Genomic DNA, 279,566 nt, shown 5'->3' on the forward strand with positions numbered 1-279,566 from the left:
ATGGAAGGCCTTCCATGCCCTGTTAGGAGCTGGGGCTCCATGATGAAGACTTTGTGGGAGTTTAGGGGGCTGAGGACAGGACTGATTTTTGCAAGTTAAGAATTCACACAATGGCCCTGCATGGTGGCTCATGCCTGTAATCCTTGTACTTTGGGAGGCTGAGGCAGGAGGATTCGTTGAGCCCAGGAGTTCGAGACCAGCCTGGGCAACAGAGGGAGACCCTGTCTCTTAAAAAAACAAAAAATACACACATTGACTCAACAAATCTTTGCTGAACACTTTATTATGCTCTAGTTGCCATGGGGACAATGTATGGACCTTGCAGTCTAGTGGGGGAGACAGTACACAGGCCGAGCTGCAGTGTGCTGTGGGGCAGACAGGAGGAGTCCCTAATGGGGACACCACTAAGGGGTGTGACTCACAGTCAGGGAGGGCTTCCCAAAGGCGCCTGACAGCAGGAGGAGTGCAGGCCGCCATCAGGAGAGCCAGAGCCAAGCTTCCTTGGGGGAAATGGAATAAGTGCGGGTAGGCAGGGCCCCAGTGTGTGGGGGCAGGTATGGGGCCTGGAGGACTAGCAAGAGAGGAGGGTTTGGACTCGCACCAGAGTGGTGGAATGGGATGATGGATTCATTTAATAAATACTAAACGTTAGTATTTGGTAGACAAGAAGAGAATTTAGGAACTGAGGCCAGGCACGGTGGCTCATTCCTGTAATCCCAGCACTTTGGGAGGTGGTGGCAGAGGCGGAGGCCGGAGTTGGAGACCAGCCTGGGCAACATAGCAAGACCCCCATCTGCACAAAAAGAAAAGAAAAAAAGAGAATGTAGGAATTGATGAATATCGAGGTTAATGGAGAGCAAGGGGTCTATGGATTCTGGTAAAGAGGGGAGGGGTTAGGGAGTACATGAATTAGAAGAGATGTTGGTAACTTGTTCAGTTTGAGGTATTAGTGGGTACTAGGAGGCCTAGGGCAGGAGCTACAATGTAAAGGCCCAGAATCCTAGCCTCCTGGGGGGCTGAGAACCCCCTTCCTGGGTTGCAAGCCCTCTTACCCCAGTTCGTGAGACCCTCCAACAAGTGCCATGTCTGAGTCCCCGTCTCCGTCGCTGGGTGTTGGCAGCCCCCTCGTCCCCAATGCCCTCCTCCACTTGGCTTCCCGGGTGTTCGGAGCCTCCTCCCTCCCACAATCCGCGGACGTTCGGAACCCCTCCCCCACTGCCGGCGCTCGGAGCCCGTCCCCGTCCCTACACAGTCCTCGGTCCCTGGTTCCCGCTAGGGATGGCGGCGCGGACTCCGGCGGGTGCCTTCGTCCTGGCGCTCTGGGTTTGGGCGCGGGCTCCGGCAGGGGCGGTGGACGCTATGGGCCCTCACGCGGCCGTCCGTCTGGCCGAGCTGCTGACCCCGGAGGAGTGCGGCCATTTCCGGTCGCTCCTGGAGGCGCCCGAGCCCGACGTGGAGGCCGAGTTGTCCCGGCTTTCTGAGGACCGGCTGGCGTGGCCCGAGCAGCTCAACATCACGTCGGGGTCTCCGAGCCGGCGGCGGCGGCGGCGGCGGCGGCGAGAGGCGGCCGAGGACCCGGCAGGCGGGGCAGCCAGGCCCGGAGAGGTGTCCGACGGCTGCCGGGAGGCGCTGGCGGCCTGGCTGGCACCCCAGGCCGCGTCCCTGTCCTGGGACCGCCTGTCCCGGGCCCTGCGGCGCAGCGGCCGCCCCGACGTCGCCAGGGAGCTGGGCAAGAACCTCCACCAGCAGGCGATGCTGCAGCTGCGCAAGTTCGGGCAGCGCTTCCTGCAGCGGCCCAGCGGCGCCGCCCGCGAGCCCCTTGCCCCGGCCCGGCGCCCCCGGCGTGCCGCGGTTCCAGCGCCGGACTGGGACGCCCTAGAGCTGATCGTGGAGCGCCTGCCGCAGCCCCTGTATGAGCGGAGCCCCATGGGTTGGGCGGGGCCGCTGGCGCTCGGCCTCCTCACCGGTTTCGTGGGGGCGCTGGGCACCGGGGCGCTGCTCGTCCTGCTCACGCTGTGGATCACCGGCGGCGACGGCGACCAGGCGTGGCCCGACAGCCCCAGCCCGCTCGTCACGGTGCAGGGCTGTTGGGAAACAAAGCCGCTCCTTCCTAAGGAGCGGCGCGCACCCCCGGGAGCCTGGGCTGCAAATGGGCCAGATTCTCCCTCACCTCACAGTGCCCCTGCCCTCAGCTGTAAAATGGGAGCCCAGTCTTGGGGGAGTGGTGCTTTGGACGGTTTATAAACGTTATGAAATACCGAAAGGGCAGAGTTTGTTAATTCGATGGAAAGGAGCAGCAAAACTCGTGGGACTGCCGGTGGAAGAGGGGCTCAGGTACCAGGCCCCAGGGTGGCAGGTGCACCGCCCAATTCTTGTCAGCTTAGTTTTTTTTTTTTTTTTTTAAGATGGAGCCTCGCTCTGTCGCCCAGGCTGGAGGGCAGTGGTGTGATCTCTGCTCACTGCAACCTCCGCCTCCCGGGTTCAAGGATTCAAGCGAGTCTCCTGCCTCAGCCTCCTGAGTAGCTGGGAATACAGGCGTGCGCAACCACGCCCCACTAATTTTTGTGTTTTTAGTAGAGACGGGGTTTCGCCTTGTTGGCCAAGCTGGTCTCCAACTGTTGGGCTCAAGTGATCCATCTGCCTGGGCCTCCCAGAGTGCTGGGATTACAGGAGTGAGCCACCGCGCCAGGCAGATTCCGTCTTATCTTGCAATTATTCTTCCACGAAGAGTTACCACTTACTGAGCACTGTGTGCCAAGGCCTCATGCTAACCAGTTACATACATTATTTGATGTACTTTTCAAAACCCAAGGGAGAAGGTATTGTCTCCATCACACATGCGGAAACTCTGCCACAGCTAGTTCGTGGCATAGTCATGTTCTCGAACCTACGGCCGTCTGACCTGAAAGTTTGAGCTCCAGAATGAAAGGTGTGTGCGCAATAAGGGGCTTGAAAAACATGATGGGGACCAGAACAAGATGTGCAGTTCCCCCTCGGGGCTGCTCTGCTGGAGTGTGCAGAGGCAGCACCACTACAAAGGGGTGTGCCCACGTGCAGGGCGCCGCCTCCAAAGTGCTGCCCACCTCAGGCAAGGCCTCCTGACATGCTGAGTGAAATCCCAAACCTTTCCCACACACCTGGGACTGGCTCGGGCACTGCCTCCCCAGCCAAGGGGCTGAGCCAGGGTGAGCCCTCACGCAGACTCTGTCCCTGCCACAGGGATCCTGCGAGGTGGTGGCGCCTGTCCACCTTGGGCTTCAGTGTGAGGGCAAGGACAGAATGACAGGCCAGTCCAAGAGGAGAGTTGAAAACAAGATTGACGTAACCCTTTATTGCAAATTCTAAAGTAAAAAGATGTACAGTACAAAGTAAAATTGAAATTTCATACTATAAACTTCCAATCCACTTACACATTCTCATTTCTCAAGCATTTCTGCCATTTCCGCATAAACAGAACAGGGAACAAGTCGAGGAGGTGAGGGAAGGAGATACAGCAAGGGGAAAAATTGTCTTGAATAATCACAAACCCCAGAAGCAAGTGAAAGGAAAGTCATTTTCTCGACCTGCTGTCCTGGTGATGAGAAGCGGGGGTGGTTGGAGCAGTGCAGTTTAAAATGGCTCTCAGAATAGCAGCATTTATGGTACCATTTCAGCTTCCTTAAGTCCAATAATACTTTGCCCTTCCCTAGCGCCTTTGCCTCTGTATCTCAAAACGCTTTACAAAACATTGAGTTAAAGCCTCACAACACCCCTGTGAGGTAGGTCAGTATTATTATCCCCATTTTACAGATGGGGAAACTGAGGCACAGAGAGGTTAAGTGACTTGCCCAAGGCCACACAGCGAGCCAGCGGTCAAGCTAGGGATAGAACACAGGAGTTCTGTCCCTTTTCTGGAACCACTGGACCACACTCCCCTTTACCTATATACATTCTTCACACACACACACACCACATGTGCACACCCACCCACCCCACCCCACTTAGCCTCTATGTACAGCAAACAGCAGTGGGGGGCAGGGGCAGGGGGTGCCTCAGGAGTTTTAATGGAGGAAATCTTGGTAATCTTGGAAAGGAAATCCAAGAAAGCACAGAGCTGAACAATGGAAACTCTGTTGCAAAACTTGGGCCCCTCCCAACCCAGACTTCCTCTTCTCTCCTGATGTCCCCCTGGCTGGCAAGTAGCAGCCAATTCTTTAGGGGGTGGGGGGTACCTGAAAATGAACAAAGCTTTTTGCTAAACTGTGGGCAACATCTGAGAAAAGAAAGAGGCATCATTACAGAGGATGCCCAGGTCTCAAGTCAGAAAGTCATGACCCATGGCGATCTCACCTCCACAGCAGGCCTGGAGGCTGGGGGCCGAGGGGAGGAGGATGGGGACTGACCTACCAGCCATCTCGCTCCAGAGTGCAGCTACTGGAGCGGACTAGAGTGGGCACTTCGAGATCCTCCTGAGAGAGTGTTCCTGAACCAGGAGACATGGCCTAGGCCTAGAGAGGGATGTCCCCAGAGGAGGACAGGGAGAGAAGGAAGGGGAAGGGTGCCCCCACCCCCACAGAAATGTGAAGGAGACCAGCCCTCGTCTGTGGGCCTGTCTGGGGTGATGGAGGGCAGGGCCCAGTATGAGCTTGCAGAGTGGAGGCTGCTGGGCATCGCGCATGCCCTAGCTTTGGGGCATGGGGGTAGGTTTTTTTTGTTTTTTTGTTTTTTTTTTAAATATACAGGTGAAAAAGGCAGAAGTAAGGCCAGTCCAGCTGGGTTGGCTGACGTCATCTCTGAGGGCTCTGCCAGGTGGATTAGGTGAGGAGGGGTTTTATGGGCCTCTAAGCACCGGCCAGTAGTGGGAAATGCCACATGCAATGGGTGAGTGGGGATCTGGGGGGTCAGGACCTTGCTTTTCTTCCAATCTCTCCTTCTCAGCCAGAACTTTGCAAGAGTCCCTTTGATTTCTCTTCCCTCCATGCCCCTCTTTTCCCCAAATGTGCTAAGGTCCCAATTCCCAGACCCCTCCCAGGACTCAAGAATTGGGATAGTCAAGCAACAAACACACCAAGACAGGCTTCCCTTGTACAGTAAAAAGGGTCATTTTTATTTTGTTTCCTTTTGGCTTAGAGGAGTGATGGACTTTTTATCACGTCTCATTAGGGCAGCATTGGCCTCCATGCATTCACTAATACACTAATCTTCACTGTTGGTCTTTTACAGGTTTACGTTGGTTGCAGCAAAAATAAAAGAACTCTGGGCACTGTCGCTTTAGGAGCTTTGACTGGGAGTTTTTTTTTTTCTCTCTCTCCAGTCAACTTCTGATGCCAAAAGTGGCTCATTTAGAAAGGAGTGAGAGTAGGCCATGTTAACATGGAAGTTTCTTCCTCCTCCCATCCTCTGCTTTAAATTACAGAGTCTCCTCATCCTAAGCAACAAGGAGGTTAAGGAAAGAAGAGGGGAAAAATGTTTTTCACACACAAACCAGCAACCATGTCAGCTGCTGCTCAGTGGCTTTGGCTCTGCGTTTTAAATTAACAGCATCACACATCTTTTTGCTTTTTGTCCTTTTTTTAAAAGGTGGATTGTGGAGTATAAATACTGCACCAAGGACCTGGCTACAAAAAATAAATATTTATATTATATTTATATATATATCTATATATATGTGCAGTGATACTGTGGCTGCTGCTGCTTTTTGATTGGCTTCGTTAATATTTGGCAAAGCGTTGCCACTTACCCACTCAGCGAAGATGCACACAAACGTCACCAATGATTCTTTCAGTTCAATGCCTGTTAACTGCGGGTGTAAACTGCTGGTGATGGTGTCATTTACTACCAAAGAAGTGTGGAGCAGGATGGGTGAAAGAGTGAGTGAGCAGGTGGAAGGACAGTGGGTGAAGGATAAAAAGGGTTTTTTTTTTTTTTAAGTGAAACTTCAAATACAGCGGAGGTGGCTTCTTTCCTATGAGGCTGGCTGATGGGTGCCAGATACCAAGGCCCATGTGTTACTGAGGAGACAGCCTATTGGGCTGCGGTCAGGAGCTAGCAGAGGGAAACGGTTACATCTCAGAGAAATCTCATCACTATGCTCTAGTAGCTTAATGACATCACTAGCATGAGCACATGGTGTACTTAGCGGGATCTTACAGCTCTGTCGCCCATCTCAAGACCTAAGAACAATTATTAAGTTTAGCCAAATCTTGCATAGACGTGGTTAGAATTTATTGCACATTGGAACAAAAATATATATTTTTTGTTGTTTTGGAAAAGACCATTAGCAATAAAAAATTTTTTGTCTGTCTGTCTGGTTTGGGGATGTACATTGGCTGACAGCATCTAAGTTCTAAGAAGAAAGAAAAGTATAAAAAATAAAAATAAACATGACAATGGCATAAGCCAGAAGCCATTTCCTATTTAATAAGTTAATAATTTATATTTACAAAAAGGCATGCCAATAAAATAAAATTATATTACAGTATTTATAATTCTCTTAAAAAGAATAACCACACATGTCAGCTTCTGTTTTGTGCTGTTTACAATGTAGCCTGTACATGTTACTATACATTCATCCTAGCAGTTAGCAGGGTCACTGAAAGATACGCCTTCCCAGTCTGGTATTGGGTGTAGTACAAAAATTCTACGGATGCTGCTGCAGAAGCACGCTTGAGAGAGCTGGACAGAGTTTCTAGTGGTCCAACAAGATAGAAAGCTCTGCTTACCGACTTACTGTGGTTTGTTCTATGCAAAACTAGTCAGGTGGACTGTGAAATTACCTTCAAAGTGCTTCTACTGCAAGGCAGATCGGTGTGTCTGATTATGGGTTGGTGCTTCTTCCCCCTCTAGTGTATGGTTCAGGAAGAAGTTATTTTGATTTGGTTCACATGCTAAAGTCTCTTTTCACTCTTTGTATAGACTTACTGACACATTCAACTGCAGCATCTTGGCTTTGAAATCCAGTCATTAGGTGAGAAACCCCTGGACTAAAAACTGTCTTTCCTAAAGCAGGAGATGGAATGGAAGAAATGATGCTCCCCCAGAAGCCACACTTCAATGACAATGGGCAGGTCGCTAAGCAGATTGCAAAACTGGCTGCAAGGGAATGCGCTGGGGGAAGCTGGAACATCCTAAAGAATTAATATTAAATTGCTTTCTCATGAAAACAAGTGCAGTAAAGAAACCAAGTGAGCTTGGTTCAGAGGCGGCTCCATCGCTACCTCAGGTCCCACCAGTGACTATTATTCTAATAATAAATGAAGGAAATCACAGCCGTAACCCCAGTGCTGCTATCCTCACCCACCTCTGTGGGCAAGGGAAGCCCTGCTCAGTGGAGAAATGTGATGGAGGCAGGGGGAGCCATGCAGTGTGTGAGTACGCGACGACCCCTCTGCAGAAGAGAGAGGCCAGTTCAGAATATCTGAACCCCTCGCGGTATCGACCCATGCCTGGAGAAAGCCACAATGCAGAGGACATGATACGAAATGAAATGAGGACCCCATAACTCCCAATGAAAGGTCGTTTTAAGTTCCCCAAATTACCTCTAGAGATAACTGGTGCTACTTTGAATAGCACTTTTATCTCTACCCCAAATAAGTGTCAATTCTCCAGTAAGAAGGCTAAACGATCATCATAAATACTGCAAGATACAAATGAATTTTTTAGCCCTAGGATTTGGTTTTACAGTGACATAAATAGTACAAGCCATTTGGGATCAAAATCTCCCCCATGTACTGGACACAGAGCAGCATTAAATAGTTCATCTTGCAAAATGTGCAACAATGGCTGTATGTTAGAGATGTCTGTTAAACATATACACGCAACGGATCCATCTGCTTGTTGGATTGGGTTTGTTTTTTGTTGGTGGTGGTGTTAGTCAATTAGTTGGTTGTTTCCCTACCCAGAAGGTGTATGAAGGACTTTTAAGAACTCATAATAAAGAATTATAGCCGGTATGGAACTCTTACCATTTTCTCCAAATACAGTGAACGGTGCAGGGCTGGGTCCTGTCCAAAGGCTGACCCAATGCAAGGGACTAGATTAGTAGTGTCCTGTGGTGTATGGATCTCATGCATGACTTCTGATCACGGCATGCCATCATGCAAATCATTTCTACGCATTGAACGAGCACAATGTTTGGAATCGGCCTGAGCAAGTCCTCCTCAGCCTGAAGAAACCTGATTGTTTTCCCCCACCCATCTCCAAACCACGTGAAGCCCATGTGGAGAAGATGCGCTTTATGTCAAAGAAACTGACAATTAAATGACATGGGCTAAATGTGAGTGTGTGTGTGTTTTCTTTTTGCTGCTTAGCTTAACTAATGTAAGAATGCAAATATAGTTTGCATGAACAAACGAACTTTTAAAGTGATGCCTTCTGCTTCTGAGAATCAATAAAATGAAAAAATAAAATCCATTTGGCTGCAACGGAAATATGCTGGTCCCGGCAGCCTCTCTTCTGTTTCTGTATCTGGTTAGTTTTGTCCTAAGTTGCATTGACTGATGTGGAACATGCAGTAACCACCTGCCCAAGCATTAGAAAATCTGTGAGTCTAGGGAGCGGGGTCCTTTGCCCTTGGCAGGTCACTGCTCAAGATGCAGCTGTGTTACGTGGTAAGCGGACGACGTTTGGTATAGATCTTCAGGTTAGAGTCTCCACAGCTGTTCTGCATTGATAATATTTTCAGGAAGTTTGTAAACAATCTTTCACTTGCGAGTTTTAGATCTGTATAATACTGAATTTTTGTTCTCCTCTAACACTTGGATTCTCTGACCTCTTTTTGTCTTTTGGTTCTTTCCCTTCTTCCTTCCTCTGCCCGCTGCTGTTTCTCCTTTTCAGGTTTAGTTACACTGTCATAGGACGGGAGGGAGGCTGTAGATGGGGTGCTCTCTTTTTTCTCCCGGTGTGTGCCTCCATTCTCCAGCTTATTAGAAGTTGTCTTTTTGCAGATGAAGCCCCGCCTTGCCAAATGTCCCCGGTAGGCACGCTGCAGGACCACCGCAGATACCTCCTCCTGCTTGCGACGCAGCGTGGTTGTGATTGGCTCGTAAGACACTTTGGAAGGATTGGATGCCACGAACCGCTCTTCCATCTGCTGCCGCAGGATGTCCAACTCCCCGCTATCTCCCAGGACCCGCTTGGTGAAGGCAAAAAGGATGTCCAAGCAGTGGATGCGATCCCCGCTCACCATTGGCAGATCCATAGCGATGAGCTCAATGGTATTGGGCTTGGGCACTCGGAGAGGATGCTCCAAGGCATCTGCAAAGTCTGCCAGCTTACAGTACTCAATGAACTGGGTAGCATCGGGGTCGAACTTCTCCCAGATCTCATAGAAGGTCTCAAAGTCATCCTCACTCAGAGGGTCTGCACTTTCCTCTGTGGCTACACTGAAGTTCTCCAGGATGATGGCAATGTACATGTTCACGACAATTAGGAAGGAGATGATGATGTAGCTTACAAAGAAGAAGATGCCCACTGAGGGGTTCCCACAATCTCCCTTAAAGCCACTCCCTGGGTGTTCCTTATCTAGGCTGCAGTCAGGGGGGCGGTTTAGGATGGGCAGCAGCAGGCCATCCCAACCAGCTGAGGTTGTGATTTGAAACAGGCAGATCATGCTGTTGCCAAATGTCTCAAAGTTGAACATGTCATCAATACCAGCCTCGTGCTTCACATATGCAAAATTGGACATCCCAAAAATGGAGAAGATGAACATGACCAGGAAGAGCAGAAGGCCGATGTTGAACAGGGCAGGCAAAGACATCATTAAGGCAAAGAGCAGGGTACGAATCCCTTTGGCGCCTTTGATCAGACGCAAGATGCGCCCAATACGGGCCAATCGGATAACTCGGAATAGGGTTGGGGAAACAAAGTATTTCTCAATTATATCTGCCAGGAACATTCCTAAGAAGAGGAATAGAAGATGTTATGTTATTGAGATTGGAGACACCCTTTCTCTTCACTTTTTTTACCTGGCACTGTGGAACCCTTAGGTTCAAAGGGCTTTGCAGACTAAGTGCCTTACTATTCAGTCTGAACTCTCAAAAAGTGACATTTTGGCTGGGCATGGTGGCTCACGCCTGTAATCCCAGCACTTTGGGAGGCCAAGGCAGGTGGATTACTTGAGGCCAGGAGTTGGAGACCAGCCTGGCCAACATGGTGAAACCCTGTTTCTACTGAAAATAAAAAATTAGCTGGGCATGGTGGTGCACATCTGTAATTCCAGCTACTTGGGAGGCAGAGGCACAAGGATCACTTGAACCCGGTAGGTGGAGGTTGCAGTAAGCCCAGATCACGCCACTGCACTCCAGCCTTGGTGACAGACCTAGACTCCTGTCTCCAAAAAAAAAAAAAAAAAAAGGTGACGTTTTGAACATACAGAAAAGTAGACAATAAAATAGATACCTATGTGCCAAACACTGCATAACTAACACACAAATTTGTTTTTTGATGCTGTTTTTTGTTTTGAGATGGGGTCTTGCTATGTTGCCCAGGCTGGTCTCAAACTTCTTGGCTCAAGTGATCCTCCTACCTCAGACCTCCTGAGTAACTGGGATGGAGCACAGATTTAATACAGGCTAGCATTTTACCAATTTTTCTTCCTCTTTCATCATTCCCAGATGAAGCATCCACAATCCTGAAGATGGTATGTATCATTCTAGTGTGTGTGTTTATAGATTTACTATGTAAGAATCCTACATATATATAATTTCCTACTATGGTTAGGAAATTATACTATATCTGTCTTATTTATTTAGTTTAAACATGTTGTAGAGATAAGGGTCTTGCTATGTTGCCCAGGCTGTTCTTGAATGCCTGGGTTCAAGCAATCCGATCCTCCCTCCTCAACCTCCCAAAGTGCTGGGATTACAGTGTGAAATGCCACATCCAGGCTGCATCCGTCTTCTGAGGTCCATCTATTTAGGTCTCTACCTTGTTTTTGAGATTTAACATTACAATTGTGAGATTGATCCCTCATGTTGAAATAATTTTAGATTATTCATTCTAACAATTGAGTGGTATTCCCTTTTATGAATAGATCCTCATTTGCTTGTTTTTCTACTCAAGAATGATTAGGTTTTTTTTCCCCCAGATTTGTGCACATATGATTTTCTAAGATGTTACTGATACTCTCCACAATGGAATCAAATTTCCATATCCACAAACAATAAATGAGAGGTCCTGGCTCCACCTCATGACCTCATTATCCTTTAACTTTGATGTCTTAGTTATTCTGCTAGTGCTAGCAATTTTCAAAGTATCTTCTTCTTTGCTCTGAAAGAACATCGTTGGTTTCGCATAGCCCTACCTCCCTAGTCTACCAAACTAGCCTAGAAAACTAAAGGGACTCTCAGGAGTGACTTTCAACTCTGAGCAGATAGATTTTGTGCTGCAAGTCGTGAATCAGAAACCAGTATCAGGCTGGGTGCAGTGGCTGATGCCTGTAATCCAGCACTTCGGGGAGCTGAGGTGGGCAGATCACTTGAGGCTAGGAGTTCAAGACCAGCCTGCCCAACATGGCAAAATCCAGTCTCTACTAAAAATTCAAAAAAATTAGCTAAGTGTGGTGGCACATGCCTGTAATTCCAGCTATTTGGCAGGCTGAGGCACGAGAATCGCTTGAACCCGGGAGGCAGAGGTTGCAGTGAGCCGAGATCACGCCACTGCACTCCAGCCTGGGCGACAGAGTGAGACTCCGTCTCAAAAAGAAAAAAGGTACAAAAGTTAGCTGGGTGCGGTGGCGCATGCCTGTAACCCCAGCTACTCAGGAGGCTGAGGCAGGAGAATTGCGTGAGCCTGGGAGGCAGAGGTTGCAGTGAGCCGAGATCACACTCCAGCCTGGGTGACAGGCAGAGACTCTGTCTTTAAAAAAAAAAAAAAAAAAAAGGAGAAAAAGAAAAGAAACCAGTATCAGCAGGTAAAGATGCCAAGGCATTAGGATATAAAGGCAAAAGGTGAAAGTGTGCAAATCAGAGAGCCTTTTTCTAGTTATATTCATCCTGGGATTCGCCTCAGCCAGGCCACTTGTTCTTTAAAGCTACAGAGCAATGAGGGAACCCAAATGAGGGGCCACGGAAGGAAGGAAGGAAGGAAGGAAGGAAGGAAGGAAGGAAGGAAGGAAGGAAGGAAGGAGGGAAGGAGGGAGGGAGGGAGGGAGGGAGGGAGGGAGGGTAGGAAGGAAGGAAGGAAGGAAGGAAGGAAGGAAGGAAGGAAGGAAGGAAGGAAGGAAGGAAGGAAGGAAGGAAGGAAGGAAGCGAGGAAGGGAAAGGAAGGGAGTCGAAACGTCTGGGAAATGACAACCGAAGGGAAGGCACTGACATGTTCTCCTTGTTCAGTACCTTCTCTTGCTGTCCAGGCACTAACAAGACAATGGGAGCTTCAGCTGACATGAGGGATTTAATTTAAGGAAACATTTCTCAATCATAAGAATGCATAAATACTGGGGCAGTTAACTGCACAAGGCTATAGAATCCCCTTTGAAGAATCTTAGCTTTTCAGGAAAAGACAAGATGCAGTAAGTTCATAGAGTGGGTCAGGTAACCTCTTGGAGCCTCTTGGGTCAAGTAACCTCCATGGGGTATTTGAGCCTTCAAGAAAATCTCTACCTTAGCCAGGACCCACCCATGATGATTTCTCAGCTCTCTCAATTAAATCATAACCTGACCAAATAATTCAGGTTATGTAACATATATTCAAGTATATGTGATACTTGCAGCCCATATATGGTGGGCAAGTAGGGCTTCAGAGAGAATATGATGCCTGAGGTAGGTTTTGAAAGATGAATGTGTTTGTCCCCATAGAAAAAGGGAGAGAAATGGGGCAGACAGTGATGTAGGCAGTAGAAACACCATTTAAGGGGTACTGCAGGTGGTTTCAGAGCTAGTTTTACCCCAATTCCTTGTGATAGTTAATATTGTCAACCTGATTGGAATGAAGGATGCAAAGTATTGTTTCTGGGTGTTGCCAGAGGAGATTAACATTTGAGTCAGTGGACTGGCAGAGGAAGATCCACCCTCAGTGTGGCTGGGCACCATCTAATTGGCTGCCAGCTTGGCTAGAAAAAGCAAGCAGAAGGGCTGGGTGCGGTGGCTCAAGCCTGTAATCCCAGCACTTTGGGAGGCCGAGATGGGTGGATCACGAGGTCAGGAGATCGAGACCATCCTGGCTAACACAGTGAAACCCCGTCTCTACTAAAAAAATACAAAAAATTAGCCGGGCGATGTGGCGGGCACCTGTAGTCCCAGCTACTCGGGAGGCTGAGGCGAGAGAATGGCGTAAACCCGGGAGGCGGAGCTTGCAGTGAGCTGAGATCCGGCCACTGCACTCCAGCCTGGGCGACAGAGCGAGACCCCGTCTCAAAAAAAAAAAAAAAAAAAAAAAAAAAAAAAAAAAAAAAAAGAGCAAGCAGAAGAAGGTGGAAGCAGCTGACTTGCTGAGTCTTCTAGCCTTCATCTCCTCCTGCGCTGGATGCTACCTGCCCTCGAACATCAGACTCCAAGTTCTTTGGCTTTTGAATCTTGGACTTACACCAAGTGGTTTTACAGGGGCTCTCAGGCCTTTGGCCACAGACCAAAGGCTGCACCGTCAGCTTCCCTACTTTTGAGGATTTGGGACTCGGACTGAGCCACTACTGGTTTCCTTGCTCCTCAGCTTGCAGATGGCCTATTGTGGGACTTCACCTTGTGATCATGTGAGACCACATCTATCCTATTAGTTCTGTCCCTCTAGAAAACCCTGACGGATTTTGTTACCAGGAGTGGTTCTAGAGGAACAGAATTTTAAGGATAGATTTCTTTAGTTCCTTTGGGGTTTCTGGAGTTGGCTGCTTAATCTGATTAGACCCAAAAATGCGAAGGATTCTACTTCTGATAGTATGGAGAACACTAATAGTCCCTGGTATGAACTGTTTAGGGAGTTTTGCAAAATAGATGGTATTTGATATTCCTGATTCATTGCTCTTGAAAGGCAAAGAGTTTAGTGACTATGTGGAGAACCAAGGAATATAACGAAGTTGGTTGGTTGCTCCTAAGTTTGCTAGAGAAAGTGATGAAAGAAAAGGATGAGCTCAGGGATGCTAACTCCCAGCTCCAGAAGCACATACTGAGCCTCAAGTCTTCTAAGATTGCCCTGAGTCTTATCTCCTCTAGACAAAGGGCTGAAATGGCAGAAAATCAGACACAAGCTCTTATCATGCAAGTGGCTGAAAATACAGAAAATCAGATACAAGCTCTTATCATGCAAGTGGCTGGCCTGCAAGGAAAGGTGCATGCACAGCCTCACTAGGTATCTATTTTTTTTTTTTTTTTTTTTTTTTTTGAGATAGAGTCTCGCTCTGTCCCCAGGCTGGATTGCAGTGGCACGATCTTGGCTCACTGCAAGCTCCGCCTCCCGGGTTCACACCATTCACCTGCCTCAGCCTCCCAAGTAGCTGGGACTACGGGCGCCCGCCACCAGGCCTGGCTAATCTTTTTGTATTTTTTAGTGGAGATGGGGTTTCACCGTGTTAGCCAGGATAGTCTCGATCTCCTGACCTCATGATCCGCCCGCCTTGGCCTCCCAAAGTGCTGGGATTACAGGCGTGCACCACCAGCCCCTGCCGGTATCTATTGTTAAAGTGAGGGCATTGATTGGAAAAGAACAGGATTCTGCAACTTGGAATAGGGATGTGTGGGAGGACCCTGATGAAGCTGGGGACACTGAGCTTGTAAACTCTGACAGCCTTTTTGTGCCAGAGGAAACAGCCTCCCCATCCCCAGTGGTGGCAATATCCCTTCCCTCACCCAGGCTGCCACCAGCCTTTCCACATTTGTCTGAGATTAACCCTGCAATGCTTGAGGCAACAGTGGTCTCCCCGGAGGCAGCTGCCAGGCAAGACAATGCTGATTCTCCTCTGAATCCACCCCCAACACCCCTGTTTGTTTCTAGACCTATAACTAGACTCAAGTCATGGCAGGTCCCTAGAGGTGAGGTTCAGAGTGTGACCCACGAGATGAGCTACACTCCAAAAGAACTGCTTGATTTTTTTTTTCTCTTTTTTTTTGAGATGGAGTCTTGCTCTGTTGCCCAGGCTGGAGTGCAGTGATGCAGTCTCCACTCACTGCAACCTCCACCTCCCGGGTTCACGTGATTCTCGTGCCTCAGCCTCCCGAGTAGCTGGGATTACAGGTGCATGCCACCATGCCCGGCTAATTTTTGTATTTTCAGTAGAGATGGGGTTTCACCATATTGGCCAGGCTGGTCTTGAACTCCTGACCTCAAGTGATCTGCCCCCCTCAGCCTCCCAAAATGCTCGGATTACAAGCATGAGCCACGGTGCCTGGCCTGCTAGAGTTTTCTAATTTGTATAAGCAGAAATCTGGAGAACAGGTATGGGAATGGATGTTAAGGTTGTAGGACAATGGTGGAAGGAACATAAAGTTGGATCAGGTTGAATTTATTGATATGGGCCCACTAAGCAGGGATTCTGTATTTAATATTGCAGCTTGGGGAGTTAAAAACGGTTCTAATAGTTTATCTGCTTGGTTAGCTGAAACACGGATCGAAAGATGGCCCACTGTGAGTGAGCTGGATATGCCTGATCTCCCTTGGTTTAATGTAGAGGAAGGGATCCAAAGGCTTAGGGAGATTGGAATGCTAGAGTGGATTAGTCACCTTAAACCTACTCATCCCAACTGGTAGGGTCCAGAAGACATACCCTTCACTAATACCTTGCAAAATAGATTTGTGAGGGGAGCACCTGCATCCTTGAAGAGCTCTGTGATTGCTCTTCCCTGTACGCCAGATCTTACAGTGGGAACTGCAGTCACTCAACTGGATAATTTAAATGCAAAAGGAATAATTGGATCCCGAGGTGGCAGGGGCCAAGTGGGGGCACTTAACTGTCAAAGGCAAGGTGGGTGTAGCTACCCTAATGGGTAGCAGACGCAAAGCAGCAATCAGAATAGTCTGACTAGTGTAGAGCTCTGACATTGGCTAATTAATCATGGTGTTCCTAGAAGTGAAATTGATAGGAAGCCTACTACATTCTTTCTTAATTTGTATAAGCAGAAAACTTCCAGGTCAAGTGGACAAAGGACTAATTTGAATTATAAAAATAGAGAATCATGCCCCCTCAATCCATTTCCAGACTTGAAGCAGTGTACAGACTCACAATAATATTCCCCTTGAATAAAGGGGAGGTCAGGTCCCTTTGAGGAAGGACCCCACTACACTACTGATAATTTATACTGTTAATCTTTCCCCCAATTTTCCCCAAGGAGACCTCCAGCCTTTTACCAGAGTAACTCGTCCTTTTTTGGGGACTACTGGACACTGGACACTGGCTCTGAGCTGACATTGATTCCAGGGGACCCAAAACATGATTGTGGTCCTCCAGTTAGAGTAAGGGCTTATGGAGGTCAGGTAATTAATGAAGTTTTAGCTCAAGTCTGACTTACAGTGGGTCCCAGATTCATCCTGTGGTCATTTTCTCATGCCAGAATGTGTAATTGGCACAGACATACTTAGCAGCCGGCAGAATCCCCACATTGGCTCCCTGACTGGTAGTGTGAGGCCTATTATGGTGGGAAAGGCCAAATGGAAGCCATTAGAGCTGCTTCTACCTAGAAAAACAGTAAATCAAAAACAATACTGCATCCCTGGAGGGACTGCAGAGATAAGTGCACCATCAAGGACTTGAAAGATGCAGGAGTGGTGATTCCCACTACATCCCCGTTCAACTTTCCTATTTGGCCTGTGCAGATGTCAGATCTTGGAGAATTACAGTGGATTATCATAAGTGAACCAAGTGGTGACTCCAATTGCAGTTGCTATACCAGATGTGGTTTCATTGCTTGAGCAAATTAACACATCTCCTGGTACCTGGTATGCAGCTACTGATTTGGCAAATGCCTTTTTATCCATTCCTGTGCATAAGGTCCACCAGAAGCAATTTGCCTTCAGCTGGCAAGGCCAGCAATATATCTTTACTGTCCTACCTCAGGGGTATATAAACTCCCTGGCTTTGTGTCATAATCTTGCTCGCAGAGATCTTGATCACTTTTCCCTTCCACAAGATATCACAATGGTCCATTACATTGATGACATTATGCTGAATGGCTCTGGTGAGCGAGAAGTAGCAAACACACTAGACTTATTGGTGAGACATTTGCGTGCCAGGAATGGGAAATAAATCAGACTAAAATTCAGGGACCTTCTACCTCAGTGAAATTTCTAGGGGTCCAGTGGTGAGGGGCCTGCCAAGATATACCATCTAAGGTGAAGGATAAGTTGCTACGTTTGGCCCCTCCTACAACCAAGAAAGAGTCACAATGCCTAGTGGGCCTATTTGGATTTTGGAGGCAACACATTCCTCATTTGGGTGTGTTACTCCAGCCCATTTATTGAGTGACCTGAAAGGCTGCCAGTTTTGAGTGGGGTTCAGAACAGAAGAAGGCTCTGCAATAGGTCCAGGCTGCCGTGCAAGCTGCTCTGCCACTTGGACCATATGACCCAGCAGATCCAATGGTGCTTGAGGTGTCTGTGGCAGATAGGGATGCTGTTTAGAGCCTTTGGTAGGCCCCCATGGATGAATCACAGAGGAGGTCTTTAGGATTTTGGAGCAAGGCCCTGCCATCTTCTGCAGATAACTACTCTCCTTTAGAGGGACGGCTCTTGGCCTGTTTCTGGGCTTTGGTGGAAACTGAACGTTTGACCATGGGTCACCCAGTTACCATGCGACCTGAACCGCCTCTCATGAACTGGGTGCTCTCTGACCCATCTAGCCATAAAGTTGGGTGTGCACAGCAGCATTCCATCATCAAATGGAAATGGTATGCACCTGATGGGGCTCAAGCAGGTCCTAAAGGCACAAGTAGGTTACATGAGGAAGTAGCTCAAATGCCCATGGTCCCCACTGCTGCCACCCTGCCTTCTCTCCTGGAGCCTGCACTGATGGGGAAGTTCCCTATGATCAACTGACAGAAGACGAGAAGACTAGGGCCTAGTTTACAGATGGTTCTGCATGAAATGCAGGCACCACCCGAAAGTGGACAGCTGCAGCACTATGGCCCCTTTCTAGGACATCCCTGAAGGATGTGGTGAAGGGAAATCTTCCCAGCAGGCAGAACTTCAAGCAGTGCACCTGCTTGTGCACTTTGCTTGGAAGGAGAAATGGCCAGATTTGCAATTATATACTGATTCATGGGCTGTAGCAAATTGTTTGGCTGGATGGTCGGGGACTTCAAAGAAGCATGATTGGTGACAAATTTGGGGAAGAGGTATGTGGATGGACCTCTCTGAGTGGTCAAAAACTGTGAAGATATTTGTGTCCCACATGAATGCTTACCAAAGGGTGACCTCAGCAGAGGAGGCTTTTAATAATCAGGTGGATATGATGATTCATTCTGTGGACACCACTCAGCCTCTTTCCCCAGCCACCCCGTCATTGCCCAATGGGCCCATGAACAAAGTGGCCATAGTGGCAGGGCTGGAGGTTACGCATGGGCTTACCAACATGGACTCCCACTCATCAAGGCTGACCTGGTTATGGCCACTGCTGAGTGTCCAGTTTGCCAGTAGCAGAGGCCAACACTGAGCCCTCAATATGGCACCATTCCTCGGGGTGATCAGCCAGCTACTTGGTGGCAGGCTGATTATATCGGACTTCTTCCTTCATGGACAGGGCAGCGGTTTGTCCTCACCAGAACAGACACTTACTCTGGATATGGGTTTGCCTATCCTGCAAGCAATGCTTCTAAGACTACCATCTGTGGACTCACGGAATGCATTACCCACCGTCATGGTATTCCACACACACTGCTTCTGACCAAGGCACTCACTTTACAGCTAAGGAAGTGTGGCAGTGGGCTCCTGCTCATGGAATTCACTGGTTTTACCATGTTCCCCATCATCCTGAAGCAGCTGGATTGATAGAATGGTGGAATGGCCTTTTGAAGTCATGATTACAATGCCAACTAGGTAACAATACTTTGCAGGGCTGGGGCAAAGTTCTCCAGAAGGCTGTGTATGCTCTGAATCAGTGTCCAATAGATGGTACTATTTCTCCCATAGCCAGGATTCATGGGTCCAGGAATCAAGGGGTGGAAATGGAAGTGGAACCACTCCCCATCACCACTAGTGACCGGCTAGCAAAATTTTTGCTTCCTGTTCCTGCAACATTATGTTCTGCTGGCCTAGAGGTCTTAGTTCCAGAGGGAGGAATGCTGCCACTAGGAAACACAACAATGATTCCATGAAACTTGAAGTTAAGATTGCCACCTAGCCACTTTGGGTTACCTCTAAGTCAACAGTCTAAGAAGGGAGTTACAGTGTTGGCTGGGGTGACTGACCCAGATGATCAAGATGAAATCAGTCTACTGCTCCAAAATGGAGGTATGGACGAGTATGCATGGAATACAGGAGATCCTTTAGGGTGTCTCTTAGTATTAGCATGCCCTGTGATTAAGGTCAATGGGAAACTACAACAGCCCAATCCAGGCAGGACTACAAATGCCCCAGACCCTTTAGGAATGAAGATTTGGGTCACTCCACCAGGTTAAAAACCACAACCAGCCCTGGGCTTGCTGAAGGCAAAGTGAATATAGAATGAGTAGTAGAAGGTAGTCATCAATGCCAGCTACGACCACGTGACCAGATGCAGAAATGAGGACTGTTGTCATAAGTATTTCCTCTTTATTTTGTTAAGAACATGTTTGTGCATGTATATACTTGTACTAGGAAAACATCTTCATTTTAGTTTTCTTTTTCCTTTATCATGTGACATAAGATTTGTTGACTTCATATCAGCATTTAAGTGTTGTTAACTTTATGTAATAGCATTCAGGTTAAGGATTAGTGTGCTTCTTGTTGTATGAAGGACAGCTGTATTATGTTAGGCGTAATTATGACCTTATTACTGTATTTATTTGGATATTAAGTATGATTTCAGGAGATGTGTACAGGTTCAAGTTGGCACGGGGTGGACTTATAATGGTTAATATTAAGTGTGAACCTGATTGGACTGAAGGATGCAAAATAATGTTTCTGGGTGTTGCCAGAGATTAGGCTGGTGCAAAAGCAACTGCACTTTTTGCCATTACTTTTAATTTGAGTCAGTGGACTGCGAGAGGAAGACCCACCCTCATTGTGGGTGGGCACCATGTAATCGGCTGCCAGCTCGGCTAGAAAAAGCAGGCAGAAGAAGATGGAAGAAGCTGACTTGCTGAGTCTTCCGGCCTTCATCTCCTCCCGCGCTGGATGCTTCCTGCCCTCGAACATGAGACTCAGTTCTTCAGCTTTTGGACTATTGGACTTTCACCAAGAGTGAAAGCCTTTGGCCAGACCAAAGGCTGCACTGTCAGTTTCTCTACTTTTGAGGATTTGGGACTCAGACTGAGCCACTACTGGCTCCCTTCAGCTTGCAGATGGCCTATCATGGGACTTTACCTTGTGATCGTGTGAGTCAGTTCTCACTAAACTCCCTTTCATATATACATCTATCCTATTAGTTCTGTTCCTCTAGAAAACTCTGATACATTTCTTACTTTAAAAAGTTGATTTTGGCCGGGCGCGGTGGCTCAAGCCTGTAATCCCAGCACTTTGGGAGGCCAAGACGGGCGGATCACGAGGTCAGGAGATCGAGACCATCCTGGCTAACACACGGTGAAACCCCGTCTCTACTAAAAAATACAAAAAACTAGCTGGGCGAGGTGGCGGGCGCCTGTAGTCCCAGCTACTCGGGAGGCTGAGGCAGGAGAATGGCATGAACCCGGGAGGTGGAGCTTGTAGTGAGCTGAGATCCGGCCACTGCACTCCAGCCTGGGCGACAGAGCGAGACTCCGTCTCAAAAATAAAAAAATAAAAAAAATAAATAAAATAAAAATAAAAAGTTGATTTCTATACTTTTGTTTCTGAACAAATTAACGATTAATAAAAATCCTCATCATCAAAAACATCTTCCTCTTTTTAGAGTATGATTTGAAAATAGGGTGTATGATTTGGTCTGTGGATTTTCTGCGTCACTCAATAAGTGGCCAGGAAAGTTTCAAGAGCAGTGGACAAGGGTAGCATTGTCCAAAGTGTGTTTTGTGAGAAATCAGGAGAATCGACTTGAGGCCAGCAGGCTGGGCTTGAACTCTCACTTGCTCACTTACCAGCCACATGTCTTGGGAACCTCTCTGTGCCTCAGTTCCTCAGGATTCTTAGAGGTTTGTTGAGAGGATTATATGAATTAACATATTTAAAGCACTTATAATGGTACCTGGCACATAATGTGTTCCATTAAAATGTGAGCTATCATTATTATTACTGAAAAAAAGGAAACTGTGGTCTAATAAAGGTGGGATGCTATGTTACATTTAAACAGAATTATTTCTTTGAGACTAGGTCTCTCTTTGTCATCTAGGAAGTGCAATGGCGTGATCTCGGCTCACTGCAGCTTTCACCTCCCGAGCTTAAACAATCCTCCCACCTCAGCCTCCCAAGTAACTGGGACTATAGGTACATATCACCATGCCTGGCTCATTTTTGTTTTTTGTTTTTTTTCAGAGATGGGGTTTTATCATGTTGCCCAGGCTGGTCTTGAACTCCTGGGCTCAAGCTATCTGCCCGCCTTGGCCTCCCAAAGTGCTGGGATTATACGAATGCGCCACTGCACCCGGCCCAGAATTCTTTACTGTAGGACTTCCAAGAGAATTCAGTAATGTGCACTGTGAACCTCCAAAGGAAAATTAAAGGCAGTGTTACCTAAAGTAATTTCCTCACGAGATTGTTTTCTTGGGAAGAAATGTATAGGGTTAGTGTTCCACACATCAACACACTTTTGGACATGCTGCTCTGAAGGACAGAACTAGAGGGTGGCACGGGCCAAGAAGAGACCCCTGCCTTCTGTTACCTTACTCACCACTGCACTAGGCCCAGCATGGCCACTGGAGCTCTGGGGCTGGCCCCATGGGTCTTGAGCACTCTCTCTAGTGTAAATGAGTCAAACTTACCTGGAACCAAGGCTGAGTTTTATCACACAAGATGCCTTTCAGGAAGGCAAGGAAACATTTTGGGAGGGCAATCAACAGGGTGGGATTTCCTTCTGCCTGCCTGCCAGGACATCATGTCCCCCACACTTTTAGGTTGAAGCAAAATGCACATGGTCACTATTAAAAAACATGGACTTTGGGATCAACTTGAGTTATGCCTCTACCACCTCTTAGCAAGTGGTTGTGGACATTTATACAGTCAGGATAATAAAGAAGCTTGCTTCCTGGGATGTAATAAGAATCAAATGAGATAACACAGGTGAAGAAACTCTCAAACTGTAGTTGGCCCATAGAAAAATCTCAGTAAACAAGCCCTGCCAGTAACAGCAGCACTACCATGGCCATCACCACCAGAACTTACCTAGACTATATCATTAACAGCCAAGTTAACAATCATTCCTTTTTTCATTTTATACTTCTATTGTGCTACATTTTTTAATGACAACTTTCTTTTACCTTCCCTGTTAGACTTTAAACTCCTTAAAAGCAAGAACCAATCTTTTTTTTTTCCTTTTTTCCCTCAGCCACAGAATTTATAATCCAAGACTACTAAGAACACTCAGTAGAAACTCACTGACCATGGAACCTGCTAGGCAGGCCCCCAAGATGACTCAGGGGCACACATGGGTTTAAGCTATGAGGGTATCTTGCCTGCACTTCAGACCTGTGTCACTCATTCCTCTCCTGGAATATCTCATCCTCACAATCAGTTAGGTCCCCTTTCCCCTCGCCTACTTCCCCAACCCCACTCACCCACAATGGAGAGGATGACTACCACAAAGTCGAAGATGTTCCAGCCAATGGTGAAGTAGTAGTGCCTCAACGCAAACATTTTGAGCACACACTCACAGGTGAAGAAGATAACGAACACCAGGTTAATCCAGTAGAGGATGTTCTCCATCTGCTTGCTTTGAGTGTCTGTCTCCACCATCATTGTCACCATGTTAAGGCAGATGAGCATCATGATAACAATGTCAAAGGCTTGCTGAGTGACAAAATCAAAGACGATTCCTTGGATTTTGTTCTGGGGAGGAAGGGAAGGAAAAGATAAAAGATTCATGAAAACCTTTCCAAGCCAACCTATGGAAGCTGTCACCCTGCTAATCGAGGTGCCCTCTCCCTTCTTTTCTGTAATACTGGTCAGCTCTGCTACTCTATCAGGAGCATGGATGGAGACCAACATCAATATTACCTCACCAAGAGCTTTCCAAAGAAAGCTTCTCTTTCTGTTTTTTGTTTGTTTTTTTGAGACAGAGTCTCATTCTGTTGCCCAGGCTGGAGTGCAGTGGTGCAATCTTGACTCACTGCAGCCTCTGCCTCCTGGGTTCAAGCAATTCTCATGCCTCAGTCTCCCGAATAGCTGGGATTACAGGCACAGCACCACGCTTGGCTAATTTTTTGTATTTTTAGTATAGACGGGGTTTTGCTATATTGGCCAGACTGGTCTCGAACTCCTGGCCTCAAGTGATCTGTCTGCCTCGGCCTCCCAAAATGCTGGGATTAGCACCACGCTTGGCTAATTTTTTGTATTTTTAGTATAGACGGGGTTTTGCTATATTGGCCAGACTGGTCTCGAACTCCTGGCCTCAAGTGATCTGTCTGCCTCGGCCTCCCAAAATGCTGGGATTATAGGTGTGAGCCATGCCCAGCCTTTCTCTCTGTTTTTAGAGACGGGTCTTACTGTGTTGCCCAGGCTGGAGTGCAGTGGCTATGCATAGGTGCAATCATAGCACACAGCAATTCAAACTAGCCTTAGGTGATACTCCTACCTGAGCCTCCCAATAAACTGGGCCTACAGGTGTGCACCACTATACCCAGCTGACCACTTCTCTTTTGTGTCTGTGACATCACACACTCTGGATGGCTTCCTACTTACCCAGCTGCTCCTTTTTTGGTCTCATGTGCAAGCAATTTCTTCTCTTAATCCCTTCTTTCTCTAAATTTTTGCCCTACGAGAGTTCATGTATTCCTGCTGCTTACGTGGTATCTATGTACTTATGCTTCTCAAGCTTTTCTTCTCCAGCCCACACCTTTCCTCTGAACCTGAGCTGCTTACTTGCCACTTCTTGATGACTCATAAGCATCTCAAACTTATCATGTCCAAGCTTCTCACACTTAAGTCCAAAGCAGAGTCAAGTCTGTTCCCTGCCCCTCACCCAGCTTGTTCCTCTCATCTCAATTATTCATCCAGGCTCTCAAGCCAGAAATCTAAGGATCATCTTTGTCTCTTTCTTCTCCCTCATCTGATCCACTGAAGGGCCTATTGATTCTTCCTCCAAAAATAGAACTTGGGCTCATCCACTTCATTCCATCTTTATTGGCTCTACTCTAACCTGAGCCACCATCATCTCTCATCTGGACTTGTCTGGCCACTTAACTGGTCTCCTACTTCTTCTCTTGCCATCATCCAATGCAGTCCTCATACAATGGCAAGTGTAATGATTTAAAACAAATGGATCATGGCCAGGTGTGGTGGTTCATGCCTGTAATCTCAGCACTTTGGGAGGCCGAGGCAGAGGGATCACTTGAGGTCAGGAGTTCAAGACCAGCCTGGTCAACATGATGAAACCCTGTTTCTACTAAAAATACAAAATTAGCTGGGCGTGGTGGCAGACACCTGTGATCCCAGCTACTCGGGAGGCTGAGGCACAAGAATTGCTTGAACCACCAGGAGGCAGAGGTTGCAGTGGGCCGAGATCACGCCACTGCACTCCAGCCCGGTTGACAGAGAGAGACTCTGTCTCAAAACATAAAACAAAAAACAAATGGATCACATCATTCCCCTACTTAAAACCTTTCAAGAGCTTCCCACTGGGCTTGCAACACAATCCCTATTGTTAACCTGGCTTACAGGGAGACACCTGGCACAGTCTGACTCTGCTCATGTCCCTCCTCTGGCTCACCACCCGCTGGCCACACTGTTTTCTGCTTCTGGGGTCATGTGTATTCTGCCAGGAATCTCTTCCCCCAGCTCTTTGGTTCCATCTCTCTTTTTTTTTTTTGAGATAGGGTCTTGCTCTCTTCCCTAGACTGGAGTGCTCAAGCAATCCGCCTGCCTCTAGCTCCCAAGTTGGGATTACAGTATGAGCTACCATGCCCAGCCGGTTCCTTCTCACCCACTCAAGTAGACCCTCCTTAGTGAGGCTTTCTCTGACTACTATATTAAAGTAGATCCACCACTTATAGCCCTCCAGTTAATTTTTTCCCCACAATCTTCCACATTTTATTGTAGCTGTTTGCTTATTTATTATCTATCTCCCCAACTATTATAAGCTCCATGACAGCAGTGTCTACCTTTTGTTCATCACATAATGCTTAGTGCCTGGTACGTAGTGGAGACTGATAAATATTTGCTAAATGAATATTAATCACTCTTTCTTAATGTTTCCTACATTTAAAAAAATATTTTATTCTATTTTGTATTTTTTGAGACAGGGTCTCTCCCTATTGCCCAAGCTGGAGTACAGTGGCACAGTCATGGCTCACTGCAGTCCTGGCCTCCAAGTTCAAGCAATTCTCTTACCTCAGCCTCCTATGTAGTGAGGACAACAGGTACCCATAACCATGCCCAGCTACTTTTTACAAAAATTTTTTTTGTAGAGATGGGGTCTCATTATGTTGCCTAGGCTGGAAGTTATTATATTTTAATGTGGAAGTAAATACACTCAGGTTCCCATATGTAAAGTACTAAACAGAACTTTAGAAATGTTAACCCTTTTCTATTCCCTTTAGTCCCATTTCTATCACAAAATGAAGTCTCAACATCAAGGAAATAAAAAACCCCAACTGTTCTCTTTCTTAAGATTCCTTGCTTTTTTGTTTGTTTTAAGTACCTAGGTACTTGGGCTGGTGCTTATTTTCAGGATTACTTTAACTTGGTGGGTTTTAATCTGCTCTGCAAAGCCCTAGAATTTCTTTTCCTTCAAAGGTTGATGCCGTAGATTTGCCAATGTGCAGTGTGTGTGGGGATGAGGGGAGAAAACGCTCTGGAACTATAACTCTTGATTCAAACATAGTCACTCTACTTTTATTTCTACAAATTAGATTGCCAGGGAAGCTTTTGTATTAAAGGTTCTGCTGAGTGTTTTTTGGTGGTGTTGTGTCTGTTTTTTAAAGTTGCTAAATGGAAGTTACAGAAGAAGGAACTTTGGGCCTGGCTTTTGGGGGTGATGTCCCCCGCAACCGGATATATGGAATCAGAAGCAGGGCATCTCCTTCTCCTTCTCTGAAACAAGACAACCACCACCAATGGAACAATGGAGCAGAATCTCAGCTTCCTCATCTGTTTTATAAAAGGCTCAGCTCAAGAGAGGGAATCAGGGCACCAGACTCACATAGTTTTACCCTCTTCTGCTCCCACAAATAGCCAGAAGCATGACTTTAGCTTCTAGACACATCCTGCAAAGACATACCTAATGAGCAGAGAGAAGCTGAAAAAATTATGACCAAATCCTATCTTGTACTGGTAGGAAAGACAGCAATTTTATTTCATCTTCTCTTGTTAATTTTTGGTTGTCTCTAAAAACATCTCTCTACAGGGGCCAAAGCCAATGTGGTTCACATGCTGATTCTTGGCGGTTGCCCAAGGAAGGTTCAGAGAATAGGTTGAGAATTGATGTAAAAGCCCCCATGCTTAATCCCTGTTCTGCTCTCCTATTCAGATTTTTTGGATGGGTGGTGAGGAGAGGATTAGGCACAAAGCAGCCTAATCACTTACCTTTTTCCTTCCTTTGCAGTAACCCTAGCAGTACTTTTCCTATATGGGTTGTCACTAAGTCCTCAGCCTGCACAATGCACTTACCAAGGGGCGGGGAATAGGTTTCTGTGGCTTCTTTGAGCCCAGCTTTTTCATGGCATTGTAGTACTTCTTCTGTTCTTCGGTCATGAAGATGTCCTGACCTCCGAAGTAAAGGAAGGAAGAAGAAAACAGACAATTACAACTGGCTCTCAACATGCTATGGGTTTGGACCTAAGGATCAACACTGAGAACTGAGGGGAGACCTATCCCTTTCCTTTGTAGCTAATAGCTGTCCCAGAGTGGAATAGACCTGGGATAATCATTCAGCTCTAAAGAGATACCTGCCCTTGTTTTAGCTCAGGATTTCTAAGGTCTTCCAGTCACGAGGTAGAAAGGAAATGGACTATCCAATTATAGACCCTCATGAAAGGGTAAACTTGAGAGCAGTGACTTTGAAGGCAGTTATATCTCACAGTCTCATTTTCTGGGGGCCAATTTTCCTGATACATTCTAGACAAAACATTTTAGAATAAAAAGATCTTCATGTCCTGGCTGATACCCAATTTATTTTAGATGATACCCCAAATTTGGAAATTCTGGTGCAAGAAAGCAATTTGGAGGGTGTCTTGGAATATGCTGGGATAGACTTGACTTACAAAATGAGTCACAAGAGCAATTTTTTCAAGTTGCTTTGTGAAACTTGTTAACCATCTAGAACAGGTAAGGAAGTGAACTTTCCAAGGGTGGTCTCTCAAATCCCAATTTCCTTGTGCTCAGAGATTGACTAGATAATCACAAGTCTAGAGAGTTTCTACTTGCGATAGCTATTCATCTGTTTCTTTCCTTTTCATCTCTGTTGCTAGACTGCACTCTCTGACCTACCTGCTTCTGGTGGGAGACCAAGACCAGTAATAGGCCTCAAGAATAAAAGACTGCTAGTATGTGTGGTAAACTACGTGCTGCAAAATCCAGCCCTGAACAGAAAGAGTGTGTTGGGGCTAATGTATGGGGGCCAGGGTCACAGTGAGCTGACAATATAGATTTTAGAGAAAGAAAGAGGGACATTTTCTTTCTAGAGATAGGGACAAAGATGTCTCTTATCTGGGCTGACTTCCAACCACTGGCAATGAGGGGAGGAGACCTATCTTTTTCTTTTGTTGATTGAAGTTATCAATGATGACACCAATGAACAGGTTCAGGGTGAAGAAGGAGCCGAAGATGATGAAGATGACAAAGTAGATGTACATGTAGATATTGTCCTCATACTTAGGCTGCTCATCAGGCTGTCAAAGGACAGGATAAAAGGAAGAGAATCAGCTCCTAGTTTGCAGTTGGACATGCCAAGACCATCAGTCATAACTGTGACCATTTGAGCTGCTGAACATCCTGGGATGGGAGAGCCCTAGATTCTTTCTGCCTGCCTCCTTCTCTATACTGGCATGTCCTGCCTTGAGAGGGCACTAGTCCTCCTCCCACTCATGTGGAGAACATGCAAATCATGAAGCCACAGGGAGGGAGGGCTGTCTGCTAGGAGCCATACTTTTGCTATGAAGCAGGATTGAAGCATAGACAGCTTCACTGGGGCCAAGTAAAAATTAAGTCTAATCATCAGGGGCCAATGTAAGAGAGTGATTACAGTAAGTTACTGAGACAAGGAAAATGATCTATAATCAATAAAGCAAGCAATAAATGTTCCAAAGAGAAACGTCAACTCCTCCATTCCTCCATCCCTTCCTCTTTCTTGGTGGGATCGGTATACCATGCTGCTTGCTTTCCACCCATCTGAGAAGGTGGTATTTTTGCCATGTACATCCTTACCTTCCGGGAATCTACAGCTGCATACATGATGTCCATCCAGCCTTTGAAGGTTGCCTGGCAAACAGAGTCAGTCATTAGACAGTGCCTATTAAGGGATGGGAGTCTAGGCAGGGGTCCCAAAGGCCAGGCTTAGGTTCAGTGAGAACACAGAACAGGGGTTTGGGTGCAGCCTCCCTTGGACACAGAATTTTCTGTTTGTTACTACAGGTCCCAGGAGGGCTTTGTTCCTGAAAATAACAATAAAGTGTGGCAAATAAACATGTTGAAAATGGTAGTGGGATTAAGGCTTTACAAAAGGACTCAAAAACATGGGCCTGAGAAGCCTGCCTAAAGTTAGGGAAAACTTTTATGAGTGAACGGCAGGAATCTACTGAAAATGCTTGGAACTTAGCACTCCACTCCATTGAGGAATCATTTTTTTGCAAAAAAAAAAAAAAAAAAAAAAAAAAAAAAGGTGTTAAGCAACAGGGGTTGGAAAAACCCATAGTTGCATTTAAAAGAAAAACAAGATCAGACTTACCCTTTACTGATATACACATGTATAGCCTATGTAGTGGCAATATCAGCTTTATCCTTGACAGTCCCTTCCCAATTCTACTCCTTCAGTCTACTGTATCTAGACTGATACTGGAAATATGGATAATCCGTGTACTATTCTCCATGTTTTACGTACTCAACCAGATTCTAAGGTTTTTTCAGGGCACAGGAAGGTCTTTATTCATCTGAGGGCCCTAGTATCGTACTGTCACGCACAGCATCTTGCATATGGCAGGGACTCTGTGACTACCATGTTTGACTGGCTTGTTGATGTGCACTGGTTTTCTGGAGATGTTCCAATTCAGATTCAATTTGTGGGTCCAATTTTTTGAACTGGGATACAACAGCAAAAAAGCTTTGGGGTAGGAAAAACTATAGTTCATTCCATGAACTTTGCCTTCTACTATGAGTTGACAGTGTTTACTATATGTTAGGTTAGGTTGAGAGCTTAATCTGTGTTATTGCAGTTAGTCTCCCAAGAACTGTATGATATAGGCACGGCAATATAGTAACAAAAATACTTAATAGCAATTTTCATTAATTAAGCATGGTTATATGCTGGGCATCGTGCTAAGAAATTTTTAAAAATCACAAACCCTCTTAACAACCATGCCAGATTTCATTATCTATATTTAATAGATGAAGACACAGAGAGTCAGAGAGGTTGAATAATTTGTCCAAAGTTACATATCCAATAAGTATCAGAGTATGGTTCAAATCAGTATCAGTCTAATTTCAAAGCCTACAAGCTTTCACTGCATTATGTTGTCTTGTCACACATTCCGAAACACTGGTGAGAGAGGAAGTGAAAACTAAGCACGAAAGGATGAAATTAGGCAAAAGAGAATTATCTAGATAGCTAAATCCTTCCTTACTGTGATACATTAATCTGATACCCTTCTCTGGGGTGGAGCTGAGGTGAGTGTGGCACCAAAGCACTGCCATGGTTTTTTCCTAAGTTAACTGGAGTGTAGTGAGTATGTATATTATTTTGCTCCATCACAACTGCCATTACTTTTTTGTCTATGCGCTTATCTTCTTGATTTTTTTTGCCCGTCTCTTTAACTACACTCTGACCAGGAAGGGAAGATGATCTCTCTGCCACTTTATTACATTGCAGGAATCTTTATTTGTTGCTGGGACAGCGCTGCTCCTGAGCACAATGAGAGATTTCCTTTAAGCGAGATCTTGTAGAAGTCAGAGAATACTCAGGAAAGGTGTCTCTCTGAAACTGGTTTGGGGAACAACACTGTTCTCTTGGACTTATTGAGAATAATCGTGATTCTAGAAGCAGGGTTGAGAAGAAGCCAAATGGGATTTGTGCTAGCTGCCTGAATTTCACAGAACTGAAAACAAAAAACATTACTTACTACTTGAAGAAGGGCCAGGTATCCTGCCCCAACATTGTCAAAGTTGATCTTCACGTTCTTCCATCTGATCTCTGTATTGTTCCCCTCCATGAGCTTTTCACATTCAGTTTTATTGTTGACATCTTCAATTTCAAATCGGATTTCAGAAGTCTCATTAAAGCAGTAGTGGTACTTTCCCGCAAACAGGTTAACTCCCATGATGCTGAAAATCAGCCAGAAGATGAGACACACCAGCAGCACATTCATGATGGAGGGGATGGCGCCCACCAAGGCATTCACCACCACCTGCATTGGAAGGGGAGGTTGCTGAGTGTTGGGTGGAAATGGGAGCAAGCACATTTTTTGATTTCCAGGAGGGGAATGACATTGTGTGGCTTGTTCTGTATGGAAACATTACATTTCCTTTGGAATTAGAGTAACTGGACAGACTGACAAGTAGAACCAAAAATTTCTAAGTCTAGGCCTATATTGAAGGAATTTTAAAAAGTTACATCTTTATTTTGACTAACACAAATTCCCCAGGCAAGTTGACCTACGTCTTCTTTCCTATGCATCAGCCTGGGACTGAAAAATTATTTCTTAGTCCAGTCTCCCTCTTCCTCAATTCATAAAACATGCCCAGTGGGAAAATATGAGTAACTTTCAGCTTGCTAGTTGCCTTTCAACAGACATTCCCCCTCTGAAAAACAAGGTATAATTGTTCAGAATCACAGAGAATTACCCGTTGTGGTTAATAGAGAGCCAGTTAACAGTACATAATGTCTCTTTTATGACTATGCAAGGCCAGTTATTTTATTTCAGGCAATAGCTGAGCATGCATATTTTGCAGGCTCAAGAAAAAAAAAAGCTATATTCCCTCTACCAAACAGTATAAAATAAAATCTGAACAGATGTGCTTTCACTCAAGGTTCATTATACTTCTCCAGCTTTTTTACTCTGACTTTGTAGGCTTTTAAATCAGAGTCGCTCCCTGCTTGGCTAATGCTGTCGTCTCTCTGCTCATTCCAGGGCTTGACTCCATTCATCACAATGTATTAGAAATAGGGATGACTTAAGGTTTTTAAGAGAGTTTTGGGTTAGATCATCACTGCTCTGGAAACTGAAAAATTGGCATATTGTTAAAAGTCACTGACTACAATAAGCTCAGGAATTTAAAAAAAGCAAAGGAAAAAACCCCTTAGGAATCAAAGTTTCTGGGTTGTTTTCAACTTTGATTTTGCTTTACAGTGTCAGTCAGAGCAGCATACAGTTTAGGGTTTAGGTTTTCCTTATCTTCTGGTTTTGCCTTAGATACTCATTGTATTGTCACTCATCAGGACATGTGGCTGATCAGAGCTACCTGTTCTATCTTGTGTAAAAAATGCAATGATATTCTTCTGCTAAGGAGTCACTCTTCTTTTTAGATTAAAATATTCATTTTGTGTTTCTCCAATTCATATATTGAGGCCTTTAGACTGAGAGGCAGTTATTTCTTAATTCTTAGACCAAGAAATCTCTTCTAGATCTGACAGTTCTGTCATTAGTATAAAGTGTTTATTACTTTGTTAATTGTTTATTACTTTGAGCAAGGAAAGCCAGGATATCTGAAATCTGGAAAATCTTCGATTTTTTTTTGGAGAATGATATTCATATTGATTTATATTCCCAAATTTGTCATGTACTCAGATTTGAATTTACCTCCTCATTCTACAGTTGCTCACCCTTTGGCGGGAGCACCAAAAAGCAATGAAATGTGCAAAAGAACAGGCAAAAGGAGGATGATCCACAAATGGAAAAATAATTTCTCAAACAATAAGGGAGTAGATTATGTAAAGATTCAAAAGCTCCAGTCTATGTGACAGCATTTCGCAGCAGACCTTAGGTGGGTGACCTTCTGTTAGACCATTACAAATGTGGCATAGGAAGTAGGTCCCAAAGATTTGAAACCAAGGCATGTTGCTTTTTAATCTCAATTCAGAACCTACTTTCTCCAGGAACTCTTCTGACTATGCAGAGAATGATCTTAAGCTTCTACTCAAACCCAGTCTAACCTGTCCTACATACTATGGGTTACAGTTAAATATGGGTTAATATTTACCACAGGGAAGAAAAATTAATGAAGTGATCTCTTAGAACTTTTATTCTCATAAAGTATATACAAAATTTTATATATTGATCCATTTGATCAAGTGAATCAATATACAAAAATATTCACTGAGCCTTATTCTCTGATATGATATAAAATCCTATAAAATCCAAAGTTTTATAATATGCAAATGTATTTTAATCATAACCAGAGAAAAACTTTTTACCTTAGTATTATGAATAAAACAGAAAACAGAGTTGATTAATTTTAAATTTTTATTTATTTACTTTTTTTGAGAAAGGGTCTCACTCTGTTGACCAGGCTGGAGTGCAGTGATGCGATCTCGGCTCACTGCAACCTCCCCTTCCTGGGTTCAAGCGATTCTCCTGCCTCAGCCTCCCGAGTAACTGGGACTACAGATGTGTGCTACCGCACCCAGCCAATTTTTGTATTTTTAGTAGAGACGGAGTTCTGCCATGTTGGCCAGGTTGGTCTCGAACTCCTGACCTCAAAGTGATCTGCCCAGCTTGGTCTCCAAAAGTTCTGGGATTACAGGCATGAAGACACCATGCCCAGCCCAGAGTTGATTAAATGTACTAATAATTCTTCCTTGCTTTGAACATTAGCTGATAAGCTGCAATATGTTAAGAAGAAACTATTTAACTGTGCTCCGTATGTAATGATCATTGTGCTGTTATTCTCAGCAACCACTGGGCAAGAGATCATATTTCTTATTTTGAAGTCTCACACTAAATATATATTATAAATGACAATTCAAATTTCCACTGATAGTCACTTAATGAATTTGATCTTCTCTTCTCTACACAAACTCTCTAGTTATTCTACATTGCCTTTAATTATCATGAAATCTATTATTGTTAAGAACTAGACATGGAAATATCACTCAAAGCTAGGTTTTAGTAATCCATAAAAAGTTACTTTTATCAATGGAAATTTATACTTGGCAATTGATACAAATCCCATTTAATTGATGAGAAAATTCCAATGGATATTAATTCTTACAGTATTTTTGTCTTCTCTATAATGTCTTGGACATTATTGTTGCTCATTAAATACTATAAATCAGCTAGCTTTTAATATCTGGCAGAGGGAACATGGCTTTAATGGACAACTATGTACTGACAATCAACAAAAATGCATGCATGTTTCATGGCACTAATATTATATACCCTCAAAAATTTAACAGCACAGCGAAATCTTTAAATGAAGATTACTATGGAGGAGAGAAAAGCAAAGAACTACATTAAGCATTCCTTTGCCTATAGCACAAGTGCTTCAGTTTTCCTGGTCTTTGGTTTGAGGAAGGAGAGGAGACTGAAGTCAGTGTCCCAGGACAGGCTTGGGTCATATGCTCCCTTCTCAAGTGAAGCTCTGAGTCTGTAATTGGAGCAGCACAGTGACAGTTGAGCCCATCTGCATGGATGGTGTTCAGTTTATGAAGATTTCTTATTTAAAATTTTCTAAACGTAATCTCTCAAGTGTTGGCATATAGAAGAACCAAAACCAAAGAATAAAAAAAAATGCCCCATAGAAAAATGACATTTAAATAAAACATGTGTACCTAATTCTGTTTATTACTGGGGGACTTACTATAAGCTTAGCCAGATCCAATCTTTTCTTCTTGCAGTTACTCTTCCACAGAAGAGCTAGGAAACCTGCAGGGCAGGAATGGATCCCTGATCCCTTTTCACCTGCCCAACCAGCCATGGTCAATACCGTCTGTTAGTTGGCTGGAGTCAACCAAATGAGGTGGCGCTCTTATTCCAAAGCTTCCCTCAATGCACATTTATTGTTTTAAATTCCAGCTTTGGGTTCAAACTTATTCTCGCCCATTATCTTACCGAAAAAAATCTTGATGTAGATGCTTTTCAAATGAAACATCCTAATGCTTTTCAAATAAAACTATCTACTGTTCTGATTATTCATTTGGGACTTCCGGGCTCCTAAACTACTTTCAAGTTGACAAATAAAAGTTTTTAGAGGACTGGAAACTGAGGGTCCAGAAAAGGTAGAGAAAGAAGGGGCAGCTAAAGGGAAGAGGTGTGGCTCCCAAAATGGCTCCTGCATCCAGGTTATTCAAGTAACTGCCTCATGAGCAAACTGGCCTCAGCGGCCATGGGGGCTGCTTCTGTCTGCCTGGACAGGACTGACAGTAATGAGCATCTAGATGGAAAGAGTTAGTAACAAGCATCAGATGGGTCAGATGGGCATTTCTTTTGGTGGGGGGATGGGGGATTTCTTCAGGTATCAACAATCTCTTTTTGGGAGATCAGGGATTACTGTGGGGGTGCGGAGGAGCTTAGGTGCAATGCTGCAAGGGAGATCAGGGATTACTGTGGGGGTGCGGAGGAGCTCAGGTGCAATGCTGCAAGTACTGCCTTCAGTGGACTTCTTTTGGTTGCATCTTGTCCTCAGTTTTTCAGTCACCAAAGTGGATTATCAACTTTATAAAAAAAACCAGTATGGTTTATTAAAACATTTAACTAGCTCCCTCTGGAAAAGGTGCAAAGGGGGAGGGAGCAGAGAAGAGCGTTTTAACCACATGTTCAATCCCACCGTGGCTGTCTAAACCACTGAATCTTGTGTAATAAACTCTCTTCCTAAATTTAGCCTAAGCATAGCAATGACCTTACTGCACACATGCTAAAACCTCTCTTATCTGTGGGACAAAGTCTTAAAATCCCAAGTTTTAAAAAAAATTAAAATAAATTTACACTACTGTGGAACTGCCCTTCCTGCAGATGGTTTCAGGACAGTTGCAGAAAGCTTACATTTAGTAAACCAAACTGTGACTGTGCTACAGAAGAAACATGAATTTGTTACAAAAAGCATTTGTCTGGATAAATTAACATAATAAAATTCCCAAGTCCCAATTAAGTTTTCATCTTCCTATATAACTGTGGGTGGCTTCATGGAATAACAGCCAGGGGTCACAGATGAGGAATGAATGAAGCAGCACTGTCCTGGTATCTAGTTTTTCCAATTGGTCTTGCTTCATGTAGACTATTGTAACAGTTTAATTTTTATTCCTACATTTTGATGTTTGCACATTTAAAAATATATCCTCTGGTTTGCTCTCCTGCATGTATTCAACATCTGAATTGAAGCGAGTTTTCTTGGTCTCGTTAAGTATAACAGACCTCTCTCTGATCACCACAGGACAACTATTACCACCAAAGCCAGTTGCCCCTTTGATTTTAAGAAATTGACTTTTTAGTGTGAGTGTGTGTGCGCACATGCACGTGCACGCATGCACACGCACAACTATTTAAACCAAGAGACAAGAAAATGGCACCAAGAAGGTACCCTGTTTCTAAGTCAGCAGGGTGACAACACCTTGTATTGTTTTGGGTGGAGTATCACCAAAGCAGTAATAGGAGGTATCAAGAAATTTCAGGGGAACTAGCTGATATTCAATCATCTAGCATCATACCTGGTTGTCGTTTTGACAGTGTTAGGGGACCATACAGCATGGGCAGAGGGGTTGGGGGTGAGGAAAAAAGCTTTGCTATCAGACAGAGGCTGCCAGTCCATATGGGACTGGGCTGAGAACAACAAGGTGCAATAAGAGGAATCCGAATAGAAAGAAAAGCATTTCTTCTCCCAGGGCCATGCCAAATTCTGCTCCATTCCCAATTCCGGGCCTGCCATCATGTCTTCAAGCCCATTCTCAGCTGCTTTCTCAGTGACCTCAAGGCCACAGTCCCCACCTGGCTGATGCCCCTACACAGCACTCTCCCTGCCTGAAGCCTGTGCTTTTCAGTGGGTCTGTGGGTTACAATTCCCCTTCTTTGCACCTGGTGATTCTCCCTATTAAATCAACAGCCCAGAAAGCCGCCCCGAGTGCTACAGGTAAGCCAGGCCAAATGAGAATAGCCAATGTTAACATGTTCTGCGATGGCATGTTGTTGGGGGTGGGGCCAATATTAATGTGATGAGGCAGCTTAACGCAATTCCCCTTTGCACGGGGCAGGTGTGGGGGAGAGTGGAGGATCAAATCAGCAGCTGCATCACAGAATTCGTGTCTGAATGATCTTTCCACCATGTGATCAGTTCTAGCATGCTTAAACAGTTTCCATTGGCATGCAGAAGGATCAGCTGCTCTTAGTATCTTACCCTCATCCCTTCAAATCGTGATAAGGCTCTTAAGGGTCTCAAAGCTCTTAGGGTCCTAAGGGACTTTATGGCACCTAGTTCCGAGTAGCCCAGGGCATTAGCTATAAGGCTGACTAAAGAGACCTACACAGAAACAGAAGAGAAAAACAAAAACAAAAAAGGTAACAAAAAAATAAACAAATAAAAGAAAAAAAAAAAAAAAGAAAAGAAAAGAAAACAGAGGTTCCAGAGTGTTAGAATAAAGCCCCTAGCACTGAAGACACAGATTGGGCCCCCCAGGTAGAGGAAGTGGGTAACACCAGCTGCCTATTTCAACTTGACTCAAACGACCTGGAAGGAAAGGTGGTTGAGAGGCAGAAGAAAAAACAAGAGGGAAGAGAAAATTGAGAAGGCGGTAGAACATACACACAATTTGGAAAAGGGGAGAGGCTGACGGGAGAGGGAGAGAGTGAGGAAGTTCCACTGGAAGGAGAGGAGCCTGAACAGACAAGAGCCTTACCCTCGCCCTTTACAGTCTCTGCAGGTCCCAGAAGTCCCCATTAAATTAAGCCAGACAAATTTAATGGTACCTATGGAAAAGAATACAGATAAATACACATACTCCACACAAGCTGCCCCCTCCTCAGCTCATTCACCATTGGCTTTCCAACAGGGACAAGCTCTCTTACTCCTGGTTGACAAAAAACCATTTGTTTGAGAATCTTATGCATCACGACATTAACAACAATGAAAACGTTCAATAAGTACCATGGCTGACTTTGCAGTTCCCAAGAAGAATTGTGCTCCATGAGAACTCACTTAAGTGAGTTGTATCTCTACCTTTTAAACATATCCTTCTATCTCTCACTTTTAACTATGATAATCCTTTTGACTTTTAACTGTAACCAGTACCCCTCCACGGCCACAAGAACTTGGGTGAGTCTGGACAAATGAACCCATACTTTTCCTTATAATTCTCATTCTTTCCTTCCAGAACAGTCCAAAATGAATTATCCTCAGGTCTGTCATTTCCATGTCAATCTTTTATAACTCTTATCATTAGAATAACAGCTGGAAGAATTCTTGGAAAAAAAAATTAATTTGATAGATGAGGAAACTGATACCCATACACAAGAATTTGCCCAGGGTTACACTGGCAGTTCTGGAACCAAGATTAAAGACCTCCACTGCCTGACTCCCAGGCCAACGCTTTTTCTTCCACAGACAGGTCACGTCCCCAGTGGGCAGGTTACATGACAACATTCCAACAGGCCTATCTGGACAATCCAGACTTGAATATGTTGCCGTACCAGGGGGAAGAAGCCTGCAGACCTCCAGGCCTACACATGTGGTCAAACACTTTCCTGCTCTGCCAGGGGCAAACTTACCTTATTCTACCAGAGCTCTCAGAGCAGTTACCACGATGCTTCCTCAACACCATGCTAACTACATTTATGCCTGCCTGGGCCTGAGCTGAGAGTTACAGAATTCTTCAGGGGAGAACAGATCTAAAAATACCTTTAGTTAGTCAAACTCCAGAATGTTTGGGTTCTGGGTTTCTACTTTTTTTTTTTTTTGAGACAAAGTCTCACTCTGTCGTCCAGGCTGGAGTACAAAGGCGCAATCTTGGCTCACTGCAACCTTCACTTCCTGGGTTCAAGCAATTCTCCCTGCCTCAGCCTCCTGGGTGAGTAGCTAGGATTACACGCATGTGTCACCATGCCCGGCTAATTTTGTATTTTTAGTAGAGACGGGGTTTCACTATGTTGGCCAGGCTGGTCTCAAACTCCTGACCTCAGGTGATTTGCCTGCCTTGGCCTCTCAAAGTGCTGGGATTACAGGCTTAAGCCACCATGCTTGGCTGGGTTCTGGGTTTCTTACAACACAAATTCTAGGATAGGTTAAGATATTTCCATCAACAGCTCTTAAATTCTTCCTACTGGGAAGTGGTGGTTGCACATCAGCTTAGCTTACTTAAATTGATGATACTTTAAAGAAAATTTAGAGAGAAAAAAAGAAACAATCTACAATTGCTGCTTTTTATCTTTATTCTAGGGCTTTAATTATTTGATCCTGTGTCTGTGAATTGCACACACATAATTTTTTAAAAAATGAAAAACATGAAGACATGTATAATTAAGCAGCATGACTGGCAGGGGATAGAAGTGGAAGGTGAATGACCTAGCAAGGGTCAGGATGAGCACGTTTAAAGGTTTCCATTTAAAACAGGTATGGCCGGGTGTTTGGCGGAGGTGGGTGGATCACGTGAGATCAGAAGTTCGAGACTAGCCTGGCCAACATGGTGAAACCTGGTCTCTGCTAAAAATATAAGAAGAAATTAGCTGGACGTGGTGGTGCATGCCTATAATCCCAGCTGCTTGGGAGGCTGAGGCAGGAGAATTGCTTGAACCCGGGAGGCAGAGGTTGCAGTGAGCGGAGATGGTGGTGCCATTGCACCCCAACCTGGGCGACAAGTGAGAAACTCCATCTCAATAAATAAATAATAAAATAAAAAGGGGTATGAACCTTATCTATGCATGTGCTCATAATCCACCAGTGTAGGTATCTTCTCTGAAGCCCTAGGCAGTGTCCAAAGCAAATCTGGAAGTAAATGTTGCCCTATTAGGCTACCCTAATTTTCTTGGAAAGGCAGATGGTCCAGAGTTCAATGTCTGCCTAAACTATGGGCCACAAAAGCCCTATCTAGAACACAGTAGCACCAACCAATCCCCTTCTCTCTATTCATCCATCGTTATCAATAAGAATTTATACGGAGGTGTATACTTCCCTATTATTACCAAGTACAGCCAACTCTTAAATCCAAAAGAATTGAAAGTTGCCAGATTCTTCATGGGGCCTTAACAGGTATACCTGAAGGGAAGCTATTCTTTCTCAACCAAGTACCTGGGCTCAACAGTCCCCTGGGTCAGCTTCATCTTACGAAACTGTCAGGTAAAGATTGCAAGAAACTAAGCTTTGAGTGGCTCTAGGCACCATATAAGGTAAGAAGATCCCAACTCTTCAGGGTGGGTGACTTATCTGCTAACAAATAGGCCCACAGTGTGGAGAATAAAGGAGGAGGTCTAAAGGCCAATTCAGTGGCTGGCTCTAAACGTTGCTGAGAGATAAGCTGTTACTCAGCTGATTAATTTGGCTCAGGACAGGATCAATAAGGGTCTTATCTGGGTTATTCTTTAGCAGTTGAGGGCTCTCTTATAATCCTTTGAGTCTCTGTTAAGCCCTTCCTGGAGATAATCCTAACATTGCTTAAAGTATTCTTTAAGGAAAGAATCAAACATAAAAAACAAACAAACAAACAAAGGAATTGAGGAGACATCAAATTCAGGGCATGAAGCTGGGCGCCATGGCATGTGTCTGCAGTCCTACCTACTCAGGAGGCTGAGGTGGGAAGGCTGCTTGAGCCCAGGACTTTGAGGCTGCAGTGAGCCATGACTCTGCCACTGTACTCCAGCCTGGGCAGCAGGGTGAGACCTACCTAAAAACATTAAAAAATAAAAAATAAATTTAGTGCATCTATGGTTGCAGACTGGAAAAAAAAGGGGGAAAGACATTAGGTGACTTTTCCAAAATGATGTAAATATTTTCAAATGGAGAATGTTTTCAGCAGTCTGAATTCAGGATAAGGCAAGTGGTCTCCGCAAGTCCCCACCTCCGGAACTGACAGGCTTGCTGATCTCCATATACAGTGGGATAAATGTCCTGGGGAAAAGATGCCAAAATTCTTTTACAGGACACAATCTCTAATGCAGCCAAGGAGCTGAGCAAAACAGAATGTTTTCTTTGTTTGAGAACTTGTATGGCTTATAAATAAAAGGAATTAACCTTGGAAGTCATCTGGATAATCCCATGACTCTGAAAAGTACTTAACAGCTTTAAGGGGCAACAAGGAAGAACAAAAATCAATTAGGGAAACAAATGCAATGAGTAACAGACTCAGACATCAAGTCACCAGTGGATGGTGCTAAGTTAGGACCTAACCTGCTGAATGTTCTAAAATGCCAAAGAAACCAGACACTTTACTCAAATGGACACCAAAAAGTCCAGCAGTTCCAGCTGTTCAGGTGACAGGCCAAGACTAATTGCCCATCCACAACTCAAAAGTGGCAGCAACTGAAGCCACTGTGATGGCCTGGGAATGTCCCCCCACCAAGCACAAGCCTGGAATCAGGCCATAGTTGCTGTGGAAGCTAGTGTAAGCTCCCCAGGGGCTGGGAACATGCTTGCAACAGGGATAACCTCTGCTTCTCCTTATTGCTTCTGGAGCAATTCTACACAGATAATGGCATTCGACTATATTATTTACTAATAACTGGCACAGAGGTCTTCACAGGAGCCAGTTGGGTACCACAGTAATGTAATGATCAAGCAACCCCCAAAAGCTAGAGGGCTTATGAATTAGTGTCAGTTGACTGCATGCCTGTCCTATGCTCTTTACCCCCTTCCACCTCATATAAAAAGTCATAAAAATGTTTGTGAAATAAATGCTGGCTGGGCACAGTGGCTCATGTCTGTAAACCCAACACTTTGGGAGGCCAAGGAGTTTGAGACCAGCCTGGGCAACATGGTGAAACTCCATCTCTACCCAAGACACAAAAATTAGCCAGGCATGGTGGTGTGTGCCTGTAGCCCCAGCTACTTGGGAGGCTGAGGTGCGAGGATTGTGTGAGCCCAGGAGGCAGAGGCTGCAGTGAGCAGAGATGGTGCCACTGCATTCGAGGCTGGTGACAGAGTAAGACCTCATCTCAAAAAATAAATGCTAATGTGTAGGACTGTTAGTGCTTTAGCAGCTTATTTGTTTAGCAGGGGCATGTGGGATACCCGATCAATATCCTCAAATTCTGGGTAGCTCACCCTAGGGAAAAGAGGAAGAATATGTTCTGGTGAGGGTGGATCATGGTGAGGAAGCTCTGTTTCAAATCACAGCCTCCCCAGGCAGCTGGGAGTACTAGTTTGAGTTCAGGTGTCCCACCTGACGCTAGGTAGTCCTGAGGAGCTATTGTGAAATGAAGACTCTACGGCACTTCCTCCTTCTCTAGAAAGAGAACTGGCCCAGTCTCACTTTGGCTCTGTGGGTCTTATCTCAAGCCCATTCTTTAAGTCTTAGAGCTCCAGCTTTCTGTCTGTGGGAGGTACAGGTCCTTCCACCACAGGATGGTATCAACAGTTGCTGGAGGGAGTGCTAACATCTCTCGCTGCGAGGGTCTCACACTGGTACCCTCTAGGGTTGGGCTCCTCACCTCATTCAGGCATTTCCCAAAGGCTGGCTTTTTGAAATGGGGATGCAACTGAGGGCACAGTGACAGTTCTGGGAAGGGGGTCATCAACCATGGAAACTGCAGACAATGTATTGGAAAAGAAATGCATTTATAGAGCAGAAATCATTACTGGCTCAGTGCTGGGTGCCCGCCATCGGAGAGATTTCTATGCTGCTCTATCCTGGATCTCAGAGGTACTCTACAGGTAGTTCACCATGCAGCCAATGAAACCTGCATTCTACATGACCAGTCTAGCCTCCACAATTCCACTTTCTTGGCACTTAACAGCCCTCAGAGGGGAGTAAATTTTCCACAGGCCCTGGTCTTACAAATCTCATTCATCCTTTCTTTAAAATGCTGATTTGGTGGAAAGAAAGAAGCTTTAGTTATTATACAGAATAAGAGAACAGTCATCATCCTTAGTAAAGCCGACAAGGGACAAGTGATGGTGGGATGAGAAAGAGTTAGAGAGGGTGTCGCTTCCAGCCTGGAAAAAACACAGGAGGTCATGGCCAGCAAACCTCGGAGATGGTCTTGGAACCTGGAGGAAAAAAGGATTTCTCAAGTTTCATGATCACTGTAGAATGGCAATGTGTGGGAAGAAGGGGGGACTTTATTTCAGTGTGAACTCCCCTCACCTAATAAACTGACTTGTTTGGATGAGTCTGGTATCAAGACTTGAGTTGGATGGACGTGTTCATGGGAATGGTCAGCAGGAGAGACCACAGAGATCCCACTACCACCTTTGTCCCAGCAGCCCCCATCTCATTCTCTCACCCCTTCTCCCAGCCACAAAAAGAGGACATCCTGTTGGCCTGGGGCAAGAACTTCCTGTCCCCAGCCTAATAACAAGGGCCTTTGAGATCTGTGATTCCACTTCTCACTCCTAATCTCTGAATCTAAGTTAAGCCAAACCCACCAGACTAAAGAGTTGGTTGGTTAGTCCCCCTGGAGCAAATGCAGGGACTTCAGAGTGCCCCTTCCTAAAACGAAGATCTGAGTGCAAGGGAACTTTACCCACACCTACATCTACATCTTGACCTATAACCTGGGCCCAGGGCAGGTACTGCCATTAGAAAAAGAAAGACCTCTCTCTGTTTCTGTGTTCCTGCTGAAAGGGGTGGGAAACAGAAAGCAAGACACCTACAGCCACGATGAGGAAGTCCAGCCAACACCAGGCATTGGTGAAGAACTTGACGAAGCCATAGGCTGTCCACTTGAGCAACATCTCCAGGATGAAGATATAGGTGAAGACTTTGTCAGCGTATTCCAGGATGGTGCGGATGGTCTTTCTCTGCTCAATGTAGATGTCCTCGAAGGCCTAAAAGAGAGGCAGCAGCTGCCTATGATAGTGCCTAAAGGCAAGCAGGCCACAGGGAGCACTGCTGTCCTCAGGGAGCCCTCCCACATGGGCTGGCCTATCATCAGCTCCCTGTCTCCTTAGCTTTACTCCCCACTACACAGGCTTTTTATTTTTTAACAGTTTTATTGAGATATAATCCATACATCATAAAATTCAGCCATTTAAAATGGCTTTTAGTATATTCAGGGTTGTGCATCTATCACCACAATCAATTTTAGAACATGTTCATTACCTCTAAAAGAATCCCCATACCCTTTAGCAATCACCCCCTAAACCCCCAACCCCCTAGCCCTAGGCAACGACTCATCTACTTTCTCTCTCTAGATTTTCCTTCTTATGGCTGAGTAATAGTCCAATATATGGATATACCACATTCTGTTTATCCTTCATCAGTTGATGGGCGTGTGTGTTGTTTCTATTGTGAACAATGCTGCTGTGAACATCTGTGTATAGGTTTTTATGTAGACATGTTTTCATTCTCTAGGGCATATGCTCAGGAATGGAATTGCTGAGTCATATGGTAACTGTTTAATTTTTTGAGGAACTGCCAAACTGTTTTCCAAAGTGGTTGCATCATTTCACATCTCACATACCAGAAGCATATGAGCGTTTCAATTTCTCCCCATCCTCACCAACAGTATACATAAAAGACATGATAAAATCTTTCCTCCTTTTAGTCCCTTGACACCACAGTATGGGTGGAGGGTCATATGGGTGGGAGACACTCAGGTGAAGAAAATCTTAGCACTACTTTATTTGGCATTCATGAGTGGGATAATCCCTTATATGGTGGTGTGAATGTTCCCATCTGCAGAGTGGTGGATTACACAGGTGAGGTGCCAAGAGGAGGGAATTCCTAAAGCATGGGAAAACCTGTGGAAGTGGGGAGGAAGTCCTCTGTGATACAATGGGAGGTGCCTGCTCTGAACAGCTCCAGAAGGAAGAACAGAATTGAGTTGTATGCAGCCTCACCTTCCAAACTGGAGGCACATGGACATCAGGAGCTCCACTTTCATCAACGGGCAGTGGGACAGGGGTTATGGGTTCCACAGTCCTACTCAAGGTCTTGGTGCAAATAAATCCCCTTTGCTCAATCAAAAAGGCAACAGCTTCCATGTCAGGTTTCCCCTTAACCCCATCTGTTAGGAATCCCTTCTATAATCCAAGGTATGTGAGATGCCCAAGACAGATCTCATGTCACTGAGGGCCCTAATCCCCACCCTCTTTAGTCCCATCATAACCACGTTCTAGTTTCTTCTTGGACATTTTAGCAGTGGCTTCACTTTGTTATTCTTAAATATCATGCCTACTATTACACAGGATCTGTACGTACTGAACCAAATATCCTTTGCCTAATCATTACGACAAATAAAAACTGTCAAAGGTGAGCAGTAAAGAACATTCAAAACCTTTGGTTCACTACTGTTTTATTCTTTTTTGTAGAGATGGGGAAGAGAAGAACCAAATGATGGGTCATACTGTTTAGATTTTTATTTACTAGACTTGAAGAATAACAATACTAACAATAAAAAAACACCTTTCTCCAATCACTCGGCTTAGTCTGATCCTCTCTTTTCTCAAGGGCAGAGACTATGCTGTCATCTTGGGTGCCTCTGCGGCACCTCAGGAAGTGTTGTGTGAATGCTCGTTGATGCAACAAATGGCCCAGGCACAGGCGGGGCGGTCTGGCTCCCCTTCAGTCAGATCAGTGGCTACCAAGCCATCTTTTTTGCCTCCTATTTTAATCCTGACACCTTCCTGTGTAAACCTTCCCCTCGCTTCCCATGATCCTTTTCATGAAAGCTGTCTTCTTCACCTTGGGCTTGTCTTTAATACACACTGCTGCCTCTCTCAGCTTTTATTCTCCTGCCTCACAAGTCAGTGAAACTTCCCAAGTCACTGTCAAAATCTTTAACACTGAATTTGGGGATTCTCCCTTGTTATGTTGTTGTTGTTTTTTTTTTTTTTTTTTGCTTCCAGATTAAGCTTTGATTCCACACCTACATGAATGTGCCCATCTTCTTTAAATATACTTCAACATTATGCATTCTTCACCTTTACCTTAAGGAATGGAAAGTGTATACTGTCTCTAGTCCCTGCTGTCCTCAAGACTATTCAACCAGCAAGCAACTCCCTCACACCACACCCTGTCCAGGTGTCCTCAGTTATAACCCAGCTAAAAATAAAAGTAAATGCCAAGATAATTAGTCTCAGCAGTGGAGGAGCCTGTGTGTTCAGGGCCTTGTATGTTTCACTGATTAATAAGCACTTAGGACAATGTGAATATAAATAACCTTTGTACCAGAGATCTGACTCTAAACATTTGCTAATGTCACGGGTTCTCTATATCCAGTAGGCTGTGAAGGGACAGTGAGTGGAGGAATACCACCTCCCTCCCATCCTGGGTAACTGAAAAGCAAAGAACAAGAGATTTGGGGTATTAGGTAAGACAGGGAAGTTCATTTTAGGGGCTGCTAAGGATGGGGTAAACCAGGCAGTGGGGACACATGAGAGGGATAGTGCTAAGTCTACAGAGGATCAGGACATGAACAGGTGTGGATTCTAATCCCACAGGCTCAAAGTAGCAGCCCAAAGCACCTTAACAGATCATTATTCTTGGGACCACAGCCAATCTGTTTTCAGAGCCACTGGGCTCGGGCCTCAGCCTTTTCCCACTGGCTTCTCTACACCCTTCCCCAGCCAATCCCTCCTCACACTCTCCCCTGGACCTCACCAGGGCACCACTGCTCAGCAGAATCATGAAGATGATGAAGGTCTCAAACCAGTTGTGCTCCACGATGAGGAAGCAGGTTTTCCGCAGGATCCACCAAGACTTGCCTAGCCCTTCCTCAATGTTGACCTGGCAGCACTTGAACCGCTGGACACAACCTGGCACCAGCGGGAGAGGCAGGTCAGACCGTGGAAACGTGCCCCGCCCAGACCTGCCCTCTCCTCCATCTCCCAGGCCCTGCCAGGTGCTGCCCCACCACACAGCCAGGAGGACAGTGGCTGAATCAGAATGCCTGATTCAGAAATGGAGAGGGTGGCAGGGCTGAGGCTATGCTGCAAAGGCTAACGGGGCAAGGCCCTCTGGAGTCAAGAAGATGTCCTACAAAGAAGCAGTGAGAGGGAGGAGAAAAGGGTAGTCAGGAGGCAGGCACAGCCATGATAGAACAGGTTGTACGAAAGGAAGTTTTTGGGCTGATGCCAAGAGAAAATGGACAATGAAAAGTGTGAGAACAGAAACTTGTTACATACTTGTCAGATACAAATAGGGGAAATAATCTAAGTTTCCTTCAAAATGGTGGGGTGGGGAGCAAAGTTCTTGAAGACAGCCACTGAGCTGCCCCTCGCCCACCACTAGCCCTGGCAGAGCTGTGTCTGTGAGCAACACGAGTGTCCCAAGCCCATCCCCTCCTCGCCCCCTTTCACCTTCTGTGAAGCAGGCGTCTGGATCCAAGTATTCCTCAGGCTGTTCCACAGGGACCTCTTCTACTTCTGGTTTGATATCAATGGTGCTTCCTTCAGAGGAGCTGGTGTCATCTAGTTTCTAGACATGCAAGGAAAAGGGACATCAGACAGCTCTGCGGCAACATGCCCACTCCACACTGAGAACTCTGCCTCTGGGGGGATGAGGCGCCAGTTCTGACTCTTCTCTAGAATTCTTACTACAACTCGCGATAAGCAAACCATATCCACGGGCCCTCAAAACTTCTTTCCAGATGGGATATAACATCAAAACCTACTCACGGAAGACAATGACCCACCCAAAGCTAAATGCGGCTATAGGTTGGTTTCAGGGCTATAACTAAGATGAATGGCAGGGAAGTACTCAAGGGCTCATTCCAGCCTCTGACCCGGATGATCCAGAAGTGACAGAGGTGGGTCCAGGATCATCTTAGGATTCCACTTCATCTAGGAAAGGCCTAGAATGATACTGGGAGGGTGGAATTAGTTCTCCACGTAAGTTGGTTATTCCAGAATCTCTCTACCAAGCCCATAGCTGAAACAATCCCCAAGGCTGACAGCACCCTGTTTGTTCTCACACAGGATCAAAGCTGTTTCTAGGCTGGGATCTTACATCTTTGCTGCCTTCAGGATCCGACTCGCTGCTAACATCCTCTGTGTTGAGGTTCTCAAAGTCAGACTCCCCCACAGCAATGGGTACCCGCACAGTCAAGTTGGGGTTGTTGATGAAGGACATATGGTCTTCATCAATGATGTACTTCTCCACGCTGCTGCCAATGCCGCTGGTTGTGCCATTGCCATTCTTCTGGAAGTCGCCATTCCGGTGGATGTCTGCACCGGTGTGATTGGCGATGCAGTTGGCCTTCTTTTCATACAACTCATCCAGAGGCTTCACCTCATCGGCCTCACGCTGCTTAAAGTGGGCCTGCATGAAGGCATGCACCTTTAGTTTGGTCCAGGCCACACCCTTCTTGATACGGATCACTGAGATCTGGAGGTTGTTCATTTCCCCATCATCATCTGTGGCAGCCAGGTTGTCTGCACTGAAGGAGCTCAGGAGCAAGGCCAGAAACAGGTTCAGCACCTATGCCAGTAGCATTGGAAAAAAAGAACAAATGTAGAAAAGTTATCCACCGAACTCAGGGTTGCAAACTGGAAGCCAACGGACTTCACGTGACAGACTCAAAGAGGCTCTGTTGTGTTGTGTTTGGCCCACATAGTATTTTAAATGCTCATGTTACCGGGTGGGAATGTGTTTGGTTTTGGTTGTAATACAAGGAGTTTAGCACCTCTTTTCTTGGGTCTTTTATAGTTTTACATACATATATATGTACCCCAAAATATATTACTTCTCTTATAATTAGAAAAAACGAAGGCTGTATCCATTTTGGAAGGAAATTTCCCCAAAATAAAAAGGTGAATATACATTATTAGGGAGGGTCGCAAAGTGCGTAGATGCCACGTATTCATGAGCAGAGTTCTTAGAGGACCCACGTCAGAAAAAAAAATTAGGCTTGAAGTGCCATCCACAACAAAATCAAGAAGGTAGGACTGAAATACACTTCATGTCATTGTATTTTAAGAACAAATTTTGTTTTCCTAACATTTACAAAAATAAAATCGCTTTAGCAAGACAGTGATGGTGACTTTTATGTTCTTCTGCATAACCAAAGGTCAAACCATCAGATACAAGCTTTATTTATTTTTGTTTTCATCTCCTATTTTACTACATTGAACATTAAGATTAATTAATTTATTTTTATTAAGACTTACTTTTTAGGAGTGGGAGAGGTGCTCACTTCTTGATTTATACTTGGTCCTTACTTTGTCATACTTGGGAAGAAGAGTAAGGCATACATTTTAGGAGGAGATAACAGTCATGTGCAGAGTGGGAGGGTGGAAACAATAAATGAACTATAAGTATTCGGATTATCTGCACCATTTGTAGAGTTAAAAAGGAATATGGTTGGTAAAATGGGGGTGAGTTGGAGGGGCCTTTGAAGGCCAGGCTGAGGGATCTGAGTTTTATTTAATTAGATCCACTACTGGTTCTTGAGTAAAGGAGTCACAGATGATGACAGAGATTTGAAAAAGTCATTCAGACTAACTACATACAGAGGGGAAGGGCAGAAGTTAGGAGGCTGTTACATGCATGAATTGATAAGGGTCTGGATCAGGCTACAGAAATCCCAAATCTTAGCATGCATTAGAATCTCAGGGAGTGAGGGGTGTGGATGTTTGTTAAAAATATTTCCTTAGCCTACTCTCTAAAGAGATTTGGATTCAGTAGATTTGGTGTAGAGGCTGGAACTTGGCCTTTTTTTGTGAGTGAAACTTGTGTAATTATGATGCAGGGGGTCTTGAGACCACACTTTTATAAAGTACTGAATGAATTATAGAAATGCAAAGGAAGGGGCAGATCTTAGATACTATGAAGAAAGATATCCACAAAAATACTATGAAGAAAGATGCATTTAAGACACATAAGATATTTGCTGGGAATGGAGAGAAAAGAGACAGAAAATACTCCAACGTTATAGGTTCCTAGAAACTAGATAGGCAGAGGGACTACTTAGCAAAGGGGAACCTGAAAAGTGTCATCAGGGGGTAGTGGTAACAGCTGATTTTTGTCAAGTGCTCAGGTATCTGGAGACAGCCATGGGGGGATGTCTTTGAGACAACTAAGAACAGGAGAATGAAGAAAGGGTGACAAAGTCAGGGCTTGGAAATGTTGATCATGCCACATACCAGGAAGCCATTGTTATAGTCACTGAAGTAGTGAGAAGACTAGAGGGATTACGACTGAGGGAAAGGTGGCTGGGAACGGAGAACAGGAGGAATTAAACATTACAGTAGCTATTTTTTTGCAAGTCAAATGGAAGAACAGAATAGCTGTAGCTGGTTCGGAGGCTGGTGAGTAGGAGTCTTTTACTGTTATGCTTCTCTATGGCAGAAAAAGGAAGAGAACTAATGTGGATGAGCTTGCAAGGGACACATAAGCTTGTCTTCTTCCAGTCCTCTTTTTTTTTTTTTTTTTTTTTTGTATTTTTAGTAGAGACGGGGTTTCACCATGTTAGCCAGGATGGTCTCGATCTCCTGACCTCGTGATCCGCCCGTCTTGGCCTCCCAAAGTGCTGGGATTACAGGCTTGAGCCACCGCGCTTCCAGTCCTCTTTGCCCTACACTTGCAGGTGGGATTGGGGCCCTGATCTGTAAGATAGTTCTTTCTCAAACTTTAGTGTACATATAAGTCACATAAGGATCTTGTTAAAAATGCAGATTCTGATTCAGTAGTTCTGATTTGGGGCCTAGAATTCTGCATTTCTAACACACTCTTAAGTGATCTTGTTGCTTCTAGTCCCCAGATCACACTTTAAGAAACAAGGTGTTAAGATCTGTTGGTGACTCGGCCGGGCGCGGTGGCTCAAGCCTGTAATCCCAGCACTTTGGGAGGCCGAGACGGGCGGATCACGAGGTCAGGAGATCGAGACCATCCTGGCTAACACGGTGAAACCCCGTCTCTACTAAAAAATACAAAAAAATTAGCCGGGCGAGGTGGCGGGCGCCTGTAGTCCCAGCTACTCGGGAGGCTGAGGCAGGAGAATGGCGTGAACCCGGGAGGCGGAGCTTGCAGTGAGCTGAGATCCGGCCACAACACTCCCGCCTGGGCGGCAGAGCGAGACTCCGTCTCAAAAAAAAAAAAAAAAAGATCTGTTGGTGACTCTTCTAAAGACAGAGGTAGAAGAGAGCAGGTGGACAAATCAAAGTAAAGCAATAAAGTGATTTGTCATTTATATAAATTAAACTCTAAGACAGTTTAGAGCAGTGGCTCTCAATGGAGGGCAATTTTGCCCCCCAGGGACATCTGGCAATGTCTGGAGACATTTTTGGTTGTCACAGCTCTGAGGATGCTACTGGCATCTAGTGGGTAGATGCCAGGAGGGATGCTACTAAATCCTACAATGCACAGGACAGTCCACAACAAAGAATCATCCAGCCCAAGATGTCAATAGCGCCAAAGATGAGAAATTGTGGTTAAGAAACAAGAAGGCTTCTGTAGGTGAAAGGGCACAGACTTTGAAGTCTAGGTTCAAATACAAGCCCTATATTTATTTGGGAAAGTCACTTAATTTTGCTGAGTTTGCTTTCCTAACTCTATGAAAAGGGTTGACAAGTTGTGGGTGGGGGTCATGACTAAGTAGGCACTCTGTAAGTATCTGTCTCCTCTCCTTCATTGGTACCTTAGGGTTTCTGGGCCAAGAAAGAATAAAAATCAACAAACATGACAGGTAGTAGGAGGACTAAGCAGTAGAAGGACTTGGGCTTCTGGGCCAAGGGTAGAATATTCAAGGTGTAGAACAAAAATATCTACAAATTAGTACTAACCACCAAGTTGCCAATCACCATGACCATCATAAAGACAATGAGGCACATGGCCTGGCCTGCCACTTCCATGCAGTCCCACATGGTCTCAATCCACTCCCCGCACAACACTCGAAAGACAATGAGGAAGGAATGGAAAAAGTCATGCATGTGCCAGCGAGGGAGTTCACAGTCCTGGTTGATCTTGCAGACACACTCTTTGTAGCTTTTTCCAAAGAGCTGCATCCCCACCACGGCAAAGATGAAGACAATAATGGCCAGCACCAGTGTCAGGTTGCCCAGGGCGCCCACTGAATTTCCAATAATCTTGATTAGCATGTTCAGGGTGGGCCAGGATTTGGCCAATTTGAAGACTCGGAGCTAAGGAAAAAAAAAACCCAAACAAAAAAATAAATGATACTCAATCAATTTTCTTACCACATGGCTAAAATAAAAACATAAAATTAGTAAGATCAGATTAAATATATTGAGCACCCTTGGAAAATTCCCAGGACTTTCTAACAGTGTCTCAGACTAAATGGGGAGAAACTGAGACATAAATAAGGGAAAACTGATTAATTTCAGAGTAGTTGAAAAATTTGTCACTAGAAACCAGGAATACTGCCTTATTCCTTTACTTTAGATCTGAGTCAATCTGCTTTTTGAAAACCCACACATGAACATATCCCTTTCCTACTGATTTTCCCTTCACTTCTCACAGGACAAGTGAAAGAAAATGTGATTTGTAGGAAACCAAAAGACTAGTATGGACAGACAGTTAAAAAAAGTCTGTCTCCTTAAAAAAGCAAACATTAAAAAATTCTAAGTATCTATTTTCTTGCCAATAAATAATCAATGGCTGATTTAAAAAAAACCATTGTGATATGCTTGGAATAACTTGGAGGAAAAGCACAACTCTCAAACGGGCAGTTCCACAAACATCAGTCATCTTATGAAAAGAGCCTATACTGGCCGGGTGCAGTGGCTCATGCCTGTAATCCTAGCATTTGGGAGGCCAAGGTAGGTGGATCACTTGAGGCCAGGAGTTCGAGACCAGCCTGGCCAACATGGTGAAATGCCGTCTCTAATCAAAAATACAAAAATAGCCAGGTGTGGTGGTGCAGGCCTGTAATCCCAGCTACTCGGGAGGCTGAGGCATGAGAATCGCTTGAACCTGGGAGGTGGAGGTGAGGCGAGATCATGCCACTGCACTTCAACCTGGGCAGCAGAATGAGACTATGTCTAAAAAAAAAAAAAGAAAGAAAAGAGCCTATACTGTTATTCAAAGGACAGAAATTTTAGTACCTGTCAATCATGAAATATCTATATTCTGTAATAAATAATTACAAGATCTTGGCTAACAGCCTGTTAATTATTTTTTATTCATTTTTGAGACAGAGTCTCACTCTGTCGCCCAGGCTGGTGTGCAGTAGCGTGATCTCGGCTCACTACAACCTCCGCTTCCTGGGTTCAAGTGATTCTCCTGCCTCAGCCTCCCAAGTAGCTGGGATTACAGGCATGCACCACCACGCCTGGCTAATTTTTGTATTTTTAGTAGAGATGGGGTTTTACCATGTTGGCCAGGTTGGTCTCAAACTCCTGACCCCAAGTGATGCACCCGCCTTGGCCTCCTAAAGTGCTGGGATTACAGGTGTGAGCCACTGCACCTGGCCCAGCCTGAGAATTATAATGCATAAAGGCTATGGCAGTGTGGCCAATAAAATTATAATTATGAGATCATCATTAGATGTCATAAACTAACAAATAACTAACATAGAATGTAATAGGAATTTTGGTAGAAGGCAACAGCACAATTTAACCTTTTTTTTTTTAATTGAAAAGTTGTCTTATCAGAGAGTTCAAGATTTACCAGGTGTTACCCCACATGCATACATCTGGGCCACTCATATTGTTTTCACCGAGTGGCTTTTAATTTAAGAATGTAAGTTCTAAGGCTACTCTCAATCCTTTCTTTTGTCACCTAGATAATAACTATTCTCAAAAAAGTCCACTGTGGACTGGATCCTAAACAAAGAGGAGTAAACAGAGGTTTCAGAAATTTGGCAGTTATTTGTGACTCAGACTGAGCGAAATCTCTGTTTTACAAATAGTTTCACTTTTTCCAATTCTCTTAGAACTGCTGAATATCTCAGTGAAGAAACCTTAAATATTCTCAGTTGCAAGTGCTTATTTTCCCAATAGGGAGTGAAAAACCCAAGCCAATTTGAATGCCAGGGAAGCAGCAGTGGCCTCTGTCTGAGTGGGATGCCCCCATGGTAACTCAGTTTCTTAGAGGAGTTAATCAGGATATCACTTACGCTTATGTTTATGGGCAGCTGTTTTGAAGACACTATTAACTATTCTTTCAGAGTCATTGTAGTAACTTAAACACTAACTTCTTCAAATACATGAATACAAACTCCTTTTTAGCAATGATAGGGAAAATAAAGCCAATGTTCAACAACTAATTTCAATATAATACAGATGTTCCTTGACTTATGATGGGGTTATGTCCCAATAAACCCATTGTAAGTTGAAACTGCTGTAAGTAAAAAATGCATTTAATATACGTAACCTACTGAACATCACATCTTAGCCTAGTCTGCCTTAAACATGTTCTGAACACTTACATTAGCCTACAGTTGGCCAAAATCATCTAACACAAAGCCCATTTTATAATAAATCATAGAATATCTCACGTCATTTATTGAATACTATACTGAAAGTGAAAAACAGGATGGTTGTATTGGTACTCAAAGTATGGTTTCTCATAGAACGTGTATTGCTTTTTTGCAGAATATAAAGCTGAAAAATTTTAAGTTAAGCCATCATAAGTTGGGGACCATCTGTATTAAAAAACATTATTTTATTATCATTTTTTGGAAGGGCCACCATGATAGAAGAAATGAAGAAAGTCATCTTTGAACAAGGAGAAATTCTTGCCATTTCAAGGAGATGTTCAGATTAAAAAAATAGATTCACTAGCAAACCCAAATTAGACCTCACATTGGGCCTTGGGAGAGTTCATTTTCATCTAGTGTCTTGGGTCTTATTTTTCACTTATTATCTTAGACATCTCTTAGATTAAGCAGCATTTTCTAAATAAAGAGCTTCTTAAAATTGATTTCTGGGGCCGGGCACGGTGGCTCAAGCCTGTAATCCCAGCAACTTGGGAGGCCGAGACGGGCGGATCACGAGGTCAGGAGATCGAGACCATCCTGGCTAACACGGTGAAACCTCGTCTCTACTAAAAATACAAAAACTAGCCGGGCGAGGTGGTGGGCACCTGTAGTCCCAGCTACTCGGGAGGCTGAGGCAGGAGAATGGCGTAAATCCGGGAGGCGGAGCTTGCAGTGAGCTGAGATCCGGCCACTGCACTCCAGCCAGGGCGACAGAGCGAGACTCCGCCTCGAAAAAAAAAAAAAAAAAAATTGATTTCTGTTTGCTTCTTGATTTTTAACAACTAACTTCTATATCAGGTATTTTAGGAAAGTTTTCAGTATTTGAGTAGCTAAGCCAAATAACTGGAACTGGGAGTAAAATACAGCCAATATATTTTTTTAAATCATCAAATTAATTTATGCAGAACTCTTTCTGGTGGCTGCAAGATAGGAAATGTTAAAAGAAATTGGAGAAATATGGAATACCAATCGGAAAGATCGCAGCACTGAAAGCCCCTCCACGTCTGCTAGACTCAGTTCCATTAAACTGAGGGAGACAATAAATCCGTCAAAAATGTTCCAACCTTCTTGGAAATAATAGTAGGGATCCATGGCTATGAGCTTTAGAAACATTTCCGCTGTGAAAATTCCAGTGAAAACCTAAATGGGGGATGCAGGGGGTAAGAAAAAGAAACAGTAGAAAGAGAATGACTTTATCATTATTTTTAAATACAACATGTCCAAGAAACTCAAGAGTTAACCTTAAATTCTGCATCTGAAGATATCAATACCTGGATGTCTCATGAGCACCCCACCTGATGCAGGAAAATCTTATTTTCCTCTTGAATGAAGTCCCCAGCCCCAAAGTTCCCATCTTTATTGCCAGAACCACTCAATTTACTGTTGAAGAGTGCAGTTGAGAAAATATGCTAAGCAATGGCAATACTACACAAGGCGACTCCTTTCAAAGGGTTAGCAGTCATTTGAATGTATATAATACTTGTGGTGTTTGCTTAAAAAAATCACTTCTGTTATAATTAGATTAGAAAACTAAAGTATTAATGCTAATTTGACATTATATGTCTTACCAAATCTAGACATTTGCTGCAAGGTGTAAAAGCAGACAACATTGCTAAAATGTGCAAAATACAGGAAATAATATCTATAATCTCACCACCTTGCATATAACTATCATTTTTATGTATTCTCTTTCTGTTTTTTTTTTTTTTTTCAAATACACATGGATTTTGACAGAGTTGGAAAATCATAGAATACATAATATCTTGGGTCTGAGTTTTCACTGATCATAAGTCTATCCATGTTGCTACACAGTTCTCCCAACTCTCACTCTTATTGCCTGTACAAAGTTCTACTGGTGGCTGGGCACAATGGCTCACTCCTGTATAATCCCAAAATTTCTGGTGGTCGAGGCAGGCAGGTAGCGTGAGTCCAGGAATTTGAGACCAGCCTGGGCAATATGGTGAAAACCCGTCTCTACAAAAGATACAAAAATTAGTCGGGTGTGGTGGTGTGCGCCTGTGGTACCAGGGACTCAGGAGGCTGAGGTGAGAGAATCACTTGAGCTTGGGAGGCAGAGGTTGCAGTGAGCCAGCCTGGAGTGCAGTGGATCGTGCCACCACACTCCAGCCCAGGTGACAGAACAAGCCCTATCAAATAAATAAATAATAAATCAATAAATAATGAATAAAATTCGATTGGGTAAATACATCCTCAAAGAATGTTCCTATTGTTGGAGACTTTGGTGGTTCCTTTTGATTTTTTTCAATATGATAATCAATGATATAATAAATGTTTTAGATTGTAGCTTATTGTGTGCAAAAATGACATCTTCCCTACGTTACCTGTCTCCCATTTTTCTGCTGACAGAGTGCCTGCACTTTCTGATGCCTTCTGTATCCTGCAGGCGTCAGGAGGTGATATGCAGGATGAAAGTCAAATCCCATGAATGCCAGTTTTGACAAAACCAATACCTTCATTCTAGGCTAACCATATAACATCAGACTCTTACTGAATATTATGTTTTTAGAGGAGAGGACTTATTTTTATAAGAGATTTAAAACTGTCATAATATATTAGTACTTGTAACTACTTGTTTACCAAGTTTCCATATGAAACAGTTTAAGGAAAACTGAAGATATAGTCCGAGGACAAAATTAAAAATAGTAAAAAATACTTAGATTATAGATGCTGTTTGGAAATATACTGAATTAATGAACAGAAATAAAAAAACAGAATGATGACTGAAATACATCAAAATGGATAAGTAGACTATAGGTTTTTGGTATTCATATGCTTTTCTGTAGTTCCTCATGTTTCTAAATTGAAGATGCAATAGTCTCAAATTGAAAAAAAAATTCCACAAAGAGATCCAGTTAAGTAAAATCAAAGTTCATAGTACAAGTTAAGCATCTATAGATGGAACACCCCTCTGAGTGAGTTCAGGGAAAGCAGAGACAGCTCATCAAATCCTGACATACATTTCACCCTTTGTGTAAACCCATTGGAGGTTTCTCCAAGTAGAAATGCTAGCCTGCCTAACACACACTAAGTAGAGACTTGATTTGTTATCCCACTGGTTCCTGGTAAACACACAGGAAGTACTCATGAACAAGCACTGGCTGATTGACCATGGGATATCTATACTGTGGGAACTCTGGTTCCTAAGGGAAATCAACAATGAAACAGTCATGTGGTGTTGCCTATCACCAGGATGAATGGCCCCAGGCATCAGGAATTGTCTGTGACAGAGGTCAGTCACCATGTTGCTTCAACACATGGTGTGTTCCCATCAGTTGGGTGTGTGTCAAAATACATCTGTAACTATTAGCTGTGTGAAGGAATTGCTTTTTTAAAAACTGAGAAGAGTAGATTTAAGGTTATCCTATGATGCTCATTTGCACTGTGATATGCTTCTCAAAGAGGAGAAAGGGAAGAATTACATGCAGTGTATCAGTAATTATATATAAGTGTCTTCTATGGTTTGAATGTGTCGCCCAAAGTTCATTTATTAAAACTTAATCCCCAATGCAACAGTGTTGTTCTCCTGAATGTCATCAAATATTCACTTTAGAATTTATGTTCCTATGCAGCAGTTCTCAAAGGGTAGTTGAGGATCCTTAGAGTCCCTAAGACCCTCTCAGGAGGCACATGGTCCTCTCTTTTCCAACTTCAGAAGTAACCCCCATCTGTGGTTTTGCTTTCTGCAGCTGCAGTTACCTCCCATCAACGACAGTCCAAAAATATTAAATAAAAAATTCTAGAAAAACAATTCATAAATTTTAAATTGCATGCTGTTCTGCGTAGCATGATGAACTCTTGAGCTAGCCTGCTCTATCCCTCCCAGGATGTGAATTATCCCTTTGTCCAGTGTATCCATGCTGTATAAACTAGTTGCCCTTTAGCCACTTAGCAGCCATCTTGGTTATCAGATTCACAAAATACAGTATGGTCATGCATTGCTTAATGACAGGGACATGTTCTGAGAAATGTGTTGCTGGCAATTTAGTCATTGTGTGAACGTTACAGAATGTACTTACACAAACCTAGATCTTATATATATATTTTCATTTATATATGTATACTTTTAATATGGAAAACCAAATGTCCCAGCACCTTTACTTAACATCAATCATTTCCCCTACTTGACCTGCAAGGCCAATATCAAATGGCATATAACAAGTTTTTATATATGTTCCATTATAATCTTATGGTATCACTGTCAGACATGCAGTCTGTCATTGACCAAAATGTTATGTGGTACGTGGCTATATATATACACACATATATATATACACACACACACATATATACACACACATACATATACATACATACGTACATATATGTGTATGTGTGTGTGTGTGTATGGCTTGGTACTATCTGAGGTTTTAGGCATTCACTGGGAGCCTTGGAATGTAACCCCCTTGGATAAGAGAGGACTACTGTACTTATCTGTGTGAGGCTAGCTTTTCTTCCTATACTTTAGCTAAAATAACATATCACAACAGACTGAATGTAGAAGTAGAAAAAGAGAATCTAACTATCTTCTATTAAACCAGACATGAGGCTGGGCACAGTGGCTCACGCCTATAATCCCAGCACTTTGGAATGGCCAGGTGGGTGGATCACTTGAGGTCAGGAGTTCGAGACCAGCCTGGCCAACATGGTGAAACTCCTTCTACTAAAAACACAAAAATTAGCCAGGCATGGTGGCGGGCAACTATAATCCCAGCTATTCGGGAGGCTGAGGCAGAAGAATCGCTTGAACCCGGGAGGCGGAGGTTGCAGTGAGCCGAGATTGTGCCACTGCACTCCAGCCTGGGCGACAGAGTGAGACTCTGCCTCAAAAAACAAACAAACAAACAAACAAAACAGACATGAAAGAGATTTACAAAATGTCGAACGATGCCATTCTTCCAGTTTTTCTTAGAAAATATAGTTTCCCTCCACCAATATGTTATTTATGTTCATGTGTAATGGGTGTATTATTGTGATATTTATTTATTAATATATTTATTTATTTTACATATGGGGTCTTGCTATGCTATCCAGGATAGTCTTGAATTCTTGAGCTCAAGTGATCCTCCCATCTCAGCATCCTGAGTAGCTGGGATTACAGAGATGAGCTGCATGTCTGGTTAATTTTTTTATTTTTGTAGAGATGGGGTCTCACTATGTCGCCCAGGCTAGAGAGCAATGGCTATTCATAGCTATGTTCCTGGAGGACTTCGGCATCAAATTCCTGGCCTCAAGCTATGCTCCTGCCTCAGCCTCCCAAGTAGCTGGGACTTACCTAGCTATATTATTGTAATTCTTTAACTACAAAATGAATGTTTAGAAATGTTCTCAGTTTTAATTTCAAATATGATAAATATCAATAGACACAGCACTTTTATTTAGGAGTATAAAGGAGTCCTGATCTCCTCAGAATATTCTATAAAACAATGGTTCTCTATTCTCTACAAAATACTCTGAATTCACAGTCATCGTATCTTTCTAGTTTGGGTTTTGTTGTGTTTTGTTTTTTGAGATAGAGTCTTGCTCTGTTGCCCAGACTGGAGTGTAGTGACATGATCACAGCTTACTGCAGCTTTGAAATTCTAGGCTTGGCCGGGTGTGGTGGCTCACGCCTGTAATCCCAGCACTTTGGGAGGCCGAGGTGGGCAGATCACGAGGTCAGGAGATTGAGACCATCCTGGCTAACACGGTGAAACCCCGTCTCTACTAAAAATACAAAAAAATTAGCTGCGCGTGGTGGCGGGCGCCTGTAGTCCCAGCTACTCGGGAGGCTGAGGCAGGAGAATGGCGTGAACCCGGGAGGCAGAGCTTGCAGTGAGCTGAGATCATGCCACTGCACTCCAGCCTGGGTGACAGAGCGAGACTCTGTCGCAAAAAAAAAAAAAAAAAAAAAAGAAAAGAAAAGAAAAGAAATTCTAGGCTCAAGTAATCCTCTCGCCTTGGCCTCCCAAAGAGCTGGGATGACAGGCATGAGCCATGCCTAGTCTAGTTTGGACAAGTCTGTGGTCATAGGCCTGATAACTTGTAAAGCCAGGTCACCAAGTAAAGCCTGTATAGGGGTATAAGATTGGGGTATATTTCACTTGGGGGTCACTGTGGGGTTTGGGAAGGGTCTGGGGAGAAGTCACACACCTCCTTCAGCCCTAATTGCATATGCAGATAAAATTTAGGCTTATTTGAAAGTGACAAGCCTCTGGCATGCTCCTCTCTTTATGCTCGGAAAAGCGCTTGTCAGCTCCTGTTCTGTAGTAGATCTTTGCCCAAAGTTAGTCAAATTCAATTTGATTAAAAGTTCTATGTGTACTGCAATGGAGACATGAAAAAAAAATGTGACCATGAAAAATAATGGTTCCTTAGGAACTCAGTCACCAGAATGTAAGTAACTCATCCTGGTTTGCCACTTTTCACACTGAAAATCCTGCATCCTGCATCTCCAGTTAGGGTAATCAACTCGTACCTGTAGACAAGGACTGTCCAGTTTTAAAACTGCAAGGGCTTCCTCAGGCCTCTGCAAATTAAGGTGGTTGGCTACCCAACCAGGAGGGGACAGAACAATAACTAAAAATCATATGATAAGTATTCAAAAAGAAGTATCCATATGGGGCTATAGAAGCACAGATGAAAGAAAAATTAAAATCTGAAAAGAATTCCTTTTAGCTGAAAATCTAGGTAACCTATAATTAAGAAATGATAACATTCATTTATGTTTGGTGAAGGAGGAAAATAACTTTTGCTTTTTTTCTTTTGCTTAGAATCTGAGAACTTAAACTTACATGTTAGATTAAGCCCTAGCTCTTCTTTCCATCCCCCTCCCTCTGAACCACTCAGTCCTGAAGGCTGTAGGTGGGCATGCAGGTGGAGGGAGGCTGACGCCTAGTGCTGGAGCCCCAGGAAGCCCCACGGCCCAGCAAAGAGAGTCAGACATGGAGGGGAGCGAGGAGGTCCATGCAGGGGAGCAGCCTGGCATGGACTGTCAGAGCCTGTGGGCCAAGGAGAGGCATCCACTTTGGGCGACAGTCCAGGATGGGCAGCTGGAAGTGGTATGAGGAGTGGCTACCCCACATAGGTGTTGAGGCCCAAGTGGGACGGGGGACGTCCACACTTGAGGGGGAGGGGGACTTGGCAGAGAGAGTCAGAGCTTAACCAAGGTAAAGACAGCATCTCCAGGACAAGATCCCGGAGTGGGCTGAGGAGGGACTCCCCGCAGGGGAAGACTCACAGGGGGTGCCAGAGCCAGGTGAACGGAGGAGGGACTCATGTAGGGGAAGGCGTGATGTAGGGTGTCAGATCCTGAGTGGGGTAAGGCAAGTGTCTAAACAGGGAGGTGGACAGTGAGGGTGTGGAGCTCATCAGGGTGAGGAGGGTGTTGCCTAGTTTGGGATAAAGCCACTGAACCAGGTGAGAACTTCCAAGAGTGTTCACCTAGACAGGTGGCAGCCTGAGTAGGGTGAGGAGGGGTGGCCTGGTGAGGGGTGTTAAAGTCTGAGCAGGATAAACAGAGCTTCTATCTCAGGGGAAAGCCTGGTGTGGGGTGAGAAGGATGTCCATGCAGGCGAAGGCCTACTGTGAGGCAACAGGGGCCGAGCAGGGTGGGGCAAACCATGTGTGAGTTGGACTGGTGTGGGTTCCAAGCTGAGAAGCATGAGGAGGTGTCCACATGGAGGACACGGCTCGGTGCTGAAGGGGTGGGGGGTACCTACAGTCTCTACAGGGTGAGGAGGGTACCCATGCTGTAAGAGGTAACAGTGGCTTTTTGATCAAATAAGTACACCAAAGATAGTGGCAATGAGATTTCTTATTGTTGGAGGAGTTACAAATACAGAAAAGGAGAAAACTACAAGGAATCTTGCAGTGCTGGATTAGAATTGGCAGTGACAGGATCAACTCATGGTTTTCGATATCCACGGCCAGCTCAATGTAAACAGCTCGCCCTGTCCTAAGAGGGCGTGCATGCTGCTCCCATAGCAATATGCATATCTAGATCTCAGATCGTTACCTCTTCCTTATTTTTTTTTTTTTCTGTTTTGTTTTAGAGATGGGGTCTCACCGTGTTACTAAGGCTGGTCTCAAACTTTAAGCAATCCTCCTGCCTCAGCTGATACTCAGCCTAGATCTCTACTTCTAAATGCCATTTTTTCACTAAAAGACTCAGGGCTTCTTGAGAAATGGCTGATTCCAGCCCTGGGGCAGGAAAAACACAAAAGTATCCTGGAATACCTTGTGGTACCAGAAAGCCAGGAAGTGATGAAGACATGTCAAAGGGATCAGAAGCCAGCTTGAAGGGACTCCCACTGGCCACATCAGAGTAAGTCTAAACATCAAATGGATTATAACTCAGATAAAAGAGAAAACCATTAATCCGTACTGATATAAATAAAGGAAGAAATCAAAATCTGAATGAACAGGAAATTTAAATCACTTCAAACGATCTTCCTCACAAATACCTATTAAGTATACAGTAAGTCCTCACTTAATGTCCTCAATAGGTTCTTGAAAACAGCAACTTTAAGCCACATGATGTGCTACATGCCACAGGAACTTAACTCTTGTTTATATCAGCTGACCTATGGTAAAACTGGTTTTGTTATACAGTATATCATTTAGCTTGAAGTCACAGTTTCCAAGAATCTAGAACCTATAGAGGATGTTAAGTGGGGACTTACTGTAAATGGAAAAAGCGTAACTTTACAGATGAAAAGCCTGGCAGACACCTCCTTAATCAAGTGATTAAATGAACACCACCAGTAGTGGGACAAATGGAAGCTGTGTGCCAACTGGTAGATACAATGTGAAGAAGATAGCCTCACTTATCTGATACTCCAACCAAAATGCAGAACCTGCATCTAATCATAAGGAAGCATCGACAAGCCCACATTGAGGGAATTCTACATAACAAATGGCCTGTAGTCTTCAAAATGTCAAGACATGAAAGTCAAGGAAAGACTGAGGAACTCCTCCAGGCTGAAGAAAATTAGAGAGATAAGATAGCTACATGTAATGGGGTAATCCTAAAACTGCATCCTTTTGTTATAGAGGATGCCACTGGGATCACTGGCAAAACTTGAATAGGGCCTGAGAATTAGATGGTTGTAATGTATCAGTGTTAATTTCCTGGTTTTGACAATTATACTATGGTTATGTAGGAGAATGTACTTGTGTATAAAAAAACATACTGTAAGTATTTGGGGGTGACAAGGCTTTCATTGTAAAAAAAAAGTTTTTTGTACTGTACTTGAAATTTCCCTGTAAGATTCAGAATGTTTAAAAAGTCACCTGATAAACTTACTATATTCAGTTAGTTGCAAAAAAGGCAGGAAAAGAATCATTACATTTATCTACTATATAACACGAAGGCTGTATAAGTCACACAGCTTCCCTGGGCTTCAATTTCCTCTATAAAACATGCAGATTGGATTGAATTATCTCTAAGGTTCTTCCTATTACTATTTTCTCTTTTGGGGAGGGTAGAAGAGGCAGGGATCTTCAATTTGCAGAAGACTGTTCTCATCTTTCTTTAAAAACATCTTACTGTACGTCTACAGACAAAGACAACTTAACTCACAATCAGGGCTATAGGAAAAGCCTCACATTCCAACCCAACCACAGGACAAGGTCAAACTTCATTTCACAAGTCAGTCTCATTTTTTTTCCCATCCTCTTATTCTCAGATTCAGTCAAAGGCTCTACCTAAATCTCCAAATCTCTGAAAATCCTCCTATTGAATTATACTAACACAGTTCCTAAGATTTATAAGTTCCTAAGATTTATAAGGTACTTTTAGCTATCCCAAAGACTTCTGTATAGGTTCTCATTTTATCTTCCCAACCAACGATAGCATGGTATTATCCTAACTTTACAGATGCGCAACATTTCTGGACAGAAATCAATGACTTATTTAAGGTTATACAATATCTAACAGGAACCAAAATCCAAATCTTCTGATTTCTAATTCTGTATTCTTTCTGCCAATCTCAGCCCTCCTGTTGATTGGCAGCAAAGTATATCTTTGAGTTTCTGGTATTGTCCAGAAAACACTCATGAGGTCCAGCATGTACACAACTTCCTTATTTGGCATCTCCATTCAGTGAATAGATACTTAACATGTCCAAAACAGAACTCTTGATTTTACACGTCAAGCCAGTTCCTTTGCAGTCATTCCACTTTTCCCTCAGTTACTCAACCCCCACATCTAGGCACCATTCTTGGTTTCTTTCCTTTTACCCTCACATCTAGTACAAAGTATGCTAGACCATATACTACCCTCCCTCCCCTCTGCTAATTAATTGTACATTTACTTGCCGTTTGAAAACTCTTGCCACCCAAGAGCTTTCTTATTTTAGAACTTGGTTCTGGGCCGGGCGCGGTGGCTCAAGCCTGTAATCCCAGCACTTTGGGAGGCCGAGACGGGCGGATCACGAGGTCAGGAGATCGAGACCATCCTGGCTAACATGGTGAAACCCCGTCTCTACTAAAAAAATACAAAAATCTAGCCGGGCGAGGTGGTGGGCGCCTGTAGTCCCAGCTACTCGGGAGGCTGAGGCAGGAGAATGGCGTAAACCCGGGAGGCGGAGCTTGCAGTGAGCTGAGATCCGGCCACTGCACTCCAGCCCGGGCGACAGAGCGAGACTCCGTCTCAAAAAAAAAAAAAAAAAAAAAAAAAAGAACTTGGTTCTGGGTGGCTTGTCTCATGGAGTTCCTGAATGTTAGCTGTCGACCTTCTCTTATTTCCTCTTTCTTTACTGATGGTTCTGAGCAAAGTCTTCTGAATACTTACAATTCTAATTTAGGGGTCATCCTAAATCTCTAAATTTTCATGAAAGGAAAAATAACATTATTTGCTAGCCTGGTCTGACTGGAGTTCTAGTGGGGGTAGGTAAAAAAGCCTCTCAAAATCCCTTGAAAATCAAAGACTGGTTCTGTAAAAAGCAAGGAAAAGTAAAGATTTTGAGAAAAACAAAGCTCTACAGGGAAAACAGAACCACCAACACCAAACAATAAAAATTATCAAGACATATTTCTCATTATTTAACTCTTGGCTACTAAAATAAAGCTTATATCTGTATGATACTGTTGACAGGCTGAAAAGTCTGCTTGATGGCCAAGGTACTATGTTAGCCAGTCACAGCATGTGCCCACCAACAGGCACCTTTCAGAGCCAGTCAGTAGACTTCTTGGACAGTCTGTGGGAGTGTCCCATTTCAAGACTACAGGCATTCCACTGGACTGCACACAAGGGTTTACATCATAGCAGAGAGGCTGGAGCATGTCACCAACCACAGACATGGAGACTGGAAAGACCACAGAATCATCTTGGATGTATACCAGGGAACACAATGGGCTACAAAGGATCTCTTTGCCATATGTTTTCAGAATAAGAAATGAAAATGATATTGTAGTGCTCTAATAGTACAGTAATAGGACTTAAGGTCAAAAGTGTATGGTGTGCGTGTGCGTGTGTGTGTGTGAGAGAGGGAGACAGAGACAGCACGCACAAGAAAAACTGGGCAGAAATCATGCTCAAATTATTAATAAATGGTAACAGCCAGATTTGGACATGCCTGTGGTTAACGCCTAAGGAATTAGGGGGCCCAGGTGACCTAGGGGATTCTGTCTCACTACTTCTTGACTGTCTATCAAAATTCAATTAACTCCTGATTTTTGTAGTAAAGAAAACACGTAATTCTCAAATCACAACTACTTGATTTCAGAATATACACTTTGTAATATATTTTTTTAAAAAGACATACTTATCTTTATAGAATAAATTAAATACATAATTTAAGCTAATATTAAAATAAATTTGGCAAAGATCAACTAATGGCAGAAACTGGATAATGGGCTAGAAGTTGGATTGGAGGGGGAAACCATCCTTGAGTGAAAACTTTCCCATAAATAGTCCCCATTTACATAATGCCTGACAGAGCAGGCAAATCCAGTTATATGTAGTGTACTACAACAGTTCCCCTATTTTGTGGTAGTTGGTACTTAAGGTGAAAGGGGAACTGATTTGCTGGAGCAATGCAGGAATCAGTGTGAGAAAGAGAATGAGGAAAAAATCCAGAAGTACTTGGCTCAGGCTGCTGAAACCAACCCACTAGACCAGGCCCATTCTGTCACCAACATTGGTTTTCTGCCAATAGCTCCTAAATGACGTCTTCAAAGTTCTGCAGAAAGAGGAAAGGGATCACAACAGTGAGCAGAAAAGCAGCTAGTGTCCCGGCATATGTGGCAGCATTTGTCTTCCAATTAACTATTACTTTCTCTTCAAAGAAACTCCAGCTTTCAGTACCAGAAAAAGAAGTCCTATAGGCAAAACACATTCCAATCCTAGTATCAGGAGACAGTGTTCCATCTTACCAGATTTCCTACAGCCAAGACATGTTCAAATTGTGGCGTCATAGGATGGTGCTCCATTGCCATAAACAGTGTATTCAGGACGATGCAGATGGTGATGGCTAAATCCACAAAAGGGTCCATAACTATCAAGTTCACAATCTCTTTCAGTTTTATCCAGTAGGGGTGGCACTCCCAGATCAGGAAAGTGTTGGCAAATTTATACCAGCATGGCGGGCACTTTCTCTGAGACTCTTCCAGTTCTACAGTAAGTAAGAACAAAGATGGCCCCTCAATCACAGCGAGAAAACCAGGGGGACACACTAGTCACTCTCAGCCATTATCACTGTTATTAATATGGAATGAAGGTGGTCTGAGTGCTGACATTCCTAAGGATTTTCCTTCTCTCTAAGGTAGAGAGGAGGCATGATCCATACAAGTCACCTCTCTGTTAATAAAGATCTAGTTATAAATGAAACTCAACCCATCAGTCATGGGAGTAGAGCACAGAGGTCAAGAGCTTGGCCTCTCAGATCTGACTCCCTGGCCTCAACTGGCTTGAATGCTTACAAGTTGTGTGATACCAGGCAAGGTGACTGAATTCTCTGCTCAGCTGCCTCAGCTGTAAAACAAGGCATCTACTTTACAGGTTACAGGAGTGAATGAGTCCTGTAACCTCATTTTTATGTGAGTTTGACTAAAGATTAAATGAGATGCTAGTGTAAAGCAGTCACCACAGTATCTGGCACAGGGGAAGTCCTCAATAAATGGTAGGTATTCTATTATACACTATATTATTCAATTATTGTCAGAGAAGCCGTCAAAAGTATGAACTCAAGCCAGACATATTTGAGCTCAAATACTAGCTCAGACACTTACTAACTGTGGGACCTTGAACAAGTTACTTTGATTTGCTGTGAGAATTAAAGAGCTAAAATATATGCAAAGTGCCCCAGAATACCCTGGCAGATAGAAAGTGCCATGAAAATGTTTGCTATTATTATTATCTTCATCAGCAGAACCAGCATCAGCAACCAAGCCACCATGTAAAACACATCTGCTATGTTCTCAAAGAAGTACAAGTTACTGTCTCCACCCTCAACAAGTTTACAGCTCATAGTCGAGTTAGAAATACAAGTCACGTTCCTCTCCCCTTTTCACCCTTCCTTCCTCGTTCTGTCTCCTCCTGTCTCCTTTCTTGCCCCTTTGCCCTTTCCTGCTCTCATCCTTTGCTTTTCTCTTTCTACAGCTTCTTCCTCCTTCTCTCCCTGGGTCCTCATCTTTTTTCCTTTTTCTTTCTCTCCTTTGTCTTTATCTTCTCTGTCTCTTTTAGAAACCGAACGTGTTATTTTCAAACAAGATCTCACATGATCCCCAATACATAAAATAAACCAGGAATTGCCTTAGATGAAGCAGGAGCCCACTCAGATAGACTTCTTCCTCTCCTGAGGCACTCCCCTAGAATCCCAGGACTCTGATACACACAGAATGAAAAATCACTGGACTAGATGATCTCAAAGGTCATTTCCAAAGCAAAGATTCAAAAGAATTATCAGATATCAAAGACAGACACTCACCTGGCAGTTACAACAATCTAGGTATGAAGCCCTACATAACAAAGCTCTCCTCAAATTAAGCATGAAATACAACTGTCAGGATTACAAAATTCCAAGGACCCTGAGCTAAAAGGATGCTTTTTAAGAGGTGAACTTTGAAAACCTGTCAGAATGTGAGGTATTGATTCTACAGGGTTGGCTGTAACAGCTACTCTCTCCCTGCCCAATTCTGCTGACACTACCAAATCATTTAAGAAAAAAAAAATCCCTAACATTTCACCAAAACCAAGATGGCTGCCTTAAATTAGCCTACGTTCCCTTTTCCAACCAGCTGGATGGCGATGCTTTATTTTAGACAAGGTGGTTTTGGCTGAGTTTCTGATTGGCTCCCTGGTTGCTAAGAAAATGGTTGCCTTGGTTTTTCAGATTTAAGGACCCCTGTAAGCGCCATGTGGGAGGCTGCGTGGGAAAGGAAGTCTGTGAGGAAAATCTGCTGCGGCTTCTTCCTCAGAGAACTCCCTCCCTTCCTAAGGTAAATATAGTTTTCTCCCCCCAAAAAGAAAATGACAAGGTTCTCTTATTTCCATAAATTCTTACAGTACATATTTGGAAATTTAGTTCCGTTCCCTTTTTTATCTCCTCCCTTCTCCAAATGACTGCTGCTCATTGGCACGTGGAGGTTGAAGCTGCGACTGTTCACATTTATGACAGTTGACACAATTGTAATGTTTTAAAATGAACTAGGTCTTGAGTCTTGCCACACAGAAAAAGGGGTTTTCCTGCCCTACAGGGCACCAAGAAAATTCCTCGAGGGATACCAGACATCTCTTAGCCACATTCGCTGAGAAGGGAAGATCCTCAGGATAATCTTTCACTCCGACAAAAAGTAAGACAATGTGGAACTTCAGGAGCTAGAAAAGATCATTTGGGGAATAAGAAGGCTTATCAAGTGACTTATGACTTTGCAAACTGTTACGGGTTCCACATGCCTGGAATGGCCCAGTATTTGGCTTGGGGGAATGGGTTAACATTTAGGGGTGAGATGTCCAAATGTCTGTGGGGTTTCTCTTACTTTGCTTGTGGACATTTTCAGTGAGGTTACTCTAGGTCTCAACCTCAGGGGTACTGGGAATTGTTTTCAGAGAGGACCTCACAATTTCACCAAGATAATGGCTTTGGTAGACCATGAGGTTTCTGAAGGCAGGAGCTTCTTTCAACTCAATTCAACAACTTTTAAGCAACTGCAATGTGCTAGGCACCGAGGATACACTGATGAAGAGCTCCCACCCTCGCTAAGGTTACTGCCACACAGGAAAGGCTGATATCAGCCAAGTAACTACCCTGACATTTGATGCTTGTCAGGTGAATAAAGGAATACACAAATAGTGGCAGAAACAGCTATGGCCAGTTACCTCTAGGGGAGTTTTTGGAATTGTTTTACCTGAGAATCAATAATGTCAAGTACTGCCTTGATATTGCAAATCAATGTTAAGTACATCACTACTTCTTTCTTACTTCACCACGATCTCCCCTTCTCCCACAGCTTTACTGCTTTGAAGAGTGAGACTACACTACTCTACCTACACCCCACGCCCAGTCCTCTGAAATATCCCCAAAGCTTATAGCTCTGCTAGTGGTGAACTCTACTAAATGTACTGGATCCTGGTAAGCATGTTTGCAATAGGATGGGGTGGGGCAGAACAGGCAGGGTTTTCTAATTATTGACAGGATTCTGGAATTCTCCACTGTGGTTTCTAAACTATTAGGTAAGTCATAGCCTGACTCTTGGGTTTTAAATAATAATTATTTAATCCTTGGATTAAAATAATATCAAAGTTTCCTAACTGAAAGTCTGAGAGCAAGAACTACAATTTGTTCAATGCTGGCTTTTAATGCTGTAGCAAGCATTAAATACAGAGGGACCAATGGTTAAACAGGCATGGATGCTTCATTCCCTTTTACGTTATTCTGGTCAGCCATTCATTGCTCTTTGCTTACAGCAGTTCTGTCCCATCAGCTTCAGCAAAAGGGTCAAATACAAGGGGAGAGGATAGGAGGAATGCCTGAGCAAGAAATGGCAGGACAGGTACAACTATGTGAACATCAGGGCTTAGGAAAGAGAACAAAGAACTGGAATAACATCTTCCTACTCAGGAACACAGCTACATCTGTCTCTGTCTCCTGAGCTACCCTTACATCTTTTTTTTTTTTTAATGTGTGTGATGGTGGGTAGAGGGTGAAGAATAAGCACAGCAGGACAGAAAGAGAAAGAACAGGGAGAAGAAGGAGAAAAGAGAATTTTAAAATCCCCGTATGGTTTGTATCAAACCCAATAAAGGGATGAAAGCTCTAAGGCCTCTGAAAGGAGCCCTGCAGCACCAGCACTCCTACCATTCTAAGCACAGCCAACGTCTGCTTGACAAATGTTGTTTGAGCATCTCCTTTTGCTGGGACCTGGGCTAAGCCACTGCAGTAATAAATAAATAAATAACAGTTGCATTGTATTGATAGTTCTGCTGTTCTGATGTCTCTGCCAATAATAAAATGTACCTGTTGGAGGCTGTTAGTTTTTCTCAGCTGCCACAGATACCCAGAGAAATCCTGTCTTGGTCTCTATGTGAATAATAAAATTAGCCAAAGTTCTTAGGCTAGGATTTCTTAGCTTGGAATTCTTAGAACCTGTAGTTATTTGCCCACAATCTTAAAGTATAAGCTAGAAAGCTTGAAGATGTTCTATCAGACAATAACCTTGATGGTAATCAAAGAAAACAGGAATAAATAGAGGTTGTTAAGACAGCTGAAAGCAGTTAATTCATTTTTTTTACTTGATATATTCTCAAGGTCAGTCTAGTTATAGTCTCATTCTTTGCACATATGTGGGGAAGTAAGCAACCTTAGAGAATTCTTTTCTAGGGACTCTTCCTCCACTGCAAATCCCTCCCCAACACACGATACACACACACACATATACATACACACAGAGTAGAAGTGGCACTGGGTTTAAACGACTGAAAAACACTTGTCTCAAGGATACCAGGACCATTTTGAGTTTTCCTGTCTCAGGGACTTTGGTTATTCTGGGCATCTGCATTCTGAAGAACAGCAATTTGAGGCCTCAAGAATAGTTTAGATCTACCATGAGACAACTCAGCTAAATCAATATAAATCCAATGAAGAAGACAGGTGCAGAATCCATCAGAATCTTGGGAGAGGAAATCTGTCACTGAATTTACCTCTAATGAAAGCATGCAGATCCTGGACTACAGACCACAACTGGAGAGGAGCTGATTCTTGCTAGGGGGACTGTGGCCTAATGGAAAATCTTCAGGTATTCCTCAGCACACCAGGTTGTGTCATAGAGAACCCACCTAATACAGAGAACTCAGGCACTGACAGCAACATTACTGCAGACGTGCTATGATTCAACAGTGGTTGCTCTTTCCCTGTGGCATGGAGCACTCAAAGAAAGAAGGGTTTCAACTTACCTAGTCACACATCAAATTTATTTATGGATATGTGGGGGTGTTTGAAGAGAGACAGAACTAGGTGCAATCAAAACGCACATTACATTCTTCCTTAAGGGAAAACCAAAAGGGCTGTAAGTAGTTAAAAAGGAAAAAAGGAAGGTATGTTTAGGAGTAGAGGCCATGAGGGAAATTCTATCATTTTATATCTTTGCAGTTCTTCAATCTACATTCCTTTATGCCTTAAGGCACCCCACTGGCTCCTCATGATGACAATGACAGGGGTCTTGAGTTCCTCTAGGTCACTCATGCAGCTCCTTTCATATCTCTTACCTACCTGTGTACAATGCTGGCAGCGTATCTGAAGCCCATATATTTGATTCGCTGCATGTAAATTTAGGAAGAGAATTCGTGATTCTAGTTTCTATATAGGAATAGGCTCCATTCCTAAAGCTCAGAGACAGTCTGCAAAACTCAGACCAAGGGACAGGGATTATATTTACCATGCACATTACATATTTATATCTTAGCAGGTTGGACTGACATCATAGGGCACATACCTTCTACTAGTGTATTTGTAACAACACTCATTATACTGTTGATTCTGTCCTTCCGCCCATAGGAGGCTAATTGGTCCATGGAAACTAAGAGAGATCCAGGGCCTTTCTTCTTAATTTCCACCTCAGTTGTAGCCTGCAAAAAGAAAAAAAAAAAAAAAAGCAAATAGAGTGAGTTAAGTCTATAACAGTAAATCTGGGCCTTACTTGATAGACAGTCCAGTGTGTGATCTTCATTACAGTCTTTAACTTTGATCCTGCAGTCCTATTCACTTCAAGAAATAGAATGAAATGAACTGGCCATGGTTCATCCTTATTTCTGTGGATGATAAGACCAAGTCATTTAAGTCTGTGTGAATCTACAATGACCCCAAGAATCTGGCTGGGACCCAAACATCTCAGCTGGTTCATTTCAAGCATACAGTAGAAAGACCAGATCCTCCTGGGGTACTGCCATCAGAAGTAGACCCTGAGTTTTCTGGTCCTAATCTCAAATCCACAATATTTGGCTAGAATTGGTCCACATGATAAAGTCAGTCAAATTTACTTCTATTTGAAATCTCATTAAGGTCAAGTCCCTGATCACACTGAGTATTATAGATGCTGTTTCCTCCTTGAGTAGGAGCACCATTATTCTAATAAACTGCCTCTTCCAAATACCAAATCTGGGCCTAACTGAACATTAGCAAGTTGAAGATTTGCTCCGGATCTCCTACAAGCCATTGTAAGAAAGTACAGAAAGGTTTTGCTATCTTAATTAAATATATTGTATCCCATGTTTATCTTGTCCTTTCACAGTTTTATGAGCTATGTTCAAATTCCCAATAAAAAATGGCAGAAAATATAATCAGATTGTTATAAAAAATATTATTACATGCTCCACCCTGGGCAATAACTGGTATGGTAGATTACATCAAAGGGTTTCTTAATGTCCCTGACTTATGTTCTTGTGACTATTCCACATCAGTTCAGGCTTAATGGGGTGGCTTAAGACCTAGCTCTTTAGTAACCATGTTGTTCACAGTACCATACCACCATGTAGACTTGGCTCTTCCTTCTGAGATGGTGAAGGTAAGAGGACAGAGACAATCACCAGCTCTCAGAGGACAGGGGAGATTGTACGAGACTGGAGAAGCACATGTCTGGTCAATAAGAGAATGATCCTAGTTGTTTTAAAAAGAAAATAATTACCTCTGGAGAGCTACATCAAAAAGCCTATCTGTTCTAAACATCTTCAGATTTTAAGGACTGAACAGAAGAAAGTTCCTGGCAGATTATGATTTATCTTATTAAAGTGTTTCATTAGCCTGCAGTCCCAGCTACTCAGGTGGTGGAGGCAGCAGGATTACATGAGCCCAGGAGTTACAGACCATCCTGGGCAACACAGAGAGACCTCATCTTTAAAAAAAAAAAAAAAAAAAAAGCGTGTTTCATGAGACCACTTCACTGATTCAGATTTGGATCAGTGATCTCGGGGTCTTGTTTGTTTTGTTTGTTTGGCAAAGCCACAGAAGAAGTGCAAGAAAAAAAAAAACCGATTTCCCTGGGAATTCCTTGCTGCATTACTATACTAACATTTGTGTATGTAAGAATGACTTGTGGTGGTTGCCACAGGAAGAGGCTTCCTGCCTATGGAAAAAGGAGGGAAGAGCAGGAAGGACTTTGTAATGTGGTTTGAGTGCCAGCATAGCTGCAGAACAGAACATCAGGCAAATCTCTAAGGTTTTTTGTTTTTGTTTTTTGAGAGAGTCTGCTATGTCACTTAGGCTGGAGTGCAGTGGCATGATCTTGGCTTACCGCACCTGTCTCTGACGTTCAAGCAATTCTCCCACCTCAGCCTCCTGAATAGCTGGGATTACAGGCATACACAAGCACACCTGGCTAATTTTTGTATTTTTTAGTAAAGACAGGGTTTTGCCATGTTGTCCAGGCTGGTCTGCAACTACTGGCCTCAAGTGATCCTCCCACCTCAGCCTTCCAAAGTGCTGGGATTATAGACGTGAGCCACCACGCCCAGCTAAAATTTAATTTTATTTAAACAAATACTTATTGTGTGCTAAGTGGTGTGGATACAGTGGTGAACAAGACATACAACATGGTCCCTGTCCTCTTGACGGGTTTAGCCATGTTGGCCAGGCTGGTATCAAACTCCTGGCTTCAGGTGATACACCCACGTTGGCTTCTCAAAGTGCTAAGAAATCTCTAAGGCTTTTAGCTCCAATCTCTGGCTTCCAGACAACATGTCTGGACCCACCTGGGACCTGGGGGAACTTGCTGCCCTGAAGGAGAGGACACAAATCTGGCTGGCTTCACCACCTGCTGACTGTAGAGCCCTAGGGCCTTGAGTGAACATAGGTGGCAGCCATGTAGTGGTTACAGCAGGCCTTGGGCAAGACCTTGTGCTGTGCTGGCAGCAGTCCCAGTAGTAATGGCCAGAGGAGTGCTTACATCAACACACTCCAGTTCAAGGTGGCTCAGCACTGAGAAAGAGACTTCATTTCTTTGGGAGAAAGTAAGGGAAAAGAACAAATCTTTGCCTCGTAATCCAGAGAATTCTTCCAGATCTTTATTATCCCAGACCACCAAGGTGGCACTTCTATTAATCCGCAAAAAACACAGCATTATTGGACTTGGGGCTCAAATTCCTTCGAATACCTACCTGGAAAGCCTTCTTAAGAAGGACATGCACAAGTAAGCCCAGATTGCGAAGACTATAATAAATACCTAGCTTGTCAATGCCCAAACACCAACAAACATCTACAAGCATCAAGATCATACAGGAAAACATGGCCTCACCAAAAGAACTAAATAAGGTACCAGAGACCAATCCTGGAGAAACAGAGATATGTGATCTCTCAGACAGGGAATTCAAAAGAGCTATGTTGAGGAAACTCAAGGAAATTCAAGATAACACAGAGAAGGAATTCAGCATTCTATCAGATAAATTTAACAAAGAGACTGAGATAATTAAAAACAAGCAGAAACTCTACAGTTGGAAAATGCAACTGAATATTAAATAATGCATCAGAGTCTCTTAATAACAGAATTGATCAGACAGAAGAAAGAACTAATGAGCTTGAAGACAGGCTATTTGAAAATACTCAGAGGAGACAAAAGAAAAAAAAAAAAGAATGAAGCACACCTGCAAGATCTAGCAAATAGCCTCAAAGGGAAAAATCTAAGAGTTACTGGTCTTAAAGAGGATGTAGAGAAAGAGATAAGGATAGAAAGTTTATTCAAAGGAATAATAACAGAAAACTTGCCAAATCTAGAGAAAGATATAAACATTCAAGTACAGGAAGATTACAGAACACTAAGCAGATTTAACCAAAAGAAGACTACCTCAAGGCATCTAATAACAAAATTCCCAAAGGTCAAGGATAAAGAAAGGATCCTAAAAGCAGCAAGAGAAAAGAAAAGAAAAAAAAAAAAACATACAATGGAGCTCCAATAAATATAGCAGCAGGCCTTTCAGTGAAAACCTTACAGGCTAGGAGAAAGTGGTAATGATGTATTTAAAGTGCTGAGGGAAAGAAACCTTTACCCTAGAACACTATATCCGGTAAAAATATCCTTCAAGCGTGAAGGAGAAATAAAGACCTTCCCAGACAAACAAAAGCCGAGAGATTTCATCAACACCAGACCTGTCCTACAGGAACTACTAAAAGGAGTTCTTCCACCTGAAAGAAGAGAGGATATTAATGGCAAGAAGAAATCATCTGAAGATACAAAACTCACTGGTAATAGTAGGCATACAGAAAAACACAGAATATTGTAGAACTATAATTATGGCATGTAAACTCCCAATTACACTGTTATGATAAGTCAATATAAATAATAACTACAGCAACTTTTAAAGACAGACAGTACAATAAGGCATAAAGAGAAACAACAAAAAGTTAAAAAGCAGAGGGATAAAGTTAAAGTGTACAGTTTTTATTAGTTTTCTTTTTGCATGTTTGTTTATGCAATCAGTGTTAAGTTGTCATCAGTTTAAAACAATGGGTTATGCCAGGCGCAGTGGCTCACGCCTGTAATCCCAGCACTCTGGGAGGCCGAGGTGGGCAGAGCACCTGAGGTCAGAAGTTCGAGACCAGTCTGACCAACATGGAGAAAGCCCATCTCTACTAAAAATACAAAATTAGACAGGCATGGTGGCACATGCCTGTAATCCCAGCTACTTGGGAGGGGCTGAGGCAGGAGAATCACTTAGGAAGCAGAGGTTGCAGTAAGCCAAGATCACACCATTGCACTCCAGCCCGGGCAACAAGAATGAAACTCCGTCTCAAAAAATAAATAAAATAAAATAAAATAATGGGTTATAAGACATTAATAATATTTGCAAGCCTCATGGTAGCCTCAAATTGAAAAACACACAACGGATACACAAAAAATAAAAAGCAAGAAATTAAGTCATACCACCAGAGAAAATAACCTTCACTAAAGGGAAGACAAGGAAGGAAGGGAAGAAGTAAAAGAAGACCACAAAACAACCAGAAAACAAACGACAAAATGGCAGGAGTAAGTCCCAACTTTTCAATAATAACATTGAATGTAAATAAACTAAACTCTCCAATAAAAAGATACAGAGTGGCTAAATGCATGGAAAAAAGACCCAATGATCTGTTGCCTACAAGAAACACACTTCACCTATAAAGATACACAGACTGAGAATAAACGGATGGAAAAAGATATTCTGTGTCAATGGAAACCAAAAAAGAGCAGAAGTAGTGGCTATACTTACATTAGAAAAAATAGATTTTAAGACAAAAATAATAAGAAGAGTCAGAGACCGCTATTACATAATGATAAAGGGGTCAGTCTAGCAAAAGGATATAATGATTATAAATATACATGCACCCAACACTGGAACACCCAAATATGTAAAGCAAATATTATTATAGCTAAAGAAACAGACCTCAGGCTAGGCACAATAGCTCATGCTAGAATCCCAGCACTTTGGGAGGCCCAGGTGGGTGGGTTTCTGGAGCCCAGAAGTTTGAGACCAGCCTGGGAAACATGGCAAAACCCTGTCTCTACAAAAAAATACAAATATTAGCCAGGCATGGTGGTGTATGCCTGTAGTCCCAGCTAATCAGAGGGCTGAGGCAGGAGGATCACTTGAACCTGTAAAGTCGAGGCTGCAGTGGGCTGAGATCACACCACTGCACTCCAGCCTGGATAACAGAGCAAGACCTTGTCTCAAAGAGAGAGAGACCTCAATACAATAACAGCTGGAGACTTCAACATCCCACTTTCAGCACTGGACAGATCTCCCAGACAGAAACTCAACCAAGAAACACCGGGCTTAACCTATACTAAGGATGACCAAATAGAACAAATAGACCTAATAGATATTTACAGAACATTTCATCCAAAGGCTACAGAATACACCTTATTTCCCTTATCACATGGATTATTCTCAAGGATAGGCCATATGTTAGGTCACAAATAAGTCTTAAAATACTCAAAAAATTTGAAATATCAAGCATTTTTGACCACAATGTCAAACATCTTTGAATAAAACTAGAAAGCAACAAGAGGAATTTTGGAAATGATACAAACACATTGAGATTCAATATGCTCCTGAATGACCAGTGGGAAAAAGTCAATGAAGAACTTAAGAAGGAAACTGAAAAGTTTCTTGAAACAAACAGCAGAAACACAACATAACAAAACCTATGGGATACAGCACAAGCACTACTAAGAGGGAAGTTTAAAGCTATCAGTACCTACAACAAAAAAGAAGAACTTCAAATTAATAACCTAATGGTGCATCTTGACTAGAAAAGGGCAAACAAAACCCCAAATTAGTAGAAGAAATAATAAAGATCAGAGCAGAAATAAATGAATGTGAAATGAAGAAAACACAAAAGATCAATGAAACAAGAGGTTGTCTATCTTTTGGAAAGATAAACAAAACTGACAAACATTTAGCCAGACTAATGAAGAAAAAAAGGGAGAAGACCAAAATAAATAAAATCAGAAATGAAAAAGGAAACATTACAACTGATACCACAGAAATTCAAAGTAGCATTAGTGGTTACTATGAGCAACTACATGCCAATAAATTGGAAAATCTAGAGAAAGTGAATAAATTCCTAGACACATTCAACCTACCAAAACTGAACCATGAAGAAATCCAAAACCTGAACAGACCAATAACAAGTAACAAGATTGAAGCTGTAATAAAAAGCCACTTAGTAAAGAAAAACTCAGGACTTGATGGCTTCACTGCTGAGTTCTAACCAACATTTAAAGAAGAACTAATGCCAATCCTATTTAAAATATTCTGAAAAATAAAAGAGGAGAGAAACTTCCAAACTCATTCTACGAGGCCAGTATTACTCTGATACTAAAACCAGACATAGAAATATCAAAAAAAAGAAAACAGGCTAACATCTCTGATGAATATTGATGCAAAAATATATTTCCCCAAAAAACCAACAAAATACTAGCAAACCAAGCTCAACACATTAAAAAGATCATTCATCATTACCAACTGGGATTTATCTCTGGGATGCACGAATGGTTCAACATATGCAAATCAATCAGTGTGATACATCATATCAACAGAATAAAGAACAAAAACCATACGATTATTTCCATTGACATTGAAAAAGCATTTTATAAAATTCAACATCCTTCGTGGTTAAAAACCCTCAAAAAACTAGGTATGGAAGGAACATACCTCAACATAACAAAAGCCATATGTGACAGACCCTCAGCTAATATACTGAATGGGGAAAAACTGAAAGTCTTTCCTCTAAGATCTGAAACACAACAAGAATGCTCACTTTCACCACTATTACTCAACATAGTACTGGAAGTCCTACTTAGAGCAATTGGACAAGAAAAAGAAATAAAGGGCATCCAAATTAGAAAGGAAGAAGTCAAATTATCCTTGTTTACAGGTGATATGATTTCATACTTAGAAAAATTCAAAGACTCCAACAGAAAACTCTTAGAACTGATAAATTCAGTAAAGTTGCAGGACATAAAATCAACATAAAAAAACCAGTAGCATTTCTATATGCCAAAGGTGATCAATCTGAAAAAGAAATAAAAAAAGTAATCCCATTTATAAGAGCCACAAATAAAATTAAATACCTAGGAATTAACAAAAGAAATAAAACATCTCTACAATGAAAACTATAAAACACTGATGAAAGAAATTGAAGAGGACGCAAAAAACTGGAAAGATATTCCATGTTCATGGATTGTTCAATATTGTTAAACTGTCCATATTAGTCAAAGCAATCTACAGATTCAGTGTAATCCCTATTAAAATACCAATGGTGTTCTTCACAGAAACAGAAAAAACAATCCTAAAATTTATATAAAATCACAAAAGACCCAGAACAGCCAAAGCAATCCTAAGCAACAAGAACAAAACTGGAGGAATGACATTATTTGATTTTAAATTATACAATGGAGCTATAGCAACCAAAACAGCATGGTACTGGCATAAAACAGACACACAGACCAATGGAACAGAATAGAGAACCCAGAAACAAACCCACACACCTACAGTGAACTCGTTGTCAACAAAAGTGCCAAGAATAAACACTGGGGAAAAGACAGTCTCATCAATAAATGGTTTTGGGAAAACTCGATATCCATATGCAGAAGAATGAAACTAGTCCCCTTTCGCCATGTACAAAAGTCAAATCAAAATGAATTAAAGATGTAAGTCTAAGACCTCAAAAACTACTATAAGAAAACATTGAGGAAACTCTCCAGGAGTGGAGAGTTTGGTCTGGGTAAAAATTTCTTGAGTAATACCCCACAAGCACAGCCAACCAAAGCAAAAATGGACAGATGGGATCACATCAAGTTAAAAAGCTTCTGCACAGCAAGGAAACAATCAACAAAGTGAGCAGACAACCCAAAAAATAGGAGAAAATATCTGAAAACCATCCATCTGACAAGAGGTTAGTGACCAGAATACATAAGGAGCTCAAAGAACTCTATAGGAAAACTCTATAGGAAAAAACAGAATAATCCAATTTAAAAACTGGCAAAATATTTGAATAGACATTTCTCCAAAGAAGACATACAAATGGCAAACAAGTATATGAAAAGGTGTCTAACATCTTGATCATCAGAGAAATGCAAATCAAAACTACAATGAGAGATAATCTCACGCCAGTTAAAATGGCTTTTATCCAAAAGATAGGCAATAATAAATGCTGGAGAGGATGTGGAGAAAAGGGAATCCTTGTACACTGTTGGTGGGAAAGTAAATTAGTACAACCACTATGGAGAACAGTTTGGAAGTTCCTCAAAAAACTAAAAAGAGAGCTACCTTAGGATCTGGAATCCCACTACTGGGTATATACCCAAAAGAAAAGAAATCAGTATATCCGGTCAGGAGCGGTGGCTCATGCCTGTAATCCCAGCTACTTGGGAGGCTAAGGCAGGAGAATTGCTTGAACATAGGACCCAGGAGGTGAAGGTTACAGTGCAGTGAGCTGAGATTGTGCCATTGCACTCCAGCCTGGGCGACAGAGTGAGACTGTCTCAAAAAAAAAAAAAAAAAGAAGAAGAAGAAGAAGAAGAAGAAGAAGAAAAAGGAAAAAAAGAAATCAGTATATCAAAGAGATATTTGCACTATCTGCATTCCCAAGTTTGTTGCAGCACTGTTCACAACAGCCAAGATTTGGAAGTAACCTAAGTGTCCATCAACAGATGAATGGAGAAAGAAAATGTGGTACTTACACACCACAGAGTACTATTCAGACATGAAAAAAGACTGAGATCCTGTCATTTACAACAACATGGATAGAACTGAAAGTCATTATATTAAGCAAAATAAGCCAGGCACAGAAAGACAAATATCACATGTTCTCACTTATCTGTGGGATCTAAAAATCAATGCAATTGAACTCCTGGGGATAGAAAGTAGAAGGATGGTTACCAAAGCCTGGGAAGGGTAGTGGGGCAGGGTAGTGGGGAGGTGGAGGTAGTTTATGGGTTCAAAAAAATAATAATTAGAAAGAAAGAATAAGACCTACTACTTGATAGTACAACAGGGTGACTATAGTGAAAATAATTTAATTCTACTTTTGAAAATAACTAAAAGAATATAACTGGATTGTCTGTAATACAAAGAATACTTGAGGGGATGGATACCCCATTTTTCATAATGTGATCATTAAGCATTGCATGCCTGTATCAAAGTATCTCACGTACCTCATAAATATATATACCTACTATGTACCCACAAAACTTAAAAATTAAATAAAATTTTATAAGGACATGCAAAGGTTCTAGAATAGGAAAATAATCTCTTGAGATGCTACATAATAATCTTAAAAATATTATTTTTTGTTCTTAGGGCTAATACTACCTCATTTCAAGAATTAAAGTTACAATACTCAAGACAAATGTATATTGGCATAAGCATAGACAAACAGATCAAGGGAACAGAACAGAGTCCAGAAATAGACCCACACATATACATCAATTGATTTTTGTCCAAGGTGCCAAGTCACTTCAACAGAGAAAGGAAAGTCTCTTGAACAAATGGTGCTAACAGACTGGATATCTATACAGGTTGACTTCTATCTCATTTCACACACAAAAATTAATTTGAGATAAATTGGAGACCTAAAAGTAAAACTCAGAACCATAAAACTTACAGAAGTAAAATATCTTCATGTTCTTGGGGGTAGGCATCCTTGAACAGGATGCAAAAAGCCGTATCATAAAAGAAAAAATTGATATACTGAACTTCATTAACATTAAACATTTTTATATCTGACTTGTATTTGGAACACAAAAAACTAACAAATCAATAATAAAAAGTCAAAAAAAATATTATCTGTATTGTGGAAATAAAGATCAACCAAATGAGAAAAGCAAAGGCTATTTATTTAGACCTTGCTACACCAAGTAAGTCAGCCACCATAACTGCCATTTGTGTTTTGGCAGAAACTCAAAGGCAGACAGAGGAGTGGCAAAGATTTATAGGTGAGAAAAGGGAAGGCTTCAAATGTGGCTTGATTGGAGGTTGTTGGCATGAGGAAGCTGGAGGCAACGTAATAAAAAGTGGGACATCTCATATGAGGGTTGGTGGGTGTATGTTTGGCTCTCTCTGGTTGAACCTAAGTTGAAAATGGGAACAAAAAGTAAGGAAAGCTGTCAGTTATTAAGTCCTGGCCATTTGGGAACTTTTTTTTTTTTTATTTGGGAAACAGGATCTTCCTCTGTTGCCCAGGCTGGAGTACAGTGATGTGATCACTGCTCACGGCAGCCTTGACCTCCCAGGCTCAAGTGATCCTCCCATCTTAGCCTCCCAAGTAGCTGGGACTACAGGTATGTGTCACCACACCCAGCTAATTTCTTAATTTTTTTGTAGAGATGAGGTCTCACTATGTTGCCCAGGCTAGTCTCAAACTCCTGAGTTCAAGCAATTTTCCTGCCTCAGCCTCCCAAAGTGTTGGGATTACAGCTATGGGCCACCATGCCTAGCTCCCATTAGGGGACTATTGCTACAGAAATTATTATTTAGCTTCCTGGATTGTCATCAGAGAGAGCAACCTGGCTTCCTGCAAGTTTGACTTACAACAGGCTGGCTTCTTGGACTGTTTATTGTAGATAAGGGGATTGGTTTCTTGGGCAGGTCATAGGTCAACGTTCTATTTTTATATATGTCTAGTCATTGTCCATTTGTAGATGTCTCATAGTATTCATCAAAATAGGCTGATTGATGGAGAGAGAGGGGGCAACACATATTCGCCAGTGTTAACTAACATGACACAAACTAAAATTGTCTATGAAGGACATCACTAAAAGTGCTAAGAGGGGGCTAAGATGGTGTCCAGAGAATAACATATTTGTACTACCAGGAAAATCTAATCTGTTAAAGTTAGGGTACACCAAGAGGGGTGGGCAGGCCTTCTTCCCTAAGTAAGGTTTTGAAAGCTGGGATTGAAAGGCTAGGTTCTTGGCTATTCTTTCTCTCTCTCTTTTTTTTTTTTTTTTTTTTTGAGACAGAGTCTCGCCCTGTCACCCAGACTGGAGTACAGTGGCGCGATCTTCGCTCACTGTAACCTCCGCCTCCTAGGTTCAAGTGATTCTCCTGCCTCAGCCTCTCAAATAGCTGAGATTACAGGGACCTGCCACCATGCCTGGTTAATTTTTGTATTTTAGTAGAGACAGGGTTTCACCAGGTTGGTCAGGTTGGTCTCAAACTCCTGACTTGAAACGATCCACCCCCCTCGGCCTCCCAAAGTGCTGGGATTAATAGGCATGAGCTACTGTTTCTTATGTTAAATCACAGACAACTGAAGGGAAGAAAATCTGGAGGAGCCTCTCTCCCAGGTAAAGCAGCTTCACTGTCAGCTTCTCATAGTCAGCTTCCACCTAGAATTCTGCTTGGGCTTCTGTGAGATGTACCTTCGTTACAGGCTCAGTTGCTCAATTCTCATCACCTGGCAGTGGGAAGAGGGCTTCTTCCTTCAACTATGTTGAGATCCAAAGGCCACAGGAAAGATCACACACCCTTTCCCTCTCCTTCTCTATCTCTTCAGTGCTTTTCGTTTTTGTTTTTGTACATGGAGGTGTATTTTTTTTTGTTTTATGTTGTGTTTGTTTTATGTTATGTTGGTGACTGGGGAGGAGAATTAACATTTTAAAGTTAGGAGCCTTGTTGTTGTTGTTTTTTTTTAATTCAACCTGTAAGAAGCCTTGGAGGAAAACCCTCAGTAACTGAGGAAGCAACTGAGAACCTTAAGTAAGTTCTTTGAAAGTTAAACCCAGTACAAGTTTGTTCCATTTATCTTAACCCAAATGCTGTTTATTTGGGCATTTATCCACTGACTTCCAACCTCCTAAATTACAGCAATCCTTCTCAAAGAAATATCCTACAACAGCTGTAGATGGCAGATTCTGCCCACATTTCTGAAGAACTGCCCAAGGAAGCTTGACTTCTTATTGATTCTAAATTGTTTTTGTATTTTTAGTAGAGATGGGGTTTCACCCATGTTGGCCAGGCTTGTCTCGAATTCCTGGCCTCAAGCAATCTACCCGCTTTGACCTCCCAAGGTGCTGGGATTACCGGCGTGAGCCACCACGCCCAACCCAGAATTTTTATTTAGGACAAATTAAATAATGCATGTAAGAGTAATTTGTAGCTTATAAAAAGCTATACAAATGTAAGGGGGAGAGTATTTTTGCTTTATTTTCTTCAATTTTTGATACAGTCTCACTCTGTCACTCAGGCTGAAGTGTAGCGATCATAGCTCATTGTAACCTCAAACTCTTGGGCTAGTGTGATCCTCCTGCTTCAGCATCCCAAGTAGCTGGGACTGTAGGCACATGCCACCATGCCTGGACAATGTTTTTTATTTTTATTTTTTGTACAAACAGGGTCTCACTGTGTTGCCAAGCTTGTCTCCAACTCCTGGTTTCAAGCGATCCTCTTAGCCTCCCAAAGCGCTGGGATTACAGGTGTGAGCCACTGTGCCTAGCTGTATTTTGCTTTTAAATAAAAGGGAAGGGTGAGACTAGACAATCCCAAACACATACAAATTGCCTTTTGATATTTTATCTATACATTCAATAATTACCCTAAAATGCTTAAAAATAGATAATTCTGAAAAACTTTATCCATGACTGTCCAGTTTTCCTCCATACATGCATCATGCTAATTAAAGGATTGGCTATCTTCATGCTGTGTTAGAAGAAACTGAAGTGTTAAGAACGAAATAGACTAACATGCTATCTCAAGGAGCTTATACCAGCTGAAGAGGGACTGAGGAAAGTTAGAAATTAGAGGTATGAAGGATTAGGATCACTGAGGTTATAAGAATTTAAAAATAAAAAAAGGTATAAACAGCTTAGAATTTAAAGAAATGTTAGGAGATAGCTCTTCCCAAAGAGGGGCACCATTATCCAAACCTCTAGATAACTGATTTTGTGAAGCTATTATATGCAACTCCTCCAGAGCCTGACATTCGATTACATTTAAAATTCATCTTTTGCTTCCCTTTTCCTTCCTCCCCCATATACAATGTGTTCTTGCCCCAACCTCCCACTTTTTCCTTCTTTATTTCAATTTCAATCCCTTTTAAAAGTCCGGGTCCAGTTTCCTATTGGCCTCTTTAACCTCTCCTTTGCCTGGCTCTGCTGGTACACACCTCCCACCCTGACATCACATGAGCATTCCTCTTTAGAAAAAGCACATCTCATTCTTGCAGAAGAGACTTAGAACATTATTCAAAACTCAATTACTTTTTTGAAGTTTAAAGGATAAGATCTCTAAATTCCAAGCTGTTTCTCTAGGAGGGTAGAAGACGTGGGGGAAGAGAAGCAATGGTAGTTCCAAACCGGCTCAGACTTGGTCATTGGTGGTGGCTCGATGGCATTCTCATTCCATCCGGGCAGGCTCCGGGGCCAGAGGCATTCAGTCAAAGCAGGTGGGCGGAGGGAAACATAGGCACACAGACTTGCAAAGATAAAGATGGACAGAAAGAAAACGGTAAAATAAAGGAAGGAGTTGATAGGAGAAAAGGAATGTCAAACAAGGAGGGAAGATGGGGAAAATAGAGCAAAGAATAAAGGAAAGGAGAAGATAGGGCGAGTAATACGGGGAGGGAGGACTGAAGAGAGAAATAGAAGTAGACCAGGAAGAACACAGAAATGGCTGTGGTCTTAACAGGAGTGGGGTCCAGACAGACCAAGTGGGATGGGCAGAGCAGGGAAAGAGGAGGGGAAAGGGCTGGGGAGACTGCCATGCCTAGCCTCGATCTATTTTTGTTCTTCCTTACACTGTCATCGGTAGCTGCCTTATCAATTTTCACCTCTGGCAGGAGACGCCCGCCGATGTGGGAGCCAGGGCCGCCGATGAGAGACACCACGCCGTTGCAGTCCACCGTGCTGTTGCGTTTCACGCTGCGCCGCAGGCTGGGGAAGATGCGTGAGGAGCGGCTGCCCTGGCTGTAGCCGCTGTAGCCGCTGTAGCTGCTCCGGCGCTCGCGGGCCCGGATAGGGATGAAGAGGGAGTCCCGGCGGCCCTCGCTCTCCTCCACTGTGCTGTGCTCGTCATCCGCGAACTCATTCTCGGAGCCCGGGTCTCGGAACCGCCCAGGTCCCCTGAAACTGAAGATGCTGCTCTTGCTGTTGTGGCGAGAGAGGAAGGGCGAGCCTGGGATGCTGAGCAGTGACTGCAGGCGCAGAAAGGGAAAGAGAGAGGGAGGGGGAAATGAGACGGGAGTGGACCTTTATACCCAGCAAAGTGGTTAGGTTCCCAGCCGGCCCCACCCTCGCAGTCCTGTGATCAGAACACAAGTGTGTCCAGAAAGCAGTTGTGCATGTTGACTGCTACAGTTCATCACCCATTGTTACTTACCTGTGCTTGACCAGTTACGGATGCAAAACGTTTACCCACTGTTCTTGCACGCCTCCCTAAGACGCTTTTATCTCATGTTAGACGCAACTTATCCAGGGAGAAGCACATGGCTGTTTATTTCTTTTTACCATGGGCTCAGAGGAGGTGTCTTTAACTTAAGTTAGTCTATGCCACACTGGGCAAAAAGACGGAATTTATTATTTTATATATATAACAATAAATAAATATTATATATATATATATATTTAGCTGGAGTTTTGCTCTTGTGACCCAGGCCAGAGTGCAATGGCGCTATCTTGGCTCACTGCAACCTCCAACTCCCGGGTTCAAGTGATTCTCCTGCCTCAGCCTCCCGAGTAGCTGGGATTACAGACGTCCACCACCACGCCCCAGCTAATTTCTGTATTTTTAGTACAAACAGGGTTTTGCCATGTTGGCCAGGCTGGTCTCGAACTCCTGACCTCAGGTGATCCACCCGCCTCGGCCTCCCAAAGTGCTGGGATTACAGGCATGAACCACCGCTCCCGGCCAAAAAGACATAATATAAAATGTGCTTGTATCATTTGCCATTCTCTCCAAGTACATGTCTTGGTCAAATAGTACTACAAGAGTGGTCTTCAAGCCTTTTAGTTCAGTTGAAAATTATGTATGCCCCCTCCCACTGCATTTTATTTATCTATTTATTTATTTTTCCTTTTCTTTTTTAGTTTTTAAGTTAAAATATTTTTTATTTTATTTTATTACTTTTAATATTTATATACTTATTATTTATTATTATTAAACTATTTTATTATTATACTTTAAGTTCTAGGGTACATGTGTACAATGTGCAGGTTTGTTACACATGTATACATGTGCCATGGTGCTGCACCCACTAACTCGTCATTTACATTAGGTATTTCTCCTAATGCTATCCCTCCCCCTGTCCCCAACACACCTCAGGCCCCGGTGTGTGCTGTTCCCCACCCTATGTCCAAGTGTTCTCATTGTTCAGTTCCCACCTATGAGTGAGAACATGCAGTGTTTGGTTTTCTGTCCTTGTGTTAGTTTTCTCAGAATGATGGTTTCCAGCTTCATCCATATCCCTACAAAGGACATTAACTCATCCTTTTTTATGGTTGCATAGTATTCTATCCACCGCATTTTAAACATATTTTTTCATCAAAAGTTTACATAGTTGTAAACTATATAATTCTCAAACAGCTCTAAGTTATATAATGTCCAGCACTGACATTTTTAAATAAAACTCTTATTTACCATAAAGTTTATGGTAAATAAATTTATTTAAAGAATTCTTTAGCACAAATTTTTTCTTATTTATTCTTCTCCTTCAATTTCATACTTCCTTTCCATATTCCCTAGGGAATTTTATTCAAATGTACACTTTCATGTTTTAATGTATTTTACTGCTCACCCTTGAATTTACTTCTCTATGTTGCCCAGGCCAATCTCGAACTCCTGGGTTCAAGTGATCCTCTTGCCTTGGCCTCCCAAAGTGCTGGGATTACAGGAGTGAGGCACCATGCCCAGCCTGTTAATACTTTTGATGTTAACACTGGAAGGGCCATGAGGCTCCTGTTTTAACATTTCTGCCTTTATCTTTTTGTTGGCTACAATTCCAACAAATTATACAAAAAATTATAAATAAACTGTACTTAATATTTAAAAATTTTCTATGACCATGAGTCTTTAAGACATTTAAAAGATTCTCCTGGATTGAGTTTTTATTAATATTCTTATGAATACAGCTGATCAAGCTATACAAATATATTACGTATTTTATAGGTAATAGGCTTAAGAAAGAAAATTGTATTAAAATGCATTTCTTAATAAGATGGATGAGATTTTCTTTTCAACTGGTGTTTAAATATTTGTTGGTAGTATTACTTATTATTAGAATGAGACATGGCTCAACATCAATCCTCCCCACCTTTCTAATTAATCGATTTTATGTGCTAAAACCTTATTCACATAAATATTATCTTGGAATGGAAAAACTTTGTTATAGTAATGTCACTCAATTCTTTGGACTCCTTCCAAGTTATATACCAAAAGTATATAGCAAACTGTCAGCAAAATTTATTGTAATAATCTATCGGCTGGCAATTAAGTCTTTTTTCAATTTTACTGAAAGCAAAGAACTGAAAACTCAATTTGCCAAAAGATTTGTTACCTATACATTCCCTTTCTTGATTTCTGAGGACATCAAAAAAGCTTTATTATTTACTAATAATTGTGTGGGTTATTCTCATATGAGTTACTCTTGTATTTAAAAGAAGCTCGTTTAACCCAACAGATGGTTGAAATAATCAAAATATTATTAATGTCTTTCCATCACTGCCAACATTTGTTTTTTAATATGATTTTATCTTATCACATGATTTAAATATATTTTTATCAAAATCTACCTTAAAGTCACAGATTTAGCTCATTTCTGAGAATGTTCAACCACATGATCTAATAAGCAGTCAGTCCTCAATGTCAAAGCAACTGGCTAAATTGCTTTAGATTTATTTTCATTTGAAAAAGTATGATCCCATTTTTCACTATTAATAAATGTATTAGTATGTATTGCAAGGGCAACAATCTCCTGAAATTAAAACATCTCAACATCCCCAGTAATAATTCTGTTTCACTCTTAACAGAAATACGTAAAATAGATAAATTCAGAAAAACCTTACAATAGATTTAAGGTTCCTGGACTAAAGAAAACTTTGTAGACATTAATATTTTCAATTGTCCTTCTGTTTGGCATTCCAAAGATTTACATACCTTAGGGCAATGCACCACATAAGATTTGGGATGATAGAGGTATGCCTTACTTTTGTAAAGTGGGAGGGAGAAGGGTATGAAGAGGGAAAAGGGAAAGGCAGATGGTGTGATTTTGGACCACAGGACTGATCTGAGGCACAGGTATATATAAATTAAAGATTTAGAAATTGGGTTCCTTAAAACTGTGCTAGGCAAGTCTTCAGGTGCCCCAAGGGCATGCAACCCCAATTTGAGGAACACTGTTTTGAGAGAAACAAACTTGACAAATGATTGCCCTTAGACAATCTTCCTTATTTATTTATTTATTTATTTTTAAACAGAGTCTCACTCTTTCACTCAGGTTGGAGTGCAGCAGTACGATCTTGGCTCACTGCAACCTCCACCCCCGTGGGCTCAAGCAATTCTCCTCCTCAGCCTCCTGAGAAGCTGGGATTACAGGCACCCACCAACATGCCCAGCTAATTTTTGTATTTTTAGTAGAGACAGGGTTTCACCATGTTGGCCAGGCTGGTCTCTAACACCTGACCTCAGGTGATCCACCCGCCTTGGCCTCCCAAAGTGCTGGGGTTACAGGCGTGAGCCACTGCGCCTGACCATAATCTTTAATTATAAGAGATTTTTGTCTTAGAGGTTAGGACTTAACCCTCTTATAAAATGATTGGGCTGTTAAGGTTCTTTGTGGGCTGAGACTATGACAATGTAGTGCATATATTACGGGTGCTAAAGAAACCTTTCTTGATATTTCTTTTTTTCTTCTTTGGAGACAGGGTCTCACTCTTTCCCCAGGCTGGAATACAGTGGTATGATCATAGCTCACTGCATACTCCTGCCTCAGCCTTCCAAGTAGCTAGGACTACAGGCATGTGCCACCATGCCTGGCTAATTAAAAAAAAAATTTTTTTTTAATAGAGATGGGGTCTCTATGTTGTCCAGACTGATCTTGAACTCCTGGGTTCAAGTGATCCTCCTGCCTTGGCCTCCTAAAGTGCTGGGATTACAGGAGTGAGGCACCGTGCCCAGCCTGTTAATACTTTTGATGCTAACACTGGAAGGGCCTTGGGGCTCCTCTTTAACATTTCTGCCCTTATCTTTTTGTTGGCTACAATTCCATTTCTGGTTCTATACTTCAGTTCCTGTCTCTTCCTGTAATGTACAAAGCCCCTGTCCCCAGATTGGTGTATTTTCTTTGGATAATTCTAGTTGCATACTCCATTCTCTCACCTGTGTCTTTCACTTGTTATGTAGGCTTTTCCTGCTTTGGCTTTAAGCAACCCATGAACTTCTAAGGCAATAAATGAATTTGATCACTGGGGACCATATCAAGAAAAGCACTAATCGTAGACAATTTTATATAAATGTCATTGTTAGATACACACCATATGCTATATATAGGTCTCTAGAAAACAGGATTATCCTGACTTATTTTGTTTTTCTGCCTCATCCTTGTACCAGAGAGGAGGAGCTACATTGGTTAGATTCCAGAATGTTGACTGAGCCTCATTTATGAGTAGATGTTGTCACCGTGTGTTAAAAGGACACATACACTGTGTGGTAAAGGAGCACATAACAGAGGAAGCCCTTGCCTGTTCTTCTTCCATGTTGCTGGATTGGTAAGCTTACTATTCTTCTTACAGATATGTTTGGGCACCCCCACTGAATCACTGATTCATTCCCCTGAACCAGCTCTACTCGGTGTGATTCACAGGCAGCTAGTACATGACTTGTTATTGGTCTGCAATGAGACAAGTAAGGAAACTGAGAGGGGCATTTAGAAACTTTTATGACAATCAGACATAGTCATAACATCTAAGAATGTGATGATTTTTCTAGAAATTGATTGTTATTATATTTTACAATAGTATCAGTTCATGAAGAATTGGGAAAAACAGAAATGAGTCCTGTGGTAAAGCTTGAGAAACACTGCTCTAAACAATGTGGCTGGCCAGAAGATGGTGTCTTAAAATGTACTTGGGATTTCGTTTTAATCAGATCACAGTAAGGTGACAGACACAGAGGCAACTGCCTTTGAAAGAAGAGTTCATTACTTCGGTTCCCAAGAGGAGTGGGCTTGCCATGCCATGGAGGGCCATATGGGGAAATATAAGTGTTGGTCAGGAGGCAGAAGGAGTGAGGGGGGAAGTTTAGCCTGAGCCTATGGTTTCCCAAGGAAGGAAGCAATGAGGCAGGATAGGTAAGTCTGAGCAAATTTAGGATTGGGGAGTTTGAATAATTTTGGAAGTCTCTGGCCTACAGACGTGGTAACTACTTGTCTGGTATCTGGCTCTGGGGTGATTTAGGGCAGGGAAATATTGGCTTAGTGAGTGAGTTAGATAAAGGAGGTAGTTGGGAATGTGGGCTTTGGACTGGTTGACCTGCATATGAAAAACATGTTTGAAGGCAAGCGTAACACAGAACACTGAGGTTCAGGGTACAAGCCCAGGTGTTAATAACCTGTTAATACCTCTCTTGAGGGCATCACTGGGGAGAAATATGGCCGGGACAACCAGGACTCAGGTACTCATGGCCCTTTTGCTAAACGCCACTATCACCTTTAACACTATCACACCATCCTAAAAATGGCATTCAAGACCCTCCCAGCTTTGATGCTAATCTACTTATTCTACTTTATTTTTCACTGTTTTCTCATACACCTTACCATGCAGCCACCCCGCCGCAGGTCTTTATTTCCTCTGCTTCCAGTGCACACTCCATTTTCAGCTTGGGAAATCCTCTCAGTTCTCCATGATCCAGTCCTTCTGCTTCTTCCTCTACTAACTTCCTTAATCTTTTCATAGCACCAAACCCCCTTTCAGAATATTTATGCTCTACTTTATTTTTTATTTTTTTCTTCAAGACAGGGTCTCACTCTGTTGCTTGGGCTGGAGTGCAATAGTGCAATCACTCACTGCAGCCTCATACTCCTGGGCTCAAGTGATCATCTCACCTCAGCCTCCCAAGCAGCTGGAACCATAGCTATGTGCCACACCATGTGGTATGTGCCACACTACGCCTGGCTAATTTTTATAGTTTTTGTAGATACGGGGTTTCGCCACGTTGCCCAGGCTGGTCTCAAATTCCTGGGCTAAAGCAGTCCTCCTGCCTTGGCCTCCCAAAGTGCTGAGATTATAGGCGTGAGCCACTGTACCTAGCCTACGCTCTACTTTTTACAACAGTTCTTCATACACATGTTTTATCTCTCATTTTTAACCAACTACAAACTCCTTAAGGGCACATTGACTGATTCATCCTTATATCTCCTAGAGTGCTTTGTACATAGTAACTACAATGTTTAACTTAATTAACATGCATTTAGATTAGGTACTGCAGCTTAGCCACCCATTTTAGGGTTGTTCCACACCTGCACTGGGTCACTGCTTCAATTCTCACAGCAAGCTAAACTACACTGAATTCGTAACTCTGCCTTAGGTCAATGCTGGGTGCTGATACTATCTGGTACATTAGGTCTTCACATTAGGAAAGAGGTTTTGTGTATTTTACAATAAAATTTAACTATATATATATATTTTAGACAGAGACTCGCTCTGTCACCCAGGCTGCAGTGCAGTGGTGCAATCTTGGCTCGCTGAAACCTCTGCCTCCCAGGTTCAAGCCTCCCAGGTTCTCATGCCTCAGCCGCAAGTGATCTGGCCTCAAGTGATCTGCCCACCTCAGCCTCCCAAAGTGCCAGGATCACAGGTGTGAGCCACTGTGCCTGGCCAAAATTTAATTTTATTTAACCAAATACCTATTATGGGCTAAGTGTTGTGGATACAGTGGTGAACAAGATATACGACATGGTCCCTGCCCTCTTGAAACTTGGAGGCCAGGAAGAAATATAATATACTACATGAGATCTAATACATCAGACTATTCTTTTTTTTTTTTTTTTTTGAGACGGAGTCTCGCTCTGTCGCCCAGGCTGGAGTGCAGTGGCTGGATCTCAGCTCACTGCAAGCTCCGCCTCCCGGGTTCACGCCATTCTCCTGTCTCAGCCTCCCGAGTAGCTGGGACTACAGGCGCCCGCCACGTCGCCCGGCTAGTTTTTTGTATTTTTTAGTAGAGACGGGGTTTCACCGTATTAGCCAGGATGGTCTCGATCTCCTGACCTCGTGATCCGCCCGTCTCGGCCTCCCAAAGTGCTGGGATTACAGGCTTGAGCCACCGCGCCCGGCCAGACTATTCTTAACCTTGATGATAGTGATAAGATTGATAAGACAGTGATGAGGGTCATGACCAATTCGGTGAACCTATGAACACTTAAAAATCAGGATCCTAAGATCCATAATACAAAGAAAAACTGTTCTATTATTTTCTAATTCCTTGTTTCAGTCTTTGCAAAAGAGTAGTTCTGCAATGAACAAATGTGAAAGGGGTAAAGGTGACTTGCCCCATTTCTCCTTGTACCCAGGATCCAATCCTGATTTAGGGCATTCCCTAAGGAGCTACATCCTGAGGGCTGAAACCCCAACCCCTCCCCAGTCTCAATTTTCCCAGACTAGAGGTTTTCAGTGATGACTCAGGATCCATGGCTCTATTAAATCCTGGGATCCTGTGTAGTTTATGAGATGAGTAGGCCTTACTTCCTCTTTTCAAAATCTTCCTGTCAACCAACCAGGAGCTTTTAGTCCTCTTCAGGCAGTCACAGTTAAACTATAAATTCCAACTTAGGTTTAGATGTTTGCTTGGGAGAATGGCTCTGGGATGTTCTGGATTTGAGGGTGTAACTTTTGCATTCCACAGAAAAATTCTCTCTAGGGATCATAGGGGATACATGTAAATTGTCTGTCAAGATGAGGCTTACAATGACTGAGATGTCTAGAATGTGATGAAGGAGTGATTTTACATATTCTATTTCTATGCCATATTTCACTTTTCCTTTCTAATATAACAGTGGTTCTTAAAGTGTGGTCTGGAGACCCCTAGAGGTCCCTGAGACCTTTTAAGGAAGGCTCAAGAGGTCAAAATTCTTTCCTAATAATACTGAGATGATATGTGCTTTTATCACTCATCTTCTCATAAGCACACAGTGACACTGGGAGCCTGACAGCTTCATAATATTTAAATCGTTTTCTGATGAGATTGGTGGTAATAATAAACACAGTTTTAAAATCTCATGTGTATTTGGAAGACTTGCATAAACTCAGGAAATGAAAATTTCTCAAATGATCAATGCATGATGCTAGAAATCATTCATGGGTTAAAGATCTATGACACAAAATGGAGCAAGGGATTTTTACTATAACAGAGTACAAAGTTACTGATACAGTTTCCATGTCACAACTAACTGTTTAAAAAATTGTCACTGTTAAGTTTTGGAACAGCATCAAGGAGGACCATTCACAATTATCTGAAAAGGTTATTAAAATATTCCTCCCTTTTCCAACTATATATCTGTATGAAACTTGATTTTCTTCAAATACTTTAACCAAAGAAAATCATATTGCAACAAACTAAATGCATGTATAAGCCAGTATGATATTTCAACTGTTTTCTATTATACTACAGATTAAAGAGATTTGCAGAAATGTAATACAAAAAAAAACAAGAATCTTTTTTTTGTTTCGGAAAACAGTTCCTTTTTCTTAAAAATATATAATTTGTGTTAATCATGTAATGGGTTTATCATTACTATATTTTAAAAATTAGTAAATAAATATTTTTTAATTTTCTTAACTATAATTTCTAATATGAGAAATTAAAAGCACATTTTAAAAAGGTTTTTAGGTACATATGTACCTAAAATTTTTAAGAAGATAAAGGGGTCCTAAGACCAGAAAGTTTGAAAACTGCTGCAATAGAGCAATTAAAATACTTCGAAAAAATAGGCTCAACTTAATACTTATAAACTGCCCTGAGCCTTAAAAATACAGAGAAATAGGTAGGAGATGGGGGAGCAGGAGATGTCTCAAGAAGAACTCAGGCTCAAAATGGAGGTAAAACCGCCGCCTGGTCGCCCCCAGCCCGACTCCGGCCATCGCCGTCGCCGCCGGTGGGAAGAGGGCCATGATCCAAAGGAACCAGAGCAGTTGAGAGAACTGTTTATTGGTGGTCTGAACTTTGAAACTACAGATGATAGTTTAAGAGAACATTTTGAGAAACGGGGCATACTTACAGATTGTGTGGTAATGAGAGACCCCCAAACAAAACGTTCCAGGGGCTTTGGTTTTGTGATTTATTCTTGCGTTGAAGAGGTGAATGCAGCAATGTGTGCTTGACCACACAAGGTTGATGGGCATATAGTGGAACCAAAGAGAGCTGTTTCTAGAGAGGATTCTTTTTTTTTTTAAAATATATTTTATTTTATTTTTTATTATACTTTAAGTTCTACGGTACATGTGCACAATGTGCAGGTTTGTTACATATGTACACATGTGCCATGTTAGTGTGCTGCACCCATTAACTCATCATTTACATTAGGTATATCTCCTAATGCTATCCCTCCCCACTCTCCCGACCCCACAGTAGGCCCCGGTGTGTGATGTTCCCCACCCTGTGTCCGAGTGTTCTCATTGTTCACTTTCCACCTATGAGTGAGAACATGCGGTGTTTGGTTTTTTGTCCTTGTGACAGTTTGCTGAGAATGATGGTTTCCAGCTTCATCCATGTCCCAAAAAAGGACATGAACTCATCCTTTTTTATGGCTGCATAGTATTCCATGGTGTATATGTACCACATTTTCTTAATCCAGTCTATCACTGATGGACATCTGGGTTGGTTCCGAGTCTTTGCTATTGTGAATAGTGCCGCAATAAACATACGTGTGCATGTGTCTTTATAGCAGCGTGATTTATAATTCTTTAGGTATAGACCCAGTAATGGGATGGCTGGGTCAAATTTCTAGTTCTAGATCCTTGAGGAATCGCCACACTGTCTTCCACAACAGTTGAACTAGTTTACAGTCCCACCAACAGTGTAAAAGTGTTCCTATTTCTAAAGAGGATTATTTAAAGTCTGATGCCCATCTAACAGTGAAGAAAATTTTTGTTGGTGGTATTACAGAAGATACAGAAGAATATAATTTGAGAGACTACTTTGAAAAGTATGGCAAGACTGAAACCACAGAAATTATGGAAGACAGGCAGAGTGGAAAAAAGAGAGGATTTGCTTTTGTAATTTTTGATGATCACGATACAGTTGATAAAATTGTTGTTCAGAAATACCACACTATTAATGGGCATAATTGTGAAGTGAAAAAGGTCCTTTCTAAACAAGAGATGCAGTCTGCTGGATCACAGAGAGGTCGTGGAGGTGGATCTGGCAATTTTAAGGGTCACGGAGTAAACTTTGGAGGTGGTGGAGGTAATTTTGGCCTTGGTGGAAACTCTGGTGGAAGAGGAGGCTATGGTGGTGGAGGTGGTGGCAGCAGAGGTAGTTATGGACGAGGTGATGGTGGATATAATGGATTTGGAAGTGACAGTGGCAACTATGGAGATGGTCCTGGTTATAGTAGTAGAGGGGGCTATGGTGGTGGTGGACCAGGATATGAAAACCAAGGTGGTGAATATGGTAGTGGTGGTGGAGGATATGATGGTTACAATGAAGGAGGAAATTTTGGCAGTCATAACTATGGTGGTGGTGGGAACTATAATGATTTTGGAAATTGTAGTAGACAACAGCAATCAAATTATGGACCCATGAAAGGGGGAAGTTTTGGTGGAAGAAGCTCGGGCAGTCCCTGTGGTGGTGGTTATGGATCTGTTGGTGGAAGGGGTGGATATGGTAGCAGAAGGTTCTAAAAACAGCAGCAAAGGGCTACAGTTCTTAGCAGGAGAGACAGTGAGGAGTTGTCAGGAAAGCCGCAGGTTACTTTGAGACAGTCGTCCCAAATGCATTAGAGGAACTGTAAAAATCTGCCACAGAAGGAAGGATGATCCATAGTCAGAAAAGTTACTGCAGCTTAAACAGGAAACCCTTCTTGTTCAGGACTGTCATAGCCACAGTTTGCACAAAGTGCAGCTATTGATTAATGCCATGTAGTGTCAATTAGAGGTACATTCCTGAGGTCTTTTATCTGTTGTAGCTTTGCCTTTTTCTTTTTCTTTTCATTACATCAGGTATATTGCCCTGTAAATTGTGGTAGTGGTACCAGGAATAAAAAAATAAGGAATTCTTAACTTTTCAATATTGTGTAGTTCAGTTTTTTTACATTTTAGTACAGAAACTTAAACAAAATGCAGTTTTGAAGGTGTTTCCTTGTGAGTTAACAAGTAAAGATCATTGTTAATTACGATTTTGTATGAATTTTGCTAAAGTTAACTGTAAAGAAACACCTGCTGACTTGCAGTTTAAGGGGAATCTTATTCGTCCAATTTCCAAACCGTGATATGAATGGGCCCTGACGTGGAGAGAATAAATAATTTGTGTGTTTGCAATGTGTGTTTTAGATAAATAGGATTGAGTATTTAAATTAGCATTTGTGAATTTAATAGCATTATGATTACCTTCAAATGAAAAGAATCTCAAAATTTCAAAAAAAAAAAAAAAGAAGAAGAAGAACTCAGAAGCTATGGAAATAAAAGAAACTGACACATAACTGAACTATGTTGTGAGAAAACTGAAGCCACACTCCCTATTAAGCTAACAGAAGAAATGATCATGCACGTGTGTAGGAGTAAAGAAGGGGTGGTTAGGAGCACAGGCGCTGGAGTTGGATGAACCTGGGTTCAAATCTTGGCTTGAACACTTACTAGTTATATAACCTTCTATAACTAGTTATAGTTATAAGTTAATCTTTCTAGGCCTCGATTTCTTCAGTCACTCTTCCAGAGAAACTTCAGGAAAGTCCTGAGACAAAGAATACTACTATCCCTTGGAGCATCTAAGCTAGTCTTGGCAGTCAGCCTTGGCCTCTAGGAATTTACTATTTTTTTGAATGGAGAAATTAGACTAAGTGAATATTTTCATGCAAAGCAGGATTATCTCAAAAGCCTGGTTTTATTTTTTGCTGTAAGGAGCAATCAGTGCACCTTTGTACTAAAGCCTATAGAATAATCAGAGACCATTCAATAGGAAAGTGTTAACAGCACTAAGGTATTCATAGCTCAGTGAGTCTCTCAAGACAAGGGTAAAATGACAACAAAGCTACTACCATACTTTCCCCAAAAGAGGCTGAACTAGAAGAAAGGAGAGGTGAAGGTGAGACAGAGATGGCTTCAGGCTATAAAGAAGTCTCAGAAAGGGTTAAATCAAATTTCTGAAAGTCTTGCATTCATTTGTCTAACAATATCTAGCCATGTGCTAAGAAGCAGACCTTGACTTTAACACTTTATTTTAAAGAGAGAAGAGGATATGAACATAAATAAATATGTACACAGAGTATATGCAGAGTACTGTCTATATGTAGAGTAAAAAGCAACAAATAAAGAGGTATATATAAAACATAACAGAAAGATAAAATGAAGATTTCCAACTAGAAAACAGGAGAGTCAGGAAAGGTTTCTTGAAAGGAAGATATCAAGAATAACTATGATGTGGAAATTCAAAGACAGAAAAATAAGGCATTTAATTTTGATTGTTTTGTTTGTTTTTGTTTTTCTGGAGACAGGGTCTTGTTCTGTTGCCCAAGCTGGAGTGTAGTGGTAAGATCACAGTTCACTGCAGCTTCAACCTCCTGTGCTCAAGCGATCTTCCCGCCTCAGACTCCTGAGTAGCTGGGGCTATAGGCATGTGCCACTATGCCCGGCCAATATTTTAATTTTTGGTAGAGACAGGGGTCTCTCTATGTTGCCCAGGGTGGTCTTGAACTCTTGGTCTCAAATGATTTTTTCACCTTGGCCTCCCAAAGTGCTGGGATTACAGGTGTGAGCCACTGTGCTGGCCAACAGGACATTTTAGAGAGGGTGTTTCTTGAGCAAACCACAGAGGGTAGAAAACAAACATCATATATGAGAAATATCTAGTAGCTCATTCTGGTTTAGGTATAGGGTGCTTGATAGGGCACAGAGACTGGAGAATGAACACATAGGTTGTGTCCGTACTAAGGGGATGGGGAAATGCTATGAATTCCAGGCTAAGGAGTTGGGACTTAATTAGTAAATAGAATGAATCTAATTAGGGGAATTCCCTCTCCCATTCTTCTTAAAAACTATTCTAAACTGTCAGTATTTTCTTTACACCTCCAAACACAACCTCTCATTCTCTTCAATAAGATGTTTAATTCCCTACATTATCAAAAAACTAATTCATTTTTTGCAGAGACAGAGGTCTCACTATGTTGCCCAGGCTGGTCCCAAACTCCTCGATTTTTAATTCCCGACATTATCGAAAAACTAAACTGTCAGGGGTTATCTTCCTCAACTTCCTACTCCTCTTCTACAAATTTACCCACCTCATCTTTCCCTGTTTTCTTAAGGTTTCAAGGAATCAGGGTCCCTTTTCTGTTAAAAACCACATCTATTTCGGTATCTTCCAAGATTGTGCTCTACTTCTATCTATTCTGTTTCATTTTCTAACGCATCTCCCTCTTCTGTTTTTCTTTCTTCCACAGATTATAAACATGCTTATTTCCACCCACACTCTTTAAAGAAGCTGGGATGAGAAGTCTATACTCATTGTCTCCACTCCCCACTTAACATGGCATCCTTCCTTAATCTGGACTAAAACATGTCTTTAAAGTCCTCAATGACTTTATATTGCCAAATCCAATGCACACTTTCAGTTCTGACCTCACTAAGCATCTCTGTTAAATTTCAATCCATTGATCACTGCCCTGCCTTCTCCAACATCGCTACTGTCCTGACTTCACTGAACTCTTGGCCTTCTCAGCTCCTCCAACACTGTTTATCTGTTTTCTTTCCTGAATTCCATCTCCTATGCTGGTGAACAGCAATGGTCATGTCTTTGGCTCACTGTTCTTCCAACTGACACATTCTCTTTGAGTAATCTCCGCAAGTCTCACAGTTTCAATCACCACCTCTCAGCTCAGGACCTCTTGCCTGAGCTATCACTTGCCTATCCTTGTCTAAAAAAATCTCTACTTGGTTATCCAACAAATAATTCAAACTTTGGATGTCTAAACTGGAATATGCTTCCCTTCTAAACCTAGATCGTCCTTTTTTCCTTATTGCTCCCTCACCAACACACACATACACTACCTAATTCCTGTCTATCCTTTAAGCTTCAGTTCAGAAATTTACCTTTCCCAGAAACTCTTTACTGAATCTCCATGTTGGGATAGATCTGTGCTTTTCTAACACCCCCAGCATATCTCAATTATGGCATAATACATGCTACTACATAATTTTTTAGTGTATTTGGCTGTCTCACTGTACTGTAAGCTCTGTAGGGTAGAGATGATGTTTTAATCACCTTTTAAGCCCTAGGACCTAGCACAATCCTTGATATGTAGTAGGTACTCCATAAATGCCTACTACATGAATGATGAGAAGTGCACTTTAGGACGTGATCTGTTGACAGTGTATAAAATACAAAGGAGAAGGAGAAAGACTAGAGAAAACAAAACTGCAGTGGACAAACGCAGTAGAACAAAATAATGCAATCGTAAAGCCAAAACTAAGATAAGGCTAAGGAATGGAAAGAAAGGGATGGACATGAGGGATTTTGCTCATCCCCTGAAATGAGTAAGACTGGCAAAAGACTGAACTGGAAAGTGAGAGATGCAAGTGGGAAAACGAATCATCTCTGGGAAAAAAGACACTGGATATATTGCCATAAACAGTAACTATAATCTATTCTATACCTATCAACTTTCCAGCATTTCTTTAAAATGGGAAATTAAATGGCCTAAGAATTGGATTTTGGTAGTGTTCTCTGAAATCCAAAAATACCTATCTATGTGATAACATCTATAGTAATAGAATGCTCAACAATTACCCTAAGTCTTCTCTTCTCTTTTTTGCTTAATTTCCTTATTTATCAAAGTTGGGAAAAACTGGAGCCTTTCAATCTACCATAGGCTAACTTATCAGTGTGATACTATATATCCAGAATAATCAATCAGTAGAACTTGCCATGCTCAAATAAGATGTCCTGTTTCATGACTCCTATTATTATTGTCCCCTGTAATTAAATGCAATTCTTAAACAGAGATGTTTGAGCTAAATTCTGATGCTTAGAGGAGAAACGCTCTCCCTGATGTTTTAGAACATGAAGATTGCTGGTGTGACATATACTTTACTGCCAAGCAAGTCTGCCAAAGGTGATCACATAGTCTAGGGTTGGCTTCTACATCAGAGAAGGGAGGGCAGGATTAGAATGAAGAATGTTCCAAATGTGCTGGTAACACTTCCTCCCAGAGGAGAACAATATGGAGCTTAGTGAGGTAGAAATGAGGATGCAGGGATGGGCCTGGAAAATATAGGGCCAAAGGGGAAAATAAAAATCAAGTGGGATTAGAAAAACCAGATTTTTTTAGGCTTATTGAGCCAATGTAAAGAATTTACCTGTTGTGGGAATGCACGTTAGTACAACCAGTTTGGAGAAGAGTATGGAGGCTCCTCAAAAAACTAAAAATAGAATTGCCATATAATCCAGTTGTGATAGTTAATACTGTGTGTCAACTTGATTGCACTGAAGGATGCAAAATATTGATCTGTGTCTGTGAGGTGTGTTGCCAAAGGAGATTAACAGTCGAGTCAGTGGGCTGGGAAAGGCAGACCCACCCTTAATGTGATGGGCACCATCTAATTGGTTGCCAGTGAAAATAAAGCAGGCAGAAAAACATAAAAAGGTGAGACTGGCCTAGCCTCCCAGCCTACATCTTTCCTCCATGCTGGATGCTTCCTGTCCTTGAACATCTGACTCCAAGCTCTTCAGTTTTGGGACTCAGATTGGTTCTCCTTGCTCCTCAAGTTTGCAGACAGCCTACTGTGGGACCTTGTGATTGTGTAAGTTAATACGTAATAAACTCCCCTTTACATATATATATATACACGTATACACACACACACACACACACACACTAATAAGATATATAAATATATCCTGCTAGTTCTATCCTTCTAGAGAACCCAGACTAATACACCAGCAATTTCATTATGGGGTATATAACCAAAAGCAATTTCATTATGGGGTATATAACCAAAAGCAATTTCATTATGGGGTATATAACCAAAAGAAAGTAAGTCAATATATTAAAGAGATATTTGCTCTCCCATGTTTATTGTAGTACTATTTACAATAGACAAAATATGAAATCAACCTAAGTGCCCATCAACAGATAAATGGATAAAGAAAATGTGGTATATTTACATTATGGAATACTATTCAGCCATAAAAAAATGAAATCCTATCATTTGCAGCAACATAGATGGAACCAGAGGTTATGATGTTCAGTGAAATAAGCTCATATGTGGGAGCTAAAAAAGTGGATCTCTTGAAGGTAGAGAGTAGACTGGTGATTACTAGAGGCCAGGAAGAGGAGGGGATAGAGGGGATGAAAGAGGAAAAAGAAGAATATAATTGTACTTAACACTGAACTGTAAACTTTAAATGGTAAAGATGGTATAATACATATATACACAGTTTACCTTAATAAAAAACACATTTTTGGAAAAGGTATAGGAAAAAAGAAGAGTTTACCTGATTCATGATGGAAAATTTCCTCCCTATTCTGTTGTCTGGCAACCGAAAGGCCTTCCTTCTCATGCCATCTTCTGACTCCGACTTAAACACCTTCTCAGGATCCCCTTTCTCCTCTCCTTCAGAGAGTTCCTTTTGCTTCCTCTTCTTTCTCCTGTTACGTCTTTCCTTTGCACTCTTTGAGCTGAGTTTAGAGATTTCAGAAGAGCTCCGAGGGGAGCCCCCTCCTTCTTCACCTTCTTCCTCTATGGCATCTTCTGAGACAGTTCCTGCTGAAGTAGCCATTGCAGCAGCCTAGGAAAGAAGCCACAGCAGGGAAGCCAGATCAGGGCAATTAGCTGGAGCCACCCAAGGCCAACCAGTTAGTACAGAACATTTCCCTACCTAGGGGAAAGGAGAAAAAACGGAGGCGGGAAACCTAGACTGTTAGAGGGTTTCTGTGTATTCCGGCACACAGTCCTAAGTGAACAGAGCAGAACCCAGTGGGGAGAACTTTGGGAGTTATTCTCTTGAGCATTTCAGACAAGGACTTGGTACCAGAGGATCCCTTCTGAGCAAGTCTGGAAATGAATGCTAAGTAACATTATATATTATGGGTCTTAAAAATGTATAAATACATGTATATTTAGGTAAGGATTAGAAAGTTAAGTGTTAAGGTGATGAGATCACAAATGTCTTTCAAGTTTTACTTTAATATTTTGCCTGTATCTTCTTTTAAATTAGAAATAACACTTTTTATGACCACAGGAATCTTAACATTTTTCCCAAGAAAAAGAAAAAACCACCCTGGTCACTTTTTTCTTCCCAGTCATCATGGCAGTTGCACATTGAACAGTTGAGAAATTCAACGAAAGATGATATGAACAAACAATTTGGCCATTAAGACAAATTGAATAATTGGATCAACCATCTGCAGTTGTTACTTGGGTTATTTTCATCAGACCAATGACCTCTATTTGAAAATATGCCTAGAAAAGATCAACTGCAGTGAAAATCAGATGGGGCCTTAGTCACCATGATCTGGCAGGAAGGTCTATTGCAAAGAATTAATCACCAACCTGTGCCTCTTCCTGTTGCTTCTTAAGTTGCTCCAACATTGCTTTAAATTCAGCCTCTTTTTGTTCTGCCTCTTCCAGTGTTGCCTGATTCTGTTCTTCATAAGCCATGGCCACCACAGCCAAGATCAAGTTCACCAGATAGAAAGAACCCACAAAGATGACCAAGACGAAGAAGATCATGTATGTTTTCCCAGCTGCTCGTAAGGTCTGCAAAGACAAAGGCCATTTTCTGAGTCACTTGTACCAAATGAACCAGGCTGAAAACAGCTAGTGGGCCAAGTTCCTCTGTAAGGGCACTATTTGCATTTTGAACAGGACTGTGTTTCCTTGTGCAGTACTCCTTCCTGTTGTGGGCACTCAGTATTCCCAATGGTTGAATGGTTTCACTTATCCTCAACTCACATTAAATGGCAGTAGTTATCTCCCAACCATTGTGAGAAAAAAATCCTCTCTCATTTTTCTAAATATTCCCTATATACTCCTTTCATAAAAAAAAAAGTTTGATTTTGGGCTAAGACAAGTATAAAGAAAATACAAGACTGCAGCTTATTTATCTACTGGTCCTCAAATAGCATTAACAGATATACTGTGTCTCTGAAATCAGGTCCAAGTTGCAAGAAATCCCATCTTTTTTTTTTTTTTTTTTTGAGATGGAGTGTCACACTATCACCTGGGCTGGAGTAAAATGGCGCAATCTCGGCTCACTACAACCTCTGCCTCCCGGGTTCAAGCGATTCTCCTGCCTCAGCCTCCCGAGTAGCTGGGATTACAGGTGCCCACCACCATGTCCAGCTAATTTTTTGTATTTTTAGTAGAGATGGGGTTTCACTATGTTGGCCAGGCTGGTCTTGAATTCCTGACCTTGTGATCCACCTGCCTCGGCCTCCCAAAGTGCTGGGATTATAGGTGTAAGCCACTGCACCCGGTCCCATCTTTTTTTTTTTTTTTAGACGGAGTCTTGCTCTGTCACCCAGGCTGGAGCGCAGTGGCATGATCTCGGCTCACTGCAACCTCCACCTCCCAGGTTCAAGCAATTCTCCCACCTCAGCCTCCCGAGTAGCTGGGATTACAGGCATGCGCCACCATACCCGGCTAATTTTTGTATTTTTAGTAGAGGTGCGGTTTCACCATGTTTGCCAGGTTGGTCTCGAACTCCTGGCCTCAAGTGATCCACCCGCCTTGGCCTCCCAAAGTGCTGGGATTATAGGCATGAGCCACTGCGTCTGGCCAGGAAATCCCCATCTTGAGTGATGCCTTTCCTTATTCTTTTGCAATAGGATGAGTTTTAAAAGGATATGACAATATGACATAAAGGATAGTAGGGAAGAAAAAAAAGGCAGAAGGAAACTAGGTTTTAGATTATGTACATGCAACCCACTATTACAGAGTTTTCATCTTTATTCTGTTAACCGCAAAATGGGCCAGGTGCGGTGGCTTGCACCTGTAATCCCAGCATTTTGGGAGGCCAAGACAGGCGGATCACCTGAGGTCAAGAGTTCGAGACCAGCCTGGCCAACCAAAATGGTGAAACCCTGTATCTATTAAAAATACAAAAATTAGCTGGGCGTGGTGGCTCATGCCTGTAATCCCAGCTACTCGGGAGGCTGAGTCAGGAGAATTGTTTGAACCCACGAGGCAGAGGTTGCAGTGAGCTGAGATTGCGCCACTGCACTCCAGCCTGGGCAACACAGCAAAACTCTGTATCAAAAAAAAAAAAAAAAAAGAAACAGCATGAATCACAAATATTTCATGAGAAACACTGAACCTGAGGGAACTCTAGGCTGTCCAACAGAAAGGTAAGAATTAACTCAAGAGATTTGAAATAGAAACTTGCCTTAAAAGAGGTTTCTTCATGCCTGAGGGGACACGTTTTTCATTTTCAAAGTAACTGGTATCACCAAATGACAAACAGAAAACAATGGACTGTCATAAAATTTCTAAGCTGTAAGACCCTTAGCAATCACTTACACTAACTTCATTACAACCAGCAAAGTTAAATGACTTGTCCAGAGTCACCAGTGTAGCCCAACAGAATGTTACTGACCTTATTTTTATCTGTACAACCTGCTTGAATAAGTCCAAATGTGTTACATATCTCAAAAATGTTGATATATTTATACTCCAAGGTCCTTATGGAAATTCCATCTATATAGTGCCTTGCACAAAGAGGTGTTTAATATTTCTTAAACAGAAGCCCTAATGGTGGCTCACGCCTGTAATCCCAGCACTCTGGGAGGCCACAGTCGGAGGGTCACTTGAGGCCAGAAGTTGCAAGACCAGCCTGGGAAACAGAGTGAAACCCCAACTTTCCAAAAAGTAGAAAGATTAGCCAGGTGTGGTGGTACATGCCTGTAGTACCTACCTCAAAAACAAAACAAAAGAAAACAAGCAAAAAAAATAAACCCTAAGCCCAAATTTTCAAAAGGAGACACGCTGCAGAGGATAAACAGTAGGAAGTAGATAGAGATAGCAGATTCTTAGGTCAGACAAGAGGCCGTCAAGGCTGTAAGAATCTACAGCTATACATGACTGAGCATTCAAGAAACAGGGATGGTAACTGACAGAATTCACCTAATATCAAAAACCAGCTGACTGTGGGAAACACAACAGTTAGATCTTGTATAATGTCTTTACTAAATGTCTCTCACACAGAATGTCTCCCACACAGAATGTCCCCAACCCCATATATGCTCATGCAAACTCTATGGCCAAAGGAAAAGAGGTATTACTCACCAATTGATACAAGTTTTCCCAATAGTCCTGGGTCATAAGGCGAAATAATGCCAAGAAGGCCCAGCTAAAAGTATCAAAGCTTGTGTAACCATAGTTGGGGTTCCTTCCTGCTTTCATACACTGGTATCCCTCTGGGCATTGCCTAAAGAAAGAAAGGGAAGTTCAGGACTTTTAACATAATTCCACCAGCCATGACCTTGGAGATAATAAATAACCATTGATAGAGCCAGGACAACAAATTGGAAGAAAAAGAAGAAGGAAATAAGCAGCTAGCCAACTTCTGGGGACAGCCTAGGATCAGAATCACCTGGCATGTTCTTTAAAAATGCAGATTCCTGTGTCCTTACCCAAATCTAGGAATTAAAAGTTCTGGATATGGGATCTATATCTGCATTTTTAAGAGGTATGCCAGGTGATTCTTATGCATGCCAAAGTGTGAGAAGTACTGTTCTAGATTCATATCAATGTGCAATTCAATCAAATTTAACTTCGCTACTATCCCAAATGACAAACAGCTAGAAGTTCCTTTTTTTTTTTTGACAGAGTCTAGCTCTGTCGTCCAGGCTAGAGTGTCATGGCATGATCTCGGGTCACCGCAACCTCTGCCTCCTGGGTTCAAGCAATTCTCCTGCCTCAGCTTCCTGAGTAGCTGGGATTACAGGCGCCTGCCACCACATCTGGCTAATTTTTGTATTTTTAGTAGAGAGAGGATTTCACTGTGTTGGCCTGGCTGGTCTCGAACTCCTGACCTCGTGATCCGCCTGCCCTGGCCTCCCAAAGTGCTGGGATTACAAGCGTGAGCCACCGCGCCCGGCCAGAAGTTCCTCTTAATCGTTTCTGTTTTCTTTACACTCACTGTGACAACCTAAGTCATAATGGGGATTTCAGTTACCTCAGTTACACCATTTCTCCTGCTTTTAGATTCACCTCATATTTATTTCAATGTAATCTCTAGTAGTCTACTTTAAAATAGAAATTAAATGGATTTCTAGACATTGTAGTCATGTTAAAACACCAGTTCTTAGAGGACCAATATACTCTGAAAAATGACACTATCACCCTACATTTATAAAGCCCTCTGTTTACAAAGCACTTTCATGTAATGTAAGTGGATTCTTAGAGTAACCCTGTGAGAAAGAGAGAACATGGCTTATTAAATAAATCCATTTTATGGGTTAAAAAAAAAACCAAGGTTCAGATAAGTTAAATGGCTTGCCAAAGGTCTTAGAGCAGGAATTATCAGGATCAGGACTCAAATACTATGTTGCTACTTTTTTTCCTCCTCTATGCTGTCAGGTCAAGCATATTTTGGGTCATCCTTGGATCCATAACTATCACTAAGACGGTATCTTTACTCTCTATTGTAATATAGGATGAGAGGAGTCCCCAAGAGGCAGGTAAGCTATCTGGTGTTATTGATTCTATCCTTGGATTCTTTCATTTTGGCTTAAGACTACAAGCACAGTCACTTACTAGTGAAATGTCAACTTTAGGTGGACAAATGTGAAACAGAAAATCTATGCCAACCGATAGGTCAGATGCAATTGTAAGGTCTACTACTTGAGCACAGAGAAAAGTAAACATTTTGCCTATTTTGACTCAACTAATAATAGGTACATTTTTAAGGAAAGAGAATCAAACTAGGTGAGCTACTTACCCAGCATCAGAACTGTTCCCACAGAGTAAAGGTTCCAGCATGCCAGGAACTGTGTAGAAATTTGCTAGAAAAGTTTGAAGAGAAAGGAAATGAACAGGCAGATTTAAATGAATGAGAGAATAAGGTTACATTGTTCTTTTTTTTTTGAGACTGAGTCTCGCTCTGTTGCCCAGGCTGGAGTGCAGTGGCCCGATCTCAGGTCACTGCAAGCTCTGCCTCCCAGGTTCACGCCATTCTCCTGCCTCAGTCTCCTGAGTAGCTGGGACTATAGGCGCCCGCCACCAAGCCCAGCTGATTTTTTGTATTTTTAGTAGAGTCGGGTTTTCACCGTGTTAGCCAGGATGGTCTTGATCTCCTGACCTCATGATCCGCCCACCTAGACCTCCCAAAGTGCTGGGATTACAGGCTTGAGCCACCACACCTGGCCTACACTGTTCTTAACCAGCCCTAGCAGAAACAGTTATTGATTTTAGCTCATAAATCTTTTCCAACAGCTGTGGCCAGCTGATAAGAATTCTTTCCCATTAATGATTTTCTTATATATATTTACAAATTAAAAGTGCTACCCCAAAGTTCTTGATGCAACCATAGTTTTCACAGATACCCAACTTCTACTCATACTTCTAATCTATATGCCAGATTCTGGTACTTGAATCAAAGAGGCCTAAAAGTAAGTTTTCTGAGTCCTACACCCCTTTATACCACTCTATTCTTCCATCCTTACAACTTGTCTTTATCAAAGATATTTTAGAGCTCATTGGTCACTAGATACTAGGTCCTATTTTAAATTACAAGGCATGTTTTCCTTTCCAGCATATGTCCCTGAAATCTCCTTTGCAACATTTTCTTATGGATACTAAACTGACTTTATTTTCTCAGGAATGACAAATAGTGACATAGCTAACTTTTTTCATGAGTCTAAAGTATCACTACATCAAATTTTCCTTTGGTTCCTCAAATAAAATGATTAAAAACTCCTCAACTGCAATAGGATTGAATAGTGCCTTGAAGATCACCTGATTCCCTAGACTAGATCGACTGCGATAGTCTTAGTAGTATTAAGAAAAGTTGAGTTCCATAGATACATTCTGGACTAAATGTGTAAATACCCCAAGTAACTCAGCTAGGGAAAAAAATAACTTTTATCAAGCTTCTAAGCCTGAATTTCAAAGAAAAAGTTTAGGGGTACATGCGAAGACAGGAGAGAGGGCTGATGTTTGAGGGCTTCTGAATACAATCCTACCTCGAGGAAAGGAATAATTTCACAAGGCTAGTTCTAGTAGCATTGCCATTCCTTTCCAGCTCCAACTACTTTCTTTTATTTATTTATTTTTTTTGAGACGGAGCTTTGCTCTTGTTGCCAACCCAGGCTGGAGTACAATGGCGTGATCTTGGCTCACTGCACTTCCACCTCCCGCGTTCAAGTGATTCTCCTGCCTCAGCCTCCCGAGTAGCTGGGATTACAGGCAGGTACCACCATGCCTCGCTAACTTTGTGTTTTTAGTAGAGACAGGGTTTCTCCATGTTGGTCAGGCTGGTCTCAAACTCCTGATCTCAGGTGATCCGCCTGCCTCAGCCTCCTAAAGTGCTGGGATTACAGGCATGAGCCACCGTGCCCGGCCTCCAACTACTTTTTTAAGCCCTGTGTAGCTTCTGACCACATGAACTAGGAACAGACTTTTCCTGTTCCTCTTGCAGAGAAAAGGCCACCTACTTTTATTGTTGATATACTCTTCCCAATCAAAGCCTTTGGTGCCATTTTCGAGATAGCTCTCGTTGAAGTTTATGGGCCACACAACACACTTGTTTCGAAGGTTCCCCATGAACAGCTGCAGTCCGATCAAGGCAAACACACTCAGACAGAACACTGTCAGGATCATCACATCTGACAGTTTCTTCACAGACTGAATCAGGGCACCCACAATTGTCTTCAGGCCTGAGGAGACAGAATCCCTGGAATCAGAGGCACCTCAAAGCCCTCCCCACCTCCCCCAGCCTCCCTCTTAGCCACTGGCTGCTACTCCTCCCCACAGCACCACTCTTGAAATATGGCCACTTTATATTTATACCATGAGAATAATAATAGGTCAGCAAAATTATCAGTATTCCCAAGTATCGATTTTTAAGTGAATACATCTTAAAAAGCAAAAGCAAGTTCCTTCTACCAACATGTGGCTCCTTTCTTCCTGGGAACACTTTCCCAGCTCTGACTACTTTTTAGTTCCCCATATGAGACCAGCTCTTACTTGCCTTAGGGCCTTCATACCTGCTGCTCCCTCTGCCTGGAATGCTCACTGCTATATTATCTTGTCCTCTGTGGCTAAATCCTACTCATCCTTCAAGGCCCAGTTTAAATGTCAATTCTTCCAGAAAGCCTTCCCTGACTTTGCAACTCTTCTCCTTCCCCATTGTTACTAGTGTTTCAGTAGCATCTTATAATTTCTTCTGTAGCATTTGTCATGGTTATGATTGATTTTTTTACATCTATCTTGTTCATAGCTGTATCTATAGTGCCTAGCTCACAGTAGGTATTCAGTAAATATGTGTCAAAGAAACAAATGGAAAAATCAGGAATTGAGGAGGCCTCCAGGTTAGAAAGACAACCACTGGGGGGAAGTTTAAAAGCCAATAATAAGTGAGAAGGTACAATAGTATTTTCCCAAGGATTCTGGAAATGCCAAGGTATTGAAAAGGTTATTATAATCCAGTATTTATACTTTGTCTTTTTCCATTAAAAAATATACTTTTTCTGTATCACATATATTCCCTGCTTTCTACAATGATCTTTTTTCTGTCCTAAATTAAAAATAAAAACATAAAAAAATTAATTTGAAGTTTAAATGTAAGACATTGGCTCAAATGTAGACTGAAGGTGTATTTCTTAATTGGACAGGGAGAGATCAGTGATAGGAGAGACAGAAAAATATGATTGTAGGTTCATGTTTTTTGGGTCCAAATGAGTCTTTATGTGCCCAGATATCAGGCTATCCATAGGATACAGTCAACAAAGCACTGAGCACTCTTGGTAGCCAATGCACCAGGATGAGCAAGAGGCAGGTGCTAAGCCTTGACACACAGGCCTCAGGAAGAATCTCATCCCTGCTCACTTCTGAAGGCAAGACCACTGAACTGAAATTCAAGGGAATCCTACTCCTGGCTTTGAAGGGTGTGGCTAGGTAGATAATCACTAATCTTAACTAAGTTATGCCACTTACTTGTCTAACCTATGCAATACGCCTTCTAACCTCTTAGAACCTCGGTTTTTTCATCTTTAAAGTAGGGAAAATTATAGTTGAGTATCATAGGGCTGCTGTGAGGATTAAGTGTGGTTCATATAAAACACTTGAGAGAGCAGCTGGGCACAGTGGCTCACGCCTGTAATCCCAGCACTTGGGGAGGCCAAGGTAGGCGGATCACTTGAGGTCAGGAGTTCAAGACCAGCCTGGCCAACATGGTGAAACCCCATCTCTACTAAAAAAAAAAAAAAAAATTAGCCGGGCATGGTGGCATACGCCTATTATCCCAGCTACTGTGGGAGGCTAAGGCAGGAGAATCACTTGAACCCGGTGTGGGGGCAGAGGTTCCAGTGAGCCAAGATCGCGCCACAGCACTCCAGCCTGGTCAACATAGCGAGACTCCATCTCAAAAACAAAACAAAAGCAACAACAACAAAAAAGCTTGACAAAGCATTTAGTACGTAGCAAATGAGTCAAATGTTGACCATTATTGCCTGAACCTCAGTCTACTCATCTGTAAAAATGGATTTACAATACCAACCTCATTGGGTTGTTGTTAGATTTAAATAGGTAATTTTTATAAAGTACCTAGTAAAGTGCCTGGCACATAGCTGGCACTCAATACTCATTATCACTATTCTACTCCTCATGGGGACATGTCCCTCCTCAAAGGGACATGATTGGGAAAATGGCAGTGCTCAGGGCTAACCTCATATAATGGTGATCTAATGGGTGGTACGGACATGATTCTTCTTTTGCTGTATTTTGCAAGTAATCACCTAGACTTTTCAAAGTCGAGCCCAATAGAATTTTCCGAGTCCAATAATAGAAATGAATGCTCTGCCTAGCACAGGACCTGTCACAAAGGCAGGCACTTAATAAATTTTTATTGGGAGAGTAAATGAATGAGAAAGTTCTCTCCTCTTACACAAATATCTTAAAAGGGATCTAAGAAGAATTAAAGAAAAAAGAGCCAAGAGGTAGACTGTAGAGATGAAGTATGCAGAGTCTTGTGCTTTCTTAGAGTGAGCCTTCCATGGAGACTGCGGCCACAAAGGGATTATGAAGAGCTTGCTTGGGCTCCAGAAAACAAAGCATTTATAATCTGATTATTTTTCTCCTCACAGGGCTGTGCAGAAAGAACATCAGATAGGGAATCCGAAAGCTGGTATTCCGGCCCTGGCTCAGTCACTACTTATGACCTACTGTGTTTCAAACAAATTTAAGGTTACTTCTCAGAGTCTCATTTTCTCATCTACAGAACATGGATAAACACCCACTACAGAGCAGTGGGCAGTGGTGGAGAAGCTGAAGAATCTTCTCTAAAAGTCTTTCAAAGTAAGGCAGAGATGTTTATTTGTTTGAGATTAAGTAACTGAAATTTCAAACTATCTTTTAAACCTAAGGCCCTGGGAAATCATATCATAATCGCACAGCTAGGTAAGAAGGTACTGGTGGAAAAAAGTAGAAGGCAGCCATCAAGAAGTATGGAATTTATTTCCATTCAGTTGCTAAGGAACAGAGAAGTCCTCATTATATTTTGACTGGGTTGGAGCAGGTCTATATTGAGTCAATAATTCAATCCGAGGATTCTAAAATTATGCAAGTTTACTGTTTTCAAATTCAAAGACTGATTTAAAAAAGAATACTTGAATGGGTCACTAAAAATGGTTGTAGAGTTTCTTTTCCTGGACTTTTTTTATGAAGCGTATACAGCCATCTCTCCAGACAATTCAATCACCTTTCCAAACACTAGATGACTGTTAAAGGACTTTACCATTGCTATTTTACTGAATTGAGAAATGAGCTGTAAGCTGTCCTTTGTATTAGTAACAAGAGTATAATATTATAAAATAGCCAAACCAATGAGTTTGTAAGTACATCATTTGAAAAACATACAATTTTAGCATGAGTAGAATCTGATTTTCCTGGGCTGGGAAGTCTTTGACAGTTCCAGGCCCATATAATTGGAAATTCTAGGCCATGAGCTCCAACTATCCCCTGTTCCTTAAGAATGAGCTCTCAGCAGCCATGTCTGTACAAGGTCACCTTCTCTCAGTAGTTGCAGATGTCTGGATGGACATCTGACCTAAATCCAGTTCCTTTCCTACAGGAATTTGGAACAGGATAAGAGACAGTTGAGTAATCTTTTCATGTAGTGGGAATGGTAATAAATAAATGTGGAAGCTAAGTGGTAGCCATATTCTGTCATTATATTAAGATGTGACTGAGAAGTAAAGGAAGTTAGTATGCTGAGAAAGAGAAATGGACACATGGAGAGAAGAGAGATGGAGACAAAGTACTTCCACATACTCATGGCTTTCTGGCTCTGCATTCTGATTTCTACTGGCTTCCCAGAAGCACAAGTGCATTCCAGCCCTTGGGTTCCCTGAATTATTCCTGTGTCCCGTTACTTGCAACCAGAGATGACCCCAACTAATCTGATATGCCAAGCCTGCATGGAATTTACTTTCCTGGAGATGGACCTAAATGCTCACAATCAGCTGGTTTAACATCTCTTCTCCATAAACCAGATGTTATTGCTGAAGAAATGTGTAAACATGAGTCAAGGAAGCTAAAAAGACACTTTTTCAAGCCTCAGCTTTGAAGTCTGAGGCTTAGATCATCTCACTGGTGAGTTAGCTTTCAAGATGTCTAAAGCAGAAGCTTAATTGGAAACGGTATTCAGCTGCTTATACTTCACAGAGAGTCAGATAAACAAATCTTAATTATGCAAGGATAATCACTAAATAACACTAACTACAGCCGTCTAAAAAGTTTACTCTCCAAGATTCCCATCCGGATCACCACGAGAAAATGAGAAGGCAAAGGAAAAAGAAGAAGAAAGGTGAATGTGGCTTCATGCTTTCAGGTAAAGGAAGGCACATGATCACACAGCAGTATTAAATATAAACAGTCACTGAACAATACATTGGTCTCAGCCAAGACTCTTCTTCCTTCCATTAGGATAAATTGCAAATGGCCACATTTGCAGACATCAAGGCCAATTTATGGAGATGATACCATCAATTCATTTCCTAAGCTCAAGCTCTACAGTCTTGCCAGCTGCGACTGCCTGAAAGTGCTCCCTCATACCATCAACGCCTGTCAATAAAGGCAAAAAGCTGTTAGTAGAATTCCTGACCCAACACAAGCCGAAATGTGGAATGCCACCATTCTGGCTGTACAGAGACACTGGTTTTCATTCTATTGGCTCACAACATCACATGCCAGAACAAGCAAGATACTGACTGGAAACCGATTATCCAAAACAGCAGAATGCTTCTTCAGAAGACTCCTACACAACAGAGTGTGCAACAGAAGCCATGTGGGGGCAAATTGGACAGTGAGAACTCTTGGAAAAGGCTAACATTAGCTTGCTTTGGTAAATGTGTCTGAGTAGAAACAGTTAATACATTTACTATAGGCCAAGAAAAGACAGCTGGATTCAATGTAGAGAACGGTCAGTGACAAGAGAGAAAGCTGGATAATTAAGGAATTTTGAGAAGCTGGTGAAGAATTCTACTCTATGTCCAAAGGTACCTCTGAACCTCCTGTCACCTTTCACAATGCCCAGGAATCCTCTGAACAAATGAACAATGCCTGCCTATGTGCTATGTTCAGAAAAATCAGTCAAGCATATTGGGGTCAAAATCTTCCATCACTGGATGGCCAGATTATAAATAAAGTTAATTTGTTGGGCACGGTGGCTCACGTTTGTAATCTCAGCACTTTGGGAGGCCGAGGCGGGTGGATCATCTGAGGTCAGGAGTTCAAGACCAGCCTAGCCAACGTGGTGAAACCCCATATCTACTAAAAATACAAAAAGTAGCTGGGCGTGGTGGCGCATGCTTGTAATCCTAGCTACTCAGGAGGCTGAAGCAGGCAAATCGCCTGAGCCCAGGAAGTGGAGGTTGTAGTGAGCTGAGATCTGGCCGTTGCACTCTAGGCTGGGCGACAACAGCGAAACTCCGTCTCAAAAAATATATATGTATAAATAAAATAAATAAATAAAGTTAATTCATATTCCCTAGTTTGCAGCTCAGGTTGAGAAATTTAAGTGGTTTGAAGCAATGTGAGCTAATTGCCCTACAAAGTTAATACTGGAACAGGCCTCGGTAGCAGTAACAAGCAGTTATCAACCCAAGGAAAGAACAACTGCCCTGTTCCCAGAGTCAGGCTTGGGTTCAGACAAAGTGTAGGAATAAAGTGGTGCTGTGTTGACTTTTCCTGCTGCAGCTGCAATCCTCGTGATAATACCTATCTATCTATCTATTTATTTATTTATTAAGAGACAAGATCTCACTATGCTGCCCAGGTTGGAATACAGTGGCTACTCACAGGTGTGGCCATCGCTCAATGCGGCCTCGAACTCCTGGGCTCAAGTGATCCTCTGTCTCAGCCTCCTGATTAGCTGGGACTATAGGTGTGTACCACTGCACCCAGCCTACAGTGATAGTTCTTGAAGATTCTTTAGAGCAACAGTAATCTGAGAGAGATTGGGGGACGCTAAGATTTATTGACTTGAGACCTGATTCACATCACAAAGTGCGACCAAAACTAAACTAGCGCTCAAAGATGGGTCAGTGGGACCCTGTGAGTATTTAGTGTTTTCACTTATGGCCACTGTGAAACTTTATCTTTCCTAAGAAGCAATGTGGGAGAAGAAGCAATACAAAGGCAATAGAATTAATAACCAGAACAGGTTAAAAGAGACAATGAGTCAGGATATACTCTTAAACACTTTCTGTCTCCCATGATGATGCAGCAGAAATTGCCACATTCACAAAGTACACGTTTAAAGAAAATGCTTTCACTGGAATGGGAAAAGGAAAGGCCTATCATTTTCCCTGCTTCCTGTCTGATCCCACTGGTTAGGAGTGAAAGTAACAGAAATGAAAGCTGAGAAATAAAATTGCCAAGAGAAAAATAACCAAGAAAGTACAATTCTAAAGAAGGTGGAATGAAATTAAATAAGTGCTAATGAGCAGCAGATAAGCAGTGCTTTGGGGGAGCCATTTAAATGACAGGAAAGAAAAGGAACTGACAAGTGAGTTTCCCCAAACCAGTTCTATTAATACTCATACTATTAAATGCTGCTGTCTAAGAAAAACCTGAGAAACTCTTTCAAGATTCCCACCCTTTCTTTGGGCATGTCAGCCCTGTGGCACATGATCAAAGCATGCAGAGGACGAAACTTCTGACAGTCACTTAGAAGTTCACTTAATGCGGGACTCATACAAATACAAAGTGAAAACAAAGTTTTAAGACATATAAACTTTTAGGCAGGATATTTCAATGTCAGGGTGAACCTGACAAATTCCAGACTAAAGAAAATTTAGAAAGGGTCTCCTCTGTAACCGACCCTTTTAGCACAGAGCTTGTGTACACTGTTCTCCAAGTTGATGCCTCTGAAGCAAAACGCAAAGCATAAATAGCAATGTACCCCAGTCAAGTTAGCAAGTAAAAAGGGTCAGAAGGTGGGTTTCGTCTTTTCTGAGCTACAAGAAAGCTCTAAAGCAAAGCATTTCCTACAGAAAAGGGCAGAGCTAACTGATGCACTTCACTGTCCAGTCTTCAGGAGTCCTGGCAGCCCTGACATACTCAGAATATCTACCGAAGACACAAAGAGAAAGGACAGTATCAGCCCAGGTTGGGGGTGGGTGAGTGCTCTAGGAAAGGAAAAGCTCTCATAAAGGAAGTTGATACATGGGGAGCTTTGTGAGACCTTGCAGGCTCCAGGTCAGTGGTCGCTCTCACTTCCATCCTATTTTTGGCACCCTTGGCAATAGCCTATAACCAAACTGGGAAGAGGAGAAGACAAAGAGAACAACAATTCCACTGAAGTGATCCACAAGAAAACTTGGTACACAAAACAATGGTTTTTAATAAGGAGGAATCATGGGCCAGCTCTACCACACAAGAATCAAAATGACTTAGACTTCCAAGCAAGAGATGGCCCAGATCCACTGACTCATACACTGGTGCTCCTGCCTTGGAAGGAGACTGCATAGCAGGCAGGTAGGAATAGCACCAACAGCCCTCTATGGGAGAAAGCATAATCAGCAATTTCAGAATTTCCCATGGGATGAGAGAAAACTCCCCATGAGGGAAACTGCATTACCAGATTTCTCTTGCTAACTCTAAAAGGTAGAATCGGGAGCAAAAAGATTGAGATTGAGAGCCACACTTTTAATTCAAGAACCAAATATACCAGCTACTGACAGTGATCTATTATTGGCTTTACTATCCCTTAATGTTATTTTCCACCCCAGTTAGCCTCCCAAAGCCAGCTCAATTGGGGGTGCTTCTAGAAATAGGAATCTGGGACTCTATTTCAAACTGTGAAGCTGATGTCTAAATCTTGATACAAACCCTTTCTATTGGCTTAGGTTTCTTCTTTATAATAATAACTGCTGCTACTACAATCATTTATGGAGCACTACTATGGGCCCGGCATGGTGTTAGATACTGCATATATTCCAGATATATATAAAGGATAAATAAGGTAACATATTGAGGATATATATAAAGAATAAATAATGTGACACCAATCAAGAGTTATCTTGTAGAAATGCCATGGTCAAAAGTTAACCATATAGCAAAGACAGAGACAGAAGCTATGAGCTAGACTAGAGATAGCATCTGCTGCCCTAGTTAGTGAACAGAATACAGCTTTCCAATTTAATTCTGGGAGAGAAGTTTTGAGATCACAAGAACATAAAGAGACAGATGCCTTGCAGAGTACGCTGGGGGAAGTGAGCAGAAAACACAAGATCATATTTAAAAGGGGCCAGAGGAGGAGAGAGACCATAGGAAAAATGAAAGTAAAGATTTGACACTCCAGTGCCTCAAAAAATAAGACAGGGCTTGCCTAAGGATTAGGCCACCACCAATGAGCTATCTGAGGCTGTCTGGAGAATGAGCTGGGCTTTCTGTTAGGCAGATTTAAAATGGCTAGGAACTAAATCTTGGTAGATTAGGGCTGTAGTGTTTTTGCCAAGAAGCATATACTCCAACTGACACCCAGCCTTTGGTTGATAGGGAGTCAGCTACCATCGCTAAAAATAAAGGAATTCATCTTTGGTAGGGCACTAATTTACTGGCCAATTCCATGGCACAAATTTGTAAGTGGTGAAGATGAATTTACCTTCTTTGAGATTCTCAGTAAACCACATTCCAAGTCTGCCCTCTCCAGGATTCTATCTTTGTGCCTCCCTCTCCATCTGCTATTGAGATAAATGTTAAAAAGGGGATAAAGAAATATTTCTGGGCCAGATACAGTGGCTCATGCCTGTAACCCCAGCACTGTGGGAGGCTGACGCAGGAAGACTGCTTGAGTCCAGGAGTTGGCAGCCAACCTGGGCAACACATAGGGCGACCCTGTTGCTACAAAAAAAATTTTTTTTAAATGAGCTGGGTGTGGTGGCATGCACCTGTGGTCCCAACTACTTGGAAGGCTGAGAAGGAAGGATCACTTGGGCCCTGGAAGTGGAGGCTGCAGTGAGCCATCATCATACCACTCCAGCCTGGGCAACAGAGTGAGACCCTGTCTCTAGAAAATAAATTTTAAAAAAGAGGTATTTCTGAGTCAGCCACAAGGGGAAGAGCCATGTGATAGGACAGGATAAGAATAGGATGCCTCTGTTCTTTCTCCACATTCCTATTTCTACAAAACTGCTGTGGAAAGCCTGGTCTCTACGGAGTCTTCCTTGAAAACCCATAAACACAACTAAAGTCCAAAGAGCAACAACACAGTCTTCACCTCTGCCAAGTTACTGCCAGTATATCTTAGGCTCACAATACTAACTAAAATATCTTTCCCTTAAGATTTCAAGGCTGGTCTTTAGAAAGATAAGTATTACCCAGTACCAATGATTTAAATTAAATTAAGGAATCTTAACCTGGGGTCCATGGATAGGCTTCGGGGGGGGAGGGTCTGTGAACTTTCATCTGATTCTCAAAGGGATCTAAAACCTTCACAAGGTTAAGAACCACTGGGCTAGCTCAACCAGAACCAAAAAGAAAAAGGCAAAAATTTTAAAGAGACTGTCAATCCACTCTTAACCCACCCACTGATTCTGTTTTTTCCCCTCAAACTTCTGTATTTTTCGTTGTCCATACCTTTAGTTGTATCTTATCTTACCTTTGATTTTTTTTAACAGTGCCTGCATAAGCTTTCATTGGGATTTATGTTTGAGAATGAGCCCTGAATATGTACAGTAGATGTCTACTGGTTCTTATTCTAGTGAGACAGATAGCAGTAGAACATGATAGACAGTGATCATTTAAGTGTGGTTCACTAACTCCAAGTCTCTTAAATTTGTCTCTCATACTGGATTAGTTAATTGGGGCGATCTCTTCTGTGATTAAAAAATTTCATTAATACAGTAATAGTGAATGTATAATTCTTTGAATAACGTCCCATCAGCAAACCATGCGATAGGAAGCCTAGAAATCACAAGCAATGAAATGACAGCAAATGTCAAAATTACTGTAATTCCATGGAGCCAGGAAGCAAATGATTTATATACAAAGAGAAAGCTAGCTCTGTGACAATTTTTTCAAATATGGTGAGATCTGAGTGATTCTTAAGCACATGCTTTTTCAATAGCATGGATGGAATGGGGGTTGCATGCCTGGCAAGCACTCAGAGAAAACTGCCTGAGGACCCAACGGCCATTCCAGAGAATGTCTCCCAGGAAAAACATGCAGAATGCAAGGCCATTATCAACTGTACTGATGCTGCTTTAGAATGGTGGACAAAATGAATGGAGGAGAAAGAGGAGATGTGGTAAAGTCAGTCTTATGTACAAATATTCTCACCTGGAATTACAGAGATAGTTTTCAAAGCTCGGAGAACCCTGAATGTTCTCAGCGCTGAGACATTGCCCAGGTCCACAAACTCTGTCACATATCTGTAGTAAGGGAGGTCACACACAGACACAAGTGACAAACACAGACACAAACACAAACACCAAAGGAAAAAACAAAACCACAACAAAACAAAAAGTACAATACGTCACGTCAGGGCCCTATCCCAACACCTAACACCAACCCCGAACCATCTTACCTGGGATTACCGAAATAGTTTTCAAAGCCCTCAGTACCCTGAAAGTGCGTAGAGCTGAAACATTGCCTAGGTTTACAAACTCTGTTATATACCTGCAGAATCAAACCAAAGTTAACTTGTAATGGTACCACTGGGCGAGGGTTTGAGAATGGGGGGAAGAAAGGGTCTTATACACAAGCTATGATTTCATTTTTTTTCCTTGAAAAAGAAAAGTTTCAAAATACAAATATTTAAGGAACATTTGTTTTTAATTGGGCAAGAAGAATTCGAAAGTATGTTGGAAAGAACTGATGGAACCAGGAAGTTCTTGGGATTTACTCCTTTAATCAGCATAGTAATGTGCTGATCCCAATCAGAACAGCTTTACTGTCAGCCCATTCACATTTTTTAGTAAAAAGGAAGGCCAGGAGGTATCAAAGACTTATGTCCCCAGGTTTTGTGAACAATTTCTTAGGAGAGAGAGACAAATTTCTGCAGCACCCACAAAAACAAATCTATATTAAAGTAACTCCCTAGTTGACAATGGCAACATTGACTAAATGTCTGTATATATGACTTATTCAAGAGTTGTAATCATATGATTGTAGTCATGTCTATAAATGAAGTTTTGGCCTGTGACATACAAAAGCAGGGCTCAGGAAAATCCAAATCATGGGATCAGAGCAAATATTGTGTTAAGTGCTCATTTTAATTACAAGCTCTGTGCCTAGCAAGGACACCTAAAAATTTTAAATGAACACCAATATGTATCCATAATGCTAGAAAGTTAAGACATTGCCTTTATATAATAGAAAGTCAGTTTCAGTGTCAAGTATTCAATGCATATCATTTATTCACATTTTACAGTTGAAATACATCTTTCCACCAGATGCTCAGATCAATACATATTCAAATGCACTCTTTCTTACACATCATGCATACACGCAAAACCTATACACCACCCCTGCTACACTCTCAAACCACAAAATGTTTTCCCAACCTGGAAATAAGAATAATAAATAGCCTGCTATAACTCGTCTATCATCAGCTAAGTTTCCCAAAGATACATTTTTATTGCTAAAACAACACAAATGAGCAAGAGCAGTAACATACCAATGTGGAGTTACACTGATCTTGAGCAATAGTTCGAAATTCTGGTTAGTAACTCTTCAGGAAGTGCCAGTTTGGATACCTTGGCTCATGTTTTGACTCTAAAATGTGCTCTGAAGTCTGCAACACCTGGCCAGCCTCATTAATTACATACAGTAAGACATACCCAGGAAACTCATTTTCAGCTGAAAGTCTACAACTAAAAAATTTCAAGTCTTCACAGAGGCCTTGTAATGATAGGTGTGCAAACCTGGATCAACGTTACAAGGAGAAATAAAATATGAGAGAGTATCAATGGGAAATCATCTCCTCCTTTCTCTCCCAGCTGTAAAGCCTCTGCTTGCCTTCTCCCACATAAACACATTATCATCGCCTGAACCACAAGAGGCCCTCACAGGCAAGAAGCATAAACATAAGCCCATAGGGCCATACATGGTTATCCACTAATTCCTCATATAGCTGTGTCCACAAATGCACACTTACAAACAGACCCAGGAGTACAACTCTACACACAGAATCACACCCAGAACACCAGTAAAGTAAGGGGAGAACTTACGCCATCATGATGACACTGAAATCTAACCAGTTCCATGGATCCCGTAAAAAGGTAAAGCCATCTATGCAGAAACCTCTTGCAATGATTTTCACTAGTGATTCAAATGTATAAATCCCTGTGAACGTGTACCTGTCAAAGAAATGAATAGCTTGAGGTAATTTCTGGACAGAAACTTTAAATGAACCTTTTAAGTTAGGACTTGACTGAAGTGTCGCTTCAACTAAGAGAGACAAAACAGAAAGGGCACAGCCAATGCAGCAGGAAGGAAGCTACGAGGAGAAAGAAATGCTTTGAATGAAACTTATTGAAATGCACAAACCAAGACTTTTGGAATGTTGTATTGGGTCCTGAATTGTATTCCAAGGAAGTAGCTGTGCTGCTATCTAGTACATGATCATTTTGAAGCAAGCAAGGAGGCCCCCCAGAGCTGTTTTTAACTTTAGAGAAATCAAAAAACAGGGAAACCTAAAATGGGAGAAAACAGCATCACCAGGAACTGAGGATACAGGATGGTGATGGGGCTGCAGGGCAGTGACAATGCCTGGCACAGGAAAGGGTGAAGGGCAGTAAATTCCAGAGCATACTCTGTCTTCCTAGAGTTGACTTTTAGGGAGGGCTATTTCCTAAATTCCACACGTACTTTCAGCCTTCTCTGTGAAATAAAGAGAGGCAATAACTAATTTTTTTTCTCCTTTATGGGTAAACTGTGGCAAAGCAAGATTCAGTGACTAAAAATCTTTAAAACAAACAAGCACACAAATAAATGAGTTACTTACTCCACATTCTTCGACCAGTCAGGAGGGTTACTAAAAGTCATGAATACACAGTTGGTCAAAATAGTGCACATAATGATCATGCTAAATACTGTAGAGAAGAGTCAAGGGGCAATATCAAAATCTGGCCTGCCTTTTATTTTCTCAAAAAACAAACACATTTCCATTCGGTATCAGATCTAAATCAATAACCTGAAAGGAGATGAAGCACAGAAGAGAAAAACACAAGGTGACAATGAAAACTGTGGTCACCACCATAAACACAGAATGCCACTGTGAACTGTGGATGGATGGGGCAGGAGGGATATTCTCCTTCTTTCAAAAGGGCCATCATTGTTCTACTCCCTTTGGATGAAACACGTTCCCCTCTAACCACTTTTCAGCTCAACTATGGACTAAGCCTCTAAATATTTTTTGCACTCAGTATAATACCTTTGCATTTTCTCAACCAAAGTTGTCAGATAAGAAAATCAATTAAATTTATATGACTAGGTATTCATTTATTGGTAAGTTAATTACCTTACATAGCTAGTTATTTGGGAATCTACTTGCAATGGTTCACTTTTTTTCCATATAGTTGTTCTTCTTTTTTAAGAGACAAGGTCTCTCTATGTTGTCCGGGCTGGTCTTGAACCCCTGGGCTCAAGTGATCACTTGAGGATCCTATGTCCTCAGCCTTCTAAAGTGCTAGGATTACAAGCCTGAGCCACCACACCCAGCCTTCCCTACTCCTTCTAAAGGGCTGAATTGTCTTTGGGGGCAAGGTATCAGCCCATACAGCCCATATGTGTCGAATATGTCCAATGTGGGAAACCAACTGCAGCATGTTAGGTAAAGATTTCAAGGACATCTGCACCACCACACTTCTGAAGATTAGGTAGTAGAGCAAAATCCATTCTGAAAGCGTCCAGGAATGTTTACGGATAGCAAACCATACTGCCATTTCAGTTCCATCCAGAATTTTTCTCAGGCCTTTCTGTTCTTGTCTCTGAGAAAAATTAAACTATTTTAGGTCAGCACAAGTTACTCAAACTCTAATTGTCACTTAACAGGCCTGGGAGCTATATCCCACTTGCCACTAATTCACTCTTTCTTGTTAATGGCATTCACTATCTTTATTCTACCAGTGGAGTTTTAAAAAGAGAAAATATTTCTTACAGCTGGATTTCTTTTTCTTCATTACAGCTGGATTTGTCTTCATGCTTTTTGGAACCAGAAGAGAAAAAATACTCCATCTTCTGATCCAACAGAAAGGAAGAAGTCCATTGTGAATTATTTATTTCCTTATAAACCTTTGGGTTTCAGAAGTGTGTTGCTTATAAACTACAGATTTCACAACCACGTTGCTAAATTCTTAAGAGTTAATAAAATGTGGCAAAAGCTTACTAAACCAATTCACCAAGGTGCCACGGCTGGTTCCTTCAGCCTACTTGGAGGACACAATAATCTTTGAAGCATGGGACTACATGCTGTTAAATACCAACCAGCCATGGAAGTTTCAAGTCACCATGCAACATCGCTAAATCCATCAAATAATTTTTCATTTGCCACATGCACTCTCCTATGTTAATAAGGTGCAACTCAGGCCACTTGAATAAACTGGCATTTTTTTAATTTAAGGCGAGTAAAAATACCAGAAAAAAAAATTCTATTTATCCTACAATCTGCATCTAAACCTCTTATAACAAGGAGGTTATTTCATCTGAGAACTATCTCACTTTCTAAACTCACTGCTCAAAAAATTTTTTAAAAATTCAAAGCTGGACGGGCACGGTGGCTCACGCCTGTAATCCCAGCACTTTGGGAGGCTGAGGCGGGCGGATCACGAGGTCAGGAGATCGAGACCATCCTGGCCAACACGGTGAAACCCTGTCTCTACTAAAAATACAAAAAAAGTAGCGGGGTGTGGTGGTGGGCACCAGTAGCCCCAGCTACTCGGGAGGCTGAGGCAGGAGAATGGCGTGAACCCAGGAGGCGGGGCCTGCAGTGAGCAGAGATCGTGCCACTGCACTCCAGCCTGGGCAACAGAGTGAGACTCCGTCTCAAAAAAAAAAAAAAAAAAAAAATTCAAAGCTGATTTCTAAAGCATTCATCCAACTATTTGTAACTCAAGAAGTACTTTTAAAACCCTCTAATATTGGCTTGTAATATATTAAGCTGAATAGTTGGCCACAGAATGAAATCACTGAAGTCTGAGCACTACATAAAATTAAGACTTCAACAAAGGTTATTTTAATTTGTCCGTACAATGATACCAACAAAATTTCAGACTCCCACAATATCATCCTAAGGAAAAATAATAATAATTTTCTGAAGCTCAGCTTGGGATGTGGCAGGAGTTCACTCTTAAACCTCTGACTGATGGCCTAGTTAACTACACTATCAGTAAAAAACTTAACATATACTCCAGTTGTCAAATATTGGAAAGGTAAACAAGCAACCATGCAATTGCACTCACTCCACATTTGCAGAAAAGGATATGAATGTATCAAAATTTTAATAGCTATTCTTCTTATCAGGTTAAAAGGACTTAAAATGTACAAGGCAGGCGTGGCACTAAATCTGAAGAGAGTTTTCCCTCTGTTTAATACTACAAAGGTCTGTGGAGAAAGAAAAAGAGAGAAATTATTAAATCATGGGTATGAGTCACCACATGAAACAACGATTTCTAAGTAAGGAATACATAAACTCAAAAGTCTTTAATAATTTTTACTTCCCAACTTGGTTTTTAAACAAGCAGCCTTAACATAATATATCTCCCTTTGCCCCACCTCCCTCCCTCTGCCCTGCCCAGATTATAATACAAATAGCTGGCACAATCTTGGCAGTTTTACAGAATAAACTTGTTTCTTTCAGAAACAGGCCATTTGAATCATACCTAAGCTTCTATGCCAGCTCTGTACACGATACTGAAGTTCATTAATTTAGGATTCATTCACTCAACAAATATTGATTGGACACCTACTATGTGCCAGACAATGTTCTAGGTGCTTGGGAACAGTCAGTGAATAAGATAGTCCTGGCCTGAAGAGTTTATATTCTAGTGGGAAAGACAGACAATAAATAGAAACCGTAATGAATGAGTAAATCATATGGGCTGTGCTACACAGAAGATGATGAGTGCTATGGGAAAAGGAGAAAGAAGAAAAGGGAGAGGAAGATCAAGAATGCTGGAGTCAGGGGATGGGTGAATGAAGAGGCAACAGTTTTAAAGGAGGTGGTCAGATTAAGCCTATTGAAAAGAGAGATTTCAGCAAAGACTGGAAGGAAGTGAGAAATGTTCTTCATTCAATCAATATTTACTTACCACTATTCAATCTGCTTTATCTGACTTTCAAGAGCCCCCAATATCAGCCTTGCCAAAATAATTAAATCATATTTCCCAGCATGAATTTTCCTATCTAGCCAAACTAGCTCATGTCCTCAGAACAGGTTCTCGTAATTCATAACGTTGGCCTTTGTTTATATGGCTCATTCTACCCAGAATGCCTCGTCTTCTGAACTCAATTGAATTAAAATATTTTTGAGCATCTAGTCTGTGCCAAGCATTGTGCTAATTACCAGGACACAACACTGAATAAAACTGTACTTTTAGGGAAGACACGTATGTGAGCTAGTAATTATGATGCAGGGTAAGTACAAAGTTCAATAACAAAAATATGCATAATGTATGAGAGGCAGCAGGAGGGTGAGATTTTTTTCCCCCTTGGCTGGGAAATAAAAAAGAGCGAGCTGCGAAGTGCACAAAGGAAGGTAACTAATATTTGGAAGGGGGTTTAAAGGATAAACAAGAATTAAGAAAAATTAATTGGGCAGATTTAGGGGGAAGGGATGGAAAGGTAAGGGAACAAAAATCACAGGTCTGAAAGCATAGTAGCATGTAGCTGCAGTTTTTTTTTCAGAGAACTGACCAGTAATTCACTGTCAATGGAGAATAAAATAGGGAAGAGGGAGAGCAGACTGTGGAGAGAGATGCAAGGGCCTACGAGACTGCAAGTTCCTAAGGAGACAGGCCAGTGGCAGACACACAGTCCTAACATCTCACCCTGTGAGTGAAAGAGCAAATGGCCAAATGCTAGTCATTTTAAGTAGTTTTTCATTTTTAAATTTTGGAGCAATGCATGATCATGATTTTTTTTTAAAAGAAAAAAGGAACATAAGACCAAGTTCCATCTCATTACCCAATGACAACCTTTGATACCAGTTTTTTTGTATATCCTTCTAGAAATTTTCTGTGTAAATAAAACCATACATCTATGTCCTTAAAAAGTCTCTCTCTCACATGGGATTGTTCCATAAATACTCTTCTGTACCTTGCATTAAAAAATGAACCCCCACAAAGAAGAGCCCAGGACCAGATGGTTTTGCTGATGAATTCTACCAAATGTTTAAAGAATTAAACAAACTCTCCCATAAAATAGAAGAGAATAGAACATTTCTAAACTCATTCTAAAGGCCAGTATTACCTTGATACAAAACCAAAGACGTCATAAGAAAACTCTATACTAACATCCTTTATGAATATAGACACAGAGAGCCTTAACAAAAATGCCAGCAAACCAAATCCAGTAGCATATAAAAAGTGGGATTTATCCCAGAAATGCGAAGATAGTTTAGCATTTGAAAATCAACCAATGCAATGCAACATATTAATAAAGGAGAAAAAATATCACACGATCATCTTGATAGATGCAGAAAAAATCATTTGACAAAATTCAACCTTTCATAATAAAAGCACTCAACGAACTAGCAACAGAGGTCTTTCTTTACCTGATTTATGAAAAGTCATTTATGAAAAGTTCCCACCTTTTTTTTTTTTTAACCTTTATCCCCTACAATTAGGCTTTTGTTCTTTGAGAGCAGGAACCAATCTTATGCTTCCCTCCATAGTTCCAATACAATGATCAGCCTATGTATTCCCAATACACAGTTATTAGTGGATTTTTTTTAAAGTTCTTTTCTTATCTTCTTTTCTTTCCTTTCCTAATCTACCAGAGTCACGTCATTCTCTTCCCAGTGGAAAAGTATTGAGCTAGATTCATTCTACAAATGCCCACTATGCCAGCCCTAGTGTTTGACATTGTACTGCAGTGTACATTGTACTGGAGTATACTGGTTCTGGTGGGATATGCTGCAGAAAAAGCCTAATCCTAAAAGCAAGGGGAAGTAGGAGACATAGGGTTCATCTGAAACAAACACATCAAGGACTGAGCCATGGCTCTTCCATATCTTGGCTTCTCAAAGAAACAAACAGCCCAGGGCTTCCCCCAAACCCCTTCTCTGAAGTACTTGTACCCCTCTGTGTTTCTATAGCAACTCCCTCTATGAAAATAGCCTTTTAAATAACCTCCTCATTCAACCTCATGAAGTTCCCATGAGGTATGGGTGAAGGAGGAATTATTATCCTCTATACATTTTACAAAAGCTCAGGAGAAGAACACCACCCATCAAAGGTCATGCAACAAAGAGCAGCATGTTATGCCAAGCTTCGAGCCTCTCAACAGCTTCTACTGTGCCAGATTGGGAGGCAATTTAGTGACAACATGGCAGAGAATGAAGCTGGTGTGGGGGATGAATTCTCTGGTGAATGAGAAATTTGAGTGCCCAGGGTAGATAGGGCAGCTAAGCAACAACGAAAGAAGCACTGGCCCATGCCCGAAGACCCAAAAACCACCAGGCCAGGCCTTTACAAAATCACCTACAAAACCTCTCGTTAGGAGACAGGCAACAGGATTTTTATTTTTTTATTATTATTTTTTGAGACAGAGTTTTGCTTTCGTTGCCCAGGTTGGAGTGTAATGGCTCAATCTCGGCTCACTGCAACCTCCGCCTCCCGGGTTCAAGCAATTTTCCTGCTTCGGCCTCCCCAGTACTTGGGATTACAGGTGCCTGCCACTGTGCCTGGCTAATTTTTTTGTATTTTTAGTAGAGACAGTGTTTCACCATGTTGTCCAGGTTTGTCTTGAACTCCTGACCTCGGATGATCCGCCTGCCTCAGCCTCCCAAAGTACTGGGATTACAGGCGTGAGCCACCATGCCTGGCAGGATTTTTAAAAGTAATGTACTCTATACTTTCCATTTCTCTTGTCTCTTGGTTTGGTCATGATGGAAATATAGGTCTAGAGGTAGTATGGAGGGTATTTCCTATCACTGAATCAGTGCTGGCAGTGCTTGGCATACAGCAGGTGCTTAATTAATGTCTGTTGACTGGTTCATGAACAAATGCTTATGTTGTTTTAGGTGAGGGAAAAGGAGAAGAAGAAAAACAAAAGGAAGCCATTAGGAAGTGGAAACTGTTATACCTTGGTTGAAGAAAAACTAGGAGGTAGTAGGATTCTGAATTAGGACCAGTCATGAGCTGTCAAGTGGGAGACTGATGATTCCGTGAGAAACTAAGCATCTTTAGTGAATTCAAAAGCTATGATTTTGTAAGCAGAAGGCTTTACTAAGGACATTTGATGTGTGAAATAGAAATTTCCTAATTAATTTGAGTACTGAATGTTGCACTTAAAATGAAATTAATTCACCATCACCCCTTTCTAAATATTTACACCTTATATCTTCATCAAGTATAAAAAGAGTATATTTTCTCTATTAACAAAAATAAACATCTAGCACACTAAACTGAAATGAAGATAAATCTCCCATACTTTAGTAGGAAATTGTATTACAATAAAACATGTTTTATTATTGAAGTAATTAGATTTACAGATTATTTGCATGCAGTTTTTCACAAATAGATCTCATCTGAAAAGTAAGATAGTCCACCTGTAATCCCAGAACTTTGGGAGGTCGAGGTGAGTGAATCATGAGGTCAGGAGTTCAAGACCAGCCTGACCAATATGGTGAAACCCCATCTCTACTAAAAATACAAAAATTAGCCGGACATGGTGGCGTGCGCCTGTAGTCTCGGCTACCCTGAAGGCTGAGGCAGGAGAATTGCTTGAACTCAGGAGGTGGACGTTGCAGTGAGCCAAGATCGCACTACTGCCCTCCAGCCTGGGCGAAAGAGCGAGACTCCATCTCAAAAAAAAAAAAGCAAGATAGTCTTTGGACAAACACAAGTACTCAAAGCTTAGGAATTTCCCTTTTAATACTGGGGCTTGCAGTGGTTACACGAGAAAGAGATAAGTAATATACCTGGCACCAGCAAGCTTTTTCTGAAAGGGGGCAGGCAGTCAATGCTGCAGACTTTGTAGGCCGTACAGTATCTGTTAAAACAACTTACTCGTGTAACTGTGGTGTAAAAGTAGCCATAGACAACATGCAACCCAACAAGAGTGGCTGCGTTTCAGTAAAACTTTATGGGCACAGATATTTAAATTTCATATCATTTTCACACATCCAACCATTTAAGAATGTAAACTACTCTTAGCTTGTGGGCCATACAAAAACAGATGGCAAAGCTGATCTGCCCCCAGGGGATACACTAATACTAGTTCCTAACTAAGGCCAGACTGACTGCATAAGAATCATCTGACTAGCTTTCTATTTTGTCTTATTTTTTATTTTTATTTTTTGTAGAGACAGGGTCTTGTTATGTTGTCCAGGCTGGTCTCAAACTCCTGGCCTCATGCAATCCTACTGCATTGACCTCCCAAAGTGCTGGGATTATGATTACAGCTGTGAGTCACTGCACCTGAGCTGAGCAGCTGCTTTTTTGTTTTGTTTTGTTTTGTTTTGTTTTGAGATGGAGTCTGCTCTGCCGCCTAGGCTGGATAGGCTGGGGTGCACTGGCGTGATCTCTGCTCACTGAAAGCTCTGCCTCCTGAGTTCATGCCATTGTCCTGCCTCAGCCTCCCAGGTAGCTGGGACTACAGGCGCCCGCCACCACGACTGGCTAATTTTTGTATTTTTAGTAGAGACAGGGTTTCACCGTGTTAGCCAGGATGGTCTCGATCTCCTGACCTCGTGATCCACCTGCCTCAGCCTCCCAAAGTGCTGGGATTACAGGTGTGAGCCACTGTGCTCGGCCTGGGCTGAGTAGCTTTTTAAAAAACAGAAAGTCATAAATCCCTTTTCCAGGGGTTCTATTAAATAAGTGTGCAGAGGAATCCAGGAATCCAGGAATCTGTGCTCACCAGATTTGTGGAACCCCTAGATCATCTCTCAGGTCATGTGCTAAAACATTTGTGTTCTCCTTCTTCACCTGCCTCTACCTAACTGTATGGCCTGGGTGGGCCACTGCATGTCTCTAGATCTCATTTTCCTCGTCTATAAAATAAGAGAGAGGGCTGCCTGATGGGCACACGCAGGTCCTTTCCAGCACCGATATCTGTAATTCTATGATTTAGAAAATTCACAGAGCATCCAGGATTAAGTGCAACAAAGCAGCAAACCACAAATTTGAGGGGAGAGGCCATTATTATTTATTATTTCACATTTTATCCTTGTAGAACTCTCTTGAATTAGTTATTCTGCTTCCTTATGTTGAAGTCTGTCAAGTCCAAGGTCAACTGTGCTTGATAGTACCATACTTACGTCAGCAGGGGGGAGCATAGAGCAGCCCCAAGGCAGAACTGCATCACACAATGCTTTTCCCTGCACTATCTCCCCTACTTTTATCCCCTGTTGTCAGGAGAACAGTGAATATGGGAAAATAGAAAGGAATAACTGGTGATGGGTTGACTCTGAAATATGTATATATATACACACACACACATACACATATATACATATACACGTGTATATATATATATATGTTTCACATGGCTGATTAAACCTTTGTAATCATTGTTAAACTTAAACTGCTGGTGGGAATCCAGAAAAGGACATTTGTCATCTCTTGTTCAACACTATGCTCCAACGCCAGATCCTTCAAAGCCCAGATGCAGTGGAAAGGACAGCAAGCTTTGGATTTTTACAATGCTTCTTAAACAACAACCACTTGGTGCCCATGAAGTCCAATAATATTTTACCTAATCTGTCTTAAATTAGATCTTTGTGAAGTAAATGAGTTAAAAGGGAAATTGAAATTGGATTGCGGTTACTGCCCAAGGGGAAATATCGGTTTACAACAACAGCCACTGAATGTGTTTCAGCACAAGGCCCATTAAGAGCGCTAGAACAGTTCTTAACAAGTATATGGCATGGAGTATTAATAAATGTGTCATGCTGGCATAAAATGAGCCTTCTGAAAAGCACAGGCTTTTCATTTCTAATTAGCAATGTGGGGCTTGGAGCACACAATGTAGGAGCATTGCCATTGTTAACTCAGGGTAAGCTATCTTCTCTTTGGGGCCTGCTATTAGGGGAAGGAACATTGTGCATGGCCAGGTAGAGCACATTCATATACATACCAAACAAATCCTAGCATACTGCAGATGCAAAACAATAAACACACACAGTCATCACAGTACTGCAGTACAGCTAGTTTATTAGCATGTCTCCACCCCTACCCACTGAAATAATTTTTTTAGCCACACAAGAAGTATAAAAAAAAAAAAAAAAAAAAAAAAGGATGGGCTCACATCTGTAATCCTGTAATCCCAGCACTCTTGGAGGCCAAGATGGGAAGATTGCTTGAGCCCAGGAGTTCGAGATCAGCCTGGGCAACATGGCAAAACTCTATCTCTACAAAAAAATTAAAAAATTTTGCTGGGAGTGGTGGCATGTGCCTGTAGACCCAGCTTACTCAGGAAGCTGAGGCGGGAAGGTCGTTTGAGCCTAGGAGGTTGAGGCTGCAGTGAGCTGTGATCACGCCTCTGCTCTCCAGCCTGGGAAACAGAGCAGGACCCTGTTTCAATAAAATAAAACAATAAAGGATGCATACATATGAAAAGACTTTATATAGAAGAGTACTCAATGCAGGGGTGGAGCATATCATAGAAGAGAACGCTTCTTCAAGAAATATTTATTATCCAGCTCCTGGTTTGCTGGGAAACACATGGCCCAGGAGAGTAGCTCTTCACTCAACCAATTCTCCCCATCCTGAGAGGTCAACATCTCCATTAGGGCAAAGGTAACCTGCAGGCCATCTGATGAGCTTCATAATGAACACCTAGGGGCTCAGAGATTGAGCTAAATAAACAAGAGGGCAGCTGGGAACCTTTGAGTCTATCTGACTATAACTATTATTGGCAATGACTACGACTGTCCCTACATCTTAACTGTTTTGATCTCTGGGACTAATTGGTCCTCTCATTTTTAGCCAACTTCTCTGGCCTTAAATTCTTGTCTGCCTAAACAAAATATATGTACTTCATTCCCCCAGACCTATGCATCTCTTCTGAACTAGGCAACTGGCCAGTTGTTCATTAATCAACAGCAATTTGGCATTCATTTATGAGTATGCACACAGCCAATATAGCAAGCAACAAATAAGTGTCTTTTCAAAATTTCCCTGCTTTAATAAGGGAAAATACAATGCAGAATCTAAACAGATTCTATATCAGGCTAGGAAGCTGTTCAGAAACAAATGACCTGTTATGTAAAAATGACTACGCCATGTTGAAAAGAATCCTGATTTATGCTAATCTGCCTAGTGAATTCCTCAAGTAAAATTACAATATAGGTTATATTATATGGCTCTAGTGTGTCCCAGGAAAGGCTCCAGCAAAGGCATAACTCGAATGCATTTCCAGAGTACCCATGTCGTGGTGCTATCCAGCTCCCCTTAGAAATACTAAACCAAACCAGGACATAAGGACACCAGCAAAATTTTTCCCTAGGCATGTACTCCTGTTTGAGCTGCATGACTATTTAGAATCATCATTTTCCACGCCTCTATTCCACTATACTGAGAACTGAGCAAAAGAGACCTCTAAATCCCATATTTAAAAAATTCCTTCTTAGTGACTGATAATTTTACCTATGAGTCTATTTGAAGAAATAATAACATTCAACATTTATTAAGTATTTACTGAGTGGCAGGCAGGCACCCTACTAAGATACTTTATATAATAATTGTCTCACAACTACTCTATGAGGTAAGTAGTATTTTACAGATGATAAAATTGAGGCAGGAGGTTAAGTAACTTGCCCACAACACAGCTATTACGTGGTGAAATTTAGCATTAAACTGAGGCAATCTAACTAGAAAGCCTATATTCTTAATTATCATAGCATACTACAATTTTAAAAAGCTTCAAAACTATTACTCAAATCTAACTATTCGTTTCACAAACAAAAAACCAAGCACAGAATGGTCTGCCTAAACTAAGGTCACAGCACTAGTGAGCAGGAGGAGGGCGGGGGACTAGACCTCCTGGCTTGCTTCTAGTTCTAAACTCTTTTTACCGCACCAGGTCATCTGGTCCAACCCTCAGATCAATGAACCAATCTCCTCTACTTAATAGCTTTAACTGTTGCAAAAAGGAACCCCCTGCATGTGCTTCAGAGGTCACAGCAGCTGTTTACGGTCTTGTCTCCAAGTTCAGTTTGATGAAGATAATGCTAGCACCATATCTGCCTGTGGTTTTAGTTTTCCAGGTGCTTCTGCATACACTTCTTCATTTGCTTTGACCTTGTAACCCCATGCTCTCCAACCCACATTTGGAGTAGCTGCCACCCTTCCTGCTCACATCACAGGAATCTGGTCACAGGAAGCCATACCTGGCAGAACAGCAGCACTGTGCACCTGCTTCAATGCTGAGCCAGCACAAGGCTGCTCCCCAGGGCAGGGCAGGTCTGACCCTCCTCCATGGCCATTCTTCCTTGTTGTCCTTCAATATAAATTTGACTTTGATCGCTTTCTCCTTTAACCTCTTAAGGTGCACAGACTACAGCTGCTCTAAGCAAGAGCAAAATGCAGGCTTATTATGTAAAGCATGTTAACACCTCTATTTACTGAATTCATATTCTAGAATCTATTCTCACTCTCCTCTCTCTTAGAAAGCAAGAAAGCAGAGTGGTTTACAGGTTTTGAGGCCAGAAAGACCTGGATTCAATACCCAGTTCTGTTGCTCATTAGCTGTCATGATCTTAGGGAACTCATGTTAAGGTTGCTAAGGCTCAGTTTTCTTATTGATAAAGTGGGTGCCATCAACCACTATTCCAATTTTATCAGGTTGCTATCAAGATTAAATGAAGGGTCATAAGGAGTCCTTAATACAGTGGCTGGTACAGAACAGGCTCTCGTTAAATGTGGTTATGATGCTGCCGCTGCTATCACACAATACTGCCACTCCTTCAGCTCTTTGGCTCCAAACACGGGGTGGCCTTTAGAAGACAAGAAGGGGCTGGCCAGGCGCGGTGGCTCACACCTGTAATCCCATCATTTTGGGAGGCTGAGGCGGGTGGATCACCTGAGGTCAGGAGTTCCAGACCAGCCTGGCCAACATGGCGAAACCCTGTCTCTACTAAAAACACAAAAAAATTAGCTGGGCATAGTGGTGTGTAGGCCTGCAATCCCAGCTACTAGGGAGGCTGAGGCAGGAGAAGCGCTTGAACCTGGGAGATGGAGGTTGCAGTGAGCCGAGATTGTGCCACTGCACTCCAGCCTGGGCGACAGAGTAAGACTCTCTCAAAAAAAAAAAAAAAAAAAAAAAAAGAAGAGGAAGAAGACAAGGGGCTAATATTTCTGCTAATTTGGACCCACACACTTGGCACAAGCCAGCAGGACACTTGTGCACAAGAATCCAGACCAAGGCTGCCCTAGCTCAAAATGGGTCCCAAAGGTTATTTCCGACCTGGGAACTCTGGAAGTGAGAGAAAACAAAACCCCTCAGGATGCACTCATTGGCTCCAACTGCCTCCAGGCTTTATCTCCTGTCTTACCAAACCACACTCTATGCTTCAGTCACAACTACACTCACTATTTTAAACAAACCTGTGTCATGTCTCTCAGCCTTTATATGCACTGTTCCTCATACCTGAACTACTCTCTCATCTCTTCTCTGACAGGTGAATTTTTTTTTTTTAACCATACTTTAATACTTAAAGGTCCAGGTTAAAGATCACATCCTCTATGAAGACAGCCCCATTCAACTCTCTTCAATAGAATTGTCCTTCCCCCCGTGTGTCCCTATAACACTTGTACTTACTTCTATTAGAGCAGTTAACACAGAATATTGTTATTGAGGTTTACATACCAGTATCTCTCACTGGACCCTGAGATCCATGAAGGGGAGGGATTTTCTTCCATCTACTATGATTTTCTCAGCTTAGCAACAGAGTACATAATGTGATGCCTATCTGGCACAAGGTAGATAGTTTATACATGTTTGTTGAATGTATGAATCTCTTCATAAAGAAATACTACAGCTAAAATCACCTAACCTTTAACTATATCCAACTTTCTTCTGGGTGCCCATCTGAAACTATATGGTTACTTTTCTACCCCTTAGCTCATCTACCCATAAAAATTCACTAATTTTAGTTTGAAAAGTCTTCTCTCCTTTTCTATGTCTCAGATACCATGCTGAAGACACGGTACGAAACAAATGAACTAAACACAACAACATAGAGTTGTTCCTCAGTATCCACGGGCGATTGGCTCCAGGACTCCCAGGGATACCAAAATCCACAGATACTCAATCCCTGATATAAGATGATGTTGTATTTGCACATAGTCTATGCACATCCTCCAGTAAATTTTAAATCATCTCTAGATTACTTATAATACTTAATACAATGTAAATGCTTTATAAATAGTTAAACTATATTGTTTGGGGAATAATTACAAGAAAAAAAAGTCTGTATATATTCTGTACAGATGTGTTTTTCCCCATATATTTTCAGTTGGTTGAATTCTTAAATGTGGAACCCATGGGTATGCAGGGCTGACTATACTGACTTCATATTGAGGCAATGCAAAATGATAGAAAATTCTCTAAAAAATGATAGCAAACAAAACCAAAAAATCATTCTGCAGTATGCTCTATATAGACAGCAGGGCATGGAAGACAGACCACAAAGGTGAAATTCACAGATCCCTGGAACAGAAACCTGACTCTAACACATACTAGTTGAGGGAACTTGAGAAAGCAAGTTAATGTTTCTGGAGCCACAATTGTTTCATACTTGTGAAAACGTGCATCATTATACTGAGATATCCCTAGTATTGACAATCCTCAGGGACTGAAGAAAATTGGGGAGTCAAAAATGATATCTAGAATTTTGATGGTGCCATCAACTAGGAAAGTAGATAAAAGAAGATAAGCAGGTTTGAGGGGAAGAAAATGAGTTCAATTCTGAATATACTAAGTAACCTGTAGCAAATCCAGACACAGATGACTGGCAAGGTATTGAATGTCTAAGGAACATTCTAGGCTAGGCTAGAGTCAGGAGTCCTCGAACTGAGGCTGGATGAGATCATCCAGGGAGAATGTGCCAACTGAGAGGAACATGGGCCACGAACTGAATCTGGGGGAATATAAACATTTTAGGGAAAGGTTGATAAAATGAAAGAGAAAGAAACATTTGAGATAAAAGGAAAATTAGGCCAAGGAAGTAAAGAGATATAAGAGTCAGGGAATAACAAATGGTGTCAAACACTGCAGAGAGGTTTAGTGAGTTAAGAACTTAAAAAAAAAAAAAATCTTAGACTTGGCAATTTGAGATGTTATTGGGAAGATCTTATAATATCATGAAAGGGGTGAGGATGCAGTCAGGCTTCAAGGATGGAGGAGTGGGTAGGATATGTGTATGTGGTGAGTAAAGGCTCCTTTTTACGATTTTCAGTGGCATGGGAAGCGATTAGACTAGCTGGGGACAGGAGGTCAAGTGAGGATTCGTTAGGATGGGAGAGGCTTTGAGTGTGTTTACAGACTATGGGAAAGGAACCTACATGAGAGAAAAGATGGAAAATACGGAAAAGAGAGAGGGTAACCAAAGGAGTGAAATTCCAGAGCAGGTAGAAAGGCACAGGGTCAAAGACAGGGGTGAGGGATTGGTCTTGAACAGTAGATGGGGCACCCTATGCTCTGAAATCAGAGGAATCTTTTATTCAAACTTGGTTCCATAGGCCAAACTTTGCAGGCTCAATAGTATCTGGAATAGAAATGCATCTTCTGAGCTTGTATCAAAAATTCTTCTGGTAAAATCAGAGTTAGTAGAAATTGTCATATGATGGGACAATCCTGATCTTAAGTTGTGTCAAATAGGGTTATATGTAAAGAAACATTTACTACTCATTTGTCAATTTGGAAACAATTCATAAGAGAAGCATCCCTCTGTATAACAATGACACAGTCTTCTCTCCTTGACTAAGAAAGCACTTAAAATATGCGTAATTATTGTCAGAGATGATCGATATCATTATAATCTTGAAACATTCTCTAACATTTAAATGGCCAATATTAAATAGTCCCATTCCACAGGTAAATTTTTATTACGATAAGAAGATTTCACAAATCACACCCTGGAGAAACCAACAGAAACTAATTCCTAAAATTACCAGTCAGTGGAATTTTATGGCTGAGGTGACTAATAACACACATCCTAGAATTCAAGTAAAAGCTGTCTATGTCTATACCCTATGTGGCTCAGAACTTTGGAATCACAGCTTAGTACTTGCATGAGAACTTAGGACTGGAGAAAATTGCAAACGTTATTTGGAACACAGGTACCCTCCACATCTAACCTGAGTTAAACCTGGAGAAAATGCTGGGTTTCTCTGTAAGTACCCCCATAGCTCACACTGATGCTCAAGTATATTTGATTCCTATCTATGTAAAAATCCAAGAGGAGCAAATGCTTTCAAAATTGGCTGTTTTAAAGATTATAATTTAGTACTTGCTGAAGGCCTATTTAAGATACTGAATATTTGAGAGACCATATAATCTTTGATTCTTCTGGATTCTCCAAGTTTAGTCTCTGTACCAAATTAGAGCACCACAAGCCTCTAAAATAGCTGGAACCTATTATCTTCATTAATGCACATATCATTATCAGTAATAATTTTATTTCTGTATTTGTTTGTTATGTGTTTCCCCCAACAAAAACTAAGTTCCAAGAATGGAACTTGTCTGTTTTGTTCCCAAGGGCACGGAACAGAGCTCGGGCATACAGAAAACACTAACAATTTATCACATTGTCAAATGAATAATTGCATGCTCGATTCCTTCCTTAACCCTCCATAATCTATCATAAATCATATCAATTCACCTCTATAATAACCATTGAATTCATCCAATCCCCTTAATTTCCACTCCCACCACTGTAACTCAGACCCTCATTACTTCATAGCTGATCTGCCTATTTCAGCTCTTTCCCTCTGGCCCAGCTTACATATTGTAGTCCCATTCACCTTCCTAAGCACAGCTATCACCACGTATCCTTACTCCCGTTCAGGAACCTTCAGTAGTTCTCTACTGCTTCTCAAACAAACACCACACCTCTGAGTCTAACATTCTAAGCCCTCCAGGATTTGCTCCAGCTCACCCTCCCCAGCCTCATCTTCCACTACTCCTCCGTCACTTCCCCACGTTCCAATCAAATTAGATGACACGGATTTTTCTTACAGAAATGGTCTATACTGCAACCTGTAAAATAAGTGACATGTTAGCTGTTAGCATAATCTTAATTTTCTAGATTGGAGGAATTGAGACCTTAAATAGTTAAATGGTATGCCCAAGATCACCTGGAACTGGACAGGGATGGGATCAGAAGTAAGATTTGCCAACTTTGGTCTATTGCCAAGGCTACAAAAGAGAAATCTGATTTAGGAATGCTTAATTAAATTCCTTCTCCTCTAGGTAACCATACTTAGAGGGGGAAAAGACCATACATGCCCGTCAATGACCCATCCCCTTGAGAAGGGCCCACCTCCCAACGTCTCAAAGGCATTTATCTCAATTTGATTTAGTGAATAAAATAACTGAAACATCATTTTGTTTCCTTATATTGTTGGGAAAAAATTTTTAACAACAAAATAAACCAAAGTTTTAAAATATGTAGTTTTTATTTAAAACAGAAAGCAGCATTTAGGCTTATTGTGCAAAAGCAGGAAATACAACTCATTAGCAATACTTCAAATCACATCTAATGAACATAAATCCTTCTGTAATGGTCTCTGTGCTGCATACCTGTTGAAAGTGTGTCAGCATAGTTTTGGTAAGAATTTTCTGCCAGGAGCTCATATAGGACTGCGTGTGTGTGTATCACTTAAGCTGATGGCACTAATATTAGTGAAGTAAGGAGAAAATTGCAAACATTATTGGGAACACAGGTACCCTCCACATCTAACCTGAGTTAAACCTGAAACCAATTTCTTATCTAATGTAGGGCTGAAGATCCTAATGTGTTTTAAAAATGTTAAAGGAGGAATCAGTTCTCCAAGTGTAGGATAATTAAGTTAGGCTACAAGGAAGAAGAGGCCTCTGGGCTGGGCCTGTGTGGGTAGAATATCAAAAGGTAAAACTAAAGACAGAGTACATTCCAACAGGAAGAGAGGGAGACCAGAAGAAGGTGGGTGGGTGGAGCGGTCTTCCACACTAAGGAAACGGGAAGTAGTTTGCCACAGCTAAAATACAACATGTGATAGGCAAAAGTGTGAAATACAATTAGAAAGATAAAGATATGGGTCTAACTCTATTTTGCAAATATTGTAGGTAAGGAAATTAAAGTGATTTGGCCAAGTACAAACATGAAGCAAAGCCGGAACTAAAACAAGGTTTTACATTCCCAGTTAGGCACTCTTTCCACTATAGTCAGACACCACATAACAATGTTGTGGTCAACAATGTTTGGAATGGTAGTTCCATAAAATGATTATGAGGCTGAAAAGTTCTTATTGCCCAGTGACCTTGTATCTGTCATAAAGTTGTAGCTGTAGCACAATGCATTACCTTTTCTATGTTTAGCTATGTTTAGATGCGGAAATACCATGGTGTTACAAATGTCTACGGCATTCAATATGGTAACATGCTGTACAGGTGTGTAGCCTGGGAGCAACAGGCTAGACTATTTAGCCTAGGGGTGCAGTAGGCTACATCATCTAGATTTGTGTAAGTACACTCTATGACGTTCAAACAAGGATGAAATGGTCTAATGACTCATTTCTCAGAACATATCCCCATCGTTAAGTGACATACGATTGTGTAACTATCCTACCATAGGTTGGGGATGGACTATGGCAGATAGGATATACTCTTCCTTTAAAAAGTAACAAGGGGTAGAAAGGTTAAATAAATTGCCTCAAGATCACGTCCAGTTGAAAAACCGGCAGTACTGATAATAAGCCCAAGTCCCTGGAATAGCACAACTCAGAGCTCCTTCACTTGAGAAGATACAATACATGGGGCTGACAGGAATCTTTTCCCCCAGAAGCACTGCTCTTACCACTGCACTGTTTAGGACCTGTCCTATAAACCACAGGGATTATTAGGGAAAAATGAAAACAGAGCTTATTTTTCTTCTCCCTATTTGCCTGCCAAGCTTCAGCAGAACTGAGCCAATTGAGGCTGAGAATCAATTAATAAAAAATTAGAAAAGTGGGGAACTAGAAATATGATGTAATACATGGAGAGTCAGGAGGCATGAGCTCTAGTCCTGGTTATATTACCAACAGTGGTGTGGGCTTTTGACAAAGCACTTCATCTCAAAAAATTTATAAAACGTGGAGGATCAACTAGATGATGTCTAAGGCTACCAAATTATAATTTTCTATTGTTCTAATAAGTAGATATCTCTTTGCAGAAAAAGGTACACCTGAAAAGTTGAAGGTAAACTGAGCTTTAGAAAGCTATATATATATATTTTTTTTTTTGAGATGGAGTTTCACTCTTGTTGCTCAGGCTGCACTGCAATGGCGTGATCTTGGCTCACCACAACCTCCGCCTCCCAGGTTCAAGCAATTCTCCTGCCTCAGCCTCCCGAGTAGCTGAGACTACAGGCATCTGTCACCACACCTGGCTAATTTTGTATTTTTAGTAGAGACAGGGTTTCTCCATGTTGGTCAGGCTGGTCTCGAACTCCCGACCTCAGGTGATCCGCCAGACTCAGTCTCCCAAAGTGCTGGGATTACAAGTGTGAGCCATCATGCCCGGCCATATATAATTTTTTTAATGCAATAGGAGTGTGCCCTATTTAAAAACACATCGATCAATCTTGTAATTTAAATTTTTGTTTATATGACTTTCTTTTAACACGGTATATCCATTAAACAAAAAAGACACGTGTATCAATTGTTAGTTCTAAGAAATTGAAAAGGGATTGGAGTCAATTCTGAAGGCCTTGTTTCAGCTTAACCTACAGATTTCCTGGCTGCCTACTTCAGATAGTCATTAGGAATATATACGGCCATTTCGTATTCAACAAGTTATTATTAAGCATTGGAGAGCATATGTTTAGCGAAGACAGGCACTTTGAGCAATAGAGAAAAAGTTCTTAATTTTTCACTAAACAAGAAAAACTTTTAAAACTGGGGGAAATACAAAAATTAGCCAGATGTGGTGGCGCATGCATATGATCCCAGCTACTTGGGAGACAGAGATGGAGATTGCCCAGGAGGTTGAGGCTGCAGTGACCTATGATTGCATCACTGCACTCCAACCTGGAGTTAGACTCTGTCTCCAAAAAAATAATAATAATTAAAAAGTAAAAACAAAAAACAAAATTAAGACTTCAATAGGTTTAAGAAAACAACAGGATAAAACCAGTAACAAAGGCTTTTAATGGAGTTCAAGTTCCATAAAACACATATTTGTTTTTGCTTGCATACACATAAAGAAACTCTGGAAGATACTACTATCAGTGGTTGCCTGTGCAGGGTGATAGGAAATAGGCAGATGAGAGACAGGTGTAAAAAGGAAACTTATTTACCAAGTACCTTGAATTTTTAACCACTTAAATATATCACCTATTTTAAAAATTGAATTTAAAAATGTAAATGTTCCTTGAACAATTATTTGTAGCAAACAGCTGAAAAACAAGAAAGCCAAAGAAAGGAGGTGTTAGAGCCGAAGTACCAAGAGACAAAGAAAATGTAAAGTAGCACTGAGAAGTCTGAGGCAATTCAAAGAGGGAATGATTCAGATGGTTTGCAGGAACCAGCTGAAAAAGTCAGTGTGAAACCCAACAAGACCCTCAGACGCTTATGATAGCCAAACCAGTACCAGCTGGAATAAATAACAGTATCTCGAAAATGTGGTGCACAACTTTTAGGGCCCTGTGTCCATTGGGAGTGTGAAATCCGAGCTAAAACCAGAACTTTACTAATAGAAAACAAGTTCTCTCTTACCCACTAGGAGAAAGAGGGAAGGAAATGAGAAACAAGTTTTTGTGAGAGTCACGAAGATAATTAATCAGTTAGAAAATGAGACCAATGAGGAAAACATAAAGGATTCCACTGGTATCACTTAGCAAAGAAAAGAGATTCTATTTTGCCAAGAATTATTTAAGGCAGCCCTTGAAGAGCAAACCGTAAAGGAATGTCCTCTTAAAGTCATTTCTACCCTTATGACTTTTTGATTTGTGGGTTAATTCCCAGTGTGCTTCCTTGTAAAAGAGATCTTGCTAATTTAGTACAAGTCCTAGTTAGCAAGAAGTGAAGGGGTTAATATATGTTATTCTGGCATATTGACTAAGTTAAAGATATTTGTAAAACAGCAGGTGCAAAAAGATCACTCTGACCTTCTTGCTGTTTCTTAAGAGCGGAAGATGAAATTCCTGTGTGGAAGACACTCCCTGAACCTGAAGGAAAGGCAACATCCTTACCTTCAAGGGCGAGAAGGTGAGACCAAGAGAATACTGTACTGACCTTGTTATAATAAAAAGTCTTATATTTTAAGCCTGCCCACATAATTTAGTTGCTTCTTCACAATTTACTATTTTTTGTCCAATCCAGTATATAAATAACCGATTCGAGTTAACTCCTTCTTTAGGTCCTCATTTCTTTCTTTCTTTTTTTTTTTTTTTTTGAGACAGACTCTCACTCTGTCACCCAGGCTGGACTGCAGTGGCGCAATCTTGGCTCACTGCAACCTCCACCTCCTGGGTTCAAGTGATTCTCCTGCTTCAGCCTCCTGAGTAGCTGAGATTACAGGCCAGTGCCACCATGCCAAGATAATTTTTGTATTTTTAATAGAGATGGAGTTTCACCGTGTTGGTCAGGCTGGTCTCAACCTCCTGCCCTTGTGATCCGCCTGCCTCGACCTCCCAAAGTGCTGGGATTACAGGTGTGAGCCATTGCACCCAGCCCACGGTCTTCATTTCTTCATGAGGGTTCCTGTGCTATATAAAGCATGTATTATGCTTTTCTCCTGTTAATCTATGTTATGTCAATTTAATTCTAAGATCCTGCTGGGACCCTAGGAGAAGAGAGGTGGAGTTTTTCCACCCCTATAGAAGTATCAGCACTGCTGGTAATGATTTGCAAGTAAACTTGAGCAAGAATATTATTTTTAATCAAGTAAAATATCCTTCATTTAAAAATACAATGATATCTAAAGTGCTAGCAATGTTCTTTCCTGACATGCTGTTAGTTTGTAATCATTATGCTATGCATTTATATTTTGTGAGCTTTTCTGTATGGTGGTATATATTTTTTCAAGATTACCAAAAATATATTATTAAAGTTATCCTTTCCAGGAACAATTTAGCCTTGTGGTAAAGCTGAAGGCTGAAGTCAGAATTTCTACCATGAAGAACCAGTCTTCTAATGGAGCACCATCAAGAACAATTTGGCCTATCCAATGAATGACACCCATCAGGTCCAGAGACCCACTCTCTTTGGTAAGTCCTCACTCTCAAGCCAGGCCACTGAAATCTGAGGCACTGGGAATGAAAAGAGGCTGTCTACAGGGCAGAAACCAGGGAAAAAGAGTATGCAAAAGAAAATTGGGCTCCAACAATGATTAGCTCTATATATTTTTTCATATCTCCTGTCAGATTTAAGAAAATGAGAAATTAGAAATGAGATCACGTCCTTTGCAGGGACATGGATGGAGTTGGAAGCCATTATCCTCAACAAACTAACACAGGAACAGAAAACACATGGAAGGGATCAACACACATCGGGGCCTGTCAGAGGCAGGGAATGGGGGCAGGGAGAGCATCAGGAAGAATAGTTAATGGATGCTGGGCTTAATACCTAGGAAATGGGATGATCTGTGCAGCAAATCACCATGGCCCACGTTTATCTATGTAACAAACCTGCACATCCTGCACATGTACCCCCGAACTTAAAATACAAGTTAAAGGAAAAAAAAAAAAAGAAAAACTACAAAACAAAAAGAAAAGAAAATGAGAGATTAATTTGCATTTGAGTTGGAAAAATAGTTTAGGTCCAGAGAGATAAAGTGTCTTGCTGAAAGTCACAAACTAGTTTTGAGAAGGTTTTTTCTTCATTTATTTCCCCATAAATTATCTGTGGTATCTCGGACAATACATTTACTAAAAATGTAATCCCAGCATTTTGGAAGGCTGAGGCGGGTGAATCACTTGAGGTCAGGAGTTTGAGACCAGCCTGGCCAACATGGTGAAACCCCATCTCTACTAAAAATACAAAAATTTGCCGGGTGTGGTGGTGCATGCACCTGTAGTCCCAGCTACTCAGGAGGCTGAGGCAGCAGAATCGTTTGAATCCAGGAGGCAGAGGTTGCAGAGAGCTGAGATTGTGCCACTGCACTCCTGTCTGGGCAACAGTGCGAGACTCTGCCTCAAAAAAAAAAAAAAAAAAAAAAGTAAATAATAAACATGGTAAATTATGGTAGAATCAGGATTTCTTACCTCCAATCTACTGTTCTTTACATCGTATCATTTTGTTCATTAAACTTTCTAGATTTCTCAGTGAAAGAATAGACTAATGGTTCCACTTTTTTCTATTATATAGCTGTTCTAAGCACGTGGTCCCAGCCACGCAGGAGGCTGAGCCACGAGAATTGCTTGAACCCAGGAGGGGGAGGTTGTAGTGAGCTGAGATCGCGCCACTGCACTCCAGTCTGGGTGACAGAGCAAGACTCCATCTCAAAAAAAAAAAAATCTGTCAAATGAGGGGTCCCCTAAAACGGTGTCTGATGCCAGTCCTCAATATTCAATTATTTAGCTGGTGGACCAACGAGGAGGCTTTGTTTCTCTGCCTGTTGCCTTGTTTCAGAAGATAATCATGAGAAAGAAGCTGAAGATTTAGTCAAACATTTGTTCAGGAAGTTTGAAACTCTTGGCCAAATGAAGATTGGTAGTTCTTTCACCTGAGTTCCCTACTTGCAGGACTAACAGAATTGACTCTACTGCAAGAATCGGTGCTGCAAGAATCAATCCAGACAACGGTGTAACAGGGCCAGTGACCTGGGTCTGTCCTCACTGGCTGTTTGCTTTACTCAGTTTTATTCCCGTCCCCAGCAGCTCTAGTGTCACAGAGGGGGCTAGACAAGAGAGCAAATACACCATCTCCACCATACTACTCTACTGATGTCACAACAGTAACATTGTCTTTATATTAAAGATAGAATTTTGAATGTGTGTTTGAGAGAGGGAGGTTGTCCTATCTTTTTAATCCCATTTCATTTACGTCCCCTTTTTCTGATCTGGCCTGGAGCCAAAACTAGAAGTCTTATTAATAGAGTTGACAAGTGCCAAGACCACAAATGACCCTTAGTAGCAATTAAAATGAAAAACAATCCCCATAAGCCAGAACGGAAACAAAAGGTTAACTACTTATCCAAACTTTGGCAAAGAGACACAGTTCTTTCTCCCCCATCTCCCTAAGCCTGTTAGGCAACGGGTATGTGCAGCTGCTCCTCCTCCTCCAACTCACTTTCTGCGTCAAATAGTATGGGTCAAAGTCCTCCAGGGGAACTGCAACCAGGCCTTGGGGGATGTCCCCGTAGATGAAAGGCAAACTCTTCCCTGCTTCCAGGTCACTGTTTGGCTTGGGCTTGCTGTCCTCATCGTCCTCCCGATGACTGCCATCGGCCTTTGGTGGTTTCTTGAGCTTGCTCTCAGCAATGCGCCTCTCAATGTTTGCCAGCGACTCAGGGGTGAAAGGCTTGAAACTATCAGGGCCTGGTGGTGCGAGCAGCCGCGCTGCCATCTTCTCATCCTGCAGCAGCTTCGTTAGTTATGCTGCGTCCAGGACAGGTCAGCTCTGGAAGAAACAGCAACACAGACAGCATTAATCAATCACTGCTCTAAAAAGAGGCCAGACTAAACCATCTCACTCTCAACCTTAATTCACAACCTTTGCAAAAAAACACATAGTTTCTTCCATGACATGGTTATTTTTCTTTTCAGGAAATCTGTGGCATGGACTGATCTGCCAAGGAAGATCGAAGATCAGGAGTCTACTGAACTGCTAGTGTTTATTATTGACTTAGATGCAACTCACTATTAGGAACCACATACAACAAAAAGGATATAGTCTATTCCCTCAAGGAACTTCTATTCTAAACAAATAAGGGATATGTAACGTTACCCAGGGGCATATATTAGCTGTGAAGTCCTTATAGTTCAAGTCACCTTCCTTTCCTAAAGCTCCACTCCCCAAAGAAAAACTCTTCCTTTCAAGGGCAAGACGAGGATAAATTATCATTCTTCACAAATTTCAGTTTCTGAAAACAAAATAAACCCTTCAAACTTTGGAGACACAAAATGTAGATAAAATCGCTTCCATCTGCTTTAATTCTTCAAGTTATTCTTCAATCATCAAGTTGTGTAAAATCTATCCAGTATAAAAGTCCAAAAGTATCTTCTTCAATGATAAAGCTCAGAGGGCAGATACTGCTCTAAGTGCTGCCTGCTTAGCAACTAGAAAAAGCAAATGGGAGTGGAATCCTAGAGAACTTCCTCTGATGCAACAGCACTGCAGCACTGCAGGCTGAGCAGCAGCAGAAGGGCCTACGTGCGACTCCCAAGAGGGGCTCAAACCAGGAAGGACGGAGACGTGAGAACAGAGTCGCAAACAAAAATTCCCTTCTAAAAAGAAAACTGAAGTAATGTCTTATGAGAGTCAGTGATTTCTAAGCATGGTATTTAAAAAGCCCATTTTCCATTTATGTTTATAAGAGTCCTGGATTATTTAAACACATGCAGTAAAATGGAGGAATCAATCCCTGGTTTCAAAAGCAGCACTATTCTGTTTCAGGCACAAAAATGACCTGAGCAGGTAAGTTTACTGTGAAAGGCTTAGGGCCTTGCTGGCAGTTCACTGGGTGCTCATGGTACTGTTTTTTTCTCTTTAGTTTTGTGAACACCGCAAGGACAATCCGGGAATTTTTTTAAGGCTACAGATTGTTCTTTCCTCTCCTACTTAGCCCTCAAGGTCCACTTCAAGAAAACTAAACCTTGAGGCTCCTCGAGAGAACACTAATAAAGTTAACTCTAAGTAATTTGGGAATGAGATACCCAAGAGCTCCTTCCACAAATCCACCTGCTGAGATTCCAGATCTCTGGAGCAGTGGTGATTGCTAAGTGTTGCAAGACAGTGTGTAGTGTCTGTATGAGGGCCGGTCAGCTCACTCACTCACAGCAGGGGGCTAAAGTAGGCCATAACCACAAGTTTGCCCCACATAGACCAGTTGGCTTCATGCTGCGCAAAAAACACCACCATCCTATAGACAGAGGGGTCAAAGAAATCATTTCCATGTGAGAATTATGTAAGGATTTCAGAGCTATAAAGGATTTTACAAATTTAGTCCATTTGATTTTAGATGAGGAAAGGCGGGGTCCTAAGAGATCAGACAACTTGCCCTGAGTCACAGGTCCAGGATAAAAATCACAACCAAAATGCTCTGGTGCCCCATCTCAGAACTTCTTTCATTATAATAAATATCAGTTCTCTATCCTCCTTTCCTATCTCCCACTACTCCCCAACAGGAATAGTTTCGTTTAGTAAGTAAATCACATAGATGCTATGGCTTTACTGATCTAAGACCAGTTACAATGCTTTCCCCAACCTAAAATTCCCTTTCCTTCATTCTTCTCCTACCCATCCTTGCATTGCCCCCCAATAAATCCCTACTCCTCCAAGTCTTCCCACCAACTCAGCCTTGACTAATTATTTCCCCTTCTACACTCCTACAGCACTCCACCATGACCTTAGCTAACATTTATCACATACCATGTTTCAAGCATTATTCCAAGCACCTTGCTTGTATGAACTCGTTCAATCTCCAGAGCAGCATATGAGGCAGATATTATTATCACCACTTAACAGATAAAGAAACAGAGTCAGAGAAAACTAATGTAGCTTGCCCAAAGTTATACAGCCAGAAGAAGATTTGAAACACACTAAATAAACTTGTTTTGGCACTTAATCATTGCTGAATTGTACCTTTTAGAGAATAAATTCCCAGAGGTCTTAAACTTCTTTTGTATCCCTTTCACAGTGAATAGGATTATGCCTGAAACCCATAATGAGACCAAATACATGAAGACTCCTTGGCTCCTACATCCACACTCATTCTCAATCCTAGGTCACTCTCTGTTCCTACGCAGAGGACAAAGAACACTGCAAGAGTAAGTCACTGAAGATGCTGACAAATTCTTGTGATCTAATTGCAGGCACCTGGGTTCTTCACAGCAGCCCAGGGCTAAGTTCTCTGTCTTTGCTTTCAGATCCTGTTTCTTCCTGTCTTCTCCAGGACTGTGTCCTCTCAATTACCCCTGCTCTTCATCCCATTTTCAATCGCTCCTTTTCCTGTATCTTCTCCCTTTACATCTCCACCCCCAACTCTCTTTGTTTGGCTTAAGTGACACTATGTTTTCCTGGTTGAACTACAGCTGCAGTCTCCTCTTCCTCAACAACTCTTCCTTCTCTAACGGCTGGCCTTCTGAAATTTCTCTGTTACAGTCTTTTAGGGATCTCATTTACTCAAAATAAATTTGTACACTGGTAATTTTCAGATTTCTCTCACTGGCCCTGATTGTCCTCCTGAGTCTCATAGTTGCTTCTAGGGGCCTGCTATGACTTCCAAACTAAAGCATTTAAAAACTACTCATCTTACTCCAAAACTGATTCCTCTTCCTGGCTTTCTTATTTCTGGACCAGCCATCCGGCATGGAATCTCAGTCATCTCTGCCCTGTCCCCTTTTGCTATCCGTATCCAACCAGTCCTCAGCCTTTCCAATTGCTCTTCCTTCAGAGCTTCCATTTTCAAAGTATTGCCCTAATTCAGGTCCTACTGCAATAGTCTCCCCACTAGTGGACTAGCCCTCAGTCCACCAGGCATATTTCCAAGGATCCATTTCCCTAAGAATCTGCTTTCATTAAGTCATTTCCCTCTGTCAAACTTACCAGAGTTATAGGACAGATGCCAAATTTCTGCCATTTCACTGCCACTCAAGGCATTCTACAACCTTATGCATCACAAACATTCTCTTCTATGGCTTCTCTGCAAGAATGCCTGCGCTGGTAACTGTATTCTGAAATTTTCTGAAAGTATAATACAATAAAGTTTGCAAACCTTAAGTGCACAGCTTATTTTGTACATATATATATGCCTATGTAACCACTACTGAAATCAAGATGTAGAAAATTTACTCCAGCATCCCAGACAGCTCTCATGAACCATCAATAACCATCCCCAGCAAAAGCTATTCTGACAGTTATTACCATATATTAGTTTTGCTTCTACCTGAACCTCATATAAGTAGAATATAAACATACTCTTTGGGTTCTGGCTTCTTTCACCCAAGACTATTTCTGTGAAATTCATCTTCTTATATGTGTAGCAGTAGTTCATTCTGCATAGTATTCCATGTATGAATGTAGTACAATTGATCCATTCTACCTTGATGGGTATTTAAGCTGTTTATAGTTTTAAGCTATTATGAATAAAAGCTGCCAAGAGCCTTCTTGTAGGTCTCTTTTGGTAGTCATACATTTATTTCATTTTGGCATATAGCTAGCAGTAGATTGCTGGGTCAGAGAATGGCAGATACTTAGCTTTAGTAATATTCCTACCAGCAATATAAGAGGGTTCCAGTTGTTCCAAATACTCAACACTTGGAATGACAGTCTTCTGAATTTTACCAACTCTGGTGGGTATAGTAGCATCTCATATTTTTTTTAAAAAAGTAATTTATTGGGATGAAATTTACGTAACATAAAATTAACCATTTTACGGTGAACAATTCAGTGGCAATTAGTACATTCACACTACCACTGTTATCTAGTTCCAAAACATAAGCAGTTTCTCTCCATTCCCAACCTTCAGCCCCCACTCTTTGCCTCCAGTTCCTAGTAACTATCAGTCTTCATTCTGTCTCTACTGATTTATCTATTCTAGACATTTCATATAAATGGACTCACACAATGTGTGCTTTTGTATCTGACTTCTTTCACTTAGCCTAGTGTTCTCAAGGCTCATCCATAATGTAGCACGTATCAGTACTTCATTTATTTCTATGGTATTTCATGCAGTGTACAGAATCAATATACAAAAATCAGTAGCATTTCTATACATCCACAACAAACTAGCAAAAAAGATGCCAAGAAAGCAATCCCAATTATCATAGCCACCAAAAAATAACAATAATAAGACCTAGGAACAAATTTAACCAGGAAGGTGAAAGATCTCCCAGGAAAACTATAAAACACTGGTGAAAAATCAAATATGACGCAAAAAAGTGGAAAGACATCCCATGTTCATGAACTGGAATAATTAATATTGTGAAAATAACCAAACTACCAAAAGCCATTTATAGGTTCAATATAATCCTTATCAAAATACCAATGAAATTCTTCACAGAAATAGAGAAAACAATCCTAAAATTTGTATGGAACCACAAAAGACCTTGAAAAGCCAAAGTAATCCTGAGCAAAAGGAACAAAGCTGGAGTTATCACACTATTGGACTTCAAAATATATAACAAAGATACAGTATCCAAACAACACGGTATTAGCATAAGAAGACACATAGATCAATGGAAAAGAATAGAGAACACAGAATTAAATCCACATATTAATAGCCAACTGAGTTTTGACAAAGGTACCAAGAACATTCATTGGGAGGGATAATTTCTTCAACAAATGGTGCTGGGAAAACTGGATAACCACATGTAGAAGAATGAAACTGGAACCCTATCTCTCACCACATACAAAAACCAACTCAAAATGAATTAAAGACTTACATGTAAGTATGAAACTACTAGAAGAAAACATAGGAGAAACACTTCAGGACATTGGTCTGGGCAAATATTTTATGGAGAAGACCTCAAAAGCACAGGAAACAGAAGCAAAAATAGACAAATGGGATTATATCAAACTAAAAAGCTTCTGCACATCAAAGGAAACAATCAGCAGAGTGAAGAGACAACTAGTCTCTTTGTGAACTATTCCTCTGACAAGGGATTAATATCCAGAATATATAAGGAACTCAACAGCAAAAAAACTAAATAATTCAATTAAAACATGGGCAAATGAACTGAATAGGCATCTCTCAAAATAAGACATACAAATAGCCAAAAAGTATATGTAAAAATGCTCATCACTTATCATCAGGGAAATGCAAAACAAAACCACCGTGAGATATCATATCTCTCAGTTAAAATAGCTATTATCAAAAAGACAAAATATAATGAATGTTGACAAGGGTGCAGAGAAAGGGGAACTCTTATACACTGTTGGTGGGAATGTGGATTCATACAGCCATCATGGAAAGCAGTATGGAGGTGCCTCAGAAAAATAAAAATAGAACTACCATATGATCCAACAATCCCATTACTGGGTATATATCTAAAGGAAAAAAAGTCAGTATGTCAAAGAGATATCCACACTCCCATGTTTACTGCAGCACTATTCATAGTAAATAAGATATGGAATCAACTTAAGTGTCCATCAGCAAAGGAATGGATAACAAAAATGTGGTATATATACACAATGGAATACTATTTAGCCATTAAAAAATGAACAAAATTCTGTCACTCATGGCATGAATGAGATTGGAGGAGATAATGTTAAATGTAATAAGCCAGGGACAGAAAGAAAAATACAGTATTCTCACTCATATGTGGAAACCTAAAACGCTGATCTCATAAAAGTAGGGAGTACAATTAGTGATTTACTAGAGTCAGGGAAGGATAGCAGAGAGGGAGGGATAGCCAAAAGTTGGTTAATGGATACAAAAGTATAGCTAGCTAGAAGGAGTAAGTTCCAGTGTTCTATAGTACTAAAGGGTGACTATAATTAACAACAACTTATTGTATATTTTTAAATTGCTAGAAAAGTAGATTTTGAATGTTCTTAATACAAAGATAAACATTTGAGATGGATATGCCAATTACCCTAATTTGATCATTACACACTGTATACATGTATCAAAATATCACACTGTATCACATATTATGTGCTAATTAAAAATAACAATAAAAGCAAAAAAAAACACCAGAATATATATCCCAAAAATGTACATACCACAATTTGTTTACTCATTCATCTGTTGATGGACATTGAATTCTTTCTACCTTTTGACTACTATGAACAATGCACACATGTACTTGTTTTAGTACTTGTTCTCAACTCCTTTGAGTCTATACCTAGGAGTGGAATTGGTAATTCTACATTTAACTTTTTTGAGGAACTGCCAAACTGTTTTCCTGAACTGTTTTGCATTTTGTGGCTGAACCATTTTGCATTCACAACAGCAATATAAGAAGGTACAATTTCTCCATATTCTTGCCAACACTTATTATTTTCCCTTTTCTTTTCTTTTCTTTTTTAATTGCTGCTATCCTAGTGGGTGTAAAGTGGTACCTCACTGTGGTTTTGATTTGCACTTCCCTAATGATACTGATGCATTTTCTCATGTGTTTGTTGGCTCACTCTTGTCTACATCTGTATTCGTCTGATGATACTGATCACTTTCTCGTAGGTTGATTGGCCATTTAGACATCCTCCTTTGTGAAGTGCCAATTTAAAGTCTTTGCTCACTTTTTCCTATTGGGTTAAACTGCGTTTTTCTTACTAGTTTATGAGAGTTCTTTGTATGTTCTCCATTGAAGTCATTGGTCAGATATAATATTTCAAATATTTCCTCTCAACTGTCTTAATGGTGTCATTTGATAAACTGTAGTTCTTAATTTTATTGAAATCCAATCTATCAGTCTTTTCCTTCATGTTAGTACTTTTTTGTTCTAAGAAATCTGTTCCTATTCCAAGGCCATGTAGGTATTCTCCTTTGTTTTAGAGTCTTTATTATCTTACCTTTCTCATTTAGTTTTGAAAACCATATGAACTGATTTTTACATACGGTGTACAGTGGAGGACAAGGTTCATTTTTTCCCCATGGTTATATAATTGACCCAGCACCACTTATAAAATGTTACTTTCACTGACTCCTAAAAATATTTTCATTTCCTTATTTTAAACCTCCTGACATCTTTCTTTCTTCTATTCATCCATTAAAACAAGCTTAAATGTCTTCTGTTTCTGAGGAAGTCATCTTGCACAGTAACAAACTTGTTAGATTTAGAAGGAACTTAGAGACCACCTAGTTCAATTTGCCTCATCCACAAGTTATGTGAGAGAGGCTGAATTGTCTAACTGCCAATTAGTGACAGATGCAAAGCTATGACCCAGGTTTCTTGGCTTCCAATATAATGCTCTTTTCACTAAAACACCCAATCTCTAAGTCAATGACCTTGTCCATCATACCACCACTGTATCATTGTGCATCTTCCTGCAGTGCTAAAGATGACACAGGCATCCCAGATGATAAAGGAACAACAAAAGCAACTTTCGGCTCTGGCAGTTCTAAAAGAGACTGAACTAGACTCAAAGATAGGGACAAACAAATGGGTAGGGCTCTCTTCTTTTGGTTGTCCAGGAGGATTAAGACCTTAAAATGCAACCAGCCACAGTGACTCATGCCTGTAATCCTAGTGCTTTGGTAGGCTTAGATGGGAAGATTGCTTGAGGCCAGAAGTTTGATACCAGCCTGGGCAACATAGGAAGACATCACCTCTACAAAAAGTAAAAAAATTTATCTGGGTCCCCCTGGTGGTCCCAGCTGCTGGGGAGGTTGAGATGCGAGGATTACTGGAGCCCAGGAGTTAGAAGCTATAGTGAACCATGATGGTGCCACTGCACTACAGCCTGAGTGACACAACTCTTGTGTCTAAACCTGTCTCTAGAAAAGAAAAAAAAAAAAAAAAAAGACCTTAAAATGCCAAATGTGGCCTGAACACAAACAAAGAAGAATCCAAATTAAGGGATACGGCGTGAAAGAGGAAAAGAAAACCAGTATTGAAATGCAGTTATAATAGGAACGAAAGGAAGAGAAGTCATCTAGGAGGGGCTGTTAAAGCAAACACTCCAGGGCCAGGCGCGGTAGCTCACGCCTTACAAAGTGCTGTAATTCCAGCACTTTGGGAGGCCGAGTCAGGCAGATCACTTGAGGCCAGGAGTTCAAAACCAGCCTGGCCAACATGGCAAAAACCCATCTGTACTAAAAATACAAAAATTAGCTGGGCATGGTGTACATGCCTGTAATCCAAACTACTTGGGTAGCTGAAGCACCAGAATCACTTGAACCCAGGAGGTGGAGGTTGCAGTGAGCCGAGATCATGCTACTGCACTCCAGCCTGGGTGACAGAGTGAGTCACTGTCTCAATAAATAAATAAATAAAGCAAACAAGCAAACAGGGTACACAAAAAAATATGTTAGAAGGAAGATCAAATAAAAGGTAGCAAGTAGCATTAAGGTCTTGTCTCAAGGCTGGGTGCAGTGGCTCACACTTGTAATCTCAGCACTTTGGGAGGCCAAAGCAGGAAGATTGCTTGAGGCCAGTTCAAGACCAGCCTGGTCAACATAGTGAGACCCCATATCTACAAAAGATTTAAGGGAAAAATAAAAAATATCTTGTCTCATACTTGAAAAAGAAACAAAGTTGGAGGACTCACATTTCCTGACATCAAAACTTACTGCAAATCTATCGTAATCAAAACAATGTGGTACTGGCATAAAGACAGACATATAGACTAATGGAATAGATTAAGGAGCCCAGAAACAAACCCTTACATATATGGTCAAATGATTTTCGACAAGGGGACCAAGACCATTCAATGGGGAAAACAATCTTTTTAACAAATGGTGCTGGCAGAACTGGATATTCACTTGCAAAAGAATGAAGTTGGATCTTTACCTTATACCATACACAAAAATTAACTCAAAATGGATCAAAGAACTAAATGTAAGAGCAAAAACTATAAAACTCTTAGAAGAAAATATAGAGGAAAAGCTTCATAACACTGGATCTGTCAATGACTTCTTAGACCAACACCAAAAGCATAGGCAATAAAAGAAAAAATAGATAAACGGAACTTTATCAAAACAAAAAACTTTTGTTGCTCAAAGGATACTATCAAGAGAGTGAAAGGGCAACTCAGAGAATGAGAGAAAATATTTGCAAATTACATATGTGATAGAATTAATACCCAGAATATATAAAGAACTCCTAAAACTCAACAACAACAAAACCCAATTAAAAATAGACAAAAGACTTGAATAGACTTTTCTCCAAAAACAGATATAAATATGACCAATAAGCTCATGGAAAGATGTTCAGCATCATTAATCATTAGGCAAATGTGAATCAAAATCACAATCAGATACCACTTCATACCCATTAGGATGGCTAGTATTAAAACACAAACAAAATTTCTTACCTAAGAACACATACACACAGAAAATAACAAGTATGGGTGAGGATGTTGACAAATTCCTACTCCAGTGCACTGCTGGTGGTAAATAAAAAAATGGTGCAACTGCTATGGAAAACATTATTGCAGTTCCTCAAAAAAATTAAGCATAGGCCGGGCGCGGTGGCTCAAGCCTGTAATCCCAGCACTTTGGGAGGCCGAGACGGGCAGATCACGAGGTCAGGAGATCGAGACCATCCTGGCTAACACGGTGAAACCCCGTCTCTACTAAAAATACAAAAAGCTAGCCGGGCGAGGTGGCGGGCGTCTGTAGTCCCAGCTACTCGGGAGGCTGAGGCAGGAGAATGGCGTAAACCCGGGAGGCGGAGCTTGCAGTGAGCTGAGATCCGGCCACTGCACTCCAGACCGGGCGACAGAGCGAGACTCCGTCTCAAAAAAAAAAAAAAAATTAAGCATAGGATTACCATAAGATCCAGCATTCAATTCCAAAAGAACTGAAAGCAGGAACTCAAAAAGATATTTGTACACACATGTTCTTAGCAGCATTAGTCACAACTGCCAAAAGATGGAAACAACCCAAATGTCTATGAATGGATAAACAAATGGATGAATGAATAAACAACGTGAAATATACATATAACGAAATATTTATGTAACCTTAAAAAGGCAAGAAATCCTGACACGTGCTACAACATGGAGGAATCTTGAAAAAATGCTAGGTGAAATAAACAGGATACAAAAGGACAAATATTGTATGATTCCACTCATATGAGGTATCAAAAATCGTCAAATGCATAAAGACAGAAAGCAGAATGGGGTAATCAGGGGCTATGCAGGAATGAGAAGTTACTATTTAGTTGGTACAGAGTTTCAGTTTGGGATAATGAAAAAGTTTATAAATGATCTCGGCTCACTGCAACCTCCGCCTCCTGGGTTCAAGCAATTCTCCTGTCTCAGCCTCCCGTCCCGAGTAACTGGGACTACGGGTGCCTGCCAACATGGCCAGCTAAGTTTTGTATTTTTAGTACAGATGGGGTTTCACCTTGTTGGTCAGGTTGGTCTCCAACTCCTGACCTCAGATGATCCACTCGCCTCAGCCTCCCAAAGTGCTGGGATTACAGGCGTGAGCCACCTCGTCCGGCCCAGTTTATATATTTAAAAATGGTTAAGATGGTAAATGTTATGGATATTTTACTACAAGTTTTTTAAAAGAGAGAAAAAAATTTACTATGTCCCCCACCATATGCCATAAATGATACCCTGATGAATAATAGCTCACTCTTGCCTTCAAAGGACCTTATAGTCTTCTGAGGTAGTAGACACGTAAACAGGCAAAGTACAGTATGCTAAATCTTCCAATAAAGTAAAATAGGCTTTCACAGAATATACAAGCAAGACATCTAACCAAGTTTGGAGAGATCAAGGAAAGCTTCCTGGAGAAAGTAACATCTTAGCTAAAGCCTACGGACGGGCTGGTAGGGTGGGTTATGGGAAGAAAATGGGTAGAGCTTTGCAGGAAGAAGAAATAGCATATTCAAGAGACTACAGACAAGAGAGATCAAGCCACTTGGGTACTGCAAGCAGTTCAGTGTAAGTGGATTTCAGAAAATCAGCTAACAGGTAAGCAGGTACCACATCAAGAATGCAAAGCCCTGCTCTCATGGGAAGGAGTTTTGCTTTAATTCTGAAGGCAATAAGGAGATATTGAAAGCTTTAAAGTAGAAAATGATTCGATCAAAGTTACATTTTAGGAAGGTTATTCTAGCTATAGTGTACAGAATGAGACGAGGGAGGAATAAGATCAGAGTGAGGAAGACCAGGAAGAAGAGTGTTGCAGCAATTCCATTGAGAGATGATAGCCTAAGCCAGGTAGCAGCAGCAGGGATGATGTACTAGACAGTTCTGTTGACTAACTAAAAGAGGAAGGTAAGATATAAAAAAAAACCAAGGAAGACACCCAAATCAGGGCAAAGGGATGAAATTCACCGAGACAAGGAATAAGATGTGATGCAGAGCTCTCAGGTTAAGACGATGACCACTTTTGAACATGCTGAGTCTGAGGTGCTTTGGTACCTCCAAATGGAGGCACCATATAGGCAGCGGGATATGTGCTTCTGAAGCTCAAGGGAATGATTTTTTTCTCATCCATACTTGCTATTTATTTAGTCTTCTTGTTTGGAACAAAAATCCAAGAATTCACAAATGCCACCAGCTAAGCACCTGTTTCAAATGAAACATCAGCTTCAGCTTAAAAAATAGTTTCTTTATAATTAATTAAATAGTAGCAGAAGACCCATGTCAGCTGCTTCCTTCTTCCCTGGAGAAGTTGGCAGGATAACTGCAATCCTAGGAGCTCTCTGTGTTGAATCTGGAAGGTGGAAGAAAAAGAAAAGTGGCCTCTTCCAAATCATTGAGGTAATGTGTAGAGAAGAGATATCCACTGTTAGGGTTCGGCTGTGTCCCCACCCAAATCTCACCTTAAATTGTACTCCCATAATTCCCATGTTGTGGGAATGATCAGGTGGGAGATAATTTGAATCATGGTGGCAGTTTCCCCCATACTGTTCTCATAATAGTGAGTAAGTCTCCTGAGACCTGATGGTTTTATCAGGGGTTTCCGCTTTTGCATCTTTTCATTTTCTCTTCCTGCTGCTATGTAAGAAGTGCCAGCCAGGCGCGGAGGCTCACGCCTGTAATCCCAGCACTTTGGGAGGCTGAAGTGGGTGGATCACAAGGTCAGGAGCTCGAGACCAGCCTGGCCAACATAGTGAAACCCTTCTCTACTAAAAATATGAAAAATTAGCCAGGTGCAGTAGCGGGTGCCTGTAATCCCAGCTACCTGGGAGGCTGAGGCAGGAGAATCACTTGACCCTGGGAGGTGGATGTTGCAGTGGGCCAAGATCGCACCACTGCACTCCAGCTTGGGCGACAGTGCAAGACTGTCTCCAAAAAAACAAAAAAACAACAAAAAACAAGTGCCTCTTGCCTCCCGCCATGACTGTGAGGCCTCCTCAGCCATGCAGAACTGTAAATCCAATTAAACCTCTTTTTCTTCCCAGTCTCGGGTATGTCTTTATCAGCAGGACGAAAATGGACTAATCCAGTAAATTGGTACCAGTAGAGTGGGGCGTTGCTGAAAAGATACCCAAAAATGTGGTAGCAACTGTGGAACTAGGTAACAGGCAGAGGCTGGAGCAGTTTGGAGGCCTCAGAAGAAGACAGGAAAATGTGGGAAAGTCTGAAACTTCCTAGAGACTTGTTGAATGGCTTTGACCAGAAACCTGACAGTGATATGGACAATAAGGTCCAAGTTGAGATGGTCTTAGACGGAGATGAGGAACTGGTTGGGAACTGAAGCAAAGGTGACTCTTGTTATGTTTTAGCAAAGAGACTAGCGGCATTTTACCCTTCCCCTAGAGACCTGTGGAACCTTGAACTTGAGAGAGACGATTTAGGGTATCGGGCAGAAGAAATTTCTAAGTAGCAAAGCATTCAAGAGGTGACTTAGATGCTGTTAAAGGTATTCAGTTTTATAAGGGAAGCAGAGAGTAAAAGTTTGGAAAATTTGTAGCCTGTCAATGTGATAGAAAAGAAAAACCCCTTTTCTAAGGAGAAATATAAGCTGGCTGCAGATATTTGCATAAGAAATCAGGAGCAAATATTAATCTCTAAGACAATGGGGAAAATTTCTCCAGTGCATGTCAGAGGTCTTCATGGCAGCCCCTCCCATCACAGGCCAGGAGGCCGAGGAGAAAATAATTTGGGCCAGGCCCAGAACAGCCATGGGACTTGGTGCCCTGCATCCCAGCCACTCCATCTGTGGCTGAGAGGGGCCAATGTAGAGCTCAGGCCATGGCTTCAGAGGGTGTAAGCTCCAAGCCTTGGCAGCTTCCATGTGGTGTCGAGCCTGCGAGGGCACAGATGTCAAGAACTGGGGTTTGGGAACCTCTGCCTAGATTTAAGATGTATGGAAATGCCTGGATGTCCAGGTAGAAGTTTGCTGTGGGGCAGGACGCTTATGGAGAACCTCTGCTAGGGCACTGCAGAGGGGAAATGTGGGGTCGGAGCCCTCAGACAGAGTCCCTAATGGGGCAATGCCTAGTGGAGCTGTGAGAAAAGGGTCACTGTCCTCCAGACCCTAGAATGGTAGATCCACCAACCGCTTCATTGTTTGCTTGGAAAAGAAACAGACACACAAAGCCAGCCTGTGAAAGCAGCTGAAAAGAAGGCTGTACCCTGCAAAACCACAAGGGTGGAGCTGCCCAAACCAGGGGAACCCACCTATTGCATCAGTGTGACCTGGACATGAGACCTGGAGTCAAAGGAGATCATTTTGGAGCTTTAAAATTTGACTGCCCCACTGGATTTCAGACTTGCATGGGCCCTATATAACCCCTTAGTTTTGGCCAATTTATCCCATTTGGAACAGCTGTATTTACCCAATACCTGTACCCCCATTGTATCTAGGAAGTAACTAGCTTGCTTTTGATTTCATAGGCTCATAGGCGCAAGGGACTTGTGTCGTCTCAGATGAGGTTTGGACTGTGGACTTTTGGGTTAATGCTGAAATGAGTTAAGACTTTGGGGGACTGTTGGGAAGGCATGATTGGTTTTGAAATGTGAGGACATGAGATTTGGAGAGGCCAGGGGCGGAATGATAAGGTTTGGCTGTGTCTCCACCCAAATCTCATCTTGAATTGTACTCCCATAATTCCCACGTGTTGTGGGAGGGACCTGGCAGGAGACAATTTGAATCTTGGGGGCGGTTTCCCCATACTGTTCTTGTGGTAGTGAATAAGTCTCATGAGATCCAGTGGTTTTATCAGGGGTTTCCGCTTTTGCATCTTTTCATTTTCTCTTGCTGCGGCCATGTAAGAAGTGCCTTTCACCTCCTGCCATGATTCTGAGGCCTCCCCAGCCTCAGGGAGTCCCTAATGGGGCAATGCCTAGTGGAGCTGTGAGAAAAGGGTCACTGTCCTCCAGACCCTAGAATGGTAGATCCACCAACCGCTTCATTGTTTGCTTGGAAAAGAAACAGACACACAAAGCCAGCCTGTGAAAGCAGCTGAAAAGAAGGCTGTACCCTGCAAAACCACAAGGGTGGAGCTGCCCAAACCAGGGGAACCCACCTATTGCATCAGTGTGACCTGGACATGAGACCTGGAGTCAAAGGAGATCATTTTGGAGCTTTAAAATGTGACTGCCCCACTGGATTTCAGACTTGCATGGGCCCTATATAACCCCTTAGTTTTGGCCAATTTATCCCATTTGGAACAGCTGTATTTACCCAATACCTGTACCCCCATTGTATCTAGGAAGTAACTAGCTTGCTTTTGATTTCATAGGCTCATAGGCGCAAGGGACTTGTGTCGTCTCAGATGAGGCTTTGGACTGTGGACTTTTGGGTTAATGCTGAAATGAGTTAAGACTTTGGGGGACTGTTGGGAAGGCTCCAAGTTCCAAGTTCCACATGGAACTTCCCAGTCTCAGGTATGTCTTTATCAGCAGTGTAAAAACGGACTAATACATCCCCATTTCAAGAACAGAGAAAGTAGCTTAACTAAAGAAACAGGACTACCCACTCTAGGAGACTACATAGAGACACATTTTCACACCAGGAGCGGTGGCACACCTATAGTCCCAGCGACTCAGCAGGCTGAGGCAGGAGGGTTTCTTGAGGTCAGCAGTTTGAGACCTCAGTGTGCCATGGTCACACCTGTGAATAACCACTGCTCTTCAGCCTTTGGGCAACAGAGTGAGACTATATTTTCCAAGTTCTGAGTTCAGAATTTTGTTTTTGAGATGAATGTAAAAGCACCTAAAGGTCATGAAAAAAATTAAACACCTAAAGGTCATGAAAAAAAATTCTTCCTGTGATAAGAAACCTCTCCCAATCCTGTAGATGCACTTGGCCTCCCATGGGTCAGCAGCTCCCACCTCTCTCCTCCCCAGAGGCCAGTTTGTGGCAGCACACCTCATGCCGCCATCTTTGCTCCTCAAGGGAAAGATTTAATAACAAGAAGCAAAAGAAGATAAGAAGCTTGGTACAGAACTATAGCTAGACTCTGAGGACTGCGAGACAGCTCTTTGCATGTTGATATATAGCTCATTTGGAATTAGCCAGAGGAGCAGCTCTGCACTGGGAGGAAGGTGGGTGGCTCTTATCATAGGAGAAGAGAAAAATGCAGCCAGATGGATGGTTTACACTGTCCCCACTCCCTGGGCTCCTCCTTTCTCCAATGACAACGAGATGCTATGCTGCCAATTTTCTACTTTGTCACTTACAGATTTCACTTTGGAAAATCTGTAACAGTTCTAGAAATTGAAATAAAAACAATTTTGTCAAAGCTTAGTTTTAATCATTTTAAACATTAAAAATTGCAGTCTTCAGCCTCTCTTGATAACATCAAGATCTGCTCTCCCTCCTACCAGGTCTCAGGGACCTCGTCAGCCTAGTGAATGTCCGCATCCATGTTAACTGGGAACTGCCCATGCATTCGTCTGTCTCCCTGGATTTCCACCTAGTGAGGCCACTTCTGAAGTCTGTCCTTCCTACGTCTCACCCCATCAAATTTACCCAAAGCTGAGCTATTTGCCTCTGATTCTCAAGAACTGGTCTCTTCCTAATCCTTTTGAGATAGTCGCTCTTGGCTGACTTACATGTATGTCTTCCCACAGAAACCCTTTGAAGGATCTGTTCATAGAATACTTTGACAGAGGCCTAGTGTGGACATAAATGTATGATTATCCATAAGTAACTATCAGGAGACACTTGTGAAGCACTTACACTTTAAGTACTTGGATATTTTTTTCCTTTAATTCAGAGATGGGGTCTCGCTGTGTTGCCTAGGCTGGACTTAAACTTCTGGGCTCAAGGAATCCTCCTGCCTCAGCCTCCCAAGTAGCCGGGACTACAGGTGCATGCCACCAAGTTAGTACTTAGATATTTTAATCTAAAAACACTAAGAAAGATTCTTAGGTAAGAATGGATCCTATTTAAATGAAGTCAATCCAATGATTATAATGATTATAAAAGTATCCCAAAGCTTCTCTGAGCAAGTTCCATCAGTCCAAAATGAAGACAGGTTTCCACCTTGTATATACATCCATACAGCTACCAAGCTACTATCTGCTTCCAACTCCCTGGCCCTGCAGACACTACAAGTCAAAGCTGTCCTCTATTTTACCTCCCCATTCCCCCATCACCTATTTTTTCTTCAAATTTAACTTGTTTTCCATGTTTCTTTTATTTCTTCCACAAGGCACGGGAGCCTTTCCCTTTATATCCCAAACAGAAAACCCTTTGTAGTCTCTAGTTGTTGCCTCCACACCTATTCTCATTTTCTTCACCAGTTTCCTTAAGTTATAATGCAAACAATTTTTCCTGCCCATTGTTCTATAACTGAAAAGTGTTTCATTTCTTCCCACAAAGTTTTTTTTTTGTGTGGTAAAATATACATAATACACAATTTACCATTTTAGCCATTTTTAAGTATACAGTTCCATGGCATGGAATACATTCACACTGTTGTACTGTCATTGGCACCATCCATCTTCAAATCTTGTCATCCCATACTGAAACACTGTAAGTCAAGTTTTACTAGAATGCAGCCATATTTATGCAAGTATTGTCTGTGGCTGCTTCTGTGCTACGACAGCAGAGCTGAGTAGTTGCAAAAGGCTGTGTGGCCCACAACGCCTGAAATATTAACCATCTAACCCTTTCCAGAAAAAGCTTCCCTACTTCTTCTATAGTTATCACAGCAACCGTCTAACTGGTCTCACTGCCTCTAGTTTCATTCCTTTTCAGTCTACCTGTCCCAAGAGTGACTTTTTTTTCTTTTTTTTTTTTTTGAGACAGAGTCTCCCTCTGTCGCCCAGGCTGGAGTGCAGTGGCCGGATCTCAGCTCACTGTAAGCTCCGCCTCCCGGGTTTACGCCATTCTCCTGCCTCAGCCTCCCGAGTAGCTGGGATTACAGGCGCCCGCCAGCTCGCCCAGCTAGTTTTAGTTTTCGTATTTTTTAGTAGAGGCGGGGTTTCACCGTGTTAGCCAGGATGGTCTCTATCTCCTGACCTCATGATCCGCCCGTCTTGGCCTCCCAAAGTGCTGGGATTACAGGCTTGAGCCACCGCGCCCGGCCAAGAGTGACTTTTAAAAGATATAATTCTGATCAATTAACTTCCTTGGTTAAAATCCATTAGTGGCATCCTGTAGTGGCATCCTGTGTTCCTGAATGTGTTCTTGGGGACCACCATTTCCTCATTTGAGGGTTAAATGAGCTGATGCATATGAAGTAGGTCTTAATAATACTTCCAATAATTGTTGTTAATATGGACCAATAACTACCTGCTAGACACAGTTCTAATAGCTTTACATATAATTCTTTTGATGCTTCCAACAACCCTCTGAGGTAGTTATTGTTCTTATCCCATATCACTGATGAGAAAACTGAGGCATAAAGAGGTTAATTAAGTAACTTGCTCTATGTCCCACAGTGGGATTCAAACCCAAGTTGTTTGGCCCCAAGGTCTGTGTTCTTAACAACTTCACTACACTAATTCTTGTGATCGGCACTCTTTCCCCTTCCCTGCATCCCTTCTAAGATCCCTTCCAGCCCTATGAGTTCATAACACTTAACTAATGAACTCTCCTGGACTCTGACAGACTAAGCAAAGTTGGTTTCTCTGAGAGGATTACCAAGATTCAAAATATATAGAGGCTTAAATCAGAAGGAATAATATCCTGACTCAAAATCTATCATCAAATATTTATGTGTTGAATAAAGGAATGAAAATGCACACACAGAGGCTAGAACAAAGGTCTAGCACTATTCAGTCGACCCTTACCACGACAATGACCAAGAATTTATCCATTCAACGAGAACTTCTTGAGTGTCTACTATGTTCCAGGTATTGGAAAGCTTAGAATTTAAACCTGGTATCAGGATACACTCTCCTAAGTCATTATCTGTCTGTCATGCTGGAAAACAGATTTCTGTGTTGGATAGGAAGAACATTGTATTAAAATTTTAAAGCTTTTTTGTTTTCCATCAGTGGAAGTCTTTTTCAAATCATGTCTTAAATGAAATGTCAATATATAACACAAACAAAAGTATTTCTGCTCTGGTTGAAGCAGGAATAAGCCTCAAGTCCACCTCATTCCTCTCAGGAAGCCCTGCAGAGTATAAGGATGGCTCTAAACTATTATACAGAATAATAATTGGCTCTCTTTCAACTCCAGAATTCAATGGCAATTCTTTCAACAATATAGATCTGGAGCTAATTACTAATAAAGTTCTCTTGAAATAGACATGCCAAAATACAGAGAAGTAAAAAAGATACATGAAAGTGGTCATAGGCCTGTCTGCAAAGCTGGTGTAATACCTATGAACGTTATAATAATATATATAGGCACTCTATAAACATTATATTTAATCGTCATAACAGCCTAATTAGGTAGGCATTGACAGCTTCATTTAACAAGTGAGGAAAGAAAGTGAGACTCGATGAAAACACAGGAATTCCCAGGATCACACTGGGATCAGCCTCTCTCCAAAGTCAACATGCTTTCCTGTACCATGACATCTTTGACAATGACTAAGATCAAATTCTTTCCTACTCCAAAGAAGCTCTGAAAACAAGACAAAGACTTCTAATGACAACAAGAGAACTGACAGCTCGCATGAAGTTTTGCTACTCAGGGAACTGACCAAAAAAGATGACTGTGAAACAACAGGGCATTAAAGCAATATCAAACTCCAAATCAAAAGCTGTGAGGCCACCCAGCCTTCATTGTGGCTAAGAGGTCTGGATACAGGCATCACAAAGGCCATGTCAGGCTTGTGTGCTTTTTGCTCTTCATTTGCTGAATCAATTGCTAACAGGCAGAAGGGCAGACCCACCAAATGGTTACTGGAGGATATCCTACTGACTAAATTCAGAAGCATCATTCACTCTTCTATGAAGTTTTACAGGGGAAGAGAAGATGGGTTACCCAGGTAACTGTAGTGGTGCTCAAATAAGGTGACTGCAAGCAGAAGAGGCAAAAACAATGGGGAGGCCTGAGGTACAGTTTCAACCATGGGGATGACAAAATCATCTCATAGGGAACTGTGAGGATCAGATGAGAGAATGTTTGTCAAAAGCTTACAAAGTGGCATACAACTATAAATATAAAAATACACAGTAGCCTAGCTATGAATGGCAGCAACAATCCACTGTGGCCAGCCATGATTCAAAATAGAGCGGAACTTTCCTGAATAAGATTTTAGACTTGTTAGGATCTTAGGAGATTGAGCTGACAGAGTGACAAACTGCAAACAGTTGCTGAGGCTACAAATTAATGCAACCTCATATTTGTATAGTGCTTTCACATTTACAGAGCATTTCCTTATCCTTTACCTCAACTCATCCTTACTTGGAGTTTAAAGGAACAAATACTGCTAGATCCAGCTTCACAGAAAAGGTGAGGTTGCCTTGTATCAAACAGGCAGTGACACAGGCACAAAATATTAAGTGGCCACCTGTCCATTTTCTAAGAAGAGAGAATTCTTTTCTTGTTTAAGTTAGCTGTCTTCCTTATGCTAAAAAGAACAACAGGTAGGAAGAGAAAGTGGAAAACTCTACAAATAATGACAATGACGGCGATAATAAAAAGGCCAGGAAGGAGCAATCTAGGAATGTGGCTGATGTGGCAGAGCATGGTGCAGGAGAAAGAAAAAAAGGAGATAGGACAACTAGTGTACAATGTGGGCAAAAAGTACTATTTAAGAAGACTAGTTGTAAAATGTCCAATGCATCTTCTTTTCAACAGTTCTCCAGTAAAGATCTGCATTGTTCTTTAAGTCTCTTGGAATTGAATTTGTGTGTGTGTGTGTGTTGTTTCTGTTGTTTTTGTGACTGTTGTGTTTTGTTTTTACCGTACCTTAAGACAAAAGCAGGGTAGCTGATGAGGTCGTAGTTACATTTGAGTTACACTGCCAGTGACTGTGTGTAACAGTGGGTGTGGGCTGGAATTCAGTGTTCCTGCTCTCCGCCCCAGTGATTTTCTATAACACACTGCCTTTCCGCACAGTGGACAAGATGTGGGACATGCACTGGTCTTTTCAGAAGCATCTGTAAACAATGTCAACAATGCCTACAGGAGACACTATCTCCAAATACAAGCAAGGCAACATACATCCCAATTTTGTTAATAATGCTTTCACAACTACTTTCCAACTGGAATCTCCTAACCACCATATGACAAGATCATAAGGTTAAGTAACTTGCTCAGGGTCACAAGGATAGTAAGCAGCAGAGCCAGGACTCAGACTCAGGAGTTGACTGTTCATTCTGTGTGCTTTTTCTGTACAGTATTATATTTCTCATTCAGGAAAAAAATGTTAAAATGGGATAAGCAGAGTGGTAGTAAGATAAGAATATACAGTCCTCCCTTGGTATCCACTGGAGATTGGTTCCAAGATACACACACCCACCACCCCTTTAGATAGCAAAATCCCCAGATGCTCAAATCTCTTATGTAAAATGGCGTAGTATTTGCATATAACCTATGCACAGCCGTCTGTATACTTTAATCTCTAGATTACTTATAATACCTAATATGATGTAAATGCTATGTAAGTAGTTGTTATACTGTATTTTTAAATTTTGTTACTGTTATATTATGTTTACTGTTTTTTCTCTCAGATATTTTTGATTTGCAGCTGGTTGAATCTATGGATGGAGAAACCACACATATGGAGGGCCAAATGCATTTCCAATCTCACTTGTTACTTGTATTAACAAAACTTACTCTTACACTTTTCCCTGAGATGTTCAAAGTTCTCTCTCTCATATACTCAGAAAAGACTTGACAAGCAAAAGATCCTATAGGAAAAATTAAAGTAGAAGATTGTTCATAATTGCTATGGTATCTTAACTATTGTTAACCACTTCATTAATAACAAATGATTTCACTAATCCTCAAAGTTGGCCCAACCCATTCAACCTCAAGGATGGTACAGTAACCTTAGCTGGTGGATGAATCAGAAACTGATATGAAATTTGGGTTTGACAGCCATGGCTCCTTTCTCCTAAGAAACATCAGACTCTCCACTGCTTGTTGAATAAAGTCTCAAATCCTTAAACGACCACTCAGGGCTCTTTTCAACCTATTAATAGACATTCTCTGCTTGTGTCTAATGCTTCACAAAAATATTCCTCACTCCTACTGTACTTTTCCACTCCTATACTTTGGCTGTGCCATTCCTATTGATTAGAATGCTATCATACCTATCGCTGCTTGGGACAGTTGTTCTTATTCCCCCAGTCAAAAAAATCTCTCCCTCCCTCCTGGTATTTTAGATCACTTCTAAAAGACTACTTTAAAGTACAGGCATACCTCAGGCTTATTGTGGGTTCAGTTGCAGACCACCACAATAAAGCAAGTATCACAATAAAGTCAGTAACAAATTTTTTTTGGTTTCTCAGTGCATAAAAAAGTTATGTTTATGCTATGCTATAGTTTATAAAGTGTGGGAAAGCACTGTCTTAAAAAAAAAAAAAAAAAAAAAAAAAACAAGCCAGGCACATGTGCTCATAACCCATAATGCCAGCACTTTGTGAGGTCAAGGCAGGAGGCTCACTTGAGGCTAATAGCTCAAGACAAGCCTGGGCAACACAGTGAGATCCTGTGTTTAAAAAAAAAAAAAATTTTTTTTAAATTAGCAGAGTGTGGTGGTGCACACCCATAGTCCCAGCTACTCGGGAAGCTGAGGTGGGAGAATCACTTGAGCCCAGGAGGTCCAGGCTGCAGTGAACCATGATTGGGCCACTGCATTCTAGCCTGCAAGCCTGGGCAACAAACTAAGACCCCAACTCAAAAATATATATATATATATATATATATATATATATATATACCTTAATTCAAAAAATACTTTATTGCTTAAAAAAAAAAAAAAAAACTAATGATTACCTGAGCCTTTAGCTAGCTGAGGGTCTTGCCTTAATGTTGATAGCTACTGACTGATCAGGGTGGCTGTGGCAATTTCTTAAAATAAGACAACAATGAAGTTTCCTGTATTGATCAATTCTTCCTTTCATAAAAGATTTCTCTGCAGCATACAATGGTATTTGACAGCATTTTATCCACAGCAGAGCATCTTTCACAGTTTGAGTCATACTGTGGCACGCAGCTGTAGTCCCACCTACTTGGCAGGCTGAAGTGAGAGGATCACTTGAGTCAGGGAGTTCCAGGCTACAGTGAGCTAAGATCACACCACTGCACTCCAGCCTGGGTGACAGAGCAAGACCCCGTCTCTTAAAAAAAATCAAAAACGAAAAAACAAAATTGGAGTCAGTCCTCTCAAACTCTGCTGCTAGTTTGTCAACTAAGTTTAGGGAATATTCTAAATCTATTGTTGTCATTTCAACAATGTTCACAGCATCTTCACCAGGAGTAGATTCCATCTCAGGAAACCACTTTCAGCCCGGCACACTGTAATCCCAGAACTTTGGGAGACTGAGGCAGGAAGACTGCTTGAGCCCAGGAGTTCAAGACCAGCCTGGGCAACATGGTGAAACCTTGTCTCTACAAAAAAATACAAAAATTAGCCAGGTGTGGTGGCTCAAGCCTGTAATCCCAGCTACGCTGTAGTCTGGGTGGGAGGATCACTTGAGTCCAGAGGTCGAGGCTGCAGTGAGCCATAATTGCTGCAGTGAGCCATAATTGCACCACTGCACTCAAGCCTGAGCGATAAAGTGAGACCCTGTCTCAAAAAAGAAAAAAAAAAACATTTCTTTGCTCATCCATAAAAAGCAACCCCTCATCTGTCCAAGTTTTACCATGAGATTGCAGCCATTCAGTCACATCTCTAGGCTCCACTTCTAATTCTAGTTCTCTTGCTATTTTCACCACATCTGCCATCCCCTCCCCCACGAACATCCTGAACTCCTCAAAGTCATTGGTGAGGGTTAGAATAACTCCTTCCGGCGGCCGGGTGCAGTAGCTCATGCCTATAATCCCAGCACTTTGGGAGGCCGAGGAGGGTGGATCATGAAGTCAAGAGATCGAGACCATCCTGGCCGACATGGTGAAACCCCGTCTACTAAAAATATAAAAATTAGTTGGGCATGGTAGCACGTGCCTATAGTCCCAGCTACTCAGGAGGCTGAGGCAGCAGAATCTCTGGAACCCGGGAGGCGGAGGTTGCAGTCAGCCAAGATCACGCCACTATACTCCAGCCTGGCAACAGAGTGAGACTTCGTCTCAAAAGGAAAAAAAAAAGGAATAACTCCTTCCAAACTCCTGTTGACATTGACATTTTGACCTCCTCTCATAGATGACAGATACTCTTAATGGTTTCTAGAATGGTGAATCTTTTCCAGAAGGTGTTCAGTTTACTTTTCCCAGATCGATCCATCAGAGAAATCACTATTTATGGCAGCTATAGCTTTACAAAATTTATTTTTTAAAAAATGACTTCAAAGTCAAAATTAGTCCTTGCTCTACAGACTACAAAATGAATGTTGTGTTAGCAGGCATGAATACAACATTAATCTCCTTGTATATCTCCATCAGAGCTCTTGGGTGACCAAGTATAGTGTCAATGAGTATTCATAAGTTGAAAGGGATCTTTTTTTTCTGAGCAGTAGGTCTCGACAGTGGGCTTAAAATATCTAGTAAACCATCTGTTATCCAGGCCTTGTTGTTCCATTTATAGGGCACAGGCAGAGTAGATTTAGTGTAATTCTTAAGAGGCCTATTATTTTCAGAATGGTAAATGAGCATTGGCTTCCACTTAAAGTCACCAGCTGCATTAGCTCCTAACAGGAGAGTCAGCCTGTCCTTTGAAACTCTGAAGCAGGAATTGACTTCTCCTCTCTAGCTATGAAAGTCCTAGATGGCATCTTCTTCCAACAGAAAGTTGTTTCTCTACACTCAAAATCCATTGTTTAGTATGGTCACCTTCATCAATTAATGATCTTAGCTATATCTTCTGGATAATTTACTGTAGCTTCTCCATCAGCACTTGCTCCTTCATCTTATTACTGTCATGTTCTGGAGATGACTTCTTTGCTTAAATCTCTTGAACAAACCTGTGCTAGCTTCCAGTTTTTCTCCTGCAGCTTCTTCACCTCCCCCAGCCTTCACAGAATTGGAGAAAATGAAGGCCTTGCTCTGGATTGGGCGTTGGCTTAAGGAAATGTTGTGACTGGTATGATCTTCTATCCAGACCATTCAAACTTTCTCCATACCAGCATTAAGGCTGTTCCACTTTCTTATTATTTGTGTGTTCACTAGAGTAGCACTCTTAATTTCCTTCAAGAACTGTTCCTTTGCATTAGCAACTTGGTTAATTGGCACAAGTGGCCTAGCTTTTGGCCTAAGTTGGCTTTTGACATGCTTTCCTCACTAAGTTTAATAATTTCTAGCCTTTAAGGTAACAGATGCGCAACTCTTCCTTTTACTTGAACACTTAGAGGCCATATAAGGCTATTAGTTGGCCTAATTTCAATATTGTTGTGTCTCAGGGAATAGGGAGGCCTGAGGAGACGGAGAGAGATGGGGGAAGAGCTGGTCAGTGGAGCAGTCAGAACACACACAACATTTATTAAGTTGGCTGTCATATGAGTGTGGTTCATGGCACCCCAGAACAATTACAATAGTAACAACAAATATCACTGATTGCCATAACAGATGTAATAATGAAAAAAATTGAAATATTGCAAAAATTACCAAAATGGGACACAGAGACACAAAGTAAGCACATGCTTCTGGAAAAAATGGTCCCAACAGACTTGCTCAATCAATGCAGGTTTGGCACAAACTTTCAATTTGTAAAAAATGCAGTATCTGCAAATTACAATAAAGCAAAGCCCAATAAAATAAGGTATGCCTGTATCTTTTTATATTTATGTATTTCATTTTCCTTACTTGGTTATAAATGCCTTAAGGCAAAAAGTATGCTTATTAATCATATTTTCCACAACGCCTTGCACTGCATTATGCTTTGCCCTGAAAGAGGAACACAGTAGGCCACTGGATAGTTGTTTGTGGCATAAATGAAAGAATGGTATCCAGCTATCGTCTTAAGTAAGACAATGTTGAAACTGGGAAACAAACTGATTCTTATATCTCTTAAATAACACACCCAGCAGTTTTGAGGTCTTTAATATACAAGGAAACCAGGGCTCATGCCAAATAAACTATATAAGTAAATTTCTGTTCTCCATCTTTCTACACATCCATAGTTTAGGATCTCCGCAATACAAGTTAAATGATAATTTGGGAGTATGACATTTGTTGTCAATAAAATGGAGCAGCCTTTCTTGCACTAAAGTTGCCATGCCTTCATTCAGATTACTAGGTAGAAGATGGTGTTGGGCCAACAAGCTGATTTACTCCAGATACGAACAGGGACATGATGGCTTGAGGCATTCTATAAAGATTGTATTATTAAAAAGCAAATACTCAGCCAGGCGTGGTGGTTCACGCCTATACTCTCAGCACTTTGGGAGGCCAAGGTGGGCGGATCACAAGGTCAGGAGATCGAGACCATCCTGGATAACACGGTGAAACCCTGTCTCTACTAAAAATACAAAAAAAATTAGCCAGGCATGGTGGTGGGTTCCTGTAGTCCCAGCTACTTGGGAGGCCTGAGGCAGGAGAATGGCACGAACCCGGGAGGCGGAGCTTGCAGTGAGCGGAGATTGTGCCACTGCACTCCAGCCTGGGTGACAGAGCGAGACTCCGTCTCAAAACAAACAAAAACAAAAACTCTGGGTGTAGTAGTTATCTCTGGGGAAAGACAGTGATTAGGAGAAGTTGGGGGGGTTCCGAGTTGCTGTGCACTGAAAATTTATGAAGCTATACAGTCATGATTTTTGCATTTTTCTATACACATGTTAAAAAATGAATACTGATAAAACATATCTAATATTAAGAAATCATATCATTTAAGGCAAGATTTAAAAACAACACTTAAAATCAGATAAAATGAAGGAGGAACCACCTTAAACTTTTTAAATATTATTTATCTCTATCTTGGGTGTACTTTCTTTATTTCCCCATTTTCTCATTCATTATTTCTAGTAAGGCACTGGCATCTAAGGCTCTGGCTTTTCACTTTTCCACTTAAGAGTTCCAGAGAGAATTACTCACATCTTATTACTCAGCCTAATTACCATTCTTGTATCTATGAGTGAAAAACCTAGTTTAAAGTTTCCCATCAAGTGGCTCAGTTTCCAGAATGTCCCCTTCAGTTGTGACCTTTTGTTCATTCATTCATTCATTCAAGAATTATTTACCAGTGCCTTCTATGTGTCAGACATTGTTCTAGGTACTGGCACTGATTCAATGATGAACAAAATACCTACATCTCATCCTTGTGGAGCTTAAACTCCAGCAGAGATAGATGGATTACCAGCCAATTACAATACAGTGACACAACAGCATTAAGGATAAGGTACTAGAGGTTCACATAACCCAGCATTAGGGGCAAGTGTGTTGTAGAGAGGGAAGGGGTAATTTCCTATTTTATATCACCTTTAGTGATACGCAAGCTGAAAGAAACAGAAATCTGTTCTATGAATAGTGAGATATATGAAGTCCTAGGAATAAGACAAAGAGAAAATAACAACAAATCAAAATTGTTTATTTCTCTGCAGTTTGATTCAGTCTGTCTCTAGCCCCATGAGAATTTCTTCTGACTAGGAAGTGGTTAACTTGCAGACTATTCTGTCAGTCTTTGAAAAATCACTATTTGTCATCACATGATTTTACATAATATTAAACAACATTCTTTGGCTTTAAAAATTCTAAGTTGCTGGGTGCGGTAGCTCACACCTGTAATCCCAGCACTTTGGGAAGCCAAGGCAGGCAGATTACCTGAGGTCAGGAGTTCAAGACCAGCCTGGCCAACATGGTGAAACCCTGTCTCTACTAAAAACTACAAAAATTAGCCGGGCGTGGTGGCAGGCACCTGTAATCCCAGCTACTTGAGAGGAGGAGGCAGAAGAATCGCTTGAACCCAGGAGGAGGAGGTTGCAGTGAACCAAGATCACACCACCGCACTCTAACCTGGGCGACAGCCAGACTCAGTCTCAAAATAATAATAATAATAATAATAATAATAATAATAATAATTTCATTGTAGAAAACTTGAAAAATATAGAAAACTATAAAAAATAAAAACCATCTATGAGCCTAATATTTAGAGAATCACTATTAAATCCATCAACGTTCTTTCCTTTGCCAATAACATTCAAAAGCTGTAGATCATATTCCATATACATTTTTAATCCTTTTTATTAGTTGATTTGTTTTATGAAATATTTCAGACATTACAAAAACACAGATAGCAATGGAACTTTGCAGACACAATGGAAGCCCCTGTGTAATTCTTTTCCATACAATTCCTCTCTACCCTCCTCAAAAGCAACCACTATACTGAATTAGGTGTTGCTCACTCTCTTGCAGGGTTATATATTATTGCCATATATACAGTGTATCCATATATAATAAGGATTGTTTTATATGTTCTGAAACTTTATATAAATGTAACATATTGATCATACCCTGAAATTTGCATTTTTCTATTCCACATTATGTTTCACATTTATTTCTTTTGATACGTTTTCCTCTAATTCATGCATTTTCCCATAGTAGTAGTTCATTGTTTGACTCTAAGATAATTTATCTACTTTCCTGTTGATGAACCTTTGTTTCCAACAATTATGTGCTATCATCAACAATGTTACCATCATCATTCTTGTCCAGATTGCCATGTGCCCACATAAGTTTCTCTTGGGTAGATACCTAGGAGTATAACGAATGGGTTCTAGGATGTGTTTGATTTCAACACTTGACCTTAAAAGATTTCTTCTTGAATCTCAAATATTTTGAATATTTTTTTAAAAATATTTTTTAAAAAAACTGAATAGTTCTTAAATACAATTATACAGAGATATCTTCACCAAAGTATCTCTTCCCTAGTCTGGGCCAGAGTATCATCATCAAATAAAATGCAGATGATTACATAAACATGGAACAATAAGAGATAATGACCAGCAACCAGGACATCTATAGAGAACAGACCCATAGTGGTACAGAAACGATCCAACAGTGAGTATGCCCCAACTGTCTTCAAGTTTAACGTGCCACAGAGGAAGTGCTGAGGCACCCATAATGCTTACACAGCAGGAGAACCTTTTTCAGACCACGTGCAGCAGGAGAGACAGAGCATGCAGGAGAGAAAGACATTCTAGATTAAGAATTGGTGGGAGGAATTTTACAAAAGCATAATTGGTGAAAGCAAACCTCCTCAGTCAAACAGTTAATGAAGTTTCTTACTTAAAATGTGAACTTTGAGCAAACAGAAACTAAGAAATTGACATTTTTTAATGGCTATCCCAGTTTAAAACTATGTGGGAGATAGAATAGGCCAGAAAACATAGAACCTTGAAGATGCTGGCAGGGAATCTAGATAAGAGATTATTTCCGTCGGTCCCTACCTTCAAAATATTTCTAATTGTTATGTGTAAATATATATGTGTATATATGAGTATGCACACATATACCAGTACTAGTCGAAACATAGCAGTTTGAAAAAGCCGGTGAGGATTCTGATCCACCACTTCCCTTGGCTACCCTCCTCTCCTCAGCACCCTCTACCACAGCTTGGAAAACACTGTTGTAGTTTCTCTATACAGATGATCGATGCCATGTGTAACACACAGCTTAACAAAGTACTTATATTACCACATTTGAATCTCAAAATAATCCAGAGCAGGCAGGTGTTGTTATTATTCTTATTTTATAGATCAGAAATACAAAGCTCAGAGAGGTAAAGCAATTTGCCCAAGGTCACAGTGAGGGTTGGGAAGGGGGGCTGTAAAAGCATGGAGGACACAAAATAATGAATATAGGTCATGGAAGGCAGACCTCCTACAGGGAAGCTAAGCATGCTGCAAAGTGCCTTGGACAAAAATGGCTTGTTCAAAAGCCCTGGGAAGAGGGGTTGACATGGTGCCTCGGGCTTCGAATGTACTCATCATGAATTCTCTTGTTCATAAAAGAAAGATCCAAAGTAAATATTATATTATTCTCTGTAGTTTTCTGTACGCTTGCTATATTTCATATTAAAAATAAATTCTATGAGCAAGTTTAGAGATACTACTACAATGTGGTTCAGGTGTCAGCAAAAAGAACTGTTATGATATATGACCCTAGGGTGTAGACAATACTTGAGGACTAGGTAGAAAAGATTTTACCTCTCCAGAGATGAGAAGAGGTGAAAGGCACAATTATGTCTAGGACTGAGGTTAGACGTAAGAGTACACCCACAAGGGAGGGGAGTGTCACCAACACTAGAACTCAGAGGAGAACTAGGGAGGCCCCAAAGAAACCAGCAATGCCTTACACTGAGTCAAGCTGATTTCAGTAACCTGAGACTATGTATCTAAGACTACTTATTCTATAAACTGTTGTTCTGAATTATTTCCCCCACTTAGCAGAAAAATCATTTGTGCTTTTAAAAACAGATTAATATACCCAAGCATGATGTAATGAGTACTGCAGGAAAGAAGCATTAAAGGTTTGAAAAAGAACAAAGACTAAGAATTCCAGAATTTCTGTTTTGAGAAGAAATTCTTCTTTATCAGTGGAGGCTATGGTAAGTTCCTTGAACAAGTGGTGGCAACAAAACCTGGCCAGCCAGGGAGATGTGGGTTTGGGAGCCATAATGTCTCTGGGAAAAGCATTTTTAAAAACTCTTCTGTTCTTATCTGTTTTACTGGTTTTACTTATTTCCCTGGATCCTCCTATATTAGACAGGGGAGTCGGGGGATGTATCTTGCTGAAGGTGCATAGCTGGGCCAAGAATAGAACTCTAGCATCCTGTCTCTCGGCTTACTTCTGGACTATGCTACCTCAGGAAGGAACATTTGAAAATAGTAATTCTCTCCCACCTTGCCACCAAGCTGTGCACAAGCACATGATCAATGAATGAAGTCGGCTAAGTGACTCAGCACTGGGCTGGCTCTCCTGTGAGTCAGGCCCAGAATCCTAAGTGCTTGGAAGTATAATCTCTTTAAGTAAGACTTTGAAACAACGGTCTTTACCACCGGAGATCATCAAAAGACCTCAGGGATATTTTATTTTGTTTGATCAAGGGTCAGGATCATCACTTCTAGCATCTTAGACACGAACCAGCTTGAGTAATTATATCATCCATAATTTTCATGGATGTTGCTTTCTTTTTTTTTTTTTTTTTTTTTTTTTTTTTTTTTTTTTTTTTTTTTTTTTTTTGAGACGGAGTCTCGCTCTGTCGCCCAGGCTGGAGTGCAGTGGCCGGATCTCAGCTCACGGCAAGCTCCGCCTCCCGGGTTTACGCCATTCTCCTGCCTCAGCCTCCCAAGTAGCTGGGACTACAGGCACCCGCCAACTCGCCCGGCTAGTTTTTTGTATTTTTTAGTAGAGACGGGGTTTCGCCGTGTTAGCCAGGATGGTCTCGATCTCCTGACCTCGCGATCCACCCATCTCGGCCTCCCAAAGTGCTGGGATTACAGGCTTGAGCCACCGCGCCCGGCCGGATGTTGCTTTCTTGCCACACTGGAGGCTGCTTCAGGTAGTGGTCTTAGAGTCCAGAGCCAGTTGAAGTACGCAGAGAGAAGAGCACAGACAGGACAGTTGACAAGTGGCTGGACCACAGGAATAAACCAACAACTTAGAATCACATCTGCATCTTTTCCTCTTTAATGCAGAAAAAGACCCCCAAGTAAGGTTTTCTCTTGTTCCTCTGAAGGATAACAACTATGCATACTGCTTGGGGGGCATATTGGTTAAGCTGCCCCAACCTGACCCTGTCAATAGCCATTGGTTTTGACCACCTGCTCCCAGCAGGGAGGAAGCCAGCCTCTGAGCAATGACCCCTGTGACAGATGGCACAGACAGAAAAGGGCCAGCCAAAAATACGCCTTCCCACAGAGGGAGGGAGCCTGGGTGTTTAAAGGAAGAAGTCAAAGGAACAAAGCAATGAAATTCACCAAGTGTATCTAAAACTTGCCCTCGGGATACCAACAGTCTTTTGAATGGCAGATGAATCAAAACCCTTGATGATGGGACCTCAGGACCCTGGGCATAGCAAGCTGCCATTAGCAAGGCTTTGTAACAAATTATTTTAGAGAAAAGTGTGACAATGAGATGTAGTAAAGGACTCCCAGAGCCATTAAAGAGAACCTGAACATATAAGGCAGTATTAGAACAAACTCAGATTTCCAAAGATTGACAAGTCTTTAAACAAACAGTTCAGAGAACATTGATTGGAAATTGTCAGTCCTAGAATGGACTTGAATTGTCAGGGAAAAAAAATCCATTAGTCACTGCTTGGGTTTGATTACTTATACTAGGAGGGAGATGTAAAAGAAGCAAAAGTACAATGAACTGGCATAAAAACGGTGAGGAGAGGAAGTGTCACTTGTCATGAACCAGTGCCCAGCACTCTGCAAGGAGCCTTTCCAGACAGATGCCAGAATGCTGTGGAAGAAGCATTTTTAAAATCATTTTACAACGAAAATGAAACAAAATGCCACAGCAACATCATTCGCAATAGCCAAAAGACGGAAGTAACCTGAAGTGTCCATTGACAGATGAATGGAAACAAAATGTAGTATATGCACACAGTGGAATATTATTCAGCCTCAAAAAGGAAGGAAATCCTGACACATGCTACATCGATGACCCTTGAAGACATTATGCTAAGTAAAATAAGCCAGTTGAAGAAAGACAAATACTGTGTGATTCTTCTTATATGAGATCCCTAACGTGGTCGGTCCATAGAGACAGCAAGTAGAATGGCAGTTGTCAGGGGCGTGGGGGCAGGGAATGGGGAGTTCATGTTTAATAGCTAGAGTTTAAGTTAGGGAAGATAAAAACCTTCTGGAAATGCATGGTGCTGATGGTTACACAACAACGTGAATGTACTTAATGCCACTAAGCCATACACTTAAAAAATGGTAAAAATGGTAAATTTTATATTATGTATATTTTACCACAATTTTTTTAAATGAAAAAATCATGGCACAGTGAGGTTAAGAAACTTGGCCAGGTCAAAACTAGGAAATGCAGGAGACAAAATTCAAGACAAGATTAAATCTTATAATTTCCCCGGCACTCCCTCCTCCACCATAGAATTGCACAGGCTTTGGGAGATAAGAAGGATGAAGACAGTCATCAGGAAAAGAACCTCAGTGCTCTGCATGGCCATAACCTGATCTGGCTGCCATGACTAATTCACACCTATCCTCTGTCCTCCTCTCCCTTACACTAGTCATCCCAGGTGTCACTACTCAAACCTCATCTCAGCTTCTCCTTCCCACCTCTTAGCCCTCTCCCAAGAGTACACCAGAGAGAATGTCCTGCAAATTCCAAGCTTATCACAATATCACCCAAAGATTCTGAAAAGCTTCCATCCCCAGAAAGTCTCCCTGAATTGGAAGGTAACAGAACACCACCACATCAATTATGTACATCCTCTAAACCATTTTCACTTGAAAAGACAAACAAAAACAAACAAACAAACAAAAAAACCATGCTGCAGAATTCACTTGCAAAACAAAGAAGTATACATTACCAGAGTTGCGAGGCACCTGAATTTCACCTAGCCCAGAGGTTCTATACCTGTGTGACTTAGTCCTTCAGGGAACATCTGGCAATGTCTGGAGACATTTTTGAGTGTCACTATTTGGGGGCTGGGGGAACTACTGGCAAGTAGTGGTAGAGGCCAGGGATGCTACTAAACATCTTACAATGCACAGAACAACCCCACAAGAAAGAATTACTGGTTCAAAATGTCAATAATGCCAAAGGCCGAGATTGAGACACTCTGATAGCTCTACCACTGACTGATGCTTGTACTTCCTTCACAAATTACCAGGAAAAAATAGCTTCTGCCATATCAATAGCTATGACAGACAGAGAACAGTGACCTCCCAAGGCAGCCCATTTCATCTGCTAACAAAGAAATCTATTTCTCAAGTACTATTAGAATTTGCCTCTATGAGCTTTCACCCATCAATTACTCTACTGTTAGTTTTTGAGGCCAAACAGTAGTCAAATCCCTGTTCTTCATGGCAGTTCTTCAAAATCAGAAGATAGCTACCGCATCTTCCATTATAAACCGAGAGACATTCAGAAACTTGTCCATACGTGCTTTTATGTTTATCTAGGTTTAAGAACCCTGGACTGAAATTCTCAAGACCAGGTAACCGTGTCTACATCATGTTGCCCAGCTCATCAGTAAAAATATTATCCAGACTAGCATTTAATAATATATAACCAGTACTTACTAATATATAACTAGATTGAAGGCAAACATGAAACAGGTGGGTATCTGCCAACCTGCTATAATTCTTGAATAAGAAAGATATCTTTATTTCAGGGGAGAAGTACCAAATTGCTGACCCACACAAACACCAGCCTGTTGATGCCAATACTCAACTCTTCTTTCCACCTGAAACAATCTCTATAAGTCACCTACAGCTGGGGCCAGCATGCAGTCACCACCATCCATTTCCCCCCAACACTCCCAGATTGTGAGAATCCCTACAGAGTAAGAATCCTCTTCACCTTCCAGAAGGACAGTAACTCAACCTTTGGCACATCTCCATAAAGATTGCTAATTCTTGCCCTATCTGCTTAACCAGGCTACAAAATAGCTAAAAAAAAAAACCTCTGACACTCTACATGGATTATTAGTGACATCAGTAGCCTCAGAGATTTCTTCTGCAGAAGCAAGGGACTTTGTAAGCATTAAGTCTCAACCTTGAAGGGCCAGTCCACATAATGACAATGACTCACTTCTAAACAAAATTTGGAGGTCCCTAGTCTATGATAAATGTAAAATAGCTTAAAAATTCACCAATTTGACCTTTACTATCATTCCACCTGTCATTCATCTTCTAATGCCATTCTCATTCCTGCCTCTAATCCTCCACCTGGCATGCCCTTCTGTTTCCCAAACTAAACCTACAATGCCTTAAAGGTCTGTGTCAGGATCTCCCTTGAACTTTCTATCAAGTCCTTTTTATCAACTCCATTCCATGATGATCTCTCCCAGTCTGTATACTAATTTCTCATTCACTTGCATATATCCTGCTTTAGCATTAGTCTCCAAAGGTTTTATTTGGATGTTCTACACATTCAACAAGTATCAGTGAATCAACAACTGGTTGATAAGCAACTATAATGTACTTTGCACTCTAGGAGATAGAAAATATATATGCTCCCTCTTTACTGTCTTTGAAGTGCTGAGATTAAGTCATTCAAAAATATTACTAAATACAAGACAGCACATGATTACTAAATTATAGCTATAAATTATTAATACTAGACAATTCAGAAAAGAAGACTAAGGTCTCTCAGTGCTTATTTCTTGGAGTAAATGTCAGAAACAAAAGAAAAAAGAGGGCCGGGCACAGTGGCTCATGCCTGTAATCCCAGCACTTTGGGAAGCCGAGGCCGGGGGGATCACTAGGTCAGGAGATCCAGACCATCCTGGCCAACATGGTGAAACCCCATCTCTACAAAAAATACAAAAATTAGCTGGGTGTGGTGGCGCATGCCTGTAATCCCAGCTACTCAGGAGGCTGAGGCAGGAGAATCCCTTGAACCTGGGAGGTGGAGACTGCAGTGAGCCGTGATCACGCCACTGTACTCCACCCTGGGGACAGAGCAAGACTCCGTCTCAAACAAAGAGATACACTCATTCATTCCCTCAGTATTTTCTGAGGCTTTTATGGATAAGGCCTTACACTTTACAATTTCATTGCACTTTAAGGCTGATATTTATTATCTCATTTCATGTTTAACAACAATATAAGATAGAACAAGTTGTAATCATGAACCCTATTCTCTAAACAAGGAAACTGAGGCTTTAGAAAGAGGAAGACATCTACCCAAAGTGTATATGTTAACAACAAAACCAACACTAGAATAAGTCTCCTGACTCCTAGGCCTTAGTCTCTAACTCTCGTCACAAGTTAATATTCCCCCACAGCACCTCATCTTCCCACTCCTTCAGCCACACATACATATAACTATGCTACTTCCCCCATTACTGCCTGTTAGAGGCAATAGTAAAAAGACAACTAACTAAATGAAAACTTTGGAGTTTTTTAAAATATCTGCCCCAGATCCTTAAAAGAAAATCTGTCAATCACATGCTTTGGCTTATATGTTCATGAATGTGAAAACTCAAATCCATAATCCAAGCTAAAAAATCTAAAAAAAATCTAAAAATAATAAATCTAAATTATATATAATTAACAGAATATATAATAGATAATAGATAATTAATATAAATTAATAATTTAATAAAAATAAGTAAATCTTTTTAAAAATCCAGAAAACAACTGGAGAGTGGGGGTGGGAGAGGGAAGAGAAAGAAAACACACAGCAAAATGAGAGAATGTATTTTTGTCCTAAAGACTAATGTTTATAAGGAAGAGAAACATACTCTATTTTGTTATAAACTTTCTGTCTGTTTGATTAAAGCCCTGTAATCTTCAAAGACTAGCAAGTTCCTGGTGCATGGTAGATATTTAATAAATGTTTTCTTAATGAATGAAGGAATGGTTTTTCATGATATATCATGAGCTCCTTGAGGGTGAAGTCTTCATCTATAAATTTCTGTACCCGTTTCAAAGTTGGTAGTCAATAATGCATTGAATTAAATAATTCAACTGGTAGGTATGGAGAGCTCTATGCAGGAAGGTCGTGTTGGGTATTCTGTGTTTTTGCTGATTCTGTATTTGTCTATCTGGCATCCACAGATCACAAGGCCAAACTAATGGCCAAAGTTGTTTAAACCTCCCCTGAGAGCCCAAGTCCATTCTCTGAACTACCTACTTTATCTAACTCACACATCAAGCCAATATTTCACCTGCCCTAAGTCAACCCAGGGCCAGGTACCAGACAACTAAGGACAGCCCTAAAGCCCACTGGAATTATTCAAATTGGCCAATTCTAACCTGTTTCCCCTGCCCTGCCTTGCCTTTCCCAAAGAAAACATAGTAAGAGCTCTGGACCATGCTTTCCCCTCGCCCCTTCTGCCTCCTGACTGACACTGGTGCTTCCCTCTGTGGCCCTGTGTGATGCAGAATGCCCTCTTGTCTTGGGAAATGTAAGTAATAAACTTTTCTTTCAATGACATTGACCACTCTGTGTAGTCACTGAGTCACCTTTATAAATTACATCACTAGCCACAAATCAATTGGATACTACCACTACTATAGACACCAGACACAAAAAACTAGAACCCAACCCAACTTAATCCTAAATGGTGCTTACAAACTCTCACCTTCCGTATTAGATAGCAAACTCCTTTAAAAACTTGAACAAGATCTCTTGTATCTACCACTCAACAAATTTCGTGCAGTTACTTGATAAGCTGAATTTTACATAGACAAGGAGATAGTTGACATTTTTTAGCCTGAATCTTAACAACTGTTTGATTATTCCCTCTGTCCAAATAAGAGCAGGGAGGGTGATGAAACACTAATACTGAACAGTGTGACAACTTCCTATAAGGTTAAATATAAACTTATAATATGACCCAGCAATCACACACCTAGTTATTTACCCAATTGAAAACCAGGTTCATACAAAAACCTGTACAGAAATATTTATAGCAGCTTTGTGTATAAGCATCCAAAACTGGAAGCAACGACGCCTGTTGACAGGTGACTGAATAAAGAAACTGTGGTATATCCATAGAATGGATGATTAGTCAACAACAAAAAGCAACAAGCCATTGATTCTTGCAACAATATAAGTGAATCTTAAATACATTTTGCTAGGTGAAAGACTACAAATTATATGATTCCGTTCACGTGACATTTTGGAAAAGGCAAAACTATAGGGATGAAAAACAGATTACTAGTTATCAGGGCTTGCAGTGGAAGGTGCTTGACTACAGGAGATGCATAGGAAAACTTTTAGGATAACAGAATTATTCTATGTGTTACTAGGGTGGCATATATGTTACTCTACGCATTTGTTAAAATCCATAGAACTGTACCTCACAAAGAGTGAACTTTAAGGTATGTACATTTTTTTAAGAGTCAACCAGGATGTCAGGGAATCCCAGGATAGGATGTAGACTGTGACAAATTAACCTAACATATTATAAATGTATGACATAAACTCACTGAAGGGGGTAGAGGGAAAAAAAAAGCTGACCTATATAACCTTAGAAAATAGTGTTTTGACTGACAACTATAGGCTAATGACAAAATAATCTGTACATAAACACTGAACTCTAGTTGGTAAATCTGTAGCTCATAGGAGTATGAGTTAACAAATCTGAACCTGCTTTACATGTATAAGGGTTTGAACGAATAAGTAAATTCCCTATCTACCACAGTGGATGATGAGAGGCAGGTTTCTCACTGCCAGAGAGTGAAATGCAGATCAGCAAGGGGAAAAGGCTAGAATTAACTCTGCAGTACTGAGTTGGAGTCAGAGATACCAGTGCGAATCCACATTTAGCTTAGTATGTATACAGACTGACACAGAAATAATTAGAAATATGTATATATACATGGGTTAGCATACATACTTTTATTTCCCAGCTCTATTCACTGAGAGGACCTACTAGCAGCATGCAACCCAATGCTCAGAACTTGGTTTCTCCAATAAAAAGAACTAGGGCTTTTTAGAAAAAGCTGATTCTAGAACTGGGGCAAGGAAAATACAAGATGAACCTGGAATGTCTTCTAGTTCTAAAACTTAGGGAGGTGCTCAAGTAGCAAAAGGATGAGGGCATGTCAAAGTGACACAGAAGTCAACCTGGAAGAGGCCCCAGTAGACAAAGCTAGAACAATCAGAGGAAGAAAATAAATAGCATGGTATTGTATTATAACCCAAGGTATAAAATAAATACAAGTCCATAGAGATACAAATTAATGACTCGATAAATAAACAAATAGGTAGAAGGGGCAAATCTTCCTTCGCAGAAGAATTCCAGATAATAAAAGTAGATAATACCCTCTGTAGGAGGTAAAGTTTAATTCTCACTCCTCCCTCCCCAAGCGTGGGCTGGACTTGGTGACCCATTGCCAAAGAATGCAGTGTAGAAAGGGAAAAAAAAACTAGTAACTTTATAGTGAGAAACCTAGCAAACACTAACACAACCAAATGATCAAAATTAACATTATCTGTAATAAGTCACGTTAGTATCATATTCCTCCGATAGGATGTGATGAGAAAGGCACTTCACCTCTGTGGTAGTCTTCCCAAAAATCCATAACCCCAGTCTAATCATGAGAAAAACATCATACAAACCTAAATTGAGGGGTGTTCTACAAAATACCTCATCAGTATCCTCAAACCCATCAAGGTCATTAAAAAACAAGGGAAGTCTGAGAAACTGTCACAGACCAGAAGAGACTAAGGAGACACAATGACAATGCAATGTAGTACTCTCAACTGAATCCTGGAACAGAAAAAGGACCTCAGTGTGAAAAGTGGTAAAATCCAAATAAAGAGTGGAATTTAGTTAATAGTAATGTACCAACACACCTAGTTTTTTTCTTTTTTTAAGTCTGGCTGATGTGGAACAGGTTTAGAAGGCAAAATTCAAAACAGAAATTCCAAGAATGTTTTATGCAATGATTGCTTCATTCTATTAAGTGTACAGCCTTCCAACATAGCTGTTTTTCTTTCTTTTATATTTTCTACTGCATTGCATTTTTTTTTATAAACCAGTACCTGCTCATCCCAACTTCTCAAATATAGAGTTATATAAAGAAAAAATTAAAGCAAGATGACTATTTAAAGAGCTACCAAAACCTGTTTTATTACTTAATAATCTACCCAAGTAGAGTCCTCTCATACAAAGAACATAATATTCACTTTAAAATAGTCTTTTTCAGATTAATTTTAAAGCTAATTTCATTTATGATTTATTGAAATTAATTGAAGTAGAAACCAATACAATCATACCCAAGTAAACATGAAAAATTTTAAGCATCTACTGATCTGATTTTTGGTCACTAGTATAACATTATAATGACTGTTATTAAGAAAAAATGCTCCATTGTATTGAAAAATCTGCATCTCTAGATTTTCCAAGAAAGCCTTGATTTAAAATAATCACCACAATCCATCAAAACAACCCTAAATGACAACTCTTTGGTCTCCATAATATTAAATACTTCTCTAAGACGGCTTCTTGCACAAAATTTTTTCACAATGAATGTCCCGATCTAGGGACCAGGAAAAAAAATGATTATGACTTTTGCAGGGCTTCTATTCCACTATCAGTACATCGGTACAGTAAATAACAACTTCCACCTGCTCTCTCTACTTACACAGACACGCTTGTGTAGGCGAGAACACACGATAGACAAAATGTTCTTAGAAGAAAAGCTTTAATCCAACGAACATTTGAGGATTGGGAACTGACTGTCCAATCAATTTGGTCATCTAAATCTTCTTGACTGTTATATCCTTCCCTTTTGGTTGTTTACTATTTAGTCATTTTACAATATTCCTTTCACAGCTTGTTGGCACATCTCTTACTAGAATTAGAAGGGTAAGGAAAGAAGGAAAATGCCAGTTTTAATTTTTTTCCACATAATTTTGGTAAAAGACCTGGTAAAACCTGAGTTAAATGTTAACCTGAGTTTGAACAAAGTTTTAAGACTATATGAAGGCTTCTATTACCTATTCTGATATTCCTTACCATATCAAGGCTTAAAAGTTGATGATCTGTAGTTACATGAAATAAGTTATCGATGTGCTATCAACAATTTTAAATGGACACACATCATTAGCCCAGCAATTCTAATCCCAGGTATTTATTCTACAGATATAGCCTCACATATGCAAAATATGTATACAAGGATATTGAATGCAACTTTCCCATAATAAGGAGAGTTTGAAATTAATGGAATAAACATTTCTTTATTTACTGAATAAATATTCATGTATTAATGAAACAAATGCCCATCAATAAAGGACTTATTAAATAAATGATAGTATATCCATTTAATGGCATTCTGCACAGCTGCTAAAAAGAACGAGGCCATCTATTGACACTGATATGGAAAGGGTCTCCAGGACATATTAAGAGAAAAAGTAAGGTATATAATAGTGTGGACAGTACACTGCCATTTTTGATAATATATGCACACTTATCCATATTATAGTTTGGTAATAAGTACAAAGTCTCTGTAAAGACACATGAGAAACTGGGAAGTGGTTGCTTCCAGGGAAAGGAACTGTGTGGCTAGGAGGCAGGTAATTGAGAGGGACTTACCTCTCTCACTTTGTTCCCTTTATAGCTTTTAAATCTAGTGCTAAGTGCAGATATTATATATTAAAAAAACACTTTTTGTTTAAATTTAAAAATTAAAAAGGAAGAGGAGAGGGCATCCTGCACCAAAAATACCAGAGTCATTCCTCGGGGTGTCTCCTCCCAGGACCTTGAGGCCTGTCAATCTAGTCACTTGATCTCTCAAGGTTGAGAACCTGCCTCAAAGCCACCACCTTTCTCACACCTGCCAGCCTTGTTCCTCTCTGAGCATGTGTTTAACAAATAAACAAAGTTTCTCATTCCAGACAACATGAAGTAAGTCCACTCTACCCTGTATCTCCCACTGTATTCAACTAAAATCCTTGGACAGAGCTGCTCCATCCATTACTTAATGAGTCTGAAAAATAATTGATAGCAGATAGTTTAGGAAAATAAACCCGCAATTCAAAGTATCACAAAACCAGCAGAATTTTGCCCTTTTTTCTTTATCTTTGTGTGTGTGTGTGTGTGTGTGTGTGTGTGTGTGTGTGTGTGTGTGTGTGTGTATGTGTTGTTCTGGTATCTCTTGGCCTGGACTCAAATAAGGCAGCCAAATCCAGAACTGTGCCCCAAATACAGACAGAAAAAGCTGCAGAAGACCTCCATTTCTGGTCTGAGAAACAGAAAAGAGAACCCCTAAACGTGAAAGGGAGGGGAGAAAATCTGAATTGTGCGTGCGTTTCCTGCTCTCTCCTGCCCTACCTCACGGTAGTTAAGCAGCAGTGGCAGCCAACAGGAAAAGTTTTTCCCTGACCAGGGAAGCTGGGATCCCAAGAGCACAAGGAAAGCCTCCCTTGCTTTATTGACTCTCCATATCTTGCCATTTGGTTCTCAAGGGAGATGTGGTCATAGAAAGTAAAAGGCAGAACAGAGAAACTAAAAGTCCAAGACTTCTAGGCAGGGTAGCAGGATGGGAAACCCTTCAGATCTGGAAAGTATGGAAAACAAGAAGAGAAAGGAGCTCAATCAGATTGTATATGAATTTTGGGGCTCATCTCCAAACTGTGCATGCATGTATCTGGCCCTAAACAGCACACCAAAGGTTTTGACAACTCATCTCTGGAGTATACTGCTGCCCTGATCTGAAACTGGCCACTGGCTGGTGCATACCTGGAATAAATAGAAATAGAATGGCAAATACTTTGAAAACATAACTGATTTTGGACCCCAGCCCACAGAAGGCAGGAAGGAATTTACAGCCTGAATCTAACTGGATTGCCTGCTAACACAAATAAGCAAGAAACATTCTCTATAGGATTTAAACAAGACCCAAAGTCTTCTAACAACTTGAAAATGTTCAGGATACAAATTCAAACTAATATACAAAAAAACTTGAAAATTTCAATATCTCACAAGGAAAAAGACAATCAACAGATATCAATGCAAGATGTTAGAATTGGCAAAGGCTTTAACGCAGCTATTCTAAGCATGCTCAAAGAAAGAAAGGCAAACAGTCTTGAAATAAATGGAAAAATAAAAAGTCTCAATGAAGAAATAGAACACTTTTTTAAAAAGAACCAAATGGAAAATTTAAAATTAGAAAATACAATAACAGAAACTTTAAAATTCATTGGATGGACTCAATAGTATAATAGAGATGACAGAATAGTTGACGAACTTGAAAATACACAAATTATCCAAGCTGAACAACAGAGAGACAAAAAAATTAGAAAAGAAGGAAAAAAAGCACAGACTCTCAAGGACCCATGGGACAACACCAAAAGACTTAACATTTGTATCATCAAAGGTCCAACATGTAAGGAGAAAGAGTATAGTGCACAAAAAGTATTTCAAGAAACAATGGCTAAAACTTCCCAAATTTAAAAAGACATAAATTTACAGATTTAAGAAACTCGGTGATCACCAAACAGGATAAACTCAAACAGGATAAAATCCACCAAACAGGATAAACTCAAAAACATCACAATCAAACCAATGAAAACTAAAACAAAAACTCCTGAAAGCAGTCAGAGAAAAAGGACACATTACACATAGGGAAACAATAATTTGAATGACTGAAATTTCCCATCAGAAATCATAACAAAAGTTTTTTTTTGTTTGTTTGTTTTTGAGACAGGGTCTTACTCTGTCACCCAGGCTGGAGTGCAGTGGCATGATCATGGCTCACTGCAGCCTCAACTTCCCAGGCTCAAGTGATTCTCCCACCTCAGCCTCCTGAGCAGCTGAGGCTACAGGTATGCACCACCATGCCTGGCTAATTTTTTATTATTTGTAGAGATGGGGGTCTCCCTATGTTGCCCAGACTGTCTCGAACTCCTGGGCTCAGGCAATCCTCCCGTGTCAGCCTCCCAAAGTGCTGAGATTACAAGCAGGAACCACCATGCCCAACCCAGTGAAACACTTTGTTTGGAGACAGTTTCACTCTGTTGCCTAGGCTGGCGTGCAGTGGTGCAATCTCTGCTCACCGTACCTATGCCTCCCGGGTTCAAATTATTCTCCTGCCACAATCTCCTGAGTAGCTGGGACTACAGGTGCCCACCACCATGTCTGGCTAATTTTTTTTGTATTTTTAGTAGAGACGGGTTTCACCATGTTGGCCAGGCTGGTCTCAAACTCCTGACCTCAAGTGATCCATGAGCCAGGCGTGAGCCACCACACCTGGCATAGCCCAGTGAAACACTTTTAATTGCTGGGGGGAAAATGAAAAGAAACAAATGTCAACCCAGAATTGTATATCTAGTGAAAATATTTTTAAAAGATGATGAAATACAGAAATTCTCATATAAATAAAGCCAAAATAATTCATTGCTAGCAGACTGCTCTAAAAGAAATGCTAAAGGAAATTCTTCAGATGGAGGGAAAATCATATTATAGGGAAATTTAGAACTTCAGGAAACAAGGAAGAGCAATAGAAGTCGTAAATATCAAGGTAAATGTAATACCCATTTTACTCCTTTTAGGGTCTTTAAAATATAAATGATGAGGCCAACTGTAGTGGCTCACACCTGTAGTCTCACCATTTTGGGAGGCCAAGATGACAGGACTCCTGGAGACCAACAGTTTAAGACCAGCCTGGGCAACACAGTGAGACCCCCATTTCTGCAAAAACAAAAAACAAACAAAAAAAAAAACCTTTTTCTTTAAACTAGCCAGGCAAGATGGATGGCATGCACCTATAGTCCTATCTACCCAGGATACTGAGGTAAGAGGATCATTTAAGCCCAGAAGTTTGAGGCTGCAGTGAGCTATGATTGCACCACTGCACTCCAGCCTGGGTAACAGAGTAAGACCTTGTCTCCACAAAAAATAATGGAAAAAAATAATAATAAAATATAAATGATGGTTGAAAAGCACAAATTATAACATTGTTGATGGGGTTTTCATGTATGTAGATGCAATATTTTTGAAAATTACAACATAAAAGGGAGACAGAAAAGAGATCTACACGGTACTAACATTTTTTTCTTTTGTTTTGGTTTGAGACAGGGTTTTACCCTGCTGCCCTGGCTGGAAGACAGTGGTGTGATCACGGCTCACTGCAGCCTCAAACTCCCAGGCTCAAGCAATCCTTCACCTCAGCCTCCAGAGAAGCTGGGACCACAGGCTTGAGCCACCACGCCTGCTAATTTTTGTATTTTTTGTAGAGATAGGGTTTTGCTATGTAGCCCAGGCTAGTCTCAAACTCCTGGGCTCAAGTGACCTGCCCACCTTGGCCTCCCAAAGTGTTTGGATTGTAAGTGTGAGCCACTGCACCTGGTGGTACTAACATTTCTATATTCCGCTTAAAGTGGTAATATATTAATTCTAAGTAGACTGAACACTTAAGTGTGTATATTGTAATTCCTAGTGCTACACTAAAATAACTATATAATGAAAACAGTAAAAAGAATATTAAAAATACTCCAAAAGAAGGAAAAGGAAACAAATAGAAAACAAATAATAAAATGATAGATCATCCAAACATACTAATAACTACATTACATGAAGGTGGTCTAAACATACAATTAAAAGAGATTGTCATGGGCAGTTACTAATCAACGGGCATAAACTTTCAGTTAAGTAAGATGAATAAATTCTGGAGATCTCCTGTACAACATTGAACATATAGTCAACAATACTGTATTGTACATGTAAAATTTGTTAAGAGGGTACATCTCATGTAAAATGTTCTTACCATGATACAATTTTTTTAAAAAAGAATAAGAAGAGACGTTGTCCTAATGGATTTTTTTTAAAAAAGAACATACAATATGCTATCTACCAGAAAACCACATTAAATACAATGACATATGTAGGTTAAACATAAAAGAATGTTAAATGCAACATGGTATCCTGGACCGGATCCTGGATCAGAAAAAAGGACATTAGTAGAAAATTTGGTGAAATCCAAATGAAGTCTGTAGCTTACCTAATGAAGTATTATACCAATGCAAATGTCTTAGTTTTCATAAATGTATCACTGTTACGTAAGATGCTAACATTAGGGGAAGCTGGGTGAAGAAAACACAAGAACTCTCTTTACTATTTTTGCAACCTTTCTATAAATCTGAAATTATTTCAAGGGAAAAATGTATTTTAAGTTAAAAGCGGAAAATAAATGCCATCAAAATATGAACCGACAGAAAAACAGGATGATTATATTAATATCAGATAAAGTAGACTTCAAAGCAAGGAAAATTACCAGGGATAGAGACACTAAATAATGATTTTAAAAAGTCAGTTCACTAAAAGACAGAACAATCCAAAATGTGTATGCAACTAATAAAAGAACCTTCAAATATACAAAATAAAAATGAACAAAACTAAGGATAAAATGGACAAATCCACAAGTCTAGTCAATGGACAAAACTAAGGATAAAATGGACAAATCCACAAGTATAGCCAATTTTCCTTTCTTAGTAATCAATAAAACAAGTAGACAGAAAATAATCAGGGATACAGAGAAACTAAACACCACAATCAACCAACTTTAATAGATATAATCAATATTCATAGAATATTCCACCTAACAACAGAATATACATTATTTTCAAGTACACATGGACAGTCACCAAGCTAGACCATATCTTGGTCATAAAACAAACCCTAACAAATTGTAAAATATTGAAATAAATATATTCTCTAATCATAATGGAATAAACTAGAAATCAATAAAACAAAGACACTGACAAATCTCCCAACACTCCAAACAACATACTTCTAGATAATCTATAGGTCAAAGAGAAAGTCTCAGGGAAACAAAAATCAACGTATCAAAATTTGTAAAATGCAGTGACAACAGTACCTAGAGAGAAATGTATAGCATTAAGAGATTATATTAGAAAAGAAGAAAGGTCTCAAATCAACAATCCAAGTTTCCACCTTAGAAAAACAGAAAAGGAAGAGTAAATTAAAGAAAGCAGAAGAAAGAAAATAAAGAACAGAAATCAACTACATTGAAAACAAAAAAATAGAGGAAAATCAATATAGGAAAAGCTGGTTCTTTGAAAAGATGAATAACATTAATAAGCCTGTAGCCAAAGGGAAAAAAAGAATGAATATACAAATTATCAAAATCAAGAATAAAAGAGAGTATATCACCATAAACTTCATAGATGTTAAAAGAATAAGGGAATACTACAGACAAATCTATACACATAAATTTGACAACAAAAATTAAATGGACCAATTCCTTGAAAGCCACAAAGTACCAAAACTCACCCCAAAAGAAAGACAACCTGAATTGTTCTATATCTATTAGAAAAATCTAACCTATAGTTTAAAACCTTCACACAAAGAAAACCCTAGGCTCAGATGGTTTCCCTGGAGAATTCTACACAATCTTTTCCCAAAAATATGTTTTATGTTAAAGGGAACATATCCCAACTTATTTTATAAGGTATTATCCTGACACAAAAACTAAACAAAGACAGGACAAGAAAAAAACAAAACTACAGACCAATATCCTAGTGAACACAGATGATGCAAAACTTCTCAACAAAAGATTAGCAAATTGGCTGGGCATGGTGGCTCACACCTGTAATTCCAGCACTTTGGGAGGCCGAGGCAGTTGGATCATGGGATGTCAGGAGTTCAAGACTAGCCTGGCCAACATGGTGAAACCCCGTCTCTACTAAAAATACAAAAAATTAGCAGGGCGTGGTGGTGGGTGACTGTAATCCCAGCTATTTGGGAGGCTGAGGCAGGGGAATCACTTGAACCCAGGAGACAGAGGTTGTAGGGAGCTGAGATCATACCATTGCACTCCAGCCTGGGCAACAAGAGTGAAACTTCATCTCAAAAAAAAAAAAAGATTAGCAAATCAAATCCAACAATATAGGATAATACATAACCACCAAGTGGCATTTACCTCAGAAATGCAAGGCAGGTTCAATATCTGAAAACCAATGTAATTCATTATATTAACAGACTAAAGAAGAAAAAAATCATATGATCATATCAATTCACACAGAAAAAGCATTTGATAAAATTCAATATTCATTCCTGATAAAATTCTCAGTTAACTAGGAATAGAAGGGAACTTACCCGATCTGGTAAAATGAATCTACAAAAACTAGCAGCTAGGGCATGGTGGCTCATGCCTATAATCCAGTACTTTGGTAGACCAGGGTGAGTGGATCACTTGAGCTCAGGAATTCAAGACTAGCCTGGGCAACACGGCAAAATCCTGTCTCTACAAAAAAATTAAAATAATTAGCCAAGTGTGGTGGCATGTGCCTGTGATCCCAGCTACTCGGGAGGCTGAGGTGGGAGGATCGCTCAAGCCTGGGAGGTAGAGGTTGCAGTGAGCTGTGTTTGTGCCACTACACTGCAGCTCGGGCATCAGAGTAACACCCTGTCTTGAAAACAAAACAAAACGAAAAAACTAAGAGGTAATATCATATTTAATAGTGAAAAACTGAATGCTTTTTCCCTAAAATCAGGAAGAAGGCATGGATGTCCAGTCTCACTAACCACATTTGATATCTTACTGGAAGTCTGTAAAAATGGGGAAAAAAAGAAAGAAAGAAAAGCCATACAGATTAGACAGGAAGAAATAAAACTATCACTTTTCATGGACTATGATTATCTATATAGCAAATCCCAAGAACCTATAATAAAGCTTCTAGAATAAGTGACTTTAACAAGGTTATAAGATACAAATTCACATATTAAAAAATCATATCTCTATACACAAGAAATAAATTAGAAACTGAAACCTAAAATAGAAATATTTACATTAGGCCAGGTGCGGTGGCTCATGTCTGTAATCCCAACACTTTGGGAAGCCGGGATGGGTGGATCACCTGAGGTCAGGGAGTTCGAGACCAGCCTGACCAATGTGGTGAAACCCCGTCTCTACTAAAAATACAAATTTCAGCCAGGCATGGTGGTGCATGTAATCCCAGCTACTCGGGAGGCTGAGGCAGGAGAATCGCCTGAACCCAGGAGGCAGAGATTGCAGTGAGCCGAGATCGCACCATTGCACTCCAGACTGGGCAACAAGAGCAAAACTCCATCTAAAAACAAACTAACAAACAAACAAACAAATATTAGCTTAAGAAATACTTAGGTATGGCCAGGCGCCGCTTACGCCTGTAATCCCAGCACTTTGGGAGGCCGAGGTGAGCGGATCACGAGGTCAGGAGATCGAGACCATCCTGGCTAACATGGTGAAATCCCGTTTCTACTAAAAATACAAAAAAATTAGCCGGGTGTGATGGCTGGCGCCTGTAGTCCCAGCTACTCGGGAGGCTGAGGCAGGAGAATGGCGTGAACCCGGGAGGCCGAGCTTGCAGTGAGCCGAGATTGCGCCACTGCACTCCAGCCTGGGCGACAGAGCGAGACTCTGTCTCAAAAAAAAAAAAGAAAGAAAAAAGAAAAGGAAAAAAACTTAGGTATAAACCTAACAAAACGTGCAGAATCTATAGGCTGAAAACTATAAAATGCTGATGACAGAAATAAAATGTTACCCAAGTAAATGAAGAGATGTATTATGTTGATTAACTGGAATATTTAATATAGTTAAGACATAAATTCTCAAACTGATTTATATATTTAATGCAGTTCCAATCAAAATACCAGCAGTTTTTGCAGGTATAAAAGCTGATTGTGAAATGTATATGCAAAGGCAAAAGGACTAAAATGGCCAAAACAACTTTGAAAAAAGAACAAAGATAGAAAAGTCACACTACCCAATTTTAAGTCTTGCTATGAAGCTACAGTAATCAAGACAGTGTGGAAGACAAAGGAAAGAATCTTAACAGCTGTGAGACAGAAGCATCAGGTAACCTATAAAGGAAAACCTATCAGATTCTAACAGCAGATTTCTCATCAGAAACCCTACTAGCTAGAAGGGATTGGGACCCTATCTTCAGGCCTCCCCAAACAAAACAACTATCAGCAAAGAATTTTGTATCTAGCGAAACTAGGCATTATATATGAAGGAAAGACACAGTCTTTTTCAGACAAACAAATGCTGAGAGAATTCGCCACTACCAAGCCACTAGTACAAGAACTGCTAAACGGAGCTCTAAATCTTGAAGCAAATCCTGGAAACACATTAAAAGAGAACCACTTTAAAGCATAAATCACACAAGACCTATAAAACAAAAATACAAGTTAAAAAGCAAAAACAAAAAAAACTACATAGGCAACAAACAGCACGATGAATGCAACAGTACCTCACATATCAATACTAACATTGAAAATAAATGGCCTAAATGCTCCCCTTAAAGGATACAAAACTGCAGAACTCACCGACCATCTGCTGACTTCAGGAAACTCACCTAACACATAAGGACTCACATAAACTTAAGGTAAAGGGATGGAAAAAGGCATTTCATACAACCGGACACCAAAAGTGAGCAGGGATAGCTATTCCTTCTTCTTCTTTTTTTTTTTTTTTTTTTTCTGAGACAGAGTTTTGCTCTGTCACCCAGGTTGGAGTGCAGTGGCGCGATCTCGGCTCACTGCAACCTCCACCTCCCGGGTTCAAGAGATTCTCCTGCCTCAGCCTCCCGAGTAGCTGGGATTACAGGCGTGCACCACCACACCAGGCTAATTTTTGTATTTTTAGTAGAGGCAGGGTTTCGCCATGTTGGCCAGGATGGTCTCGAGCTCCTGACCTCAGGTGATCTGTCCGCCTCTGCCTCCCAAAGTGCTGGGATTACAGGTGTGAGCCACTGCCCCCAGCCTAGGGGTAGTTATTCTTATATCAGACAAAACAAACTTTAAAGCAACAGCAGTTAAAAGAGACAAAGAGGGACATTATATAATGGTAAAAGGCCTTGTCCAACAGGAAACTATCACAATCCTTAACATATATGCACCTAATACTGGAACTCCCAAATTTATAAAACAATTACTAATAGACCTAATAAATGAGACAGCAACACAATAATAGTGGGAGACTTCAATACTCCACTAACAGCACTAGACAGGTCATCAAGACAGAAAGTCAACAAAGAAACAACGGATTTCACTATAAATCCATTTAACAACAGATTTAAACGATATCTTGGAACAAATGGACTTAACAGATACATACAGAACATTTCATCCAACGACCACAGAATACACATTCTATTCAACAGTGCATAGAACTTTCTCTAAGAGACCATATGATGGACCATAAAATGAGCCTCAATAAATTTAAGAAAACTGAAATTATATCAAGCACTCTCTCAGACCACAGTGCAATAAAACTAGAAATCAACTCCAAAAGAAACCTTCAAAAATCATGCAGATCCATGGAAGTTAAATAACCTGCTTCTGAATCAGTATTGAGTCAAAAACAAAATCGAGATGGAAATTTAAAAATTCTTCAAACTGAATGACAATAATGACACAAACTATCAAAACCTCTGAGATACAGCAAAGGCGGTGCTAAGAGGAAAGTTCATAGCCCTAAACGCCTATATCAAAACACTGAAAGAGCATAAACGGACATCTAAGGTCACGCCTCAAGGAACTAGAGAAACAAGAACAAATAAAGCCCAAATACAGCAGATAAAAGGAAATAACCAAGATCAGAGCAGAACTAAATGAAATTGAAACAAAAAAATACAAAAATGAAACAAAAAGCTGGTTCTTTGAAAGGATAAATAAAATTGATAGACCTTTAGCAAGATTAATCAAGAAGAGAAGAGAGAAAATTCAAATAACCTCAATAAGAAGCCACACAGGAGATATTAGAACTGACATCGCTGAAATACAAAAGATCATTCAAGGCTACTATGAACACTTTTATGCACATAAACCAGAAAACCTAAAAGAGATGGATCAATTGCTGGAAAAATACAACCTCCCAGCTTAAATTAGGAAGAATTAGGATACCCTGAACAGACCAATAACAAGCAGTGAGATTGAAACAGTAATTTAACAATTACCAATAAAAAAAGTCCAGGACCAGAAAGATTCACAGCAGAATTCTACCAGACATTGAAAGAAAAATTGGTACCAATCATTTTGACACTATTCCACAAGACAGAGAAATTAGGGAATGAATTCCCTAATTCATTCTATGAAGCCAGCATCACCCTAATACCAAAACCAGAAGAGGACATAACCAAAAAAGAAAACTATAGACTGATATCCTTGATGAACACAGATGCTAAAATCCTTCACAAAATATTAGCTAACCGAATCCAACAACATACCAAAAAGATAATCCACCATGATCAAGTGGGTTTCATATCAGGGATGCAGGGATGGTTTAACATGTGGAAGTCAATAAATGTGATATGGCACATAAACAGAATTAAAAACAAAAATCACATGATCATCTCAATAGATGCAGAAAAAGCATTCGACAAAATGCAGCATCACTTTATGATCCCTCTCAGCAAAACTGGCATACAAGGGACATACCTCAATGTAATAAAAGACATCTGTGACAAACCCACAGCCAACACAATACTGAATGGGGAAAAGCTGAAAGCATTCCCTCTGAGAACTGGAACAAGACAAGGATGCCCACTCTCACCACTCGTCTTCAACATAGTACTGGAAGTCCTGGCCACAGCAATCAGACAAGAGAAAGAAATAAAGGGCATCCAAATAAGTAAAGAGGAAGTGAAATTGTCACTATTTGCTGACGATATGATCATTTACCTCGAAAATCCTAAAGACTCCTCCAGAAAGCTCCTAGAACTGATAAAAGAATTCAGCAAAGTTTCTGGATACAAGATTAATGTATGCAAATCAGTAACTCTTCTATACACCAACAGCAACCAAGCAGAGAATCAAATCAAGAACTCAACCCTGGCCGGGCACGGTGGCTCACGCCTGTAATCCCAGCACTTTGGGAGGCCGAGGCAGGTGGATTACCTGAGGTCAGGAGTTCAAGACCAGCCGAGCCAACATGGTGAAACCCCGTCTCTACTGAAAATACAAAAATTAGCCAGGCATGGTGGCATACCCCCGTAATCCCGGCTACTCGGGAGGCTGAGGCAGGAGAACTGCTTGAGCCCAGGAGGCAGAGGTTGCAGTGAGCCGAGATTGTGGCACTGCACTCCAGCCTGGCCGACAAAGTGAGACTCTGTCTCAAAAAACATAATTAATAAATAAATAAATAAAATAAAAACTCAACCCCTTTTACAATAGCCAAAAATAAAATAAAATAAAATAAAATACTTAGGAATATACCTAACCAAGGAGTCGAAAGACCTCTACAAAGAAAACTACAAAACTGCTGAAAGAAATCATAGACGACACAAATAAATGGAAACACATCCCATGCTCATGGATGGGTAGAATCAATATTGTGAAAATGACCACACGGCCAAAAGCAATCTACAAATGCAATGCAATCCCCATCAAAATACCACCATCATTCTTCTCGGAATTAGAAAAAACAATTCTAAAATTCATATGGAACCAAAAAAGAATCCATATAGCCAAAGCAAGACTAAGCAAAAAGAACAAATCTGGAGGCATCACACTACCTGAATACAAACTATACTATAAGGCCATAGTCACCAAAACAGTGTGGTACTGGTATAAAAATAGGCACACAGACCAATGGAACAGAGTAGAGAACCCAGAAGTAAACCCAAATACTTATAGCCAACTGATCTTCGACAAAGGAAACAAAAACATAAAGTAGGGATTGTACATCCTTTTCAATAAATGGTGCTGGGATAATTGGCTAGCCATATGTAGGAGAATGAAACTGGATCCCTATCTCTCACCTTATACAAAAATCAACTCAAGATAGATTAAGGATTAAATCTAAAACCTGAAATTATAAAAATTCTAGAAGATAACAATGAAAAACCCTTCTAGACATTGGCTTAGGCAAGGATTTCATGGCCAAGAACCCAAAAGCAAATGCAATAAAAACAAAGATAAATAGTTAGGACTTAATTAAACTAAAGAGCTTTTGCACAGCACAAGGAAGTCAGCAGAGTAAACAGACAACCCACAGAGGAGAAAATCTTGACAATCTCTTTATCTGACAAATGACTAATAACCAGAATCTACAATGAACTCAAACAAATCAGTAAGAAAAAAACAATCTCATCAAAAAGTGGGCTAAGGACATGAATAGACAATTCTCAAAAGAAGATAAACAAATGACCAACAAATATATGAAAAAATGCTCAACACATCACTAATGATCAGGGAAATGCAAACCAAAACTACAATGCGATACCATCTTACTCCTGAAAGAATGGCCATAATCAAAAAATCAAAAAACAGTAGACGTTGGCATGGATGCAGTGATCAGAGAACACTTCTGCACTGCTGGTGGGAATGTAAACTAGTATAGCCACTATGGAAAACAGGGTGGAGATTCTTTGAAGAACTGAAAGTAGAACAACCATTTGATCTAGCAATCCCACTACTGGGTATCTACTCAGAGAAAAATAAGTCATTATACAAAAAAGATACTTGCACATGCATGTTTATAGCAGCACAATTCACAATTGCAAAATTGTGGAACCAACCCAAATGCCCATCAATCAACAAATGGATAAAGAAACTGTGAGATATATATATATATATATAAATGATGGAATACTACTCAGCCATAAAAAGGAATGGATTAACAGCATTTGCAGTGACCTAGAACAGACTGGAGACTATTACTGTAAGTAAAGTAACTCAGGAACGGAAAACCAAACATCGTGTGTTCTCACTGATATGTGGGAGCTAAGCTATGAGGATGCAAAGGCATAAGAATGATACAATGGACTTTGGTGACGAAGGTGAGGGATAAAAGACTACAAATATGGTTCAGTGTGTACTGCTCAGGTGATGGGTACACCAAAATCTCACATATCACCACTAAAGAACTTACTCATGTAACCAAATACCACCTGTACCCCAATAACTTACAGGAAAAAAAAGAAAGCTATGACAATAGAATAGCTAATTTAGGAACGTGAAAAACTCGTACTTACCAAGAGAGGAACAACAGACACCTGGGCCTACTTGAGGGTGGACGTTAGGAGGAGGGTGAGGCTCAAGAAAACACCAGAAAACACCCATCAGGTACTATGCTTATAACCTGGGTGACAAAATAATCTGTATGCTAAACCCCGGTGATACGTAATTTATTTATATGACAAACCTGCACATGTACCCCCAATCTAAAATAAAAGCTAACAACAACAACAAAACTGGAGCCTGGTGCGGTGGCTCATGCCTATAATCCCAGCACTTTGGAAGGCCAAGGTGGGCGGATCACCTGAGGTCGGGAGTTCAAGACCAGCCTGACCAACATGGAGAAACTCCATCTCTACTAAAAAGCAAAAATACAAAATTAGCCAGGCATGGTGGCAGGCGCCTGTAATCCCAGCTACTTGTGAGGCTGAGGCAGGAGAATTGCTTGAACCCAGGAGGCGGAGGTTGTGGTGAGCTGAGATCGTGCCATTGCACTCCAGCCTGGGCAACAAGAGTGAAACTCCGTCTCAAAAAAAAAAACACCATAAAACAAACAAACAAAAAAAAACCTGGGGAAAAAAAAGAGACCGTGTGGTATTGAGGAAGGGGCAGACACACACACAGATTGATGGAACAGAACAGAGAGCCCAGAAATAAACCCACATAAATATAGGCAATTGACTTTTGACAAAAGTGCAAAATCAATTCAGGAGAAAGATAGTCTTTTCAACAACAATGGTGCTCAAACAGTTAACTGCACATCTATTAGCAAAAAAATAAAAATAAACCTAGGTCTAAATCTCATACCTAATACACGGATTAACTTGAATGGATTACAGATCTAAAGGTAAAATGTAAAACTACACAAAATGTTAACAGAAAACCAGGAATATCTTGAATTTGACAAAGAGTTCTTATATATGACATCAAAAGCATGATCCATAAATGAAAAAAAGTGACAAATTGGACTAAATAAAAATTTAAAACTTTAGCTCTACAAAAAACACTATTAAGAAAAGCTAAGCCAAAAGTAGGAGAAAATATGCCCATGTAAGTTATCTGATAAAAGATTTAGATCTCAAAAACAAAATTTTTTAAAACAAAAATCTCAAAACTCATAGTAAGAATACAAACAATCCAATTTTTTTAAATGGGCAAAAGATTTCACCTCACAAAGATACACAGAAAGCACATGAAAAGATGTTAGACATTATTAGCCATTACAGAAATGCAAGCTGAAACCACAATGAGATACCACTACACACCTATTAGAATGGCTAAGATTAAAAAAAAAAAATTTAAACCTGACAATTCCAAGTGCTAATGAGGATATGGAGCACCTGAACTCGCATATGCTGCTGCACTCTCATACACTGCTGTTGGGAATGCGAAATGGTATAACCACTCTGAAAAACAGTTTGGTAGTTTCTTATAAAGGTAACATACATTTACTATATTACCCAGCAATCCTACTCTTCGGGATCAGCTTTGAGAAATAAAGGTAGGGTCACACAAAAACCTGTACATGAATGTTTGCAGCGGCACTATTCATAATCACCAGAAACTGGACATATTCCAAATGTTCTCCAACAGATGAACAGGTTGACAAACTGTTATATACAATGTTACATGCAATGGAACAGTTATATACAATACTACTCAGCAATAAAAAAGAACAATTGAAAAATATACAACATGGTTAAATCTCCAAGGCATTACGCTTAGCAAAAGATGTCAGTCTCAAAGGGTTATATAGTGTAGTATGATTCTACTTTTATGACATTCTGGAAAAGGTAACACCACAGGAATGGAGAACCAATCAGGTTTCCAGGGGCTGGGGATTAGGGAAAGTTTGACTGCAAAGGGACAGCAGGAGGGAGTGTTTTGGGGTAACGGAACTGTTCTGTATCCTGATTGTGGCATGGTTACACAAATCTATACATGTGTAAAAATTTAGAACTGTACACCAAGATTTGTTTCAATTTTACTGTTTGTAACATTTTTAAAATAAGAAAAAATAAAACAAAACCTGTTTAAAATGTTAAAAGGGAAAAATGAAACACTATCTTGGGTAGATAAAGAAGAAAGAAAAAAAGGAAAATAATTTTTGCCATTCATGAGCTAGAACTTGAAAATCTTTTCAAAGATTAGTTTTATTGAGCTTATTCTTGTGAAGGAAGTAGTGCTTTATTTGGCTGTAGTATTCTAACAGGAATACTATGGAAATGTAGTATTTCCACTAGGAAAGAGTACCTGCTTGTCCCAGGGGCACTGTGTATTGGCCCAAAGCCAAACTAGAGAATGCGGGGTTTCTGGTCCCTATATTTTGGCCATAAAAACACCACATACCCTCTTGTCCAAAATCTGGACTAGCATCCATAATCTATTTTTTGTTTTATATTTATTGATTGTGGTAAAATATACATAAAATTTACCATCTTAACCATGTTTTAAGTATACAAGTATGTAACATTAAATACCCGCATTGTGGTACAACCATCATTACTATAAATCTCCAGAACAATCTCATTTTCTCAAGCTGAAACTCTGTAGTCCTTAACCAGTAACTCTCCATTACCCATCTCTCACAACCCTTGATAGCCACTATTCTACTTTCTGTCTGTGAATTTGACTATTCTAGGTACCTCACATATATGGAATCACACAATGTTTGGCCTTTTGTGTTACCAACTTTCTCAAATTTTTACCTTCACTTTATTTTTAGTTGACACATAGTAACTGTACATATTTATGGGGTGCATAGTGATGTTTCAATTCATATAATATACAGTGATCAGATCAGGGTAAATAGCATATCCATAATCTCAAACATTTATCATTCCTTTGTTGAGCACCAATGCTCTGAACTCTACAGATCCACACTGGATTTTTCCTAACACTCCCAAAGTCAGCATTCAATTCCCACAAATAAAGAGTTCTTTCTAGGTTCTAGGATTAAACTATGGAAGGAAAAAAAAAAACTGGAAAGGCCTGACAACTCAACATCCATATAAAAGAAGCAGTGCCTATAAGGAGCTAATGGTTCTAGCATCCTGACTAGAAAAGAAACATACACACTCCTTCCTCTCTGGGAATGAGTTTTTTTCCTTGAGATTTTACAACAGATTGCATTGAGTATTAAACACATTGCTCTTTTTAAAACAAAAAAACAAAAAAAAAAAACACCTTTCTCTGAGCACCACCCTTGGCAAAGATAGGGCTCCAGGGCAGAGCCCAAGTGGGGCAGATAAGTCACATCCCCATTTGATTGCTGAGCCTCAGCACTGGAACCAGCAGGCAGCCTGTGGAGAAGCACGAGGTGAAAGACAAGGCAACTAGCTAGGAACAAAGCACATCAGCCCCCAAGGGTCAGACTTTAATTTTAATCTAATTAAAATTAAAATGGAAAACACTCATATCTAATTAATAGCAAATCTTTGATATCCACTCATAACACAAAGAGGAATTTATTTTCTTTGACCTATAAAGCTTTTGAGCAATTTCTAATGCCAGAAGTCTACCTTAAGATCCCAAAATAAGTCTTACCCCTTGGGCACTTATGGGTGACGTTTCCTGCATGAGTCAGAAAAAAAAAAAAAAAAGGCCTCCTTAGGTAAGTGAAACATTCATATGATCACTGTACTTTGTTTCCCTACTACACTACTTAATCATTCAGTCTGTGCACTTAGTAAAACCTTTCTTGGGTTTTACACAACCCTCTCCTGCATTTCTAGAGACAAGGAAGAAGAAATCATACAAACAAAAAGATGGTTAAGAAATAAGAAAAATCTATAGGTCTACTAAAATATTACTTGCATGAGAACATCCAGATTAATAAAACAGATTGCTGTCATTCAGTTAAGTGGTCTTTATGGACTTTCCTCATCCCAGGCTACCTTAAGAATGCCTTTCCAAGAGACTATTGTATAACAGTTCTTAATTTCTGTTACTTTGAGCATTCAAACTAGGAGAGAGGTATGCACTTATAATGGGATTGCACAGAGAATCTCCTAATAGAATTACTGTAAGGGTGCTTTACATCCCTAAATAGAGTGCTGAATTTATTAACATCTTGTACATGAACTGTGCCTGCTCTACTGGTTCCACAGCAAACCATGGGGACTTCTGCCAAATGTCTGAGTGCAAACTGTGGTAAATGTAATGGAATTTGCAAGAACTCAGTAACTTTCATGGTAAGAAGAAAAATAATTTTAACAAACTAAATGAGATTTTTAAATTGCATTAAATTTCTGATTTTTTTTTCTCTTGGTGTATTCTATTATGATGATGTCCATGTTCTGACAATCCAATAACGCTTTATTTTTTCTTATTCGAAGATCATTTCTGAAGAAAAAGGGCAGTAGCAGAACCCAAGCTCCCTGAGCTCCACCTTTGCTCTAAGTTACCACTGTATACTGAAGTGGTACGTCAGGGCCCTCTGGTCACCGTCTTGTACCCCAGCTATACCAAGATCACGCAAGTCAAGTCTGACATTTTTCATCCATAGCCTAAGATTAAGTACCTGAAACAGAACACAACATCACTGGCTCATAAGGCCTTTTCTTTCCCTCTGCTTTCACCTACTAGAATCCTTTCAGTTACTAACTTTAACTCAGCCTGCAATTTCAAATACTATGGCTGTCATGAAGCACATGGAACATAAACAAACGATCAAAAAATGAAATATACTGAGTTTTGGTGAGGACAGAGGAGTCATTTACCAAGTCTATAAAAAGGTACAGAATTCTTGTTTCTTTATCCTCCAAACTGAAGGTTAGTTGAGAATGCCAAGGAAAATGACAAGTTAAGTGTCTATGAATGGACAGAATGTAAAACTCCAAAACAAGGGTAGAGACCCACAAACAAAGATTCAATCATCTTTATCAGTGAAAGCTTAGATAATAAAGTTCAGAAGATTCAGGTTTTCCTACAAGAAATAACATTAAAAGCTTAAGAAAACCCTCTGCAGAGAAACAATTAGAAAATTAGAAATAAAGAGAGCTTGTTAACCAAAATGCTATGGACCAGACTACCATGTATTACAGAACATACTTCCCCAGATTTTCAAAATAGGAGATTCTCTATCTCTAATCTTCAAAACAGTAAAATAAAATAATCTTTATTCCCTCTCTCTTTCTTCCACGTAAAGTCATTCACTGAGTTCTACTGAGTGAGTCTTCCTATAAACTATTTCTTACATTAGAAAAATGTTAAACACACACATTTACACACAGTTCTGCTGAGTCTTCCTATAAACTAGTTCTTACATTAGAAAAAATGTTAAACACACACATTCATGTAACACACATATACAAAGTTATATTTACTTTCCTTCCTTCCCATCCTTATCACCACTATACTACTCCAACCCTTCATCACTACACAGCTGGGACAAATCAAAGAGCCAGCTAAGTAGATGTCCATTCCTTGCTCTATTCCATCCAATTAGACTGCTGCCCAATATTCCTAAAACACAACAGCATAGCTTCGATCATCTGTCACTCTATACTCTCGAAATTCTACATTCTCCATGTCATGAATGAAACTTCAAAAAGTCATTAATATTTGGCTAATTCTATCCTATCTTCGCAGGCTTATCTGCCACAAGGAGATTCTCACTGCTCCCCCAAAACACTTTGTACATGCTTGCCTTCTCACTTTGGCTCACACTGTTCTACCCAGCCATTCTGTAAAGCCCAGCTCAAATCATGCTTCTTCCATCAACCTGTCTCTAATCATACCAGCTTGAAATGCTCTCTCTTTCCTAAAAAAAATCAATTTATTAACTATACCATTTATTTAGCAATAAATCCTTTTCAACTTTTTAATCATCAACCATTATGAAAATCTTTTATTTAATATCTTGTGTTTATGACTTATTTCACAAAATAAATAAGTTCCTAGAACATAAGGTCTATCTATCTTTTATATATCCAATAGTTGCTACTCGCTAAATATTTGTTGACTGATGTGGTCAAGACAGGTGATTTAGAGTTCACTCACAGACAGCAACGAACCAATAGTTCTCAAGGCTATGTCTCCCCCTGCACTTTTATTTTTAACAGATAATTCTATAAGGAAAACTCTAAAAGCAATGTAGGTTAGTAGGAAAGGCTGCTTCAGCCCAAACAAACTTCGTACATTAAATAAGCCAAGAAATTAGAATATAAATTTTAGTAAGAAAAATAAAACAGAGGGATTATGTATTTCTTAAGGAAAAGGGGTAATTAATTGATCTAAGATGATCTAAAATGAGAGTCCAAATCCCCAAATTATTTTAAGTCTTCCTTAAAAGACAATGGAAATAATTGTGTGAGGAGCAGGGGGAGATAATATGTATATGAGTATGTATGCATGCAGGAAGCATTACAAGAGAAATTAGTAACAGTAACTGCCATTATGGAGTGCATACTGCATGACTGGGAGACAGTAAAAGAAGACTTAACTTCGAACTTTTTGATTTTTGAATTCTGTGCCTCTGTTAAATATTCAAACAAATATTTCAAGACATAGAATGGAAGAGAAACTGTCAACAGAGCCTTCTGAGAAAATGTTTTTGTATTATGTGACTAAAAATCAAGAGGAAATGAAAGAAATGTTTAAGAATATTACTACATTTTTTTCCATAAAGCAAGAAAATATTATCCAGTTTTCTCAGTGCAGAGATCAGATAAAGAAAGCAATTTGCAGCAAAGTTCTAGCAGAGCTAAGGATAAAATAAAACTAAACAACAACAAAACCACCTTCCTAAGGTTCTGAGCCCTGTCCAGCAGATGAGAATATGGTTCAGTAATATGGAGGTGTACCCAAAGGAATTGTCGGAGGGGAGTGAATACCTACTTTTAAAATATGAGCAGTTCCCCACGTTCACACCCAAATCCCCTTGCCCATTTTCACTCTATCATTCACCTTCTTTTGCTTTCTCCCTATGATGATTCGTCACACTCTAAACACTTTCTTCCCTCCCTATTACAATACTCATTTTAAAAAGTGACTAATTATCTTCAAGACATGTTTCCTACAAACAAGGCATTATGCTTCCTTATAGTATTCACCAAATCATAGGAAATCCAATTGAGAAGTCTGTAGCAAATGTGATTTCTGGGTATTCTGACCTCTGAGAATGCCCTACCAGTCTTATTTGCAACCTGCTTGATTTTTTTTCTGCAATTTAATAATGCATCAACTTTTTAAATTTAAAAGCATTCAGCTTCCTGCAAAGATAAAAAGACAGTAGTGAATGTAACACAAAAGCCTGTTGCCTTATCCTTAATTGAGGAATTAATCCTGAAACAAGGAGCTAAATATATAATAAATTAAACCCTACTTGTTTACAGGGTTGTTGCTCAGTAAAATGAAAGAAAAATGCTATTTATACCAGCTTGCAGTGGGCATTAAACTTTTAGAGGCTCGGCCTTCAACTGTCTATACTATTAAAATAAAGAGAGAAGAATAGATCAAATATGAGGTGCTTTTTCATTGACAAAGTAGTTGCCATCTCTTCCTTTATCAATCATTATCTAAAAAGTAAAAGTAACATTTTAATTTTGACTTTTTCTCCCTTCCAAAGTTCACGCTGGTAGAAATGCTAATGATCAGTTAAGTGCTCATAATGGAGGAAAAAGGAGAAAAATAAATAACTGTGTAATTCACCGGTTGATGATCCATCCCTGGATAAATAAGCATCCACATTTCTCTAACATTCCTACTCCCCAGGAACCCAAAAAAAATTATAACACAAAAACTGCACTAATCAGCTGAATATGAAAGGAGCCTGCGAATGTGCCTTTGGAGGGAGTTCATTGCTTTCCACTTCCAGATCCTGGGACACGCCCAGTGAACACAGGATGTCTACCATCAATAGCGAATATAAAGTGATCTAAATCTCTCCATCGCCTATTTTAGTCAACCCACCCCACTCAACTCCTTCCAGGATCAAGAGAGCTTCAGTACCAAACTAAAAGTACCTCTCAGACTCTCAGGCTTCTGGCTGTTATTTCATTCTATTCTCCTCAGTATGATATATCTCCATATGCCCAAGGAAAATCTTAACTATTATCCTCTTTTACCTTTGTAGTACTTCTAGCCCAAAGTCCTCCCAGAACTTCTTTGGCCCCAACTTGCTGCCCGCACCCATCACCAATCCCCAGCATATTCTGTTCTCTGAGTCTCACACCAGTTTCAGCCTTGCATAAGCAAAGAAGTCCAGGTAACAGTGGTCATAATTCCCTACAGTCCTGGTTACAACCTAGGTTGGCAATGGGAGAGCTTTCATGAATAGCCAACTATATGTGTTTACATGAAAGAGACATGGAGAAAGATAAGCAGACACCAAGATATGACCTTTTTAAAAGTAGCTAGGATAGCTGCAGAAGGAACAGAAGTGCGTTACTTCAGCGCCTCCTGTTTTCATCCATATTCTACTTACTGATACATCTTCTGTTAATTTCCCCTCATCCTTCCTGCTTCCAAAATGCTTTCCTTCAAAGGCACTTTTGCCCTCCCTCTGTCTATCCCAGAATCTTTCATTATGCCCACTCACTGAGATATGTTTAGCTACCTAGGTTAATGAAAATTTCTTAAAATAAAACTAAAATTGTTCACATTACTTGGTTATATGAACATCAGAATATAACACCATTTAATAGAAAAAAGTCATTAAACATGAGTCGACCAACCTAGGTACCAGTCTCCACTACACCAGGTAGATAGTCCTTAGCCTGGACAACTTCCTTCCTTAAGCTCTTCGATACTCAGTTTCTTCAGTTATAAAATGGGTAGGATATTTGCCTTACCTCCTTTTCAATCGACTGATAGAAGGATTTTGAAAGTTTTTATAAATAGACAAACACAGAGTAACATTTACCAAAGGTGGCAGGTCACCTATGAGACCCATACAAATAAAGCAGTTCAAAGACTATACAGTGGGGAAACGTAAAACCAACTGAAGACAAAACCAACTCAAAACATGTATAATCACTGACCACAATGTAAAAATCCAGCTCAAGTCAGCATACGGCAGGCCTCAGCCTTTGAGTCCATTTCACCTTCAGATCCCAGGCTACAGCTAAAAACAGCCCAGCTGCCTGCCAGCTGGAGAGTGCCAAAGCATTCCTTTTGGGTAGAGAGTCCTATTCTAGTGTAGTTTGGGAATGGACAACGCAAGAGTTACTTTGGTAACCACATTTGCACTGTGTTGGTGGAAGCCAGCACAGCAATTGTACAGTAAAACTTTTCTTAGCAATGTCCATCCAAGTTAGGGTACCTACAGGTTCCATCCTCTATGCCAGACTGAAGATAAAGCAACCATCTGCTTTTCAGACTACTGAAATTCAATACAGTACATATATACCATGTCAAATACATATATAAATACACATTAAGCTGCCAAATCCCTAGAGGAAAAGGGGCTAATATATATTAAGCACTACGTGTCAGAAACCATAAGGAAACACAGATTTCATTTAATCTCCACAAATACCCTGCAATGTAGGTATTATTATTCCCACTTTTATAGATAGGAACACTGAAGCTCCAACAGATTAAATAACTTGCCCAAGGTCACAAAGCTAATACGTAGCAGAGTCAGGATTTGAATCCAGTTCTGTCTGATTCCAAAGCCCATACTGCCTCTGACATTTTCTTCTCAATGGTGTAACTATAGCAACCTTCTTGTATTTTCATTTCACCTTAATCTCTAACATAGTACTTAAATACATGTCCTGGCTGTGTCTCTATTAACTTCACAAAGGGATAATTTTTCCAGAAACCTTCTCCTTTGTCTTTTCTTTGCCTGCATTTACTTCCCATTCTTGCACAAACTATTCTTTTTTAGGTTAAATCACTGGGCTGGCCCTAACCAGACTGCCATACATTTCAGCAATTAACAAACTTATAGAGTAAAAGTTCTGTTTCCTTCAACACCTTAATAGCCACAGTTTTTGAGCACAGTATTACTATTTAAGCTGGTGCTCACCAGCTTAGACAGGCATTGTACTAGTGTTCAGAACAGTGCCTTATACATAGTAGGTGCGGAGTGAGACTATTTGTTGATTCATTGACTAAGAAAAGGTTTATTTATTCCTCAGTTAATGTGCTAAATACAAACAGACTTTATAGAAGTCCAATTCTATGAGTGAATTCTTTCACATTAAAGTTTTTTTGGAACATTTCTTTTTTTTTTTTTTTTTTTTTTTTTTTGAGACGGAGTCTCGCTCTGTCGCCCAGGCTGGAGTGCAGTGGCCGGATCTCAGCTCACTGCAAGCTCCGCCTCCCGGGTTTACGCCATTCTCCTGCCTCAGCCTCCAGAGTAGCTGGGACTACAGGCGCCCGCCACCTCGCCCGGCTAGTTTTTTTTTTTTTTTTTTGTATTTTTTAGTAGAGACAGGGTTTCACCATGTTAGCCAGTATGGTCTCGATCTCCTGACCTCGTGATCCGCCCGTCTCGGCCTCCCAAAGTGCTGGGATTACAGGCTTGAGCCACCGCACCTGGCCTTTTTGGAACATTTCTAAAGGATTAAGAAAAAGGTAAATTGAAATACAACAATCTGTTTAAGTCCCTAAATGACTAGCTAGTGAACTATAAAATTAAGAGCTTAAAGGGCTCAGTTTTAAAATACTGTCATTCTGGATAACTTTACAAGTGCTTCTTTCCCTCTCTATGGGAAATAAAAAAGACTGGAAAAACATAATAAAACACAGATAATTGTTTTGCTTATGGTAAAAGCAAAGGTGGTAAGGATGGTAAAACTAGGGACGACTTTTTCCCTCTGTTTTTACATATATTAAAATTTTTCTGCAATAAGTATGCATATTTTTAATTATGGTAACTGATCTCACTCTGGATAAACTTTGGATTTTTAACACTTTATAGTATAGCTTTATTGTCCTTAGATATAATCCATAGGAATTGAATATTCATTAATTCAAGCATGTGCCTTCCAGAACAATTTGTTACATAATACCAGCACATTAAAGATAATTATTTTTCTTTCCATTCACAGAATGTTTTTCTTGCTTTAGGTGGACATGTCTATTTTTGCATTCTTTTCAACTAAGTGCACGTTTCTTGTATATTCTCTACAGAACAATAATTCTCAATTTTTTCTTGGAAACAAGCATAAGAATGGCATTTGCCCCTGATATAGCCCTAATTTATATGTCTTTCAACTTTATGTATATTACTTTTTCAATTAGATTAAAATATTTTGATCACAGTGGAATCCAAATGGAATGAGCTACATTATGTGGCATTAAGTTCCCTACCAATGGATGTATTCAAAGCAAAGATCTCCCATAAAGGAGATTCCTGTATTGGATGGGAGGTGGTACCAGGTGAATTTTATGGCCTCCTTCCTATTTTATGATTTTAAAATAGTTTTTTGGACAAATCTACTTTAGTAATACTGATCTCTGCTGTGTCAAGTGCCTTGCCCTGTTCACTATTCAAATCAACCCAGAGAACATGCTCTTCTGATCCAGTTTAATTTAGTCAGCTATCAGATTACTTCTTGTGGAGACCAAGAATATTAACAGTTGCTTGCTATTTGAAATGACTGAAGTGTGCTGAAATGATGCAGTCAGCAAAATGTCACTATGGCTTACATATGGATCTGTTGCAGCCTGTAAAACATTGTCTCCATGAGGGATAGCCAAAATGAAGAGCTATGTGGGAGTAATAAAATATGATAACTAGGCCTTCAACCTCAAGTACAAACCCAGCTGCGCATGTACATACACATCCACGGGAAAGTCTGCTGATAATAAAAAGCAAAGAAAAACCCAATCGTGTCCAGTGTGTGTGCACTTCGCCGCAGGACTGGTCGAGGAACTGTCCTTTCAGCACCACAGCAAGAAACCCGAGTACAAGCCTAAACAGAGGCAACCCAAAGCTGGACCAGGAGAAAAATTTGTTAAGGGTCCTACAAGGAAAGCAACAGCAACCGGATGGTTGTTTTTAAGGATGCTGTATTCCACTTGATTATCCTTTATTAATTTAAAACAAAATCCTCCAAGGATTTTGATAAAAGTTGACAAAACCCCAAATGAAAACCAAAGCTGCTCAAACTGAAGCCAAGAAACCAATAACTGACCTGCACCATTATGAACTGCTTTGCAATACCCACCGCCAGCTCTACTCAGAAACACAACACATTTACATATACCCTGAATCAGATGTTCAGAGAACACGGAACACGCTTGCAGCCCTCTCCAGGGAGGACCTCAATTTCTAGGACAGGGAATGCGTGCTGAACACCAAAGGATCACTACCCACAACCACCACCCCACCAACCAGCAACCAAATCCTCTTTCAGGGAGAAATGAAGGCCTTATGGGTCATGAGTTCCAAAGAAAAATGCTGCAGTATTTCAAGAACCAGGTTACATGTAATGTGCTACAAAGCTTTCAGCATTTTAAGTCTGATTCCCCCAAGATTCCTACCAGGATGATATCGTGTAGTAATGTTATCCAGCCATTTGCATTACAAATAAAAAAAATTTTTTTTGAGAAAAAAAGCACAATATCCCCCCCCCCCCCGCCATATCTTCTAATGCACGTGGAGAAAAGAGAAGTGCAGAGGGATTTTGAGATAGTGAAAAACCTACCACACCCGATATCTCCATTGGAAAGCTAAAACATCCCCCAGCCCTAACACACTGCTACCTCTCTCTAAAGGCTCTCCAGGTTCAAACTTGAGAAAACAGTTATAAAAAGCACTCTCCCCCTTTACCCCCAAAGCCCCCACCCACACTTCCTGCTTCCATCCCTGACTCTCCGGTGCCCACTGTGCATGAAAAGCAGTTTTCCTTGTGTGGCAGAGCTTGCTCCATGCTAATTATTTCTCCCTCCCCCTGAATTTAGCCAGATGCAATCCAAAGTTTCTTCTACCCTCCCCCCAAACAGATGACATCCATTTATTATGAACGCTGATGCAGAATCTTGGAATCTCTGCAAATAAAATGTATTCCCCCATGCTTCAAAAACTGCAGTGTAAGTGAGGAAGAGGGCATAGGGTGGAGTAGTTGGATGCAATGCATGGTTTGAAGAATCCTATTTATTGGGCTGAAAAATGGTTCCCATTCCATCCCAATTCGAAGCTGGGGCCCCTGAAAGGGTCTGACAGTCCTGGCTAACCCCGGGAAAGTTAGCCAAGTCTCCACCGGTGGTTGCTGCTGGCAACGGAGGGGATGGAGCTGAGCTCTCAGGAGAAATTGCAGAGGCTTTGCGGTGCCCCAAAGTACCAAGTGAGAACTAGAGAGGAGGGTCCAAGCCCACGGAGGTGGGCAAACAGTCCTGTACCCCAACGCTAACAAGAAGCCAAGGGTGCTGCTGATGATGGTAAGGTGGGGGAGGGAGAGAAGAGGAACAAGCTCTGCATCGGGTGGCACAGGGGTGGGGGTGGGGGTGGGGGTGGAATGGGGGAAGGAGATATTCTCAAAGTGATGTGCTTCCAAATGCAGGGATCCTAGCCTGCCAAGGAAGGTCCCGGGAGCCCCCATCACAATCCCAGAGCACCCTGTTGGGAGGGGGACGAATGCATCCGAGTAAAGGACAGAGGGAGTCGGGAGTGCTGGCTGCCGGAAGAACCCAGGAGCCCTTGGCTTCTGCAGTTTTTAGCAATGTGAAGCCGGGTGAGGGAGAAGGATGCAGCAAGACATGGGGGAGGGGTAGAGCTGAGGGGCAGCTGTAGGAAGATCCCGACAGCGCTGCCCTTCCCAGTGCAAGCCGGCTAGGGGCCCCAACTCTGCCCCGGCACTGGGGGAGGGGTGGGGGGCTGCACCGCGGAAGGGGCACCAAGGACGGGCCGTGTCCCTCATTGTAGCCAAGACGGAGAGAGCAGGGTGTCCGGGGTGGGGACTGGTGGTCCTCAGTTGTCCTAAGAGACCCCCGGTACACACGGTAGAAGGAAGCAAGACTTCCAAACACCCGTCCAAAACAAGGAGAGCAGAACCCCAGCTCCACGGCCCGTCGAGCCCCGCCGCGCACTCTGCGGCAAAGCCCCTGACTGGAGACGGGCGAGCCCCGCTCAAGGGTCCCGAGGTGAGAAGGGAAACCCGGAGGGCAGGAAGCAGCGCCAGGGCGGGGGCTCTGGGGCGACTTACGGCAGCGGCGGCGGCGAGGGAGGCAGCGGCGGCCCTAACGCGGGGCCCGGGAGGCGCGGCCGGACTGCAAAGGTGCCGAGGCTGCGGCGGGCGGGACTGCGGTGGGCGCCATCTTGGAGCGCTCCCCGCGCCCGCCCCCCGCACCGCCCGACTCCTTGCATAATTGATGACTCGCGCCCGCCGCGCGCCACCGCGCGCGCGCCCCGCTCGCCGGGCCCCCTGCCCGCCCCGCCCCCGCGCCGACCCCTCCGCGCGCTCCCCCCGCCCGGGCCGGCCCCCGCCCGCACGCGCCGCCGCCACCACCGCCACCGCCGCCGCCCCCGCGCTTCGCGCTCGCCCGCCCGCGCCCCCGCGGCCCACCTACCCCTGCAGGGCGCGCCACCTCGCCCGCTCGCCCGCAGCGCGCCGCCCGCCCGCTGGCTCTCAAGCCCGCGTCCCCGCGCCGCCGGGAGCTGATCAGGGGCAAGAGGGAGCAGGGCGCCGGCAGGGGGCGCCGCCCGGGAGCGCCAGCGAGCGTCCCCGGGCCCGCCTCCGCGACACCCCCGCTGAGCCGCCGGGAGGGGCCGCGGGCTGAGGGCCCGGACCCGCCGCGAGACGCCGGCTGGCTGCCCGCCAGCGCCGGGCGGCGAGACCCGAAAGCTGTCGTGGTGACTCGCGTGCTCCGTGGCCCACGTCAGTGCCAAGTCTTACCTTTCTCCTGCCCCGCAGCAGTGCCGCTCTCAGTGAAGTTTCTGACATCCAAAAGCACAGGGAACTCAATTTACAGGATCTTGGGCCCACTGAAAAAATCAAGTCAATCAGCGGCAGGTGGAGGCTCGTGTTTCAGCCCACAGAGACCTATTGCTAGGAGAGGGGAGGCGCTGCCTCCCTGACAGCCCCCAGGCCACCTTAGTCTTTCCGATCCTCAGTCTGTCCATCTATAAAGTAGGCATGAGCGTTTCAAACACTCACTCCACCCTCACTCCAGGATCTAGGTAAGGAGTGCCAGAGCTCTTGGCACTTTACTGTGCCTCTCCTCTACTTAATATTTTCCTACCACCAATCACAAGAGGGAAAGAGGGTGTAACAACCTCTCCAGACCTCAATGTTCTCGTCTGTAAAAGGAAACAATCATAGTAGCAACCTGATAAACTTCTTGTTTGTATTAACGGGGAGAATGCACTTCACACATTGCTGACACAGCCTGGCACACGGTATGGTTATCACATAATGTGCCCTCTACGATACATTTAAAATTCGCTTTACTGGAGTATATTTGCATGTGTTTAGATTGTACAATTTTGACATATGTGTACATTCATGAAACCATCACCACCAAGGTAATGAACACACCCATCACCTCCAAAAATTTCTCCGTGTGCTTCTTTGTAATCACTCCCTGCATCGCTCGCCCCCACACACCCTCTCCAGGCAACCACTGATCTTCTTTCTATTACTGTACATTGGTTTGCATTTTCCGGAATTTTAAATAAATGGAATCATACAGTACAAACTCTCTTTTTTGTATGGCTTCTTCTACTCGGCATAATCGTTTTGAGATTATTCAGTCGTTGCCTATCAAGAGTTCCTTTCTACTGCTTAGTGGTATTCTTTATGGGGATACACCACAATGTGTTTATTCAATCACCTGTTGATGACATTTAGGTTATTTCCAGTGTTTGCCTATTACGAACAAAGCTGTTAGGAGCATTCGTGTGCAGGTCTTTGTATAGATACATATGCTTTTGTTTCTCACGGGTATAAATATCTAGGAATGGAATAACTGAGTCCTGTTTTAGTTGTATATTTAACCTATTAAGAAAGGGCCAAACTGCCTTCCAAAGTGGTTATGTCTTTCCATTCCTACTAGGAGCATGTGAATTTCAGTTGTTCTACATCCTTACCAACATTTGGGGTGATTAATTTTAACCGTTTAAATAGGTGTGTAGTTTTATCTCACTGTGGGTTTGTCTTCCATTTCATTAGTGACTAAAGATATTGAACATCTTTTCATGGACTTGTCACCAGTAAATCCTCTGGCGAAGTGTCTCCTCAAGTCTTCAGTCTATTTTAAAAATTGTTTTTTTGTGTGTTAATTAAGTTTTAGAGTTGTTTATATATCCTGGCTGGGCCCAGTGACGCACGCCTGCTGTCCCAGCTACTCTGGACACTGAGCAGGAATAATTGTTTAAACCTAAGATTTCAAGTCCAGCGTGGACAACACAGGAGGCTCTGATTCTAAATTTTTTTAACAAAAATTAAGGAGTTGTTTATATATTGTGGATACAAATCTATCAGATATGTGATTGGCAAATATTGTTTCCCAGATTAGGGTTATCTTTTTATTCTTTTTACTCTCTTAACAGTGTTTTTCCAAAAGCAGAGTTTCTTCAGCCAGGTTCCCTGGTGCACACTTGCAGTCCCAGCTACTCAGGAGGCTCAGGCAAGAGGCTCTCCTGAGGCCAGAAGTTGGAGGCTATAATGTGTTATAATCAGGCCTGTGAATAGCTGCTGCACTCAAGCCTGGGCAACATAGCCAGAATCTGTCTCTTAAAAAAAAAGACCTTCTTAATTTTTATGAAGTTAAATTTATTATTTTTTCTTCTATGGATCATGCTTTTAGTGTCATATCTAATAAGTTTTGCCCGACACAAGGCCTCAAATATTTTTTCCTATGTTGCCTTCTAGAAATGTTATAGTTCAAGAGTTTACATTTAGGTTTATCATCCATTTTGAATTGATTTTTGTATGTGGTATGAAATGTAGTTTGAAGTTCTTCTGTTGTTTTGTTGCTTAGATATATAGTTGTCCCCATACTATTTGCTGAAAACAGTGTCCTGTCTCCACTGATTACCCTTGCAGCTTTGCAAAAAATCATTTACTCAAGTATGTAAGAATCTAGTTCTAAACTCTCCTTCTGTTTCACTGATATATTTCACTAATATATCACTAATAGTGATATATATTTCATAGTGATATATTTCACTAATACCACGCTGTCTGGATTACTCTCCCTTTATAATAAATCTTGAAATCAGGTAGTTTCAGCCCTTGACTTTGCCCTTCTTATTCAGTACTGATCTTGCTAGTCTAGGTTTTTTGCATTTCCGTATGAATTTTAGAATCACTTCGTCAAATTTCAACAAAAATCCACTGACATTTTGATCAACATTGCGATGAATCTATAGATCAACTTGGGAAGAACTTATATCATAACAAAATCAAATTTTTCATTCCATGGACACTTTAGTCCTTTTTAATTTCAGTTTTTTATAGTTTTCAAGATATGGGTCTTGCTCATCTTTCTGGAATTTATTCCTAAATATTTCCTATTTTGATGTTATTGAATACTATTTTTATGTGGCAATTTCTGATTATTCATTGGCATTGTATAGAAATATAATTAATTTTTATATATTAATCATGTGTCTTGAAACTTTGCTAAATTCATTTAATACCTTTAGTAGAGCTTTTTGTAGATTCCTTTAGATTTTCTACTGATAAACATACAATCTGCAAATACACAGTTTTACTTCTTCCTTTCCAATCTGGATGTTGTTGTTGTTTTCCTTGCCTTTATGCACTGGCTAGAACCTCTAGTACAATGTTGAATAGACGTGGTAAGAGCAGACATCTTTGTTTAGTTCCTCATCTTGGGGGAAAACTTTCAATCTTTGGCCTTTAAACATGATGTTGGCTGTAGGCTTTTTCTAAATACCCTTTGTCGTGTTGAGGAAGGAATCTTCTATTCCTATTTGGCTGAGGGGTTTTATCAATAATGGATGTTGAATTTTGTCAACGCTTTTTCCGCATATGTTTTTTTTCTTTTTGGTCCTATATATAGTGGTGAATTTTCAAGTGTTAAACTAAACTCACATTCCTAGGGTAATGTATTGATCATGACTTATTATCTTTTTTATATATTGTTGGCTTTGGTTTGCTAACATTTTGTTAAGCATTAGCGCAACTATGTTATGAAGTGCATTGGTCTGTAGTTCTCCTCTAATACCTTTGTCTAGTCCTGGTATCCCAGTAATGCTGGCTTGGTAGAAAAGACAGTATTCCCTTCTCTTCAATTTTCTGGAAGAATTTGTGTTAAATTCATATTACATGTTCCTTAACTGTTTAGTAGAATTGCCTAGTGAAATCATCTGGGCCTGGCGTTTTCTTTGTGGAAAAGTTTTTGGGTTTTGGGTTTTGATTTGTTTTTGTTTTTTGTTTGTTTGTTTGTTTGTTTGTTTTTTTGAGACAAAGTTTTTGCTCTTGTTGGCAGGCTGGAGTGCAGTGGCACAATCTCGGCTTACTGCAACCTCCACTTCCCAGTTCAAGTGATTCTCCTGCCTCAGCCTCCCAAGTAGCTGGGACTACAGGCACCCGCCACACGCCTGGCTAATTTTTTGGATTTTTAGTAGAGAACGGGCTCCAGCCAGGCTGGTCTCAAACTCCTGACCTCAGGTGATCCACCCCTCCTCGGCCTCCTAAAGTGCTGGGATTACAGGCGTGAGCCACCACGCCTGGCCTTTTTTTGCTTTTTTGAAACAGGGTTCTCACTGTGTTGCCCAGGCTGGAGTGCAGTGGTGCCATCACATCTCACAGCAGCCTCAACCTCCCAGGCTCCAGAGATCCTCCCACCTCAGGTTCCCGAGTAGCTGGGACCACAGGCATGCGCCACCATGCCTGGCTAAATTTTTTATTATTTATAGAAATGAGTTCTCGCTATGTTACTCAGGCTGTTCTCAAACGCCTGGGCTCAAGCAGTCCTCCTGCCTCAGCCTCCCAAAATGTTGTGATTACAGGCATGAGCCACTGTGCCTGGCTTGAGGGAAAGTTTTTTACTACAAATTTATTGTCTTTAATATAGGGATTTTCAGGTTTTACATTTCATATTGGTAGTTTTATCTATCAAGGAATTTGTCTATTTTATTTATATGGGCATAAAGATGTTCATAAAATTATTGTATTATTCTTTTACTATATATAGAATTTGTAGTAATGTCACCTCTCTCATTCCTGTTATTGGTCATTTGTATCCTCTCTCTCTCTGTCTCTCTCTCTCTATCTCTATCTCTCTCTCTCCCCCTGTCTCAGTTAGTCTGGCTAAAGTTTAATCAACTTTATTGATCTCAAAAAAATACTTTTTGGTTTCATTGATTTTTCTCCACTGATTTTTCTGTGTTCTATTTCATTGATTTCTAATCTAATGTTTATTGTTTCCATCCTTCTATTTACTTTTTCATTTTTTTCTCCTAATTTTTTTTTACATTTTTAAATTTTATTTAGACAGCATTTCGCTCTTTTGCCCAGGCTGGAGTAAAGTGGCATGATCTTGGCTCACTGTAACCTCCGGCCCCCTGGGTTCAAGCCTCACCCTCCCAAGTAGCTGATATTACAGGCGCCCGCCACCACACCCAGCTAATCTTTATATCTTTAGTAGAGATGGTTTTTTGCCATGTTGGCCAGGCTGGTCTCGAACTCTTGACCTCAGGTGATCCACCCAACTCGGCCTCCCAAATTTCCCCTAATTTTTTAAGGTAAAAGCTGAGGTCATTTATTTAAGACTTTTCCTGATTTCTAAAATAGACACCTAGTACTATAAATTTCTCTGTAAGGACTACTTTAGCTGCATCCCACAAATTTTGATATATTGGATTTTTGTTTTAATTCAGTTAAAAATACCTTTTAATTCCCCTTTTGCTTTCTCTTTGACTTGTGGGTTATAGAAGCATATGACCTAATTTTCAAATATTGAGGGATTTTCCTGATTACTTTCTGTTGTCAATTTCTAATTTTAGTGCATGTAGTCAGAGAACAAGATTTATATGAATCGATGGTCTTTTGAGACTTGTTTTATGGCCCAGAATATGATCTATCTTGGTAAATGTTCTGTATTTTGTTTGTTTGTTTGGTTGGTTGGTTGGTTGGTTGGTTGGTTGGTTGGTTTTGGTTTTTGTTTTATTTTCCAAGAGAGGGTCTCACTCTGTCAGCTGGGCTGAAGTGCAGTGGTGCAATCTTGACTCACTGCAACCTCTGCCTCGCAGGTTCAAGCGATTCTCCCACCTCAGCTTCCAGAGTAGTTGGGATTACAGGTGTGCTCCACCATGTCCATCTAAATTTTGTGTTTTTAGTGGAGACAGGGTTTCACCATGTTGACCAGACTGGTCTCAAGCTCCTGACCTCAAGTGATTCACCAGCCTCAGCCTCCCAAAGTGCTGGGATTACAGGTGTGAGCCACTGTGCCCAGCTGTTTTGTATGCATTTGTGAAGAGTGTGTTCCCTCTTGTCATTGGATGGAATGCTCTATAAATGTCAATTAGGTCAAGGTGATTAATAGTGATGTCCAAGTATCCCATATCCCTACTGATTTTCTTTATACTTGTTCTATCATTTATTGAGAAAGGACATTTCTGAATATAATTGTAGATTAGTCTACTTCTCCTTGCAGTTCTATCAGTTTTTGCTTCCTTTATTTGGAAGCTCTGTTATTAGGTACATTGATGTTGAGCATTGTTATGTCCTCTTGATCAAATCACTTCTTTATCATTGTGGCATGACCTTTATCCTTCTAATATTTTTTGCTCTGAAATCTATTTTGTCTAATATAGCATCAGCGTGGTATTTCTTTCCCCCCATTCTTTTAATTTTAACCTCTTTGTGTCTTTATATTTAAAATGGGTCCCTTAACAATAAAAAGAATAATGAGACAACCAACAGAATGGGAGAAAATATTTGCTAACCATACATCTAACAAGGGGCTCATATCCAAAATATATAAGGAATTCAAACAACTCAATAATAAGGAAACAAAGAACCCTGGTAAAACATAGGCAAAGAACCTGAATAGACATGTCTCAAAAGAAGAATATTTAAAAGAAGTATTTAAAAAAAAAAAAAACACTCAATATCACTAATCACCAGGACAACGCAAATCGAAACCACAATGAAATATCCCCTCACACCTGTTAAAATGGCTACTGTAAAAAAATAATAATAATAAGTTATTGCAAGGATGTGGAGAAAAGAGAACTCTTGTACACTGTTAATAGGAATGTAAATTAGTACATCCATTATGGAAAAAAATATGAAGGCTCCTCAAAAAAATAAATAAATAAAATAAAATAGAACTACCATATGATCCAGCAATCCCATTACTGAGTATATATCCAATGGAAATAAAATTAGTACCTCGAAGTGATACTGAACTCTCTTGTTCACTGCAGCATTATTCACAATAGCGAAGATATAAAGTCCACTAAGTGTCTATCAATGGGTGAATGGATAAAGAAAATTTGGTATTTTTATTTAGCCTTAAAAAAGAAGGAAATCCCATCATTTGCAACAACATAGATAAACCTGAAGGACATTACATTAAGTGAAATAAGCCAAACACAAAAAGACAAATACCATATGATCTCACTAATATGTGAAATCTAATAAAGTCAACCTCATAAAAGTAAAGAGTAAAATGGTGGTTATCAGAAGCTGTGGGATAAGGGGATTGGGGAGATGTTGGTCAAAGGATAGAAGATGTCAGTTAGACAGTAAGAATAGTTCCAGAAATCTGGTATACATCATAGTGACAATAGTTAATAACAATGTATTTATACAGGCATACCTCCAAGATATTGCAAATGTCACAGGAAAGTAAGTTACACAAACTTTTTGGTTTCTCAGTGTATATAAAAAGTTGTGTTTATACTATAATGTAGTTACTAAGGGTGCAATAGCATTATGTCTAAAAAATGTACATATCTTAGTTTGAAAATACTTCATTCCTAAAAAGTGCTAACCATCATCTGAGCCTGCAGCAAATCATAATATTTTTCTATGCTTTTTTTATTATTATTATTATACTTTAAGTTCTAGGGTACATGTACACAACATGCAGGTTTGTTACATAGGTATACATGTGCCATATTGGTTTGCTGCACCCATCAACTCGTCATTTACATTCGATATTTCTTCTAATGCTATACCTCCCCCAGCCTCCCACCCCCCGACAGGCCCCAGTGTGTGATGTTTCCTGCCCTGTCCATGTGTTCTCATTGTTCAACTCCCACCTATGAGTGAGAACATGCAGTGTTTGGTTTTCTGTCCTTGTGATAGTTTGCTGAGAATGATGGTTTCCAGCTTCATCCATGTCCCTGCAAAGGACATGAACTCATCCTTTTTTATGGCTGCATAGTATTCCATGTTGTATATGTGCCACATTTTCTTAATCTAGTCTATCATTGATGGACATTTGGGTTGGTTCCAAGTCTTTGCTATTGTGAATAGTGCCACAATAAACATACGTGTGCATGTGTCTTTATAGTAGCATGATTTATAATCCTTTGGGTATATCCCCAGTAATGGGATTGCTGAGTCAAATGGTATTTCTAGTTCTAGAGCCTTGAGGAATTACCACACCGTCTTCCACAATGGTTCCTAATTTACACTCTAAGAGGGCTGGAATAAACTTCTTCCCACTCCTGTTGATGTTGATATTTTCATCTTCTCCTGTGAATTACAGATGTTGTTAATGGCTTTTTAAATGGTGAATCATTTCCAAAAGGCTCTCCATTTTCCTTTCCCAGATCCATCAGAGGAATCCTTATCTACGGCTGCCATAGTCTTACAAAATGTACTTCTTAAATAATATGACTTGAAAATTGAAATTACTCTTTGATCCACAGGCTGCAGAATGGATGGTGTGTTAACAGGCATGTAAACAACATTAATTTCCTTATACATCTCTGTTAGAGCTCTTGGGTGACCAGGTATATTGTCAATGAGCAGTAATATATTGAAAGGAATCTTTTTTTTTTTTTTTTTTTTTTTTTTTTTTTGAGCAGTAGGTCTCAACAGTGGGCTTAAAATATTTAATAAACCATGCTGTCAACAAATGTGCTTTGTTGTTCCAGGCTTTGTTATTCCATGTATAGAGCACAGGCAGAGTAGATTTAGCATCATTCTTAAGGGGCCTAGGATTTTCAAAATGATCAATGAGCATTGGCTTCCACTTAAAGTCACCAGCTGCATTACCTCCTAACACGAGAGTCAGGCTGTTCTTTGAAACTTTGAAGCCAGGCATTGACTTCTCCTCTCTAGCTGTGAAAGTCCTAGATGGCATCTTCTTCCAATAGAAGGTTTTTTCTCTACACTGAAAATCTGTTGTTTAGTGTGACCACTTTCATCAATTAATGATCTTAGCTGGTTCTGCTGGATAACTTACTACAGATTCTCCATCAGCGCTTGCTCCTTCACCTTGTACTGTCATGTTCTAGAGATGGCTTCTTGGGTTCTTCCTATAAACCTCATGAACCAACCTCTGCTGGCTTCACACTTTTCTCCTGAAGCTTCCTCACCTCCTTCAGCCTTCATTGAATTGAAGAGAGTTATTGCCTTGCTCTAGATTGGGTTTTGGTTTAAGGGAACATTGTGGCTGGTTTGGTCTTCCATCCAGACCACTGATACTTTCTCCATATCAGTATAAGGCTGTTTTGCTTTCTTATTATTCATGTGTTCACTGGAGTAGCACTTTAAATTTCCTTCAAGAATTTTTCCTTGACTAGGTGCAGTGGCTCATGCCTGTAATCCCAGGACTTGGGAGGCCAAGGCAAGATCACTTGAGGCCAGGAGTTCAAGACCAGCCTGGGCAACATAGCAAGACCCTCTCTCGACAAAAAACTTTGAAACATAGCTGGGCACAGTGACATGGGCCATGTAATCTCAGCTACTTGGGAGACTGAGACAGGAGGATCACTTGAGCCCAGAAGTTTGAGGTTAAGATGGACTATGATTGTGCCCTACCCTTTAGCCTGGGAGACATACCTTTCAGCCTATCTCGGTTTTCGACATGTCTTCCTCACTAAGCTCAATCATCTCCAGCTTTTGATTTAAAGTGAGAGACATGCAGCTCTTCCTTTTATTTGAATGCTTAGAGGCTACTGTAGGATTTTTTATTTCTTTCTTTCTTTCTTTCTTTTTCTTTTTTGAGACAGAGTCTCGCTCTGTCACCTGGGCTGGAGTGCAGTGGCACAATCTCAGCTCACTGCAACCTCTGCCTCCCAGGTTCAAGTGATTCTCCTCCCTCAGCCTCCCAAGTAGCTGGGATTACAGGCGCATGCTACCCTGCCCGGCTGATTTTTGTGTTTTTTGGTAGAGATGGGGTTTTACTATGTTGGCCAGGCTGGTCTTAAACTCCTGACCTCAGGTGATCCACCCACTTTGGCCTCCCAACGTGCTAGAATTACAGGCATGAGCCACTGTGCCCAGCCGCACTATAGAATTATTAATTGGCCTAATTTTAATATTGTGTCTTAGGGTATAGAGAGGCCCAAGGAGAAGAAGAAAGACAGAGAACAACTAGTTGATGGAGCAGAGCACACACAACATTTAAGCTTGCCACCTTGTATGGGTATGGTTCGTGGTACCCCAAAAGAATTACAACTGTCACATCAAAGATCACTAACCACAGATATAACAGATGTTATAACAGTTTAAAAGTTTGAAATACAGCAAGAATTACCAAAATGTGACACAGAAACATAAAGTGAGCACGTGCTGTTGGAAAAAAGGCACCCATAGGCTTGCTCAATGCAGGGTTGCCACAAAACTTCAATTTGAAAAAAAACCACAATATCTGTGAAGTGCAATTTTAGAAAGCACAATAGGCCAGGCGTAGTGGCTCACGCCTGTAATCCCAGCACTTTGAGAGGCTAAGGCAGGCGGATCACTTGAGGTCAGGAGTTCAAAACAGCCTGGTCAACATGGCAAAACCCCCTTTCTACTAAAACTACAGAAATTAGCCAGGCGTGGTAGCGGCTGCCTATAATCCCAGCTACTCGGGAGGCTGAGGCAGAAGAATCGCTTGAACCCGGGAGGAGGTTGCAGTGAGCTAAGATTGCGCCACTGCACTGCAGCCTGGGTGACAGAGCAAGACTCCATCTCAAAAACTAAAATAAAAAAATTAAAAATAAATTTAAAAAGCACAGTAAAACAAGATATACCAGTACTTGAAAATTGTTAGGAGAATAGATTTTAAGTGTTCTCATCACAAAAAAAATGCATCTCTTAATTAGCTTGATTTAGTGTATACTAAATCAAATTTGGAAATGTGTACGTATTTCCAAATATCATATTGTACACCATAAATATATACGATTTTTACTTGTCAATTTAAAAGCCCTCCCCCACCACCACCACAAAAAGGTGGTTTATTTTAGGCAACATATGGTTGGGTATTACTTTATTTTCCAATCTGACAATCTTTTTTTTTTTTCAATTGGGTTAGACAAGTTATAGTTGATGTCATTATCAATATCAGGGTTAAATCTAACATTGCACTACTTTGTTTCCTCTTTGTTCCCATATGTTCTTTGTTTCCTCTCTCTTTCTACTTTTAATTAATTGGTATATATTTTATGATTCTTTTATATACATTGTTGGTGTATCAGCTATATTCTTTGTTGCGTTATTTGACATCTACATCAATGTAAATATGTGTCTTAACTTGGGTACTAAACTGTAAGTTCTTTTGAGGCAGGAGACTAGGGTCTGGAGGCAGGGAACCTAAGGTGCATTTGCAGTGACTTCCTAGAAGTGAATCAAAAGGGAAAACCCCACCTCTCCACACCAAGTAACGAAAGGATCAGAGGCTACTCCAAAAGGATCAGAGGCTACTCCATTTGCACACCCCCATTTTCTGCATTGCAGATGAAAAATGAAAGTACCTGTGATTGGTCCCCTCCTGCAACCAATCAGCAATCAGAATGGCTGTACGCCAAGACTTCCTGTGTAACTGTGTAACTTCACTTCAGCCTCTGATTGGTCACCTTCTGACCAATCAGATTGATTGCAGGCCACTACTGCAGTTACGTAGGGTATAAACCAAGTAACCAATGGGAAACCTCTGGAGGGTATTGAAACCCTGGAAAATTCTGTAACCAGCACTCTTGAGCTGTTTGTGCAAGCCTGCTCCCAGTCTGTGGAGTGTACTTTCCATTTCAATAAATCTGTGCTTTCCTTGCTTCATTCTTTCCTTGCTTTGTTTGTGCATGTTGTCCAATTATTTTACCTGGGTACCATCCACCCATAACGCTTTGACTCCTTGGGCACTTTGCATGTTTTGTACACAGTAGATTTTCAATACATACTCACTGAATGAGTGAGCATTTGTTCCTTCTCAGCTTACATCAACAAGCATTTAGTGATTACCTGCTAAGGCTACTCCAGATAGCTGAATTAGCAGTTGGCTTCAACTGAAGCAGATCTTATACTAGATAAGGAGATGGAGGCCAGGGTGGTGGCTCACGCCTGTAATCACAGCACTTTGGGAGGCTGAGGCAGGCAGATCACCTGAGGTTGGGAGTTCGAGACCAGCATGACCAACATGGTGAAACCCCATCTCTACTAAAAATACAAAATTAGCCAGGCGTGGTAGCGCATGCCTGTAATCCCAGCTACTCAGGAGTCTGAGGCAGGAGAATCGCTTGAACCCGGGAGGTGGAGGTTGCAGTGAGCCGAGATCGCACCACTGCACTCCAGCCTGGGCAATGAGAGCAAAACTCCATCTCAAAAAAAAAAAAAAAAAAAAAAAGGAAATGGAGCATTGATTTCCAGTATGGTAACTAAATCAACGTGATTATAAACAGAAGGAAAGAAAGAGAAATCCACAAATATGGTTAAAATATAATTACTAAAGGCTTTATGTAGTATAATTTATAAGAAAGCCAATGTGTAAATAAATTAAAAAGAAAAGTTTGAGATCATGGATTTAAAAAAAATTCAATCCTATGACATAAAGTCCACGTAATAAACTTACTTTTGTTTTTATTTTGCATTTTCTGAAGTTCTGTGGTTACAATCAGAATGTTATGTCCTCCTTGTTAAAGCTGTATTTCCTGAAAATCAGACCTTTTGGAGCTATCATTAAGCATTATTTGCCAAACAGGGAGAGATGATGGAATTCTGTATCCTTTCTCCAATATTTTAACAAACATGAAAATTACACACAATGGGACTACATCAGATTAAGTAGTAATGGAATCGGTTACCTTTCACCTCCAGGTAGCTAAGCTTACAAACTTTTCAAATATGAGGATATTTGCTGACTCCATGAGAATCTTTAGAAGAATCAAAAATGTCAAGGATTTCTCTTAACAACTAAGCTCATATCAGGAAAAAAAATTCAATACTCTGAGAAAGGAGTTTCCATTTAGAAAGATGAAAGAGGGATTACTTATCCGGTGTTGCTCCAGAGGGCAAACCAGGACTGGGGGTGGGAGTTCCTGGAGGATAAACACCGGCCCAATATGAGGAAGGATGTTACGACAGAGCTGATCAGCAATGAGATAGGCCACCAAAAGAAGGAGCCAGCCATGTTTATTCAAGGAAAAATTATACAATCAGTTGTCCTGAATACTTTTATGTTCAAGGGACTCTTTGAAAATTGAATGGACACTATGGATATTTTTTCTTCCCAGAAAAATGCTCAGAACCATGCACATATACTCATGCATGTATGCATGTACACGCACACGCGCGCACACGCACACATACAGAGTAATGCATAGTTTTGCATTTGACCGTGAAACTCATCCTTGAGGCCCAGGTTAACAATGTCTGGGGTATACAGATGTTTAAAGTATAAAGTAGGACTGTGCACCTTTCCCCTCTGGGAGTCTAGGACCCTCTGGTTGTATCCCCATTCTCACCACTACCTTTAGAGGTTATTTAAGGTTTCCTGATAGAAATCCAGCAATGGAAGTTACCTTTCTTCTTTGGATGTTCTGTCTCACTTCTTTTTACCTTTTAACCCAATCATAGTTTACTTAATCTTCCATCCCTCATTCCAGACATTATTGCTTCCTCTAAATGTACTGTTCCCTTCGATGGAGACGGATTTTAATCCCTTAGCTTTCTATGATGCCAGCAGACTCCAGTCTGAAGATTTTATCTCTGAGATTACTCTTAATCTCCTGCCACACTGGCAAGCCCCGCAGAAACATTGGTGATGTGGAAGCTGTCGCTCCCTCTAGCCCTCGTTTCCACTGCAACTTATGACAATAGGCCTCATGTGTTAGCCTGTGGACTTTTCTTGGTTTATCCTACTTTTGGATTATTGTAACTTTGCAAATAATTTGCCAATTAATTTGGTCAAGCTGCATCTACAAGAGCATACTTCATGCCTCAAAGTCGGCATCCGTAATGGTATAGATGGCACTGCTATGCATCTTATGTAGTAAGTACACTCTTCAATAGGCACAGTTGAGAGATCGTGTTCATTGTGGCCAGCCATGTGGACTGTGCAGCCAGTTGTCTTGAATTCAAATCCACACTTCACCATGTAGCAGCCTTTTAATCTTGGGCAGTTATATAACCATTGAACTTTGGGTTTCTTCCTTCTTTTCTTTTTCTTTTCTTTTCGTTTCGTTTCGTTTCTTTTCTTTTCTTTTTGAGACAGGGTCTTGCTCTGTCACCCAAGCTGGAACACTGGAGTGCAGTGGCACAATCATGGGTCACTGCAGCCTCAACCTCCCTGGGCTCAGGTGATCTTCCCAACTCAGCCTCATGAGTAGCCGGGACTACAGACATGTACCATCAGCCCAGCTAATTTTTCTAGTTTTTGCAGAGATGGGGTTTCACCCTGTTTGCCCAGGCCAATCTTGAACTCCTGGGCTCAAGCGATCCCCCCACCTCTGCCTCCCAAAGTACTGGGATTACAGGCGTGAGCCACTGAGCCTGGTCTGCATTCCTTATCTGTAAAATGGAGATAATGGTAGCTCCTATCTCATAGGTTTGTTATGACAGGTTGCATTAATCAGTGTAGGTTAGCATTTAGAATGGTGCCTAGGGCCTACTGAGCACCCTGTAAGTATTAGTTTATAATCCATATTCCCAAGATAGAAACCTCACTTCTAAAGAACCCTAAGTCCTAGGAGCTGGTGCTGCTTAATACCTTTGATTCTATGCCCACCTTTCCGCTGTTATTGCCCTAATTATATCTTGTTTCTACTACAGGACAGGAGCTTTTTGTTTTGTTTTGTTTTGTTTTTTGAGACAGTGTCTCGCTCTGTCATCCAGGCTGGAGTGCAGTGGCACGATCTCAGCTCATTGAAACCTCCGCCTCCTAGGTTCAAGCAATTCTCCTGTCTCAGCCTCCCAAGTAGCTGGGATTACAGGCATGTGCCACCACACCCAGCTAATTTTCGTATTTTTAATAGAGACAGGGTTTCACCATGTTGGCCAAGCTGGTCTCGAACTCCTGACCTCAGGTAATCCACCGCCTTGGCTTCCCAAAGTGTTAGGATTACAGGCGTGAGCCACTGTACTTGGCCAGTACAGGAGTATTGTTAATGGAGTGTTGTTCATTCTTCCCTCTCTTTTGCGTCATGTCAGTGACTCTGTTTTTGTTTTTGTTTTTTGAGACTGAGTCTTGCTCCGTCGCCCAGGCTGGAGTGCAGCGGCACAATCTCAGCTCACTGCAACCTCTATCTCCCGGGTTCAAGCAGTCCTCCCACCTCAGCCTCCTGAGTAGCTGGGATTATAGGCCTGCACTGCCACGCCCGGCTGATTTTTTGTATTTTTAGTAGAGATAGGATTTTGCTGTGTTGGCCAAGCTTGCCTCAAACTCCTGGTCTCAAGTGATCATGTCAGTGACTTTGGATTAGCTACGTGACTTGCTTAGTTCAACAGAAAGTAGACACAATACAAGCAGAGGCTTTACATGTATCTTTGCACCATTTGGCTTAGTCTCTTGCACTAAGACCTACCATCAGAAGAGCATGCCCCCAAGTAGTTTCTGGGCCAAAGCTAATGTAGAAAAGTAGGGGACAGACTTGGACCTACCCTGCAGAATTGTGCCTGGACTCCAGCCTACCCCAGCTGAGTTGCAGCCAACTCACAGACTCATGAGTGAGAAATGCTGGGAGAAACACTTACTTTTGGAGTGGTTTGTTATGCAGCGGTAGTGTAGCACTAGCTAACCAATACAACCATCTTTCTAGCCAGTCTCCCTACGACTCATCTCTTCATATTCCAGTCAATCTTCACACTGCCAGATTTGTCTTTCTAGAACACAAAACTAATCAAATCAGTCACCTCTTAGAAATCTTTGACAGCTTCATACAGTTATTGGAAGAAAGTCTAAACTCCACAGTATTGCATTCAGAACCACTCACAGTTGGCCCCAGGCAAACTTTTCATTGTCACCTCCTACAATTTTAATTCATTGGCCATACCAGTCCTGTGCAGTTCACAGACATGCCATGCACTATCACATCTGTTGATTTGTTTTTGCAGTTGACTCTATTTTTCTGGTCAATTTTTCTTCATTCTTCAGGGACCAACCTATATATTCTATATTTATAATGCTTTCTCTAACCTCCTCCTGAGTCAAAAATCAAGCATTTAGTACATATTTTTTCTCAGGGGAATAATCACAATGTATTGCAGGTGTATATGTATATGTGTGTATATATGTACACATATGTGTCTTTCAAATTATAATGTACATTTCCTGAGACCAAGACCATGCATTCATGGTGTTTCATTGGCTGGATAAAGCTTAACATGGCAGACAATGTCTTGTGTAAGTTGCCCCTGCCTGATAGTTTAGCTTCATTTCCTCTCATTCTCCCCTGTACAAACGTGTTCTCTCCTAGCATGAAAATGCTTTGACTGGGCACGGTGGCTCATGCCTGTAATCCTAGCACTTTGGGAGGCCAAGGCGGGTGGATTGCCTGAGCTCAGGAGTTCAAGACCAGCCTGGCCAACCCAGTGAAACCCCGTCTCTACTAAAAAATACAAAAAATTGGGTGGGTGCGGTGGCTCACGCCTGTAATTCCAGCACATTGGGAGGCCAAGGCGGAAGGATCACGAGGTCAGACATTTGAGACCAGCCTGGCCAGCATGGTGAAATCCCGTCTCTACTAAAAATACAAAAGATTAGCCAGGCATGGTGGTGCGTGCCTGTAATCCCAGCTACTCGAGAGGCTGAGGTGTGAGAATCTCTTGAACTCGGGAGGCGGAGGTTGCAGTGACCCGAGATCGCACCACTGCACTCCAGCCTGGGTGACAGAGCGAGACTCCATCTCAAAAAAAAAAAAAAAAATGCTTTTAGTTCCCCCAAATACCCAAGGCCTGTGGCTCCCAGAATGTGCACCAAGGCACCCCAGGACACTTAATTCACAGAGGCTTTGAAAAATATTTTAACTTTTTGAGGGAAATATACCAATTTTCAGCATCTGTCAGATACCGCATAACCTTTAACTTAAGGAGTTCACCATTTCAACATTAAATACACACATTCCTTTCAGTGACATTATCGCTTCACAAAACCGGGTTTTCAAGAGTTGCTATAATAAAACACAAATACCCTCTTTCCACCCTGGCCCCTCTTTGGTCTCTTCTCAACTCAATATCAAGAGGGATCCCTTTAAATATAGAGCAGATCAAGTTACTCTACTCGAAACCCTCTAATGGCAGTAAAAGCTAAAATCCGTACGGTGAATGACAGGGCTCCCGTGATAGGCCCCGTTAATGCTCCGACTTCATCTCCCTGTATCTGCTGGCACCACGCATGCTCACTGGCCAAACCTGTTACTCAGACACACCAGGCATGGTCCCTTCTCAGGGCCTTTGCACCTGCGGGTCCTTCTACCTGGAGCTCTCTTCCTCCAGACAGCCATGGGGGGCCCTCTTATTCCCCCTAGATATTAACATTACTATCTCCTGACCAAAACTCAAAATTCCAACTCCATCCCCAACTCTTCCTAATCCCCTTCCCTGCTTTATTTTTCTCCTCAGCATGTATTGTTATCTAACATACCATGTATTTTATTTATTTATCATGTTTATTGTGTGACTCTCCCACTAGACCATAAATTCTAGGAGGGCAGGGCTTTATCTTCATTACCTAGAATGTTGTCTATTAAGCATTCCAAATGTGTTGAATGAATGACGTAAACTGAAATGGGGAAAAAATGTTTGGTTTTGGCACAGGGTTAAACAAATAAATCAATGGAGCAGAATAGAAATCCCAGAAATAGACCCCCAATATTTGAATTCTTGATGTATGCCCACACGGGGCATTGCAGATCAACTGGGAAATAACAGACTTTTCAATAAATGGTGCTAGAATGATTGGGTAGTTACTTGGAAAATAATGAAATTAGACCCCTAGTTCCAGGTGAAATAAAGATCTAAATGTGAAAGCCAGAACTATAAAGCCTTTGAATATAATACTGGAAAATATGACCTCAGGGAAAAAGATTTCTTAAACAAGATACGAAAAGCACTACAAAGGAAAAGACAAATTCAGACCTGCTGAAATTAAGAGTGTCTATTTTTCAAAAGATACAATAAAGAAAGTGAAAAGACAAGTTACAGGGTAGGAAAAATATGTGAAACATGTAACTGGCATGGGTCTAAGATTAAGAACTCCTACAATCAACAGTAAAACAACCATTAGAAAATGGGCAGAAAGGCTGGGCACCGTGGCTCATGCCTGTAATCCCAGCACTTTGGGAGGCCAAGGTGGGTGGATCACCTGAGGTCAGGAGTTCGAGACCAGCCTGGCCAACATGGTGAAACACTGTCTCTACTAAAAATACAGAAATTTGCTGGGCATGGTGGCAGGCGCCTGTAATCTGTTACTCGGGAGTCTGAGGCAGGAGAATTGCTTGAACCCAGGAGGCAGAGGTTGCGGTGAGCCAAGATCGTGCTACTATACCCCAGCCTGGGCAATAAGAGTAAAACTCTGTTGAAAGAAAGAAAGAGAGAGAGAGAAGGAAGGAAGGAAGGAAGGAAGGAGAGGAAGGAAGAAGGAAGGGAGGAGGAGGGAGGGAGGGAGGGGAGGGGCAGTAGGGGAGGAAGGGGAAGGAGGGCATGAATGGAATGAAGCAAGGAAGGGAAGGACAGGGGAAGGAAGGAAGGAAGAAGGAAGGAAGGAAGTCCTTACGGAAGAATAGAAGGGAAAGGAGAACGAAGGCGAGGAAGGAAGGAACTTAAGGACAGGAAGGAGGAAGGATTTGCCTTTCCTTCTAAGGAAGGAACATTGGAATGGCACGGTAGGAAGTAAGAAGGAAGGAAAAGAGAAGGGAAAGGAAGGAATTTCTTTATTACTTCACAATAAAGAAAATCCAAATGGCCAATAAGTCTAAAAAGAGGCTTTTACCTTTTCAAACCTTTAAAAACATTCAAATTAAAACCAAAATGAAATGCCTATCAGATTGACTGAAAATTTTTTTAATCTGAAAGCACCAGTGTTGGCATAGATGCAGAGCAAGAACTTTCATATGCCACTGGTGGGCACATGAAATGGTACAACCACTTGCAAAATAGTATGGCATTCTCCAGTAAAGCTGAAGACAGACATAGGCCATATGCTGACAAGTTCACTCCTAGGCATACACACTAGGAAACACGTGCTCACCTGCACTGGGATATATGCAAAAGAAGAATCACCGAAGCAATGTTTACAATAGTCAAAGACACTTCAACAGTAGAATAATTAAGTGAAATTCAGTATGGTCACAGAAAGGACTACTGTACAGCCAAGAAAATGGATTAACTATTAATAGATCTACACAAAGAATCATGGATGACTCTCACAAACATAATATTGAACACAGAAATAAGGCACAAAATATATCCCTTCATATAAAGTTCCAAAGCAGATACATTAGATAATTTAGGGATCACATATAGGTGGTAAAGCTATAAAGAAAAGCAAGGAAATGCTTCTCCCCAAGGTTGGGATAGTGTCTACCTCTGCGGTAATTTGAAAGGGATGATGGGAGGGCTTCCTGGGGGCTGGAAATGTGCGGTTTCTTGACTTGGATGGTGGTTATCAAATCTTCATTTTGCACTTTTTTTATTGAAAACCGTATTCTTTGTTTTGTGCACTCTTCCGCATATATGATAACACCTCTCATAAAAAAGTGAAATTTTAAAAAGAAGAAAAGTAAGAGGAAAGTTGGCAGCTGTTAACACTACAGACAGACATTAAAGGTCTAAGAAAATGCATTTCTTGTAAAAAAAAAAAAATGGAACTACTGGATCACTTACAGAGCAAGATGTCACATATGACATCTCACGCCACGGCACTCCAGCCTGGGCCACACAGCAAGACTCTGCCTAAAAAAAAAAAAAAGAGAAAAGAAAAGAAAAGAAAAAGCAATTTGTGAATCTGTTTCAGCAAGTGTTCCAGTCTGTATACAAAAATATGATTATCAGGTGAGATAAATTAAGTGTCTGAAGGGGTCACTTACAATTTTAGTTTGTGAAAAAATGAAAATTCTATACTGGAGTGGGGTATTAGTGAGGACAATAAAAACTACAATACCAGGTAAACACTGTAATCTCAGTAGCTAAACATAATAGAATTTTATTTCCCATATAAACATACAAGGCAGCAGGAAGAAGGGGTGTGAAGTGGCTTTGCTCCACACGGTCATTCACTAACATTGTGGATGTGGACATAATAATAAGAACTGGGTCTTTTTGTTTTAAACAAGTACACACACACACACACACACACACACAATTCTTTTTTTTTTTTTTTTTTTTTGAGATGGAGTCTTGCTCTGTCAACAGGCTGGAGTGCAGTGGCATGATCTTGGCTCGCGGCAACCTCCACCTTCCCGTTTCAAGTGATTCTCCTGCTTCAGCCTCCTGAGTAGCTGGGATTACAGGCATGTGCCACCACGCCCGGCTAATTTTTGTATTTTTAGTAGAGACAGGGTTTCTCCATGTTGGTCAGGCTTGTCTCAAACTCCTGACCTCAGGTGATCCGCCCACCTCGGCCTCCCAAAGTGCTGGGATTACAGGCGTGAGCCACCACACCCGGTCCAAACAGAGGTAATTTATTTAAAAGGTAGTTATTCAGGCAACAAGTCAGATATGATGTCTAAGAGCCCAACTTCCAGAGTCAGACTTCCCTGAGTTGGAATGCCAGTTGTACTGTCCACTTAGGTGTATGACCTTGGGCAAGTTGTGTACTCTCAGTGTGCCGCTGTGTCACCTTTAAATGGGAAGAACCAATTGGGATGATGCAGACAAAGCACTTAGCACAGCTCCTGGCACACCCCCAGCGCTCAGTACAGGTCAGATACTGTTATGAGACGGGGCTAACAAGAGGAATCTCACAGAGGTATGTTTGCATGAGGAAGGAAGAAAGTGGCACAGATGTTCCAAAGAAGTCAATGGGAAGGAAAACCATGAGCAAAGGTGTAGAGATGGGATCCCCAGGGACTGTGGGGACTGTGTGGGAGATGCCATCAGATCTGTGGTTGGGGTATAGACAACCTCCTGAGGAGAAAGGAAAAAATGAGATTGGTGAGATGTGGACTTTGACAGCAAACTGCAGTGTGTGCTTAAGACCACTGGAAGTCAGAGGAATGACATGTCAGTATCTCTGTTTAACAAGCAGTATTCAGGATGGATCAGACAAGAAAAAGACCAGACAGAGGGGAAGGAATTTAATATTGGGTTCCTACTTTGCACTGATATTGGCATGTTACAAGTTTATCTTGTTTCATCTTCACTCAACTCTATGATGTAGGTGTTATTAGCCTTATTACAGAAATAATGAGGCTTGAATAGGCTACTTATATTGTCCGTGGTTAGAGAGCTGGTAAAGTTAAATTTAAACCTAAAATTGTCTGACCCCAAAGCGGAGGTATGCTGGAGCTGACTTATAAAGGCTTGCAAGACCTGATAGTTAAAATTTCAGGAATTTTGTGAGCTTATTATTTTTTTTTTCCCAAGACAGAGTCTTGCTCTATTGCTCAGGCTGGAGTGCAATGGCATGATTTCAGCTCACTGCAACCTCCACCTCGCAGGTTCAAGTGATTCTCCTGTCTCAGCCTCCCAGGTGCTGGGATTACAGGTGTGAGCCACCACGCTCAGCCTGTGAGCATTTGTTAAACACAGCCACTACTAAAAATTAATTGATATAAACTTATAATTAAGTAAGTTGTATTTAAAACAAGGTAATAAATATTCAAAGTGTATCATTTCTTAGTTATTATTACTACCTTTGACTATTGTCTGGGCTCCTAAGTTGACTTAATCTCTTCCATCTACACGGTAGAAATATGATATATCACCGTGCTGCTGAACATCTCTTCCCAACTCCACATCCAGTAAGGTCACAATCCTAGCTGGAAATAGGCCAAGATAAGAGTATTTACAAGATAGCAATTGGCACATGTTACAAATTATGGCTTGGTTTGGCATAGTGTTGATTATCTAGAGTTAAGAAGATGGTGGGAAAATGTTAATAATATAGATTTTTAAAGACAATCTATATTATTAACATTATAGATTAAACTTAAAAGTGTGTAATGTCTATAGATTAAACTTAAACGTCTGTCATGTCTATAGCTGTTCCATTTTGCATAACACAAAAACACTGAGGAAATAGTCTTCTAGAATCAGAAAACTGTTCATCAATTCAGCAGTCACTCATGTCGTTGACAAATGAGTGAAGTTCTAATATGTCTTTGCTCTTCCACTTTGATTTTATTTATTAATGTAAAAAAATCAACCAACATTCACATTAGAACTGTACTCATTTTTCAGTTGCAACTATAGGTTTGTTATGGATACAGATTTCAGGAAAAATATCAACAAAAGCACTCTGTGAGAATCAAATGGCTGTATGGTCATTTACAACAGAGCATTACATACAGACATCCTTCCTATTCTTGTGCTTTGCAGATATAGTGTTTTTCACAAATCAAAGGTTTGCGGCAAGCAAGTCTACTGGTGCCATTTTCCCAATAGCATGTGCTCACCGTGTGTCTTGGTGTCACATTTTAGTAATTCTCCCAAGGCTCATACTTTTTCATTATTATTATATCTGTGATGGTGATCTGTGATCAGTGATCTTTGATGTCACTATTGTCATTGTTTTGGGCACCAGGGCCTGCACGTAGATAAGATGGCAAACTTAATCCATAAATATTGTATGCCCTGGCTGCTCCAGTGACCGACTGTTCCCCCATCTCTCTCCCTTTCCTCAGGCTTCCCTATTTCCTGAGACACAACGATATTGAAATTAGTCCAACTGATAGTCCTTCAATGTCCTTTAAGTGTTCAAGTGAAAGAAAAAACATTCCTTTCACTTGAACATCTCTCACTTTAAATCAAAAGCTAGAGATGATTGAGCTAAGTGAGGAAGGTATGTCAAAAGCTGAGACAGGCTAAAAGTTAAGCCTCTTGCACCAGTTAGCCAAGTTGTGAATGCAACAAAAAAGTTCCTGAAGGAAATTAAAAGTGCTACTCCAGTGAACAAATGAATGTTAAGAAAGCAAAACAGCCTTATTGCTGATACGGAGAAACAGTGGTTTGGATAGAAGATCAAACCAGCCACAGCGTTTCCTTAAGCCAAAGCCCAATCCAGAGCAAGGCAATAACTCTCTTCAATTCTATGAAAGCTAAGAGGTGAGGAGGCTGCAGGAGAAAAGTTGGAAGCTAGCACAGTTTCCTTAAACTCATGAGGTTTAAGGAAAGAAACCATTGCCAGAACATAGGATCACAAGGTGAAGCAGCAAGTCCTGATAGAGAGGCTGTAGCAAGTTATCCAGAAGATCTAGCCAAGATCATTGCTGAAGGTGACCACCCTAAACAACAGGTCTTCAGTGTAAAGGACCAGCTTTCTATTGGAAGAAGATGCCATCTAGAATTTTCATAGCTAGAGAGGAGAAGTCAATACCTGGCTTCAAAGCTTCAAAAGACAGGCTGACTCTCTTGCCAGGGGCTAATGTAGCTGGTGACTCTAAGTTTAAGCAAATGCTCATTGGCCATTCTGAAAATCCCAGGCTCCTTAAGAATGATGCTAAATCTATTCTGGCTGTGCTCTGTACATGGGACAACAAAGCCTGGATGACAGCACATCTGTTGACAACATGGTTTACTAAATATTTTAAGCCCACTGTTGAGACCTACTGCTCAGAAAAAAAAAAAAAAAAAAGATTATTTTCAATGTATTACTGCTTATCCACAATACACATGGTCACCCAAGAGCTCTGATGGAGATGTACAAGGAGATTCATGTTTGTTTTCATGCCAGCTAACACAACATCCATTCTGGAGCCCATGAATCAAGGAGTAATTTCAACCTTCAAGTCTTATTATTTAGGAAATACATTTTGTAAGACTATGGCTGCCATAGATACTGATTCCTCTGATGGATTTGGGCAACATAAATTGAAAACCTTCTGGAAAGCATTCACTATTCTAGAAGCCATTAAGAACATCTGTGATCCATGGAAGAAAGTCAAAACACCAACATCAAAAGGAGTTTGGAAGAAGTAAATTCTAACCCTCATGGATGACTTTCAGAGGTTCAATATGTTAATGGAGGAAGAAACTGCAGATGTGGTGAATATAACAAGAAAACTAGAATTAGAAGTAGAGCCTGAAAATGTGACTGAATTGCTGCAATTTCATGATAAAACTTGAACAAATGAAGAGTTGCTACTTAGGATGGATGAGCCAAGAAGGTGGTTTGTTGAAATGGAATCTACTCCTGGTGAAGATACTGTGAACATTGTTGAAATGACAATAAAGGGTTTAGAATATTCCATAAACTTAAGTTGATAAAGCAGTGGCAGTGTTTGAGAGGATTGACTCCAATTTTAAAAGTTTTACTGCAGGTAAAATGCTATCAAACCACTGCATGTTACAGGGAAATCTTTCATGAAAGGAAGAGTTAATTGATGTGGCAAACTTCATTGTTGTCATATTTTAAGAAATTGCCACAGTCACACACACCTTCAGCAACCATCACCCTCATCAGTCAGCAGCCTTCAACAAGGTGAGTCCCTCCATCACCAAAAAGATGATGACTCACTGAAGGCTCAGGTGACAGTAACATTTTTTAGCAATAAAGTGTTTTTAAATTAAAGTATGTACATTGTTTTTTAGACATATGATGCTGCACACTTAACAGACTACCATATAGTGTAAACATAACTTTTATATGCACCGAGAAGCCAAAAAGTTCACGTGACTCACTTTGTTGAAACATTCACTTTATTGCATGGGTCTGGAGCTGAACTTGAACTATCTTTGAGGCATGTCTGTATTTAACATTATTTGTGAATTGTGTGCTGCACATCTTTTATGTCAGAAAAATTTATAATTAACATCTATTAAATCAGTTGTCAGGAAGAAATTTTTAATAAACATAATAAACTAGCTCTCTGAAAAAACTACGTCTCCATGCACATTTGCTAATATTCACCAGCATTCCACTGCTCTAAGTTATACCACCTTGCCTCCCCAGCGGAAAGGGAGAGCAGTCATGCTTCTCTCTGTCAAGTTAATTAATACCAACCTCCATCAAGCATAGTATATTTATTTTAGGCAAACTATGTTATTTTCATTTGGCCTATTCCCTGATTTTCTTCTAAGTCCTTGAAATACATCACTGCTTATTTTCAGCCCAAATTATGCAAGTATGTAAGACTTCCTCTAACTCTGTAAATAGTAATTTTCTGACTTTGCTTTTTCCTTCAACACACTGATTCATCAATTCTAGGATGCATATTTTTTCACATCTTAACATCTCTGAAATCGAGAAGCCTCTTCCAGCCGCTGTTGGCCAGGCAGCAGCTGGGTCACTGCCTTCCCATGTGTGAACTTGGCCGTAGCTATTATATGGCATCACCATTGATGAGTTTGATTGCTGCTTAAAATGTCTTTTAAATGATTGCTCGTTGCAACCAAAGGTTACTGTAGTCACAGAAAGGCAGGGAAATGCAGCAGCAGGGGGAAATTTCACTTTGGAGGAATGGCTAAAATTCCAAATTGTTTTGTAAAGACCAAAAAAGAGTTACATGGGACCTAAGAAAGGAAGAGGCCCATACTTAGATGAACTTGTGTTCCATTTGCTACTGAAATACATGCAAAAGCAATGTCTATGATAAGCCAAGGCAATGGAAGGTAGGAAAATCTGCCAAATTCCTTGAAATAAATCAAAGAAATCTCAAGGCAGCAAGAAGCTGATATATAATCAATTCATGCATTGCCCAGGACCATCATTAAGACATTGCTTCATACTTAATTGATAGCATTTTTCCCCTGTTAATGGTTTATAGAATAACGATGCATTTAATGGTAAGTGGTATGTGAGATTTGCTTAAATCTAAGAACTAGTTTTATTTTCCTCTTTTAGGTACCATTTTATATACCGTGCATATATATATATATATATGCACGGTATATATGTGTATATATATATATGTGCACGGTATATATGTATATATATATATATGCATATATATATATGCACGGTATATATGTATATATACATTGCAGGGTATATAAAATATCTTGTATGTTGCAGTGCTTTGCTCTAGAAATGCGACAGCTACTTTGAAACTAAAAGAATCCCTCCATATATAATCTATCCTAATTCCATCACACCTGTCTGCAGTTTTACTTCCCTAAGAATGTAAGATCCAACTCTTTTTTTTTTTTTTTTTTTTTTTTTTGAGATGGAGTCTTGCTCTGTCGCCCAGGCTGGACTGCAGTGGCACAATCTCAGCTCACTGAAACCTCTGCCTCCTGGGTTCAAGTGATTCTCGTGCCTCAGCCTCCCGAGTAGCTGGGGTTACATAGGTCCACCACCATGCCTGGCTGATTTTTGTATTTTTAGTAAAGACAGGATTTCACCATGTTGCCCAGGCTGGTCTTGAACTCCTGACCTCAGGTGAACCACCCACCTTGGCCTCCTAAAGTGCTGGGATTACAGGCGTGAGCCACTGCTCCAAGATGCAACTCTTTTAAAATTAACTTTTAGAGTGAAGTATACATACAAAAAATGCCAACACTATAAATATACAGTTCAATGAATTATCACTAGGTGAGCAGCACCCAGGTTATGAAGTAGAACATTAGCAGCATTTCAGAATCCCTCCGTGGGTCCCTCAGAGTCACCAACTCCACCCTGATCCTCAAAGATAATCACTTTTCTGACCTCCAATACCATAGATTAGTTTTGCCCATTTTAAAGCTTTATATGTCCATAGAATAATATAGTATATATTATTTTACTTTGGCTTATTTCACTCAATAATATGTTTGTGAAATTTTTTGAAGTTATTGTGTGTAGCTTTAGCTTACCTGTTTTCATTGCTGTGTTATTTTATTTCACGAATGTACCACAATTCCTTTATCTCTTCTGCTGCTGATAGATATTTGGGTTGTTTCCACTTCAGGCCTGTTTTGAATAGTGGTGCTATAAACAATCTTGAATCCTCTGCGTGTGCCCATAGTCCTCTGCCCCTCTTGGCTTCTCTCATCACTTCTGTCTACATGTCTTATCCCCCTACTAGATGGGAAGCTCCTTGAGGGCAAGATCCATCTTGGATTCAATTTGTATTTTCCATGCTAGGGAACCAATTATTGTGTTGAAAACTGGTAAAAACAGGGAAAGATTCAAGCATTTATCCAGCCTTTTCAGTGGGAACTAGAAATATGGATAACCAAATAGCTAATGAGAAGTTTCCCTTTGTGGAAATATTTTAGCTAATAAATAAAAAAGGAATAATAGGATTAAAATATCACCATTTCGCATACCCTAAGCAACAGTCCCCTACCTTTTCGGCACCAGGGACTGATTTCATGGAAGGCAATTTTGCCACAGACAGGGCAGGGTATGGTTTCAGAATGATTCAAGTGCATTACATTTATTGTGCATTTTATTTCTATTATTATTACTTTGTAATATATAACGAAATAATTATACAAATCGCCGTAATGTAGAATTAGTGGGAACCATGAGCTGGTTTCCCTGCAACTAGATGGTCCCATCTGCGGGTGATGAAAGACAGCGAAAGATCATCAGGCATTAGATTCTCATAAGGAGTGTGCAACCTAGATCTCTCACATGCGGAGTTCACAATAGGGTTTGCATTTCTATGAGAATGTATGTAATGCTGCGGCTGATCTAACAGCAGGCAGAGTTCAGGCAGTAATGTGCACAATGGGGAGCAGCTGTAAATACAGATGACGCTTCACTCACTCGCCAGCTGCTCACCTCCTGCTGTGCAGTCCAGTTCCTAGCAGGCCACAGACAGGTACCAGTCCATGGCCCAGGGGTTGGGACCCCTGCCCTCAAGAACGAATAATAGATTGAACATGCTGGCTGACATCTCAAAAGGAGAGACAACCATACATTTTGTGCCTGTCTGAAAAGTCCTGCCCTCCTCCATCAAATATGAACTTAAAAGAAATAGAGGGTATGGAGGACTATTTTAAATAACAACACAGGGGCACACCATCAGCAAAATCCTGATGGGAAAAATGACATGGTTTCCTCAGCATACACATTGCAAGAGAAAGGAGAGAGAGGAAGGAAGGCAAGAAGCTACAAGTTAAAAGAAACTTGAGGGACATAGAAATCAATTGCAATATATTGACCTTATTTGGGTGTTGATTCAAACAAACTAAAAATAAACAAACATGCAAACCTAATCTGAGTGAATACTTGCTATTAAGCAATTATTGTCAATATTTTTTTCTTTTTTTCAAGACAGAGGTTCACTCTTGTTGCCCAGGCTGGAGTGCAATGGTGCAATCTCAGCTCACTGCAACCTCCATCTCCCAGGTTCAAGCGATTCTCCTGCCTCAGCCTCCCGAGTAGCTGAGATTATAGGCATGTGCCACCATGCCTGGCTAACTTTGTATTTTTAGCAAAGACAGGGTTTCTCCATGTTGGTCAGGCTGGTCTTGAACTCCCAACCTCAGGGGATCCACCTGCCTCGGCCTCCCAAAGTGCTGGGTTTACAGGCTGAGCCACCACGCCCGGCTGATGGTTAATGTTTAAGGTATGACGATGTTATGGTTATGTTCTTATAGTTGTGAGTTCTTATCTTTTGGAGAATTAGGGTAACATATTTACAGGTGAGATGATTTAAAGCCATGGGGAGGGAGGCATATGGTATATAGATAAAAAAAAAATGGGCCGGGCGCGGTGGCTCAAGCCTGTAATCCCAGCACTTTGGGAGGCCGAGACGGGCGGATCACAAGGTCAGGAGATCGAGACCATCCTGGCTAACACCGTGAAACCCCGTCTCTACTAAAGAATACAAAAAACTAGCCGGGCGACGAGGCGGGCGCCTGTAGTCCCAGCTACTTGGGAGGCGGAGGCAGGAGAATGGCGTAAACCTGGGAGGCGGAGCTTGCAGTGAGCTGAGATCCGGCCACCGCACTCCAGCTTGGGCGACAGAGCCAGACTCCGTCTCAAAAAAAAAAAAAAAAAAAAAAAAGGAACTGAGTTGATAATTGTACTTGGGTCATGAGTCCATCAAACTTCATTATATATTTTCTCTACTTTTGTATGTGTTTGAGATATTCCCTAATACATTTTTAATACAAAAAAGTCCTTCCATCATCCTATATCAGTACTTTACAAATAGTAGTTACTCAAAAAATATGTATTGAATGATGGAAATGTCTGACAGCAGCCTTAGCAAAAGGGCCATCTTGGCTCCAACACACGTTTTAGAGCTGATTTTTCACTCAGCATCTTTCATACTTACGGTTTCTGCTCTTTCCACACCCACTTTTGAGAATTCCCTCAACCCCCAATCCCCTGTCACTGGACAGGCCTAGCCAGCTGATCAGAGCTGAGTGTAGCTGTGTTGACAACAAATTCCCAGACAGGTGGGGCCCATCAGATTCTCTCAGGGAGAGAACAAGGCTTGGTCAGACACGAATGGGCTCTACAAATGTAAGGATTTGTCCAGCAGGAGCAAGAGTCTGTACCATACCTTTTGCATGAAAAGGTGTTCAGTTCACTCATAATAAGGGAAATGCACTTGAAACTACACTGAGATACCATTCCTCATCCATAAGATTAGCACCAATTTGAAAGCTTAGCAACATACGTGATTGGCAAGGTCATGGGGATACAGGCACTCTCCTACATTGCTAGTAAAAACACAAAATAGTACAACATTATGCAGAGGAAGTTGGCCATATCTAATAGAACTGATAGTTGGCCCAGCAATCCCACTTTCAGGAATTTAAATTCAAGAGACCCCTCCAATAATACAAAACTACATAGGCACAGAGTTATTTACTGCAGCATTATGTATAACTGCGAATTACTGGAAACCACTTAAATGCCCCCAAGTAGGAGACTGGTTGAATAAACTACAGTACAGTCACACACAGAGCACTATGCAGCTGTAGAAAGAATGGAGATGATCGCTACAAATTGAATGCTAAATGCAAAAGAGCATATATAGTATATCAATTTTGTGTAAAAAAAAAAGAGGAAATGAGAAAACAAACACATATCTGCTTATTTGTTATAAAAAGACACAGGTAAAGTGAACCAGAAACCAGTGACATGGGTTACCTGCTGGGGTGGGGAGCAGACAAAGCAGAGGCCGTAGTGGGTGGGAAACCAGATCCACGCAAAACAACCTGCAAAAGTCCTGCTTTGTAACTTCGGCGTTTCTGTGGTGTAAATACTCCCATTGTATTCAAGCTACCTATAGAGGTGTACAGTGCCTGGATATGCCACAATTTATTGATCCAGTCATCTGTTAATGAACATTTGAGTTGTTCATAATTTTTTACCATTATGAATAAAGTGGCTATGAACACTCATGTACAAGTCTTTGTGTGGACATATATTTTCATTGCTCTTAGGTTGATGTGTAGGATTACGATTTCTAGGTCACATGGTAAGTATAAAAGTTTTCTCAGTGTAGCTATAAAAAATTGTTAATTTTTTTCAAAGTGGCTCCAATAGCAGTTGGTGAGCGGTTTAGTCATCTGCATCTTTGTCCATGTTTTTTAATTGTCATTCTTTGAATTTTAGCCATTCTGGTGAGTGCGTAGAGGTATATCATTGTGATTTTATTATGAATTTCCTGATGATTAATAACATTGACATGCTTTTATGTGCTTACTGACCGAGAGCATGTCTTCGTTTATGAATCAGGGCTCCTTGGAGAAATTGCTGATTCCAGAGCTGAAGCAGGAAGGTACAAGATGAGCCTCGAATGCCTTAGTATGCCGGAGAGTGAGAAAGTGCTTTAAAAATATGATGAGCATATGTAATAAAAGACACAGCAATCAGCTCTATGAGATTTCTCCTGGCAAAATCTGGGCCATAAAAAATTTAAACATCAAAATAGTTAAGGAGAGTCATAACCCATTGAATAAAATAAAAATCAATGAGTCCATAGTAATAAGAAACGGATAAGTGATAGACACTGACAGATAAATATGGAAAAAGTGGCTTTAAAAGTAACCATTTCACAATCGCCACAGTAAAAATTGATTTAGGAAAGAGCCATCAATGCATCGAAATCAAGGCAGATATGGGGGGAGGTTTGATGAACAACACAACCTTTACATAGTCTCAAAATATCCATTCCCAAGTGAGCTATTAGTTACAAAGGAAACAGTAAATACGTAGTGTGGAAACTAAGCAATGTGTTATCACCAATAAGGGACAAATGAGTATCACACACTGTCAGATGTGATTTCCCAAGGAAAAATATATAACTTATATATTGTTCTAGCCAAGTATGTATAACCTCTGCTTAATCACAAGGACACATCAGAGGAACTCAAACTGAAGGATACTCTATAAAATAACTGGTCTGTATACTTCAGAAATATTGACTTGAAAGACAAAGACAGACTGAGGTGCTCTTCCAGAAGGAAGGGAGCGGAAAATGTGGGAGAGCCAAATGCAGCGCTCCTTCCTGAGCTGGGCCCTGTTATAGCAGGGTCCCCAACCCTGTGGCCTGTTAGGAATCAGGTCACACAGCAGGAGGCGAGCTGCGGGTAAGTGAAGGTTCATCCGTGTTCACAGCCACTCCCCAGAGCTTGCATTACTGCCTGAGCTCTGCCTTCTGTCAGATCAGCGGGGGCATTCGATTCTCACAGGAGCACAAACCCTATTGTGAACTCCACATGCGAAAGATCTAGGTTGCATGCTCCTTATGAAAATCTAATGCCTGATGATCTGTCACTGTCTCCCATCACCCCTAGATGGGACCATCTAGCTGCAGGAAAACCAGCTCATGGCTCCCACTAATTCTACATTATGGTGAGTTGTGTAATTGTTTCATTATATATTACAACGTAATAATAATAGAAATAAAGTGCACAATAAATGTAATGAGCTTGAATCATCCCCAAACCATCCCCCACCCCCAGTCGGTGGAAAAATTGTCTTTTATGAAATCAGTCCCTGGTGCCAAAAAGGCTGGGGACCCCTGCTGTATAGGGGAAGGATGGCCATGAGGGACATCATTAGGGCAATTGAAGACATTGGAATATGCACCAGTAGATTAGATGAAAGTGATATGCTAATGTTAAATTTCCCTGAATTTGATCACTGTGATGTGAAAATGTAAGAAAATATCCCTATTCAGTGCGCACACTGAAGTATTTAGGAGTAAAGGGACATGATACATGCAACCTACTCTCAAACTGTTTTAGAAAACTGTGTGTGTGTACATATATAATATAGGTACAGTATATATTATAGATATATGTATGTATGCATATAACACATACATATATATGGATAGAGGGAACGATAAAACAAATATGTATGACAAAAATGTTAAAAATGTGGTGAAATGAGTGTATACTCTGTTATCCATACCATTTTTGCAACTGTAAGTTTAAAATTATTTCAAATGTTTTCTAAAAATTCAGAAAATAAAGCACCATGGCAAAACAAAGCCCTGCAAGTCAAAGTTATACAGGAGCAGAAATTAGGAGCCAGAGGAGGGACTGTCAGTGGAGAAGAGATTGGTGTGGATTCATCAAGGGGTGCGAAAGCCAGATGGCTCCAAGAGTGCCCGAATCCAGTTCCTGGGGTCACCCCAGTAGGCGCTTGGGCTCCCCCAGCTACTTTGAATGGTTTCAGCTTCTTGTGTAGTGAGAGATGAGCACCTGGGCTGTGATAACATGGAAATGACTGTTTTGTTTTCTCACCTCTGCTGTTGCACTGGACGCGGGGGTTCTGAAGCTAGCATCTGTTGAAAGATTTAGGGGGCCTGTGAACTCTAATGGGAAAAAAAACTTTATTTTTTGTGATTACTAACTGAAAATTAGCATCTTCTTCAATTATGAGTGTAGGCAACAAACTCCAATAGGATTAGCAGTACCTATGAATTTGTCATCAATAAAACTCACAGATATTGTCAAGTCACAGCACAGCTACTGCAGATGTCTTGAAATCTTTACATTCATTGCTACTTGCAGCCAATGCATCTGGATTTGAGCAACTCTAAATGAACCTACCTGAGGGCAGACACCAGTGTTGTCTAAATCTGTGTCCCTGTGTACAGGGTATGGTTCTTAATAGGTGGTCAGAATTGTTTGCTGGAATGAATTGATTTCTGCAACTCTGCTAATACCTCACTATCTGGGAATCCAAAGATCCAAAAAAGATACAAAACAAACAAACAAACAAAAAAAAACAAAAACAAAAAAACACAACTTGTTGGAAATGGAAGCTATTCCATTCCTTTCTTGATTCCACAAGAGAGGCTGCCATTGGCCTCTCCCATCTGCCATGTTTCCTTTAGCTTGCTGACTCCTCGCCTCCCAATATTAGTGAGATACCTGCCACTGAAGAATACTCTTCTTTACTGTCAGTTTCAGGCATCCTATTTTTCTATGACAACTGTCATTTAAAACAGGGCTCTAGGCCGGGCATGGTGGCTCATGCCTATAATCCTAGCACTTTGGGAGGCCGAGGCGGGTGGATTACCTGAGCTCAGGAGTTTGAGACCAGCCTGGGCAACACAGTGAAACTGTCTCTACTAAAATACAAAAAATTAGCCATGCGTGGTGGCGTGCACCTGTAATCCCAGCTACTTGAGAGGCTGAGGCAGGAGAATTGCTTGAACCCAGGAGGTGGAGGTTGCAATGAGTCAAGATCATGCCACTGCACTCCAACCTGGGCAACAGAGTAAGACTCTGTCTCCAAAAAATAAAAATTAAAAAAATAAAACAAGGGTCTAGTTTCCTGGCTTAGGCAGCTTGTTCCCAAGCTGGGCACACATTCCTAGCAATGGCATAGCTGATTGGCACAATGATATAGCTGGACTCTCTCCCCCTATGGCAGGGTGCCCTAAGCTGGAGATACCTTGCAAGAGAAAGTCTGTGGATAAATATCTTAGTATTGCAAGAGAACAAAACCCTCTGGGTAAGCGTAGAGCAAAAAGCACTTGATAAAATGACTTCTACTATAAACATGTCAGTTATCTATTGCTGCATAATAAACCCCCCAAAATTCAGTAGCCTAAAACATCAACAATATATTATTTCATACCATGATGTGGGTTGGAAGGGCAGTTCTGCTGGTCTCTCTTGGCCCCACTCAAAGTTGCACTCAGGGCTGGATGGTACAGAACAGCCTCACTCGTGTGTCTGGGGCCTCAGCTACAATGGCTGGAAAGTTCAGGCTGAGCAGTGTCTCGTTCCACGAGGTCTCACATCCTGGGCTGCTGCTTCTCTGCATGACGGTCTTGGGGCAGAATCCAAGAGGACCAAAGTGGGAACCACCAGGCCTCTTGATTCTGGCTTGGAAGTCTTACCATTCTGCCATGTTCTATTGGCCAAAGCACACCAAAAGGCCAGCCCAGATTCAAAGCTGGGGGGAGAAATAGGTGCCATCTCTTGTTGGGAAGATCAGCAAAGAATTTGTGACATTTTAAAATCCATCCCATTATGTGAAAAAGGTAGCATCCTAAAGCACTATGATAGCAACCACATAGGAAGGTGTCAGCAGAGCGATAAAGAGTAGAAAGGGAACACACAGGAATTAAATGTTATTTTGGTTTTTGACTCTGGGGTGTCTGCATTATTTTATTTTGTTTTGTTTTTCTAGAAAGTGAGGGTCAAGAGAAAAATCATGAGTAAATGGAGTTTAGGGGAGTCAATGAGACACAGCAGAAGGAGCTAGAGTTGTTTGTCTTGGTGAAGAGAAGTCTCGGCGGGGATGGGGAACTGATTTCAGATGTCTAGAGGACTAGCGTGTGTTATTGGATGTGTTTGTATGCTGCTAGAGCTAGGACCACTGGGTGGACATTCCAGGAAAGATTTTCCTTAATTAAGAGAGAATAACCATCAGAGATGTACATAAAAGAAATGAATGCCAGATGAGTTACCTTCCACTTGGTGTGCGGTGACAAGCAGACATTGACCACTTTCCAGAATGGAGAAGTTATTTTACATCTGGTAGGGCCTCTGAGACTCCTCCCAACCCTGACACTCAATGATGCCATCTCCTTCTACGGTAACCTCGGGAGTCTGTGATGTTGGGATTACCCAAATGCCAGTCCACTGGGCATCTTCCAGAGCCTCCATGCCAGCAGCTGCTCCCTGAACTCTGCAAAACCCCCAAGTGCAGGCTGGGTGGCACTACCTGTACCCGTCCTTCCTGACAGCCTCTGACAGTTTGGCTCCTTCGTTCTGGTTTTGTTCTGAGATTTTCTTCCTAGCTTTTCCAGGAGGAACTTGCCTTACCCTGTCATAAGGTAGAGTATGTTTCTTTGCACTGGTTTATGGTGGCATCACCAGCTCCTCTGCAAGGCAGCCTCCATCCTATTCCACCGATACCTGACTCAAAGTTATGACCAGAAAGGTCACTGGTAGATTCGGTGTTGTGTGGCACCTGCACTTTTCTCTGGCTTTCCTTGAGAGTGCCCAGGATAGGTGGGGTACAGTGGCTCATGTCTGTAATTCCAGCACTTTGGGAGGCCAAAGCAGGCAGATGACCTGAGTTCAGGAGTTCGAGACCAGCCTGGCCAACATAGGGTGAAACCCTGTCTCTACTAAAAATACAAAAACTGGCCAGGCCCAGTGGCAGGTGCCTGTAGTCCCAGCTACTCGGGAGCCTGAGATGGGAGAATAGCTTGAACCCAGGAGGTGGAGCTTGCAGTGAGGTGAGATCGTGCCACTGCCCTCCAGCCTGGGTGACAGAGTGAGACCCAGTCTCAAAAAAAAAAAAAAAAAGTTTCTAGAGTATTAGCCTAGAAACACATCTTGCTAAAGTCCGAAGTGAGAAAGATCTGTTTCCCCTGATTTGGGAACACACTCCACCACCCAAACAGCATGTGGGTGTTTTCTTTTTTCTTTTCTTTTCTTTTTTTTGAGACGGAGCTTCACTCTGTCGCCCAGGCTGGAGTGCAATGGCACAATCTCAGCTCACCGGAACCTCCGCCTCCTGGATTCAAGCCATTCTCCTGCCTCAGCCTCCCAAGTAGCTGGGATTACAGGCATGTGCTACCACACCGAGCTAATTGTTTGTATTTTTAGTAGAGACGGGGTTTCTCCATGTTGGTCAGGCTGGTCTCAAACTCCCGACCTCAGGTGATCCGCCCACCTTGGCCCCCCAAAGTGCTGGGATTACAGGCATGAGCCACCTCGCCTGGCCCATGTGGGTGTTTTCTATGTGCCATTGCTTTACACATATTATCTCACTTCATCCTAACAACACAGTCCTATGAGGCAGGTACAGAGAGAAAATGGAAGCAAAGAGAAATTCGGTAACTTTCTCAGGGTCACACGGTTGCCAAGTGGCAGAACTGAATCCCAGGCAGTCTGACTCCAGAGCCTGTGGACTAGAGCCTTGCACTGTAACAGCTACTATTGATGGAGCACATAATACACGCATGGCGACATTTTGAGTGCTTTACACAAGCTCTCTAATGTAATTCTCATAGCAAAAATTCTATGCCATTTGTGTTATTATCACCATTGTTACAGATGAAGAAACTGAGGCTTAGAGAAGTTAAGAAATGTACCTGGCCCAGCTCAGTGGCTCACGCCTGTAATCCCAACACTTTGGGAGGCCGAGGTGGGAGGATCACCTGAGGTCAGGGGTTCGAGACCAGCCTGGCCAACATGGAGAAACCCCGTCTCTACCGAAAATACAATAAATTAGCTAGGCATGGTGGTGGGCATCTGTAATCCCAGCTACTTGGGAGGCTGAGGCAGGAGAATCGCTTGAACCAGGCAGGAAAAGGTAGAGGTTGCAGTGAGCCGATATCATGCCACTGCACTCCAGCCTGGGCAACAAGAGTGAAACTCTGTCTCAAAAAAAGAAAAGAAAAGAAAAAACAAAAGAAAAGAACCTGAGGACACAGACTTGTGAGCTGTACTGACAGATGAAACATGGCCAGAAGCTATTTGACGTGGTACGCCTCCCACAGAAGGGGAGGTCTCTCTTCCCTCCTCTTGAATCTGGGCAGGCCTCTCACTGCTCTGGCCTATAATAGAGAACAGCAGAGAGGGTGCTCCGTGAGTTCCCCACCTAGCCTTTAGAAGGCCTGGCAGCTTGGTCTCTTGGAGCACCAACGGCTGTGTAAGAAGTCTGACTCCCGTGCTGACAGACCATGTGGGGAGGTCCTGAGCCACATGGAAGGAGACACTGCCCCCCTGAGTGCAGCCCTCCAGCTCACCCAGCAACACACCAGATATGAGAGTGAAACCGTCTTGGGCTCTTCAGACCAGCTCAATTGCCAGGTGTCACTGCTGAATATCAAGTGACCTCAGGTGATGCTAGATGGACATGCTGGCCCTGTCTGAATTCCCAACCCACAAATTCATGTGCTGTAATAAAACACTTTCCACCGTGCCTCCAGGTAGTTTGTAACAGAGCAACAGATAGCCTTAATAGTAGCAAGCCTTGGAGACAAACCCAGGCTGTCTGACTCAGAAGCTCACGCATCAAGCACCAGGCCATTCAGATGATGTTAGCAGCCGTCATCGGGCAAGAGAAAAAACACAAGCATTCCACCTGTTTTCATAGAAGCCCCTGAATTTGTTCCATACCACCAGGCAGTGACTCTGCGGCTTCTGTTCAGGGACCCTGCCGATAGCTCTTCCATCAGGGATGATAGGGAATGACCCGGACGAACCCAGGGCTGCAGGATGGAACGCATGACAACCACGAAGTTTCAGTGTCAGAGAAGAGCAGTGTCCACCACAACTGCCCAGAAGGAAAGGGAGCCAAGGTGACTGAATGATGGGCCTCCTAAGCTGAGTTCCAACAAATAACTCTTCCAGAAAGAACAGAGCCAGGTAACCAACGCTAAACATACAGCAGGCCCCCAAGTGTCCAGGGAGACCCAGCGATGGCAAGGTAAGAGTAGGAGCTGGGGACAGGCAGTCTTGAGTCTAATCCCAGTTCTGCCGATTGTCTGCTGTGCAACTTGGGAAAGTTACCTAATCTCTCTGACTACCTTCTCCCACTTAACAGTGAGAGATAAAATATAGAGATAAAATCATATAGTCTGTGTGACACACTGTTGGCATATAGTAGAAACTCAAAGAATGTTAGTTTCCCTTGATCCTTACCCAGGGATTCCGAATATCATTGAGTTCTTTTTATTCCTCAAACATTTCACAGTTTCTGATCATTTAGCATTTGTCATATTTAAAAGGGAGTAGGGAAGAGGTGGAGAGAAAAGGAAGAAAAGTGAAATCGGAATGCTGTCCCCCTTTGGCGACTAACCAAGGCAACCTACCGCCCACTGACAGTGAGGAACTGGGTCTCAGACCTCGATCTGACTGCCCAAGCCAAGCCTCTGAGCCTCACCACCTCTGCCCAGCCACCTCTGGAGAGAGTGGCAAGGTGGGCTGTGGCTGGAGGGTTCAGAGCCTACTGGTGCCCAGGCAGCTCATCCCTCCCTAAGTACAGTTTCCCTAGACCTGCTGCAGGCCACCCAAGTGTGGGCTGTCTTGATGGCGATGTCCACTCTCTGATTGCCTTGTCTGCCTGTTCGTCCTGACTCTGCGGCGTTGTCAAGACTCCTAGGGACAGAGAACAGACTGTGGAACTCCCTCAGTTCAGCTGCTGGGAAGCGCTACCCAACAAGGGGTGTAGGCCTGTGCTGCTGCAGCTGATAGAAAAGGACTGCTGTGGATTTCACCATCTGTCAGCCGGCAGGGAGGAGGAGGGCCACCTGGGGAGCTCATTCATGCTCAGTCTTTTGTTTTGTTTTGTTTTGTTGTTGTTGTTGTTGTTGTTTTGTTTTTTTTGGTTTTTTTTTTTTTTTTTTTTTTTGGAGACAGAGTCTCTCTCTCTCTGTCACCCAGGCTGGAGTGCAGTGCTGTGATCTCAGGTCACTGCAACCTCCGCCTCCCAGGTTCAAATGATTCTCCTGCCTTGGCCTCCCAAGTAGCTGGGACTACAGGTGCCCGCCACCACACCCAGCTAATTTTTGTATTTTTAGTAGAGACAGGGTTTCACCATGTTGGCCAGGCTGGTCTCGATCTCCTGATGTCATGATCCGCCTGCCTCAGCCTCCCAAAGTGCTGGGATTACAGGCATGAGCCACTATGCCCAGCTTCATGTTCAGTCTTTTTAAGAGCAAGAACTTGGGAATAGCTCACCACATCCACCTACACACTGCTGGTCAGAGTTAAGTCAATAGACACACCTAGCTGCAAATAGGCTAACAAATGTAAGTTTACCTGGCTGACCTCATAGTCAGCTAAAACTCTGCAATTTTAAATGGTTGGGGGACAAGTAGTCTCTACCTCCTCACTTCACCCTTTCAGCTCATGCCTAAGCTAATAGCATAAATATGTAAAATTTTGCCAGGAAAAATCCCAAGAAAGTGATGACTGTAGGGCAATACATTAAAAATATAAAGAACAGCAACTTGTAATGTCAGAGAGCAAGGAAGTGCTCAGAAAATGAAACGATCTCTAGCGACACAGGAACCAACTTGAAAGAGCTCCCAGTGGTCACCTCTGGGATAATGCTGAGCAACAAAGTAAGTAGTATAGTACTGGATTACAACCCAAAGTATGGAATATGCGTAAGTCCATATTGGTGTAAATTGATTCAATAAATAGATGAGCACAAGAAACAGATCATCCTTACAGAAGAATTCCAAATAATGTAAGTAGATAAATTCATCTTAGGAAGTGGAGGTTAATTTTTGCCCCCACTTGAGTGTGGGCTGCACTTATTCACTCACATTCCAAGAATACAGTAATGAAAGGAAAAAAATAGTAACTTTATGGTGGAGACACTTGGCAAATGCTGTCTAAACAAATCAGTTCAGGTTAACTTCACCAGTGATAAGTGATGTTAATATCATACCCCCCTGACATGATGTGATGATGAGGGCCCTTCGCCTCTGTTGTATTCCTCCCCAACACCAAAAGTATTGGTGAGATATTTTTGAAGACTCTCTCAATATCGGTTTTTCTGGTGTTTTGCTCACTCACTATTAGAATAATAAGTATATTATTCACTCACTATTAGAAGTGAATAGTTCTAATAGATAATATACTATAAGTATATTATCACTCACTATTAGAAGAATAAGTATATATACTTATATATACATACATATAGTGTGTATATACACTTATATATATATATATGAAGATAATCTGCGTCCAGATTCTGTACCTTCGTTTCAGGGCCTTGACGCTTTTCTGACTAGAAAAGACTTTCGGTTGTAACCTACTACATGCACATGTATATATCTGCAACAGAAATGTCCCCAGACAATCCCCACTGTATCACTCCCTGTGCACGATGATGTTTCTTTTCTATTCTATTCTGTTTCGTTTGTTTTACTGCTGGTCTCACCTGCCGATGAGCCTCTCTCTGGGACTCTGACCCACGTGGCCTCATCTCCACCAAGCCCTGCACACTGCCAAGACCCAGGGCTTCTGTGCTGGGACCCTCATTACCCAGAGATGGAATCCTTATTTGTGTCTCCACCCAGACACCACCCCTTCCAAAAGGCCTCCCCTGCCTACCCTGGCTAAACGCACACACCTCACATATAACCCCATCGTTCTCCGTCCCCTTACCCTCTTTCTGTGTCTTTGTGGCACTGATCCCAGCCTGCTCTTATGTCACATACACGTGCCATGTGTTCGATTACTGGCTTTTTCCTGTCTAGAAAGTCAGCGGCATGAAACCAGGACTGTGATCTGTTTGGCTCCCTGCTGTGTCCTACTGCCTGGTGCATAGCAGCCACGAAATAAATAGCACTTCATTGTAGAATTCTCCAAGTTTCTAGATAAAAGTCAAGAAAACATGACTTGACTAAACCTCGGACTTCCTTCCTTTTCCCTCCTAAGCATGGGCTCAGCCCTGGCTTCCCTGGCTGCTTACATGAAAGCTCTGTTCTCTGCTGCCTGCACCATCCCCGCCCCACCAGTGTTTGTGCAGCTTTTATGGAATAATCAGCCTCTCTGCTTGCGTGTGGCTATTCCTGCAGCCTTCTTGGCAACCTTTTTTTTTTTTTTTTTTTTTTTTTTTTTTTTTTTACCTTCCAGCAAGAATAAGCGAGGAAAGAAAAGTGGAGGAGGAGGAAGAGGAAGAGGAGGAGGGAGAAGGGGAGGAGAAAGACAAGGCTCTGGTCTCCCCCGGCACCATTTCTCTTGCACCGAAGAATTGTCACTCTTGGCCATTGGGCTTCTACAAGCTCACCCAGTCCATATCCCTGACTTTGACATGCTCTGCCAGTGTCTAAATAATTTCTGCATAAAATGACTTAGGGGTTCTCGTTGACTACATTCTGTAGCTCAGTGTTTTCTGACTGGGTACAGATTGCTCCTACCTCTTAAAGGCTGTACTTTTCTCCTGCTTTGGACCACTGTGGAGGGAAAGTTACTGTTAATTTCCTAATAATTATGGGCTCTAAAAGGGGGATTCAATTGTTAAGTAGAAAAAAAGAGGAATATAGCCATGTGAGCAACATACACAGAATATTAATGCTTGTGTCAAAGGAGAAGGTGGAGAATATTATTTAGTTTTTGACTGGAAATACATAAAATGCACAGAAAATGTACAAAAGAAATGATAGCATTGTTTCCCTCTGGAGAGTTCCTTGAAAGCAGAAAAACTTTCTAGTTAGCTATTCTAAGCATTTAATCACCAACTAATTTGCCCATGCAGGTGGACAAGAAGGTAAATTCAAGTTGTGTTGAAAAAAAGAAAGCAGTTTGTCTCTAGGTGCTTTGTCTGCTTATGGAAGGTGAGGACCGTGATATCATCTAGGGTGAAACTGTGGTGAAGTAGATGGAGGAAACTGATCTTTGATATTAAGGGCTATTTTAAGAACTTTGTAAGCCCCAGAGACTCCTAGTTTTATTATATCAAATATATCGAAACACACTCATATCCTATGTTAAATATAATATGCCCTGTAATTTTTTTTTTTTTTTTTTTTTTGAGACGGAGTCTCGCTCTGTGGCCCAGGCTGGAGTGCAGTGGCCGGATCTCAGCTCACGGCAAGCTCCGCCTCCTGGGTTTACGCCATTCTCCTGCCTCAGCCTCCCGAGTAGCTGGGACTACAGGCGCCAGCCACCTCGCCCGGCTAGCTTTTTTTGTATTTTTTAGTAGAGACGGGGTTTCACTGTGTTAGCCAGGATGGTCTTGAACTCCTGACCTCGTGATCCGCCTGTCTCGGCCTCCCAAAGTGCTGGGATTACAGGCTTGAGCCACCGCGCCCGGCCTTTTTTTTTTTTTGAGACAGGGTCTCACTCTGTCACCCAGCCTGGAGTGCAGTGGCACCATCACGGCTCACTGCAGCCTCTACCTCCTGGGCTCAGCAATCCTCCCACCTCAGCCTCCTGTGTAGATGGGACTACAGCTACTCAGGAGGCTGAGTAGAGACAAGGTCCCACCATGTTGCCCAGGCTGGTCTTGAATTCCTAAGCTCAAGCGATCCACTATGCCCTGGCCTCCCAAAAGTGTGCTGGGTTTATGGGTGTGAGCCACCATGCCTGGCCCTGGCCTGTAAGTTTGAAAGGAATTTTATAATTTTGCTTTGGAAATTATTTGGCGATGAGTAATATTTAATTTACAATCGGGTACGATTACTCGCAAGTCACCATCTCTACCCAGGAATTCTAAGTGAGAAATTCTAACCCACAAAATTCTTTTCTAATGGAATAAATGTTTATAAGTACTAAATTTAACAATTAATGAAGTTGACATAATGTTATGTTTTACTGATCTCTAATTAAACATTTATCAATTTTGTTTTACTGGCTTTTTTTTGTTTGTTTGTTTGTTTTGGCATTTGGACCCAGTAACTTCTTTTTGGGTCCACAAGATAAAATGGCCCTATTGAAATGTGTTCCTCACCTGTTCTTCTGGAATCTCTACCCCAGGGTAAATGGGACTTTATTACCCTCCTGCCTCCCTCCAACCCCCCAGCCCCTCCCCAACTTTATCCAGTCAACTCTCTTCAGAAGTTCCTCATGCTCAACTTTTTCCTCTTCCTTTTCTCATCTTTCTTTGGCACCCAAAGCATTTCTGATGACAGCTCGGCTCTTGGCGCTCTGAGTTCTATTAATGTGCTAATGCCCTAAATGGTTAATGGCTCGCAGTCCAGGCAACTTGTTTATGTCTTTTCATAGTTCATTTTAATTGGGCCTTTTTAGAGATACAACACTGGAATTCAAAGGGCTCTCTTTAATGATGTGAATTTACGGCTTCGTTGTGGGAGATATTTCTAGGGAGGTGCAAAATCCTTTGGGAGTAAATTCCAGCAACAAAAAAAATCCTCTTCCCCTGGGAGCTCACAAATGAGCTGGGGAGGTAACATGTGATGCACAACCAGGACATAAGGCAGACGGCACCATTAGCGACGCGTAGAGGGAGGGCTGTGGGGGTTTACAGCAGAGAGCTTGATTTCAGCTGCGGGAATCAGAGGAGGTTTCCTGGAGGAGGTGACATTTGAGTTGGACCCTAAAGGGTGAGTGCTTTGGAGCCCTGGTGCTTCTGGCTCACTCCTTCCCTTCTAACCAGCTGCTGTTCATGAGTTGCTCCAGCAGAGGGCAGGCATAGCAAAGACGGGAAGGAGAGTCCGATTCTTCAGCCCAGTCTTGGGTGGGGCTTTGCATGCCCAGAACTGTCTAGGTGGCTTTCTGGGTTTACTAAGAAGGGGCGGTAACTGAAACCTGGTGCTACCTGCCCGGGTGCCACCTCTCCATGGACACGAAGATGCCCTTTCTAGAGAAGTCAGGCCGGGCAGGTTTGGGCAGTCCAGCCTGGGGAAGGGGAGAGGATTGCCTTTCTGGGTTGCCATGGGAGCTTATTCCCCACCCTCTCTAAAGAACTGGGAGCCGAGGTATGGGCTGCTTTGGTGCTTAAAATATTTCTCTGTCTAAGGTCAAATGAGACAATAATTCATGCTCAAGTGGTTTACTAAGGAAATATTCCAAGAAAATATTAGAAGGGAATGGCGACAGCAGAATAGGGGAGGAGTAAATGCCAGGCAAGTGTCTGATTTGGGGTGAAGTCCCAGCATCGGCCTGATGCCTGAGGGAGCTCCAGGGGCATGCCTGGCAGCACAGAATTTGCCCTCCCTCGGGGCAAAGGAACAGGGCTCTGTACTGCTGCACCCACCAGTGGCTGACTACGGCTGCCCCAGGGGGATGTCAACTGGCAACCCCTTCCAGTTCTTAGTGCACCTGGGTGATGTAGCCCCAGGAGCCCATGCTTTATCGTCTGAAGACAAGTGTTGATGTGAGCCATCGACGGTGAACATACACAGCTGGAAAGAGGATCTGAGGACAGCTGGGTGTGGCTCTGATCGCCTTTGCTACTCTCTCCAAGGCCCCTTGTGTTTATCCAGTCTCCCCATGACCAAAGACTTTGTCCTGCAGACAGAACCACCACTGGTGAAACCCAGGAAGATTCCAAGCCCTCTTATCTTTTCAGAAGAGATCATTTCTGGTCTCTCATCACCTGCAGCGTTGCTCTTGAGAACCTGTATTTTTATTGCAGGAGTCCTCATCCCTGTCCCCTAATAATCCCTTCTACCCCAACTCCTCAAAATGCATCCCTTCAGAGTTCTCCACACTCAGCTACTTGTCGGTTCAGGTACTGGTGTTCCCCGTGGATGCATTAACGGCAGAGAGATGCTCTGACAGGCACTATGTTTTACCCAGCTCTCCCTTCTGTTACCACTCAAGTGGGAGCTCTCCGAGAGCAAGGGCTGTTTCTCATTCCTTGTCCAGGCCTGCCTGATGGAGTGAGTCTCTAAGTGCAGTTCCCGGACCTCCAGCATCAGTCTTATGTCAAGTGCTTCTTATAATCTTAACTTCCCTGCCAGCCCCCGCCCCACGACACACACAAAAGGGGTCTGGAAATCTGCCTCTTTCACAAACTTCCTAAGTAATTCTGGTGCTCATTAAAGAATGAAAGCCATGGCCCAAGCACTCAAGGGGCAAATGAGCCCTCCAGAGAACTTTCAGGAACCTCCATGGCCAACTCTCACCTTTGTCAAGCCACATCTCACCTTCTCAAGGAGCCCCACCCCCACTCCAGTGCTCCTGATCCCCTGTACCTATTCTGTTCTTTCTACCATAGCATTATCACCTATTTATTGTGTGTATTGCTTAGTCTCTCACCTTCCCGCATTAGAACATGAGCTCCATGAGGGCAGGGATCTTTGTTTGGCTGACTACTGTGTTCCAGTGCCTGGAATGCAGTATCCACACACGGTTGGTGTTCAAAAAACATGTGTTGCATGAATGAATGAAGTAATTGTGTGGAGAGGCATCAGAGTAACCGAAGACAAAGATCATTACAAATTATCCACTTCTAAACTTCTTTGATTACAGACACTGCATTGTCTGTGCCCTGAGACCCCCCTCAGGTTCAATTACTTACTGACAGGACTCACAGGACTCAGAAAAGTTGATATACTCACAGTTGCGGTTCATTACAGGGAAAGGATACAGATGAGCATCAGCAAAGGGACAAAGTAGGTGGTGACGTCCAGGAGAAATCAGCCTCAACCTTCTAGGTGTCCTCTCCCAGTGGGCCTGACAGGAATGCAGCTAAACCCCCCAAAACTACACGTGTCAACACGCGCAAAATATTACCAATGAGGGATGAGCCTTGCTGTCCGGAGGTTTTATGTGGTGGCAGTATCCATATGACTTATTTTAGACACTCTGTCTCTAGTTCCCCATGCTGCTGAGAGGTCAAACTGTTAGTGCACAGCCCAGGCAGGGCCTTAGGCATACAAAACCAGACATTCACCATAAGTCAGTTTATTAGCACAAACTGGTCAGACTGACACAGTGTGGCCTTATGGTCTGGGGCATAGAAAAAAAGTCAACCAGGCAGGATCTTCCAAGGGCTCAAAGGTCATCTCCCAGGAGCCAGTCAAGGGCCCAGTTCTGAAGATAGGCCTTTCTTTGGAATGTGCAAGGTTTGAGCAACCCAGACCTGCTGCGTTAACCCTTTCCTGCCCAGACACCAGTAAGCAGATTCTCAACATAGCCCCAACTGAGATTGTTCTGTAATTAATCTATGTGGTATTGGTCTGACTTCTCCCCAGACATTATTGTGCCTAATTAGGATATACTTGCAGGCTAAGTTGCCTCAGGGTTGGGTCATATATTCATTGCACAGAGTTGATGAGCACATACTGTGTGCTAGATGTGCTGCTTTACGGGGAGTGTAAAAATGGACATGGCAGACATGGCTCCTGTCTCAGGAAGTTTAGTCTAGTCTAGTTTCAGGTCAGTTCTTGGACTTTGGCATATGAAGGATTCTTTGGAGATAACAACCCACGCCAAGGGCAAGCAGGGAGAAGAGATGACTGTGGAGTGGAGATGATGAAGGTACGGGAGAGAAAGCCTCTTCCCTGTCATTAGCTCTGCCCTTTGAACCTTCAGCAAGCAGATCCTGTGGCTTGTCTGAGGCACTGGAGATTTGCTTGGAGCAAGGCTGCCTTCCGAGATAAAGGGCAGCCAGGGAAAACCTTAATGCTGTATCCGTATTTATTTATCAAATACTTACACGGCACCTACTATGTGCCGGATGCCATTCCCAGCATTCTGCAGATATTAACTCACTGCCACGCCAAACCCCTGCCTGTAGCTCCTGGCACATTCCTGATGCTCTGCGGGCTGAGTGTCCTGGGGAGAGCAGCAGATATCACCAGCCCTGCCCTCAGAACCTCTTTTGGCTCTTGTGCTTTCTTACTCTCATATGCCCATCCCATCCCAGGCTCATGCTCTCCTTTGCCTTGTGTCCTCAGGAATGCCCCGTGTTTTGCGAGCACACTCCCCTATGTTCTTGAGTTTTCCTGCTGACACTTCTGGAGCTTTGCTTTCACTGAAGCCTGACTTTCCCTGGGGTATACTGATGCTCAGCTCAGGTAATCGATGAGCCGTGACAGATCAGTCTGAAGTCTGAGAAGCAGGCGAGGGCAGCAGTAAGGATGGAAACAGGAATTCAAGAGGAAAACACCCAAGGGCAGATCAAGAGGCCCCAGAGTCCCTGAGACTCCCTCAGCAGAGCCAGCACCTCAGATTCTGTTCCTCTGCATCATTTCTGTATTTCAGCTCAGCAACAGCTCTGCTCGTACCCAAGAAATGCTTGTGGATTGAACACAGAGGCCCAGTCTCTGTGAATGCCACTGGGATGATACTCATGCACCATAAAATAAACGTTAAACACTCTCTCTCTCTATATATATATATTGCATTGTAGCAAAGTAATTTCAAATATATCATAAAATGACAGGGATGAAATGAAGTGAACTTCATTTCCTGCTTTTATAGCGAAGGAAACTGATATGAAACTGCGGAATTGTCTTACCCAGGGTGGGTCATGCAGCTAGTGAGTGGCAGAGCTGGGATGAGGAGCTGAGATCGTGGTCAGATGGAAGTGGAGTTGGGGCCCAGCAAAAGGCTCACCAGTGGTTGCTGGGCAGGCCTTGCTTTTGCCCCTCACCTGTATAGCTGAAGCTGAAAGGAAGTCCTCAGCATGCTCAGTACTGAGACAGCAAATCTCTCCTCTCCGTGATGCCAACCTCAAGATGGAAGGGGGAGGTTCCCCTCAAATAAACTAGTGATATGTGTGGGCGGGTTTTCCCCGAAAAATGTAGCAATTGCCCAGAATCCAGGCGCAGGTTTTCTTTGTTTGTTTTGTTTTTGTTTTGTTTTGTTTTGGAGACATGGTCATGTTCTGTCACCTAGGCTGGAGTACGGTGGCACAATCATAGCTCACTGCAGCCTCAAATTTCCTGGGCTCAAGCGATCCTCCTGCCTCAGCCTCCTGGGTAGCTGGGACTACAGGTGTGTGCCACCAGGCTTCGCTAATTTTTAAATTTTTTTGGTAGAGATGAGGTTTTGCTGTGTTGCCCAGGCTGGTCTTGAACTCCTGGGCTCGAGCAATCCTCCAACTTCAATCTCTCAAAGTGCTGGGATTCTCCAGGCATGAGCTGCCATGCCCGGCCGGGTTTTCTAAATTTCAATATATTTATTGAAGTTCCTATTTGTCTTAAAGTGCACTTGTACTGTTCTCAAACATCAGGTAAACCTCTGATAGTAGGAACCCACTCTTTCTTTTCTCAATGTTGAGGTGCCTGGAGGAGGCCCTAGCCTAGCTTGGCATCTGTTGTTTTTTCTGGCCTGGAGAAACACTGAACTCCGTAAAGGTTTTGTTCAAGTCCTGGTGGCTGATGATGCATCTGGGCTACTCCTACCTGGTTTTGGGGGCTTGAGGGGGCACAATGAGGGGACTCAGTCTGGCGGGGAGCTGGAGAGCCTGCTCAGGGATGCTTGATCATCTCTACTCAACCAAAACCCACGCAGTCCAAACTATCTCCTGCTGCAGCAAAACGGCACACCCATTCCCTGCAGGGGGAGAATCCGTTGGTTCTGTTGAGGAAAGCAGTTAGTTCAAGAGTAGTATCAAGAGCTTTACAAATCGGCATATCCTTTAAACAATTACCATTACAGAATCTATTCTAAAGAAATGATGTGACAGAAAAACCTTTACTTACAAAGATGTTTGTCACAATCTTGGTAACAGGCAATTAGAAATTAGCACAGATGTCCAAAAATAGGGAAATGGTTCAATAAGTCATTGTGTATCCCTTGATGTTATCCAGTTATTAATAATGATATTTGTAGTGACTTTTTGATGACATGATAGTGGCCAAAAAAATCCAGATTCCTACCACAAAAAAAAATGTGTAAGATAATTATGTGAAGTGGTGGATATATTAATTAGCTTGGTGTGGTGATCATTTCACAAGGTATACATATATCAAAGCATCAAGTTGTTCACTTTATATGATTTTTGATGATTATAGCGTAATAAAGCTGAAAAAAATCAATTCAAGTGCTACATACAGCATGATTTTAATAATGTAAACAGAAATAAGCTCAGAAAATGGCTAGAAAGAAATGTATCAAGATGTGGTTTCCTTCAATGGTAGAATCATGAATTTCAATTGTCTTCTTTTCATATTGTTAAACCTGATTGTTAGGCGGATGGCTCAGAAGGCCCTGTGGTTCCATCCTTCGGTGCCCACACCTTTGTACACTCCCTCCCTTCACGTGTGGGTGGAACCTGTAAGATGCAGCCAACAGACTGCAGCAAAGGCGATGGGATGCCACTCTCTGATTATGAATGTTATACAGCAAAGGTGAGGAGATTTTTCTGGTGTAATTACAAGCCTTAGTCTGTTGACTGTAAGTTAATCACAAGGGAGATTATCTTAGTAGGCCTGACCCAACCATGTGAGTTCTTGAAGAAAGGGTCCAGGAATAAGAGGTACTCTCCAGAAGGAGTTTACCTGCTGTTTTGTTGTTTGTTTGCTTTGAGACGGGGTCTTGTCTCGCTCTGTTGCCCAGGCTGCAGTGCAGTGGTGCAATCTCGGCTCACTGCAACCTCTGCCTCCCAGGTTCAAGCGATTCTCCTGCCTCAGCCTCTGGAGTACTTGTGATTACAGGTGCCTACCACCACACCCAGCTGATTTTTGGATTTTCAGTGGAGACAGGGTTTCCCCATGTTGGCCAGGTTGGTTTTGAACTCCTGGCCTCAAGTGATCTGCCTGCCTTGGCCTTCCAAAGTGCTAGGATTACAGGCATGAGCCACTGTGCCCAGCCTTACCTGCTGTTTGAGCATAGTACAGGTGCGCTTAGAGAAATAAGAACTTCGAGAAATATTTTGAAATTTAGAAAGCCTGTGCCTGGATTCTGGGCCTCCAGAAGCTATCAGCCATGCCATGACGTGGCCATGGAGACCAGTGGTCTCTGAGAGTGGAGGGCCTCAGCCCACAGCTGCAAACATCTGAATTCTCCCAACAACTTCCAGAATCTTAGAAAAGGACCTCCAGCCTCTGAGGAGACAGAAGCCACAGCTGACACCTTGACTGCAGCCCCTGAGAGACCCTGAGTAGAGGACCCTGTTGAGCCACGCCCAGGCTCCCAATCCAAGGAAACTATGAGATAATAAATGTGGGCTGGGCTCTGTTGCTCACGCCTGTAATCCCAACACTTTGGGAGGCCAAGGTGGGTGGATCACGAGGTCAAGAGATCGAGACCAGCCTGGCCAACATGATGAAACTCCTTCTCTACTAAAAATACAAAAAATTAGCCGGGTGTGGTGGCGGGTGCCTGTAGTCCCAGCTACTCGGAGGCTGAGGTGGGAGAATGGCATGAACCCGGGAGGTGGAGCTTGCAGTGAGCCGAGATCGTGCCACTGCACTCCAGCCTGGGCGACACAGTGAGACTCTGTCTCAAAAAAAAAAAAATATATATATATATATATATATATATATATATATGTGTGTGTGTGTGTGTATATATATATATATGTATATATATATATATATATATAAAAATTAGCTGGGTGTGGTGGCAGGTGCCTGTAATCCCAGCTACTCAGGAGGCTGAGGCAGGAGAATAGCTTGAACCCAGGAGGCAGAGGTTGCAGAGAGCCTAGATCACGCCACTGTATTCCAGTCTGGTGACAGAGTGAGACTCCGTCTCAAAATAAAATAAAATAAAATAAAATACATACATAAATAAATGTGTATTGTTTTTTTTTTGTTTGTTTGTTTTGTTTTTTTTTTTTTTTTGAGACAGAGTCTCGCTCTGTCGCCCGGGCTGGAGTGCAGTGGCCGGATCTCAGCTCACTGCAAGCTCTGCCTCCCGGGTTCACGCCATTCTCCTGCCTCAGCCTCCCGAGTAGCTGGGACTACAGGCGCCCGCCACCTCACCCGGCTAGTTTTTTGTATTTTTTAGTAGAGACGGGGTTTCACCGTGTTAGCCAGGATGGTCTCGATCTCCTGACCTTGTGATCCGCCCGTCTCGGCCTCCCAAAGTGCTGGGATTACAGGCTTGAGCCACCGCGCCCGGCCTTGTTTTAAGTCACTAAGGTTGTGGTAATTTTCTTACTACAGCAATAAGAAAATGAGTATCTTTATAGTTGTATTTAATATTACAATTTTGTGTACCTTCTAAGTATTTACAGTGCTGTCAATTAGAACTTCCTGCAATGGCGGAAATGTTGTCACCAGTGCCATCCAATTCACCAGTCATTAGCCATACGCTGCTATGGAGCACCTGAAATGTGGCTGGTGGGACTCAGAAATGAAATTCTTTAAAATTTTATTTTAAATAGCCACATGTAGCTAGTAAATAGCATATTAGACAACAGTTCTGTACTTCGTTCTTACGATTTTTTAAAAAATTGGCCCATTTAACAAATTGCAGGTAAATGTCCACTTGGAAATGAAATGGTGAGAAAATGATCACACCTAAACAAGAGGCATTGAGGTACATACAGCAGGGACACCATTCACTGGTCTTTTGGCCCTGAATATTCTTATCTCTAGAAAGGCAATAACAATAACTGCCCTCTGTTTCAAGGGTCAGAGAAGATGCTGCATGCAGAAAGGCTGCCATGAAGGAAGAAGCCAGGCCTTATCTCCCCTCCGGTTCTGGCCAAATTGAATGGAAGAGAAGCTGCTTTCTGGGAAACCTGGGTGCTTTCTGACCCCGATAGCTCAGGCTAAGGAGACAGGAAAGGATGAGCTCTTGTGTTCCATGCTAGGACCCCTGGAAGCTCTGCTCTCTTGTGCTGTGACTGTGGTTACAGCTGAAAGCTGCGTGTGTGCCTGTCGAAGGCACTGGCAGACACCTTTCTTTCTGGATGTGCTCTTCTGGCTGAGAACTGAGGAATCTTGGCTCCTACCCAGGTGGAATCACACCACTTCAAGGCAGCTCATGGCCCTCAGGAGCTGGGGTGGGGGTGGCGAGAATCTCTTCCTGTGAATGCTCACAGCAGCCTCTCTGGGAGGGGGTGGTGGTGAAAGAACAGAATCGAGTGGGAAAAGCAGAGTTATATTATAAAATAATTGTGGCTGGGTGCAGTGGCTCACGTCTGTAATCCCAGCACTTCGGGAAGCCGAGGAGGGTGGATCACCTGAGGTCAGGAGTTCAAGATTAGCCTGGCCAACACGTGGCAAAATCCCGTCTCTACTAAAAATACAAAAATTAGCCGGGCTTGGGAGCACACACCTGTAATCCCAGCTACTCAGGAGGCTGAGGCAGGAGGATCGCCTGAACCCGAGAGGCAGAGGTTGCAGTGAGTCGAGATCATGCCACTGTACTCCAGCCTGGGTGACAGAGTGAAGCTCTGTCTCAAAAAATAAAATAAAATAGTAATAATAATAATTGTATATTTGAATAATAAAAAGTTTACTTATTTTCCTAAGATACAGAAATTGAAGCTAGACAAAATCTCCTTGGCTGGTGGGGCAGGAGGCTCTGGGAGATAAATACATGTGGTGGAGGCCAGGCGCGGTGGCTCACACCTGTAATCCCAGCACTTTGGGAGGCCGAGGCAGGCAGATCACTTGAGGTCAAGAGTTTGAGACCAGCCTGGCTAACACAGTGAAACCTTAAAAATATAAAAATTAGCCGGGCGTGGTGGCAAGGGCCTGTAATCCCAGCTACTCGGGAGGCTAAGGCAGGAGAATCGCTTGAACCCGGGGGGCGGAGGTTGCAGTGAGCTGAGATCCCGCTGGGCTGCACCCCAGCCTGGGAGACAGAGCAAGACTCCAGCTAAAAAATAAATAAAAAACAAATGTAGTGGAAAAGAAAAAAGAGCTTTGAAGGAGATCTGCTGCTTAATGACTGTGTGACCTTCAAAAAGTTACTTATCCTCTCTGAGACTCAGTGTCTTCATCTGTAATTATACCTACTATATAGTGCTCCACAAAATGTATATTTTATTTGAAACGCTGTCTAGCCCAACAGCATCCCTGTGCCATATCCAATTCCAATCCTCTGGGGAGGACAGGAGAAACGGGCAAAAGGGAAAAGAAGCTGGCAGACTTGCCGGGCATGCACTGTGAGGGTCAATGTGAGCAGGAACTGGGGGAGATCTGGAGCTGGGGCTTGACAAGGAGAACGAGGCCCCCGAGCATTCCCTGACAGGTAACACCCTTGGTATGTTTATCCTGTGCAAGGGGAGAGATGGATGGGAGGAACCAGTTGTTGAAGATATAGGGAGGGGCTGTGCTGGAGTAGGCAGTGGGAAGTATGGGACCCAGAGGCAGGGGCTTGATTTCTTCCATTGCCTCTTCAAAGCAGGTGGTGAGATAACCATAGTGCGACGTCGGCAGTGAGCTTGTCATGGAGACAATGAAAGGCTGATCGGGAGGCCTAGACAGGCCTCTCCTCTCCTTCCTCTATGGGTTTTCATTTCCACCTTCCTGGTTGGGACTTTGCCCATGGGATGAAGACTCTGGTTCCAGGGATTTGATCTGCAAGGTCACGGTGTTGTCTGAGTGTGACTTATCTCTGCAGTAACATAATGCAGATGCTCTCTGGTTAGATTTTTCCAATAACTCATTAAAGGACAGGCAAAGCTGTGTCTGTGACCGAGCGATAAGATGAACGAAGCTGTCCCCTTCTCCGGGCAAGGAGTTGAAGACTGTGTGAACCCTTTCCTTTGGACCTTCATCAGTGGCAACATGCCAGAGCTGGGCCAGCACTCAGGGACATGGGTACCAGCCTGCCCTAACAGGGTCCCTGAGGGTTTAGGTCCTGTGAGGGCTTCTTCCTCCTGATGCTGCTGCCTCCAGCTCTCACCTGCTGGACTCCAGACTTCAGCTTGCCTGGACTCTCCTGGATGTCTCTGGTCCTGAGCATGGTTCCCTGGACTCCTATGTGTCTAATCTTCCATCCTCATCACACCTCTGTTGTTCCTGACTCACCACACCTAAGGCCCAGGGTGGATCCTGCCAAGCAATTCCTGCCCTCATTATAGACTCAGGGAATATGGGAAGACAGCTTAGAAACCATCTCAGTCTGTCCCCTCATAAGGAAACTGGAGTTCAGAGAAGGAAACTGAAGCTAGTAATGAGCAGAGTGAGGACCAGAACCAGAACTGTCTCTTGACTTGCCCCGGCCAGGGCCGTGTGACAATCATCAGCCTAGGGGTCCCTTACAAAGATTTTCTGCACTGTGTATTGGTGAGACCAGCCTCCTCCTCACTGTAATGTACTAATTTCTGTTGCTCCTTTCTGGACTGGAAACTCCTGAGTTGTTTACCACTGTGGCCTGAGCATCAGGGACGGGGGCTGGCACAGAGCATGTGCTCCATCATTATTTATTGATTCAATAGACAAGTCAGTGTAGATATGGCAAAACCAAATACTCAGCTCTCAAAGTGGTCTTCTGGGCCTAGAAAATTAGACCAGCTGAACCAGTATGGTCATAACAGTGACGTATATTTCAGCACAAATGTGCTTTGGACTCAGACAGACCTAGGTTGGAATCTTAGCTCTGCCATCTACTGGCTGAACATCATACAAATACTTAACTGTTCTTAACCTCAGTTTCCACACCTGTAAAAAAGGAATCACAATGCCTGTCGTGAGAGTTAGATGAATTATGCACTTAAAGTACAGCGTTTGGCACATCCTGAGCACTCAAAGCGTGTTAGAGATGACACTCATTGCCAGACCTACCCACATCTCCATCTAAGAGCAGCCTTCATTCATAGCCTCTGCCATCTGCCTGACCCTGACACTGGCCACATCTGATTGGACCTGGGTGGAGAATTAGCAGTAAGGGTCAACCTGCTTGGTCCTCTTCGTGGGACCTGGGCCTTCCAGGCAATGGCCACCTTGCAATGAACTCTCTCCCTTTAACCCATTGGAGAAACCTTGACAACTTAGCTGTGGGAATCCATTGGCAGAGGGTGCCTCAATGTAGGGGGAGAAGGCTCTTGACTCCTAGATCGGAGAAAACAGCTCAGCACTACTGCACTCAGGCCCCCCATGAGCCAATGCCATCTGCAAACAGGGGTGTTGGCCCACTGCAGGGTGGAGTGGCACATGTGGGCAATGGGTGGCAGAGCCGGTGGCAGCACAGCATCTTGCTAAGCAGTGGGGATGACACAGAGAGCCGGAACTGGAGCCTGTAATGGGGAGGTCAGACGTTCTGCCCTGGGGACTTTTAAGAGAGTCTGGAGGTCCTACGATCGCAGCTGGAGGCGGGACAGTCATGAAAATAGTTTCCTGTGTTCTTATGAAACTCTGTTTTTAACCTAGACCCACGAAACCTGGGTCCCATGTCACTCAAAGATCCAGCCTCCGAGCAGTGGGGACTCCAAGTGCTGAGGCCCTCATCCACCCGCTGGGCCTCAGCCACAGACAGCCTCATCCCACCCATGCTTTCTTCCCCGCACCCGTCTGCTCCCTCCTCCTAACGAAGACATCTGTTCCCCACCCACTCCTTCGTCACCACCCTCCCATCTCTCATCCTGCTCCCAGGCAGTGTCTGTCTGCAGCGCCCTCTCTGTCCCTGTCTTGAAGTCATGGGCCCTCAAGTCCATCCTCCCACATGTGCAGCTTCCTGGCATCCTCAACCCTGGGTACTTGCTGGTCCCAGGGCAGCCAATTCCATTCTTGGACAGCATTAGCTGTGAGTTCCTCACACTGAGCCCAAATCTGCCTCCCAGAAGATGAGTTGGTCTTGGTTACATCCTCTGGAGCTCTGTCAAATGAGCTTAATCTTTACTTCACATGACAGCTTTTCTCTCAGATGCATGACATCAGGGTGCTGTTTTACTCCACCTGCGCTTCCCCCACGGCCAGTCACTCATGGGCTCCAAGTCTGTTCTTTCTTCATTTGTCTCCTTATCTTCCCTCTTCCTCTCCATTGCCACTGCCCTGCCGTGGCCTAGCTACATCAAGTTTTTCCCTCTTCCAATTCTTCTCCCTCACTGCTACAAGATGAATTTTTCTAAAATGCCAATGAGCACACATGATGGTGCCTTAGAGCTTACAGGATAGTCCCCACCTCATAACCTGGCATTTAAGGTCTTCTTTCCCAGGTCTCCTATTTTAAGCACAATTACTTCCTCATACAAAACCCTTAACTGCAAGCAAACCAGTCAATTCACGGTCATCCCGCCTGTGGGACCCAACCTATAACTTCTTTTCTTCCTCCAACCTTGTCTTCTCTTTGAAGGCCTTCCTGTCTCTGAAAGAGTCCCCTCCCTAATGCTACAGAACCCACAGGCCTCACCACTGTGCTTTGCATATACCGTCTCGTTTTTGATGTGAGTTCAGTTGTGGAACCTCAGAAAACTCATTTCACCTCCATGCCCTTCAAAACTCATGTCCTCAAACATGAATTTTGAGGACAATGATGAGATACACCCAGCTGACATGACTCCCTGAGTCTCTTTGCCATTTTCTTCAACAGATCCTCCTCAGGGCAAGCTTTGGGTTTCTCTGTTTTTCCAGCAGCCTCTGAATAGACCATAGTGCTCTCTGTGGGGGTCTGACCACTGTCAGGTAGAGTGAAACCGTGGTTTCCCTGAACACAAGGTAGGGAAAGGGATGCAATAAATTATGATGTGACAATTATTTATTTAAATTACCAAAATATTTCATCAGTGCTTGAGTTCTTCACATCTTAGTGTGTCCTATGTTCTTCCCGGGAAAACTTTTCCAGGATTGCTCAGGAGCAGGGATGACTTTCTTTGCTCATTCATTAAAAAAAAAAAAAAAAAAAAAATAGTTGCATATCTGCCATATCCTGTGAATACTTTCTGGAACAAATTCTAGAATGTGAATTTGTTGAATTGTTCCAGAAGAAGAATTTGAATTCTTATTCATTTTCTCAACTTCTCTTGCTATTTACAAGTGATGTAACTGGTATGTTCTCTAATTCACATTTCTCTATTATTTTTCAATACGCCCTTTAACTTACATATCAGGTATGTGTTTTAGAAGCAGCCTTCATAGTCACGATCCCGTAGTCAGACCCCTTAACGGAGTCAGTAGAGAGGGGAAGCTGAGAGCACAGATTCAAGACAAACAAACATGGCTTCACCCTGGGCTCTGCCACTTACCAGCTATGTGAACTTCAGTGACTTACTCACCTTTTTGAGCTTCAGTTTCCTCATCTGTAGAAGGAATAGCACCCATTGCGTGTATGGTGAAGATTAGATCAGAGAATGTATTTGTGACATGCTTATCTCACACACACACACACACACACACACACACACACACACACACACAAACACACCAGGTGCTGTCCACTACTGCCAGTGATTCTCTCAGTGAAGTGCTTCAACCCTGCATGATAGGTTATGAAATGCCCAAAGCAGGCCTTTGATGATGATGACTGTGATGATGAAACATAAAACTAGACATGGAGGCCCCTGTGACTCAAAACTGGTGCTGGAATCCCACAGCTCAACATTACTAGAAAACTGTTTTACTGCTGTTTAGCCTGGGTAGTGAAGGCCAAGGCATTTACTCCTTGTCCACTATGGCTATTAGTGAAATCTGGTGATGATAATGCATTGTGTAATTTCTGAGAGAGTGGAGGGGCTTGGGGACTGTGGTAATAATAATAGAAAAATGGTCACTACCCTTTAGGGGTATTGACCATAGCACTATTTCCACTCCCACCCTCCAGTCCCTCCATATACACCAAAGATCAATGGCCAAATAAAGTACTGATGATCTTCCTACCAGGCAAACATTCCCTAACTCCAGATGAAAGTAGAAGTTGCGCTGGAGAACTTGGCGTAGACTAGGAGCCTGAGCAAAGTCTCTCTTCCTGTGAGTTAATACCTATAAACCACACAAAGGCCACAGTGACTATGCTTCCTTTCCCCTGGACTCTAGGGGCCAACCCCACCACACAGCTGCAAATCCAAGCATCACAAGGCAAGAGGAGGGAGGGCCTGCTGCCACCAGAGGCGGCTCAGAGGGCACATGGAGAGAAGCCTGCCTTAGCGTGCATGTGAATTCACTGACTCTTCCTTATTGACCCTATAAAGTAGGTAGTATTATCACTCCCATTTTGCAGGTGAAAAAACTGAGGCACAGATGAAGCAAGTAGCCCAAGGGCATACAGCTATGGGGGCAGAGCTGGGACTTGAACTCAGGCAAGTTTGTTCCTGATTGGCTTGTTATATATTATACACTGTCTCTTGCTAAAGGCCTCAATCATACCTTCAGCCTCTGGACAGGGAAGCTCTGTGCTTCCCTCCGTCTGTGAGCATGGACATCACAAGCAAGTGCAACCATGGAAAGCGTGCTCTGTTCAGGGAGCAACGCAGTGACTTGCAGGTTGTTCTTCTAAGTATGTGCCTGTGTGTCCAAACCAAACTAATGGGTCCAAACCAATTAGACACAAGCAAAATTAATTAATTAAACACAAGTAAAAGGTAAAAGGGGTAATTCTGTAGCCAGGTCTGTAACCAGGGAACAGCCTTTGGACGTCACTAAGATAACTAGACACATCATTACTATGTCTCTCTGGCCCTTGTTTCCTTCTAGGGGAGACGAAGTCGCAACCCTGACAAGGAACACCCTTCACCTGCCATATTCTTTATCACTTGACTCTCACTCTTCCCCAGTTGGCCCAAAGGTGGCTTCAGACCCAAAGGCCCCTAACCCATCGGCTGGCCAGGGACCTACAGTGTGGCCTGCTGAGAAATGACAAGCAATTGCATTCTCAGTCTTGGGAATCTCACTTTGGAAATACAGAGGCAATGAAGCTGTGAAGAGTGGGGGTTGAAGCGGAAAGAATCTGGAGGTGGTTAAGGCTGGGATAGTCTAGGCAGGAGAAACTGACATTGTAGCAGAGCTGAATATTATAGAGTGGAGAGCTGGAAGTGAAGCAGACACAGAAGAGCCTGGTCAAGGCAGAGAAGAAGCATTATGGCAGCTGCCGTTCAACCTGCCTGCAAAGAAGAATCATCTGGAGAGGGTTTCACAGATATTGGTACCTGGCTCCCCTCCAGAGAGTCTATGTAATTGGTATAGAGTGGGACTCACGTACTGAAGGGTTAGAAATCTCTCCACTGACCTTCAGAGGAGTTTCTTGGCCTCCCAGCATCCCTGCTGCTGAGGTTCGTGGCCCTCTACACTCTGGCTCCAGCTCTGCAGAGGCCCCGTGGTGCAGGTTCTTCTGGGTCCACTGGCAGTCACTTTGGGACATGTAATCACTCGCAACTCCTGCCTATCCTTTGATAACAGAACCCTGATTTTGTACAAGTATTAGAGTCACAAAATGGTTAAGGAAGATGGGCCCAACCCCACAGGATTGCGTCTAATGGGTCCAAACCAAACATGATAATCCCATCCACATTTTCCCATCTTAGAGATGAGTATGTGATTCAGTTCTAACCAATGACATGGGAGGAAGGTGGCCTTTTGGGAAAGATTTTCCCCTTTTTAGAGAGAGAACGGGGGAAGCTAGAAAACCCCCTCACCCTATCTGCATTTGGAAGTTGTGCTGCAGATGTGACACCTGGAGCTTCAGGAGCCATTTTGTGACTATGAGGGGGAAAGCCCAAGAGAACTGCAGAGAAGCTGACCAAAGCCCTGATAGGATTATTGCTGAATTAACCAACCCAGGAATCACCTACCTCCGAATTTTTTATTGCTTACTATGTGCTTACCATGAGTCAGGTGCTGTTCTAAGCACTTTTCCCTGATCAATTATGGAATCTTTAACAACCCTGGGTGTGAAAATGATACATGTCATCTCTCTGCACCTGTACCCGAGCCCCTCCACAGTCCAAGGCATCAGAACTGGCTTCTGTTTCCTGCAGGAGCAGCCTTCCCATACTGTACTCAATGCAATCTAAGCTTGTCTCTCTGTGAGACAAAGGGCATGATGTGCATACTCTTGGGGTAAAGAATACCCAAAAGATAGCAGAGGCCTCAGAAGTAGTGAGCTCTCTGTCTGTAGGCCACAGGCCGTGCTGGCACTGGCTGTGTAATAAATGTCCACGCGGCGCCACATGTTCAGGACGTTTTCAGTGGCTGCCTTTCTTGGCACTCAATAAAGCTGCTGCTGGGCTCCCCCACCCTTTCCTTTCACCCCCTCACTGCCCGCTCTACTCTCACTGCATTACTTCCCTCTCCCCCTCTTCTCTAAGTCTCCAACAATGGGATATGAGAGGAAGAGAAACACAACACGCCTCCCCCACCCAAAAAAGCCAACTCTGGAGTGACTGCAGATTTTTAAAATCTGAATTTCTAGGCGGAGTCCCTAAATATTAACAAGTACTCTCATCAGCCTGTTTTATCTTCGGAGTGAGCTTTCTTTTCAGGCTGTCCTGTTCCCCCAACATAAGCTTAGCCATCCCATGAGAGAGGCCCTGACAGCCTCCTTCACGCTCTGCACAGGGAGATGCACACATCCCTCCTAGGGCACTCTCAGCAGTCACCACACCTTTCTTCCCCCATCTTCACTCTCTCATTCATGAGCTCTGAAACTGGTCAGCATTGGCTCAGCCCCTTCATTTGGAGTCAAAGAACACCACAGGTGCAAACAGTTTATACATACTTTATTTTTCACCCATTGAGGTGAGCACACAAAAATCTGGGCAGGCAGAGGTCTATGAGATGTGGTGTCACAATTACCTGCCCTGGTTCACAGAGACAGATCATGAGATTTGGTGGTGAGGGAAAGGGGTCTTGTTCTTACCACAAATTGCTATGGGATTATCACAATGACACATTTATTCCTGGTTCTATTTACATCATGGAGTGTGGAGAGGGTACATTTCTTACACTAAAAATATATACTTTGGAATCTCTAAAACAAAAATATCTCTATCTCTACATAAGACCTACTAGAAAGAAGAACATAGAAAACAAGGGAAATGTACCAGCACCTCGAGTTGTCCCCTTCCGAGGGAAGGTTGCTCGGTTCTCCACCTGACACCATGAGCGTGGAAGGGCAGCCAAATCTAACCAATCAGACAGACAGACACAGATAAACAAGAGGGAGGCTTTATGATCCTGGAGGAGTGAATATAGGGAAAGGAAAGAGGAGGAGGATTTTGGCCTCTTCTACAGAAGGAGTAATTGCACAATCAGGTTGGTGCTTCTGTTTCCAGCATTATTGCACATGTGAAAAGCCTGCATGTTGAAGTCAATTGCAAACCTGCTAAGCGAAGCCCAAGCTCCGCTGATTTCTGCTGGGCTCAGAAAAGTGCCGTGGGTGGGTTCTCTCACTCAAGAAATATTAATGCCATCAGCTAGAAGAAAAAGTTCTGTATTCTCCAATGCTGAAACTGGGTTAGGTTTAAGAAAAATGCTATTCCTTTTCTCTTCAGAAGGATCAGAAACCATTCCCTTCCCTTTGAGCACAGAATCTCCTAAAAGAATTATGCCTATGGATGAATCATTCCATTTTCTGAATTTACTTATTGAAAAGGTTCACATAACACTCCTTTTCCTCTTTTCACACTTCAAGCAGTAATATAGTTCCTTTACATCTCTTTTGGTTATGAATATTACCCTTCTTTCTGATGAAAAGATGTTAACTGACTCAACTGCCCATTCTCTATAATTAATACTAAGAGACCAAGGGAACCAAGAATCATAAAGGATAGGCTTAGTAGAAAATCATTTCTATTTGGCTTTGAAATGTGCTTTTCTGCTTAAACTGAAATATGGATGAAACGGAAGGCTTGAGAATTCTTAGTCCCTCACCCTAAATAGGGGAAATAACCATAAAGTCCCCTTTCAAAAAAGCCCTGGGACTGTCCAACTCCTCACCATTCTCACCACTCCCAGCTGGTGGTGGTTTTAGGGCCTCTGACCAAGAACTTCTTTCCTCCAAAGAACTTGACAGACTGAGGAAAAGGCAGAACAGAGAGGAGAAAGGGGTGCTTGAAAGAGCCAAGACAGTAAAGGAGGGAGGAACTTGGATGATGTCTCATTTGGCCATTTCAGGTCTGCTTAAAGGACTTCTACCTAATGGGAGGCCTAACACCTATGACCAGAAGAAAGTCAAAAAGGCTGAAGTTCAGTGCAAGATTCCTCGATGCTCTGCTAGGATGTGGCTTGGAAACCTGAGAAGTTCAAGGAAAATCCAGGAACAAACTGGCAAAAACAACTGTTTAAAGTCCTGGAAGGAGGTGCTAACTCCCTTACAAAATAAATTTAGAAAAGCTGATAAAGCGACAGAGAGAATATCTTGATAGCATTTCTGATGCTCGTAGAAAAAGCCAGGGGCTCTGGGGCCAAGCCTGCTCCTATGTTTCAGGAAAACTAGAGATTCAGAACTTGGACATTGAAATCAATAGAGAAGATGCACGGAGAATTATGAATTCCTTTACTAAGGGGGAAGTCTGGAGAGTTCAGTGGGTAGAAAATAAAGCAGGACTAAGAACTATCTTTTTTGTACAACCAGAAAACTACAGGTTCCCCAAGCCAGAGACTTCTTGAAGGTCACAGCTATCACAGTCTGAGATATCAACCAAGCCTGGGACTTAGCATATACCAGAATTTTATCAAACATTTATGATTAATTTAAAAGCCAATCACTGGCCAGGTGCAGTGGCTCACGCCTGTAATCCCAGCACTTTGGGAGGCCGAGGCGGGTGGATCACGAGGTCAAGAGATCGAGATCATCTGTCCAACATGGTGAAACGCTGTCTCTACCAAAAATACAAAAATTAGCTGGGCATGGTGGTGCACACCTGTAGTCCCAGCTACTCGGGAGGCTGAGGCAGGAGAATCTCTTGAAGCCAGGAGGCAGAGGTTGCAGTGAGTTGAGATCGCACCATTGCACTCCAGCCTAGCGACAGAGCAAGCCTCCGTCTCAAAAATAGCAAAAAAACAAATTAAAAAAAAAATCAAAAAACAAAAGCCAATCACATCCCAGACAAAGAGAAACAGTGACTCTTCACACCATCTTTTGGAAATATATGGTTTATCACTCCACTACCCCAAATCCAGGTCTCTACACATAAAGAGATGGGGATAGAAGCTGTATGTGGAAAGAACACATCTCCTGGCAATTCTGTCTTCAGAAGTAGGAAGTCTCATGTGGCCACAAAGAGCCAGGCTGTGTTTTCTGCAACCAAACATATTTGGCAATTTCACAGTATGTTTCTGCTGGTCTTCACCTTCTCTCCAGACCTACCCTTCCCTAAAAGTTACGGCTAGCAAGTAATCCACCCACTTAGTAAGTCCAGTTCTTTTCATTTAGAGCTAAGATCCCACTTACCATCACTTTCTCAAATCTCTGGCCTCCCTCCCTTCCTACCACTATACCACAAGCCTATCAGGCATTGGCCTGCCAACACTCAAACTGTTTCTGAAATCTCCCATTGTCATAAAAGAGGTGCACCACTTCCCTGGCCCAAGCAAATGTGGGCATGGAAATCACCTAACTACCTGCCTTGCTTTCCACTCCTAAATTTTTCTCCTTCATGCTGAGTTTAAACATCTTTTTCCATAGACGAATCTGTATTTGTGAGAAGTCTGAGATGGGAACCCCTGAGATGGGAGAATGGCCATATTTTGTTAATGTCCCTCCAGCGAGGTACACAAAGACTAGTAGTAACAATGAAATCTTATTACTACGCTCTCATCTGTCAACACACACACATGCAAATGCACACGTGCGCACACACCCACACACACACTGCTGCTGCTTCACCTCTACTCATTTCCTAGCCCAAACACTGCCCACCCTGACTCTTTCCCCATAGGCACCAGCCACAGACCAAAGCAAGAAAGCAGCCAGGACTCGGGTTGAGTGTTTGGTGGAAGTTGGACAAGAGGAGGGAGTAAGAGTAGGGAATGGTTCCTACCACAGAGATGAAACAGAAATAAGGCTGCCTATTGTTTGAGAAAAATTTAATGGCTTAAAAGGGTTGGCATGGCCTCCAAAAGTAACTAACAGACCCTGCCAAAGGAAACCAAGACAGGTCCCCTCAACATATGGAGCACACATCAGTCTCTATATCCTTTGGGGAAAGCCTCCTACTTATTCCAGCGCAAGTCGCACGTGCCGCAACCCCTACAGCAGAGGGACATATTCCAGCCTTGTTAATACTGTACAGTGATAATGTGTGGTACCACCATACCAAATTAACAATGTGCACAATGATTGCGTCCAGCATCATACCATCACTACGGCAACCTGTTGATGATCATCTAAGCCAACCTGATGGAAGGTATGTAAGCTGGTTACCAGCGGGATATGGAACAGACACATGCAAAATTCCAACAATCCCGGATAATACAGCTCACAGGCTTGGATTATATCATACAATGTTACATACTCTTACTGCTCTTTACAGAGATTCGAGAGATAACACCTATGCAAGGACTGTTGAAAACAGATTTAATACATTCAAAGCTGCTGCAGGAATCAGTGACATACACATCAGTTACCTACAGCTTGGTGTTTCTGCCTATGTTGCAAAAAAGTTGGGATACCCTGGTGTCATAAAACCCTGATTGGAATACTGTCTGAAAAAGTTGGAGGATCTGGACAACCACTAATGGTTCAGGTTCATCTAGTGGCCCATGAGTAACAGATGACAACACTTGTGACGATAAATAACTTCCTTAAAGATTTCGAGGCCAGGTGCAGTGGCTCATGCCTGTAATCCCAGCACTTTGGGAGGCTGAGGCGGGTGGATCACCTGAGGCCAGGAGTTTCAGACCAGCCTGGCCAACATGGTGAAACCTCGTC

At 41.8% G+C, this 279,566-nt stretch overlaps 1 protein-coding gene and 1 pseudogene across 1 annotated transcript; one reads left to right on the plus strand and one right to left on the minus strand.

The window, feature by feature from the left end:
• Positions 1–3,316: 3,316 nt before the first annotated feature.
• SCN8A (sodium voltage-gated channel alpha subunit 8) lies at positions 3,317–215,900 on the minus strand. Its single transcript, XM_010374004.2, has 27 exons — positions 215,493–215,900; positions 146,186–146,515; positions 125,029–125,147; positions 122,551–122,640; positions 121,775–121,903; positions 119,883–119,974; positions 109,535–109,756; positions 107,821–107,884; positions 106,164–106,305; positions 103,431–103,637; positions 102,373–102,666; positions 85,514–85,876; positions 71,709–71,841; positions 66,153–66,391; positions 54,744–54,917; positions 51,121–51,477; positions 47,348–47,818; positions 46,699–46,816; positions 46,001–46,155; positions 43,051–43,224; positions 36,649–36,771; positions 30,447–30,731; positions 28,540–28,593; positions 27,867–28,004; positions 26,785–26,889; positions 22,737–23,007; positions 3,317–9,876 (listed from the first exon to the last, which is right to left on the minus strand). The coding sequence occupies exons 2-27, from the start codon at positions 146,459–146,461 to the stop codon at positions 8,729–8,731; spliced, it is 5,943 nt and encodes a 1,980-aa protein (XP_010372306.1). The 5' UTR covers positions 146,462–146,515; positions 215,493–215,900; the 3' UTR covers positions 3,317–8,728.
• LOC104670658 lies at positions 94,761–96,569 on the plus strand (annotated as a pseudogene).
• Positions 215,901–279,566: the final 63,666 nt, after the last annotated feature.

Source organism: Rhinopithecus roxellana, chromosome 10 (assembly GCF_007565055.1).
Source record: "Rhinopithecus roxellana isolate Shanxi Qingling chromosome 10, ASM756505v1, whole genome shotgun sequence".
Taxonomy (NCBI): domain Eukaryota; kingdom Metazoa; phylum Chordata; class Mammalia; order Primates; family Cercopithecidae; genus Rhinopithecus; species Rhinopithecus roxellana.

Excerpts from the sequence above, each read along its gene's own strand:
- SCN8A (XM_010374004.2), bottom strand. The coding sequence starts at position 146,461 with ATGGCAGCGCGGCTGCTCGCACCACCAGGCCCTGATAGTTTCAAGCCT. Across the intron at positions 103,638-106,163 it reads GGGAAAACTTGTATCAATTG|ACCTTACGAGCAGCTGGGAA; the intron begins GTGAGTAATACC and ends TTGTCTTTGCAG. Across the intron at positions 46,156-46,698 it reads AGACGCCTGCTTCACAGAAG|GTTGTGTCCAGCGGTTCAAG; the intron begins GTGAAAGGGGGC and ends CGCTGGTGCCAG.